Here is a 243,793-nt window from a genome sequence, read left to right on the forward strand (position 1 = left end):
ATTATGCAGCTGACAGTGGACACAAAGCAATTACTTCATGGAATCTGAAAGATGCTCTTCCTGAAGGTATGAGAGACTAATTTATAATTCCAATAATTTCCAAGGGGTGAAGATGCCAGGGGGCAAGGACAGAGTTATTCCAGGGGCTTGATAGAGCCACCTCTGCTCTTTGTGTCCCTCTCCATAGATTACCAAACTCTAAAACTTGTTTCTATTATCTGGCAACTTGTAAGAGGCTTGGGGGGGATTCTTCTGCTGGGCCCTTTGAACATGTATGGCAACATAATTCATTAAAACATGAAATTGCATACAAAATCTTCCTATAGTTTCTTCCTGCTGAACCTCATTTCAAGGAAGTGAGTAGACTCAGCAAAACTGCTTAAGTAGGTGGTACTTAGGATCTGTTGTAAAATCCTCAGCCCACGAAAGTGAAGGGTAGGAAGAAGTGAATTCTAGCTATTTGAAGGGGCAGGCCATGTTTCTGGACTGTGCGCTGGAGAACATGACCACCATGTGCCATTGTAATGACAACACTTAGGGAGGCAGAGACCCTGTCATGGATCTCTGGGCTTTGTCAGGTGCTGTTATATAGAAGCCACAGAGTTGTGTTTCTGGAGACGCCATACAGGCTGGAATAAGAGCTGTACCAAGGATCTTCCCCAGTGCTTTGGTCCTTTATTAGACCTTGTCATCATTGCACAACCCTGTGTGGGATAGATTACAAGAATAATCAAACTTAAATTTTATACTTATTGGAGAAGCAAGGAGATCTGAGATGCAATTGTTTAATATCATATATAAGATATCTTTGCATTCCTGATTTTATGCATAGATTCACATTTGCATATACATATTCACCCAGCCATTCCTTGAGGACAGATTAACTGCATAATAGTCAATATCAGACCATGTTACAGATGCTTTTGATTCAGAAATGACTTAGAGATTTTTCACTGTAGATAAGGAACATGACCAATTAACCAGTATATCTATTATCTGATGGTGGGTAACAAATTACACCAAAATGTAGTGGCCCAAAACATAAACCTTTAATAAGTTTATAACTTCTCAGGTTGACATTTTAGGGTTCTTTAGGCCATGTTCAGCTGACCTAAGCAGGACTGACTCATGTGTCTGCAATCCACTAAGGGTTGACATCTCAAAAAATCATCTGACTACTAAAGCCCCCTCCTGTCTACAAGGTCTGTCACCACTTAGCAAGCTGACTAGGGCTTGTTCCCAAGGGTTCTCAGGGTATGAAGGACATCAGAGGGCTGCTCAGTGTATCAGCCTATCTCAAGTCTCACCCTGCATCAGGTTTGTTACTGTCCCAGGGACCAATCATAAGCTCAGCCAGAACTCGAAGAAGAAAGACTCCCAGTATCAAAAGGAGTGGAAGAATTGTATTAGAAAGGGGCAGATACAGGAAAGAAAGATTATGTGGTCATTTTCATAATCATGAAAAATAAATGCAATCAAATATGTTTCAAGCTATAAAAAAGTATTTCCTGAGGAAAATAGAGCCCATAGAAAGGAGTGGAAAATTCTACTTGGGGCAAGTATGGGGAAGGCTTCAACCTAGAAGTGGTTCTTGAACCAGATTTAAAAATAAAAGTAGGTCATGAGGACTGGGAAATGGCCTGTGTATTCAGGAAACCCCAAGTACTGTTCTGAGAGTGCAAAGTGAGAAGTAGCACGGGGAGGGAAGAGACTGAAGAGACAGAAAGGGACCCTGAGTATTTCCTCTATCTGTAACCAAGCCCAGATCTTCCCTGTTCCATGTGCTTCCAACCACTTGTCCCTGTGTGGCCCTCTCTCTTTCCCATTTTGCTTTGCAGATTCAGTCTCCTCCTCTCCACTTCCCCAATATTATATAACTTCATTGAAAGTTTTGCAATTTGCTGCTTCCTAATCAAAATGACCTCCAGAGTAAAAGCAGAATTCAGCCCAAGCAGAGATTAGCAGCTTTTCCCACATTTCCTCCTAATCTCCCAGACAGATCAGGGCCACAGGGAAATACAGGAGCACTAAGGAACTTTACATCACATTTCCTAAGACTTGGGGATGCGGATGTGCAGGTTGTGGAATGGTGGCTCTGGGTCCACCCTTGAGTAATGGCACCACAACAAACAGAGTCCACCAAAAAGGCTGCACCAAAGCCTGTGAAGGATATGTCTTTTGGAGGAGTTATTATTTATTCATTTATTCAACAGATATATGCTGATTATCTGGTATGTTATACCCTGTTTTATTTTCTGGGACTCCTGACATGAGGTAGACCCCATCTTTGCCCCCAAGTTGTATTCAGTCCTTTGAGATAGAAAGAGGTTTAAAAAGAAGTTTCTTCCATGAGCTGTGAAGACACTGAAACGGGGCTAATTGGGGGTCATGAGCACAGAATAGGGACATCACCTAGTCTGAGTACCCTCATCAGCTATGGCCCACAGCGTTACTTAAGTACTGTTAACAACCAGTACTTACACAGAGTGTGCAGTAGCTCTCACTGTTCTATGTGCTTGTCGTGGATTACCCAGTTTCAAGTCAACCCTATGAGGTGGTGGGGTCCTCTCCATCTTACAGGTAAGGGAGAGAGGTAGGAGAAGCCAAATCCCACAGGTCTCCAAGGCAGGGATGCTATTGCTACATTGACTGTAGGGGATGATGAGGAAAGGCCACCACAGTTACATCATCATCTGAGATTCTGGGCATGACTCTTCCTGTGAGATCAGAACCAAAGTTTCAGGCAGAAGTCCTCCAGGGTTGAAGGAGAAATGAGGGTGAACTAAGGAGCTTGTATGTTCAATCACATGCTGCCATCTTTCTATGTATCTGGAAAAGAGGAGTAGGAAAGAGGTTTCCAACTTAGAGATGCTTGGGGCAATGAGTCCAGGCTGATCTGCGTTGCAGAGAGAGGGCTTTGTATGTCTGGGGGTGGGCAGAACCTATGCTTTGGAACTGTACTTGTGTGAATGATGTATCACAGGTAGACAGCTTCTGCTCCAAAAAACAGTATCAATCAAGATAGTGCCCACGGAGCACTCTCTTGAAAGTAAGTCTTGGACATAGTAGGCATGTTTTTTGTGTGCATTTTCACTTTAGTTCTAAGGCTTGAAGCCAGAGCTTCATATACTTTACCACTGAGCTACATCCTCATCGTGAAGTGAGTTTTCTGAAAGAGGACATTCTGAAGCCAGGAAGTAGTAGCATGTCTATTACAGATACTGTTTCAGTAATACATTCACAAAGTACTATTTCACAGACTCTCTGACTCACTTAAGTGCACATCAAATACACTTGATAAATATGTGAACTATACTTATAGTAAACATTAGAAAAGTAATTTTGTCATTCTAGGTCTGGAAACTAGAAAGGCATGTTAGATCTATAGAGAAAAAAATAAACTTGCCTTACACAGAGAATATAGGTTGTGCAGATGTCCATCTGAACACATTTATTGGTCATGTTTTACTTCTCTACTTCTATTGTAAATTTTGTCTACTGGTTATGTCTGATGCTGAAATATTTATATTAAAAATGCCCAAATGACAGTCTTGTCATTCTCCATAGATTTGTCTATATTGGGTATTAAACCATCTATGCATTTCTTTGTATTTAAATTATATGCATATATGTATGTATATACATAAATAACATTATTTTGGATGCTTTAAACTTTATGTAAGTAGTATAATTCTTTGTTATTCTGCAATTTACTCTAAACAAGAAAGCATCCTACCACAGTCCATATTTAATAACATTAACAGAAAATAAGAATATTTTCAGTAAGATTTTAAGTAAGCAAAAGAGGATCTGATATGCTTTGAAAGAATGAACATTTTTAAAATACAAATAATTTTATCAAGCAGAAATGATGTCTTATTGAAGGAAAATGGACAGAAATATTAAAATGCTAAACTGGTATGGTTCCTAAAATAATTCAATAAAACTAAAATCCCCATACAGAACATTATTTGAAAACTCCATAGCAAAAAATCATGAGAATTATAAATTTATCTTTTTCTAGTTTTCTTTTCTAACTGTTCTTTGAATAGCTGTTGTACACATATAATAGAACTGCAAACTCATCAGTAATTAGTTTCCATTTTTAAGTATATATTACAATTATCAGAAACAATTGCTAGAGGAAATCTGAGGCCACAATATTAATAGCAAATGAGAAACATTGTAGAGTTTTGACCATATTAATGACATGGAGAAGAAACTGGGCTGTGTCTTTGTCCAATAGAAAAATTACTTGATGCTGAACAATTATACTGGAAATTTTTAGTTTGGAGCCTAATTTCAATCAGTGTGCTAGACTCCAAAATCTTCTTCTTACTTACATGCAGAAGTTAAAATTGATCTTATAGAAGTTCTAGCACATGGGAAGGGTTGGGGAGTGAGAAAAGGGATGGAGAAAGAATGGGTAACAGGTATAGCAGTATAGTGGGATAGAAGGAAGAACTTCTAATGTCCTATAGGACAGTAGGATAGTTATGATTTATAATTAATTGCATATTTCGAAATAGAAAGTTGAGAGGATTTTGAATATTCTCAACACAAAGAAATGATAAATGTTTGAAGTGATGGATGTGCCATACCCTGATCTGATCATTACACACATTATACATGTTTTGAAATGTCATCTGGTACCCAACAAATACGTACAGTTACTGTGTCAATGAGATATGGGCTCATATATATATGGGCTGGGGATATAGCTCAGTTGGTAGAGTGCTTGCCTCACATGCACAAGGCCCTGGGTTCAATTTTTAAGAATGAGAAAGAACACACAAAGAGAAAAAACAATTTTATCCCTTTAAGGCTAGTGTGTATAATGTTTAGTTAATTATATTGCTATCCTCATCATGCCCCTAAAAGTTATCCAATAAAAAAATTTCCTTATTGTGATAACTGAGATGTGTACATTAGGAGAACAAGCCGTGAGGGGAAAAGTTACTTATTTGAGGTGGGAAAAATCAGAGAACGTAAGTTTCTTTGAAATAAAAAAAATTAGACCACAAATTTGGGAAAGATATAAAAGCAACCCACAATTCATTTTTTGTAAACATGGAAGTCAACAACTTGATTGCACCTTTCAAACATAAATTTGTTCCTGCTTGTACAGTTGCACGAGTGGTAGGTCAGAGGAAGATAATTTTGTTAAATGTCCTGAAGCTTAGGAAAACCTTTCACAAGTGACATGTTCACTTATTTGCTGTTTAATCACAAGTTCACGTCATGTAATGAAGGTCCTTGGATACCTCTTTCCAAAAGACAGCCTACTGGACCCCTCTGCTTTGCCTTCCCCAGCTGGACTCACTATCTACAGCATCACTTGCTCATCAAATGGTGATCAAAGCTGTGACACTGAAGGAACCCAAACTCCCAGTAAGTCTTCATTAATTGGCCTTTAGTACAGTGTGACCTTTTTTTGAATTGGACTACTAGTTAATCCTGCCCAATAAATGTTACATTGATGAGATAATTATCTGTGTGTATCCCTCTTTCGAGGACTTCAAAACACCTCAAGGAAGGTTTTCATTCCCTCTGCTATTAAGAAAATCATTTTCCAAATTATTGATTGAGTTTTTTATTTGTTTGTTTTGCTGTTGTTTGAATTCTTCATAGATTCTGAATATTAATCTCCTGTCAGAAGAGTAGCCTGCAAAGATTTTCTCCTATCTTTTAGGATCTCTTTTTATGCTCTTAATTGTTTCCTTTGCTGTTCAGGAGGTTCTTAATTCTAAGCCATCCCATTTAAAGACAAAATAAAAATAGCTAACAAATATACAAAAAAAGTTCAACATCCTTAGCAATCAGGAAAATACAAATCAAAACAATAATTAGATTTCATCTCATTCTGGTTAGAATGGCAATCATCAAGAATACAAAGAATGAAAAATGGTGGCAAGGATGTTGGGGGAAAGGTACACTCATACATTGTTAGTGGTACTGCAAATTAGTTCAACCACTTTGGAAAGCAGCATAGAGATTCCTCAAAAGGCTAGGAATAGAATCACCATATGACCCAGCCATTCAACTTCTCAGTATTTATCCAGAAGAACTAAAACCAGCATACTGTACTCAAACATGCATATGAATGTTTATGGCAACATAATTCACAATAGCTGAGTCATAGACCCAGCCCAGGTGCCCATCAACAAACAAATGGATAAAGAAAAAGTGAAATATATACACAGTGGAGTTCTACTTAATCATAAAGATGAATGAAATTACTTCATATGCAGGTAAATGGATGGAACTGGAGAACATCATGCTAAGTGAAATAAGCTGGATTCAGAAAGTCAAGAATTGTATGTTTTCTCTCTCATAAGTGAAAGCTAGAGAAAAATAAGGAATTTTTTAAATGGGGGGGAGTTCCTTAAAAATAGAAGGGTGAACAGTGAAGTGGCACTAAAACCAATATTTTTAAAAATCCATTTTTCTTAACAGTTCCCAAGGCTCACTTTGTTCCAAGTCCTATAATAAAGTTCCTCCTTTGTCCCACAGCTAATACCCAGTCTAGGTCTCATCTGCCAAGGACTTCTCAGCAGACCAGTGACCAAGGAGTTAGAGTCAGGGAGGGAAAGTCAGTTCAAACTTTTTATTCATCATTACATTTGTGAGTTGCATCTATACATATGATTAATTCATTTTCACTGATGAATATTCATTTTTTATTTGTTCTTTTTAGATATACATGAAAGTAGAGTGTATTTTGACATATTACACATACTTGGAGTATAACTTACTCTAGTGAGATACCATACTTGTGGTTCTACATGATGTGGAGTTACACTGGTCATGTGTTCATATATGAGCATAAGAAAGTTATGTCTAATTCATTCTACTGTCTATTCTATTCCCAAACAGTCTCTTTTCCTTCATTCCCCTTTGTTTTATCCAATGAACTTCTATTCTTACACTTTCCACCCTCCCTTTTTGTGGGTTAATATCCACATGTCAGAGAGAACATTCAGCCTTTGGTTTTCTGAAACTGGCTTATTTCACTTAGCACGATATTCTCCAGTTCCATTCATTCACTAGCAAATGCCATAATTTCATTCTTCTTTATGGCTGAGTAATATTCCATTGTGTATATGTGCCACATTTTCTTTATTTGTTCATCTATTGAGGGCACCTCATTTGATTCCATACCTTGGCTATTGTGAATTGAGTTGCTATATATATTGATGTAATTGTGTCACTGATTTTAAGTTCTTTGGGCATAAACAGAGGAGTGGGATAGCTGGGTCAAATGGTGGTTCCATTCCAAGTTTTCTGAGAAATCACCATACTGCTTTCCAAAGTGGTTGCACCAATCTGTAGTCCCAACAAAAATATATGAGTGTACCTTTTTCCCTACATCCTCACCAACACTTATTGTTGCTTGTATTCTTGATGATTACCTTTCCGACTGGAGTGAGATGAAATCTTAGTTTTGATTTGCATTTCTCTAATTGCTAGAGATGTTGAACATTTTTTCATTGTATTTCTTCTTCTGTGAAGTATCTGTTCAATTCCTTTCCCATTTATTGATTGGGTTTTTTTTTTTTTTTGGTGTTAAATTTTTTTCTTTGTATATCCTGGAGATTAATGCTCTATGAGGTGCAGGTGGCAAAGATTTTCTCCCATTCTTTAGGCTCTCTGTTCATGTTCTTGATTGTGTCCTTTGCTGTGAAGAAGCTTTTTAGTTTGATACCATCGCATTTGTTGATTCTTAATTTTACTTCTTGCACTTTAGGAGTCTTATTGGGGAATTCAGTCCTGAGATGACATGATGGAGAGTTGGGCCTACTTTTTCTTCTAGTAGGGATAGGGCCTATGGTCTAATCCCTAGATCCCTGATCCACTTTGAGTTCAGTTTTGAGCAGGATGAGAGACAAGAGTTTAATTTCATTTTGCTGGGTGAGAGATAGGGGTTTAGTTTCATTATGCTGCATATGGATTTCCAGTTTTCCCAGCACCATTTGTTGAAGAGGCTATCTTTTCTCCATTGCATATTTTTGGCACCTTTGTCTAGTATGAGAAAATTATATTTATTTGGGTTTGTGTCCATGTCCTCTTATTCTGTACCATTGATCTACCTGTCTATTTTGGTACCAATACCATGCCGTTTTTGTTACTATTGCTTTGAAGTATAGTTGAAGATCTGGTTTTGTGTTACCCTCTGCTTCCACTCTTCCTGCTAAGGATTGCTTTAGCTATTCTGGGTTTCTTATTCTTCCAGATGAATTTCATGATTGCTTGCTCTATTTCTGTAAGATACGTCATTGGGATTTTAATTGGAATTGCATTGAATCTGTATAGCACTTTTGGTAGTATGGCCATTTTGACAATATTAATTCTGCCTATCCAAGAACATGGGAGATCTTTCCATCTTCTAAGGTTTTCTTGAATTTCTTTCTTTAGTGTTCTGTAGTTCTCATTGTAGAGGTTTTTCAACTCTTTTGTTAGATTGATTCCCAAGTATTTTTATTTTTTTCGAGGCTATTGTGAATGGGGTAGTTTTCCTAACTTCTCTTTCTGAGGAGGATTCATCACTTATGTATAAAAATGCATTGAATTTATGAGCATTGATCTTATATCCTGCTACTTTACTGAATTCACTTATGAGTTCTAAAAGTTTTCTGGTGGAATTTCCTGGTTCCTCTAAATATATAATCATGTCATCAGCAAATAGGGATAGTTTGACAATCCATATGCAGCAGAATGAAACTAAACCCCTATCTCTCACCCTACACAAAACTCAACTCAAAATGGATCAAGGACCTCAGAATCAGACCAGAGGCCCTTCATCTTATAGAAGAAAAAGTAGGTCAAAATCTTCAACATGTCGGCTCAGGATCAGACTTCCTTAACAGGACTCCCACAGCACAAGAAATAAAAGCAAGAATCAATAACTGGGATAGATTCAAACTAAAAAGCTTTCTCTCAGCAAAGGAAACTATCAGCAATGTGAAGAAAGAGCCTACAGAGTGGGAGAAAATCATTGCCACTCATACTTCAGATAGAGCACTAATCTCCAGAATCTATAAAGAACTCAAAAAACTCTACACCAAGAATACAAATAATCCAATTGACAAATGGGCTAAGGAAATGAACAGATACTTCACAGAAGAAGATCTACAAGCAATCAACAGATATGTGAAAAAATACTCAACATCTGTAGTAATAAGAGAAATGCAAATCAAAACTACCCTAAGATTCCATCTCACCCCAATTAGAATGGCGATTATGAAGAATACAAGCAACAATAGGTGTTGGAGAGGATGTGGGGGAAAAGGTAAACTTATACATTGCTGGTGGGGTTGCAAATTAGTGCAGCCACTCTGGAAAGCAGTGTGGAGATTCCTCAGAAAACTTGGAATGGAACCACCATTTGACCCAGCTATCCCACTCCTTGGCCTATACCCAAAGGACTTAAAATCAGCATACTACAAAGATGCAGCCACATCAATGTTCCTAGCTGCTCAATTCACAATAGCCAGATTGTGGAACAAACCTAAATGCCCTTCAATTGATGAATGGATAAAGGAACTGTGGTATATATATACAATGGAATATTACTCAGCCATAAAGAATAATAAAATTATGGCATTTGCAGACAAATGGATGAAATTGGAGAATATCATGCTAAGTGAAATAAGCCAATCTCAAAAAACCAAAGGATGGATGATCTCGCTGATAAGTGGATGATGACACATAAGGGGGGAGGGGGCAAAAATGGAGGAAGGAGGGACTGTATAGAGGGAAAAGAGGGGTGGGAGGGGTGGGGGGAAGGGAAAAAATAACAATGAATCAAACAACATTACCCTATGTAAATGTATGATTACACAAATGGTATGCCTTTACTCCATGTACAGAGAAACAACATGTATCCCATTTGTTTACAATAAAAATAAAATTTTTTTTATTTTGCTGCATATGGATTTTCAGTTTCCCCAACATCATTTGTTGAAGAGGCTATCTTTTCTCTAACATATGTTTAGGATACCTTTGTCTAGTATGAGATAACTGTATTTATGTGGGTATGTCTCTGATCTCCTATTCTGTTCCATTTGTCTTCATGTCTGTTTTGGTACCAATGCCATGCCATTTTTGTTACTATAGCTCTGTAGTATAATTTAAGGTCTGCTATTGTGATGCCTTCTGCATCACTTTTCTTGCTAAAAATTGTTTTAATGATCCTGGGCCTCTTATTTTTCCAAATGAAATTTCTTGACTATTTTTTTCTATTTCTAGTGAAGAAAATCATTGGAATTTTAATGGGAATTTTAATAGTGCTTTTGGTAGTATGGCCATTTTGACAATATTGATTCTGTCTATCCAAGAACATGGGAGGTCTTTCCACTTCCTAAGGTCTTCTTGAATCTCTTTCGTTTTGTAGTTCTCATTAGAGTGAACTTCCACCTCTCTTATTAGATTGATTCCCAAGTAATTTTTTTGAGGCTATTGTGAATGGGATAGCTTTCCTGATTTCTCTTTCTGCTGGTTCATCATTGGTGTATAGGAATGCAATTGATTTGTGGATGTTAATTTAATATCCTGCTATTTTGCTGAATTCATTTTTGAGTTCTAGAAGCTTTCTGAGGATTTTTTGGGGGGTCTTCTAAATATAGAATAATATCATGGGCAAATAGGGATAGTTTGAGCTCTTCTTTTCCTTGAATATTCATTTTTAAATAGCTTTATGAAGATCCAGTTATCCAGAGTTGGGCACGGTGATGCATACCTGTAATCCCAGCAAATTAGGAGACTGAGATGGGATTCCAAGTTTAAAGTCAGCTTCAGCAATTTAGCAAGGCCCTAAGCAACTTAGCAATGCTCCATCTCAAAACAAAAAATAAAAAGGGCTGGAATGTGTCTCTGTGGTTAAGTGCCCCTGGGTTCAATCCCTGGTATTAAAAAAAATAATGCTCAATGCCTCTTCACAAACATTATATATTTCTGGGTTTTAGGTATTGCCATGTTGCCAGAGGCTCTTGTGTCCTTGTCTCTTTGTGCACTCCTATATCTATGTCTCCAGGATATGTATCTGTGGGTGGAACTGGTGGTTTCCAGTTTTACTGAATATTTCTGGATTGATCTCATAATGGTTGGTTTTGTAGTCACAAAGGACTACAACAGTTCCAGACATCGTATCCACCACTATAACAGCCAAAAGAAGAAATATATTTTCTTCTGGTTCCTCTGAGGAATGAAAGAAACTTTCTCAGATATCTTCTGATTGACTTTGCCTTACATCTGAGACTGGGATCAAGTCACACTCCTATTTCTAAAGCAACCATTGGTAAATGAGACCCAGGGTTTCCCCACCTTGGCCCTCTTGACATTTTGGGCCAGATCATTTTTTGTTGTGAGGAGCTGTCCTGTGTACTGAAGGATGTTTAGTAACATCTCTTAGCTTTTACCCATTTGATGCATTATCACTCCCCAGATGTGACAAATGAAAATGTCATGGGGTGGGGGGGGGGGGGGCACAAAACAACCTCTGCAATCACTGGCTTAGACTAATAATCTGGCCAGGACCAGATGGTAGGAACCAACCAGTATGACCACCACAGACCCTAGCAACTGTCAGTGCAGTATAAAAATGAGCCTTCCAGAATCCTGTTTTAAATCACCTACCTCCCTGCTTCCAGAACTGCTGTTTCTGCTAAAGTTTTCTTCCCAGGAGATATGAGAGCCTTAACTGTTTCTGCTTTTAGCCTGGCTCCTGTAGTGCAGCAGAAGGCACCCCTGAAAATGAAGCAATTTCAATTGTGCAAAGAGGCAAACTATAGAGACAGGGAATCGCTCAAGTCATTACTGTAGAGGGTTTATTTCATTTTCAGGTCCAAATGCAATTGAAAACCAGATTCTAATATTTCTGTAGGTCCTTGACTCTTTTTAGCTCTTTTCTTTCAAGGTTCTTTAGAGATCCTTGAACATATTGCTGAATGTTAAAACAAGATATGCCTGATTTATTTTCCCCCTTCCAGTTTATATGTTGCATGAGTTAATTTTCAGTCTTCTGTTTCAGCTCATCCTAGGAGCTGTCACAGTAGGAAGGTGTATTTTCACCACTGAAGCAGTGCTCTCTGAAGGCTTGTAAACATTGGGAAAGCTGGGCATGGTGGCACATGCCTGTAATCCCATTGACTTGGGAGGCTGAGGCAGGAGGATGACAAGTTCAAAGCCAGATTCAGCAACTTAGTGAGGCCTAAGCAACTTAGTGAGACCCTGTCCCAGAAGAAAAAATAATTAAAAAGGGCCGGGAATGGCTCAGTGGTTAAGTGCCTCTGGATTCAATACCTGGTACCAAAAGAAAAAAAATAAATAAACTGTCATTTGCCCCAGATGACACTGCTTGGGGAACACTCACATAACTCAGTCAAGATCTTTTCTCTGAGTGCCCAGCTTAACCAAGCTGAGGATTCAGAAAACTCATTCAGCAAGAGCTGCTATAGATGCTTTTGTTTCTAAGAGTCAAAGAACTCTCTCTACATGTACGATGCTTCCTCTTCTCCCACTACTTGCACAAACCCAGGTCAATTCAAGCTGTTTCTGAGCCTTGTATTCCCAGTCCTATGCTCCCAGAACAAGATCTGGTCTCTGCTTTCAAGGAACTCATGGGGTTGACAGAGAAAACCTCTAATGGCAGGGAAAGCCAAGAATGCAATAAATATTCCCTTATATATGAAAATCAGGTGCCACAGGCATCTTGAGGAAGGAGAGCTCCATGCCTGGGCTTCTTGGAGCAGAAGAAGTTGGGTGTGATTGAAAGAGCACTAGTCTTGGACCTGAAGGGTTTTGTACCCAGATTTCCCCTACTAGCTTTATGAACATGGGTGCATGAGGGGTGGTCATTTGACATTTTGACTCTACCACTTCTCATCTGCAAAGTGGGAACAGTAAAATGTATTCATAGGGCTGGTGTGATGATGCAATGACATAAAAGATGGGAAAGACCCTAGACAAATAAAGTGATATTCCATTTGAATTACCACATAGGGAGCTCTCTGTTCCTGAGAAAACTCAAAACTAGTCAGAATGTTCATCATGCCCATAATAATAACGAAGACTTATTAAACACTTGACATGTGCCTGGCGCTATTTTTACTGAGTTATTCATGAATTCTACGGGTATTTACTAAGTATCTACTGTGTGTTAGAGATGCTTTTAGTAGTTGAAGACAGAGCAGAGAAGGAGACAATCCAAGTCCCTGTCTCTGGAGACAGTCCAAGACCCTTCCAGTCTGCCAGAAAGACAGTGGACAAACTGCTGTGTCAGGAGTGGTAAGAACTATGAGAAAAAGAAAGTGGTATAACAAGGCAGACAGGAGCTGGTGGTACTATTCTCAGGTAGGGTGTTCAGGGAGGCAAAGATATACAGGAAGTGAGACTGTGGTGTAGGTAGATATTAGGAGAAAGAACATGCAAGTACACTGAGACTGCCAGGTGACCAGTGTGCTAGAGGACCAGTGAGGAGGCCAGCGTGGCTGAGGCAGAGCAAGCAAGAATGAGAGAAGAGGGAAATGAGGCAGCACACACGGTCGGGACAGGATATATATTTCTACCATAAATGTGGTAGAAATCCATTGGAAGGTTGAGAGCAGAAGTGTCCCCCAGCTGCAGTGAAGGGGTGAAGGTAAGGGGAGTGAAAGAAACTATTGTACAGTCCAGGTGATGTGTTGGTGTCACAGCATGGACTAAGGCAGTGATAGAAGTAAGAAGAGAAAACCAGGGTACTAAGGATTGGGTGTGCAGTGTGAGCAAAGAAGTGGCAACAAAGGTTTCAGTCAGAGCAACTGAGTGAATGACAGTGCTGATCACCAATAAGACAACCAGCTGGGGAAAAGCAGGCTGAGAAGTAGAGAATTCAGGGCTTCAATTTAGTTTTGGCTACACAAAGTTTTAAGATCCCCTTAGACAAAATTGAAGATGTTATGTATGCAGCTAGAAACATGAAACAAATTCAGTAAATATGCTTTTCACATATTAACAATCTTCTTAGCAAACTAAGCCACTTGTTCCTATCATACACATTTTGCCGATGAGGAAACAAGCTCAGAGTAGTTAAGTAAATTGGAACTTTGTGGATCGATTGTCTCTCAGGGCAAAATGACATGATTCATAAATGAAGCAGGTGGAAGAAGAAGTTGTCCTCATCACATCATGGGAGACTCTGATTGTACCAGAGCAACGAGTATTTGGGACCTAAACCACAGAGAAATAAGGATATAGATCAGACTTGAATTGAGACTCCCCAACTCAACCTTTTCCATCACTCCCCATTGCTATCTTTCCCACCATTGATCTTCATCAATTTTCCCATACCTTCCCCATCCATGGGTCCTGGACTTGTTTAGCTGGTTGGTGGTCAAGAAGAAAAGTGGAAAGATCTATGGGATGTTCCCTGTGTTATTCAACTTTTGGGTGCCCTGACCAAAATACCTGACAAGAACAGCTTAAAGGAGGAAAATTTTACTTAGGCTCATGGTTTCAGAGATTCAGTCAATGGTGGACTGACTCCATTGCTCTTGGCCCAAATGAGGTAGAACATCATGGCAGAAGGGCATGTGGATGAGCACTGCTCAGTTCATGGTAGTTTTCAGAGGGAGGATGGCAGAAAAGACTGCAGGGAAGATGCACCTTCCAGAAAATACCCCTAAGTGACTCACCTCCAGCCACACCCCAACTACCTGTAGTTTCCACCTAGTCAGTCCATTCAAGTTTGAATGGACTAATGAGGTTACAGCTCTCACAATTCCATCATTTCACCTCCAAATATTCCTGCATTAACATGGGGGCTTTTGAGGGATGCTTCATATCCAATCCATACATTGCCCATGGCCAAGGACCTCTAGAAAGGAAAGCGCTTCCTAAGAGCTAGGAGCATCTTTCCCCACAGTCTTCTTCAAGACACACTGTCTCAGAAGGATCAGTGGTGAGGAATGGGATCTTCCACAAGATCTCCGTCTTCATTCTCTATTTAGGAAGAGGTTGAAACATGATCGGGATTGGATTGGGAAGGAAAACACTCCTCCAGGCACCTTGCAGACTTCAGAGCTGCTCTGTGGTGCTAAAATCACAGGAGCAAATAGTAGAAGGAATACGTCTTCAGTTCTACTGAAGCTCTGAAATGCCTTTTGTGTTTCCTATAAATGTATTCACTCTATTCACTGGATGACCATGGAAACCAGCAGCAAAGGCATTTTTATTAAGTTCTAATTCAAAAAGCTTAATCACATTTTGGCAGCTTTTCTCCATGACATAGAAGCAAAAACCCTGTTCTCTCTTCTCAGGCCCCTTGGGTTTGGGATTTGGCGTGTCTTTGTAGAACATCTCACCAGTTACAAAAGAAGAAATCTGTCAATTTCCTGATGCATGGGTTAGCTTTGCTTCTATTCCATGAGCAAACTCCTCAGCATTTCCTCACAGCCAACTTCCTCCATAGATCAGTATCTCCTTTTGCACCTGGAAATAGTCCAGGAGAAGATCTGTGAAATGTCATTCTGGAATCAAATATGGAAAAGATTCTTCTGATTTCACTCATTTTGTACATTGCCAGATTCTCCCACATGTTGGAGGCTGAACAAGGGGAGGAAAGCTGGGAAGCTATGGGATTATAGAAAGTTCAGAGTAGAGACCTACAGCTTTAATAAGAGACCAGCCCAGACCAGACCAGCACTGAGACCTGAATGAAGGAAAGACACTTGAGGGGAAGCGAGAGCACCTGGAACAATCCCAAAACAATTTCAGTGGTGCAGAAAAAAAATTCATAAGAAGGAACAAGAAATAAAAGGAATAGAGGACTAACTCTGAGAACAGGGTTAGTAGGAAGAATAGAAGAAAGCTAGCGGGCTGGGGAAACAAACCCTAGCATGCTAGTCTACTCAGACTGGCTCATGAGAGCCATTGTGAGATTTTCAGGATTTTTGTGAGCCAGCTGAAATCACCCTGGTCATAGAAAGTTGGTTAAAGTGTACTCTTGCTATAGAAATTGGCAAATCCAGGTGCCTGCCCCCACTTTTCCAAACCCTCAAGGCCAGTTAAAATTTACCAGCACACTACTAACTGCCAAGCTCTGAGACTCCAGTAGCTTGAAATTCCATGATCTGAAAGGTTCAACTGGCAAGATGATTTACTAGCCAAGCCTCTTCTCTCCTTGTGCTCTGATGGGTCTGCTGCCCAAAGTATCATCTGTACCTGTCATCTGCCCCCACCCCACTCCACCCCACCCCACCCCCAGTTCCCAGACAGGGAGTCCATGAAAAAGAGAAGTAAAAATCACAGCCTAGACTATTTGTTCCCAAAGTTCAGTCCCACATCAGCAGCATGGACCACACCTGGGAACTTGTTAGAAATGCAAATTCTCCAGCTCCTCCCCACACTTGCTTAGTTAGGAACTCTGGAAATGAGGCCCAAGATAGCTGTATTTCAACAAGTTCTCCACATGATCCTGCTGCTTGCCTGACTTTGAGAACCACAGAGCTAGGTAGTGGTAATGATAGGAGATAGCAGACATGAGCGGTGGGAACATAAGGTTAAGGGAATAATTCTATAAAATGTGCTTACTAGCCGACCCCCACGCCCCCCCCCAAAAAAAAAACACACATACTTTCACTTTTAAAAAGCAATTTACCTTGAGTCAGGCATGGTGGTACCAGTGCAATTTGGGAGGCTAAGGCAGGAGGATGACAAGTTTGAAACCAGCCTCAGGAACTTAGAGAGAATCTGTCTCAATATAAAAAATAAAAAAGGGTTGGGGATGTAGCTTAGTGGTTAAGAGAACCTGGGTTCAATCCCTAGTACCAAAAAAAAAAAAAAAAAAAAAAAAAAGGAATTTACCTGCAGCCCTGCCTGGCTTAATCAATAGAATATGTTACCTATCTTAGAAAACAGTTATCTGCAGGAGAAATGCAGGCCCTAACTCATGCTGATAAAAGGAACACAAGTTACCCTACAGAGGGGACTTTTGTGACCCTTACACAGATCAGATCCCAGAACTCAGGAAGATAAGGATAATTCCCCCTAATCATAAAATCTGTAAGTTCTAATTAGAACTGATTGGTATGGACCAAGTGTCCTAGTGTTATCATGGTAGTGGGGACTTGAAAGTCTGATGTTATCCTGCTGTCAGTCAAAAGTCAAGAGGTGTACCTGGGAAGGCCTCTCTGGAAACTTCCCTGGGACTCCCAATAACACTAAAGGGTAGGAGAGGTATACCACATATCTCCTGTCTCAGAGGACCCCCTCTCTCCCTTAAAAATGTCCCCTTTTCCCTTTTCCTATCCATTCTAATAAACTCATGCCTATTACTCTGAGTAACATGTCTGCAATCTTTCTGACTTGATCATAAGAATTGGGGCTTGAAGGGGGTCTTCATGCTACCTCAGTTTCCCAGAAATCCCCAGCCCTGTAACATTAATGAGAGTTGGTCCCAATCTATGAACCAAGGCAATAAATTTAAAAACAAGTCACAATGTCAGAGCAAGAATTGGAAAGATGGTGAAGAGTGGAGTACAAGATGGCAAAGCTAATGTTTCAGGGTGAAATCATCATGGATGATGTGAAGAGTTGGAAGGCTTTGCAATCCCAGGCTGGGGAAGGAGCTGATTGACTGCTATACCAGACCTGGGTGATTACTCAACACTATGCCCCAGTGAAGTTTACAGCGTCCATCACCCTCCCCCCATTTCCTGATTGATTTATTCATTGAACAATTATCTTGGAAAGACTACCATTATTTGAGGATTCTGTGCTTTGGGGGAAAAGGAGTGAATAAGTTACACGCTATACTCATAAACAACTTATGTACTGAAGGGAGAAACAGTGGGAAAAATAAAATTACAATGCCTTGGGATGAGAAATGGACATGTGAGTAACAAGTGCCACCTGATGTCAGAGGAGAGCAGACCTCCTGCCTACCTGCCCTAGCTGGGAGGGCTTTCATCCAAAATATAGCATTAACTTCTTACAAATAACCTTACAAATAGCCTGCCAACAACTATGATTCTCTCTGCTACAAAGAGAAGAAAAACAAACCTCAGGGAAGTGAAGTGACTTTTCTAAGGACACACAGCCTTTAAATAACAGAGTCAGACTTGAACCCTGACTTTTCCAAAACTAATTCCAGCTTCCTTTTCTCCATAACTGAGGCCTGAAGGTTAGAACCTTTGCAGCTTCATCTGGTGTTTTTTCTGTGGTTTGTAGCATAAATAGTGATAGATATCAAATATGACCACACTAAGTCTTTCATTTTTATATACACAACTCTTAGAGGAACAGCCTGCCATTTCTCATTAAAACATGAGTCCTCTTGTTGAAAAATGCAAAAAAAAAAAAAATGAGACTTCTTTCATGTGGAATTGTATATTTATGCAGATTTTTGAGAGAATTTTGTTCTATTAAAATTTCTATTGTGAGGTGCCATGGTGGGCACCAAGAGCCAGACTGACCCAGGATGGTCTTATTCAATATCCATTAATATTACTTCTCTGACCTTCAGGAAAAACATTGGGTAGAGTTGGCTGCCCCAGCTCTTTGAAGAGCAGTGCCCTATTTTCGGCTTTATGAGGGCTATTGGGGCAGGAGGTGCTGGACCCCTACTAGCCAGTTTTGGTTAAGAGTTTATGTTCTAATCTATTTATAGTAAGCTCTGAATGGATCAGGACACCCTTTAGAGAAAGCAACACAAAGAGTGTGTGCAAAATAATGCCATTATCTGCTCACTGGCCTAAGATGTGTGAAGGGCAAGATTTTGTAAATGCCTATATATGAATCCCAGCTGGAGCCTTCTGACAGCTGTATGATCTTGAACTTCAGTTGCCCCAAGTGCAAAAGGGCAATAACAAAATCTGCCCCTCTGGGTAGTTGGGATTGTTACCAATATGCACATAAAGTTCCAGGAGCAGCTGTGTACTCAACAAATAGTTACTTTTGTTTTTGAGATTTCCCTTGTCCTGACACCCCATAAGTATTATAATTTCCCCCAGTGAATAACACATGTGTGATGCAGCAATTACAGTGGGTATATGCTGTTCAAAACCAGCTTTTTTGTTTTATAAGCCATCCTATACTGTGCTGGAAAACTTAAATTTTCAGATAATATTGTGCCTGAAAATAATAGAAAGCTTGTATTATGCCCCATGCAAAAAAAAAGTCAACATTTTCTTCTCATTTACCTTGTGATTTCTTATCCTTAATGATATTAAAGATCTTTTTATTATCAATAATTTTTAATTAAATATTGCCTATCTGTTGCTAATGTTTTCTGGTGAACACTAGCAAAATATTTGGCTAAACAACTGTGCTTGAGAATTCTCCAAGTCCAAGAAAACAGAATAATGGGAATCCAGACCCTCCAGCTTCTAGTGCTTTTGGAATTACTCTTCATTCCTTAGCGGGCATATGCCCCTGGAAAATACCAGTTTGGGCAGAATTGATTACTTTCTTGCAAACCGTTGAGTGTGGGGATCTGCTCAGTTGGCATTTACAGGTGGAAAGAAAAATGGTCTCTCCCATGCACTAGGCATTCACTGAGCCATTTAAGTACTTGCCAACCTTGAGGTGAATCAACAGGACTCTTAGCTCCAAGATCTCTTAGGCATGTAAGCAGTCAAATCACATGCCAGTGAGAAAGAACTCCACCACACTTAAAATATGAGTTTGTGCAATACAAAAAATGAGAACAGTACTTTTTATGGTCCAAAGATAGAAAAGATCATGTGGCTTACATAACTTAATAATCAAAGTCACTTCTTTCACAAGGAAAAGTTCAGACTTCTTTTGAGTATATACATCTCAATTCAAATTCATTGATTGTAATAAAGGGGAACAATTCAAATGAATGAAGGTTAGAGTAGGGATGGACTCAGAAATGCTTTATGAAGTTCTGAAGTTTGAATGTCATGGGACCTCTCAAAGGATGGTCCTCATAACCAGAGAACCCTCCTATATGCAAGTAATTCTCTTATTTCCAATTCAGTTTATCTGGGTGTCTGTTTCATTCCTGTGTTTCTACAATCTGTCTTTCTCTGCTTTTCCAGGCACAGCACAGAGAATGACTGCCCCACAGCATCTCAGTGTGTCTTCTCTGAATCCACCCAACTAATAAAGGGAGTTCCTGGGTAAAGTGAGTCCCAGCATGCATAAGACATCCCCCATGGCATAAAGCACTATATTTAGACAGTGAAATGGCAAGATATAATTGGTTCTAAAAGAGAGGTGCAGATTAAGCACTGTGGGAGATCAGAGGAGTTCACAGAGGCAAACAAGTCAGAGGTTGTCCTGAAGTTCTCCTTCATGATGTGCATGAAGAGAACTATGAGACTGCCAGGGTCCTGGATGTGCAGAGTCACTCTGCACATTCCATAGGAACCATTAAATCCTAGCCTCATGATGGCCAACCCATTCTCATTCTGGATAGTTAACGTTTGTTGAGCAGTTTACTATAGAGCAGTGACAGGGACTGCGCAGCCTCTATTGTCTCAACCAACTTCCATAATGGTGCAGTGAGATCAGTGTCATTATTTCTATTTTACATATGAGAAAAGTGAGGCTTAGGCTAAGCAAACTGCTTAGGGTTACAGCAAGTAGCAGATTCAGGTTTGGACACCAACACCTGTATTGGTAATCACTCTAGTATCTGTTCTCCAAATATTCTTTTTGCTTGTTGATTTGGAGATTGTCAAAAAATTAGCATCAGATGCAGCAAATTTTCATTGGTTCTGACCTGCTCACCTCAGTTAATTCCTGGCACTCAATTCTATCTTGTTTTCACCTCACTAAGAAAATGACCTATAAATTGCAGACCACCTAAGTTGGTTCAGTGGAAGGGGCAGAGAATGGTAATATATACGAAGGCCTGGAAATTTTCTGGTATAGGCTGAAATCTTAAAAAAAAAAAAAAAAAAAATCCATTAAGTTTTCTGTCCCCTTTGTGTCTTTTGGGTTCTGATCTCTTAAAATTGGCATGACGCTTGTTTTCACTTTCAAAATTTCTCACAATAGCATTAAAGCTTTGATGAATACTTTTGAAAGCAAAAGAGCATCTACATTTAGCACAGAAGGTTTTCAAAAAGTGCCTCAAAATAGAAAATATGTGTGCTTAAACTTTTGACTCATTTAAATATTAAGATAAATTTAAGCACTCTTTGGTGTCAACATTTCCAACCTTGTAAATTAAAAACAACCATAGTAGATGCATGAACAGCATTGAAGCTATCCTTTTTTTTGGCCTAATTATAAAGCATGGGGCTGAAATCATTTGTGTTGATTTACCCAATTTCCTATTGTCAAGTTCTATGTCTATGCTTGATGTGATTATGTTAATGTGCTAATTAAGTTTGGTGTCCTTCATTGTACATTCAGCTCTCAGCAAAATAAGAAATTGCTATGAGAAGTATGTTTTCCTTGAATGTGCTTTGGAATAAATAGGGCAAATGCCCTGTGAGAGTAGGAAATGTTATCTTTGGGGTTGAGCTGGCTTAGATACAATTTAATTTGAACAATTGAATATATTTATAAGGCCCAAGAAGCAAATTTAAAAAAAGAGTCCTGGCTGTGAAGCGTGACTTGTTTTCACCATTTGAGCTGGAACAACAGTGAATATGCCTCTATGTGGGCCAGAGCACTGGGGGACACTGCAGGGAGCAAAAGCCAAGAATAATCTGCTTATACATTTTACCCAAGCCACCTTTAGCTTGAATTCATATCTTGTTCTATTTTTTCCTGGCTTAATTTATGCCAACATTTTCATTATTCGCACATTGATATTGCTTCTCATTTTCATCTGGAAACTCCAGAAAAAGGCCTGAGGCCCAGGTCTTGTCTGAGATAATGGATATTTCTGAAAAGAGGCAGAAAGAGTCAATTGTTTCAATTTGCAAATTAAACTATAATATGATACTTTGTTAACGCTTAAAATTTTAATTTCATATTATTGAAAGAGCTCTTTTAGATTTATTTAGATGTAGATTTTTATCATCTATCACTCTTAGGCATACATTAGTTACACTTTTCCTAAAACTGGATCGCATTCGTAGTTGTTCTCCTGAATCACTTTCAAATTAGAGTCAGTATCCATGTTTCTTTTTACAGTAGCATCCTCTGGACTATCAGACTGTAGGGGTGGAGGACTGGCGATACAGTTCAGAGGTAGAACATTTGCCTAGCCAGCACCACAAAAAGAAAGGAAGGAATGAAGAAGGAAGGAGAGAAAGAAAGAAAAGAGTGGGTGATGGAGCACTTCTTACAAGAATGTCCCCACTATGGTCTCTAGAACATTCTGCAGGTCTCACTGCTGAACTTTCTTGATCTTACTAGAAAGGGTCATCAAAATATTTTAGTCTAGTTGTGCCTACATAGAGGATAACAATTTCACAATGACTATGAAATACCACTTACTGAAAACTGCCTCCTGATTCCATAGATGTGCATCCTAGAATCCAGGAAATACTGTATTAGCACTTTCTCCCTAACTTGTTGTAAATGTCCTAGAATATTGCCAGGCACTTAGTAAGTATTCAATAAATATGATAGCTATTAATAATAATACTCAAATGTTTTGGGATGGTTTTGTACACGTAAATCACACTTTTTAATAATTAAGATAATATATTATGCCCAGGCTTCAGTTTTAAGGATATTTTAGGTCCATGTCCGTTTGGTCTCAAACAAATGGAAAATTGAGAGCTAAGTTCATAATAAACTATGCAGGAAGTTGAGGTGAACTGATCCCCAATTTGGAAAATAAATGACTCAGTTGATTATGATAGACATGGTTAAGTAAATCGTCTTACCAGCAATGAGTTTGGTGCATGACTCCATTATGGAGAAATCATTATCATAGTCAGTTTGAGCGCAAGTCTAGAGACATGATCCATGGATAAGGATTTTTATGTTGTAAAAAGCAGAAACATCACCACTGCATACCCATTAGAATAGCTAATACCCCAAACACTGACAACTCCAAATGCTGGGAGATAAGAAGCAACAGGGGATCCCATTCAGTGACAGTAGGGGGTCCAGAAAGGTACAACGACTTTGAAAAGACAACTGGGCAGTATTTTACAAAACTAAATGTACCCTTACTATATGACTCAGCAGTTGCACTCCTTGGCATTTGCCCAAATGAGTTGAAAAACTTATGTCCACACTAAAGCCCAGATATGGATGTTTATAGCAGTTTTGTCCATGACTGCCGGAATTTTGTGGCAATTAAGTGGTCTTTCTGGATAAATAAACTGTAATGTATCCAGATAATGGAATATTACTCAGTGTTAAAAAGAAATGAACTATGAAGCCATGAAAAAACAGGGAAGGAAATTAAATGCGTATTACTAAATGAAGGATGTCAATCTGAAAAGTCTGCATATTATATGCTCCAAACTATATGATATTCTGAAAAAAACAAAGGGAGAGAGCAAAAGATTCATGGTTATCAGGGGTTGGCTGGGAAGATGGGATGAATAAATGGAGCACAGAGAACTTTCACAGCTATGAAGGTAGTTTGTATGAAAGGAGAATGGTGGATCCATGTCATGTGTCTGTTTAAACACACACAACGTACAAGAGTGAACCCACAGGGCAGCTATGGACTGGGGGATGATGACCCCAAGTTCATGGCTTGGAACAGAAGCAGTGCTCTGATGCGGGACATTGAGGGTGGGGAGGGTGTGAGCAGAGGGGTTCAGAGGTTATTTGAGAACTCTGTACTTTCCACTCAATTTTGCTGTGAACGTAAAACTACTCTAAAAACAAAGTCTATTTTTTTTTTTAAGTAGAAATATTCCTGGTTGGAAGGAGAAGGAAGAGACATCAAGGGCCATGACAACCAAACACAACATGGGGGCTTGATGAGACCCTGAACCAAGATTCTTTTTTTCTATATATGTCATTTTTGAGGTAACTAGAAACAAATGAGTAAAGTTTTTAGCTTAGATAATTATAGCAATAATAATGTTTTGGTTGGATAATTACAATGTGATTATATAAGAAAAGTCATTGTTCTTAGGAACATACTGCAATGTTCAACAAAAAGGGCTGTAATGTGTCTAGTCTCAAAGTGTTCTGAAAAAATAGTATTGATATATGTTATATATCTGGGAGAAATGATAAAGCAAATATGGTAAAATGTTAATAGTTGGGGGTAAAGGGTTATTATAGTTCTACCTGCTATTTTTTATACTATTGTAAGATTGAAATTATTTCAAATTTTTTTAAAATACCAAAAATTGAGGAAGCAAACCACTCCAAAGGAAATAAAAAGTGCACAGAGAATATTATAATCATTTGGAACTAATGACAACATTCTAAATTCCTTTCCCAACTTGGTGCAGTGGCAAACACCTGTAATTCCAGTCAGGCCCAGTGGTGCACATCTGTAATTCCAGTCACTCTGGCGATGGAGGCAGGTGGACCATAAGATTGAGACCAGCCTAGGCTTGAGTGTATAACTTGACCTATGTGCTAACCAAACTGTGGGTGCCTTCTTATCCTGCTCTTTGTTTGCTTCCTTTATTTACCTTCTCAATCTCATCCCAATTTATATGTCACTAGATTAACAAGGAAAGTTACATTTCAAGTTTTTATGTTAAAATGGAATGATATCTGTCAGTAGGGAGGGCTCTGTTTTGCATAAATCAATACTTTGAGAATGAATGAACAAGACTATTAGAGTCAAATTAACCTGGGTTCACATACTTAGCTATATCATGTATTAACTCTGTGACCTTAAATAAATCACTTAACCTCTCTGAAGATCAGTCAACTGGATCTTTAAAATAGCATTAATAATAACTATATTAGAGAGTTATATCAAAGGGTTAAGGGTTAAGTGAAATATATACAAGATAATTTTGTGATCATTTATTATTGTTATATATGTTATATATGTTGTTATATATTATATATATATAATACTTATATATATATAAGTATTACTTCTACATACGTAAATACATTGTGTGTGTGTGTGTGTGTGTGAATGCAATATAGTTTTTAAATAGATTATATTGAATAAAAGTGGAGGGGTGCCGAGGCTGCTCAGTATCATAGTGGAGTGGTATGGCCACTGTCCTTAGTCTGGAAACTTGTTTTGTTTTTTAATATACCTAAAGCATAACTCATAAGGCCCTGAGGGACAAACTGAGCCTTGAACTGACCAAATGTCAATTTTGGGGGGGTGGTGCTGGGTAGTGAAGCTCTACCAATGAGCTATATCCCCAGTTCTTTCATTTTTATTTTGAAACAGGGTCTCACTAAGTTGCCCAGTTTGGCCTTGAACTTGTGATCCTCCTGCCTCAGCTTCCCCAGCAGTGGGATTACAGGTGTTAAATCACCACACCCAATTCCAATTTTTTTAATGGGGAGCAAAAGTAGTAAGTATACCAAAGTGATTCTGGAGACTGATCACCTCATTACCTCCTCATGGGAGTCTCCTTGGGATACTAATTGTACTCTGAAGGTTGCCAGGGCAGAGAGGGGAGTGTGTAAATGGGGGAGGCTTGTGGGCCAGAAGTTAAATGACTGATTATTAGAAAGGTGCTTTGTCAGCATGGGCAACTTATGGAGACCCTGTTTCAAATCAAAATAAAGCTGGCACAGTGACCCACACCTGTAATTCCAGCTACTTGGGATGCTGAGAGAGTAAGATGCTGTCTCAAAATAAAAAATGAAAAGGGGTGGGGATGTAGCTCAGTGATAGAGTGATTACTTAGGATATGTGGGGCCCCTCGTTTCAATCGTCAGTGTACACATACACACACACATACACACACATACACACACACAGGAAAAACTACCTAACTATCCATTAAATAGGAGTGGATAGATAAATGTGGTGGGTGTATTCATACAATGAAATATTATTCAGCAATAAAAAGAAATGAAGTATTAATACATGTTATGACTTGGACTTTATAAAATAAACATGGTAGATAAAAGAGGCCAATCATAAGAAACTACATATTATGTGACAGTTATATGAAATGTCCAGAATAGGGCACTCTAGAGACAAAGTAAATTATCAGCTGCCTCGGGTTAAGCTGGTTTGAGGCAAGTGAGGGGTGACTGCTCAAGTGTAAGAGGTATCTTTTTGGAATGATGAAAAATTTTAAAGTTGTGATGAATATGAATTGTGTGTGAATATGAATTATATACTTTAAAGGGTGATTTCATGGTTTGCAAATTACATTTGATTTAAAAATACATTTTAAAAAGCTGGGTTTTTTTTTTTTTTTTTTTTGGTATTGCTGGGGATTGAAAGGGAAAAAAGAATGAAAAATGTCATTAATGTCATTGTGTCTTAGCAGCTCCACCTCTAAGGAGAGGAACCAGCCATGTGGTTATGGACCACTTTAGTTTTGACCCATTTTATTCTTCTCATGTTGTGTTTGGTACCAGAGATTGAACAGAGAAGCTCTTAGCCATTAAGCCATGTCCCCAGTCCTTTTATTTTTGTTTTGAAACAGGGCCACACTAACTTGCTGAGTCTGACCTCAAACTTGTGATTCTCCTGCCTCAGTTTCCAGAGTTGCTGGGATTACAAGTGTGCACCACCGCTCCTGGCTCTATTTTGCATATTCCTTCAAAAGATTTTTCATAGACCATCCTTTTCCTTTCTATCAACAAAGGAGTTCTTGAGTATGCCTGTTCTTCTGCTTGCTTTTGGGTTTTTAGTTATTACTTGTAAGAAGTCTTTCTTCTCTGTCTCTCTTTTTCTCCCTCTATGCATATGTATTTATCTTAAGCAGGTCTTGCTTAGATTTTCTAACCCTGTTCTGAGCCAGGAAATATTTTAAGTTAACTTCATGTTGAACAGTATTATTTATCTGTTTTGTGCTGATTTCTGGAATCCTGGCTTTAGTTCTGTCACTATAGTCAGAACTTCAGAAACAGTTCCTGATCCTATTACAACTCAGCAAACAACACCTTCCCTTTTCAGGCAGTTTGAGTAGGGTGACTGGGGACAGGTCTAACTAGAAATGGACCTACACTCAGGAAAGAAAAGAAAATGAGGATTTCAAAGATACCACGTATTAATAGTGCGAGAGACATTTCATAGGCAGCAGGGATGCTTGTGGGCTCTGCATTTGACCAATTCTTCTGACTTTTATAAACAAATTAAGTGCTAGGGACTCTAGGGTGAAAATATAGAATGGTCCTCATAGTGAAGATTGGGACTCCCAGTGACTTTCCCATTCAAAGATATGATGAATATAGTTCTATACAGAAAGTTTGAATTTAAAGTTGAATTAACTCAATTTTAGAAGCTCAAAAGATGAAAAAGAGAGTAGGTGAAGATTTTGTTTTCTCCCAAGCATTTTCTTTCCCTTAGTGATGTGCTATGCTACAGTTTAACAAGCAGGGATGAGGGAATGAGACTGTAGCCCACCTTAGCTATTGTCCCACTTTCTTACAGTGGGAATTCTCTGCAACAAAAATTTTGATTTACAATCTGGTGTGAGATTGAGGAAATCAGACCTAGAGAAATGTACCATTATCAGTTCTCATTACTGTGTTATTGAGGCTCAGGGGTTGCAGAGGACCCCACATTCTGGTAGATCAGGAAGGAATGGGGAAACCTCTAGGAAAGTTGGTCATCTTAAACCAGAAAAGGAGATGGTACGATATTATGATACATATTTTCATTTTCCTTCATGGTGCCTGGCTCCCTCCCCCACAGACAAGTCATAGAAACTCTAATCTTCCTCTGCCTTTCTGGCCATAAAGAAATTCCCTGACTTACCTTGTCTGACAGTAGGTTAAAAGATCCCCATCTCAGAAAGGTCCTGCCCCATACTCTGGAGGAAGGATCGCTGCACACCAAGGCCAAGAGGATGCTGCACAGACAGGCCTTATGGGGTTTCTCCACTCCATCTGTTAGCATTAGATCATGTCCTTTCTGTCCAGACATATTTCTACACTGTTGTCTATGTTTCACTCATGCTTATGCAATGCTTGTGCAACCTAGACAGACTGGGTTTGGAGAGCTTCCTGATGACTGAACACATGGAGGTTCCTGGAGAGTGGCATGCCCACAGAAAGCATGAAAGCTCCTTACCTCTTCCCCACTGCTTATGTCCCATGCATGTCTTCATCTCTATCCTTTGTAGTGTCCTTATAATAAACTGGTAAAAGTAAGTGAGCATTCTCCTGAGATCTGTGAGCTGTTCTAGTAAAAATAAAACCCAAGGTGGGGTCGTGGGTACTCTGATTTATAGCCTGTGGTTCAGAAGCAACCAGTCAGTTGGCATCTGAAATGTGGGACAGTTTTCTGGGACTGAATCCTTAACCTGTGGGATCTGACACATATCTCTCCAGATAGATTGTGTCAGAGTGGAATTCAATTAGGGACACTTAGTTGGTGTTTACTGAAGAACTGGTTGCTCACTTGGTGTGTGGGGGGCAGAGGGATCCCGTATATCTGGTGGCAGAAGCCATCTGCATTGTGAATAGGGTGAGAGAAACTGAGTTTTCCCTTTATATCCCCTCAGGTGGACTATGTATTTACTGTGGCAGGGCCTCCTTATCTTTCTGTGAGCTGGAGGAAATTGGGGCTCCAGAATTGAAAGACTTTAAGACACCTGGGTGCAGAGGGATATGTACAGAGGCAGCGGTAACAACACTCTTCTGTATTCAATGTGGTCTGACTTGACTTGGTTTCCAATTGATTGAAAGCTGGTACGCAGAGGCAAGTAGCCCATGAATTAGCAGTGCTAAGAAGTGCCAGTTCTGGAGCAACCAGCAGGTAGCTGGAGATACTTCTGAATTCTGACACCACACACAGGTGTTAAGAAGAAGCAGGAATGGCCCTTTGTAAGTGAGAACAGTGACTGTCCTAAGCTGATGGGGGTTGGCAACCATGTTATTGGCAGGGTGTATAGGAAAACAGAAATCTAGTAGGGTCTCCAGAAAAGTCCAGGAGAAAAGTCCAGGCTAGATGTGGCAGGGAGGTAGCTGACTGTGGTGGCAAGAGGCAACCAAGATAGATATGTGGAAAACTCAAATTCCTTGAGAATGTCTTGGGATGGGAAACCTTGTGAAACACTGGGGTTCCTCCTGCCAGGGGAAGGAAGGTATGTGTGTTATACTTTGAGACACATCAATGGCATGACCATGATTGCTTCTCTTTCCCTCCATACCACAACTCTCCCACCTCACCCAACATGCTAAAGTGGTACTTTTTGGTCCCATCTCTAACCTTTAATTTCCTAAGATACAAAAAGCAGAAGAATAAAAGAAGTTTCTAAGGTTTACCTCTATGGCTTACCTCTTATGGTTTTTAAATTTCACCTTAAGAATTCTATGACTCTGTGTTTAAAATAGCCAGATTTCAAGGGGCCAAAATCTAACACTTCAATGGTTAGATGGAGCATTCTCAAAACAAATTTTCTTCAACAGAAATGGTGTTTGGTTCCCACTGACATTGTGACCTACAGGAAGGAAGTTGTTGCCACCTGTCCTTTGTTGTAGTAATTTGCATGCTAATGATTTAGCAGTCCCAGACCAGTCGGTTGGATAATGAACTTGGTCTAGTTGTGTTGGATCAGAGTAACCAGTGGGGATGCAGATGGAATGCTAAATATCACATGGAAAGAGAGATTAGCTATTAACCAACTCCATTAGTTCACTTGGCATTTTGAAACAAAAATTACCTCTTTATAAATAACATAAGACAAGATCAAATACACATATTTAGCATTACTTACTAAAAGGAGTGGAGAATTATATTATTCTAAAATAAGTTTTTTCTTGTTTTTGAGGGAGGTTTCCAAATTGGATTAATACAAAAGGAAAGTGATCAACTACTAAAATCTGAATAATTTCATATATGTGACATCTCTTCACTAATAAAATCAAAATCAAATGTGCCTGAGCCAGTGAAACAAAGTTGTTAAAGTGAACTGAAGGTCAGAAGGCACTGCACAGAAGAATTGTTATAATTACTGGTAAATGAGGTAGACATATTTCTCATGGACTGGAGGAAATGAAAACTTACACTGAGGATGGCTATAAGTACTGAGAAGAATATCTTTATTCATACTCATTTCCCTTTTGTTCTCCAGAAGTAATTGATGTAGCTTTTAATATGAATCAGAATGATAGCAGGAAATTAAAAATAAAAACTTAGCCCAGAGGAGTTAAAAGAGAAAGACACACAGGAAATGTGTTAGCTATTGCAGAGGGATACCACACTCAGCTCTGTGCACCTTGTCACGGAAGAGACACTGGGTTACATGATCCTCTATGTCTGGTTAGATACTCAACCACTCACTCTATAAATATTAGCACACTTTATATGAGTCTGGCTATGAGCTGGCTACCCAGAAAAGCAGTCGTTAATAGCTTAATGGAACAAATAACTGTAAAAAGTGGGGCATAGTGGCACATGCCTGTAATCCCAGCTACTTCTGAGGCTGAGGCAAGAGGATCACAAATTCAAGGTCAATCTAGGTAATTTAGCAAAACCTTGTCAAAATAAAATAGAATATGATAAAATAAAAGAAAACAGAAAGGACTAGGGAAGTGCAAAAGCACCCCTGAATTCATACCCCAGTACTGGGGTGGGGGGGGAGAGGAAGGAAAAAAAACAACCCAGTACAGTGAGATATGTGGTAGAATAAGGAGAAAGGAGGGATCTGAAACTCCTTCATGGAGGAGGTCATAGGTGCCCTGCTTGAAAGAGAGGAAGCAATCAACACATGGTTCCTGATGAATGAGAAGGCACTGGGAGAGGGGCATTTTGAGCAAAGGAAGTATGATGGTGTATGTGGGAAATGATGAGTAGCTGATTTTATTGAAGCATATTGGGGGGGTGGGCCCAGAAATTGTCAAGAGATAAAAAATGGACAGGAAGAGAAATTACAGACTCAGAGATTCTTTCCAAGACTCAGTCCTTGGACTTATTTGTAAATGTTTCTTTCCATGCTTGCTGAGGCAGTTCCTCTTTTTATCTTTGCTCATTTCCCTCCTGCTTTAATTTTTTTCTCACTTTGTGCCAGACATCTATGGAGTCTGTGGTTCTCCCAGTCCTCCTGTCCTTTTGCAACGGTATCTGTAATCTTTTGAGCTCTCTGCTTCTTTGTGGCTCCAGTCTTAGAATTTCATCAGGAGATGTGATGCTTCCTTCTCACATGATCCTGTCTCCTCTCCCAAGCTGGGACAACCATGGTCACTTTTCCCCTGGTTGGTCTGGAGGAGGCTTGTGACCCAAACCAGGGTTACCCTAGCCTTTCCAGAGATGCTGTTCCTTCCTTGAAGTGGAAGAAAGGATGGAGCCCTTTTCTGACCGTGGGAGCCAAATGTGGTTTCACATTTACCTGCTAGGATCTCTGTTCTTCACCACATGGAGGAAAGTGGTGTGGAGAAAGAAAGACATGCAAAAGAGAAGGAGACCTGGGCATGGTGGAGCACACAGGAGGCTGAGGCAGAAGGATTACAAGTTGGAGGTTAGTCTCAGCAACTTAGTGAGGCCCTGTCTCAAAATAAACATGAAGAAGGTTGGGAATGTAGGTCAGTGATAAGGCATTACTGGGGTTCAATTTCCACTACCAAAGGAGAGAGAGAGAAAAAAAAGCAAACAAACAAACAAACAAAAAACCTCAGGAGACCTGTTCGGGTTCATTTAAGAGGCCGGGTTCCAGTCTTCCTAAGTCTAATCAGTTCCCTGCTTGTTTGTGTTTTGATTGTTAACCTCTTCTTTTTGGATTACCTGGGCATCCTGAGCATCTGACTAGCAAGATTACTACCTCAAGTTTGGGAGTTTTCACGTACAAAGTAAGAAATTCTTATTAATTTGACCTAAGATTTTTTAGCTAAAAACTAAGTTCATTTATTTTCATTTAGTCCTGTTTGATAAACAAATATTAGCAGCTGCAGATTTTTCTTTGAGTATAGCTTCTGATATAGTCATCATTATACTATTTTCCAAATTGTCAATAACCCCTGCTCCCCACTAATTTGCTCCATCTCATTCTTGGCTATTGAAACTTATTTTGTATCAACATTATACTATTCACATGACAGATAACATTCTAAGTTTTTTCACAAATGCCAGCTCATTTAATTCTCACAAAACCCCTGTGAAGTAAGTACTTTCATAAGTGAAAAAACTGAGGCACAGAGGCTTTGACTCACACAGCGGGTGCATACAGTTGCTGAGATTTGAGCTTGGGACTGTGTTGCCTCCAAGATCATGCTCTGAGAGGCAACCTAGAATCTAAACTGTTCCCCATTGCCAATCTAGAAACTGCTAAAACCTAGAGAGCCAAACAACATGGCAAAAGGGCAAGCATCTGCCACCCCACAGCTAAAGCCCAGGCTAGAGGGTAGCAGGTTTTTCTAGTAAGAGAACAACTCCCAAAGATGACATCTACAGGGAAGGAGATTATGTCTGTAGCATTATGGGCCAATCACTGTCTCCAAACCCACTCAGTCATAGCCATGTCTTCCCGGTGGACCTGGGGTGATTCTGTCCTGCAATTGGAAGAGGAGTTGAGGTTAAAGTGAGAGGAATTGTCTTACAGTCCTACAACATGGCCCCCAGTAAAAAGCATCAGAGGTTATACTTGTCTTTTGTTGTTTATTTTATCTATTGAAGACTAGAAAAACTTGGTAAAAATCCACCACCATTGTGATTTTCACCAGCTCACTAAATACACAAGTATTCTTATTGTTCACATTGTAGCATCATATTACTTGGTTTTGATTCCAAGAGTTCATGGATTTTCATTATAGACATGCTTGTTCTACTTTTACCTTAGTTGTTCTCCTTTAATTCTTGTAGAAACGTCAGAAACTCACCCACATCAACTCAGCTGAACCCCATGTGCCTTGTTCTTGACAGATAATGGTGACTCTTTGGTTTTGACTTTTGGAAAGCTCAGCATTTTTCAGGTGAGTGCACAGTGGTTCTGAGGTCCCCACCGTCCCATTTTCAGCTCCTCTTTAACAAGAAGTCTACGTGATGTGTGGAGGGAGAGGTTGGGGAGTATTGGCATCAGATCTGCCATTTTGCTGCCGCCGGTATTCTGCCCGCCCCCTGCCACCAACACACACACCATTTTACAACCCAGATCGTCAGTCTGCAAACATCCTAACCAGCCATTGGTCCAATTGTTATTAGCCCGCAAAATTCCACTACTAAGAATAGCTCCCCGCCCCCACCATTCTCCCTCTCCCTCTCCCTCTCCCTCTCCCTCTCCCTCTCCCTCTCCCTCTCCCTCTCCCTCTCCCTCTCCCTCTCCCTCTCCCTCTCCCTCTCCCTCTCCCTCTCCCTCTCCCTCTCCCTCTCCCTCTCCCTCTCCCTCTCCCTCTCCCTCTCCCTCTCCCTCTCCCTCTCCCTCTCCCTCTCCCTCTCCCTCTCCCTCTCCCTCTCCCTCTCCCTCTCCCTCTCCCTCTCCCTCTCCCTCTCCCTCTCCCTCTCCCTCTCCCTCTCTCTCTCCCTCTCCCTCTCCCTCTCCCTCTCCCTCTCCCTCTCCCTCTCCCTCTCCCTCTCCCTCTCCCTCTCCCTCTCCCTCTCCCTCTCCCTCTCCCTCTCCCTCTCCCTCTCCCTCTCCCTCTCCCTCTCTCTCTCTCTCTCTCTCTCCTCTCTCTCTCTCTCTCTCCCTCCAGGGCAGACACTGCTCATCTGCCTAATAAAATCTCTTCCATGAGTTCCCACGTTTGGAGTGGTTTCTGGGTGCTTTTCATTGGTGCCGTGACTCAGATGGGCTCTTCTACCGCCACTTAGGCACCCCAGAACCCAAGATGCTGGTCTCACCTTCCATTCTCCTAGATGCTCTCCTCCACATCCAGACACCAGCCTCATTCAGTAAGTGGCTTCTCCCCTGGCTTTTGGTTACCTGGGAAGTGACTGCTGAGCATCTGGCACTCCCTCCACCCCGCGCCAGACTCTCCGCGTATCAGGAGAACCCCCAGCCATGGTTCGGGCAACTACAGCTGAATCCCTATACTGACTGCTGGGGGAGAGCTCTGGGCTGGCTGGGGACTCTTTCCTAAGAGGCGGGAAAGCTCCAGACTGATGGAGGATTCTTTCCTAAGAGGACTGCCTCTCATGAGACCTATTGCAGTCCTGGGTTCTCTCTACGGCATTTTTGTCTCTACTAAAGCCCCGGCGCGGGGCACCCAGGTACCCCTACAGGCTTAGCCTCAACGCTTATCTAGTGGTAGTGATGACTCCCTGGATAACTCACCCTTCACTCAGCGGGGCTGAGGGACGCCTCACCTCTATATTCACCAATTCCTCTCTTGCAATGGGCAGCTCATTCTCACTCCCCACCCATACCCCCCTGGGTTGCCCCTTAACTAATTTAAGAGTTCCTCCACCTCACCTCGGACCTCAAACCAAATGGCACTTTAGATCTCCACATTTTTAGAAATTTTTTTAATTTCTGAGAATGCTCAGAGAAATGGAGATTTCTCTACATTCAGGTTTTCTCTTTCTCACAATCTTTGCTCTTCTCTATTTTCTCTATTTCTCTCTCTCTCTCTCTCTCTCTGTCTTTCTCTCTTTGTTCCTCTCCCTCCTCTCTGCCTTTCTCTTTCTCATACTCTCATGCTATTTTACTCAAAGAACTAATGGCCATTATCATTTTTTCTTCTAGGACTCTTGTTTTTCTTAAATGCTGTATTTTTTGAGCTCACAATTTTGATCCTACATACCTAGATTAAAGGTTTTTTGATCAGTTCTATTTTTATTCAACTCGAGTTATTTTTGAACATCTGTTACATTGCAATGGAGATTCACCTATAAAAGGCTTTGCTTTTGTGTTATGTGTGTATCGTGTTGTCTAAAGCCATGTTGTCCTTGAATGTACATGATAACAAAATTGACATAAATAATGAGTGTTCATAAAATTAAAATTTAAAAAATGGTTCCAGATACCTTTAATTCACGAGATTTAAAACGGTGATATCTTGATTTTTAAATGTGTTTGTTAGAGACATCTGATTAATTTACAAAGTTAAAATGCTCACTGTTAACAAAATATTTCATCTTATTAAAATGGAGTAATTTACCTAAATTTAGAAATTTCATGAGTTGTTTCAGAAAGTGAACAAAAAGGGGTCAACATATAGGAAAGAAAAATAAAAGGTTCTAGGTTCAAAAATAAATTTAGTAGAAGGGAGAAGAAAATGTTTCTGGGTACGAAAGTCTTTCTGTGATGAAACCTGGGATGGGAAGATGCCTGCTGGCTCTTCCCTCAAGAGGATCTGAGTCACCTTGACAGTGTCCCCTCCTCCCTGGCCAATATCCACCATAGGGTGTTTCTGTCTCTTGCTGTTGATGACCTCCTCGCCCACCACAGAATTCGACTCTGGACAACCTTCCCTCTACTGAGGGTGAGTCCTCAGAGCTCTTCTACAGTGACCCTGACCCCCCGCCCCTCTCTCTCTCTGGAAACCCTAGTGCTGGATTTCCATTATAGACATGTTTGTAAATATCCCTGTCACAGGTTTACAAGACCAGAGATTCAACAGGTGCCAGTAAAAATTATTATTTCTTCTTATACTTTGAAACTTTCTGAACTCTGTAGGAATGTAGCTACATCCCTTAATTACTAGGCCAATTAACTGCTGTCTACACTACAATCTCATTGACTTAATTCTTAGAAATCTCTCTTAGGGAGATAAATTCATCATCTTGAGTTACTGCTGACTCTGGTTAAGGCCTCCTCAAGATAGTACTTGCAGGTGTTTTACTGTCTTTTTTTCTACACCTGGGAACTACTTATTGTAAATTGCATGGTCTTTGGTCAAGTAGGCCAAGAATTCAAACCCACTAATGTTGTAATGGTGAAGTGATGCCAAATTTCCTATAAAAGCCCCATGTAACTTAGCTCAGGGGCCCAGAACTTCAGAGCACTGCTCATATGGGTCTACCAGTGTAATAAACCTGAGTTCTCTAACCCTCTGAGTGATGCTTGGTCTCTTGCTGAGTGTGATTTTCCATAATACCCTCGCCTGGAGGACACCTAGTACAGCAGAGGTCATGGGGGAGAGGAGAGCCCCAACTCTGGGACTACACCCCTCAACCCCTGCAGAACTTTATGAGTCTCCTAGTCTCCCAATGGGACAGAGCCCCAAACCCCTCTATATTTGGCTTTGTTGATGTGTCTCTCCTGGGACTTGGGCCCAGAATGCAATGACTCTTTCCTCCCCTCCCTCCCCCCCCTCTCCTTTCTTCTCCCTTTCCAAGAAGGTCAGCATGATCAGCCTCCCCTTCTGACCTCTTTCTTGGACCAGGACCTGTTTCAACTTCTCCTCTTCCCTCTGTGGTGATATGAGAAGAACATTTTAGTCTCTAAAGTGTATCAAGTACATGAATTATCTCATTCAATTTAACCTTAGCTATAACTCAGCATCGTAGGTAACATCATCCCTATTTTACAGATGGGGAAATTGAGACAGGGAGGTTTAACAAAGTTCCAGGGGTAGAGTAAGGCAGCAATAGAGCAAAAATCTGCAGCACACTTTTTGCTTCAAAGGAAAAAAGGCCTATGCCTTTTTCTTTTCCTTCCATATTTTTTTTTTGTTGGTGCATTATAGTTGTAGGTAATGGTGGAATTTTTTGTTACATATTCTTGGGTACCTGCAATACAACAATATATTTTTGCTAATATCATTCCCCAGTATTTTCCCTTTCCCTCATGCTTATGCCTTTTTGTGTAAAACTAAGGTTTCACTCACCTCTGATATTCTGTTAAGTCTGTAATTCTTGGTGTAGAAGAGAGACCTTGATAGAGAAGGTTAAGTGGAGAGGTGGGGCTGCTATCTAGAGAGCTTGCAGGCAGTTGTTGCCTTTGCAGAATTAAAGATGGGTGGAATGTAGCTCACTGGTAGAGCACTTGCCTAGCATGCATGAATTCCTGGGTTCGATTCCCAGGAACTCTCCCCCACTCCAAAAGGAATGAAAGATAAGAAGGTATGAATGGGGATAACAGAGACCTATAAATCTTTCTCTCCAGCAAAAAGAGAATTTAGAAAGAATGGAAGAGTGAGGAAGAGAAACATACAGAGCAGAGAGAAAAGTCTGTGATTATCTGTACAGTAGTCCATTATTTACCCTCCTGCTCCCTCTATTTCCATAGAATTTCATGCTTCATTCAGTCTCCTGCCATTTTCAAGCGAAGTTAAAAAAAGACAAAAACCCCTTGGGCCATTACATTTTATACACAGAAATTCTTTGTCTCTAGTGTTAAAACTCAAAGGGATGTAAAGTAGAATGGGGGTGACTGTTTTCTCCTACCAAGTTTAAAAGTGGGAGGGAGAAAGGCTTAGGGACCTTGGTGCTTATTATTATTATTTTTTGCTGGGGGATTTGAACCCAGGGCCTCAGGCATGCCAGGCAGGCACTTTAACACTGAGCCACATACCCAGTCTCCTTGGTGCTTATTAACAGGTAGCAGTTAACCCTGATCATTTCTGGGAGCCCTGCACCCAGAATTATGTGCTAGGGGCTCAGGGGTTCTGTGTTTTGTTTTGTTTTGTTTTAATGCAAATCTCAGTTTTAAATTCAATAGTCTTCTTTGGAATTTAAAAAAGTTCTAGGTTGTTTAAAGGTTGAGTGGAATTCCTAAGCCTGTTAACTGGTCACAGTCTACTAACTCTCATAATTAGCAGGAGACCACTGTATTGTGTAAACGCCACTCAGTATTCAACAATGCCTAACTACTCCATTTCAGACTGTTTACTTACCAAGGGGCCTTTCATCTACAATCAATGTTTCTGAGCATTTACCCTATTTAATACTGAGAGACAAGAGAGAGAAGGTGAGCCAGGGCCCAAATCATCTATTCCTCTACCCCTTCTCCATTGCTCCCTACCCCACCCCACCCCACCCCACCCCAGCTTCCAAACCCCAGCACTGTGAGTGACTCAGTCCTAAGTCTTATCTGGGGTATGAGCCGCATAACCTTGAGAAAGTCATCTCTGTACCCTGAGCTCATTTCCTCCTCTGCAAACTCTAGGAAAACTGACAAAGTTCCTTTCTGCCTCAGAGGTTCAGTGATGGGGAAAAGATGGAAATGTCTCTTCCTTGTGAAATTCAAACACCTTCATTATTTACCCAAAACTACAACATGCAACAGACTCCACTCCAACTATGGAAAGTATTCCTATTTCAAGGAGTCATCCACCCGCTGTCTTTTATTGCAGTAGACAAATAAAAGGTGGCTTGTGAAAGATTCAGTATCAAAGATATTTATACAGTAGTGTTTAGGAAAATGACCAGAGGCTAAGAGCACAGTAGGAAGTAAAACTTGTCAACAAACATGCATGGCTAGATATATGTGTGTAATAGTCATGCCAACTGCAATTTTATTTTTGAGGGAGAATATTAGAAACATTTGGAAACAAAATGAGCCACATGTAGTGGCTGACATGTTTGCTAAATGGATACATAAATGCCAAGAAGGGGAACTTTCTCAGTTTTTAAGGAAGTATAAAGCTGGAGAAGGGAAAGAGCTTGGTGGGAGTCAGTGGCAGTGATGTTGGTGCTGAGATTGTGGATGGGCTGCCTGGGACAGAATGGCCTGTGAGGCACAAGGCCAAGAAGGGGCTCTGGATGGCAGAAACACCTGAGACAGAGATCAACCCTGTTTGATGAGTGAGCAAAGAGAACTTCCTCCTATACTTACTTACCTTAAGAAACTTTTATTCAAGTATATATTGTATATTAGCTAAGCCCACACAGCTATTAATGTGTTGCCTTTGAAGATATGGACAAGAAAAGCAGTGTTCTCCTTCAGCTTGATACTAAGAGAATCATAGAAGTCTACTTTAATATGGGTGGTGTGGTCCAGCTGATATCCAGGTTGATCTTGCGCTCTCATCTTTTTTTTTTTTTTTTTTTTTTGGCCTGGTGTATCTTGTGGCTGGATGCACAATGCTTTACTTTTCTCTTGAAATGTCTTCTCTTTCTATACCCTATTCATTTTCTTCTATTGCTAGGGCCTCCTCTTTGCCCTAGCTCATTCAGCAGTGATCACCAGCTGGAGATGTGCATCCAGGGACTCTTTCTCAGTCTCCAAGTAGATGCCTTTTGAGTGCAGATGCCTTGTTTCATCTCCTGCGTGCCCAACACCCAGTTCTGAGTCTGGTACACAGCAGAATTCAGCATTTGTCAAATTAATAAACTGTTAGATCCAAAGTGTCAAAGACAATGTTTATTTGGAAATACATTCCAAGCATTCTCTATTCCCTCAAATGCTTCTTTGCAAAGACTTAAGATAGTGTGATATTTTTGTAAACATGTCTATGTTTGGGAGCCATCTTGCCCTTCTGGGCTCTCACCTAAGGCTGTATTCATTCTTCCATCTCATCTTTACAGTGTACCTACTATGGTGGTGTCTTTTCTATAAATATTGATCTCTCAGAGATCCTAGTGGTCAGTAGAAAAACATCCCTTCCAAGTTCTCTGCACTCTAACTTCACCAGTATATGCAGATAACACCATTTAAAAATCTTTTTAAATTCTCCATTTGCAGTGTAAATAAGGCTCTTGCAAGGATCTCAGGCAATAAACAATGACGGTCACCACAGCACGGAGAGCAGAGTTGTGCGCCTTACTCAAGTCAAACCATTCTCAATTTTCTGGGCCCGCTGCCTATGCCTTGGGTGTCTGCTGAGTGCCCTTTACTACTGCGTGCACCGGTGGAAGCATTGGGGGCTTAGGAATTTCAAGGCACCCGACGACTCTGCACTGGGACGGCGTCCTGGCCTTGGGATCCAAGCAGAGCGGCCCTGGCATGCTAAGTGGGCAGCACTGGGGCGCCTTTGTTTCTCGTGGCCGTCTCTAAGGACCGGTTTCCCTCTGAATCTAAATGGATTTTTCCCTCACCCACTCCTCCCGGGCCCCAAGGGAGGGCAGCGCCTCTCAGTGATGCGTCTCAAACACCTGGAGTGTGGGCGTTGGGGCTAACCCTGGCTGAGCCGGTGCGGAAAGAGGTATGCCCGCAAGCCCCAGCATGGGCAGCCCCAGTACTGCGAGGGCCTGAGGGGGCGCCTGGCTGGTCAGCGGCCCCAACCTGGGGGGTCCCGTAGCGGGCAGCCCCAAGTCTCGCGGTGCTACGGCTCGGACCCGGGAGCCGGGCCGGGCGCCCCCCGCCGCGCGACAAAGGCTGAACCGGGAGGAGGAGGCCGCGCCAGGAGGAGGAGCAGATAGAGGCGGGGGCGACGGGCCGCGGCAGCGGGAAGCGCGGGGGAGCGGCGCCCGCCCGCGCCGTCCTTTGTGTGGCCGCGGCGCTGGCCTGCGCTGGTCCCGGCTGCGCGCCCGGCTCCGCGTCGCCCTCCCCGCCCTGCGCCCGGCGCGCGCCGATCCTCCCAGCAAGATGGCAACCCCGGCGGCGGTAAATCCTCCGGGTGAGTAGCGGCCTCGGCCCCCGCCGGCGCAGCCCTCAGGCCCTGCCCGAGCCGGAGCGGGCCGGAGCGCACTGGGCGTCCTGGGAGCGTTGAGCCGGGCGTGCAGCCCAGGTGGGTGGGGGAAAGGCTGTCACTCGGCGCGGCAGCCTCAGCATCAGCACCAGCAGCGGCATCTCCATCCTGCGCTCTGCCCCATCCTAGTCCTCAACTGGCGCCAGCAAGCACCCCGGGATGGCGCGACGCTGGCTCGCTTTCTCAGGAACTGGAAGGGCCGGTCCCGAAGCTCCAACAGTTTCCCAGTCACCTTTACCTTCTCCATCCCACGCGTTTTTTTCTTCCGGTTTTGGCTGCGGGAGCGTAGCGGTGGCAGCGGGTCCCGGCGGGTACGGGGTACCGCGCTGTCTGAGGGAAAAGTTTGGATTCAACAGGGTAGAACTCCGGGAATTCTCCCTTGCCCGCCCCCCAACCCCTAGCGCCAGCCCTTTGCGCCCTTTACAGCTGGCCACTGTGTACTGGAATCATTCATGGACACGAAAATCCCATCTGTAATAATGTAGCGTGGAGCATCCCTGTCCGTGCCCAGGTCATCATTTGCCTTCTAGAGCCCTAACCCTGTAACAAGTGTGTTCCTGCCTGCGAGTTAGAAAAAGAAAATAATCATGATCAAGTGGGAATATTTATCTGCTTCGGAATCATAGCAGGGAAATTGTGTTTTCGTTGAGAAAGTTTCCTATGGTCCAAATACTACTGGCTGCAGGATGTCTGCGAATGGAACACTGAAATTGCAGCAAAGTTTTGGGTGTTCAGTAATAACTGCTGTGGGCCTGGTAGGTCACTTGGTGCCCGCAGGAATAATCATAGAAGTCAGCCTTCGAAAATGTCCCTGTTGAGGGAGTTTATGAGACCACATGGATGAACAAGCATAATGCTTAGCAGAGAGAAGTGTCATCATAAAAGAGTGAGGGATCACTTCCATCTGTGGTGGTCAGGGAAAGTTTTGGGGGATTGGACATTTTAGATGGATCTTGCAAAACTGTGAGTTTTGGATATACAGAGATTGGGACTGAGGGAAATTGTGGTCATGAGTCATGATGGCCTGGTTCTAAGCATGAATGAAGTCAATGAGTAGGTGGTTCACTGGGGATTTAAGGAGAACAGAAAGATTTAATGTTGAGCTGTGTGGATGTGGTAAGCCTAAGAACTATGGACTTACCCCACACTGAGAGAGAGAATTCTTAAGGGTACTGAACAGGGAAGTCTCATGATCCCTGCTTCCCCCGCCCCCCCCCCAAGTTAATTTGTTAGCCATGTCTAGGTAACATAGAAATAAGGTTACCTGACTGGAGGCAGAGAGGCAGGTTGAAGTGAAGCAGGTGCTGGGTAGGTCAGTCTTAGCAGCAGTGACTTGAACAGAGAGGAAGGAAAGCACTATTGAACAGGTAGAGGAGTTCAGATTTGATGTTGGTTATATTGGAATAATGACAGAGGAGGAACCAAGGAGACACCGAGGTTAGAAGCCTGTGTAATTGGAAGGAAGGAGTCCCATTAACAGAAATAGGGAGTCCTAAAAGAACAGACAAGGAGTTCCCTGTTTAGAACACTGAGTGGGAAGATGGCTGGTTTAAAAACCAATGCCAGTTTGTTTGCCATTGAGGCAATTTTAGCCCATTTGGCTACTTAGAAATCAATAGAAAATAAAAATTTAAATGTAATGAAATTAGAACAAGCAAAGAAAGTTAAAAGAAGATATTTTAGCCAAGTATGGGTTTAAATTGGGAAAAGGAATAAAATTTCAGGCGATTCACATAATTCATGTGCCCTAACCTTACCACTGAAAACTGTTTTATCTGTTACAGTATCAGGATTGACATAAAATAGGCAGTTGCCTGTCTTGATGGTGTTGAGCTTGTAGTGCCTGTGCTTCTCTGTCTCTAGGGAACTTGGTGCAGCTGCAGGGACTCATTTGTGTTGTTTTTAATACCTGACCAGCCTCACAGTACTTTCTGGGTCTTTTCTCTGTTGATAGCAGAGATCTTCAGTGTGGGGAAAATTTCTCAGAAGAACATTCCTTGAGGTGGCTACCCTTTATCAGTTCTCTTACTGGTACCCTCCGTAGCATGCAGATCTGTGGGGATGCATTGTTCTTCCCCCATGTGTCTCCAGCTTTTTTGAGGGAAAGGGTTTAATTTAATGGATATGGCCAAAGATTCAAACCAAAGAGAGAGATTTCAGATTCTGTGAACAATTTACAACAAACAGAGGCATGGCCCTTGGGCCCATCCTCAGAGCAAAAGTCACAGGTCATTTCCTTGACTGCCTCCTCTTCCTCCTTCTCCCACCCCCCCAGATGTTGTTACTTTGCACCAGTAATTAGTAAACACAGCTAAATGGGCTGGGAAATACCAGGATTTATTTCTGCTGCCAGTTTGTGTTTAGGGTATAAAGACTGCCTCCCCACACCCACTTACTTGTTCCTTGTTAACCACTGCACACCATTTGCAATGAAACTTATATGATGTAGTGAGGACCCTCTGGCCATGTCAAATGAAATTGGAATCTTCGCCCTCTCTTGTTACTCAGTTGATATGATTCAGGTTCAAACCCTTAATCTGTTTGTTATAGGTCTCCTGTTTGGGACCGGTAAGAATACTCCTAGTGACCGTAGGAGAGGAGAGGTCTCTGAAGAAAGAAGGGCCTGGCTCCCAGGTATTTTCATGGCTCCTGCCACTGAAAGTCCTGGGTGCGTTTCTTGCTTCCTGTGGTTCCAACTTCTTGTCATTTCCAATCTTCACACTGCTTGGTCAATACAATGACTGTTGTATCGGCTGTTTTTTCTCTATTCTGTTCTACTGGGGATGATGTTCTCTGGATTAGAGAATGAAATTGTGGAGTTGGGGGGGTGGGGACATACATGTGCATTACTTGTTTTTCTCTTTTTGGATGATATTTAGGCATATCTGATTTTAACAAAATAGTGAAGGTTTGAATTACTTACCTGCATGAAAGAATATATGCAGTTGACATGGCACAATTAAGTAGGAGACTGTTTTCCCAGTGCTATTGTTCCATCATAATCTTTCATAACTTAAATATGAAGGAATCAGGTACAAATTCAGATCAGTAGTCATTAGGAATTATGCATTATCCAGACAGTCTCTGAAATGAATATTTGCAGAATAGGTTTAGAAGTTCACTTTTTTTCTGGAGTCTATTTTTATATTCCCCCCACACCTTTTAGGCTTCTGGTCTTTGACATTTTAAATTGGAATTGATTATATAGTACAGGAAGATTCTCTGGGCAGAGTACTTTAGATGGAGGGATGTTTGGAACCATTCAACAACACTTTGGATATCTTTGATGTGCCAAGCACTCTGTAGGGTGCAGAGTAATGCAGAGATAAGCAAGAATTTTATTGACCTTGGGGAGTTCTGAGCCTAATAGAGGAGACATAAGTAGATTAACTTTTTAGTTGAAAAAAAAAAAAAGGTAGAATGAAATGAATGTTGACTAGGTGTGGCTTTACTATACCAGAAAGTTGTGATACCAGGTAACTTCCAAAAATAAGCCTTTTGCAGAGATACTTTAACCCTATAGAAATTTTAGGAAGGGTCATTTTGAGCTGGCAGTTAGGACAGGAGGTGGACAGATTTATGAAAGTAGGGGGTACCTTCAAGTGGTTGTCTCCTCAGTGCTCTTGGGGACCCAGCAGGTCACTCAAGAAAGAGAGGTAGATTTAGAGCTTTTGAAAGACCCATGCTGTGCCTGCAAGCTGTCCTGCCTTATGTGGAATTAGAACACCCAAACGAGCTCAATAGAGAATTCAATTTGACTTCTCTACGTATAGTTTTCATTGTATCTACAAGCCCATACATTGCAAAATGCATCATTATTTTGTTTTTTCTAAAAAGAAACTGCTGCCAAGTCAACTCTAACATGTAGTGTTATAAAACACTTTTCAATTTCAGTGACATTAAAAAATGTACATCTTGGAATCAGTAAAGTACTGTGCCTTAAGAAAAAAAGTCAACTTTGCTGACCACCTGCAGCTAAAACACATGGTCTCCTTTTCAGTAAAAACTATAAAGTTTGCCCTTAGGCATGTGTCAGGGAACCCAATGATAGGCTGATGCCCTTTTGGCTTCCATCAAAAGAAAGAAAAAAAAAAATTGAAGGAAGAAAAAGGGAGTATATCCAAAAAAGAGATTTGTTTATTTCTTCTCTGTGTGTGTATGCTTTTTTAAATGACTTTATTTTTTTTACAGTGGTTTTAGGTACATAGCAAAATTAAGAGAAAGATACTAGATTTCCCATATATCCCTGCTTCCACACAAGCCCATCCTTCCTGAACATTAGCTACACCCCCACTCCCATCACCCGGAGGTCCATTTATTAGAGTTAATGAACCTACACTGACTTGTCATAATCACACAAAGTCCATAGTTCACATTAGGGTCACTCTTAGTGTGCTTTCTGTAGGTTTGGACAAACGTATAATGATATGTAGCCACCATTGTACTATCATAGTTTCCCTGCACTGAAAATCCTCTGCTCGTCCCTTTATCCCTACTCTATCCCAGCCCTTGTTTACCACTGATCTTTTTACTATCTTCACAGTTTTGCTTTTTCCAAAAAAATCTGTGTGGTTCGGATATGGTTTGAGTGTGTCCCTCAAAGTTCGTGTGTTGGAAGCTTGGTGCCAGAGTGGTGATGTTGAGAAGTGGTAGAAACTTGAACAGGTGGGGCCTACCTGGTGGGAGCCAATTAGACATTTAAGAAGGATTAATACTTTTTCCCTGGAAGTGTATTCTTCTCGTGGGAAGTTTGTTGGATGTTGTTATGAGAGAGGCTGCACCTCTCCTGAATCTCTCTTGCTTCCTGTCTCACCATGTGACATCTTTCTTCCTCTTTCATATGCATCCCCACCATTGTGATTGTATCCTCCGTGAGGCTCTCATCAGAGCCAGGCAGATGCTGTCACTACACCCTTGAACCTCTAAAGCTTCTTTTCATTATAAAGTACCCAGCCTTGCCAGTTACATGTGACACACTCCTGTAGTCGCAGCTGTTCAGGAGACCTCGAAAGTTTGAGGTCAGCCTGGACAACTTAGACCCTGTCTCAAAATAAAAACTAAAGGGGCTGGGGAGATAGCTCCATCAGTAGAGTGCTTGCCTTGTAAGCACAAGGCCCTGGGTTCGATCCCCAGCACCCAAAAAAAAGAAAAAAGAAAAACTAAAAAGGGCTGGGGAGGTAGCTCAGTGGCAGAGCATTCCTGGGTTCAATCCCCTGTAGTTGGGGGGAAGAAATACCCATTCTCACATATTGTTACAGCAACAGAAAACAGACTAATACAGAACCATACAGTATGTTGCCCTTTCAACTTGACTTCTTTCACTTGGTAATGTTCATTTAGGTTTCCTCCATGTCTTTTAGTGGTTTGATGGTGCATTCTTTTTACTGTGAAATAAGATTCACAGTTTATTCATCCACTTACCTATGAAAGGACATCTTGACTGTTTCTAAGTTTTTGGTCTTTATGAATAAAACTGCTGATGACCAACACTTATGAGCAACTACTACTGTATGCTAGGTACTGATCTAGGTTCTGGGGTTAAAATGATGAGCAAAATAAGTACAACTCTGGCCATCAAATAGTCACATTGTCATAAAGCAGTCACACAAATTTGTTATAAAATGTGTTAATTCTATGAAGAAATGATTCCCTGAGGTAAAATAATTGAGGGGCTTAATTTAGATTGAAGGATTGGCACAGGCCACTTGAAGTCAGTGAAGGCCACTTGAAGTCAGTGAAGCCCTCTTTGAGGAGTGACGTTTAAGTCAAGGTCTGAGGAATGAAAAGAAACTTGAAGAACATTCCAGGCACAGGGAGAGCCCCTGTAGTTGGGAGGAGCTGGGCAGATTTGAACAACCAGAAAAAGGGCAGTATTGAGGGGGAAACGGTGAGCATGGGTAGAAGTGGTGTGAGAGGCTGGAGATGAAGGTAGAGACTCTTTCACACAAGGCTATGGATCTTGGATTAAGGATTCTGATTTGTTTCCAAAGGCAGCAGAAAGCTATTGAAGGGTTTTGAGCAAGGGAGATATGTGATCCAACATGCATTTTTTTTTTTTTTTTTTGTACTGGAGATTGAACCCAGGGGTGCTTTACCACTTATATTCATCCCTTTTAATTTTGCTTTTGAGATGGGCTTGCTAAATTGCTATGGCTGGCCTTGAACTTGTAATCTTCCTGCTTCAACCTCTTCAGCAGCTGGGGTTATAGGCATGTGCCACTGTGACCAGCCCAGTGTGCACTTTCACAGGATCCCTGTGGCTTCTGTGTGCAGAGCAGATTGGAGAGAGTCTCAGAAGCAGCAAGACTCCAATTAGATGGTGCAGACGAATGTCAGTGGAGTTGAAGAGAAGTCGATGGTTTTGAGATGTATATGGGACAGGAATGCCATACTGAACAACTCCTGTTCATCCTTGCCCATCTTTTCAGTTGGGCAGGGCCTGTCCTACTTGGGGTAGAAAATCATCATGACATTATGTGAAGTGTAAGGGGAAGAGGTGAAGAATGAGTCCCAGCTTTCTGGTCCTAACACCTGTGTGGTTGGAGGCTATGGGAACATGGTGAGGTGTGGGGTGGTTGGAGGTGATGGGAAGATGGTGAGGCACAGGCGGCCAGTGGGGTGTGCCCAAGGCTTTAGTATTTGACCCTTGTGTTGGGTGCCCATGAGACATGCAAGTGGAACTGTTAAATAGGCTGTGGGACGCACGGCCCAGAGATCTGGGCTGGAGAAATAAAGCAAGATATTAACATTTTCCCAAGTTCCCTGAGAGTATTCTTCAGGGGTAAATTAGGTCACAGAATGTAGGGCATTTAAGCCAAATACCTTAGTTCCCAAGCAGTGCTTTCATTTACTGCTTTACTATCTGTCTTTCCTGAGATTCACCAAGATACAAGGTCATAGGGAAATTATTTCTACATTTTTTCCAGAACATTAATGCACTCATACACATATACAGACTTGTGCTGGTTTGTAATGTAAGAAAGGAATGTCCTATACTTAGAGTTGCCCAGAATTGGAATGTGCTGCCTGGGAGGCCATGAAGTTTTTCAGTAGAATCTGGTGGGCAGTGTTGTGGAGCAGGTTTGGCTGTTGGACTTGGTTATCACATGGAACTTTTTGTTCCATGAATAAAAGTCATTTCCCATTTCTGTGCTGTGTCCTTGGAATGATTAAATGCTCCCCTGACTTTCCTTCACTACTCCCCCCATCCTCACACCTAACCATTTTCATGTCCAATTCTGTTTTCCCCTCCTGGTCTCAGTGTGAATTCTTACTGCATTAGGGAAACTTGCCCTGGTGTCTTTATTCAGGTAGAGTGTGCCTGGAATTCTTCCTGCCAGGGCCCCATAGGACTGTACTTTGTCTTTGGAGCACTTCCCCTTGCCTGGAACTAATTGGTGGATTGTGCAGTTTGTTTGATGGATGCCTGTGTCCCCTGCCTGATGGAAACTCATAAGGGAAGGGAGGGCACATTGCTGTGGCAGCCCCAGTACCTGCCGTATCACCTTCCCCACGGCAAACCCCAGTAAAGTTTTACTAATGGATGAATGTAGGATTCTAAAGAATTGTCTCATATTTTCAAATGTGACTTTCTCTAACTATCTCCCTTGAAGAAAAGAAGCATACACTCTGTATTCGTGGGTCTCTGTAACAGAATAGGCCAGAGATGTCTGATTTAAATTCTGACTTTAATTTGTGGAAACTGATTTTTGATCTAACAATCTTACCAATATAATCCCTACTTGAGTTTGAACCAGTTCTTTGAGTTTTCTAAGGCAAGGGAGCCTTAGAGGCACATAGACCTTACAAATCTGCCCAGGAGGATGGTAAGTCACATGGGTAAGGGTCCTTGTTAACATCCCACTAAGCAAGGAAGTGGTCCTCCATGGTGGCTGCTTAGTCACCAGCCCCTATAGATGGGGCAGAGTGCATGCTGTCTTTAGATGTAGCCACTGTTCAGAGATGGTGGCCCAGGACTCAGGAGGCAGTAGCAAGGTCAGATGGTACATTCACTGCCATCTGGTTTAACGATGCAAGTCTGGAGTTGGAAACTGAGGCTCTTTGCAGATAAGCAGAGCCTCTGTGGCTGCCAATGCTGGAACAGTTTTTGACCATTTCCAGACAAATCCATAAAAACTTCCAAATGTGTACAAGTAGGTAGTTCTTGCTTTTATGTGCTATATGGAAGCACTGGTCATCCTTTACCAGGGTGGCTGTGTCTTCAAAGCAGGCTTGCAGAGTGGGCTATGCTCACCCTGCTGAGGAGTGACCTTCTCCCTTCAACATTACCACTTTTCCCTGAGTACAGTAAAGATACCGATTGATGTAAAAAATTTGGAAAATATGCAAAAGTGCTAAGATAGTTTCACCACCCTCACATTTTTGCGTATGTCCTTGCAGGTATTTTTCTAAATACTAAGTGTATGTGTGTATACACATATGTATGTATTTCTGAATTGTTTTGAACATATTTTATTACCTTCCTCTCTTCATTAATTCATTAATGAATGGCATATCCTGTCAAGAATACTGACTTGATTGTATTGTTTTATGACTGTGTCATAATTGGTTAACTGTTTTCATGTTTCATATTCAGTGTGCTGCCTCTTAATGCAGGTATCACTAACTCACCCAGAAACCTTTGAGCACTGTTGTTCATGTATCCTCCTTGTATTGAACTACAGATTTCCAGTCAGATCACTTGGCTGACAAGGCCCCAGCACTTGGAGACCCTGGGCTGAGATGATTTTTTGTCCTTCCTGTCATTAGATAGATCATGATAGTTTTTCCTGTTTCCAATGCAGATTCAGGAGATGTGATAACAGATGATGAATGTACTTGTTTGGGGTTAACTGATCCCTGTTTTTCTTCTATGCTTTTAAACAGTAGGGAGTAGCTACAAGTGGACCTGGGCACCTTTCCTTGCAGGCAACAGAAGAAAGACTGGAAAGTAAGACAGCCAGGGAAGAGTCAGGATGTCATGTCCAGGGAGTTGGCCTGAACTGAAACTGAGCTCTTCAAGTAGATTCAGGTCCTTTGGATAGATCTGGGAAGCAGATTGACTAATGCCCTTGCTGGTGGCTGAGCGAAGGAGGTGGGACCAGAGTAGAGGGTGGGTCTTCCTGACACCAGACACTCATGGAACCCTGCAGTGACCCACTTTATCCATCAGAGCCTGTCTATCTGGTGATTGAGGCAATTTCCTACCTCTTTTTGCCTGAACCTTCAAATTGCACTAATAGTAGTTAAGTAAAAAAGCCAATGGAATTGTTAAATGACTGAAGAAGGCCAGGAAAGGTACATGGCTGCCTGGCATAAATAGCAATAGATGATCTTAGGCAATCAACAGGAAACCTAAAGTTAATCCCTGCCCTAGTTTTTAATTCATAGAGTCATAGATATACAGAATGATATTCCCTTTGATATTGAATAGATCACTGGGGCAAATAGTGGGGCTTCTGAGAAAGTTGACTCAGGGCCACACAGGTGTGTCCACATAGTGCTTCTCAGTGGGGGGCATTTTCAATGTCTGGAGACATTAATGGTTGTCAATTCCAAATTGTGTAGATGCTACTGGCACCTGTGAATAGTGGCCAGATTTTCCATAGTGCCATAACAAAGACTTGTCCAATCCACATGTTGCCAGAATTATGTTTGATAAGCTTTGTTTATGGAGACAAAATTTTTCTAAGCCTCCGGACAGTGGCAACTGGAAAAGAAACCCTGGAGTGCCATTCGGATGCTGGCCTGCAAGAAACATGTCAGAGATACATGGCAGCTTTAAAAGCTAGGTGGTGCTTTTGAGATAGTTATAAAATCTGTGATGGAAGTTAATTTAAATGTGAAGTAACAAAACTGCAAGAAGTTTTTCTTCTTATTATTTTTAGAACAGAATTGATGTTTCTATCACATCAGCAGTTTGAAATGAGGCATAGTCTGGAATCATTTGCCATAATTTGATATGCATGATAGATTCCAAGTCCCCCAAAGAATAAAATGAATGAATGTGATCAAGGATCCCAGCTGTGTTCTCCGTGTTTTTGAAAGCGTTTCACACCAGAAAACTTCCAGTTCTGCTCCTCCAATGTCCCTGAACACCACCCCTGCTCCCTACCCAAAGGATGCTGTGCTGGCTGTTAGAGGGATAGAAAGATGGGGATCAAACAGGTTGGCTACAGGTGGTATATGTTCAACTGGTCCCTGAAGCAGGCAGCCCTGGGACAGGTTTATGCAAATTTGTGCAAATGACTGACCCTGTTGGTGTGCATGAGAGAAAGGGACCCTCTCCATTTCTTTTCTGCAGGCAAAGAAAGGAAGCTGAAGGAGTGGTTCAGAAGTATAGCTCTTTGCAGAACTAGAGTGTGTGTGCCTATTCCTAATCAGCATCACAAACAGCAGGTCTTAATTTCCAGCTCCCTGCTGAGTCTGTAGGGTTCTGCAGATTCTGGGAAGCCTGCATCTCCCTGGTTTACTCCTCCCCCCAGGTCCCCTGTGGCAGCGAATGGCACCACTCTCCATTCATTGGCCCAAGCCAGACATTAATTATTTTAATTGCCTATCCACCTAATTAAACAAATATTAATTGAATGCCAACTGTGTGCTCACAGTGGTGTGCAAACCCAGGCGTGGTTTCTGCTTTCACAGAGCTTTACTGTGTGGTTGGAGAGTCAGCCATTTATTAAATAATCACACGCATGAGGATATCATTAAAATAAGTATTATGAGAGAAAGGAGTCTTTGTTTCCTAATGCAACAGGAAACCTCTGAAGTGAGTCTGAGTAGGGGTGTTTTGTGATCAGAGGCGCATTTTGAAGAGATCTTTCTGGTGCCTGAATGAAGGGCATCCTTAGTGGCAGCAAGCAGACTGGGTAAGGGAAATCTCTTGCATGGCCATCTTGATAGTCCAAGGAGGGAATTGCTTGCTCCAGGTTGGCAGACGAGAAGTAGATGGAGCCTTAAGATAGTTAGAAGTAAAGCCAACAGAACCAATAAAACAAGAGATGGAATGTACATAGATGAGGGAGGCAAGGTTCCTGATTTAGTCACTAGCTGCCATTTCCCCTATAAAGAACACTAGATGAAATCTGGAGTGTTTGGGGCTTTTTTCCTGGGGGCTGGGAAGACCATGAGTTCGCTCTAGGACACATTGAGGGAAAGACACTTTCAGTTCAGAGATGGGGACTTGCTGAAAACCTCTGAGTTTTTTCTGCCCCTGGAGTCAGGACTTCCCCTGACTCTCCTGCTTTCTCCTCCTCTGCACCTTGAGCAGGTCTGGCACATATGTGGTGCTTCATAAATATTTGTTGAATGAATGAATGTATTGGTTTTCAAATTCCCTACATCCCAAACCAACAAGAAGAGATGAGTCCACCACAAGGATTTTTGCTTGGGGGAACTTTTCATGCTAAGATAATTTCAGGCCTATGGAAAAGTTGCAGAAATGGTTCACAGAGTGCCTGTGTGCTTGTTACCTAGATTTCCCAGTTGTTATTGCATTGACTGTATCAGTTTCCCTCTTTGTTTCAGTACCATTTGAGAATAAGAGGCAGATATGATGTTCTTGCTAACTCTAAATACTTCAATATGTACTTCCTAAGAATAAGGACTTTCTCCCTTAATTTGTAGCCTGAATTAGGAAGTTGGCATTCATCTAATAGTATTATCTAATCCATAGGCTTTATTCCTTGCTTGCTAATTATTACTCCTAGCAAAAGAAAAGAGTTATTTTCTGGTCTTGGATTTAATCCAGGATTTGAAGACACATAAAGTTGTGATGTCTCCTTAATTTTGAGTAATTACAGTCCTTTTTTTTTTTTTTTTTGGCCTTTTGTAACATTAATGTTTCTGCCAAGTACAATTATTTTGAGGATGTTTCTCTATTTGGTTTTATACGATATTGCCTCACAATTAAAATGAGGTTGTACTTTTTTAAAAAAACAAATTTTAATTTTTTGAAACAAAAATACCACAAACATACTGTTGTATCACAAGTTTACTTTTAACAGTCCTGTGAAAGCAAATGTCTTAGTTGGTGACACCAACAGATGATTAGGACAGGTGATTAATGACATAAAATGCCATTCCCTACATGCCTGGCACACCTCATCTTTGGGTCCTCTATGCCATATTTGGGCATGTCACATGTTCCTGAGGAGTACAGGTCCTGAGGAATATGTTTTTTTAAGATTGCAGGATTAACACTTTGCTAAACTAAATATCAACGTCATTTGACAGATAAAATAATTATGAGCTAACTTTACAAAGATTACCATATCTCTAATAAAGTCAACATGGAGTTGAAGTGTTTAATTACCAACTTTCCTGATATAGAAATTGAAAAGCTTTTCAGGTAAGTTGCTTTTGTGGAATGCCTGAAACACACTGCAATTAACAATCGGATCTTCATTCAAATAGTAATTACTCTGTGATTTGTCCCGTTCTTGGTTTCTGGTGCATTTCCAGGTTTAGATGTGCATTTGCATTTATTTTAGGAAGTTAATTTACTACTTCCCTTAAGTTTCTATTAAAAACAAGTTCACAGTTTACTTTGCTTTGTCAAAAGAGGAACACCATTTTTTGCCTGACCTAAGTGACTTAAAAAACCAAATTTGAGGGGGTATAATTTGTCTACAGAAATTTGCTGAGGGCTGGGGATATAGCTCAGTGGGTAGAGTGCTTGCCTTGCAAGCATAAGGCCCTGGGTTCAATCCCCAGCACCACAAAAGAAAAAAAAAATTTTGCTGAATTTTGCATTCTGAGAATCTGTCTCATCCTTCTGCCTTCTTTATATTTCTCCTCATCTTCCCCCCCCCATCTCTTTCTCCTCCCTCTTCTTTTCTTCCTTCTTCTTCCCCAGCCCCTCTCTTTCATCAAAGACTCAAAGGAATAGGATAGGTGGAAATGTTTGGTCTACCATATAAGGCAGCTCATTATGTGAGAAAGGTTTCTGAACACCTGGGCTTCTCAGTGTCACACCCACAGTACTACTGCAAAAACTAGCTTCTAGGGTGGCAGACAGGCCTGCCAATTTCCCACCTGAGGTGACTCCTGTATTTGTTGCTGGTTGTGTACCAGGGCCTCTTCTCTGTGCTCAGGGTATAGAGGTGCACAAGACACTGTATGGCATGGTGGACCTGCTGACCATTGGCACATGAGCTGGATGGCTCCCCTTTTCTGGCTGCTGTTTCTTTGCATGTAAAATGACAGTGTGTGGCAGTGGGGCAGATCATAGAGTTCACCTTATTTGGTTGTTGCTATCATTTGGATCTGAAATGTCCCTGAAGACTCATGTGTCAAAGGTTTGGTTGCCAACCCATGGCACAGTTGGAGGTGGTGGAAATTTTGGAGGTAGAGCCTAGTGGGAGAAAGGTCATTGGGGCATGCCCTCAGAGGGGACATTTAGGACCCCAGCCCCTTCCTGTTTCTCTCTCTGTTCCATGATTGCCATGAGGTGAGTGGCTGTGCTTCACCACATTCTCCCTGCCATGTTGTACCCAAAACAACTCAAAAACAATAGAGCCAAGTGACCATGACTTGAAACGTCAGAAACTATGAGCCAAAATAAAACCTTTCCTCTTCAAGTTGATTTTTGGAAGTATTTTATTATAGCTATAGAAAGCAAAGTGGCAGTAAGGCTTAAATGTTTTATTCACAGTATTTGGGATGGAACCTGGCACACAGCAGGTGCTCTGAAAGGGCTGCCTGTCTCATTACAGTTGTTCTCTTAGCACCTTCACCCTGGTGTGGAACATGACACTGACTTTGGCATCAAAGAACCAGTTGTATCATTGAAGAGAGGACTCTCTTGTGAAACAGTCCCTGACACACTGGGGCTGTCGACGTTCCTCCTTCCAACCTCATTTCAGGGAGAGACTTGGAGCCCTGCCTCTGCTGTCCCTACTCCATTTCTCCCGACCCTGGAAAGTGTATCAGTGGATTCTGAATAGTCCTCAACCCTGCTGGATCAGCCTGCTCCCTACTCTCAGTTTGTGACATCTTTCTCACTACCCTTCCCATTTGCTGAACTGGTCTTTGGCTCTGGCTTCTTGTAAGTGCAGATCATCAAAACTTCATCACCCACTCCTCTTCTGTCTGCCCTCACTGGCAGAGGAGAAGCATCCCCTAAGCTCTCCCTCCTAGCTCCTCCCTCCTAGGATCCTTTTTGATGGCCCAGGGGCTACTGCACCCTGAGTGAGATGCTGTCCTTGGCCTGCCCACACACCTGGAACTTAACTTCTGTAGCCACTCGGTGCCCTATCTCCTTCCACCTTTCCACCTGGCCCTCCTGCACTCCACCTAGGTCCAAGCCATGCAAGTTTTGTGCAACACTTTGTGGACAGTCTAGAAGTTAGGTCATGTGCCTTTTTTTTTTTTTTTTCAGGTTTATTCATTCACTCTCATTCATAATCCAACAAATATTTATTAACTCTGCCCTTTGTTAATTTTGTTCTTGGTACTGGGAGTAGACTGATTAGGAAGAATGACAGTCTATATGATTTTATGATCTATATTCTCCCACAGGGCAGTTTCTCCCTGTGTGCTCCACACTATATGTACAGTTAGTTGGTAACAAACCTTATTCCAGAATTCAGGGCCTGTGAGAGCTGTCTACCACCAGAGGGTGCCAGACCATCCAAATAGTTGTGTCAGGGATCTCCCACTTGACCATGCACAGAACCACCAGAAGGTCTTGCTAAACACAGAGTTCCTTCGTCAGATTTGCATTTCTAACACTTCTCAAGTGTTGCTGCTGCTGCTGCTGCTTCAGGGACCACAGTTCAGTTCCACAGTGGTCGTGGCAGTGCTAGGCCAGTACTGTGTCTACAACCAGCTAACCTGTTTACTTGTACCAGGGCTTCCATGTTCATGAGCCTGTTATTACAGGGTAAGGGCCTGTCATGGAACCAGGGCAGCTGCCTGGTCCTTAGGTGCCATTTCATATGATTCTGCTGGAAAAAAACTCAAGCAAACCACAGAGTAACAAGCAAATATTTAATAGAGTGAGAAGCAGGGGCCATGTGCTACATAGGAACTGCACGGACCACTCCTAAGAGACATTGGTGTGGTGCTCACAGAGTTGGAGTTTTTAAGGAAATTGCCCCCCCCCACCCCGCTTTGCTTCCATTTTCCTGCCCCATTAACTGGTTTATTACCCTTTGAATTTCCCTCGGCACACTTCCTTTGGGAGGGTCTTGATGCTCTGGTTGCCAGGATGATTGGGTCAGTGTGACATAGTTTCAGTGATAAGGGAGGGTCCTGGTGACCTGGTTACAAGAGATAATGAGGACATGGTCTGGAAACAGTAGTTTCCCCTGAGGGGTTATAATTAACTATGATTGGGGTATGTCTGAACATACCAGACCCCACTTTTCTGATGCTCATCTGCTTCCATTAGGGTTCACCACGATTGTAGGTACTCGTTGCCTGGGGGATTATAATTATCTGCAGCTTGAGAGGGTGAAGCATTCCAGCTCTCATTCCCCAGAACTTGTCTGTTTATATAAAGTTTCCTGATGTTTCAGTTTTATGACTCCTAGATTTTTCTTGATGCATAGATCTAGTGTATGTCCATCACTGTCTCTTTCTCCACCCACCTGTTCATGGCTAACTAACCTACCTAACACCATGATGATCAGACTCAATTGGCCCATTTCACAGATGAAGAAATGGAAGTTTAGATGGTGCAGGAGAGACTTGGAACCCTTCCTTCAACTTTATTCTGGATTTCCCTAAACAGTTTGGAGAGGGAAGGGAAATGGATTAATAAGTGAACTGTACTGAGGAAACATAAACCAAAGGTGTTAGCTAGTCATTCTGCAACATGAAAAGCCGGGAAAGAGCCCATTCTCAGTGGACTAGTTCTGGCTTTGGCTGAAGAGGTGTGGACCTTGGGCATGACCCTGTTCTCTTAGTCACCTTGACCTTTTTTCTTTGGACTTTCATTTTCCCATTTATAACCTGAAGGGTTAGTTGCAAAATACCTCTGATGTGTCTGGATCCTGGAAAGTCTTGGGAGAAAAAGCGGAACAGACAGTTTGGGTTCTCAGTCAATTTGGGGAGTACTTGGGGAGGTAAACATAGATGATCTTCTTGTATAAACAGGACATCCCCAAAGAGCAGGGAGTGCTTTGTTTTGGAATCCAGTATAAACCTTCACCAGAGGGTCTTATGATGAAAGACAGAGTAAGAAGAGCACAGGAGGAGACCACAGTAAGCTCTGTGTGGAGAACCTGGGGTGATGGGAGACTGCAACAGAGAGCCAGGACATCAGACTCCCTCACCCAAACCACTATCCACCTATTTCTCTAGGCCCTTCTCTCCGTTTTGTGTTCTCACATCAGAGCCCATGCTCTGGATATGTCTTTGAACTCTTTCATACCTTCTTGGTTTAAAAGAAATAGACCTTATAAACATATGAATGTATATATATATAGAATATGTAAATATATATTATGAACATATGAGTATTCATTTTAATAAAAATGCCTTACCCTTGCCCTGGGAGTCAGTGAGATGTGATAGTGAGACATGACCATTCCTGGGATGGAATCCCATTTCTGCTACTTATAAAAATGCCTTAACCTTTCTGGCCCCCACTTTCCATGTCTGTATAGTAGAAAAACAAAAACAGTTCTCACAGTCCTCTAAATAATTCACACATTGGTAAATTATTTGGGGAATTAAATAAGATAAACATGTAAGACATGAGTGAGGGCATCAGGTGGCACTTAGTAAGAATCCAGCAATTGCTTATTACATGTCACTAGAGTCTAGACCGGAGTCACTGGGTTGGCTTTCCAGTGGCCTGTCGGGGTCTTAAGCCCCCTTGCTCTTCTCGACCAGCGACAAGGGAAGGGGACACTCCCCAACAAGGTCAGACCAGGATAGGTAAGGCCGACTGACCGCCCGCTCCCAGCCCTCCAGGCGGAGGACAATCAGATGCGTCAGGGAGACCCATCACAGCAGGAACTCGTTCATTGAGGAAGTCACACAGCTTTTATGTAGGGTGGGGGCTAGGCGGGAACCAATCAGCTTAAAGGTCAGCAAGGCAGGGGGTTTCACGCAGGCGAGAGTCCCATTGGACTATATGGCAAGCACGAGCTGACCACGTTCGTGGAACTGTTATTAACCAATCCCTGAGGGTGGTCCGGTTTATCGTCATTAACTATTGAAACCGCCTTTGAGCCTTGATTTTGCTCACTTGACAGGGAGTAAGGAGTCAGCCTGAGTTAGTTAACGTGTCATTAGTCCCAACAGTGGCCAGTGCTTTAGTACCTAATGGGAAGATAAGAAGAAGTGCTTGTTTACTATACCAGTGTTCAAACTCTGGGTAAAGTTTTCTCCTAAACTTTTAAGATTTATAATTAAATGCCCTACCTGTCGCCTAGGGCACAGCTAGACAACTAAGCCTTCCATTCTTCAGGCGGCTGAATTAGTGAAACAAGAGGATTAGAGACCTCATTCAAGAAACTCCTAAAGGAGCTACTTCTGGAAGATCGGAAGTGACTGCCAGTGGAAGTTCTCAGGTGCAGGGAGGAATGGCAAGACAATAAGCAATTAGCACAAGAAGAAATATGAGTATGCTTTGACTATAAATAATAACAGGGTATACTTTATGGGGTGAGCAAAGGGAAAACTGTAGTTCAGAACTACTAAACTTTTGCTAAATATGTATAATGGTTTTAGAATAATAATCAATGCATATAGAATAAGGAGTCTCCAAACTAGTGGAAAAACAAATAATAGAATGAAGCCTTTGTTTTAGTCAGCTTTTTCACTGCTTTGACCAAAAGACCTGACAAGAACAATTAGAGGAGAAAAAGTTTATTTTAGGGCTCATGGTTTCAGAGGTCTCAGTCCACAGTCAGCCAGCTCCATTCCTCAGGGCTTAAAGTGAGGCAGAACATCATGGCGGCAGAGTATGGTGGAGGGAAGGAGCTCACATGATAATTAGGAAGCAGAGAGATACTAAGCTCAGTGCAACAAGCAAATTCCCAAAGATATACCGTAATGACCCATCTCCTCCAACCACACCCTACCTGCCTTTAGTTACCACTCAGTTAATCCCCATCAGGGAATTAATTCACTGATTGTGTTGAGATTCTCATAACCCAATTATTTCACCTCTGAATGTTCTTGCATTGTCTCCCACATGAGCTTTTGGGGGACACCTCAAATCCAAACCATAACAGCCTCTAACCCTGTTACTGTTTAGTAACAAAGCAGGGACAAATAGGCAGCCAAAAAAAAAAAAAAAAAAAAAAAAGTGGTGGAAATAAATCTGTATATCTAAATAGTCCAAATAAATATATAATTATTTCTGGGTTAGGAAACAAAAATTGCTAAAGTAGGGTTTTTTTAAAATAGAACCAGATGTGGTTTATAAGAGATATAATATGAATTCCCTTTATAGCTTTAATTGTGTAGATGTTTTATTTCTTAAGATGGAAATGTGTATAGATTTTCATTCCCATTTTTATGCCTTATAATTTTTCATAGTTTATATTTTAAAAAATCTACTTAAAGTTAAATAACAATGGGGAAATATATTTTTAAGTATGTGATAGTTAATACCAGCTAGGCACAGTGGTGCATGGCTAAAATCCCAGTGACGAGGTGGAGGCAGGAGGATTGCAAGTTAGAGGCCAGCCTCAGTAATTTAGCAAGACCCTGCCCAAAAATAAAAAATAAAAAAGGGCTGGGAGTATAGCTCAGTGATAAAGCACCCCTGGCTTCAAGCACCAGTTTTTTTTTTTTTTTAAGTGTATACCAGATATTTTTATGTATGTATTTTGATTTGTATATGTGACTGAGAGTCTATTTATATAGAATAAAAGGAAAACAAAAATCTCAAGAGGAATGTTTTATAAAGTATAGAGACAGGCGATTCAAAAAGTGTAAAAAAATCACACTAAATCATGTTTAGTTTCATTAATAACTAATGAAATAAAAGTTGAAACAAGCATACTTTGCCCATCAACTTGGCAATAATTAAAAAGCACTCTAATATTTTGTGTCTGTCAAGAAGTTTGTACATTTGGTGAGAATGAAACTTAGTGCATCATTTCTGGTGGTGGTAAATGTTTAAACTCTGGTTCAGTAATTTGAATACACTAATTGATTTTAAGAAAATAATCAGTGAGAAAAAATATCATTAAGAAATTATATTGCGGGGCTGGGGATATAGCTCAGTTGGTAGAGTGCTTGCCTCTCATGCACAAGGCCCTGGGTTCGATCCCCAGCACCCAAAAAAAAAAAAAAAAAAGAAAGAAAGAAATTATATTGCAGTGTTGTTTATAAAGATAGAAATAAAATAAATGTGCTACAAAGATAACTAGTAATGGAATCTAGTTGTCCAACAGTAATATAAACTATTTGTATGTACAGTATTTTCAATGGCCTACCAATTAGATATAACATTGATGATATAGTTCTATTTATTGTATTTATAGGTGTACAGTCTGGAATCATACAGTAAAAAGTTAATCATAATTATTACTTTATGTGTTGTGATATTTTCCAGCTGTTTTAGTCTTGTAATTTATAACAGAATAAAGAGTTTAAAAAAAGATCATGTTCCAAATTTATATGTCATATTTTGTATCGGGTGATTTAAAAGCATTAACTTTTAAATCAAACTTATGTTGATATGTGTACATTTCAGCTCTGTCAGCTGCATAATTCTAGGCTGATAACTTAGCCTCTTTAATTTCCTTGAATCTGCAAAATAGTAAAATAATAATATGTTCTGCATCAAGCAGTTGTGTGTAAATGGATGATTTGTGTAGTACATTTAGTATTAACATCCAACAGTGTCTGTACCTGAGAACATTAGCTGTTACCACACCATCAGGATCACCAGCACCATCCTGAACCTGAGGATGTTTCACAAGGACTTGAGTAAGGTTCTCAAATGATCTAACAGTGGCAGCATTGAGGAGTATATGTGGGAATATTCAAGATTTCCTAAAATTAGGGAAATGTTCCTGACACTGGAATACTCATTGTGTCATTATGAGTCAAACAATCAGTTATGTCAAATGTCTTATATATAAAGACCTTACCTGCCTATAGTTATCCCCCCCGCTTTTTTTTTTTTTTTTTTTTTTTTTTTTTTTTTTGGTACTGGGTATTGATCCAGGGTCACTTTACCCATGAGCTAACATCCCTAGCACTTTTTATTTACATTTTGAAACAGGACCTCACTAAATTGCTGAGGCTGCCTCAAATGTGAGATCTTCCTCCTTCAGCTTCCCAAGTCACTGAGACTACAGGGGTGTGCTACCATGCCTGGTTCCTGTCAGATTATTGATCCATCAAATATATTAATCCACTAATTAGGTTATAACTCTCACAATTTAATCATGAGCTTTTGGGGGGATACCAAATTGTAACAATTACTAAAAGATATACTGAGTGTAGTGAGATTACTCATTTCCATTCATATTGAGACTTCTGCAAATATGATAGAATTTATAGTGCACTGTGTGAAGCATTTGGTAATGTGTGTGTGTGTGTATGAGAGAGAGAGAGAAAGTGTCACAGTATGTTTTGCTAGGATTCTTTCATCTGTAAAAGATAGCCCAATTCATACTAGATTATACAAACTGTAAAGGAATTATAAAGCTAGATATCCAGTTGAGCATTTGGCCAGGTAAAGATACAATAGTGCTAGTGATATACTTGAGACACTGTGTTTCTTCCCTGGGTCCCTTAGTTTGTGTCCTTCTGTGTTGGTCTTTTTCTCAGGCAAGTTATACCCACATGATGGTCCAGTTACCTCTTGGCAGTGGCAAGTCCTGTGGAGGCCCCAGGTGGAATAGCCAACTGACATCTCTGTCACTAGGGTACACCACGTTGTGCTTAGCCAGAGGTAGGCATGTGTCCACCCACAAAGCCCCCAAGGGGGCACATACCCCAGCCACATGGACCTGGAGTGAGAGAGGGGATATGGCTCAAATGAGGCTCTGTGTGGTCATCAGAAGGGAGAAGGGGACAGGATGGGCTGTTCAATAGGTATCTGACCCTGACTGATAAGATATTTTCATGTGTCATGGGTTGTGGTTGCTTCTTAGGTTTGCGCACTACTCCTATGAAGTTTTATTCTGTGACATTTTATTCCCTTTTTTGTTTGTTTTTTAATGGAGGAGATGACCCCAGAAACATCCAGAGACATCCACTTTGTCAGGAGAACACAGTCACCGAGTCAGGTCTGTGTTGAGGTCCCTCTCCCTTAGTGCGCTGCTTCTCCAGTTGGGATGTCCCCCCTCTGAGCACCCTCATAGGCCAGTCAGCCATGGCAGTGGCATTTTCAGTGTCCAGCTTGGTTTTATTTTGATGTCCTTTTGTCTGTAATAATCAGATAAAATTTTACCTGTGGGTGGAAATCAAAGCAATCATATTCTTAGTTTCCTTCTGCCTGGAACATTTCTCTTTCAGTTGTCTGAGTCATAATTTTTCTTTTGCTTTGTTGATGCAACAGTTTTTACTGTTTTCTTCCAAAACAGCCCCCTCCCCCCCTAAAAAACACACACAAATAACAGAGAATGAATTTCTAACCTGTCACAACACCTACTTCCAGAAACCACTGAAACTCAGGGTCTGTGTTTTGAAGGCTATTAAAGTGGAGCTGTCTATATCTGACTGCTCCTAAGGCTCTGATGTGAATTCTGTACAGTACCTTGTGTAAAATCATTCCTGTTTTGTAGCCAAGAGGGTTGAAGTTGAAGGATCAAATAAGACATCCAACAAATGAGTTATTTAAATAAAAATATATCATAAAGATATTTTTGCAGAATAACTTGGGATATTAGGTTGTTGTCAACTACTTGTGCCCAAGGCTTAGCACACAGGTTTGTGTTCTATATATGATTGAAATCTGCTTATGTAGCCTCATTTCTGTTTCAGGGACTCAGATATGCCTTCAGATAGCTACATGGCCATGGAGTTTTTTACTTTTTAAACATGTAACAGACTTACCATTCTGAAAACACAGTTCCCCAAATGGTTATTATTTTATTTGAAAAACTGGGTTTCGTTATCGCTGTCTTCCATAAGGATTGCTATTTCAGTTGAGCAGCGTTGGTACAGGATGACCTCTGAGGGTCAAGTTCCAAAACTTACTCCCAATTTCAAGTTCCTTACTCTATCTACAATGCTGAATTGAAGTAAGCACTTGTCAGAACTGGATTTACAAAAAGAAAAGAAAAGAAGAGAAGAGAAAAGACCATTTATTGGGTGCATGGATAAAAGGAAAAACTGGGAAAGTGATTGGTTGCTTACCTCCTTCAGTAACAGTAGGGAAAGGATTCTTGAGGTCTGTACAACTGCTCCTCCTACATCCCCAGCCTTTTTATATTTTATTTTGAGACAGGGTCTTGTTAAATTGCCTAGGCTTACCTTGAACTTGTGATCCTTCTTCCTCGGCCTTGTGAGTCATTGGGATTATAGGTATGTGACACCATGCCCAGCCTGTGCTTCTTCTTAAGGTTATTGGTGGCTCTTCAACCATACCATGGACATGCCAGTACCCATATTTTCTATTTTGAGCACAGAGAAGTAGAGTTGGGTTTCAGGGTCTTATCTTTTTTTTTTTTTTTTTTTTTTTTTTTTTTTTTTTTTTGCGGTGCTGGGGATCAAACCCAGTGTAAGGCAAGCACCCTACCGACTGAGCTATCTCCCCAGCCCCAGGGTATTGTCTTAATAGGATAAATATAATATCAATTGTAACTGCCTGAGAATTCAGAACAAAACCCATTTCTCAATTTCCCCTTTCTCTGAAGAGAGAGGAGAGAGTTTAGGAAAAGAAGAGTTGGGTTAATTCAAGAGTGTAATCATCTTTCCCATTGGGTGGGTTTTTGTGTTTTGTTTTTGGTACCAGGGATTGAATCCAGGGCCACTTAACAACTGAGCCACATCCTCAGCCATTTTTATTTTTTATGTTGAGACAGGGTCTCACTAAGTTGCTTAGAGCCTTGCTAAGTTGCTGAGACTGGCCTTGAACTTGCAGTCCTCCTGCTGAGATCACAGAATGTACCACCATGCCTGGCTAGTTAGGTTGTGTTTTAACAGGGGTCCATGAACAGGAAAAAAAAATTGTTGTTGTTGACTTGGTTAAATTATTTTGTTTTGAGGAACACATTCTACAAATTAAAAACATCCTTCTGCCTAGGTGCTATGCTGTGTACCAGCTATAATAGTCAACTCAGGCTGCATAACAAAATATGTCAAAAGATGACTGGGTAGCTTAAACTGCAGAAGCACAACATGGTTGGGTGGTTTAAACCACAGAGCTTTTCTCACAGTTTGGAGGCTGGGAATTCCAGGATCAAGATGCCAGCCAATTCAGTTCCTGATGAGAATCCTCTTCTTGGCTTATAGACAGCCATCTTCCTGATGTGTCCTTACATGACAGAGAGAGGGGGGAAGCAAGGTCTCTGGTGTCTCTTCTTAGGACACTAATCCTGTCAAGGGAACCCCACCCTGATGACCTTATCTAAACCTATTTATCTCCAGAGATCCTATTTCCAAATACCATCATATTGAAAGTTACAACTTCAACATAAGCATTTTGGGGAACACAACTCAGGCTGTAGCACCAGCACAGAATTATTTTAGTGAGATGATATTTTAGTGACCCATGTTTGGGGCAATAAGGTCATAGACTGCTGGGTGTGGTGGTGTACACCTGTAATCACAGCCACTTGGGAGGCTGAGGCAGGAGGATCAAGAGTTCAGAGCCAGCTTCATCAAAAGCAAGGTGCTAAGCAACTCAGTGAGACTCTGTCTCTAAATAAAATACAGAATAGGGTTGGGAATGTGACTCAGTGGTTGAGTGACTCTGAGTTCAATCCCCAGTACCCACCGCCCCCCGCCAAAAAATAAAATGAATAAGATGGTAGACTTGGATCAAAAAGGAAATAAGATATCAGTTGTTAGCAAGTGTACTGACCCATGAAACTAGTCCCTGCTGTGAGGCTTGTGTCACTTCTCTGCCTCTGTGAAGACACATTTTAAAGTTATTTCTTCATTCAGAGCTCAAATTAATCCTGTATTAAACTGTCCTACCTAGGTTTTTGGTTTTTGGTTTTAGTAAAACTAAGTAAAACTTATTACTTTTTTAGGAGTCAACATATATAAGTGATAAAGAAATACAAAATATATTTAGAGTTTATGCCCAACTATTCTTCAGATACATTCTCAAGATAACAAGATGTGATGTGCTGCTTAGTTTTGAACATGAATGCCTGGTGTGTTGTCTCTGATATAAGACAGGTGCCCCAAAAACCTTAGAGGAAGGAAAGCAGTGTTGGAAACTCAAGACATAAAGAAGTGAGGATGTGCTAAAGGGTCAAGTAGAAGCCAGATTGCCAAATGGTCTGGGCAGGAAGAAAATTCAGTTCAGTGCTAAAATGTGGGGTTAACTGTGAGACTTCTATGACTACAAGTAGAGTTATTGAAGATGATTCTAAGGAAGATTCAGGTCCTGGAGTCATAGTGGGGACCCTTGGACACACCATTGCCTGGGCCTTTTGGTGTTCTTTAGGAACATATGACTCTTTCATTAACAAAGCAAGTTGTTTTACATTTAGCTCTTATGAAACTCTGCCTCCTTCTGTTCTCACTAGCCCTCACTGTCAAAGTCACCCAACCTCTAGGGCTGGGAGTGTGGTTTGCCTAGCCTGCATGAGGGCCTATACCATCAATCCCCTTCACTGTTCCTTTATCCCTGGTAACACACACACACACACACACACACACACACACACACACACTCCACCCATGCTCAGCAGCTCCTGTGGATGATGCTGAGGGGCAGCAGTCTCTGTTGTCCATTGTGTTTGTCCATGGGCTTAGTACTATGCCTTGTTTACCACGTTTGCACAGTAAGAGCTGTGTTTGAATGACTGAGGGAAAGATTTGGAGTGGGGAAGAGGGTCAACATTTAGGTGCTGTCACCAGTCCTGAAAGAGACAGCACTGTGGAATCTTTCATCCTGGCCACTTCTATACACAGGTTTAAAGGGCTCTAAGGAGGTTGTTGAACAGTATTATCAATACTCATATATGCACTGTCATTTGACCTTACTTTAACAAGATCTTGGACATTATCTCATGAGTACAGGTGATGCATAATTTACAAGTGGAAAGGAATCAGACTGCTGCCTGGTTTCACAGGTGAGCAAGTGAGGAAGATGGATATGGTCCCAGCTCTCCTGGCCTTTGTTCTCCCACCCTTGCCCTGGTACTGGGGATTCAATCCAGGAGTACTCTATGTGGATCATGTTAAACTATACACAGTAACTGCAGGTTTTGGAGATCAGGATCAGGTCTTCATTTCCCCTGGTGTTGAAGATTAAACAACAGAGAAATGCTGAGGCAAGCATAGGAAGCAAGTTTTGCTTAAGAGAGGGACAGAGGTAGCAGACATCTCCAGAGAGAAGGGGACCCCAAGCCCAGTGCCTGTAAGAGTTGATGTGTGCCTTGTTCTTTTATAGACACCAGACCCCACCCCTTTCTTTTTCTTCTACATGTCCATGCCTAAGGGTAGGAAGGAGCAGCCCAGGGGGGAATCTTTAGCAACTCCTTGTGCTGGGAAGTGCAATTCCAGAGGTGGTAATTTTTAGCAACCTGTTGTCTTTTCTTTTATAACCAGCCCTCATTTTTTCAATCCCCATTATTCATTATTAACACTGACCACCAGACCTTCACCACCTGCCTCAGTTTGTTGAAGAATGTAACATTTCCTGTCACCTCAGGCCAGGTGGGGCTGCAGGCAAATTACTTTTTGGCAAGTAAAGCACATGGGAAGTCAGTACAGTGGACTTATTTTATAGAATTATTCTCTTAACCTCATGTTCCCACCATCCTCATCCTTATTTGTCCCCTTTTGATTTATGTGAAATCTGTGTGCACTGAAGTGCCCTCAGCTGATGACTGTGGTTGAAGAAGGGCCGTGGTCACAAGGGAGAACTGGACTTTAAACCTTGTCTTCCAGCCCCCTGAGACATGCTATTTTGGGCAGCAGACTTGTCAATTTTTAATAGGAGTGAACTGGGCTCTCTTCTGTATGAGAGAGGAGGACCTGAAGAAGACAGAACACTATGCCTTTAATATACAATTCCCAACTTTTATTCCCTGACATCTGTCAATATCCACATCTGATCTCTGGATCTAGAAGTATACACAAATAATTTTGTGATGTGCAATGAACCAGAATCCTCAACATTCTTTGACATCTATTTCCTGCTAGGAAGTATATTGAAAAAGATTTGGGATTTATTTGATACAATGTATATCACTAGAAGATTCTTTTTTAATCTTAGAATACCTCTCTGTATTCCTAGATTCATTTTAGAATAGAAGGAAGAAATTAACTTGACAGATGTAGGTACAAAGGAATGGTATAGTCTGATAGGCTTTCTTGAAGTTCCTGTGATAATAAGTATATATTTGACCTGCCTCTGTTTCCTGATATCAGTTCCTAAAACCCTTGGCCCCTCTGGAATGGTAAGAGTATCTTTGTATGTGGATGAGTTGGCTGTGGCTGGGACCCCTAGGGTAGGATGGGGACTGTCACCAGAAAGACCTAGGCAGGACTAGAGGGCTGGAACTTTCAGCCCAGCCCCCTGACCTCTAGAGAAGGCGAGGGGCTGGAGATCCAGTTAATCACTAGTGTCCAATGATTTAATCAGTTTTGCTTACCTAGTGGAACCTAGGCAAAACCCCCTAAATGTTGAGGACCAGGGAGCTCCCTGGTTGGTGAATACATGGAGGTTCTGGGAGAGTGGCATAATCCCAACAAGACTCAGAAGCTCTACACCTACCCCACCCCCCGTGCCTTGCCCTATTCATTTCTTTCACTTGGATGGTCCTCAGTTGCATCCTGTGTGTGTGTGTGTGTGTGTGTGTGTTTATGTGTGCTGGGGATTAAACCCAGGGGCACTTTACTACTGAGCTATATCTACAGCCCTTTTTATTTTTTGAGACAGGGTTTCACAAAGTTGTTTAGGGTCTCACTGAGTTGCTAAGGCTGACTTGAATTTGTGATCCTCCTGTCTCGGTTTCCCAAGCTGCTGGGATTACAGGCATGTGTCACCATGTCCAGCTGAGTTGCATCTTTTATAATTAACTGGTGATAGGAATGAAGTGTTTTCCTGAGTTCTGTGAGCTGTCCTAGCAAATTATTGATCCTGAGAAGGGGAGCTATGGAAACCTAAATTTTTATAGCCTGTTGGTCAGAAGTAGAGGAGGGCCAGACTTATGACTGACTGGCATCAGAAGCAGGATAGTCTTGTGAGACCAAGCCCTTTATTGCGTGCTCCGCATTTACTCAGGGCAGTGGTGTTAGAATTGAGTCAAGTTGTGGGAGACCAGTTAGTGTCTGGAGAGTCAAAGAATTGGTTGCTGTAAGGGAAAAAAAACACTCACATACACAACCTGCCCAACTAGGGCACACCAGGCCTTCTTTTGGGTTGTCAGACATTGTGACTACTCTTCCTACTTTCTCAGCAGAGACCCCATCACTCCCCAGGTATCTCTTCCTTCCCAGTTATTTTCTCCTGTGGCTGTCATGTCCATGGGACATCCCTGTCACCCTGAGCAATACCAACATGCAGCCTGTGGGTGAATATGCCCATTCTCGAGTTCCCTCAGCCATCATCAGGAGCTTTCTTTCCTCTTAGAAGACTTTCCATGCTTTACCAATCTCCTCTGCAGAATGAGAGCCACTCTCCTGGGGTCACCAGGGCTTCCTAGGTCTACTGATTTGATAGAATAGCTGTACATTGTGCTTTCCTAGGACACCCTCTATGCTAGGTACAGCGGGCATAAGTTTGTGTCTTGGAGACCTATGTGGTCTCACCACTTCCTCGGCCCAACCAGTCTCCCACTCACCTGTTCCCCAGGCATGGCTGGCCAGGTTTTTCTTCTAGACTGCAGATTGAATGTAGTCTGATAGGAATTTAACCAGGTGTCATTATATGCTCAAACTAGTCAGATCCCTAACAAAGCTCCTAAGGCAAGGACCTGCCCATCCTGGAAATTCCGTGGACTTGGTCCTTCTTGGGATAGCCCAGGGCCAGAAAGCAGTCCCAACGTGACTACAGATGCTGACTGTCCAACCTCAGTTTGAGATGTAAATAGCCTCAAAACCCTGGATCCTGGTTTCTTTAAACTATCTTTCTGTCTCTCTTTCTCTGTCTCTGAAAGGTTAGGGTCTGCCTGATCCTTCAGGGTTTTTCTCTGTTGGTATCTTTTGCTTTAGTGATGCAGGAAAGTAATTGGAATTGGGAAAATGTAGGAATGAAGAATCACAATCCCTTATTAAGGCCCAGATCAAATGCAGTGAAAGCAACCCGTCTAGACCAGTGTGGGCACTGGTGTATAAATCCAGCACTGATCTCTTCCATAGTGCACTTATCTGTGATCTAAGTCTACATCTCCTCTAAATTGGACCCTGCTTGGGGCAGCACCTATCTTGTAGTGCTGAGTCATAATTCCCCCTCCCCAACTGTGTCCTAGGATTTTCCCACCAGCCATCAGCCTTCCATCCTCATGCACATCCTTACCAGAATTCCCTATCATCATGATCCCTTCATGGAACACTGGGCATCAGTCAGGAATACTTAGTGGAATTTTTCTTAAGAAGGACCAGTCACATGCTGCCACTGACTGTCCCCCAATGTAAAGGCAACAACCAAACCATGACCCCCAAACTCCAAAGCTTCTCTGGGTGGTGGCAGTCTTGGGGCTTGTAAGCAACTTGCTTTCTGTCTGCTTTTATTCTCGCATGTCCTTCCAGAGGTCCCTGCTGGGAACAACAGGACTGGGGCCGTGGCTGTGTGGAATATTAATTAGTTGTTCCTGCTTGTGTCCTGGTTATGGCAGCCTGAGGTCCACTCTCTCCTACTTCCACAGTTTGGGCCTTTCTCAAGGCCCTCTTCCCACTAACTGCTTCCCTCTAAGACCCCCCAATAGCAGTGGGTCCCATCAAGACCCTGGAGATGGTACAGAGGCCAGCCTGGCTCCCTTCCACCTTGTCTTATCTCTGAGGCCAGCTGTCCTGGGCTTCCCCCCAGAACATTCCAGTAACTGTCCGGAGTAGGGAAGTAGGGGACTGGGGGAGGAAATGGAAGCAGTATGTTTAATAGCCCTCACAAACCCATCCAGATCCCTCTTTTTTGTTTGTTCTCCCCATCCCCCTCACTTGAGGGCTTTTGCTTCAGGCCTCATGGGCTAGAGACTTCCTCTTCTTGTTGCAAGGCCCAATCTTTGTATCTATCTGGCTGTTTTTTCAACCTCCTTAACAGATGAGCCACTCATCTAGCTCCTTCTTCTGGTCTCTGTGGGCTTTTATTTGCCTCCACTTCTTTCCACATAATGGTCCTTAGTGGTACTGATCTACCATGTTTCTCCATTTGGGTGCTGAGGTTGGGCTTTGCATCTCTGATACTTCCTCAAAAATCACCATGACTGAACACCTCTCTGACATCTCCTGGTGAGGAACCCCCAGCAGGAGATCCAGCAGTAGAAGCAGCTCTCTGAAGTCACTGGGCACTCTGGGGCTGCTGTCCAGGTCCTTACCTCCTTTGTCTCTGGGACAAGCTTAGGTGTGTCCACCTTTATCCCCTCCTTAAATGGCCCTATGGAACTGACCACAGTTGTAGTAAGGATTTTACTCCACAGAGCTCTCTCTTGAAAACTCAACATCAAAGATTCAGAGTCTTTTCTCAATAGATAAAAATGCAGTGTTTGTGTATTAGGGCTCTCTAGAACCAACAGGGTATGTACTTGTATGATTGTAAAAGGGGATTTATTAGATTGGCTCACATGATCAGAAGCTGGATAGTCCCACAATGGTGACAAGATTGAGAGCCAGAGAAACTAGTAGGTGCTCAGTTCAAGAAGCTGGAGTCTCAGGACAAGAGGGACCATAGATGCAGCCCTGTTCTGAGGCTGAAGGCCTGGAAACTGCCAGATGAATCCACAGTTGAGGAGTGAAAAAGTCTGAAGCCCTGTGGTGGTGGCAGCAGCAATAAACACACCTGCTTAGAATAACTTTCTACCTCTGCCTTTTGTTTCCTCCAGGCTCCCAGCCTATTGGACAGTACCATCCCCATTCAGGGCAGGTCTCCCTACTCAATGCACTGTCCCACAAGCCAATCATCTCTGGAAACACCCTCATAGACACCCATAGATATTCCGTAGCCTGATACTTAGATCACTGATTGGCAAATTATGGCCAGTGGGCTGCATCTGCCCTGCCTCCTGTTTTTATACAGTGCAAGTAGAGAATAATTTTTACATTTTTAAGTGTATATAGAGAAACACTAAAAGAATATTTTATGACAAGTGAAACTTGCATGAAATTCAAATTCCAGTGTTTGTAAATTGGAACACAGCCCCACTCACTCATTTATGTACTGTCTGACTGCTTTTGCAGCATAGCTGCAGTGAAGTAGTTACCACAGGATCTTATGATGCCAGAGAGGGAACTTTTGACCCAGTGACAACAGAAATGAAATGTCACACTATGGCCTGCAGACCTCACAGGAAACATTCTCTGACCTCCAGTCTAGGTAGAGCTCTGGTTCCCTCCCTTCAAGTCTTGGGTCCCATGCAGAAATTGGGCCATGGTACTATAGTACCAGACAGCATAAAAATAATACCTTAACCAGTTTGACAAGAAAAGTGATTTTAATGCCTTGCATGTAAACAGTTTTACTATTTTGCATATTTTATATTTGTAGAGTAATTCACTGTTTAAAATTTAACACAAAATGTTTTTGTTGAATGATGGATGAATATATTCATCAAGGAATATATTCAACAAGGAAACTACTTTCTTTCATAAAACTTCTTAAGGGGAAATTTTACATCTATGGAAGAATATGTGATTTCCTTAATTTGTTTTGTAAACAAGGGAAATGTTCACATTTTTTCTTTTTAGAAAAGGCATTTTATGGAAAGATTTGTTTACTGAGTGATATGCCATTTGTTTTGCAGTGTTCTTTTTCTAGTTATAGGATAACACTAGGTATCCACTTGAGAATAGCCAAATTGCCTTTCCCCATTATACCTTCCTCTGCAGAGTGTACTTTATTGACATTAATCTTCATGTAGAGTCAAATAGTAGCATGGCTACATCTGGAAACTTGAATCCAGAAGCAAAATCCAAAGGGAAAAAAGAGAGAAGAGGGACCTTGGGAAGAAAGTTTATGTGAAGGTGTGTTTGTTTGTATACCTTGCTTTTTATTTGGGGAAAGCCAAGTGTTGGGAGAAATCAGAGATGTCCAGAGGAACAAAGATGGAGAACAGAAAGCAAGGCATGGAAAGGGGGATCAAGAGAAATAAGTGGACAGAGGAAGAAAGAAATGCAGGAGAATTGAAAGGGGGAATTGGGGTGGCATAGAGGAGGAAAGTAGAACAAGAGGAAGAAGAGAGCAGATAATCCAGCTGCAGGATGATGGGATAAACCTAGGGAGCCAGGAGCTTAGATTAAGGTACGTAGAAAGAATGACCTTTGTGAAGATTTCTCATGAATTTTTCTGAAGTCTTGTATAGGGTGTGGGAAGTGGCAGCTGTCCAAGGACACCTCCTTTATATTTTCCAAGTTCTGCTTCTGAGAGGCAGCACCAACCTGGATTCTAAACTCCAGGTGGACCACTGGGATTCTCAGGATCTGCTCACCCACCTCATGCCCATTGGCAGCTGGATAGCTTTCCACCCTCACTGAAGCCCAATTTCCAGGAAATCCCTAATCCCTTGATGTCTACAGACAGCTGACTACCTGCATTGCCATCTGCCACCTGGCCACACATGCCTTCTGCCTCCTTTATCCTTCATTCCCATCAGCTGTCAGTTCAGAACACCCATCACTGCCTGTATAGGTACTAGTCTCCCTGGGGTTCTCTCTCCCCTCTGAGCTATGGAGACTGGCAGTCTAGAACACCATTTGCTTTATTTTTTGGTTATCACTGTTCACTTAGCCAAGAGTCAGGACATAGTAACACTCCCTGAGAAAAGCCATTATCCACTCAGTTCTCACTGTGGCAGCAGCAAGGCCAGTGCTGCTGATCTGAAGCTGCTCGGTCTTTTGAATTGTTTTCCTTGCCTCCTGGAATCCCAGCCCTCTCTTTTCCACCCCTTCCACACTTTATCATCACCACTTCTTTTTGGTCTCAAGAGCAACCACTTCTGTGCACATTTCTGACCACCAAACTGTACCCACATTCCTCTGACTCAGGGCCTGGTTCACCCCCCACCCCATTTATATGGAACAGGCAGTGATAGGAATGGGCTCTCTGAGACCATTACATGGGAGGGGGTTAGGCTCCAGAGACAGCTTTGACAACTGCTGTTTGTCTCTTGGCACTGGTTTTGTACCCAAGGAATGGAGAACCTCATATGTGCTTCTTCGGCCAGCACCTAAACTTCAAGTCAAATTTATCCTTTCATTAGTTCTTGAAAAATCAGTATCTAATGACCAGTATGTCCCACTTACAATGCTATGCTCATGCACAATTGTGAACAAATTATCTTCCATTGCACAGGAAACCTCCACTTACTCCCCAGTCATCCCTGCCCAGATCCATTGCTATAGAGCATTCCCCTTCCCTCTTTGAAGACATGGGGAGAGGGCTTGGATCAGTGCTTCCTCCATCTTGAGCAAGGTAACTGCCATGGGTCCCCAACTTTTTACCACTAGGGTAAAACAATTCTTGCCAAGTTTTAGAGCACTGACAGGTAAAGCATCCTTGCACAGAAAAGCAGATGGGTTCTGGGCATTCACCAAGGCTTTTAGGAAACCCCTTCCATGGAACCCATTTAATTTCAAACATGACAACAAGGAAAACAGCCATTATTTAAGCATGTGGCGATTCCATAAGAAAAATGAATAGACACCACCCCACACCCCCAGGTTGCTTATTTGCATGGGGGAACAGAGATGCACACTCAACAAGTGACAAGTGTTGCTGTCACCATGTCCACCCATGTGTCCCCATCACAGTGTTTGAGTGGAATGCTGGGTGGTTTGGAGAGTCTAAATTAGGCTATGATATTCCCAATTCACCCACATTCCCCAGATTAACCATCTGGTACCTTGACGAGGCTATTTGTTTTTATATGGGTGCTGGTACCCTAAAAGATGGAGGCCACTTTCACTGTGCCTGGACCAAGAATCCATCCGTGTGAAGAGTGGGCATGTGTCCTGGCTTTCCTGGCCATGTGTGCCTGAGCTTTTAATGTTTCTGCATGTTCCCTTGCTTAATATTCATCCCACTCTTTTTCAGAGACCTCCTTTTTTGGATGATAATTAAGAAGGCCACAATAACCATGAGCCCAGAGGGCAGGACTCTGCTTCCACCCACCTTGTGTATTACTTACTAGATAAACAATGTTCACCCACAGCCACCAATTTGTTACCACCTCCTCAGAGCCTTCTGGACCTGCCACTCACTGTCCCTCCTACTTTGTGTTGATGACACCTCGGGTCCCAGAACTCTGGATTTACCAGTGGGTTCACTTTTCACACAGCCACTTATCCTTCTTCCCTGATCTAGTGGGTTTCATCTTTCCTTCCTATGCTGTGGAGGGATGTGAGGTTTCACTCCCCATTGCTCTCTGGTGTGGAGAAGTCATGGGTGGGAAAGAGAGTCACAAGGTTGCTCCCAGGAAGAGGAATTGCAGTCTTTTGGTCACTACTGTCCATTGCCCTAATTTTTAAGCTGATGGTAGCATCTCTTCTGGCTTTTTTTTTTTTTTTTTTCCGGTATGGGAATTGAATCCAGTAGAGCTGTACCACTGAGCTACAGCCCCAACCCATTTTATTTTTTTTATTTTGAAATAAGATCTCTGTAAGTTATCCAGGCCAATCTTGAATTTGTAGTCTTCCTGCCTTAGTCTCCACAGCTGACTTCCCTCACCTTACATAACTAATTTTTCAGTATTTCTTTGCTGGAAACTCACCTTCTCCATCTCTTTAGTCTCATCTCCCATCTCCCCTTTCCACGCACACTTGTGTAACCTCATGCTCCCATTCTTTATGCTTCCTAAACACTTCAGATTGTTTACCATGCACGGTTACTACTGTTCTAATCAGAAAACACTAAATGCAGTCACACTTGGGGAATGGTGATAATGTTACTCCTTCCACAGCCTTGTTGTGAGGGCTCAGTAGCCTGCTCAAGTCTGGCACATCTTTGAAACTCCATAGATACTCCATCTTTGAATCTTTATCCCTCCCCTCCTACCATCCCCTGTGGGGTAAGTTTACCCAGCATAAAGTGGCTGCACAATGTCATACCTGCTGCTTCTGTGACACTCCCCCAGCTCTGTGCCTCAGTTCCAATCAGCCTGCCTTGGGGTCCAACATCCTGAGGTGCTGTTTACTTTCATTTACATCATTTACATTGTTTCCCTATAGAGTATTATATTCTAAGTTTTAAAAACTTAGCAATAAAAGAAAATAAATCATATGATCTTTACATTCAGATACTAGCTTTATTCCCCTTTTTAGTGTATTTACCTCAAGTGTGTAGACACACACACATACATACTCAAACATGCATAGACACACACACAATCTTTCTCTACATGAGCATATATTAGAGGTTCACTGGATTGATTCATTTTGATAATACTGATGACAGAACACCAAAGTCAATGTTTGCCTGTGATTGAGGCAGAAGCTGAATATTACTATCATTTAATGAAAATCTGATTTTAACAAAAATGGGTATTGTTACTATTTGATTATAGTTTCTTACCAGGAGTCACATGGTAGAAATTTGATTTCCAGATCAGAGACAGTTATATCTGGGCACTGTCCCTGCTGAACGCTTTTGTACTCAGTGCACTTCAACTTGTGACACTAACTAGTTGCTCATTTGCAACTGAGTTTGGTGGGAAAGAAGATATGTTGAAAGGTGCTTCATATTTCCCTAACATTTTCTTCTTTTCTTTGTTCTCTTTGTTTTCTTAATTATATCTGGATTAACAATGATTTACAACAGGTATTACAGTGTGATTTTGGAGGGGTTGCCCCTTGTAAATTTTTGAGGTAGCAAACTTCATAAAGTTGGCTATTAATTCATTTTTGTAAAGATAGGAATTGTCCAAATATGACTGTAGTTTGAAAGATGCATGATCTAAATATAAACTAATTTAAAAAATGTTAAATCCTAAATGTTGCTTATTGTTATGAAGGCCAGTATACCAAACAATTCCACAAGGATTTGGGTTATGATACACTCTAATAATTTGTTTTATTCTGCTTTGTAATATTATTTGTGGTTGATAAAGACTATGACATCTTCATAAAGGTAGCAAGCTAATATGTTCTCATATTTCCTTTTACATTTGAATATTTGTTAAAGTTCTTAAAAATTGGTATTGCACATAAAGTTTTGCACATAAAATTGATAGTGTTCACCATATGTCCCTGGAATATTGCATATTCCGCTCTTGGAATGATACTTTTATATTTATAAACTATCTGATTGAGAGTACAGAAACATATCATCCATATAAGGAGATTTTTCATTCCAAGTACATCTAAAATGCATGTTTATATTTGAAAGTGAGTATTCAGACTTGCACAGTAGGTTCAGGTAGCATACCTTGTTTGTAGTGTTGGTATTTAATATAGTATATATAGATGTGATGGTGACCTGCATGTCACATGATCATCACTCGGGTATACAAGTTCAGGGATGCCAGAATGATGTTGAAATAGGCATTTGACTGCCCTTTCAAGGCAAGCATTCATTCAGAATGCGTTAGTCAGCTTTTACTCACTGTGACAAAGTACCTAAGATAAACACACAAAGGAGAAAAGGTTTATTTGGGTTCATGGTTCCATTCCATGGTCACTTGACACTGTTACCTTGAGCCTCTGGTGAGGCAGTATATCATGGTGGGAAGGTGGGACAGAGAAGACTGCTCACCTCATGGCTGCTGGGAAGCAAAGAGAGGGCAAGGGTAGGGTCTAATATCCCCTTCAAGAGCACACCACAACCATCTAACTGCCTCTTAATAAACCTTGCCTCCTAAAGGCTCCACCACCTCCCAATAGTGCCACAGGCTGGTGACTAAACCTTTAACAGATGGGTCTTGGGAGACCTTTCAAATCCAAACCATAACACAGAAGCTAATGCCAAATAGTAGGCTTTAGGCAAATATGGTGTCTGCAACTAAACTTTCATGGATTCCTGACAAATAAGTTTGCATCAGATTTTGTATCCTGCTCTACTGACTTACCCTTAGCATTTTTCTGTAATGCTATTCTTTGAAATTGTGATATTTAATGGCTGAGTGATTTTTATCTGTGTATATATTCCATAATTTATTAACTTTTCCTTTTACATCAGACAGATTCATTCATTTTCTGTTCAACTTTACATTGTATTTGGACAGTCAACATGCATCTGGATTATTCTTTTTTTTCCCCCTTACCTTTCACATACTTAAGCATTGTGAAGAGGCCTCTGCAGTAATCAAAAACTGGCTCTACCTTTTTATACAGGGAGGTCTCTTAGACATTTGAAGATGGTTTCATCTCTCCTTCTCCCTCAAGGGCTCTCATTCAGGCTGGCAATTTTGTCTCATTAGCAGTTTCTCCTCCATACAACATTTGAACCCTTCTCTATCCCATGGGCTGTATCTTTTTGAACCTGGAGCATCTGGACTCTGAACTCCTTGCACACCCTCCCACCAGCAGTCCACCCCTTAATCTTTCTCCCAGGGCCTCTCCTGCTTCACTGGGCCCTGATTCCTTGGGATTAGGCCTTAGTAGGCCATAACTTTTTCAGAGGCAGTCTGTACCCAGACACAAAGCTCAGGTGTTGTGTCCTCTCTTCTGTATGGCTGATGATCCCTGCTTTCCTCTAATGGTCTGTGGTTATTAGGATGTTAACTTTGACTCAAGCTTATGGGTGGGTGTCCCATTGTGGCCTTTGTTTCTTTCAAATCACCGAGTAGACCATGTTGAATGTGGTGTTCCCTTTTATTGCCTTGCTTCAGAATCATAACCTTGACAATGACCTCCCCATTTTACTTCCTGCTGCTGGTACCTCTTGCTGGATGTGTGTTGTTCACCATTCTATAAAGTCCAGCACAGAGATGCTGGGACTTCAACTGGCAGGGTGGCAAAGGAAACTACGCTAGTGGGAATGTGGATGCTGACCATATGGTGGTTCCAAAGGGCACAGTTTAGTGCATGGTGGATCCCAGGGAGCCAGGACTCTGCCTATACATCCGTGTTACCTGAGGTGGGAGGGAGTCTTTCCCAGGATGCCTTGGTACTGGTTCCTATTCCCTGATGCTAAAGGCTGCCTGCTGGGAAGGCTAAGGCCCACAACCAGGACTTAGTGTCCAGTCTGGAGACAGCAGCTGGAGGAGACATGACCTGGCCTTTCCCTTCTCTCCCTGGGTCCAGCAGCCTTTCCTTCACAATTCTGCTACCTACTGCCCTGTTGCAGAGCTGCAGGGCCAGCCTGCCTATGGGATAGGATGTCTCACAGAGCACCACACAACTGGTTAAAACCTAACAAAGACCTGCATGTGGAGTCCCCAGACTCCCAATCTAATGATTTTTCTGTACATTGTATTACCAAAAAATCCAACTCCAAGGAGGACCTTTAGGAACTGCCTGCTCTGCCTTTATCTTGAAGTAGAAGGGACCTTCCTTTGCTAGCACTTCAGGAAAATCCTTTATAGTCTCTCACTGAATCATTTTGATAACAGTCTAGATATTCTAAATGTATATTTGCAACAGCTGCACAAGAAATCCGAGTAACCAGTTTTTCAGAACCTAAGCAGTTAATGCTAGAAATTTTGCTGCAAATAAATTGATCAGTATGCAAGACAGTTGTCACGGCTGAATCATGGTCCACAGTTAAGGTAAACAGAGCTGTGATGACATCTTCTGAGCAGAATACAAATGCAGCTACATTTCCTCCCAGAGGTTTCTGACATTCCTTCTACACGGATAACAGATTCTCCTAAGAAGGTGTTGGTCACAAGGAAGAAAGATCTTTGTTTAATCCCTCTGAAAAGGTAGGGCTGTGGTATTTGATGTGCTTTCTGTGCAGAGAATTGTTCTAAGAGAGCCGAGTATTGAGGAGAGCATTTTTTCCTTGGTTAGCTGTCTCCCCTCACTCCTCTCCCACCCATGGAGGGAGCCTTGTGGTTTCTCATTTATTGGATGATCATTAAAATAGTATATGTGGTTGTATTGTGGAAGTTTGCATGTCATTAATTTTTTTTCAATGTGAAGATCAAGGAATATTTTCCTTATTTGGATTCACATGAAGTAGCGGGCTTAAAACAAAATGTCTTTTTTCATTTCCTCCTCTTTCTTTCATCTTAATGCTCTCAAGTTTCACATTTTTTCCCAGGTTTTTCCTTCCTACGTGGTATTATAGAAATTGCACACAATGTGTCTCCTTTTGAAATGTAGAATGATTTGTAGCTAGATGCTGCATCACAAGCCAGATATGTTTTCTGTGTTATGGTGAAGCTTGTAAAATCCTTAGCTTGTACTGATTTTAGAATGAGCTCAAAACCTCATTGCAACTTTGTCTAAGAGCAGGCAGTCATTTCCCCCTGTGTGTAATGGGGGACACAGCTTCTTGGTGGGATATTTGCATTTGGGGTTGGACTGCTATGGGTACAGATATTTCTATTTGTGCATTTGCCATCGGTGATGATCAGGGACCCTGATCAGAAAGCTTTAGAAGAGGGCTGCATTTGAAGTGGGGGAATAACTAGACCTGTAGGGAGATACAGCTGGGGTAAAAGACCAGGAAGCTCCAGGGGCTGAAGGGAGCAAGAATGCATACCCCTCAATTGGGCTGACTACAAATGCTCAGGAATGCTGGAACAGTCAAAGGAATGCATTTAGGAAAGAACATCTTTTATATCGTGCTTTAATCCTGTAGCACTGAGGCATTTCTGTAGCCTGTTTTCAGGTTAGCACAGGTGTGGCCTCCTCTCTTAAACCTTCTTAAATGTTCCTAGTTATCCCCACAACACAGTACCTCTCTCACAAAAGGCAGTTCTCTGGCCACACGTCTGCCTCACACTGTCTTACATCCGTCTCTTCATCTCTGCCTGTTGCACAGCCCCTGGCTCAAAGCAAGAGCTTTGTAAATACTGCCAATTTGCTTACAGCACCCCAGCAAAAGGAAGGAGCATCTGATTAACTCCATTTCTTAGTTGAAGCATAGGTGGAGAAACTGAGTCAGATAGGGTTGAAGTGGAACTGGAAACAGATTCCTGCTGGCTGTGTGGCCCTGTGAATAAATGACCAAGGAGGGTGTGAATGTGTGCCTCTGCCTCACTCAAAAAATCCCCATGTACAGAGCATGTGTGGCATGGTGGATGTAAATACACAACCAGCCCAACCATATGTTTCTGCCTCCTCTAGAAATTTTTTGCACTGTGCAGTGTATGTAGGAGGATCAGGTGACCAGGGTTTTTTAAAATTTTCCCTTTTGGGACCCTGATGCTGACACACCACGATTTTGAGGCAATGACATCATTGTGTTGCTCTTTGAGCTCCGCCATCCTGGTCCTGTCTTCCACCTGGGCAGCAGTGCCTCCCTTCATTCACAGGAGAAGAACAAGTATAGTGCCAGTGTCACAGGGACCAGCCTCATGATGGGGAGGAGGGGACTGGTGGAAACAGGCCTCCCTGAGAAGGGATTTTTGAGCAGAATGTAAATGACTGAGGAGTGAACAGTGAAGAGATCATTACCGGGTTGCATTTGAAGACAGGGAGTAACTAGATCTATAGGGAGATGCAACTTCCTTGCCAGAGGACATAACATATGCAAAGGTCCTGAGGTGAGAGGGAACATGGTATGCTCAAGAAACTGACTGGGCAGTGGAGCTGGAACTGGAGCTTGTACCGGGTAGAGCTAGGTAGGAGAGACAGACAGCAGACTGGCCATACAGGAACTGGTTGATCATGGCAGGGAACTTTGCATTGTATTAAGAGCAAAGAGAAGCCCTTAGAGAATGGAAGGGCTGGCCTCATCCCATCTGGCTTCTAAGGGGTACTCAATGGGAGGGTCAAGGATAGGTATAAGAAGACCCAGGGGTGTTGTGAGGCAGGCCACAGCAGAACCCAGAAGGTGGAAAGACTAGAGAAGGTGAGAGTGAGACTTGATGACTGGGTTTGGGAGCCAGCAAAGAGACAGCATTGATGGTCTGTGCCTGGGTGGTCACCAGGGGGAGAACATAGAGAAAGGAGACTGTGTATGATACCTTGGCATTTGGAAATGGAGCAGCAACTGGCAAACGAGACCTGGAAGGAGAAATGTGAGTCAGGAGACCAGGAGTGGAGTGCCTGGACAACCAGGAGAGTTGCTCAAAGTGAGGCTGGGAGAGCCACAACCCACAGAGAAGGTGGGACAGAAGAGTGATTATGTGCCTTCTCCAGATGTGATCATGGTGACTGTCTAGTGATGGGGATCTAGTCCAAATGGAGAAAGAGGAGGCCTGAAGGATAGGCAGCTCTTTGGTGGCATTTTGCTCCTCAAGGGAGACAGATTGCTTTGCCACAGTTCCAAACTTGCTTGTACATGGAAAATTTCACATCTGTTTTTAAGGTTGATTTGAATTTGATGCAGGGTGGTGTCGTCATAGGATACATTCAAGTTTCCAGGCAGCACTAGGTGCCCCTCCTTGCTAACTGGCAATACCTCAACTGCATAGGAAAGTCGAGGCAAAGACCCTGATCCTTGCGCTCCTTTCAGTTGCACCCCTTGCCAGACTCTGCTGGGCCTGCCCACAAGGACCTGAAGTCAAGGGGATAGATGACTGATCCAGAACTTCTGGGTTCCCTCGCTGCACTAGCCAAAGCAGCTTCTGAAGGGTGGCAGTGTAGATGCTCTCTTTTCTCCCAGGTGAGTCTGTCAAGGATGAGCTTCCTTGCCAGCGAGAGAAAAGTTCTGACCATGTCAAGTCCAGGGAGGTGTGTTTGTGTGGCATGTGTGTGCATGACATGCATGTGTAGTGTGTGTGCATATTATTGTGTGGTGTGAGTAGTTTGTGTAGGTGATGCCCTGAGAGAAGATGTGTGGGGAAGCTCACAGCTCTCAGCACAGCTCTGCCCATTGCTGGCCACTTCTCTGGGGTGTGAGTGGGCCTGCCTTCTGGCAGAGCCTTAGTAAGGCAGCAAAAGGTGGGCAGGGAAGAGGCTTTCATCTCAGGCTGCCCCTTCTTTCATTCCTTGGGGACAGCATCACTTAGGGGTTACCAAGCAGAAGAGGCCAGGCTCCATGGCTCACCACTCCATAGATAAATATTCAGATTCGAATTGGTCGGAAAATAGGTTTTATTCAAAACCAGCTTTGAGGGAAGATAGAAGAAACTGTTTCAAAATTTCCATTTTGGGAGACTTTGGGGTGAGGAAAAAAAAGAAAGGCAGGAAGTATTCATGTACAGATTGAGTTAGCCTGTGCTAGACAGGCCAGGGCAGGGGTGGCCTCCATTCTTAACTTTCTTGGCATCATCAGGCCAAGGGCAGCCCCTCAGCCTTTACTCTCATCATGAACAAGTTGCTCTCAGTTTCATAAGGGCCCCCCAACTTCATAGGGAGCCCACTTTCTGAGCACTTGAGGGGGGTCCAGGAGGACTAAAGCAGCTGCCTTCCCCACACACAGTGCCCCCACCATTGCATTTCCTGCACTGAACCAGCTAAAACCAGAAAATCAGACTCACAGAAGTGTTTTAATTCCTCATGGTAAGAAAATGTCTAAGTTTTGTTAGTATCTCTCTGTGTGTACCTGTTTGGCGACGGGGTGTGGGTGGGTGGGTGGGTACTGGGAATCTAACCACTGATCTACATCCTAGCCCTTTTTATTTTTTATTTTGTGACAGGATCTCACTAAGTTGCTGAGGGTCTTGCTAAGTGGCTGAGGTTGGCCTCAAACTTGCCATCCTCCTGCCTCAGCCTCCCTGGTAGATCTGGACATTTTTATATATTTTCATTGATATTGTAGAGTTGTCTTCTAGGAGGATCATCCTTATGTACCCAGCTGCGGGATATGATGACAGCCACTTGGTCACCTGTGGGGATCTGAGACATGATTTCCTTGCTACGAAGTATAGTGGTCAGGTTTCCCCGTTTCTTTGTTTCTGAGTGAAATTCAGAGACCCTGGAGCAGGATGACTATTCACCTGAATGGTTCAGCTTCTTTGCTCCATTTGACACCAGGCCCTGGCCTTTGAGATAACCACTTCTGACCTATCCAGGGACCTTCCCAGGAATCCCAGGAGCTTTGCCTGCTTGCACTCGAGTCACAGGAAAAAAAAAAAAAAAAAAAAAAAACTACAGACTTGGGAAACAGGTGGTCACTTTCCTAGGAAAGTCTTGTCCATATCCCACATAGCTGGATGTGGACATAGACAACGATTAGAGAGGTCTCTTTCCTCTGATTTTTGCTTTTGTTTAAATTTATTAAGGGTGGCTCCTAAAAATCAACATTAGAGAAAACATTTAACCTTTAAGGTAAATTTTAACCTTGTGGATTGCATCTTCCATTTGGTTTATTCAGTATCTAGAACTCTATTTTAGTTATCAACATGGCATTTGATGAAATGAGACATCCATTCTGTTAGAAATATTAGGGTGCTGCAAGGATCAAACACGTGCTCAGAAGTAGCTTGGGAAGGCAAACTTTATTTCTGCAGAAGGGTGTGCTACTGAACCTGGCAAGCAAACACATTTGGGCAGCAGTCTACCTAATTTTATCCCGAATCCAGCACTGCCCCTTGCTCTGATAGGAGGAGCTAAGGGTCACAATCTGTGCAACTGGCTAATTTTAAAATTGGGCATGGCGAAGGGAAGGGCTATAGTTAAAATGACTACAATTGGATCTTACATCCCAAATAAGGCTAAATACTATATTCTGAAAATGGACCACCAGACTGTTTTTCACAATTCCTTAAATAAACTCTAAAAAGTAAGCAGAGGAGCAGATTTCCTTGCCATCATGAAGAATGTCTATCTTACGTCAGCATCTCATTTCAATTAAATTCAAGGACCAAGCAAGACCACTTACCATTGTCTTCCCCTCCCAAGGTCACTTACCCCTTGCCATAATTGCAGTTTTAATTATTGTTGCTTGAGTATTTTTTCCCAAATACTTATGCTCTTCACATACTTGATCCTTAATTTTTGAAATGACCTGCAAGATATAGATTATGAACATTACATAGATAACACTTTACCCTAGAATGATCCAGTCACTCAAATAGCTAGTGTTTGAGTTGTGATTTGAAACCAGGCATGCTTGACTGCAAAGTCGCTGGGTGTTTCTCTTATCCCATTGTAATTCATTGTTACTCAGTGTTGTTCTGGCCAACAAAATAAGACATGAAAAAGAAATTGAACTGTCAACTATTAAAAAGGAGAAGATATTAATAAAGTATTAATGTTTGTCATTGATAGGATTTGGAAACAGAAAATTTAGAAGATTTAATGAAAATAAATTATTAGAACAAATAAAGGGATCTGGTGAAATGGCAGAAAGCATGATAATGACCCTAGAAATTGTTTTTATCAGGACTGTAAATTTCAAAAGGATTATAGTGAGAGAGGGGAGGGCAACACCTATATTAGTTGTTAGTCAGATCGTTTAATTCAGTCTTCATAGACTACTAACCAGTTAGATAATAAGCTGGGAAAAAGATTCCATTCACATTAATAGCAGTGATCATAACACACAATGCAACATTGCATCATAATGACACAAAATACCTAGAAACAAACCAAATGGGGAACTCCAGAAACCTATATGATGAAAATAAAAAACTTCACTGAGCTGAAAAGGGAATCTTCAGTTATATATAGGCATATGTCAATTAGTGATTAAAAATTCACGATGTTGTATAAAGGTCAATTTTCCCTCACAATGAATTCACAGCTCAAGGAAAGAGAGTTAATTGCAAGGTTGTTAAATATAATACCTTAATCAAATTAAATCAGAATTTAAATGGAAGAATATATCAAAAACGAGAGCAAAGACTTCTGAGAGTTGAAGTAGTGAAACATCATCCCTAAGTATGTTATGAAGTGCAGTAGAGGAGTAAGTATACATAATGAGGTAATCAAGGAGGAAATAGATATGCTAGAAATAGACACTTTCATGTGTAAATAAAATACAGGATAGAGGGAGCATCAACAAAATTAATGGGGAAAAGGAAGGATTTCTAAATAAATGGGGTTGGGTCAATTGATCTTGTCTTAATTTTACTTTTTAAAGCTTTCTCTAATATTAAAAGGAATCTTTCCAACTAGAAAGACAACAACAGATTGGAAAAAGTATTATAAAATATTTTCAGGAAATAGGGCAAAGTTCTAATTTATTATAAGAAAGAGATTGTAGAAAGATATTCCAAATCTTAGAAAAGGAATGAGCACAAGATATACAAATGCAATTTACAAAAGAAGCAATCAAATTAGAATGAAATGTTACTCCAGAAATGCTTGGTGAGGATATTGGAGATGGTAAGCCACCACTTTCAGATATTGCTTGTTTAGCCTCCTTGGCTGGGGTTAAGCATGAGCCTCTCTTTTTCAAATCATGTCAGTACATTTTTACATTAAGCTCACCTGCTTTCCTTCTCTTATCCCACTGGCCTTATGGCAAATGTGTATCATATGTGAAGACAGTTCTCTCCAAGTATATTATATTCCATGTAAGTGTAAAATTTCTTCATGGTAGAAAGTCCACGTGCACAGTGGCATGGATCAGGGGCTGGATGGCTGGGGAACTGCTTTCAGGAAGCTGGCACTTTGGCTGGGCAGATGAGACTTACCCACACGGAGCAGCCAAAGAGCAGAGTGAGGTCTAATGTACCTGCAAGAAGGACATTTGTGCAAGTCACCTAATCTCTTTTTGCCTGTGTCCTCCTCCATCTGAGAAAGGATTGTATCTTCAGTATTCCCCATCCTTTGCTATTCATGCCAGCATTTTGGGGAATTTTACTTTCAGCAACTTGTATTGTTATAGGGCCAGGACCTTCTGGGAAGCTGAAGCAGCACGAAGGCCCCCCTTCTCCCTGATTCTTGGAGCCAGATCAGAAAGATTTCAGACATGCTGGTCAGGGTAACTGGCATTAGAAGGGATGGGAAAGGGGAAAAGGGGACACTCTCCAGGGAAAGTGAGTCCTCTCAGAGAGGAAATGGATGTGTGCCTCTCCTGCTGTCCAGTTTCTGGGGATCCCAGAGTCCTGCTCAGGTCCTCCTCTTGAATTATGACAGTAGGATGATATCAGACTTTCAAATCCTCACTGCTGTGACAACTCGAGGTCACTTTGGCCCATGCTGACAGTTCTAATTAGAACCTCTTCTTAAAGCTGTTAGAGGGAATTTTCCTTCTCTCTCTGAGTTCTGGGATCTGGTCTGTGTAAGGGTCACAACTGCCCCCAAACCCCACAGGATAACTTGTGTTGTTCTCATCTGCACTTTGGATCTACATTTCTCCTGCAGATAACAGGTCATTTGCTGAGGTATGTAACATATCTTGTAGACTTAAGCCAGGCAGAGTTGCAGGTAAATTGTTTTTTAAAAGTGAAAGTATGTGGGAATCAGCACAGTAGGCCCCATTTATAGAATTATCCCCTTAACCTCATGTTCCCACCACTGATGTCTGTCCGTTCCCTTTTAGTATCACAAAAACAATTGGCATTTTTTGTTTTCCCAAAATAAAAATAAGTGAATGTTATTTTTGCCCAACTATATATTACCTGCCAGCTCTGAGCTGAAGGGCAGTTGGGACAGAGGAGACAATGGCCAAGATCAATTCTAGTCTGAAATTTCCTTAACTCAAAGGCTGGGTAGCTGACTTTAACATACTGAAACTAATGTTGCATGAGACATTAACTTGACAGGTAGTAAATATTTAAAGTTTCCACAATTACAGACATCGTTGATATGCTGGATCAATCGGAGTTACACAATACTTCTTACATAAGACTTCTCAGTCCTATGTAATGGACATTAGTATATCTAGAAAAGGGGTAAATGCACAGCTTTTTACTAGCTCATTGATTTTTTTTTTTCCTGGAGCATCTTAAGTCTGCTGTTCTGTGGAATTTAGGAAGTAATATCTTTCATTTTCACCTGCTTTAGTAGCAATTCTGCCCTTCTGCCTTGGGTCTTGATGGACATTGTATGTTTTAACATTCGTTTCAGAAGAAGAATAATTTTTATCAGAAGCAGGAAAATGGTAATGTTGTTGGGTCATCATTGTCACAAGCTGTTTCACTGTCAAACCCAGTACAGTCATTGCCTAAAGGGGAGAGACTTTTACAAAAAAATTTTTCCTTGAGTCCTTTTCAGTGCATATATTGGTTAAAATCAAAACAAGATTGTAATAGTTCTCAAAGTTTTATGAGCATAACAGAGTGGATGAATTAAGATTTTGTTTATTAGTATTATAAAATTCTTATTTAAGAGTTTTGTTTTGGTTTGGTTTCTGGTACTGGGGATTAATCCCAGGGATGTTTAACTCCTGAGCCACATCCTCAGCCCTTTTTATTTTTTTATTTTGAGACAGGATCTCACTAAGTTGTTTAGGGCCTCGCTAAATTGCTGATGCTGGCTTGGAACTTGTGATCCTTCCCCCTCTGCCTGTCAAGTCGCTGGGATTACAGGTGTGCCCTACTGCACCCCACTGATCTTCAAGAGTTTTGAGTGAAGCACTAGGGGTGCACAGTGGTAAGAACTTGCCTAGCATGTGCAAGGTCCTAGGTCTGATCCCAGGACTGGGAAAATTAAAAAAAAAAAAAAGAAAGAAAGAAAGAAAGAAAAAGGATTTGAGTGTTTGAGTGGAATAGTTCAAGTTGACCTTCAAATGTGTTTATTAAACAAATGTCTTTGGACCTGACTGTGAGGCCACTATCATGTGACTCCATTTCTGCTGGAAGGAAACAGCAGTAACTATGCCAAGTGTCCATTGTCAACATCATTGGACATTCCTTCTTTACTAACAGGGGCCCATTTTCCTGCTGTTATCTTGAACTGTTTTATTGAAATATATTTATATAGATTGTTGCTTCCCTTTTGCCCCCAGTAATAATCGAGCTAAGAAAAGTGAACACTGTGGAAGTCATTCCCAAGAATGATGAACAGAATCAGAGAAGCTGTTTGAAGTGTTTATCTTGTCATGGAATGGTCTGAGAAAAGGGTTGCCTAAGTTTAGGAATACTCCAGAAAGTGGGAAGGAGAATCTTTAAAGTCAGGAAAGCTCACCATGGTTCCAAGGAGTATGCAGAGTATCTGGCTTATGAGAAGTGATGTCTGCTAACCATGATGTGCAGGAGAAGTACCCTTGTCCAGTGTCCATCATTCTTATTCTTTAGTATTTATTCCTGCCAAGTCTTGGCTCAAGAGAGCCAGGATGCATCATCCTGGTGCCATTACTGGCTCATTGTGCAGTGTGACATGATGCTTTTAATGCCCTATGCACAGACTAAGGCTGGGGACCAAACTTTCTGCTTGAGCACAATCTCCAGGGCAAGAGAAGAACAACATCAGCAGTCACTGTGGCAGGATACTGACTCTCAGGGAGTTTGCCCCATCAAGAGCACCAGTCATTGATACCAGCTGCGACCTTCTCCCCTCAGGTTCCATGCTGTCTGGATTCCTAGACAGCTTAGCTCTTATCTCCAGGTGACCAGGAAACTCTTATAAAAGCAGCTAAGCTGCACCAATTCTTTTTTAAAAAATTTTGGGGGGTTCTGGGGATTGAACCAGGGGTACTTTACCATTGAGCTACATCTCCAGCCCTTTTTATTTTTCATTTTGAGACAGGGTCTTGCTAAGTTGCTGAAACTGGCCTTGAACTTACGATCTTCCTATCTCAGCCCCCTGAGTTGCTTGGATTACAGGCTTTATACCAGTTCTTTTTAATGACTGATTCAAGTACTGTTTTGGAGTACAGCCCAGGAGGAAAATGCAGAGCCCAGAGAGGGAGGAAGGACTCACTGAGCCACATAACTTGTGATGGGCAGAGTGACTGCAGCACCTAGATACTGAAGTCTCCTCCCAGGTGGTACTGCTGGGAACTTGTGGAAGCTTTTCTTACTTAATACTGGGTTTTTCTGGCATTGACAAAAACCTTTTGTCTTTGCTGAATTCTAGAAATGGCTTCAGACATACCTGGATCAGTGACATTGCCTGTTGCCCCCATGGCGGCCACTGGACAGGTGAGGATGGCAGGGGCCATGCCTGCCCGTGGAGGAAAGCGGCGTTCCGGGTAAGCAGCCTCAGCATTTCCAGAAATTGGACTTAATAATTATTGAGCAATGGTCTTGAACTGTTAGGAAAGTATTGTTTTTCCCTCTCCTGTAGAATAAAAACTCAGAAGCTTACATCCTGTTTAGATTTTGCAAGATTCCTAAATATGCACATGATTTGCTTCTAAGTGTTTTGGGCCTTGGCACCCAGCTGGGGACTTCTGTTTGCTTGTCCTTGTGTTGGGAATGTGCTTGGTGACCCTGCTGGGCCTTTCTCTGGCCATCTCTCAAAGGAGGCTTGCCCTTCACCCCCCTAAGCTCTTAGGCCAGATTTGGCAGCTGAGTTCCAAGCCCTGTGAGCTGCAAAGGATCACCCTGGAGCCCTCCATGGTTTCCTCTGGCCGCCCATCTTTTGTGGACAATGTGTATAATTTCTTTCAACAAAACTGGCTGTGGGGGTGGGAAGGACAGTGGAATGAGATGGACATTATTACCATGTGTATGATTACACTACCAGTGTGTCTGTGTACCATGTACAGCCAGAGGAATGAAAAGTCATGCTCCATTTGTGTATATTGTGCCAAAATGCATTCTACTATAATGTATAACTAATTAGAACAAATTTAAAAATAAAATAAAATAAAATAAAGAACTGACTAAAGCCTGTGCCTAAAGTCCAGGCAGCTTGAATCACATGCTCTTACTGGCTAATAAAGTTGGTAACAGTAATAGTGCTATTGATTATGCTGGTTCTGATAGAGACAGAAAGACCATCACTTTTGAGCAGATAGAATCAAAACAACATCTCATATGAATTAAAGCAAAACAACCATCCAGAACCCTATACGAAAAAGATTACTGACATTTTCAGACTTAGTTTATCACTTAACCCCGTTCTAACACCAAATCTATTATATTTTCAGTGAAATATTTGACCAACAAAGTTTCTCACAAAGTCAAAGCAACTTACACTTTTAATGCAACTTATGATAATGCCTGGGCTCCCCTGGACAGCAACTGTCCAGTTACAGCAGCCTAAGACCTGTGGAGTGGGCCTATTTTTTAATGGTCTAGCATTTTAAGTTTGAGAGTTTCCTCTAAACCAGTGTGATTCTTAAAAGGGACAGAGACAGGAGATAGATGTGTATTGGTATCTGGGATTGAGTAGGCCTAAGAAGAAAAAACCATTTAGCACTATAATTTCAGAATCTAAAATAGACTGTTATGTGTATGGTACAATCTGAAGACGGGGCCTGAGATTTTCATGATCATTTAGAAAGTTTAAAGGACTGAGAACCGGACAGTGCTTAGGCTAGCTTCACTTTGATTCAACTTACTCATTTTTGGTGCTGATGTAGCCAGTTTTGCATCATCAGTTGCCATCATTTCTGCAGAGGGGCCTGCAGAACTGGGATGAGAAATGTTGGTGCCCCCAGGCAAAACTCCTCAGATCAGCTCTGTAATAAATGATGTGGCTTGACTCTGGGGCTCACTGCAAAGCAGCCTTCCTTTTTTAACCAAGTATTCTTGCTAACAAGGTGCTAAGCTCAGCAGAGTCTGGGTTGCTAAAAGAATGTGTATGTGTGGTACCAGTATATAGATTTTTAACTGATTTTTTTTAAACACAAGGTCTTATAAAAATTATTTTAAATGTTTATGTGCTCTAACTGCATTCTGAGAGACAAAACTTTATCCATCACTCAAGTCCTTTTTCAGAAGAGGCTAACTCAGGACTCTGGTGAAGGAGGTAGGCCGGGTTGGGCCTAAGTCCAAGCAAAGATGCTCAAGTGCAGCCCAGTATTTTCAGGATCAGGAGCCCTTTTTGTGCTTGGGGGTAGGGGGTGTCTTTGAACCTCTGCTAGGACTTTCTGCCAGCCCCTCCAGGGCCTGGGCTAGTGTTAGGGAGTCTAGCATCCATACCCTGATTTCTGGTTGTTCCCTGGACTAATGATTTGACCAGGGACTCAGTCCCATTTTCAAAGAATTCCCCAGAACTGTCCCTTTCCCTACCAGATCTCTCTCCCTCTCTCTCTCCCAACCAAAGGTGGGAGCACCTGCTGACACCTCATCTAGTGGCAAGGAGGAGGCAAGGAGCTGCCTTAAAGGCAGCTTGACCTTCCCTGCCCAACATTGTCCTCATTTTTAGGGTCCTTCCACCTCCCCATCGGACTGAGTGAGCAAACAAAGGTTCCATTTGCTAAACCTCCATGATTTAGTAATTTTTCCTGTGTTTAGTAAAGGAATCTCCATTTTTACAGAGCTGTTTCCATAGTAATTCTTGCATCTGACATTTTTATACATGTTTTGCTGAAATCCTGTGATTGAAGCCACCACAGCTCTGGAAGCTCCTTCAACACAACCCAAACACTTATTAGCTCAACGCAAAGGAGATCCAGACAGAAGCCACATTCATCAAAAAGCAGATGACCCCACAGCAGGGCTGTGCTCCAAGGCCCACATTTGCTGCTACTCTCCCTATTACTGGCTCCTTCTTCTCCCTGAGAGTGTGAAATATACTTGGAGAGATACAGGGAGAAAGAGAAGAAGAAGAGGAAAGGGGAATGGAGGTGATAGGAGATCCTCATGAGATCTCCCACTCTGACCTGATTACTCTGGTTGAAAGAAGTATCCCAAATTTTCAGGGACTTTATGTTTCACAGCCAAGTGTTGGTTTGAGAGTTGTGAACCTTTCTGGCTGCATGACTGGGCCAGACTGTGGATCCTTCCTAGATGAACTTTCTTCTGCTTCCCTGACATCCTTGCACAAGAAGGGTCCTGGCAGGCTGCATGCTGTCCTGGCAGTTGGGACAGAAGGTGAAGGTTCAGAAATTTCAGATTCCTTCCAGTGTGGTTGCACATGAGTGGGAGAGGTGAGCTGAAGCTGGTTATCTGCAGTGAATTTCTGCAGTAACCTCTCTGATCTCAGAAAGGGTGGCCAGAGACAGGGGCTTAAACAGAGCAGAGACAATGTTTTTAACATTAGAGGAAGCAGCCATGATTGGGTAGGGTCTGTGCCTGTGCCCCAGGCTAGACATTGATAGGCATAGACTTTAGAGGTCGAGGGCAGAGATGTATCAGTCCTGTCCCTCTGTGTTGGAGTTCAGTGCTGGATTTCTAAAATATCAACACAACACTGAGGTAAATATATTCATATTGCATCCAACCAGAAGACCAGGGTCTCCTGACATAACCTCATGAGCTATGAGAATGTGATCAAATTAAAGGCATATTTACATAGGCAGTTGTGTCACTTGGTTAGCACTTATGCACCAGCATTACTGTTGTAGAGCATTTTACAGCACCCATCTCTTTCCTTTGTTGGCAGGAGCCTTGGGCTGGCCTAGGATGCTCCTTTGCCACTGTTGTTGGACCACTCCTGTTGACACAACCTTGATCTTTCTCATTAGAGCATTAGTGAATTCTGTTTGATGACTCATATTATTCATATTGGATGATGCATTATTATTACACAGCCCCAGTTAGGGAGATTCACATCACTTCCTCCTATTAGTTATAGCATGTTCAGAAGTGCTAGCCTGGCTTGTTATGGAGATAAAAATTTAGGCTCATTGACAGGGAGGTCAGATGCATTTTCAGCTCACCTTTTGAAGATTCATATCATCCACACATTGTGTTGAATTCACTAAAGTGAATACAATAGGGCTTAAAAGTCATATTTTGATTTCTCTCTTTTATTATCCAGATGCTTCAGTATAATAGAGAGGCATAAAAGACATAAAACAAAGTATGATTTACTTAGGCTTTTTATAGCAGAAGAAATAAGTGTAGCTTATTGTAGTCATATTTAAAGTAAAGAATTGGTGACAGCAGACACCAGCAAGTGTTGCTCTAAGAGACCCTCAGTGTCCTCAGGGTAGTTGCATTTTTTTGTCTGTGTTGCTGATAAGCAGGTAAGACTATTCGGGGGTAGAGTGAATTTTCCTGAGAATTTGAATAACTGTATGGGTCTGCATTTATCTCCTGTGTTGGTCTCCATCTTTATACTATTCCAGATACCTAAATCTGATTGTTGCACACTGTGATTGCTACAAGCACAGGTGGGAGGCACAGTTTTTGGTTCCAGTTTTCATAGGCAAATTCTGATTCCCAAGTTCCTAGTGGACCTCAGAAAGCTCCAGGCTCAGATCAGGGCCATCCCATTTTGTTTTACTTGTTCGTTTTCTTTCTTTCTTTTCTGTGTTTTTGTTTGTGGGTTTTTTTGTTGTTGTTATTTTTGTTTTGTTTTTTGGGTTTTTTTTTTTTTTTTTATTGTTGTTGCTTATTTGGTTCTAGGTTTAAACCCAGGGATTCTTTACCACTGAGCTCCATCCCCAACTCTTTTTGATTTTTATTTTGATATGGTCTCTTTATGTTACCTAGGCTGGTCTCAAACTTTCAATCTTCCTGCCTCAGCCCCCTGCATCACTGGGAGTACAGGTGTTCCCCACTGTACCCAGCTAGGTCTATCTCTTTCTTATATTCTTTGCTTGATTGAGCCCTGGCTGACTTAGCCAATCTAGGACCCTTTGCCACACAGCTCACTTGCCATATCTGCTTCATGGAGGATCAGGTAAAGAATAGAACTGTCTTTGCTAAAAAAGTTGAATAGTCATCTTCATTGTCCCAGAACACTCTCAGTTTTAGCACTGAAATCCTGGATCCCATGAATTCCTGGAAAATCAAGACAATTGATCACCCTAAACCTCCCAAAGATCTGCAGGCTGAGGGAGGACTGCCAAATACATTGCATTATGCAGGAACCTGAAGATCACGTTCATGTCACCTTGAGCCAAAAGGAATTTTAAAGATAACTTGAGGTTTTGTTAAATACTTGCATGAGTTCTTCGGAATTTTGAAAGTGCTGCTTTTCTTTCCCCCTTAATGCTTATGTTTTTGATGTGGTCAGCAAAATTGCTCTTCCCCATTATGAACACTAGGTGGCAGTGTGGCCCTGCAACTCAGCAGAACATCCTGTGGATTTGATTACAGTATTCTTGGCGGTTATCTCCCAGGTTTAATTTTCTGGAAGGTGAGATGATAGCTTACCAATTATGCAGAATATTAATGGCTTTGCTTCATTTAGAAATTCATGCATTCAGGTCCCACTTGTCTACAATCTAGACAACTGCAGAGCTCCTGGCTTCCCAAACTACCCCCCTGTAGGGAGTGTATGTTTGGCCCCCTGGTGGTGTGTACGTGGTCTTTTACCTGTACTGTTTCTTATCACTTTTCTTGCCCACCTTCTCTTTTTACAGTGGTATTTCTGTTTTCACTGTCATCTTTGCAATTATCTAACTCTTTATGTTCTTTTATTCTTAGCAGTTAGGACAGTTCTTGTGTCTGAGAATTAGGGATTCCAAATCGGCAGAGAATCAGATCAGGTGATTCTGAACAAAAGGATGCCCCGATTAGAACTCTGACCGCACAGGGCATTAAAAAAAAAAAAAAAAAAAAAAGACAAACAAAAGATACTATATATTTTTAAAGAAAATATTCCTATTTAATCCCAGTTCCCAGGTCCCCCCCAAGTTATCCCAAAGCACAGAGAGTATGATTTGTCTCATGGTGGGGACCCTCTAGGGTGTGCTTGTGCAAGGATGGCTCTTTCTCTGCATCTTGGCTGTTTCCTGGTGACCTGGCTGTCTTGTGCTATCCCCAGGTCACCCATTAGCCACTATGGGCTCTTAGACCCAGGGAGGTGTGGTCACACTTCCTATGGGGCCAGCAACTCTGTCATCTGTAGCTGTGGTCCTTTAGCTCATCTTACAATGAGCTGCTCAGACAAGGAAATTCTCAGTCCTGCCTGCCAGGCAGAGTGGCCTCCGTCTGCTTGGATTCTAATGGAACAGTGCCCCATCTGGTCTGTCAGGCCCACTAAGAACAAGGAAGGGCACATGGAGACTGGGAGGCATTCTACCCAGGGGACCCACTCACCTGAATGTCCAGAAAGGCCTGGACATCTGTACTGTTTCTCATTTTATTCCCCAAAGAGTCTTGACTTGCTCAATGCCAGTCAAGTCCCCTTTCTGCCTAACATCTCCAGGAGTGATAGCAGTGTCCCTCAGAGAGGTTTGGTTTCTTAAAGGGGCATTTGGGGTGTTAGTCCAGTAAGTATCCATCAAGACTTTGTTTTATGTATGTTGTGAGGCCCAGTACAGAGAGAATCCCAGTAATTATTTGGTGAGTTACAACAAGCAGACAGCCAACTTGAATTAATTTAGGCCCCACATGACTGTTTCCCCCTCAACAGCCATTTGTTAGGCTTTGGACTTAATAGGACAGTGATCTCACTTGAGTTTTTCACCAGGTCTCAAGCAGCACAACTACTGTTTGTCTCCTTTTCCATATAATCCTTTCATCATCCTTAAAACTTGACATTTTCAAAACCCCTTGAGCTTTTTTAGTCTGTTATCCTACCATAAGATAAACAAGTAAAAAAAGGAAGTGACAAGGTGGAATAAAAGATGTGGAGGGGAGCAGGTTTCCTCAAAGATGGTGGGAGACAAGGAATGTCACCCTTTCCAACATGTAGCCCAAGCAACCCATTGGTGGCCTGGGTGGAGTTCCCCAGGGGGCAAGTTGACACTTGAGCACCCAAGACCTTTTATTTTGCTTCTTCCTGTCTTGAGACTGATGACTGTGTAGAGATATTCCTTTTAGCCCTGCCAAAGATTGGGAGCATTAGATAGCAGTCTGAGGGAATAAAGTGCCCCTCATTCCCACAGCTCAGGTTACCAGATATAGTGCTCTGCCTATAACCAGCGTTTATTGTGACCTTGACTTTGCAGAATGGACTTTGATGATGAAGATGGCGAAGGTCCCAGTAAATTTTCAAGGTAAGTTTATTTTACTTTCTTTAAAGAAGCCAATAGACAGCAGTCACCTTCCTGGGCACACAGGAATTTAATGTCTTTTGCCATTGAAAAAGCTGTTGACTGACTTCAGCCTTCTTGCTTGTGCCTCATTCTGTGCTGGGTTTGATCCATTGGTAGCTAGCTATAAGCAGCTTTGCTGTATCCCAGCCTGATGATCAGAAGTTAAGTTAGAAATTCTTGATCCTGTTGGCTTTTTTTTTTTTTAGTGTAACAATGACTAGTAACTTTAATGGGCTCCTTTTTTAAAAGACCTAGAGTTCATTTAGGAAAAAAACTACCATGATGAGTTCCTTTTTTTCTACTACAGAAAATAAGAAGAAACATGAGAAAGGTAGGTGGCCCTGTCCTTAGTGTAAGTAAAAATTGGTTTGGGGTTCCTGAGAACCATCACTCACTGGCCATGTGCTGGGTTCTGTGGGACTGTCCTGAGTGAAGAACACCTGGCAGAAAGGCCCCTGGATCACAGATCCTGGTGGTATTGTAAACATTATGGACACAAAGGATAAGGCAGGCCTGGCCCCATGGCTCCTTGTTTCCCCTTTGGTTTGTTCTGTTTGAGGCATGATAGGAAGTGTGGCAGTGTGGAGAGGAAGGTACCAGGCATTCTGTCATTCTAAGCACAGTCCCATCTTTGCCCAGGTTAATTGTAGAAGGTCCTGTCTTGGCATTTCTCTCTGTCACTTAAGCCTCCAACCTTCCTAACTCTTGGTTGTTGGTGAACTTGAAAACTTGCCACATTTGGTGGTTGCTTTTCTCCTGCTTCTGTGGACCACTGTTTGGTCTGCAGCCTCAGTTGTTCAAAACAGTTTTGAGAAGAATGATGTCTATACTGAGCTCCCCAGCCCACTGAACTACCTGTTTGCTCGTCCCTGTGTTGGTTATTTTTTGGTTATGGTTCCTTTTATCCAGGACCAAGGTGGTCATTGCTGTGAATTTAGCATTTTTCCCACAAGTCCAAGAGGGACCCCTTCCTCATTAGTTTCCAGGGATTACCAGAGTCTTGAAATCTATAGTAAACTTCTCTTTATCCCATAAACTTTCCTCTCCAAGAACATGTCCTTCCATCTCCTGGTTTCTGCTTTGGGTGAAACAATCGAAAAAAGATTGAAAACATTTCGATCACTAGCAACCTTAGAATTTCCAGTTGAAACAAGACATGGGTTTCAACCCCTTAGTGCAGACAGGAGCCCAGCTTGCACTTACCCCCATTTTCTTGGTCATGTTCTAGCAGCAGGGAGTGTTTCCTTTCTGAAAAGGAACTGGCCTTGGGAAATCTCCCTGCTCCAGTTCTCTTTGGCTGTACATATCCTCTCTGTAAAAGGAAACAATGACTTTGATTCCTCTGTGTTAAAATCCCCCTTGTGATGGCATGTTAACCTCAGGAAATGATGATCCTGGGGTCTCAGAACATTAAAAGGAAGGAGATGAGGAGCAACATTTGGCTGATATTGAAGATTAATGTCACTGATGAAATAACAGACCTGGAGACAAAGAGTGCATTGCCTTTGGCCCAGGCACTAAAAAACAGAAGCCATGAACTATGTAACTCTGCAAGCCAGTCAATGAGTCAGAATTTAGTCGGGATTTACACCTAGGCTTCTAGGAACCACATCCTTTCTCCTACATGTTAAAAGTAACACAGGAATCCAGGATGTACTTCCAACATACACTGTTCTTATTGGGCTGAGTTCATAGGACCACAGAGGTCACTTCCTCTACAGAGCAGGGGCACCTGTGGGTACATCTCAACTCAGAGCCGGAGAGATAACTAAGTCTACTCCCTCCCTTTCCACTCTGCCAGTGGCTGCTGTCCCGGGGAAGAGGAGAGCCTGCTTCAGACCACCTCCTGCAGGCCCTGGTCAGGCAGACTCTGGTCAGTCAGGCCCTGGTGAGGCACATCTGGGGCCACTCCTGTTTCCTGCTCCTCTGCTTGCAGTCAGTCAAGAGAAGCCCCTTAGGTGAGGTCTGGAAGAGATGGATGCTGAGATACGAGCCAGTACTTGCTATAATTTGTTGACTCAGAATCCAGGAAGGGTGATGTGACACGATTTTTGTCCCCTGATGTGTGTGTAGTCAGCTTTCCTTGCATTTCTTGAAGGTAGTCCCAAGTTTAAATATTCTGCTTATCATAAGACCTTGTGTCTCGATTTTTTATTTGGGAAATGTGGCCAGTAGTCACTTTTGAGCTAAATCATGGCAAGTTTGGTGTTCCTGTCTTCTTACAGCCAGGCTCATCACAGCAAGCCTCAGGTGGAATAAAGTAGTAGATGTGAAGCTGCCATTGCTGCCTCATCTCCCATGCATGCACATGCACTCACATGCACACACACATACACACACAGTTGTATTCACACACACACTCCAGGATCCCTCCCAGGGCCAGGAATTCTGTCAGCCTGCTTCACCACATCCTGAGGCCTCACCTGTGTTTGTGCTCCTTTGGGGCTGTGACATAGCTCTGTTGGTATTAGATGTTTCCCTTATCCTGGAAGTCACGGGGACAGGTGGGACAGAAGCCAGATTGTAGTGGGCTGAGGACTGATTGTCAGATAAGAAAATGAATGGAGATGACTCTTTGAGTAGTTGGATGTAGGTAAAAAAGGAAGAGGGCATGTGGGGCCCAAGGAGGATGGGAAGCCCATGAACACATCTACATGAGGAGGAGAAAGAGGATAGCCTAGAAGATTCTGCGACAAGACTGAGAAGAGGTGGGTTCAGAGGATCGAGAAAGAGGAAGAAGAGCTCCACGTCCACCAAGAGGATCACTCATTCTCTGAGACAAAGGAAAGAGATGCAGAGATAGCCAAATGTGAAGCTGGTGGATTTCAGAAGGTTACTACTTCTTGGTTGAATAGGAAGTGAGACCATGTGCAGTAAATGGTCAAACATCTAACAGTATGCTGAGAGAAAATTTGGGATGTCCCTAGATTGAACCAAAGGAAGCTAACTAAAGAAAGAGACATAAGAATTTCAAAACCCTGTTGAAATTATGTACCACAGATGTGAGGCGGCACCACTCTGCACCATGGACTGATGCCCTGCAGCACTAGCAGCAGCTGGCTTCACAGTCTCATGGTTGGGTGGGGTGGGTAATAGGGACAGATGCAGGTATGGTGGTTGGAGTGTTGCAGAGAGTGCAACTGAAGACGTCAAGCTATAGATCCAACTGCAGAGGATTCAGGAGAAGCCCAGGAGCCAGGAAGGAATAAGAGCTAATTGTGTGAGAGAAAAAAGGAGGTGGCCAGAAAGTGAAAGTGGCAGTATGGTCAGGGAATAGTTCTAATTTAGTAGGAGTCTGGGAACGCTGGAAAAGAGGAAGTTGTGGTCAAATAGTGGGAAATAGCTGAGGTCTGGTGGAGTAGGGGAAGGAAGGTCCTGGGTGAAGAGGCAGTAAAGGCACAGAAAGGTGGGGCATGTGCTGCCTCACACTGAGGAAGTTGGAGAACTGGGTGTCTCTATGGGTAGTCAGTGATGATAATGATAAAGAGTTTGGAGGGTGGTAGAGACAGACACCATGAACTTCAGAGGAGGATGCTCTTTGCCTAAGAGGCCAAAGGAGTAAAAATACAGAGTTGGCAAGGTCTAGGCCAAAGAAAACAGCCTCCTCACCTACCTCCTGACATTGCATTAGTAAGTCGCTGGTCCTGACAGCAGATGGTGATGAACTCTTCACCTCCTGGAAACTTCTGATCACACACCAGAAAGGGATCCTCCAAAGATGAACCCCCCTGACAGCTGGTAATAATGCCACACCCTCCTTCAGAGAGGTCAGAGCAGCCTCATCCACCAGGAAGGCAGGCACCCAATCCCACCAGCACCACCACAAGCCCATGCTCACAGAGGCTGCAAACCTCCCCATTGCAGTGAGCCTTCAGGGTATCTCCCTATTTTCAAGGTCCACTGGGTTTAACATTTTCTAGGGAGTCCCAGGATTTTGTCCTGAGTCTGTAGCCAGAATCAGTGGCCACCAGTGGGGAATAACTTCTTGAATGTTGTTTCAGAGTGGGCCAGCCAATATCCCAGAGCTGCACCAAGAGTCATTTACACATCATGCTCTTCATGTGACTTACATTTGTAATACTTCATTAAAACAAGAGTAGATGTTTGGTGTAGTAATTGCAGTGACTCAGGAGACTGAGGTGGGAGGATCACAAGTTGGATGCCAGCCTCAGCAAGGCCCTAAGCAACTTAGCGAGACCCTGTCTCAAAATTTATAACAAGTGAAAGTGCTGGGGATGTAACTCAGTGACAATGCACCCCTGGGGTTCAATCCCCAGTACCAAAAATAAAAGACTGGGATATAATGTGGTGGTAATGGAAGCATAAGTAATGCAAATATCTTCTTAATGTTAGATTTATAATTTATGAACAACCAAGAATTCCTTCCCCAAACTTTATTATTGTCACTGAATGGTACCATCCTGATATTTGCTGCATTCAGACTTACTCTGTTGCCTTTCTCAAAAGACCCCAAAGACCTTCAGAGTTATTCTTTATACCCATTACTGCAGATTCAGTTCTAGTGCTCCAGGCAATCTGAAGCCTGCATTGATGACTTCCTGGACTTTCTTTAATCTATCAAGGGCTGACTCCCAAATTACCTCCATCTGACATGCCCTGTTAAGGTTGGAGCACCCAGTTGCACCAGGCCAAAATTACTCCTTTTATTTTGTAGGTTTGACCAGAGATCTCTAAAGTTATTAGCAAGTAAAGATATTCACAATAGGAAAGTTTCCACCAAATGGACCCCCATTTTGGTAGTTACCTTTGGTTTTGGGCCATATTTAAGCTTATGGGGTTTTTTTTTTTTTTTTTTTCCTGGTTTTATAGGTTGTGGTGCTATTTGATTTTTTTAATCTTTCTGTCTGAATTTACCACCCTGTTTTGTTAATAAGCATGATAACCAAAACCCTGTTGATAAGGAAAAATATGCAAGATAGGTGTGTCCTGCAGAGATCTTTCCTGGCAGAAAAGGGAGAGGGTTGTTGATGCTGAAAATTCTTAGTCCATGCATCGTAGCTTAGAGAAATGCTGCTTTCATTTCTAGGTGGGAAATGTTCAGAGTACTTCTGATGGCAGAGGATGACCAAGCAACAGCAAGGATCACCATGTTTTGTTCATTGTTATCAGTCATTATGGGAAGGACACACTGGATGGGCCATAAGTGGTTGCTTTTAAATAGGAAGAGATCAAGTGGAGCCTTTTTGGCTCTAGCAAACACCCAGCATAAGCCCTTCCTAGCTTTCCATGCCTTTTTCCTCCTCTTCCTGAGATGCTGGCTCCTTCCTTCCTTTTTCCCCTCTCTCTTTCTTTCTACTGGGAATTGAACTGGGAGCACTATATCACTGAGCTGCATCCCCAGCCCTTTTTTGAGACAGGATCTCAAAGTTTCTTAGGGTCTTGCTAAGTTGCTGAGGCTATCCTGGAACTAGCAATTCTCCTCTCAGCCACCTGAGAGCTGGGATTACAGGCATGCACCATAGCACCCAGCCCTGCTTGATTTGTATGAGTCAAAAAAGTGTTGCTGGTAAGTGTCACTTGGTACATTGTAGTGCTTGTGCAGTTGAATCACAATGTAGTTCATTAGTGCCTATGTCATGTCAGTAGGTTAGGGGTGATTCAGGTCAGGACACAAAGGCATGGTTTGTGTCTTAGAGGGAAGTAATTCCCTAACATTATGCCAATATGGATCAATTGTTTCTTCACATGAAATGTTTGGCTCTCATGTGATTGATTTGTAATTCAGTGCCCTTCTTACCATGTTTTTAAATACTTTTTCTTTTCTTTTCTCTCTCTCCCTCCCTTCCTCCCTTCCTTTCTTCCTTCCTTCCTTCCTTTCTTTATTTTTTTCTTTCTTTCTTTCCTACAGAGATTAATCTTGATTTGAAATATTAGCCAGATAACACTAGAATTTTTGCACAAAGGGAACGAAATAATTTAAAGAATCGTTAAGTAGTCTTAAACTGTGTCTTTTTGGAAGCTGCTGGCACCTCCCATGAAGCCTTAAATATCTTTGCCTCTTGCTCTCTGCAGACCTTGTAGCTCTGGATCTAGAACCAATTAGTGCTCTGTAGAGGAGAGGGTGAAATCAGGGCAGACCTGGCTCAGTTACTGGTAAGTCAGTGTACCTCTTCAAGCATCAGGTTCCTCTTCCATAAATAGAAGAGGTATTTCCTTACAGGGCAGTTATGAGGATCAAGTGCAGCAATAGCTAGAAAGTGCTTAGTTAGCTGAAAGATGCTGTTGAAACACAAAGGACAAGTGCACCCTTGAGAATGAGGGTTATCAGAGGCTCTGCGCCTCCCTTTTAGAAGATCTGGACTTTCTCAGGCTCCTTTTCCCTATGTTTCGAGTTAACCTTATATTCAGCCTAGACACACAGATACACATGGGTAAAGAGAGACAATGAAAGCACTTAGGTTCAGTGTGTGGCTCTTCTCAGCCAGGCCTGCATGTGAGCTGTTCCTGTCTCAGAGTCCTCAGGGACCTGGATATGTCCTTGGGGCATTAGCTCAAGGGGATCTCCTCATCACACACTCTCACAGTATCCTCTCCTTCAACTTTAGGACTCAAGGGAATGATAGGCAATTATGTCAGCTCCTGTTCAGCATCTTTATTTAGATTTTGTGCAGTTCTCCTTTTTAATTTTAATCAAGATAGGCTTATGCCTCACTGTTCTGATTAAACTTAAGTGAGTACTATGGAACAGAGTTGGAAAAGAAACCCATTAGCCAGTGCTTAGTTGCACCTCTTCTTTGTGAGCCCTTGATTTCCACAGCTGTGTCCTGGAGGCCAAGCTATGGGTCCTCTTGCACCAGCAGAGGAGTCTCTGAAGGTGACAAATTTGCCTGTATTCCTGACTTGCTGCAGAGCCCCAGTCCTCTCCCAGTGTCTTTATTGATGCCACTCAACTCTTTACTAGCTCGTGGGACTCATGCAACTTGCATGAGTTTGCAGCCCCTTCCTGCAGTTATTCTGAGTAGACCCCAAACCTTCCTCTTCCCTTGAGGAGGGGGTAAACTTGATTCCGCAAGCCTGGTGTTGGAGATTTGCCTCTCTGTTTTCATAAGATGCTCTTTTCTATTGTTCTTTACCTCCATGAAGGCTTATAAATGAAACTACACACACATATGTATGCCACTTGTTTATCAAATCTTGTTGCTAGGTAACTGGCAGCTCTTTTTTGACATTCTGCTAGTAACTCAGTCTTATTAAGATATAAAATGGTCAGAGCATTTTCTAGACTAGCCAGTGAATACAGTTTTTAAATAATCAGTTTTTCAATCAGTTGCCCTAATGTTGTCTTCTTCATGCATTTTATCCCTCAAATCAAGTTTATCAAGCACCATGGTAAAGTTGTTCTAGATCTCTCTTTAAGAACCTGACAAAGACACCACCCACCACTGGCAGATGTTTATGGTCCAGGGCAATATGGTAAAGTGCTTTTGGAAAATAATATCAAAAGCAAATACACTTTGATGTGCTTCATTGGAGCAGTTGTGAGGGAAACTAGCTGAGGGGTTTGAACTTAACTCATAAGTTTGGAGGTCATCACTATTTAAGAGAAGGGTCAGATTTGCCACAATGCTAGGAGTGAACTGGAGGGATATGAGACTGGAGAGGAGGGATGAGAGGAGACTTAACCCCAGAGTGACAGCTACAGCAGGCAGGTTGGGGAAGGGAAAAGAGAATCACAAGATTTACGTACAGTTTTGACTTAGACAAAAGCTTGATGCAAAGACACATTTCACCATGGATGAACTGAAGAAAAGCATGTTCCGATAGAGAGGCATTGAGTGCCCAAATGTGTTAGAATAGAGAAGAAGGTAGTATGGGGGGCCTGACTAAGGAACTGCTAAAAGTCAGGCTGAGGAGTTGGCGTGTGGACCTCAGCTGGTGGGAGCAAGTTAGCCTTCCCAAGATACTTCGAGTAGAAGATCTTGGAGGAGAGGAAAGCCCTTCCAGAGAGGACCCGCTCAAGAGAGTGCAGGCAGCTGGAAAGGACATGGGGTCCTGAGTGGAGTCCTGCATGATGAGTGCACTGCCCTGAGCCCTGGAGTTCCTGCCTGACATCCTCCCCACGTGCATTCTCCACATACCATCTTTCCCAGGTCTGCCTGGAGGAAATGTGAGCTGTCAGGGTGGGGAAGAGCTTCTCTGGGAGCTGTCCAGACTTCAGTGAAAAGGCCTGTCTGAGGGTGCAGGACACTCATCTGCTCTGGGATGTGGAGTGAGAGGGAAAGAAAGAGCTCCTGTGTCTTTTCCAGATGATTCCTGCCAGCACTAGAGAGCTCAGGAATCCTCTAGCCAAATTCCCACATTCACCACTTTTCCTCTCTCTGATTGCCCTGCCTGCTACCCTTTCTTCTCTGGTTATCAGTAAATAAACCCTGCTGGTTTCTCCAGAGCCTCTTCTCCAGGAGCAGATAGACCCTTCCTTCCCAGGAGGGTCTTTACTCTGTGAAAAAGAGTAGTCACCTGGGAGGTACTCCTGGAGGTCCTAGCCTAGCTCACCTCAAACCCACCCTCAGGAATTCCTTGCTGGTCTCAGCCTTCATCCCCTCCTTTCAACAAGGCTCACCAGCCCAGGGGCCTCTCCCAGGAATCACCTGCAAGGGCACATAACACATAGCACCAAGGCCCTTATCAGCCTGGCCTCCCTCGCGGCTTGCTCTTGTGGTCTGGCACAGATCCCCAGCTTCTGTTGCTTCTCAACTTCTATTGCTCCTTTGGGCCCCAGGTCAGGACCTGTTTTCTCACAGCCCTCAGTGCTTCCTTCCAGTTCTAGGCCTTTTTTTTTTGATCCTCTTGATCCCCTTTCCAGAGCAGTCCTCCTCTGCCCACTGCCACATGAGGTCTATCCAACCATTTCCCACTGCCCTGCCCACCTCTTCCAACTTCTGATCCCTGGACCACACCTTCCTCAGCTCTCTCCATCTTTTCTGTGGTTTTTACTTTCCCTGTGCCTTTCTGAGCATTTAATCATAGTTTGCCTTTGGTTCCCACCATGCAAAATATATGTTTTACTTTTCTTATTAACCCCACCTTCTGCTTGGGGACCAGGACTGGGCTTTTCTTATTTTCGCTACTGTCTCCTCCCTCTTGGGGCCTTGTCCAGGGCCCTTTGTATGGAAGGTACACACCTGCAGCTCAGGTCAGCTCACTGCAGGGACCTCTCCTACAGTCTCCCTACCCCTGCCTCTGCTCACAGAGGACCTCAGCACGTGTGCCTCGCATGCCATCAGGCTTGACTGGCATGTCTGTCCCCCAGACTGGGAGGATGGGGTGTTAAGCTGTTTAATACATGCAGTGTTTGGAGGCAGCCTTGCCTGAGGTTGTTCCTTTCTTACTGTTAGTGTCACTCATTCTTTGAGCACCAGCAAAATCCTAAATCCTGCAACAGACATGGGGTATATTTTTTGACAGTTCTTTTATCCCAAGTCACAGCTTTGTCTTAGCGTTGTTGAACTGGGTTGGCTGTTACCCTATTCCAAGCCTAAAGTTAATAATCCCCAGATGGAGACAGGCTACCAGCCCTTCTGTTAGCTTTCCATCTTTAATGCATCACAGTGCTTTTTCAAAGAATTGGTTATTTGTTGTTTAATAAGCCAGGGGTGCACCTGTTCCGTTACTATGCTGCAGAAAATGTGTTAGGTAATAACAAATGCTCATTCACAACCTTATACCAAGTAATTCGTGAAAGTTTTGGTCTACTTAGTGACACAAAGAATAGTATGGCTCTGCAGGTGCTCCTTGACTTACCACAGCATCATATCCAGCTAACCCTGTCGTAAGTTGAAAATATTGTTAAGTCCAAAATTCATTTATTTTCACCTCACCTACCAGACATCACTCCTTAGCCTAGCCCACCTCAAATAGTCTCACAATACTTACATTAGACTGCAGTGACTAAAACCATCTGTGCAAACCCATTTTATAATGAGGTATTGAGTGTCTTGTGTAATTTATTGAATACTGTACAAAAATTAAAAAACAGAATGTACCATGAAGGCATGTTAAAGTACAGTTTTTACTAAACTGTATCACTCTCACACCAGCATAAATTTTAAAAATTATGTCAGGGACCTTCATATTGTGCTTCCTACCACAAAGTAAGACCATATATACAAGCAGTCAGTAACTGCATTCATTGTATGTGCATATGCACATCCCTGTGGAGGTTCATGTGTGCCCATGGAAAGCATGTTGGAGACTTTATTCTGCTGGAGTATCATGTCTTAATTTTTTATGCCTAATTAAATCCATAGGCACATGGGAATACTTAAAAAACTTCAATACTGTTTTTTTCTTTTTTGCAGTGCTAGGGATTGAACCCAAGGGTATGCTTTACCTCTGAACTATACCCCCTGGCCCTTTTTACTTTTAAATTTGAGACAGGGTCTGGCTAAGTTGCCCAGGCTGGCCTCGAACTTCCTCGTTATCCTCCTGCCCTCAGGTTCCTGAGGTGCTTGAATTACAGGAGTACACCACCATACCCAGCTTTAATACTTTCTTAGGAGTTGAGGCTGAAGAGGTTCATGCTCCCCATACACAGAGACAGGAACTCTCAGAGAAAGAAGTCAGAGTGCTGCTTTGCCCAGCATGTATCCGAAGCACTCAGTGCTTACAAGTTAGCCTCTTGCTCTTGGTCATTTGATGTGAATAATGTGCCATTTCATCCCTTTAGATAGTAACTTCTCTTTTCGCCCTCTCCTGATCTCCTGCTTTCTGGGAAGAGAGAATCACAGTGAGATTGAACGGCGCAGGCGGAACAAGATGACCCAGTACATCACAGAGCTCTCTGACATGGTCCCTACCTGCAGTGCGCTGGCCCGGAAGCCAGACAAGCTCACCATCCTCCGCATGGCTGTCTCACACATGAAGTCCATGCGGGGCACAGGGAACAAGTCTACTGATGGCGCATACAAACCTTCCTTCCTCACCGAGCAGGTACCCAGCCATTACTCATCTGTGGTCCATTCTCTTTGTCAGCGTCTTTCTAAAAGCTGGGAGAGTCACAGAGTCATCACACTGAAATAAACTGTGTGGGTTTGAGGTTAAAGGAGGGATGAAGCCAAGAAATTTTGCTTCTACTCCTCAGCAAGAAGTTCTCTTCAAGAGCATGAAGTGCTTGCATCTGCTTTTATAGTCCCCATGTACCTTAATGAGGCATCCCTCAAAAAAGATACCATGCATTTGAACAATGACCTATGGTAACATAAGAAGAAGTTAGTTAAAGACATAATCTTGAGTGCTAGAATAGGTGAAGATGATCATCCTCTGAGAACCATGGTAGCAGTGATGATGGCAATGAGGGTCATTGCTACTAGCACAAGCAGGTATTTGCAGGACCTGGTCTGAATCATATCTCTCCATATATTGTTTGATTTACTCCTTATTCCAGTTCAGTGGATAAACCACTATGATTCATCCCTGTTTTATAGATGAAGAAATTAGGCTTAGAAAGAATCAGTAAATTGTCCAAGGTCATTCAGCTGCTAAGTGACAGAGCCAGGAGTTGGTTCAATGGAGACATGTTTCAGTGACCCAAAAGCCATACTTTTTTTTCAGTATTGGGTTTGAACCCAGAGGTACTCTACCACTGAACTACACCTCAGCCCTTCTTATTTTTTACTTCGAGATAGGGTCTCACTAAGTTGCTGAGACTGGCCTAGAACTTGTGATCCTCTTGCCTCAGCCTCCTGAGTCACTGGGATTACAGTTGTGTACCACCATGCCCAACCACCCCAAAACTTATTTTTTAACTCCTATAAAGTCTTTGAATATTTGGGAAGAAGAAACACATGTGACAGTATCTTCTAATGGATTTACATGAGCCAGAAGGCCTGTGTTCAGGGTCCTGGTACTTACATGCTCCTGTCACAGGGCAGATCAGCAAATGCTCTGTGTTTCAGTTTGCTCATCTGTAATAAAGATAAAGCTTTTTGACTTTCTGACTCTAGAAGCTTTTGCAGGATAAATGAGGCAGTGCATTTGAAAGCAATTCGCATATGACAGAAGGGAGAAAAGGCAAAATTATGTAGTTGACAGGGAGTGCAGTTAGGAAGTGCAAAAGTATGTGCAGTGTAGCATCCTAAGTAATGGAATGTTCAACAAGACCAGAGCATGTGAGCAAAAAAGAGGTAGAGCAGATGTGACAGGGTTTCATCAGGACCACTTCTCAGGACAGAGACAGCATTGACAGACTATGAAGGAACCACAGGATGTATATAAGAATAGTAGAGCAGAGGGACTTCATAAAAGGGGACAGTGAGCACAGAACCTCAGAGGGAGGAATGAAGGTGAGTTATTTGTACTTCTAGAGCTGAGAATCTTCATGTTGTAGGAGTAAGGTTAGAAAAAGAACAAGGAAGAAGAACCAACATTTTTTACTGTCTGTTCTGTAACATACATTTTAGCAAGTGCTAAATAATCCCTTTGAAACCTTCCCAAGGTCATGTGATCTGTTGCTTTGGAGGTGTTGGGAAAGTATGCTAGTGGTCACATGAGGACACGGAACATAGTGGTTCAGGACATGGGCTTCAAGCCTTGTTTCCACCTCCATAAAAAAACAAATGCAGTGATTATCCCATCTCCTGCAGATGAGGTCATCAACACAGTGAATGTAGACTGCTTGGAGGATAATAAAGAATGAATGGCAGTTAGGTAACCAGATAAATTTATTAAGCATGCCAACTGCTAGGGTCAGTAGAAAGCTTTTTTCTCTACATTTCTTCATTCCTTACAAAAATCCTGCAGGACCAAGATTTGAAGTAAATCCCTTTATCTCTAAGTACCTAAAGTGAAGAGATGGAGACAGAGGAGAGAGAAGGCAGGCTATACAAGTCACATGGATCCCACCAGTGTTTCTTTCTGGGTTATGTGGAAGATGATGACACATACACTTATGGAGTACCTTCTGTGTGCCAGGCCAGTCCTTCATACACCTCAATTAATCTCTGAAAATCTCATTGAAAACAGAGCTGCGTGAAATACTGGAAGCCAAGGACATTAAGTATCCTGCCCACAGTTGCTCAGCTAAGTGAAAGAGCCATGGAGGACGATCTCCTTTTACTCTAAAATCCCTGCTCTTAACCCCTGTCATCTGTTCAAGTGGAGGAGAGGGACAGGGTCAGTTCTGGGTCCCCAACACAGAACCTTGGTTATGAATAATGAGCTCCCAGGAAATGAACCTTGGGGATGAGGTGATATGAAGAGGGGTCTGTGATGAGAGTGGTGCAAATGGATAAAAACGTGAATACGTAAGCAAAGTCATTTAGGCTCTTCCAGTGGCAGAGTTCTCCACTTCCTCAGACATCCTGCTTCATTATTTTTTCCTGTTGGAAAAATCTTCCCAATACTGAAAATAAAAATGCTTACCCTGTCCTCGGAACTGAGTAAGCATCTGGGAGACCCAGAACCACAGAAGTGCAAAGTATGGGAAATGGGCAAAATAAACTTTTCCTTAAAATACACTGTAGAATCTCCTTCCTCCCTGGGTTCCCAGGCTAAGGACGTTTGAATTTCTCTCCAGGCAAATACTCAGGGACATTCACAAAGCTCCTCAGGTCCTGTTTCCATAGATCAGCATCTTCTAGGTTTTGGGTCCCTGAAACTTCCTTAGGGACTGGGACATAGGATAGGACTACAGCCTTCAGATCAATGAACGGACTGAAGAGCATTTACCTTCACTCAGGGGGCCCTTGCCACATTTTATGGTAATGCTTCCACATATGATTATACTTGAACAAAGGATTCACAGCAAAAGATGCTTGCTAATTGCTAACCCAGAAGGATGCCTTTGTTCTTTGGGGTCTTATCAGTGTGCAAGGTGGTGGGAAGGGAGCTATGGACTCTACTGCATCAGAAGAGTTAAATTTTCAACTGCTGCAGGTATGGAATCTCTTTCATTCACTAGGAAATGGCTCCTTAGCTTGATGTGAAAACAGTGTGGAGAGCTACACTTGAGCTACCTTTAGGTCCTACAAAGAAAAGACATCTCATCTTAGCAAAGTTGATTTTACCCCATCTGTGTCCCTCTGGGGATGATGGCAAAGCTTCCTGCTGCCCGTTCATTGATTCTGAACCACTTTCTTCCTGCCTTCAATGAAAATCATGACTCTGGCTACCTGTGTGATCCCAAAGCTGATCCTTCTAACCTCTTCTCACTGTAAAGTGATATGGATAGTACTGTATGTCCTGCTGCCTCTTGGGCTACTCTGAGAGTCTGTCAAGAGTCCTGCAATGGTTGTCAGCATTCTGAAGCATGACAGACATGCAGAAGTAAGGGGATACTCACTTCCCAGGCCAGCGTTCAGCTCAGAAATGCAGGAAGAGTGTACTATCTGTGTGGCAGGCACTGGCAGGAGATGCAAGCTCTCTTTCCTGTTCTCCTTACCCTCCTGTTTTCCTTTCCTCCCTTTTATCCAGCACCTTTTGTGCCAGGCACTATGTTCTGGGCACTTCTGCTGCAATAACATGATAGTGGTTGCAACATGTGGGTGGAACTGCTCATTCTTCTGGCAACCCAACACCTGGTGATCACTGCCTGCTTTCCCATTCCCCTAACCTGAAAATGTCCTCTCTTTCTAAGAGGATTGGTTAAGACAGGGCTGACAGTATTCAGTGTCTGTGTCTTAGGGACAGTGGGAATTTTGTGCTTTTTCTAATTTATATTCCAGTAAAATTAACACTAACTTCCCAAACAAAAAAATTTGTGCACCAAAATGAGTATCCAAATAAATGAAGTTAAGGGTTGCATTTAATTGGTCTAAATCTGTCAATACATTGTGCTAATCAGTCTTCTTCTTTGCAGGAACTGAAGCATCTCATCTTGGAAGCAGCTGATGGATTTCTGTTTGTAGTGGCAGCTGAAACAGGGCGAGTGATATACGTGTCTGACTCTGTCACCCCTGTTCTCAACCAGCCCCAGTCAGAGTGGTTTGGGAGCACCCTTTATGAACAGGTGCATCCTGACGATGTGGAGAAGCTGAGAGAGCAGCTGTGCACCTCAGAAAATTCCATGACAGGTCAGTAGGCTCCTTCTACAAGGCTCTTTGGTCCTAGAAAAATATTCTTCCAGTAGACATACTAAGAAGTTGGTTGTCACAAAAAGCTTCCTCAAGATGAGAAGATGCACTTTACTTAGTATGTCTTTTACCCTGTAACATTTTAAAAATCCATTTTTAATATATTACTTTCCCTATATTTTACATGTAGTAAGGTCACATTTCCGCTGGAAGTCGTCATTGATACCTTCATTAGACCCACATGCTCTGTAATGAAATTTGTGCAGCAAGTGAGTGATTATTTGTGATCCTGATTCTAGACAATTACTACCCAGATCTTAGTTACCTGAAATATAGTTTCTTATTAAAATATTTGAATACAGTCTGTTCTTATGTAATCTAACATACACAGTCTTTTTAAAAAATCACTGCAGTATTCAGAAGAGTGCAGTAAAAACTTAAGGACTCATGGGAGTAAAGTGGGTTAGGAGTATAACACTCAATAATTTGTCAGTAGCAGATAAAAGCAAAGATAGGAACTTATAAAAAAAATGCTAGCACAGCTTTACATGTGCTAAATGGTTAAGAAATTTATGATGAGTACTAAATAGGGCACTTAACCTTGAAAATAACCCAAAGTTTGCTTGTGGAAGTGGGTCTCAGAAGGTGTTGCCATTTGTGTGTTATCTTGAAATGATGGAAGGACAGGTGTGTGAAACCAGAGGGAGGTTTTTAATATCAAATGAAGACCAGTGTAGCTTATATCAGGTTGAGCATTTTGTGTTGTGTGCATTTTGTGTGGTTTGGTTCAGTTGAGCACAGTCTTTTGTGTTCATCTAGTATCTCTCACAGATAAGCAAACACAAAATTCACATTATGCTCAAATACATTATTCCCTAATATATTAGCCAAATTGAAACAAACTTACATTTTTATAACAAGAGTTATACATGCATTATACTAAGATTTGCATTCTGCTGTATGACAAATCCATTTGTGCTGTGTCATTCTCCCTCATGTATCAAGCTGCTGAAGTTCACTTTTGTGTCTTTCCACAATGCCTAATCAGTGCTTTGCACATAGTAAGAATTTGGCAGATGCTTGATAAGCAACTGAGTCAGTTTTTTGCTCATTGTCATTGACTCAGGCCACCTGACAAATACCACAGATTGTTGACTTGACAGAAATTTATTTCTCACGCTTCTAGAGATTAGGAAGTCCAAGATCAAGCAACTTGTGTCTGGTGAGGAACAACTTTTTGGTTCTTATATGGAACCTTCTAGCTGTGTCCTTTTAAGGTAGATAGGGCAAATTATCTATCTAGCTCCTCTTCTATAAGGGCGCTAATCAAAATCATGAGGGCCCCACCCTCACGACCTAATCACCTTCCAAAAGCCCACCTCCTGATACCATTAACTTGGGGTTAGGATTTTAAAACATGAATTTGGAATCAACCATTCAGCTCATTGTAGCCAAGATCGTGGTGGCACCAGGGTTGATTTCTCCTGAGGCCTCTTTCCTTGGTTTACAAATTGTTGCCTTTTCTTTGAGTCCTCACATGGTCTTTCATCTGTGCATATATTCCCACTGTCCCTCCTTTTTGTAAGTCATATTGAATTAAGGCCTACCCCATGACCTCATTTTGCCTTAATTACTTCTTTAAAGGCCTTATCTTTAATTGTAGCCACATTCTAAGGTTCTTGGGGGTTAGGGCTTCAAAATTGATTTTTTAATGGTGGCAGGGAGGCACAATTCTACTGATAACACATGATAAGCCTGAATCAGATGTTGCCAAAAGTGGCAAGAGTACAGTGTTGCTGGATGATAATAGTGATTTTCTCAATGTTGATGATCACTGCTTTATGTAGGAGGGAGAAGACAGAGTTAGGGTGTGAGAACTGGGTATAGTTTTATCCATCTCTCTGTCTCCTTACATTGTGACACATCGCCTGCAGGAGCTTCATCCACATCCTTGCAAAACAATGATGCTAATGCAGCCTCACAAAGATTTGTTCTGCTTCCCCCATTCCCTTCATTGAATTAGAGAACTCCATATAGAAATCCTAAGAAACACATATAATAAAGTGACATATTTGGGAGGAATATGAAAGGGAAAGCAAATCCACCAGCAAACATTGGTTTGACAGCTGAAATCACCTCCTCTGGAAAGAGCTATCTTTCCAGCTGACCACAGGATGTGGCTTTTTGAAACAGCCCCCAAGACCCTGATGTCATGGGAAGTGGAGGTCAAGGGCAGGAAAGGCTCCAGTGATGGGTATGACTGACTCACCAGGGTTGGGTGGACATTGCTATTTGTGTAAAGTCTTAACACACAAGTGTTAAGTGGCAGTGTGAACCGTATTTGGAGGGGATGCTTGGCAGTGGCCATGACACCTAGGGCTGGTGTAGTGCAAGAAGTCCTCCAAGATGTCAGAGGAATCCCTGTGAATGGTGAATAGCCAGATCTCTGAGCACTTCTGGTCAGGCTCCTCTTGAGAGGAATAGTTTGGGGCTGGAGAAGTGGGTTCTTATGCTCAGGGCAGAGGTGGACAGGGTCTCTCAGAGCTGCAGAGAGTGTATGTGAGTACCAGGACAGAGTCTGAAAACCTGTTGAGAAAGCCTGGAAGAGCTCCTTGTAGCTGGTACATGGCCATGTCTCAGGGTTCACTGGTGTTCAGGACAAGGCAGGAGCTGACCTTTGTACATCACTGACCAATATGTAGGTGTGATACACCTACATATTGTGAGACTGGGTATAGTTTTATCCATCTCTCTGTCTCCTTACATTGTGACGCATCACCTGCAGGAGCTTCATCCACATCCTTGATTCTTGCACTAGGGTTTCTCAAACTCTCCTGTCCCTGAATTTTAGGCCAGAAAGAGGTGACATGGTCTACTTTGGGGGATTCAGGCTGAGAGGGTGTTGGGGCAGGGAGCCAGGCAGGGAATGGGGGTGGCTTAACTTGAGTAACCTGACCCTTTATCCTCTGAGCCTCTTGGCCAATAGGAAGTTCACCTTTCATTTGTTGGATGTGCAGGACCACTTGCACCAAACATGGGGAGCTGTGTGTACACAGTGGGACAGAGACAGGGACAAGATGCTGGCCTACAGTGGGGCCTGCAGCCACCTGCTAGCTCAGGGCCCCAGCATTATGATTCTTGCCCAGAGGTGCTGTATCTGGGTGGGGATGGTGTATTTCTCTGCTGAATTAAGTCTTTCGCCAACTGAGAAATGGTGACAAATGGTGGGTGAGAAGGTATATAAATATATAAAAAGATATGTAGATCTCCTTGGAAGCATCATGGAGCAATATGGACCACTGCGATGATTTGATTCACCTGTGAATAAACACTGGATCCTGTGTTAGGAGAGAGTGGGGGAGTCCTCACCTAACAACAGCAGCATTGCTAGTGAAGAAAGTGCTAGAAAGGAAGTTAGGAGCCACAGTCTTTGTTCAGGTCTTCACCTTATGATCTTGGTAAGTTCCTTTCTTCTCTGACACTTATCTTACTTATCTCTTTCCAGGAAATTCCTAACTAAGGCTCATGCCAACTCTTGCTTAAAGTTCTCAGATAGAATTTAGTTCATGATTAAGAAATGGTGGAAGGTTGTAGAAGAGGGTCTTAAAGCTGGAACAGTACCTAAACAGAAGCAATTGCTGAGGCTTAGGGCCAAGGGCTGACACGTTTCTGGGACACCTCCTTTCAACTGGCAAGTGAAAGGGATCCATCAGGTCAAGTGGAATAATGCCATATGAAACCAGGCAAATCCCTTTATGAACTGCCTGGGAAGGACTGGACTTTCTTTGTGTAGGAGTGGCCCAGGATTCTAGAGGACTCAGAGGGCCAGCTTGTCTTCTTCCAAGAAACTTTCATGGTCATGGAAAAGAATGACTGTATAGCCAGCCTAGGTTCAAGTGACAGAAACTCATCCCTCACCAGCTTGGGTGAAAAATAAATTTGCTGACTCAGGTAACTGAAAAGGGATTCTGGTTTCAGGCATAGAAAGATCCAGGTGATCAAATACCACTAAAAAAAATAGTCACTCATTAGTTCATGTTTGCAAATTTATCTATTAACCAAACTTACTTGCATCCCCAAAATTAATATTCCCAGGGCTTTTGTGGTCATATGTGGAGTGGAAGAAATTTGGGGCAGCCTGATTGCAAATTCCTGGCTGAGGTCAAGCAAGGTCATGTTTACTGCACCTTCTTGTTTTAGCTTTTCTGTTATCAACTGGTGACCTTTTTGTGTTCTATTGGATGCCACTTTTTACTTTGCATGTTTGTGCTTTTCATGGGTGATTTAGTTGTTCAAAATGACCCAAGTATTATGCTGAATACTGTCTAGTATTAGGAAACTGCAGGAAGTCCGTAATGTGCCTTGAGGAGGAAATAGTATATATTAGATAAACTTAATTCAAATGAGTTATAGTCTGTGAACACAATGTTAGGGAATCAACAATATATGTTAAATAAGGTGTCTCTAAACAGAAACATGCAAAAAACAGGTTATGTATTAACTGGTTGACAGGTGTGGTGACAGAGTCTCACAGGAACCAAACTCTGTATTTCTCCTAGGAGCCATGGTTCAGTATTTGCTAATTCATTGTTCATAAGTATTTATAAAATATAGCTACCTTGAATAGTATGAATCGACTATGTGCCTTTTTCTTGATCTCTGACTGCTTTCTTCTGTGTAGGACAGATTGTCAGACAGGCTTTTCTCATATAACAATGTGTGGCTTTGCAGCCCTAGGCTTGTGGTCAGTGGCCATGCAATGCCACAGAGGCACAGTGATTTCCTACAGAGTTTCTGCAAGTATTTCCTAGGGTTGCCTCTCTTGGCTCAGATTGGACCCCCTTCTCTACACTGACTGGTCCCTAGGACTAGGAAAACTTTGAGTCAGGATATGAGGCCTGTTTCCAAGGTATTTTGACCTAGTTGGGGAAGGTGACTCCCCAGAGGAGATGGGGTGCTGTCACCAAGAGGAGAAAGGGATGCTGGGCAGGCAGAACAAAAGGTGCACTGCGACTGGACCTGGAGAGCAAAGCTCAGAGGTGTTACAAGTGAGTCTGATGGAAAGGCGAAGTGTTCTGGAGGACAGTGCACCCAGAATGCCAGGAATATTCATATTACAAGATTCTGAGCAGAAGATGGAGTAGATGTCAAGAGTAGAGAAGGGCAGGGATCAGAAGAAAGTGCTGTGGGTAGAGGAACTGCAAAAATAACAATAGTGGATCTCTGAGAGCCCAGCCCTGTCTCTTGGAAAAGGAAGAAGGAGAGCCAAGGAGAGGTCCAGGGCATTTCAGGTGATAGCAGGGCCTCAGACTGTAACTGGATATGCCTAAGGAGTGGAGTTGAGGTCCAGTAGGAAGCAGGACAGAAAAACCATTTGGCAGGGGCCACCCAAAGGATACAGAGTGAGCAGATTTTTTCAGTTGTCTTCTAGTGACTGGACTCTGAAAAACCTTGATCCTGATGAGCAGAAACAGGAGGTGTCTTGACAGCAAGCCTCAGCCCTGCACTGGGGAGAAAATGCCTAGATTCTAAGGTTATGGTTGTGGAAAAGGATGACTCTCCAAGACAAGGTGCATTCAGCCCATTTGATCTGCATCACACTGCTGTAGTTTGGTTTCTACTGAACTCTCTCTGCATTCAGAGAATTGGGTCAGCATTTTAGTTCAATATAGGGAATAACTTTGAAATAAAACTGTTCAACAGCAGAAGATGCAAGCAAATGCTGAATTTGTTTCTTCTTTTCTTCCTTCCTCCTTTTTTTCTCCCTCTTCCCCTTCCTTTCTTTTCTTTTTCCTCCCTTCCTCCCTCACTCAAGTCTTTCTTCGTTTATACAATGACTTTTTCATGTAACCATTTATTCATATGATTAACAAATACCTGTTTTGCATGGCTGTAGAAAGATCACATGGTATGCATCTCACTGGATCAGCCTCTTCTGCCCATCTCCCATAGGAGCTCCAGCTGTTGTGAATGAATGACTCCATTTCCCAACCATCCCAACCCAGATTCTTTGTGATAATTTGGGGAGTGCCTGAGCCAGGTTGGTCCCCAAGGGCTTCATCTGGAAACCCCCATTCCATGAGTCACACATCCCAATCAGCTGTGATTAAACTTTTCTATCTTCCCAAAAGCTTTGTCAAAGTCCAGAGATACTTTCAGCCTTGGATCACAGGATTTGGCTAGGCTATGGTCTGGGCACAGATAGCAGCTCATGAGAGCAGGTCACCAGGGAGCCATTTTCAGGCAGCTCTGCAGTCCTGCTGGTAGACTGTTATCAGACTGTTTCCATGAGAGTTTAAACATGGTGCATTCACTTAGGAGTCTCCATGCCTGTCTGGGAGAGAAGACATCCCTGGGAAACTGAATACTGGTTACTTTTATTTTCTCATTCAACATTAACAGTGTAATATTAATCCCTACAATTAATTCTACATTCTTATAGCATTTTCTACATTCTACAGTAGATATCAGCCCTGGGTACACAACAGCAACAATTGCTTAGGGTGATTTGACAAATTCTCTTCCAGGATTCAGGGAGGGTACTGGGAACCTATATTTTATCAAAACTTCTGAGTGATTCTCATGCACAGGGCAAGTTGAAAACCCTTGGTCCTCTGGCTTCATGATGGCCTTGTGTGGGGGTTGCCGACCCCATTTCACAGATAAGGACCATAAGACTTTGAGTAACTGAGGGGCTATCAGGGCCATACAGCCGAGGCCAAACAGCTGCTATAAAGCAAAGCTTGTATATAGTCAGTGCAAATGAAGCTCACTGACTTGGGGACATCTAGATATAAGGAAGCCTCAAGGTCTCAGCATAGCATGGTGTCCCTGGAGGCACTAACAGTCAGTCTAGCCATAACAGCTCAGCCTAGGGTTTGGGGGACCCTGGTTCATACAGGGTAAATCAGGGCAACCTTCAGGGGATTCTGAGGCACATGAGTGGTGAATGACATCAAATCTTTGAGACTAAGGTAGACCCTTGGGTTCTCCAGAATCCTGTGTTGGTTCTGATGCCATGATTCTCAGTGTAGTCCTGAAACAACTGTGTTAGTGGACTTGCTAAAAAGGCAGATTCTCAACTCTATCCTGATGAACTGAATCAGAAGCTCTCGGGCCCAGGAATCTGCATTTTTACCCAAACTTGGATACATTATGATGCATGCTAAAGTTTGAGACCCGCTGATTTAGTCAAGTCACCTAGAGTGAACCCACCTTTATGCTTGACCTTGTCAAACTCCTTTCTCCTGGAAGGTTCTTAGAAGTGACAAATTCCAGGCCTAGTCCTAAGCCTACTAACTCAGAGTCTATTCTCCAATAACAGTCCCAAGGGACTTCTTTAATATCCATAAAGTTTGAAGAGAACCAAAGTAAGGAATTCAGCAAGTTGTGCTGGAAGGGGGACCTGCAGCTAGAAGGAGCATCCTTTGGAATCTGGGACTGTCATAAGGTGATGGGATCTGCCTCAGTGACTTCCACTGCCCTGGTGTTCCTGTCCAGCTCTTAGGGGATAGGGCCAGGCCTTTGGAAAGAATAGCTGGAGAAGCATTCTTTAGATGTTTGCTGGCTTCTCCCTCTCCAGGGCACATACTGACCAATTCTCAGTTCCTAGCATCAGACAGGTGTCTTCTCTCCCAGACAGCCAAAGAGAATCCTAAGTGAATGCACTACATTTAAGCTGTCACAGAAACACACTTAGCTGCCTGAAAATGGCCCCCAGGTACATGATAGGGAGGTCATTGCTCTGAAAGTTCACATGTCCCAGCTCTCCACTAGTCAATTCCAAGATTGCAAGGTCAGAGGGTAGAATCTCCATTATGGCCAGGAGAAGAAGAAGGAATGAGGGTGTGCTAACACACACCCCAGGAGAACCCCAGAAAGAGCATACAAAGCCAGTTGTGTAAGATGCAACAAAGGACAGACAGCAGGCAATGCATAGGATGTGTGTGTGGGAAAATAGCTGACAGTTGTCAACTTTCAGTCTCAGCCCACCCACGGCAGCTGGGCCTTCTTCCTAACACTTTGCAAAAGAGGGTAAGGACAAACTGTTAAACTGAGCCATGCAGTTGAGTCCTTCAATGGAGGAATGTAGGCAGATAATTGGCCCCATAGGGGTCCTGTGAGCTGAGCCCTCCACCCTGGTGGTGTCAGTTCTGGGAAGAAACAGTCTGTTTCCAAATGTCACTCATGAAAGTCAGTCCATGAAAACCATGCTTTCTAATACATAGCTTATTTTCTTTGGGATATCAAAACTTAGTCTTTGGACTGATGCCAGAATCTGAAATCCTAAACGTGCTCAGCAGTCCATTACTTGCCATATTAGGTAACATAGAAGGAAAAAAATTCAGATTTTATCTCAAGTCAACTGTTAACACTGTTATTGACTTTCTGTTTTTTTGCAATAGAAATAAAACATTTTAATAGTAAGGAAAGCATATTTATTTGATTTAGACCCATTGGAAATTGCCCAATTGTGTAGTAAACACTTAGGTTACTGGAAAAAGCCCTTAGAGGTAGGTTGCCAGAGCTGCCTCTTAAATTCACGTGAGAGTGAAATCTGAGAACCGCAGGGCTGGTTGTTTTTCATCTTTTCACAGTGACTTTCCCACTAGAAACCACAGCCTCCTTAGATCTGTTATCCCAGATGTTTTTTTGGAGCCAGTTCAGTTCTTTCTCATTGTTAAATATTTATACAACCTGCCTTGTTTTGCTTCACCACTTACATTGCATGCTGATGCTGCTTAAACTGTTTTGTGTTTTTCTCTCATATTTTATGTTGAAAGATATTTCATGAATCTGGACAGATTTCCAGCCTGGGCTGCTGGGTTCATTATCACTGTAGTGTCACAGTTGATAAAGGAGCCAGGGGAGTGTTTTTGCACATGTTGCTGTTTCCAGCTGAAGGGCTTGCTTTCCTGCACACTCTTGTGCTAAGCTCAGAGGCCAAAGGGCAACAGTGAGTAGGTGAGGGGGTAAAGGGGAGACAGCCAGGGCAAGTGGAAGTATTCCTGCGCTTGAAGCCAGGTGGTCCTGGTAACAGTTGCAGTCTACGGCCCTTAACCTTGGCTAATTAGCTCACCTTCCCAGGCCTCAGTTCCTCACCTATACATGCAGACCATTATATATCTAGTCCATGACTGCTTTGAAGCACACCTGACACATGACATTTGGGATAGTAGTAAAGATTTCATTCATTATTTAATATTTGAAAATGGCATTTAACCACTAATATAGATTGGTGGTTTTCCAGACTTTCTGTCTTGCCCTGCTTTATTTATCTTCTTACTCCTCAAATGTGTCTTATGATTTTAGTGCTGTTGACAAGGGATGGTGGGTGGCCCCTTTCAAAGGGCGAGTTTGAGTGCAGGCCATATAGCCCATCTCAAAGGGCGAGTTTGCCCCTTCTACCCTGTGCTGGAGATGATCATTATAGGTTGGGATGGAGGAGAGGGGAGTAAGGCTGTGCTTTCTGTTTTCCTCTCTCTGTCCCGTTCTGTTCTTTCATTCATTCCACCAGCATACATGTATTGAGCAGTGACTAACTTCGTGCAAGATGCTGTGTTAAGTGTTGGGGTATAATGATGAGTACAACTGATGTGGCCTGGCCCTCATGGAGTTTACAGTTTATTGGGGAAGAGAGAAACCAAAGAAATAATCACACCCAATACACACAAACACACTGTGATAGGCATCATGAAGAGAAAGTCCGTGAGGCAACAAGAACCAATGATACAGCATCAGACCTGTCCTGGTAAGTTAGGGAAGGTCCTCCTCAAAGAATGCAGCTTAGAGATTTGGCAAGGAGCTAAAGGCAAACTAGTGAGGGAGTGTAAGGCTGAGTGGGGGGCTGCTTCTTCCCAGAACATTTGTAGGCCACCGAGGGTTTCCAACTAGAAGAGTTCTATGAGGGTAAGATGTGAGAAGCTCTCCCTGGTGACAGAGTGGAGAACATGTTGTGGGAAGACCAAACTGGCTACAGAGGCAGGGTCGAGTTTAGCGGGGGGTATTAGAGTTACCCAGAGAGGGAATGATGCAGGCTTGGGTTGGCTGATTTATGAGCTCCTCTGGCTGCTGTAACAAATTAGCACTTAAAACAAGAGTTGTTCTGTCACGGCTACGTAGGCCAGAAGTCTGAAAGCAGATTGTCAGTGGGGCTAGTTCTTTCTGTAGCCTCTGAGGGAGAATTTGTTCTGGGCCTCTTTCCCAGCCTCTGGTGGCAGCTGACAATCCTTGAGGTTCCTCGTAGTTTCATCCCTTAGTCTCTGTGTCCAAATTTCCCTCTTCTTTTAGATATACTAGTCGTGTTGGATTAGGATCCATCCTAACCCAGGATCACCTTATTTTAACTTGATTATAACTACCAAATAAGGCCACAGTCAGGTTCTGGGTGAACATGAATTGAGGGGAATACTATAAAACCCAGTACAGGTGGTGAGGGTGGAGGTGGAGAGAAGTGGTTATAATCAAGAGATTTTTAGACAGAAAAAACAAAGGGCAGAGGTGATTGATCTACTCACTCTCATTCTTTCTCTACCCAAACAGTATTTAAGAAGCTAATGTCTTCAGGCTTTGGTTGACCTTTGTTGCTGCGGTATGTTCTCACTGACCAAATCTCTTCTACCAATGAGTTTGGTCATGAAGAGAGCAGAAAGCCCTTCCTCAGTGTCCTTGGTTTGTTATGTTGAATCAAGTCACAAACTCATTCCCTCAGTTGATGCATTTGCATTCACTGATGGATCCCTTTGGACCCATAACCTCATTTGCATAGATCACCTTGGTTGCAATGCACAATGTACTCGGTGTGCCCTGCTGGGAAGAAAAATACTCCATGCTGTTAATTTTTTATAACCATTAATCACCAGGCTCTGTGAGTCAACATTGTCACAATCCCAGGAATGGGTTTTGCAGGCCTGTGGGTCATGTGTGATTTTGCTTGCCTCACCATCGTGGCATGGTGCCCATTCAGAGAGGAGCTTCAACACAAGTAGTACCATGCTGTACAATTCCTGTGCTGCTTCTTCTACTTTTCTTCATTTCCTTCCAGTTGGACATGCTGTTAAAACCTGTATGTTTAAGCCTGTATGTTCAGTGAAATAAAAAGTAGCATGTTCCTCTCCACACCTCTCAGATCTGGCAGTATTTAGAATTCAGACACACACCCAGACCCAGGCAGGCAGTTCAGCTCTTTGGGTGCTCCTCATCAGCCCTGAGCCTGGTCTTCTGCCTCTTTTTGCCTGCCTTGTTCTGATAATCAGATGCCTGAGTTCTTCCCACCTCCCCCTACCTTAGGCCAGACCTGCCACTTTGCTCTCTCTGCATAGACAGAAGCAATGCTGGATACAATCCAGAGTCATGGACAGGCCCATTTTCTGCTGAGAGCAGTGGCAGTTTGCTGTGGCCAGGGTTTGTTCAGATGCAGCCTATGGATCCAGGGTGGTGGCTGAAGCAAGAGATGAAGTTGGGAGATGGGCCAGGATGCTGGAGGGGAGTGGAATAAGTAACATATGCTCAAAAGGTAAGGGAAGTTTTCTTCCAGCTTGGGACACACTCTGCTACAATAGGGACCTCAGGCCTGTCTCTGCCAGTCTACAGGGACATAGTTGGGTTTCAGATACAAGACATAGGTGACTGGTGCTCAGCCATCATGCCTATGGTTCCAGAGGCTTCCTTTGTACTTGAACCTTGAAGCAGGTGCAGAGTGCCCCTTCCCTTTGTTGTCTCTTTTCTCTTTGTGTTCTCAGGTCCTACCTGAGTACCTATCATGCTATGTCTAGAGAAATAACCTGTTGGGGAAGGGATCATAACCTTTTGGGGATGGAGCATACCTGGGCTTTGCAAGATTTGGTGAGGAGACTTGCCAATTCATTAATGTCCCCAAATGATTGGATTTTCTATACATAATTGGCCTTCCTCTGCAAGAAAAGTAATTGAAATGCTTGCAACCTCACCAAAGAGGGACATACATGGAATCATGGTGGCAGCCAAGGGTGCAAATGGAACAGCCACTACTGTGAGCTTGTTGCTTATTTTATTTATACACAACCAACTAGATTCTCCCTTTTGGCATTAGAAAACAGACAACTTCCTCTCTAAACAGGGTTCTGCATACGTCAGTCAGCAGAGCCCTCTAGCCTCTCTGAGCTTGACTGTTGTGAATCCTGAAGCCCTGTGTAAGACTGGAGGGAGGAGTGCTCTATAAGGCCAAGTCTTACCCAAGTTCCTAAGAGCAGTGTCTTTGTCCTTAATAAAGTGAAATGAGAAGGTCAAAGACCTCTTAATTGGGTCAGTACATATATTTTCCCACCCCATCAAAAATATATGAGAGTTAGACTTGAGAACCCTAAATCTCACTTTAAATTAATGCTGTTTAACCACATAAAGGAATCATTGGTACATTTCTTTAAAATGCTGAGACTCATCTTCTGAAGATCAGTTCTTTATATTACCGTTTTTGTACCATGACTTTTCCTAAAATAAGGAATATCCAAGTAGTATATGAAAAACATTTATTACAGCTTCACATATAAGTTTTAAAAATCCCCAGCCCTGGGGTGTAGCGCAGTGGTAGAGCACTTGCCTACCATGTGGAAGGTCCTAAGTATGATTCCCTGAGCACCAAATCCACCACCCCAGCAATGGTTCTCAATCTCAATGCACATCAGAATTCCACTGGGTCTTTTAAAGATTCAGATGTCAGGGATCTACCCCATTTTTCTGCACTGTATTAGGAAGCCCAGCTGTCTGTTTAAAAGTAACCCTTATGGTTCCAGTGTGAACCAGGGGTTAAGAAGTACTGCATCTTAATGTGACCCCTGCAAAAAAACAAAGTACAAAGGAAATAAACCACAGATAAGATAAAATACAACCCAATCTGTTCTGTATCTAGGAGAGAAATTTCAGGAAGATGAAGAAAAATTTTTGTTTAATGTACTACACCAACAGAATGTTAAAAATGCAATCAGTGACAGTTGAAAAATGTGCAGTATCAGCATTTTAAACCCTATTTTGCAAGTCCTGATTCCTTAATAAACTATCTTTTATTTTAACTTTGAGAGTCAAGAAGTAAATAATCAAAAGCCATTTTTTTCTCCTTCTATAAAAGGAAACTTTAGCAAAAATAACCTAGAAGTTGTATTGTTTTTAGGCAGATATAATTATTTTTAGTTAATTTGGAACATTTGAAAAGACATTGAATCATTGCTTCCTGCTGGTATGATTTAGATTTCAGTAATAGTCTCACGTGATGGTCATATTTTGTAAAGCTTTGGTTAAAAATAGCTTGATTGCAAAAACCCAAGCATGATCAAGAAAATTAAAATAGTTTCCTCTAGCTTCACCAAAGAAAGACACGTTTCCCTATGAAATGTCGTGACTCATGCCAAATGGTTAAATAAAAATGCATGTATAGCACTGATCTTTCCTGTTTATTGCTTTTTCAGTAGAAGATAATTGAGGAAAACATCTGCATCCAGTTTTCCCTTTTATTTTTGTAGATTCTTTTCTTATACTCCAACGCAAAGCCTTCTCTGCCAGTCATTTACTCGGGCAGTGATCCGACGAATGAATGACTTTCAGTTTTCCTCTTTTGGGTGATGACATAAATTACTCTCCAGTGAGCTATTTACAAGGTCATTCTTTAACCCTGAGTTGAGTGCATACACATTCTGAGGACCTAGAATCACAAGAGCTCTGCATTGTGGGGTCATACAGCTCCCTCCGTGATCACCAGCTTTCAATATCTGCAGTGGCAGAGCTGCCACCTCCACAGAGAGCCCTTTCCACTTTACAACAGTGCACTCGTATTCAGTATGCAGACCCCTCCAGTAGCCTCTGCCACTGTCTTAAGCAGCAAACAATGTAAACTGTGCTGTTTAAGTTTGATGGGACTAGAGGTCTGCAGACCCATGAACACACCACTTGCCAGGTGTCAAGCTGAGAGCAGGGACGTTGGTAGCAGATTCTGCCCTGTGTAGAGTCTTGGTTCCACCCTGGTCAGCTGATGGTCTTGATCAATGAGCAGGTTTCCCTGAGCTCTACTTGCTCATTACAATTGGTGTCAAGACCATATCCGATGAATCTTATGCTTCTGAGGGCTCAGTAAATACTTACTGCCTTCCTTATCCTTACTATAGGTACCTTTGTCTTTGGTGGAATTCCCTTGACACAAAAACTGGACAGGAATTCATGCACACATTTGCATAAGCACCCTCAGGAGAAAGTGGAGAGGGAGAAGATTCATAGGTCAGGATGGGTCAGAGGAGAAGTCAGGCAAAGATGTATTTCAGGAAAGTTCTGATCCATAGGGACAGAGCTCAGGAGTGTACATTGCACACATTGTTAGCCCCACCTGGAGGCAAGAGTAGGCTTTTGTAACCCTGTCCCAGCAGTCATCGTTCATGGACCTTGAGGAGGTGTTTAGCCCACAGGCAACTTTAGGTCAGGCAACTTCTAGGACAGTCCTCTGGAGAAGATGCAGGTGTGAGCTATTAGCAGCATCCAGGAAAGGGATCCACTTGTCAAACTGGTACAAGAGATCCTGAGGGTTTGGGTAGGAGGCCTGTAGCCCTCTAGGTAAGGAAGCTGCAGATGAAGCTGACAATCCTTAGGCTTACCTGCAAGAGCAGCTGAGGTTTGCCCAAGACAGCCTGACAAAGCCAGTCTCTGGAATGTTGGGGCTGGAGATGTGTTGTTGTGGACTCCCTGGTCCCCTCTCCTCAAGGATGCCAACAACTGAGGCCAGACCCTGGGGCTTGGCCTCCATGATGAAAGGGAATCTTCTTTATAAGAGGCAATTATATGTGTTTAATTCCACAAATAGTGTTTCAGTGCCTGTCACTGTACTAGAAATAGAAGATATAGCAGTAGATGACAGATGTGGTCACTGTCGATGACAGAATACTCAGTGTGGCTGGGGAAATGGACAAATGCCACACAGTGAATCTAGAATTAAAAGGTGATGTGTTCTCAGGGAAAAGAGTAGGAGGCTGCAACAGTAACAAGGGACCCTAACACCCACGTTGGAGGAGGTGGAGATGTGAACTGGGGACAGGGACCCTAAAGAAATGACTCCTAGGCTAAGAACTAGAGGATATGAATGGATGAAGAGGCAGTATGTGGGGCCTTGGGGCATTCCTAGCTATGGGAATAGCCCTGAGGCAGGGATGGGATTCATGAGCCTGAGAAGGGGAAGGCTGCCATGGAGCATGAAGGGGGGGAAAGGCCAGCCAGTGACAGCCCCAGAGGGCAATTTTGCATTTAGAATTCATTTGTGGTACAAGAAGCAAGCCCTGAAAGAATGTTACTATCATCTGATTTGTGTGTTTATACATAACTGTTCTGATAACTGGGAAAGGAACGTGTTATTTTGAATCTAAGAAGAGCAAGAACTAATATTTATATTCTATATGAGGTGACTTCACAAATATTTCTCATTTAATCCTCATGGTAGAACTCTTAAAAACATTTTTTTTTTCAGATATGGATATCCTCTGTTCCAGCACCATTATTTAAAAGTCTGTCCTTTCCTGCTGGGTCGCACATGCACATCAATTGTCTGTGTATATGGGTCTGTTTCTGGACTCTGCTCTTTTGTTCATCCTTGATAACAGCGTTTCTGTCTTCTTGAAGTTGGATAGTTAGTCCTTCAACATTGTTCTTTTCCAGTGTCTCAGGGGTCCCTGTCCTTCACTGCCTGACATCCAGTGTTGGAGAGCTGCTGTTTGACAAAGTTGGGTGACTTCAGCAGGGTGGGTGGATCTAGTCTCTGGATGGAGCAGATGCCTATGTGATGTCCCTTGGCATGCCTCTCTTCTACCTCTGCAGTGGCTCAGTTCTGCCATCCCTGGAGTCGTCTCTTAACTCTTCTCCGGTAATCTTAGCCTCCAGTTTATCACACTGACCTCGGTTTTTGTTTTTGTTTTTCTGCTTTTCTGTGATTCCTGGGAGAGTTTCTCAAAGTTTTCTCCTAATTTATTGAGTTTAAAGCAGTATCATTCACTGTTTATTGCCTTCAGTTCTGTAATCATGAAATTCCATCTTTCCTGGTCCCAGGTTTTCTCTTTTATTTATGAAAGTTCTTCTTAAATACCACTGATATTTTGCATTTCAACTCATTGTCTTCCTTCTTTGGATCTGTTTCATGGAGTAGGGTGATACTCCGATTTTTTAGACCACTTCATTTTTTAAAAATATTCCAAATCTTCTCCTGCATTAAGCTCTCCTCCCCTCCTTTTAAGTTTCTAGTATTTAATAAGATTGAAATGATCACATTCGGTGTCTTTCTCTGAAGCTCAGTGTTTTGGGCTCAGGGTACACTGTAGCCAGGGGCAACCAGGTGCTCCGGTCCTGGTCACCTGAAGTTAGCAGGGCAGCCCCCATTCCTCTCACTGGAAGTGCACCTTGGAAGCAGTCACAGCAGCCTTTTCTCCTCTACTTGGTGATTGGCTGCCTTAAGTCAGGGTGATGTGAGGGTCCCTCCCTAGCCTTTTTGTGCCCAGGCTCTAGGCCACTCATCCTTGGCGTTCCTGACTCTATGCTCTTCCTCTTGGAGGCTTCTGTTAGTAACTCTTACACTTCCTTCCCAGTTGGTTCATTACTTTGTACAGTTGCCCCCCAGTACCTGAGGGGCATTGGTTCTAGATCCCCATAGAGATGCTCAATCCCCTTATATAAAATGGTGTAGTGTTTGCATATAACCGATACACATCCTCCCATATACTTTACATCATCTCTAGGTCACTTTTATACCTGATACAATGTAAACACTATGTATTTTAGTTTGGATCTTAGTTTGAACCCTAAAGATTCACGGTACTAACTAGGCTTGGTTGGTACTAACTAGTGCCCCCAGAAGGACACTATCAAGAGGTGGTAGAACCTGTAAGAGCTGGAACCTACTCTGAAATGGTTAGCCCAGATAAATTTTTCTTTAACTTAAAAAAAAAAAAAAATAAATAAGTGGGGTCTAATAGGAGGCCTTTATGTCATCAGGGCCATGCCTTGAAGGGAATTATGGAACCCCAGTCTCCTCTTTTTCTCTTTCGCTTCCCCATCCGTGAAGTAAGTGGGTTTTCTCTACCATGTACTGGCACCATGATGTGTTGCCTTGCCACAGGCCCAAAGCAACAGGGCCAACCATTATGAACTGAACCTGCAAAGCCATGGGTCTAATAAGCTTTTTTCCCTTTTAAGATTAATTATCTCAGGTATTTGTTATTGGGACAGAAAACTAATACACTATGTAAATAGTTTGTTATATCTTATTATTTAGGGACCAGTAACAAGAAATAGTCCATAAAATTCAGTACAGATGCATTTTTTTAGTATTTTTGATCCATGGTTGATTGAATCTGCACATGTAAAATCTACAAATACAGAGACAAGGCCAACTGTATTTGTTAAACCATGGTGCTGCTCATTCTTGGTTCTACCTCATCCCAGGTTCACTGTTTCTGCAGAAATTCCTCAGTGTCTCCCTGATCTAATTAAGACCTCTTGCACTGTTTTTCTGCATGGGTACATATTTTCCTTTATTTTTTTTTTCATTTTTTAATCATTTAATTAGCAAATTACAAAGACATGGCCTGAAGTTGCCTTCTTGAACTCTAAGTCAGCTGGCCTCCCGCCATACATCATGCTGCCTTTCTACAGCCCAGGAGGGATAATCATTTACCATTAAAATTAAAACCCTTGGGCTTGCATTTCTGGCATTTTTGTAGCATGATTCCCCCAACAGGAATGTATTTCTTTAAATCACACTCCAGCATATTCTAAACAGGATGAAGAATTTGTACTTTTGTCTGCAGATTAAATAGCAGAAGAGGTGCTGACTGGGAAAGACTGTGGGGTGATGATTTTATAATGAAGAGCAGAGCAGCCTGCTGCAGCAGGAGGCCCCACTGTGACTCCACATCACATTTGGAATGTGAATGCAGGAGAAAGTTCTGGGCCTTCACTGAGAGCTACATGGAGATAGTAAAGATGGCATGGGCTGTCCCTCGTGTTGGAGCCCCTTGGTAGGGATGCCCCTGGCCCTGCCCATGTTCTCATCTTAGTCTTTCATTGCTCATGAGAGATTATATCTTCTGATGCTCTCCGCAGACTGTGGCTGCCCTTCTTTTGCCATCCTGTTTCCTGTTCCTTGCCTCGTTAGCAGCTCATTAACACCTTCTGCAGATGGTAGGGTGGGGAGAATGAAGGCAATGACATGCAAACCAGACCGCTTGGCAGAAAGGCTCTTTATGCCTGTCTGTGGGATGGGAGCCTTAATAGTTACAGTGCTCAGTCCCTTTGCCAGTCTTATTCAGGTGCCCCAGAGTCATCTTTTGTTATTCCATAGCCCACACCCCAGCACCATTTTCCTGTGTCAAAACAAGAGGGTTCAGGAGGTTGCTTTCTTCCTGGTAGCAGTGCTGCTGGTGGGTTGGCCAGGAGCATGATCTGCTCATTGAACATGACTTTGGTTGCCAACTGCTCCTTCTTCCCAGTATGCTTTTTGTGTAGATTGATACTATCCCTGGATAGCCAGGCTCTCAGTCCCCAATGTAGAGTATTCTCTTTCTCTGCACATTGGCTATAAATGCTTATCTTACAAGTTTTTGTGTTTTAAATGTAACTTCCTGATATTATATTTTAAAATGCAAATCATGTGAATTTCCCCAGGCAGACGTTTTGCTTTTACAATGTGATCTGGCCTTTGCAAAGCACACTCAATATTTATTGTCAACATGAAGGGGCAAATGGGGCCATTGGAAGGAAGCATAGTTCCTAAACATCTGGAGTCTCTGACTTTTCTGCCTGTGTGACAGACAGCAGTTCTTGAAAACTTAACTCCTATTTCCCTTCCTGGAGTTCTGTGTCCTACCCTGGGCCCAGCCCATCTCCAGCCTTTCACCCACTAAGCCCCAGCCCATTAGGACTTTGCCTCATTCTCAGACCTCTCTCCACTCTCCAACATCCACCTTCCCTTGGCTTAGGGCAGCCTTTCCTTCCAGTTCCACCTCTGGAATCCCAGTTCTCCTTTCTACACCTGCTCTTGCAGGAAGCATCCCTTAATACCCCCTTTATTCTCTCGATACTTACCTTCGTTCTTTTCCTGCTTTTGCACTTTGTGCAACCTTCTCCTGGGTCTTCTCCAGATCCTAGGTAAGAGAATCTTATAGTTAGGTGGGGACAATGTCTTGTTTCACCCATGAGCTGCTTTGCATGTTGCTGTAGCTTGTATTTCATGGTTTCTGTTGGATAGATCCTTGCTCCCCACCCAGCCTCTAGATGTTCATGAACTTCTATGTACTCTCTTTTGAAAATATTATTTTGAAGAAAAGAAAATCAATTGCCTGTGGCTTTGGAGACCAAGGAGACTAGGAGGTGGAGGAAGCAGTTTTTTGTAGTCCATTTTTATCTGAACTCACCACACGCCCAACATCCTTTACTCCCCTGTCAGTTCAAGTTGCCAGCATCATGTGTGATGTCAGAGAAACCTGCTCAGCACATGGTCTGGTGGGTAGAGTTTAGCATTGCCCATCTGTCCAGCTGGGTAAGGAGGCTGCACTGGTTGCAGCCGGAAACTCTTCCATGCTCAAGTGTCAATGTCCCCAGTGGGCAAATAGTTTGAACTGGCCAGTGGGACACACATAGCCTGCCATTCATAGGCTCAAGGTGGTATGGAAATGCTTTTAGGGAGAAGCCTGAATTCTAAATCTTCAAAGATCCTTTAGAAAACTGGGAGGAAAGGTACACATGGGACATCTGTAGCAGCATGTAAGGAGTTGTAATTCAGCCACTTTCCAGTTGTGACAGCTTAGCCTTCACAAAAGGTAGTTGTAAATTCATGACAGAACTATTGGAAACCCACTGTGTGAGACTCTGACCTGATGAACATAGAGATGTTCAACCCCTGACCAGAATTTTTACTCTAGGAAGAGAGGCTAGCCATCTGCCTAAGTAACAGGTACTGGTCAGTGCCATAGTGGGCAATATACTAAAAGGCCCTTCCAAGGTTCCCAACCCTGGTTATTCAAACAGATAGTGCTGTGAAGGGATTTGCTGATGTAATTTAAGTCCCAAATCAGGTAGCATAAGAGAAAGCCACAAACATTCAAAGAACATAAAGAATTTGATAAGTCTTGACTGGTTTTGAAGATGGAGGGGACCATGAGCAATAATCTGTAGTGACCTCCTAGAGTGATCCTCATACAACAGCCAGCAAGGATCTGGGCACCTCAGTCTGACAGCTGCAGGGAACTTGATTCTACCAAGAACTTGAATGTGCTTGGAGGTGGATTTTTCTCCAAAAGCTCCAGATAAGAGTATAACTCATCCAATACCTTAATTTTGTTTATATGAGACCTTCAGTGGAGAACCCAGTTAACTGTGTGAGCTAATAAGTGGGTATCATTTTAAACTGCTCAGTTTGTGATCGTTCACTACAACCTGTAGACACTAATATAGATGCCATTCTGTCAAGAGCATTCCCTGGGCCACAAGGGATTTCCAGAGGAATAGGACAGGGTCCCTACTCTGAAAAGATTGCAGCTTGCCATGACCATTAAATAGTTGGATATGGATTTGAAATAATGGAGCAGCGTTATGAGGTAATTATGATTGTTTTTTCACTGAGAACAGTGTGAAGAAGAAAGGCCTTCTTCACAAAGCAGGAATTTAAGAGAGAGGGGGAAGTATTTTCTCATAGATTTCTTGTGATTGATTTCACTTTCATATTAGTCTCCACGTGTTCTTAAGAAGTTGAGCTCTGAATGTGGCTCATGGAATGTTCTTGGTGTAGTGTTAGCCTTGGAGTAGTTCAGATCAGAATAATATAAGATATAGCCAACTGCTCCAACTGGGGCCCTGAGAAGGCATTTCTTTAGAAGAATGGAGCTTTCTCCCCCTGCCCCCTTACTGAACCAAACTCAAAGAAACTTAAACCCTGAATTGCCAGGTCCAGCTGCATCCCTCCTCCTGACTGGGAACTAGATACTGCATTAATAGCATACCATTTTTTTTTCCAGAGGACCTTTTGGAACATTTCCCTCTACTGCTAAAGACAAAACATAGCCCTATTTAGGAGTGACAGACAGGAGGCTTGTTGGCCTGGATCTACCTGAGTTTCTTAACCTTCATGGACTGGCATCCATATCTCACTAGTTCCCCCTTTGCTCTTTGCTGCCACTTTGCAAAGAGTGAAGATATATATGTAATTTTTTGCCCACATCAGCACACCTTGAGAATGAGAAGAAATTCTACTAATACCTATGCTGGGACAATAGGCAAAAGTCAGGACTGCCCTAGGCAAAACCAGAAGGTGTGTTTGCTCTAATCATGCCTGCCCCCAAGAGAAGCTGCTCCTCCTATAACCCCACCCAAATATGGAGGTGAACCCATTCCTGAGTCTCCTAGGAATGGCCGAGACAGTCTAGAATGATCCAAAGTTTTCTACTAAATTGAAAGAAAAAAACTGAAAAGCAATAAACAAATAAACAGGAAGAATTACTAAATAAAACCAAAACCAGATTTTCCAAGTCTAGATCTCTGATCTTGAAAGAGACACATACTGGCCGCAGTCCCCTACAGTTGGCTAACCTCCTGGCCCTCACTGCCTATCTGCTTTTGTTTGGTGGGTGCTGTCTATCTTCAGTGGGGAACAGGCTTCAAGTTTCTGAGAACAGTTGAAGAGATAATATTCACTCTATTATTTAGTGCCTTTAGGTTTATTTCCTCATGGGAAGAATAAAGCCTACATGGGGCTGGCTACCAAGAAGTGGGCATTGCTAGGAATGTCTGTCTAGGGCACAGACAGATAGGACCTGCATTGTCCAGAGACTATTCAAAAACAATAATAGAACCTACTGAAAGGTAACTTGCTTTTTATTACTACTGTGCCCCAGCAATTCTTGGCATACCAATGATACAATATTTTTCATCTCTGTCTGACTGCCCTTCTCCCTGATCCACTTTGGTGCACCACTGTAACCAATTTCCTAAAGTTGTTATATAGATCAAACAAAATAGTACATGTAAATCTTTCACGATACCTGGGCCTTAGTAGAGTGTCAGTAAGGGAGATGTTGATTCCTTTGTCCATCCTTTCTGTCAAAGGCCAGAGAACCTCATATTAGGCTGCTTGATTTCAAGTGACAGTAACTAAAGTTCAGGCATACACAGAAAGGGCAATTTATTGGTACTAATGACTTGAGCAGCAGGAGAGTACTCTTTGTTTTTTGTTTTTACTAGCTTTTTGGAATTAGTTTTATTCTTTCAGACCTAATTTTCCATGTAGCTGATGATGGTCATTGCTGCTGAAAAAGCAAAATAAAAAAAAAAAAGAAAAATGAGGGAGAAGGTAACTAAGGTAACACATATGAAGGACTCTGATTGCATCATGTCTGGTCTTGGGACCCATCACCATGCACAGAGGGTGGGCAGGTTACTATCATCAGCCCAAGTCCTCAACCAATTGCCATGACCAGGGAGGTGGGATCTTATAAAAAAAAATAGCAGCTTCTTTTTTGACTATCAAAATGAAGGAAAATAGCATGGGAGCTTTTTTTCAAAAATCTTTGCAGTGGGGTTGGTAATGGGTAATGGAATAACAAATGTTCCTATATAACTCTATAGCCTACCCAGAGTCCCTTTCAGTTTGGGGAAAAAATGGTTTGGCTACAGCTTTAGAATTGATGTATTTCTACCCTTCGCCATTTCTAAATACCTGCCAGAGATAAAATAAATCTGAGGAAAAGATATCCATCTGCTGTGGTCTGAATGTTGGTGCCCCACCCCAAAATTTCTATACTGAAACCTATCCTCAGTATATTACTAATAGGTGGGGCCTTTAGGAGGTGATTAGGTCACAAGGGCCTAATCGGGATAGGCACCCTTATAGGAAACCTGTTTGCTCTCCTATCTTGTGAGGATGCAGTAAGAAAATGCCATCTATGATGGATGGGCTCTTAATAGACACCAGATCTGCCAGTACCTTGGTCTTGGACTTTAGAGGCTCCAAAAACCATGAGCAATAAATTTTATTGTTTAGAACTTACCCAGTCTTAAGTACTTTATTATAGCACCATCTTTAGCCCATTCTCTCCCAGGTTCATTGGACATAACTCATGGCTCTGGAGTTGGTTCAGGAGCAGTCCTTAGGAACACTACTTGGATTCCTGTGCTACGGTGGGTGTTTTTTGTTTTGTTTTGTTTTGTTTTGTTTTGTTTCCTGTGTGCACAGCTGCTGTGATGGCTGGGGTCAGCCTTTTGAGAATGAGAACACATTGTCACTGGAACAACGAAACATCTTTCAGCCTCTGTGTCCCCATTTCAGGGGACCCCACAGTTTTGGAACCACATCACATATTGTCTATCATTGGGCCGCTGCTTTGTTTTTGTTGCTAAACATTTTTTCTTGCTTTCTTCTTACTATCTTGGTTTTCCTCCTTTTAACCAAGATAAAATGTTTCCAGTTTTCTTAAAGATTCTTTTGATGAAATGATTCTAATTTATATTTGTTTTTCTCTTATAGCCTGGGGAGCATTTTTTACATGCACAAAGTCTTCTTTTGTGATCTTATCCAAGACAAACTTTTGATTTTTCTTTTTTTAAAAGTTAACTGCTAACCAAAATAATACTTTAAAATCAGGTTACTGAAAACAATTATGGAAGGGGCCTCTGCTCACAGAAAAAGATGCTCTGTTTTGGGAATTTTTATGATCATTCTTCTAAAGCAGGAATCAGAAAATGTTTTTTGGTAAAGGACCAGATAGTTAATATTTTAGGCTTTGTGGTCCAAATAAGCTGTCATAATTACTCGGCTTTACCACTACAGTATGGAATTAGCCATGGATAATAAATAAATAGGCATGACTGTTTTCCAATAAAACTTTATTCATAAAAACAAGATTGGGGGCCAGATTTGAACTTCAGGCTATAGTTTGCTGATCCCTGTTCTAAAACATTTTTCTATATTTTAGCTGTCTTGGAAAAATTTTAGTTAAAAACTTTGAGGCGGTATGGGTCATAATTTTTATTCCCATTTTATAGGGTAGTAAAACTGAATATAAGTTTTGACAGTGGGGTTTGCTGAGCGCTTTAAAGGTAGAATAGACTTTTGGCATTGATATCCTTAAAAATACTCGATGCAGTGATTCCATTGTTGGGAACCTACCATAAATGGCGTGTGTGTGTATGTGTGGGTGTGTGTAGATATTTTCACCACAGCATTATTTGCTGTGTGAAAAACATGGAAACAAATTAATTATCCAATAGTAAATTATTCATCAAAATAATAATATAAAGCCCTTAAAATAAGATTTGTGACAAAATCTTTATGAGTTTATTCTAAATGACATGGAATGGATAAATATATCCTTGAGACCTCAGTTAATTAAAATACAGAGCAGATTTACAGAAAGTATACCTAAATGTCAACAGTGGTTTTTCTGTGGAGATTATCTGGGATTTTTACTTCATGAGTATGTTTTGTGGGGTGGGGCAGAGAGATATTTTTCTAAAAGATCACGTTAGTTTTAGAATATAAAGGCATTTTAAGGAGAAAAATGAGTAGATCAGGTTCTTCTACCTTCTGGGCTCAGGCAGTTTGCTACAAGATTCTGAGCTAGCCAGAATGCCCTGTTTCCTAGAGAAACCAGGAGACAGGGACTGGGCCAGGTCAGTGGTGGCCCTTCAGGGATATCTGAATGTAAAATTTGAGGTGGAGCAGTCATTGGTGACCCAAGTTCCCAATCTAATGGTGGGAGCAGGGGCCTGCTGAGAGGAGAGGAGACTCACCAGAACAGAGGAAGGAGGGCAGGTGCTGAGTTAGAGGTGTTAGGTGGATCTCCATGTGGATGCTGAGACCCATGTAGGGCTTGGAGTGAAGAGAAAGACTGGGGATGATGAGCTCCAAGTGAGGGAGAAGTGACCTCGCAGGTGGGCATGGCAGGTGTTGTGAGTGGGGAAGGAGCAGGAGTGAGGCCAAGCAAAGCACAACTGCTTTGGGAGGAGCTGGGGAAGGAGGAAGAGAGCCACCTGGTCTCTGGCCTCATGTCCTTCAGGTGTGGGAGCAGGGACCTTCTCTCTCGATGAGGGACTGCTGCTGGAAAGTAGTGCATCAGTCTGGCTGCTGTGTAGGAGCTGAAGATTTTCCATGAGGAACCAAGGACATAAAAGTTGGTTTCTCTCAGGGTGGGCACTTAGAAGGAACCCTCGAGAGCTTTAGGAGGGAGGTGAGCAGGGAGTTTGAACAGGCATCAGTACCCAAAGTAGAGATGTCCAGGGTGGCTGGTTGTTTTAGGCATCAGACAAGAAGAGCAGGACGGGATGCATGATGGGATCATCTCAGAGACAGGACTGTGGAAGTCCTCCCAAGCCCAAGGATGAGAGTGGGGGTGTAGGAGGGACCCTGAGAGGAGTCGGCATTGACCTGAATTGTTTGTGCCTCTAGATGGATCCACAGGGAACCACCCTGGGAATCCAGACCCATGTTCTAAGCAGGCCCAAGGCTTCTGTGAGTCAGAAAAGATTAGGAGTGGTGTAAATAGAGCCATGTCTCCATGATTGCTTCCCTGTTGGGAGTTCCATTATAAGCCTACCCAATACCCTCTAGCCTGTGGACAGAGACTTATTCACATCCCATTGTGCTGAGATTCAGCCCAGTGTCTGATGGACACTCACCTTCAGAAATCTCTACTCCTTTTAAATTTGTCAGAAGTCCAATTCACACACAAACTTTCAGGAATATACCTACTAGATCAAGTCAGGCATTCTTTCATCCCAGAGGAGCCCAGAAAGGGGGCTCATTGTGCCCACGGAAACTAGAGAAGCATGCAGAGAAATAAACGTTGAAGCAGTTGTCTCTCAGGGTCATGACAGTAGATCATGGAAATGTGTTTTTTCATTTCCTCATGTTCCACCACTCATGTGTTACACAGCTGTGATTTATTTTCAGAACACACTTTGGAATTTGACAGACCCTCATGCTGGCCTGCTTCACAGCTGAAACCATTTGCCATTTGGTAGATGAGAAAGCAAGTGACAATTTACACTAAAAGGGTTGTAAAAAGATACTGTCTGTGAGACAGACAGACAGGTGTCAAAAACCTGGAGCAGCAGAGAGCACAGGACCAGCAAAGCTCAGTCTCCTCCATAAAGCAGTGCTAGGACCCTCCCAGGCTGAGCTCCTGGCCTCTGAATGGAGGTGAATTCTAGTGTGCGCACCTGGCTTATTGGTGGCCACATCAACAGTATAAGCATGATGGTGATTGCTGTTTGTGGGTTTGGTGCTGTGCATCCTACAATCCCTGGGAACACATGAAGAAAATGACTCTCTTAGTGTTGTGTAGTGCTGAGGAGAACAGGCTGATAAGACACAGTCCAAGAACATAAGGGCCCAACAATTTTAGGACAGAACTGTAAAGCACAGCATGCTACAGGATGTGGACTAGGGGGGTGGCTGTCCCGTGTAGCACACTTTTATTTCTCTACCTCCTCCATTTAGAACAGTGGGACCCAGGCATAAGGCCCATTTGATTTCACTGACAGGAACTCATTTGACTCTCAGGGGCTGGTCTCCAGTCACGTTCTCACACTTACTCTATCATAGCACTTACCTCCATTCGAAAATCTATTCTATCTATTTTATTTTATTCCATTCTACTCTTTATTTTTGTTATTTCTCTCACCCATTAGAATGTAATGGACCTAGGGCTAGGGAGGAGTTCAATTGGGAAAGCACTTGCCTAGCATGCATGAGGCCCTGGGTTCAGTCCATAGCACACACACAAAAAAGAATGCAATTGCCTTTGCCTATTTCTTTATGCATACATCATTACCCAGCAGGTTGCAGTTGTTGAGTAAATATTTACAATGACTGAGGAGAAATAATGATTGGATAAAGGGACTGTGCTGCTCAGGGCAGAGGGAACTTCCAGAAGGCCCAGAGATGTAAAAGGAAGGAGTGCCTGGGGAGCAGTGGGTTGACATGAATAGCCAGGGCCTGAGTGGAGCAGTGAAGAAGCATTTGGTGAGAGGGAGGTGTGAAAGTGAGCAGAGGCCAGCTTTCAGAGTTTTATATCAGGCTGCAGGATGCAGATTTCACTGGAACTCAACAGTGAAGAACATGAGAGGTTTTCAGGAAAGGGTGACATGACCATTTGTTTTAAGTCTGCTATGTGGATGGATATTTGTCTCCCATGTACAAACCACTTTCATGTACACTAATATTTTACAGAAGAAAACCTCAAAGACCAGTGAGGCTGAGTGCCTCGGGTCTCAAAAATGATAGAGCCATGATAGTAGGAAAGCTATCAGATTGAAGGGTGCAAGACCTTGGGAAGGGACACCCACCTTGTTGCAGCCATTCTTCCAAATAATCAGTGAGTAGTACAGAGCTGAGGCATGATACAGAGAAAGCAAGTGCATGGGCTGAAGGTGTATGGGAGGTCAATTGACAGAATGTTGGTGACAGATCAGATGTTGGAATGAATTTTTCATATTCTTTCTATAACAAACATTCGTAGAGCATTTTATCTGAGCCATGTACAGTAGTTACATTGTAATATTAATTCATTTAATGCTCACAAGAACCATCTGAGGAAAGTACTGTTGTTTATTTCATGCTACAGATGAAGAAGCTGTATCACACAGATGTTAGGTAACTTGCCAGAAATCATGCAGTAAGTGAGGAAGACTGGATATAAAGATAGGTAGTTGAGCACTAGAGTACATGCTCTTAACTGATCATTTTAAGCTTAAACAACTGAGTAGTAATGGTGCCAGTGACTAAGATAGAAATTGTGATGAAAGACAAGTTCCAGTTTTGGAGCTATGAATTTTAAGTGTCTGTGAGATGCCCAAGAGATACTTGGACACAGAAACTTCCAAGAGAGATCTGTTTAAAAAAATAATAATAATTCATGATGCTTGTTTAAAATGATAAGAAAGCTGGAAATGGTGACACACATCTGTAATCAGTAGCATGGGACTCTGAGGCAGGAGGATTGCAAGTTCAAAGCCAGTCTCAGCAACTTAGCAAGGCCCTAAGCAATTCAGTGAGACTCTGTCTCAAATAAAAAAAGGGTTGGGGATGCGGCTTAGTGGTTAAGTGCCCCTGGATTCAATCACTAGTATTAAAAAAGAAAAAAAAAAACGTAGGAACAACTGTGTTCAAGGAGGTCAGGGTGATAGGTACAGGAACTGCTGCAAAAGGGTCTTTGCCACTGAGTAAAGAGGTCAGAATCTACTGTGACTCCAACAAAGACAAGTGGGGATTCAGGAGCAGTGTGGGTCACTGTGGTCAGTAACAAGGGTGAGGGATTTTTGCCAAATGCTATTAGACAACCTCCTGTCATCACAAACAAGATACCTGAAATAATTAATCTGTAAAGAAAAAGGTTTATTTTGGCTCATGGATTTGGAAGTTCTAGTCTAAGAATGAATCAACCCATATTTTGAGGCTCTGGTGGGGGTGCTGGATGACCATGCTGGGCAGCACCAGCTCCCCTCATTCTTGAGCCAGGAAGTAAAAGGAAGAGGAAGAGATTGGGCTCCCACAGTCCCTGTTATGGGCACATCCCTAGTAACCCAAGGACCTCATACTAGGTCCCATCTCATAAAGGCTCTATTGCCTCACAGTAACGCCACCATGGGACACATGGACCTTTGGGGAATATTCATTCAAACCACTGCCCTGACTTAGCAGGGCTCTTTCTCAAACCAGCTTCTATAAGGGAAGAAAAGAGGGAAGCCTAAGTTTGAGCCTTGTCAGACGGGTTCCAAGGAGCCTGACTGCAGTTTGAGTCAAAGGAGAGAAGCCTTTGTCTGCTGGAGATGCTCATCTCCCTGTCATCAACATGTAGAGGTAGGGTAGTCAAGGATCACCACGGGTCCCTGGGAAATGGTGGAAAAGTAAAGGGCCAAGACCCCAGGAATGCCAATACCAGGGCCAGTAAGGGCTGGGTTGAAGAAGAGAAGCCAACAGTAACAAAGGTATTCCAAGGAGGAACAGGTCAAGGAGAGAGACAAGATGGAGAGGAGCTTAAAGGTGTTTGTTAAATTTGGCAACAGAGAGACCTATGGCCTGGGCTAGACAGTATCCATAGAGTGTATACAGTGAGGCAGATCGCAGTGAACTGAGCCTTTGAGAGGAGTGGAGGTGCCAGCAGTGATGTGGATGGAACATCCTAACTGCAGATGGAGAGGGAGGGCAGGAACTTCAGGGTCAAGATACATTTTTGTTTGCTTTTCTCCCTAAAATGAAAGAGATATGATGATGTTTAGATACTAGAGGAACTAGTAGGGAATGAAGAAGTTAGAAATAACTAAGTGGAAAGATGTTGGGAATGGAACAAAACCCTACTGGGGTGTGAAGAATACCCTGAGATTCAGCACTTTCTCCTCTGAGAGGGGAGCAGGTGGGTGATGGAGGGAGGGGAGGTAGAGGGGGGATTGTATGCAGCAGTAAGAGGTAGTAGGACTCAGCAAAGGCAACTAGATTTTTGACTCAAATTTCCATGTTGATGGCAATGCTCTTGCTGATGTGTAGGGTGTATTTTAGAGGTGAAACTGTCTTTGAAGTATACAGTCAGATTTCCAGTGGTGTAAGTCTAACCAACAAAGAAGATGGAGGCTTGTTGTTAGAGGTGTAGACATAGGGTGTCCAGGAGTGACCACCAAAACCTCAGAGTGGATAAAATTGTACAGGAGACTGATGTATGAGAAGAAAAGGTGAGAAGAGTGGAGGAGCAGACAGGGAAAGAACTGTACAGAAAGCCAAGGGATGGGAAGATTATTGAAAAAGGTTTAGCATATAGTTGTGTAGAGCTCAACAAAGCAGTTGGAAAAGCATATATTACATTTAGCAATGAGGAAGTCATTGGTGACCTTGGCAAATGTGTTTTTAGGGAGCAATGGAGGAGACAGCCAAACTGGAGTGACTTGAGGCAATGGAATTCGACAGCCGAAATGGTGAAGTGTAGATTGTTCTGAAGAAAACAAGGCATTTTAAATTATGTAGATTTCATCGCTCTGTGAGTTTTCTGCCAAAGAATGTTGGGAATTCCAAGAAACAAACAATTTGTGCGGCCCCGCTTGTCCTCATTGGCAGAGCTTTGGAGAACACTCTTCCCCACCTCTCCTCCTTCATCTCCCAATCTAAGGCTGAGGCTGACCCCAATGTCCTTTTTCTCTTAGGCCGAATCCTGGATCTGAAGACGGGGACAGTCAAGAAGGAAGGGCAGCAGTCATCCATGAGGATGTGCATGGGCTCACGGCGCTCCTTCATATGCAGAATGAGGTTCGTTTGGGGCAACAGAGGGCCATCGCTGTGGTGAGATTGCTCCCTTCTGATCTGCCATTGAGACCCTTGACTGATCACCAGGAGCAGTGGTGCATGCCTATAATCCCAGCAGCTTGGGAGGCTAAGGCAGGAGGATCATGATTTCAAAGCCAGCCTGAGCAACTCAGCAAGGCCCTAAGCACCTTAGTGAAATAAAATATAAGAAGAGCTGGGGATGTGGCACAGTAGTAAGTACCCCTAGGTTCAATCCCCAGTATAAATTAATTAATTAATCAATTAATTAATTAATTTAGAAAACACCCTTGACTATTGCTTCAAAGGTCATACATGCTGGTTTGGTTTCCCTCTGAAGACTTCATCTTCTTCTCCTCAGCCCATGAATATACAGACTCCCTGATTTGTCCTGTTTCCCTACATCCTTCTTTGTCTGGTTTTCCACTCTCTTCTGCCTTGTCCTAGATTCATATCCCCTTCTTCTTCACTGTATCTTTTGACTTTCTACCCATTCTTCAAGACCCTTCTCAAAGCAACCTCTCCAAGTTACCATTCCATTTGTCAACATGTCTTGTATTAAAACCATCGATTCCTCACTTATTCGTATATCTCCTGTGACAACTCATAAATTTTTTTATTGATCTCTATTGTATCTGTCAAATTGTTAATTGATATTCTAAATGTAAATACCTTGGCATCATGAATCAGTTATAATGCCTTGAAGATAAAAGCTTTGATTTAAACCTCTTTGAGCCTCCCTGACATCTTGCAGAGTGTTCTGTACATGCAGTTATCCCTCATGTTTGGTTCCAGGACCCCTTACCAATACCATAATCCACAGATGCTAAAGTCCCATATTTAAAATGCCATACATAGCATTTGCATGTAACCTATATGTATCCTCCCATGCATAAATCATCTCTAGATTACTTATAATTAATGCAGTGTAATGCTGATGCTACTCATTCATCATTCATTCATTCATTCAACCAGTTTATATAGAGGGATCACTTATGCTGGGATTCCTTATGGTGTGGGAAGCTAGTGTTAAATAAAGCATTATGGGCCTGCATACTACTTATTTCATGGGAGTGATACGCAATAGACAAAAAAACCAAGTTAGTATATACAGAATGTCAGATAGTGGAGGAAAACAAGGCAAATTTGAGGAGTAGAAATAGTAGGCCTTGCTAGTCTACCTGTTGTGTGGGGTGAGTAGGGACAGCCCTCACTGATCAGATAACATTTGAGTAGGGACCCAAAGAAAGTAAATGAACAGGACATGGAATCTGGGAAAAGAGGACTCCTGATAGAGGGCTGAGCCCATATTAAACATGCTGGGGCAAGAATATTCTTACACGTTCAAGGAACACTAAAGAGATTACTGTGTCAGAAGTAGGTGCTAGGCGAGAGCAATGGTGGGAGATAAAGTCAAGAGATGGTAGATGTCGAGTCATGTTGACCTCAGAAGATTTTAGCTTTGACACTGCATGAGATGGGAAGTCATCAGAGTTTGAGTATAAGAGTCACATGTTCTGAATGACATTTTAAAATTGCTCTGACTTTGTGTGGAGAATAAGCCTACAGGGGACAAGGCTAGAAGCAAGGAGACTACTATAATAATTCAGGTGAGAATAATGATTGTAAGCATTGCTCAACTTTTGAACATATTTTGAGATGAAGCCAGACTGCAGGTAAAGTATAAGAATATGAAAGAAGTTATGATAAGTCTGAAATGTTTACCCCTCCAAGTTGAAAGATGGAACTGCCATTTACTAGGATGGGAAGATAGTAGAGGACAAATGTCAGCCCTTGTAAGATCAAGATGCACAACAGACAGCTAAATGGAGATGACTAGGCAGTTGAACATGTAATTCTGGAAAACAAGGGAGGAGCTGAAGATACGGGCTTGGGGATTTGGGGAACAAAATTTGAAGCCACAAGAATGAGATGGCATGAGGTCACCTGGAAAGTGAGTGTTGACAGGAGATCAGAGGACTGTTCCTATGCACTCCTACACCAGGGAGGTAAAGAAGAGCCCACAAAGGAGACTGGCGGCATCTAGGCAGGCTGGGGACAAGACAGGGCCAAGAAAGTTTCTAGGAGGAAGACTGCCAAATTCTGCTGATGAATCCTGAATATTAGAAGGAGGAACAGCAGGAGCTAGAGCTGCAGGCAGGTAAGTGAGGCTGATCTTGGCTGCCTCCTCCAGAGCAGACATCTGCCCTGTCATCCCTGGTACATGATCTCTTGAGCAGGCTCTCCCTCAGCACCTCTCCTAATAAGACTGCCTGATTCTATACCCATCCTGGGTTAGCCATCTATCTGAGCACCCATCCTCCCCACCAAGCTGCCTGACCCTGGGGATATTCTAGTTCTCAGGCCTGGCACCATGGAACCCTCACTAATGTCATTCTTACCCAATTCTTTGCTGCTGGAATTTGTGACTTGCCACTTGTACATTTGATGGGTACTGTGAAGTTCCACACAATAGATACTCTAAAATAATTAAATAGTTTCCCTTTTTATACTGGGGATTGAACCCAGGGGCACTTTACCACTGAGCTACATCCCTAACCCTTTTTATTTTTTATTTTGAGATAGGATCTTGCTAAGTTGCTGAGGGTTTCACCAAGTTGCTGAGGCTGGCCTCAAACTTGTGATCCATCTTCCTCAGCCTCTTAGTGGCTGAGATTTCAGTCCTATGCTACCACACACAGGTAGAGTATGGTATGCCATTTCTCTTAGTAGCCTGTAATGCGATTATCACTACCCTACCAACCAGATTCATGCAGTCACCTGCCTGCCCTGGCATGCCTTTGGGCTGCTTTTTGAAGTGCCAGGCCCACACTGCTTGGATGGACCTGAGAGGTCAGTCACACTGCTGTTTCTGAAAGCATAACTTCCTTCCCCAAATAAAACAACTTAATTTCAGCAAGACACGGGCAAAGTCTACCAGTAAAGGGCAGAGGGCTATGCCGGCATCCCTGGGTAGTAGTGTCACGGATTGATCCTGCTCTGAAGGCCACATTAGTGCTGGCAGCTGTCCAAGGCCTCAGAGTATAATTGGACTCTCATCTTTGCTATGTTGAAAATTAAGACATCAGGATGTTACTTGTCATGTAGTTGGGAAGTGGAAGTGCATGTAGCAAGTAAGAATGCCAAGCAGTGGTCAGAGCCTGGCCAGAGTCCAGGCCTTGGATGTTTAGTGCCCAGATATTGAGAGGATCATGGAGAACGGAGGCAGGAAAGGGCCTATCAGAGTAGGCAATGTGATGCCTCACATCTTCTGACTCCCAGGCAGAGACCCACAGAAAGACCTGATTCTATACCTGTTGGCCTCTTGCTTTCACTCACCCCTGCCTCAGGAGACTTCAAGCTGTGTATTAGAGCCAGAACATTGCAGGAGAGGAGGGAGAGTTTCTACAGCTGTGATACTAAAGCCTGAGAAGATGCTACTGTTCATCAACTGGCAACATCTGTTTCCAGTTGCTGTGTCTGCTCAGGGCTAAAGAGACAATGCTACTGTCATCACCCACTTCTCTCATTTCCTGGAAGCCACCGAAGTGATCTTGTGGAACTTAGCATGGCCAGGGTTCTCCTAGTTTTTCTACACCTCTCCAGCTCTGGACTGGGCCCTGAAACTCTTTCCATGTATATTGCAAAGTGAGCCACACTCTCCTTCCTCTGATGGCAATCAAAAATTCAAAGGCATGGTAGCCTGCTTCTCCACTTTGGAAGGAAATTGGTCACAGGTCTCATCTGAGTAAATGTGTAAGCATCACTTGAGAACCACATACTCGACACCAGCACTATATGTTTTAAAAATGTATGTGGATCTTTACTTATTCTAACACATTTATCAAATCTTAGGTGTGGAAATGCTCCTTTGGACCACCTTCCTCTTAACAGAATAACCACCATGAGGAAAAGGTTCAGGTCAGTATCCCTTTCTGATATATATTTTGAGGTTGTGCTGGCAGATAGTTTCAATACCCTAAGCTGAGGAGTAGCGCAGCTTGAAGAGAGACCTGAGTACAGAAAGGACCAAGAGACCCATACATCAGATGCAGTGGCTGACATGAGAAGTGGGAATTGGTAGAATTTATTTGGAACTGGTCATACCATATAGAAGGAGGGAAAAGAGAATGGTGGGAAGTTGAGATTCAATGTCATAAAGACAGACAAGGGAACCCAGTAGCTTAGATGTCAAAGTGGTTATTGACATCTTGCCTCACTCACATGTAATAAAAATAATTTCACAAGTGTTCTTTCTTTAGGAATGGTCTTGGCCCTGTAAAAGAAGGAGAAGCCCAGTATGCAGTGGTCCACTGCACAGGATACATCAAAGCTTGGCCACCAGCAGGTGAGCTCAGCTGCAAATGCAATCCAGGTCTTTCTGTGGGTCTCTGGTATCCTATGAGGAATATATTCTTAGAGGAAGAGAAGAACAATCGTATTCTTCTTTGTAGTTAGAACTTAATGATATTTATCATTGGAAAAAGCCCTGTACCTGAAACAGAGGTTTCCAAAAAGAGCTCATTCTATAGAAGTCATCAGAGCCTTAGCAATTCATTTCTAGGTGCTGTTCCCACAGCCTTCTGTAAAGTCAGAGTGACAATTTGAAATCCAAGTCATCAGAAAAGTGCAAATCAAAACCCAATGATTACCTCTTGTACTCATTTGGATGATTAAAGTAAAACATAATAACAAGTATTGGTGAGGATGTGGAGCAACTGGAACCCTCTTACATTGCTGATGGGAATGTAAAATAGTACAACCACTTGGAAAAAGAGTCTGGCAGTTCCTCAAAATGGTAAACAGCAGTCTCACTCCTAGATATCAGTTTAAAAGAAATGAAGACCTTATGTCTTCAAAGAAATGTATACATGAGTGTTCATAGCAGCATCATTCATGATGGTAAAAAAATGAAAGAATTTGAATGTGTGCCAACAGATAAGTGGATAAATAAAATGTGATCCGTCTCTACAATGGAATACCAAACAGTTATGGAAAGCAGTGAAGTACTGATAAATTGTCTATTAAGGAACTTTTGAAAATATCATGCTAAGTGAAAGTATCCAGACACAAAAGGTCACATGTTATATGATCTCATTTATATAAAAATGTCCAGAACAGCCAAATCAGTCAAGCTAGAAAGTAGTTTGGTTTCCAGGTGCAGCAGGGAGAAAAGACAGGAAATGACTGTGAAAGGGTACAGTAGTTTTTTGAGGAGTTACAGAAGTGTTCTAAAATTAGATAGTAGAGGGTTGCATAACTCTGTAAATATACTAAAAACTACTGAATTGTACACTTTAAGATGGTAAATTTTATGGTATATGAATTGTATCTTGATAAACTGTATATGGTGGTGGGATGCTGGGATCAAACCAAGACTCTTATGCTTGCAAAACAAACACTCTACTACTGAACAATATACCCAGCCCAATAATTGTTCTTAAACAAGAGTGTATACAATGTCAAGCCATTTATAATGTATATTACAGTATACATTATATTTCAGTGAATGTTTCATGTTAGCTTGAGACCAATGTGTATTCTGCAATTGTTGGATGGATTATTTTCTAAATGTCAATTGCATCAAGTTGATTAATAGTGCTGTTATGGGCCACTATATTCATATTGATTTTTTTGCCTGCTTGATTCTTCAATTACTGAAAGAGTGTTGAAGTCTCCAATTATGATAGTGTATTTACTTATTTCTCCTTGTAGTTCTACTTTGCTTCACATATTTTGATGTTCTGTGTTTTGGTGCACATATACTAAGGGTTGTTATGTCTTCTTGGAGAATTTTCCCTTTTTATTCCCTTCTACATCACTGTACTTTTCCTCATTCTCAATTCTACTTTGCCTGAAATCAACTTAGTTTCTCCAGCTTTCTTTTGATTAGTGTTAACCTGAGTATGTCTTTATATTTGAAGTGGGTTTCTTATAAACAGCATCTAGTTTGATCTAACTTTTTTATACACTCTGACAATCTGCCTTTTGATTAGTGTATTTAGACCATCACATTCAACATGATTATTTATATAGTTTTATTAATAGTCGCCATGTTTCCTATTCATTACAATTGCTCTTTGGTTTTTTTCCCTCTCTTTTCCTGCCTTTTCTTAGAGCATTTTGTATTTGATTTTCTTTCCTCTTAGCATGTTATATTAGCTTTCAAAATGTTTTCATTATTTGTCCCAACTTTGAAATATACACTTATAATTAATATAAATCCATATTTGAATAATATATGATTCATGGTAGCCCAGACACCTACTAACAGAGCATCCCCCCTTCCCATCCCCTTCACTTCTCTTTATCATCTCACAAGACATTGTTACTATTATTCCTTTGAACAGAGATCTGTTAACTCAGTTAAGAATAATAAAAATGAAAGATTTTATTTTACTTTCATTTATTCCTCATCAGTGCCCTTCTTCCCTTCTTTATGTAGACCTGAATCTCTGACCTACGTAATTTCCTTCTTCCTGAAGTATTGATTGATCGATTGATTGGTACTGGAGATTTTTAAATTTTATTTGTTCTTTTTTTATGCATGACAGTAGAATATATTTTGACATATTATGCATATATGGGATACAACTTTCCATTCTTCTGGTTTTACATGATGTGCAATTACATTGGTCAGGTATTCATATATGAACATGGGAAAGTAATCTCCGATTCATTCCACTAACTTTCCTATTCCCATTCCCCCTTCCTTCCCTTCATTCCCCTTTGTCTAATCCAATGTATTTTTATTCTTCCTCACTTCCTGCTTATTGTGAATTAGCATCCACATATCAGAGAGAGTATTTGGCCTTTGGTTTTTTTTGGGATTGGTTTATTTCACTCAGCATGATAGTCTCCAGTTCCATCCATTTACTGGCAAATGCCATAATTTCATTTCTCTTTATGACAGAGTAATATTTCTTTGTGTATATATACCACATTTTCTTTATCCATTCATCTGTTGAAGGGTACCTAGTTTGGTTCCAGAGTTGACCTATGTGAATTGAGCTGCTATAAACATTTTGTGGCAATGTCTTTATATTATGCTGATTTTAAGTTCTTTGAGTGCATACCAAAGAGTGGGATAACTGGGCCAAATTGTGTCCAAGTTTTCTGAGGAATCTCCATGCTGCTTTCCATAGTGGTTGCACCAGTTTTCAGTCCCACCAGCAATATATAAGTGTACCTTTTTCACTACATCCTTGACAACATTTATTGTTACTTATATTCTTGATAATTATCATTCTGACTGGATGAGATGAAATCTCAGTGAAGTTTTAATTTGTATTTCTCTAATTACTAGAGATGTTGAACATTTTTTCACATAGTTGTTGACTGATTGTATTTCCTCTTCTGTGAAGTGCCTGTTTACTTCCTTTGCCCATTTATTGATTGAGTTATTTGTTTTTTGGCATTAATTTTTTTTTTTTTTAGTTATTTATATACCCTGGAGATTAATGCTCTATCTGAAGTGCAGGTGGCAAAGATTTCCTCTCTTTCTGTAGTCTCTCTCTTCACATTCTTGATTATTGCCTCTGCTGTGAAGAAGCTATTTAGTTTAACCCAGGGACATTTGACCACTGAGCCACATCCCTAGCCCTTTTTATTTTTTTTTTATTTTGAGACAGAGTCCTCCCAAGTTGCTGAAGGCCTCACTAAGTTTCTGAGACTGGCTTCGAAATTGCAGTCTTCTTGCCTCAGCTTCTCAAGTCACTGGAATTACAAACATGGACCACAATGCCTAGCTGAACAATTTATTTTAATATTTCTTGAAGGGCAGGTCTACTGTTAAAAAACAATCTCTGTTTTTGTTCTTCGTAGAAAGTCTTTATTTCTTCTTAGCATTTGATGGGTAATTTTACTGGATACATAAAATTCTATGTTGGCAATGACTTTCAACATTTTAAATATTTCACTCTACTTCTGTTTGCAAGTTTCTTATGAGAAGTAAACATAATTTTTATCCTTGTTCTCCTATTAGTAGCGTGAGGTTTTTTTTTTTTTTTTTTTTTTCTGGTTGTTTCAAGATTTTCTCCTTATGTTTGGTTTTCTGCAGTTGACTATGATATACCTGAGTGTAGAATTCTTTTTATGCTTCTTGGTGTTCCCTCAGCTTCCTGGTTCTGTGCTTTGGTGTCTGTCATTAATTTGGGGAAATTTGTGGACATTATTTCTTCAAATATTTATTCTGCCTTTTCTCTTTCTTCTCCTTTGAATTTTCAAATTGCACATATGTTATACCTTTTGTAATTGTACCACAGGTTTCAGATATTCCTTCATTCCTTCCTTCCTTCATTCCTTTTTTTTTTTTTTTTTCTTTTCCTATTGGTATTTTAGTTTGGATAATCTCAAAATGATATATTTTCAAGTTCAATGATGTTTTCCGCCCTTGGCCACATTTGGGCTACTGATGGATCTATCAAAGTTGTTCTACATTCCCATTGTAGTGTTTTTAATTTCCAGTATTTTCTCTTCATTCCTTCTTAGAATCTCCATCTCTCTGCTTACATTATCCATTTGTTCTTGCATATTGTCTACTTTCCCCATTAGAGTTCTTAATTTACTAATCATGGTTATTTTAAATTTCCCAGCTGGTTATTTCAAAATCTGTGTCACATCCAAGTCTAGTTCTGTGCTTCCTTCATCCCTTCAGACTGATCTTCCCTACCTTTTAATGTGACTTCTGATTCTTTGTTTCAAACCAGACATAATATATCAGGTAATAAGAACTAAGGTAAATGGGCCTTTCGTGTAAGGTCTTACATTAATCCTGCTAACAGTTGGACTGTTTTTAATGTTTGTTATAGCTGTTGATGCTAGAAGCTGTAAATTTCTCTCACATTTTTTTTTCTCCCCTACTCCCTTTGGGTTTCCTGAAGAGCTTCTTCTTAAATAGAGTCTATGCCTCTCAGCTTCTCATCTATAAACCACGGTTTTAGAAGAGCTCTGTTGGTGTGTTCTAATTGTTCTGTAAACTAATGATTAAACCTCCCTCTTTTAGTGGACTTCTGTCCTAGGGCCAGGACATTCACAAGTGTGTCCTTCTCATCCCTCCCCTTAGGTCAGGTAGGAAGGAGAGGTGGCAGAAATTGGGTGGGTCCCTACCCCTACCCCTACCCCTGCCACATGAATCATTGTTTTAGTCTGTTTTATGTTGCTATAATAAATACCACAAACTAGATAATTTATAAAGAAATGAAATTTATTTCTCACAGTTCCAGAGACTAGAAAGTTCAAGTTCAAGGGGTCACATCTGGTGAGGGCATTCTTACTGCATCATAACCTGGAAGACAACATCACATGGTGAGAGTATGTGCGCTTGAGTTTCTCTTGTTATGAAGCCACTGCTCCCATCATGGGGGCACTCTTATGACCTCATCCAATTCTAATTATGTTCCAATGGCCCCACCTCCAGCTATAGGAAACATAATATAGGAATCTGGGGACTTGTGTTTCCAACACATGAACTTTTCAAAGACATATTTAGATCATAGCAACTGTAAGACACAAGATTATTAGGCTGTTGTTTGCCAAAATCCTCAGCTAGACTCAAGAACAGGAAACTCACAAGAGCCTGGACCTCAGCTTTATAGATCCAGTCATGGTCTGGAAGCTGCTGTAGAACTGATCAGACCCAGGGAGTTTGAAATAATTCTCAGAAGCTGAGCTATTAACCAGCTACAATCCAATAATGGCATGGGGGTCTCTGTGTAAGTGATATGGATGCTCCTGTGCAATATCCAGGGGATCTGTCAGGTTTTGAAGTACTAAAGACACCAGATTTGTATTAGGAAGTTGTTTGGTGAGAGGAAAATAGGAGCAAATGGATGTGGGTCTTGAAGGGAGATTCCCAGCAGTTCAGTTCTCCAAGTACATGTGATGGACCCATGAATGACAGTTGTTGAACAAGGCTCTATGGGCTACAGGGCACAGTGCTCCAGGGAGCATTCAGGCAGGCATGGAGGCCCATGTGTGACCACAGGAGACTCCAGGAGAGTGTGGCTAGAGTCTGTGGTCAGAAGAAGCCACCTGGAGGAAGCTCATAATAGTGCTGGTCAGTTCTGCCAAATTCTGCTTCTTGGGACCCATACCAAGGTGACCATCTCATTCTTAATGAAGATTTCTTCATTTGAATTAGTTCATTATTCTCATTATACCAAGCAAAGTCCTCTTCCTGCTTCTGACCTCCAAGTGCTCTCTTTCTTAACTGCTTTATTTGAGCTTCACTCTTGTTACCTCACATGAGAAATGCCCTGATCATGGTAAATTCACTCTCAGTGTCCTTGTGGATAAGGGGGAGAAAGGAGACTGAGGCCAGGAGCGCAGACAGATGGCTGCGTCCAAAGTATACAAAGCTGGCTCAGGACAAGCTCCCCAGGAGTGGCACATGGCCATGACTGCTAGTGATGGCAGTCACAGGGCAGGAGGGCTTACTATGCCTTAAATCTTCCACAGTTGCCCTTGAAACCTGCCACATGAGAAATGGTTGATGGAGCCAGCCAGGGTGGGTGTTTAGGTTGGAGAAAGTGAGACATGATTTCTGTCTTTAAATATTTGAGGGGGTGTCATATGAAGGAGGAGTTGATCTCTCTTAGAATAGTTCCAGAAGGCACAATTTGGACCAAAAGGGGAAAGTAATTGGAAGGCAGATTATAACTCAATAGGGACAAATGAGTAAAGGGTACAAACAGGATGTTCATAATGTATATACAGACACACTAAGCATGTGAGAAGATATTCAATCTTACTGTTAATAAGAACTGCAATTTAAAACAATTTGATGCTGTCCCCTTTCCCATCAAATGACAAAAATTATAAAAGATAAAATGTTGGTAAGATTCAGGAAAATGGGTACTTTTATGTACCCCTAGTTGGACTATTAATTAGTACAAATCTTCAGTAGACTAATTTGGCAGCAGTAATTAAATGCCTTAAAATATACATTCCTTAAGATGCAAGGAGTACACTGCTAGGAACATATTCTAAGTCATTAATCAGATCTGTGTATGTATTATGTCTAAGCATCATCTGTGAAAACCTCCAATTCCAAAGAGAGAGAGTTAGTCAAAAATTATATGGAACATCTATATGATAGAATACTGGGCAACTATTAGCAGGCGTGCCTCCAGAGGATATTTAAAAGCAAAGCAAAGTATTAAAAAGTAGTTTTTAACACCCCAGTTTTATTTTTAGATTATAGGTGAGTAAATCTATGCATTAAAAACAGTATATTAATCGCTGTTGCTTCTGTAGATTGTTAGATTTTTTTCTTGCTTTTCCATTCATTTCTGCTTTTTCAAAATGTTTACATAACTTTAAAAATCAAGTAAAGTCATATTTTTAAGAAATCAATCTAAATTTTCTAAAGGGACAATCCGGACAATTGGACTGAGTGGTTTACACTGAATTTAGAAGTTGTGCCTTTTTTGTTTGTTTTGTATTTAACTTTGTTTTTACTTTTATTTGGTCACATTTCTCTGAAGAGATTTCTGTGAAGATAGAAAATAAGACTATCTCCATGCACAGTGACTATGGCATGCCTACAGGATACTTAGTAGGCACTGTCTTTTTCTGTGACCATTAATATCCTGCTTCTTGATTGAAAACTACCTTCTTAAATCATGTAACACAATTCCATGCTTATTGTTGAGATCCCTCAAGACCCAGGAACATGCTGTGTTCATCTTCTCACCCCAGTACATAGTTCAGAACTGACACACAGTTCATATTCATGAAGACTGGATGGATGGATAAACAGATGGACAGAAGGAACAAAAGTATTGAAGGAGAGAGGAATGCCTGCCTAGACAAAAGAAATAGTCAACATAGAAGGATGTTTTATAGAATCCAGAGTTTATAGAATGCACTTTCCCAGAAATCTTTTAGGATGAGTAGAGACAGTCATCTGACTTAGATGAGGGGGTTGAAATGAAGTCATAGCATTCTCACCCTACTCTAAGGTCATGGAATTGGAGCATTGGAGCAGCATGCAACTCACTTTACGACTGAATGATGCCTTGTAAATTTACAAGGCTGCCACATCTTGCTCATAAGCTCGGGCTCCTTAATTATAAACAATGACTTGATTGGGAAGTTCAAGAGTCCTAGTAAGGAAGTATGAAGATTTATGGCAGCCAATCAGAGTCACTGTAAATATCTAAATCTGACCTTGAAAAATCTATAAAGGTAAGCATCAGAGGTAAATTTTATGTTGCTAACAGGGGCTAAAGGACAGGTCCTTTGACAGCCCACAGGAACACATTTGCTTAGGTCTGTACAGGTTATCTGTGCATTTGTGGTTCTTCTTCCTCCCTGCTGACTCCATGTCAAAGATAAATGTCACAGTGAATTCTGATATGTTCCAAAGCCTTTTCTGCTACACAGTATCCTCTCAGCTTCACATCAGTTTATACTGTATAGTTTTCATTTTAAATATTTGGGTGCAATTAAAGGAAAAGGAGTGTATCAGAGACAGTAGTTCCCTTGTCCAGTTCTTCAGTTGTTGAATTTGTCAGAAATCACTACATACATATCACAATGAATCCCATTTTTATGTAAAACTATCATGCACCAATTTTTTTTTTTAAATCACCCATAACAGGTTGCAGTTTACATTTTAGGGGATGTGTCAGAATCCAAAGGACAATGCAAGTCTGAAGATGTAACTCACCTCCACCCCATTGTCCCACCTAGCACCTTGCAGTTTTGCAGACATTCAGCTTTGGCCTAGAGTCATCTGTAAAACAGAAGCATCCTTCTCCAGTCACCATCACTGGTCTGCTTGGTCCTTCATATAAACAATTATGAAGAATGTCCAATTAACTGGGGTGTGTCTGCACAGGAGAGCCAAAGTCTGCCCACAGGAAAGAGCCTAACCCTGAGCTGATGACCTCCCTGGGATCCTCCAGGTCTGGAAGGATTTTGTTATTGGCGCCTAGTGTGCTTTCTCACTGGTGAAACTTTGCTTTTCTTCCCTTTGCTGCTAGACTTTCAGTAAGCCTTGGCCACAGCATGCCAGAGGCCTGAGGTCATGTTGGTGCTTGGCTAGAATCTGTTGTGGTAAGGCCAGTGCTGTCACCATGCCCAGTAATTCAACCCTGCCACGAACTCATCCATAACAGACTTGCACTCCTTACAGCTTGGTCATTGAATACTGTGTTGTTTTTCCACCACTTGAAAATCTCTAAAAGCTTCTTGTCTGTATTGAGGCCACCAAGTCACAGGGTGATACCTAGAACCCAGCTCTTTCCAGCCCTGAGCCCTCCTGTGGTATAAACACCAGGTCTTCTGCTCAGGACCTCTCCAGACATCAAAGCCATGACCTTGGCCTGAGATGGTGAAAGAAAGATGGCATAGCCTTGGCTTTCTCATTCTTAGGCTGGCAAAGTTACTCTTCCTTCTCTTTCTGTAAATGTTCTTTGAGCTCCTGCCACAGAGAAGGTACTTGCAAGTCCTGGGATCTTGAGGTGAGGCTGATGTGGTTTTTGCCCTTGTGGAACTCACAGTGCAATGGAAGAGACAGACTGGCTTTCAGGTCAGTGCAAGGCCACAGGTCAGTGGTCATAACAGGCAGGAGGTCATCTCCTGGAGAGTGTCAAGGCAAGCTTCTCCATATTGCACACTGCAGCCAAGCCTTACTGAAAACCTGGCAGGCAATGTTGACTTAAGGAATCAGAGTTCTATTGAGCCAAAACATAAACACAAAGGAAAAGTTAGGAATTTTTGCTAGTTGACACACATTGCAGGCATGGGAAATAATAGGGGTCAGGACAAGGGAGACATCATAATGATCAGTTTTCATTAGAAAGTGCCCACTATGTGCCAGGCTCAGTGAAAACTCATCATGGACTATGCTATTTAATTTTCACAACAACCCTGATCAGGTGCAGCCACTGTTATTATTATCTCCTTTCCACAGGGTAGATGCATCTAGCACACAAATCTAGCAAGTAATAGGGCTGTGTTGTCAGGCCAGACCTCCTTCACGCCCTAACTATCATACTGTGCTTCCTCTAGGTGAGAGAGAGATGTTATGCTCAGAGCTACTTACAATTCCCTGTAGCTGGCAGGGGATCGGATCAGATCCTGGGGCTGAGGCCTTGTGCACTAAGCCTGGGAGTTTGGATCCTTCAGTACATTCTGTGGAGAGTCACAGAAAGTCACTGAAGTTTTTTAAAGATTATTCTGCCAGTTGGATTGAAGAAGGGGGCTCAACGGCACAGGGGACAGTGAGGACCAGTGTTTCTGTCATTACCTCAGAGGTACTATGAGATGGCAGGGGCATGTGAGATGACGGGGATAAGGGCCACAGACAAGGACCACAGCTGGTGGGTGGGGAAGCTGGGGTTCAAACCCAGGAAATCTGACTCCAGAGTCAGGGTGCTTAAGCATTATACTTGATCACCTCCTCTTTAGTGTGAAATCATCTGGGACTTTAAATTCAGAATTTAGATTTTAGGTATTTGGTCATTGTTGCCTTTTTCATCTGTCTTCTGATGTCTATTTTCTGTGTTTTGGGAAACAGATTTGCCACTCTGCAGTAAATTCCATAACTCTGTTACCTATGATCAGTCAGATACCACTCAGCTTCTTGGTCCACCCGTTATATCTGTTCTATGCTACCTCCATTATTTTAGTCCATTTTCAGTGGCAGGATGACTCAATAATTTTCTTCAAGAACAGTGAGCAGGTGCCACACGCATGACTCCTTAGAGGTATGGGATGTCTTCCCGTTGCCCTCACACAGGGGTGTGGAGAACTCTTGAGTCACAGTTTCTCCCTCTGAGCTCTAGAGATACTGCCCTGTCATCTTCAACTGACAGCATTTTAAAGACATCTGAGATGCGCTTCTGTTGTTCTTCTCTAGTTTTTCTTTTTTCCACCATAACACTTATAGATTGTTTTCTTTTGTTGTTGTTGTTCATATCCTTGGAATTCGAGATTTTTCTCTCAGGTACATCTCATACAGGTCATTTTTTTTCATTTTACTGCAGCAGGCCACTTTGGTTTACATACTCTGGTGTCTCCCTGTGGGGAAAACTGTCTCCAGTTTTCAGAGGTACTGCTGCTTCTTGGCCACTCTCTTCATGCCAAGAAGTTCCACACCCATTTCCTGAATCTGCTCTTGCTGCCACTTGTATTTTTGTTCCTCATGTTAATTTCCTTTTCCTTTTATTCCAAAATGTTGGGGAATTTCTCAGTCCAAGTCTTCTATTCATGGTTACTGTTTAATTTTTCTAAGAATGTGGCCATTGTGCTCTTCATCTGAACTCAGTCCTTGCTGAACTCAGTCCTTGCCTTCATTAAACACCATGTCCTCTTGAGTCACATTGAGCAATTGAATTTAGACATTTTTCCTCCCTTCTTTTTATAAAGAGTATCTTCTTTTCTAGGGGGAGCATTTTCTCTGATTCCTTAACTCAGTCTCCTCTTTTTCACATGCTCCCTATTTTTTCTAAGTGGCTCATCTTAGAGATGTCCATATGTGGTTATCCTCTGTTTAGAGTCAAGAATGGTTCCATCATTGATCCTTTGAGTTTGAGAAAGGTCTCTGGGCCCTGCAAGGGCAAGAAGATAAATGCTTGACTTTGGTGCAGTTTTACTATCTCTTGAGCAAAGACTCATTTATCTGTACAAGAAGGTGGGATGGGGTGATGTGGGAAGGTGGCTACAGTCACAAGCAGCCCCATAGGAAGCATGGACCTCTGCCACCATGCTGCTTCTTTGGGAGGTGAGAAATCCAAGTTTGCACTTGCCTGTGACTTCACAGGAACAGTAGTTACAAAACACCAGTTGTACTTCAAAGCTTTGCTTTGCAAAATGGGGATCCATTTTGTAGGGTCACCAGTCAGGATCCCTGATATACAAAATACCTGCAGATCAGCATTTTTCAAAATACCTTACAAGATCAAAAGGATTCCATGGCTAATACAGTTGGAAACTTTGCCCTCTGTTCCCCTGCTAGCAAATTGTACTCCAAAGTTTCTTGTTATATTCTCTGAGAACCTACAGTGATGAAACCTTTTATCTTTGTTTAAACTATGTTTCCCAAATGTGTTTTGCCAAAGTAACTTTTTTTTTTTTTTTCCCCTGAAACTTACTAATGTTCCTCAGGGAACCCTTTGGAAGTGTGCTGTGAACAAGTGCCCTGAATTGCTTGCAGCCAGGAAATGGTTGCTTTCTTCCCCCTGTGTTTTGTGAAATGCAAAAATGACTTAATTCACATGTGAAGGTGAAAGTCCCAGGACAGCCTCGGCCTAGTGTTACTGACAAACAGTCCAACTTTTCAAATGTTTGCACAGGGTTAATGCAATCCCTGGTAAGAAATGAAGAAGCATTTCTGGCCAGGGCTGTGTTTCATTCCAAACAGCAGTTTCCAGTTACATTTCATTTGTGGTGTTTATATTAGTCAGGATTTATTTTGACCTGACATGAAGGAAGAGTCTATCCAAGAAGAAGATAATTTAATGTAGCAAAATGAGCTTGTGCAGCCGATCAGGAATCATCAAAAACCTGCTAAGATAACTGGAATTATCCTGTTCATATTAAAAACCAATTTGATAAGTGTTGCAGCTCCTGGCAGGAAGCACTCCCTCCTGACACTCTTCCTTGACCCTGGCTTCCAGCCTTGGCTGTGAGCCCCTCCTGGAAGTGGTGTTCTTTTCTCTGTTATACTACTAATCATGTGGCATCATAATACTCTGGGTCTCCGTTTCCCCCACCAGCTGGTGAACTCCTTGAGAGTAGGTAGCAACTCTTATTCACTTCTTAATCCCTGGTCTATAGCAGAATATCAGATACATACCTGGTGTCTGAACCCACAGAATGTCAGAGCCAAGGAGAACCTTGGTATTATCTCAGTCCCTCCAGTCTTACAGACCTAAACCTAAAGCCCCAAAGGTTCTGATTCTCAGCTGCACAATACTCCCTGCCCTTGACCATGGACCACACCAGGCTGTGCTGAGCCACACAGGGAGCTAGCTCGGCCACTCCATGATTCCTGTCCAGTGCCAAATACAACATGGTCACATCACTGTGCTAACAAGACTGGGATGTATTGGGCCTCAGGGGCCAGGCACTGTGCTAAACACTTCTTACATGTTTCCTCATAGAATGCCCACAGCAGCACTATAGAATGGGGACTGCAGTTATACCCATTTCACAGATAATAACTGCTACCATTATCATTTCCTGAAACTTTAAGGGACTGGAGGCTTTTGCCATTGGTATCTGGTAGAATCAGGACTTCTGAGTCAGAACAACTCTAGTCACCCCAGAGTTGGAGCACTTAATAATCACTAAGCCATACTGTCCCCATAGATTTGTCTTGTGTTAAAGTTGGTGCCAGGCAGTGACCATTTCCCTTTAAAGAATTTTTTTCTGGAGCCAGTCTTGCCACTGAGTATGTTCATTGTGAGTCCTCTGTAGTGACAGCCTAGGCCTCTGACATCTAGAGAGAATCTTGTCACCATCATTTCTAACATAAAGATTCGTGCCTTTTTGTATAGAGAAGCAACCCCAGAGCTATAGTGCAGAGCTCTGGACAAGTCTCTCCAATAGATGCAAACACCTGTTTTGTTTCAAGTGCTTAGGCTGCAGGTCACTTTCCACATGGACCTCACGGGTAGTCAGTATGCTGGGGAGACAGGAAGATGCTTTTAGCCAACCTGTAGAAGAAAGTCATTTTGTTCTTCTAGCAAAAATATTTGCCTTCCTGTCATATATCCCCTCCTCACCATCAAGCTTCTTAGTGGATAAGCTGATCACCAAAACAGATCCTGAGATGTGCTTGTAGGGAAGTAGTCACTGGAATCTTTTTCACAAATGGAATGAATAGTGGTGAAATTACCAACCAATGGGAAGCCTTTCAAATTTTACAAAACAAGTTCAAATATCATCAAGGCTGTGCTTTGGCAAAATGAAAGTGGCCATAGGATGGGCAAACAACACTGAGTTATTTGTAATGAGAAAAGACTGTTCAAGGCAGTTAAGTCAGGGAAAGATGAGAGGGTGCTTGCTCTTTTGCGTCTCTTAGGAAATGGCCCACTGTTGTTCCCAATGAAATCTCCTGACTCCTGTTCATGAAGATAACCAGACTCAGAGTCGTGAGCAGGGGCCAAGGAGGCCTCAGGTCCCACTTCTCTCTTTACCAATGGGAAGACAGGCTTAAAGCACTGTGCCCTCATTCCGTCCCTTTGATACCCCCGCTACACCTCAGTGTGTCTGTTGTTACAGCCCTGTAGCCAATGCTGTGTTTACAGTTTTCTATTTATTGGAAATAGTGCTGTACCTTCCAAGTCCAAGTTTAGACAGAATGCTCATTTGCAACCTCCCTTCTAGGCCTAAGAAGATGCCAGTTGATTTCATGACTTGGTGGCAGTGTGTTTGGAAAAGGAACTCTGCATCTCTGGCAGATGTTTGGGTGAACCCTCCACCATCTTCAGGCATATTACCCCTCTACCTGCTAATCAGGTGCAGGGTTCTAAAGTCCAAATTTCAGCATACCATGCTTGTGTTTCTGATGTTGAAGAATGAGTGGTAAGGTAGGAAAATTTTCCAAGTATGCAAAAATCTGCCTTTTGGGGCACCAAAGTATTACATACAGACCTTCTTTTATTTTCTATCTTTTTTTTTTTTTTTAACTATTAGAAGAACATCCCCTGCTCATTAATGAAATCTGGAAACTATAGAAAACCTTGCGAAATAAAAATTAACCTGTTGACCCACTTTAAAAGTTTTTTGAAGGTTATAAAACCAAAAAGCAATAGCTTTGCTTCCAACCCTGGTCCTGCCCTCAAGAACCAGTTGACAGCCCCCCGGTGCTTTTCATCATAGAGCCTTTTCTATTATTTTTTAAAATGGAGCTCATGTAGGCTGTTACTACACAGTCGAGTTTCTTTTTAGTTTATCATGGATATCATAATTTCCAAACCAGTATGTATAGTTCTACTTCATTCTTTTAGACAGCTGCATATTATTCCACCAATTCATTCATTCTCCAGCTGAGAAACATGAAAGCTGTCTTTAGTTTGAACTCTTACCAAAAATATTGCAGCTGATATAGTCACCACGCGAGTGTTCACAAATGTTGGTATTTATGAAAGATAATCTCAAAAGTGGTATAAGGATGCTAAATTTAAGTTGTAGTAGCTACCATCAAATTATTCCTCAAAGCAAGACAAGAATGTCCTAATTTTCCACCCTTCTACCACTCTAGATGTTTTCCTCATTTTGTAAATTGTATCAGTCTGATATGTGGAGTGAAAGTAGGGGAGAAGTTGACATATTTAAATTAGATTTTCTTTACTGGTGAAATCGAGCACCCCTCCTGGGCACATTCATTGTATTTCCTGTGAATTTCCTGTGCTTATTTTCTTACTTGTGATTTCTGCCTTCTTATTTCCTTCTAGAAGATCTTCATAACATTATGAATATTAGCCTTTCGATCACTGTGTTACAAATATTTTCTTCCAAACTGACATTTATCTTTTATTTGTGCTGTTTTGCATCACAGAGAATGTTTTGTCTGCTTAAATAAAAGACTCAGTACGCGCTTTTCTCATTACAAACTCAAAGAGCTCTTAATTCAAAGATGACCTCAAGGCTTCTCTGAGTATATAGAGCTTTGATGGGACTGTTTGTTGTTTCTTTTTCAGCTTCTTTTTATACTTTGGAAGAATTCTCTGCTCTACCCCCTGCTGGTGGCTGACACTTCTTATTTCTTTGCATTTGCTATTTCTCATCCTTCACAGCTTAGACAGCCAGGCAGCCAGCAAGGAGCAGAACAGACTGAGTTGTATCGGGATGAGCAACCTCTTCTGAGAGAGCAGTGCCCAGGCTTTAGGGAGAGGCCTGTGGGGCATCTATTGGGGCTCCAGCAAGTATATACTCTGCTCAGCTGAGATTGATAAACAGTGATTGACAAATGCATGTGGTGCTTTTGCAGTCTTGTATCTTTCAGGAGAGGTGGTTAATGTGGAGCCTCTGCCCTGACTACAGGGGTGCTCAGAGCCTTCAGCTGGAGACATCAGGATGGTACCATGTGCACAGTACTCTCCTTCTTCAGACCTGTCAGTGCACAGTACTCTCCTTCTTTCTCCTAAATGCCATCCACAGCCATGGAAGCTTTTCCCTGTCTCTGCTGATCTCACCAAATATACAAGGCCTGATTCTGATAAATCCTACTCCATACTTTGACCAGTATCCTATCAAAGACTTCCCAAACAATTGGTTTATGTGGACTTTGTCATTTTATACTTTAGTTTGGGGATTTTTTTGGCTCTTGTTTGCTTTTGGTTTTGTTTATTTTGTTTTGCAGTACACCTGAACCACATTCCCAGTACTTTTTATTTTGAGACAGGGTCTCCCTAAGTTTCCAGGCTGGCCTCAAATTTGTGGCATCCTTCCTCAGCCTCCCTAGTAGTTGGAATTACAGGCATGTGCCACCTCACCCAGCCTGTTAGTTTGCATTTGTTTGTCTCCCCTGCTTACTGGTTCTCCAAGAGAGTAGGACCATATTATTTAAACTCCTGAGCACAGAGCTTAGAACATAGCAGAACCTAGGGATGTTTGGTGTTAAAATTCCTCTTCACATCTCCCAGCTCCAGACCCTGAAATGCCTCCCTGGAAAGTTCCCAGATTTACCAATGTCATTATTTAAAATTGTTATCTAATCACTAGTATTGAAAGAATTCATATAACTTTACATTAAAACACTAAGTTTTTTTTTTTTTTTTTAGTGTGGTTTAGTTTTTTTTTTTAATTAATTTTTATTGTAAACAAATGGGATACATGTTGTTTCTGTTTATACATGGAGTAACAGCATACCATTTGCATAATCATACATTTACATAGGGTAATGATGTTTGATTCATTCTGTTATTTTTTCCTTCCCCCCACCCCTCTTTTCCCTCTATACAGTCCCTCCTTCCTCCATTCTTGCCCCCCTCCCACCCCCCATTATGTGTCATCATCCACTTATCAGTGAGATCATTCGTCTTTTGGGTTTTTGAGATTGGCTTATCTCACTTAGCATGATATTCTCCAATTTCATCCATTTGCCTGCAAATGCCATAATTTTATCGTTCTTTATGGCTGAGTGATATTCCATTGTATATATATGTATACCACAGTTTCTTTATCCATTCATCAATTGAAGGACATTTAGGTTGGTTCCACAGTCTGACTATTGTGAATTAAGCAGCTATGTACATTGATGTGGCTGTATCTCTGTAGTATGCTGATTTTAAGTCCTTTGGGTATAGGCCAAGGAGTGGGATAGCTGGGTCAAATGGTGGGTCCATTCCAAGTTTTCTAAGGAATCTCCACACTGCTTTCCAGAGTGGCTGCACTAATTTGCAGCCCCACCAGCAATGTATGAGTGTACCTTTTTCCCCACATCCTCTCCAACACCTGTTGTTGCTTGTATTCTTGATAATCGCCATTCTAATTGGGGTGAGATGGAATCTTAGTGTAGTTTTGATTTGCATTTCTCTTATTACTAAAGATGGTGAACATTTTTTCATATGTTTGTTGATTGCTTGTAGATCTTCTTCTGTGAAGTATCTGTTCATATCCTTAGCCCGTTTGTTTATTGGGTTATTTGTATTCTTGGTGTAGGGTTTTTTGAGTTCTTTATATATTCTGGAAATTAGTGCTCTATCTGAAGTATGAGTGGCAAAGATTTTCTCCCACTCTGTAGGCTCTTTCTTCGCATTGCTGATAGTTTCCTTTGCTGAGAGAAAGCTTTTTAGTTTGAATCTATCCCAGTTATTGATTCTTGCTTTTATTTCTTGTGCTATGGGTGTCCTGTTAAGGAAGTCTGATCCTAAGCCAACAAGTTGAAGATTTGGACCTACTTTCTCTTCTATAAGATGCAGAGTCTCTGGTCTTATTTCAAGGTCCTTGATCCATTGTGAGTTGATTTTTGTGCGTGGTGAGAGATAGGGGTTTAGTTTCATTCTGTTGCATATGGATTTCCAGAAAAACACTAAGTTTTTAAAATGGCAAATAGGTTTTAGTTCATGATTCATTTTGATGATCTGATTGGGATTTGCTTCTATAACTATTTGGAAAATATCCACAATTATGGCATTGTCTGTCATGGGTCCCAGAAGGATGCTCTCAGTTCATGTACTTGTTTGTGTCACTCCTGACCTGGTGGAGAAAAAGGCACTAAACAAAGTATTCACTCTTAGGAATTGAATTGTGTCCCTCCAAATATTCACGGTTGAACATTCCAACCTCCCGGACTTCAAAGTGTGACCTTATTTGGAAATAGGATATTTGCATCTATAATTGGTCATATTGGAAAATATTCATATGACCAATGTTTTTTGAAAGAGGAAATTTGAACACAGTCATACACTGGGAGAACACCATTTGAAGGTGAAGGCAGAGACAGCGAGATGCACTGACAAGCCAAAGACACCACAGATTACCAGGAAACCACCAGTCTGGGCCAGAGGCATGGAGCAGATGCTCCCTCAGCACCCACAGAAGGAACCAACCCTGCCGACACCTTAATCTCAGACTTCTGGCATACAGAACTGTGAGACAATACATTTCTGTTGTTTAAGCCAACTATCTGTGGTACTTTGTTACAACTAGCAGACCAACAGAGAAGGAAGGAGAGAAAAAAAAAAATGGGGGGAAAGGAAGAAAAAAAAAGAAGAAAGTAATCAAATGTGGAAAATAGAGATTACGTGAACAATGAGAACTAGTTTTACCTAAGAATGTCCTTGATGGAAATTATATTGTAAATTATATTAAATTCTGAAATGGAAAGTATTCATAAAGCAACTTCTTCTGCATACCAAATCATGATCATGGTGTGAAGGAGAAGCACATATGCAGTTGTTTGGCTGTGAACTGAGCCGACTGCTTTTTCCATGAAACAACAATTTTTCTTTGAGACAATGACAAAATATAGCTAATCAAGCTTGTATACTTGGCATTTATCTTCCCCAAAAATAAATAAATAAAATGAGCCTGTCAGTTCAGGGGGAACAATTGACAGTATGGTAGAACGCAAGTTTTCTAATGAAAATTTGAATTTTAAAAACGTGTCTACCAGTATTATCTTGTCCAACATCTACAGATATTTCTGATGAGATTCATGATGATATGAATAAGTAAGATTTTTTTATGTTGTATAATGTAGTATGTCAACATTTAGATTATCTATATAATATATAATTTATATAATATATAATATTTTCTAAATGACCAATAGAAGACCCACACTAAGGGTTAAGCCAAATCTATTTCATAAAACCATATGATAAATTAATTGATACAGTTTTTGAACTTTATGTTGCTCTACCCCCTTTTGCAATTAAGATTTGTCAAGATTTGGGAAAATGTCAAAGAATATTCCACGATATTCTGAAAAACTGTCTCCCTTTTCTAACTACTGATCTGCGAGGCTGTATTTTCTTCATATACCTCAAATACAGCAGCATGTTCTAACACATTGAAGGCAGATTTTAAAATCCTGCTGTCCACTGTTAAGTGAGGCATTAAAAAGATTTGTAAAAATGTGAACCAATAAGTGAGAGATAATTTCTTAACTAACTGTGTAAGAGTTATCTAAGTCTATAGACAGTATTTATTTAATGGAGAACCACTGAAGCCATTTCTGCTAAGACCAGAAGCAAGGCAGGAAGGCCTGCTACCTCTACAGCTGCACTACACTGTAACAGCAATGTTAGCCACACAATTAAATAAGGAAATCTGGAGGTAAACAAATGTGTAAAAAAGAGGGAAACTGTCTTTCTTTTTAAATTATCAGAGAGTGTAGCTGCAAAAGCCCAGTGAATCAATGATAAAGCTAACAGAAGCAATAAAATAATTCAGTGATATGGCATAATGTGTTAATATATAGAAGTCAATAATCTGCATATATGTGAATAACATGATATATGGTGGAGAAAACCCCATTTACAATAGCAACAATGAAGATCAATACTTATGAAGAAGTTTAATAAATGTAGAAGTATAAGTGTATATGAGAAAAAAATTTAATTGCTCCTAAAAGACACAAAAGTAGAATTTAACGAAAGAGAAAACATCCTCTGTAACCTGGGTAAGTCAACATTATAAAGATATCAATTCTCCTGAAGTTAATTTACAAATTTAATGCAAACCTAATAAAAATACTGTTTTGTGGCGTTAGATAAGTTGATACTAAAGTTCATGGGGAAAAAATACACCTTCAAGAATGGCCAAGAAAACACTCAAAAAGAAAAACTACAAGGGAAATGCCATCAGACATTAGAACATAAAGGAAAGCCTCTCGTTAACATGGCATGGCCCTGGGCTGGAGGAGCTGACTGGCCGCCAGAAGAGAAGGTCCAAAATGAGCAGACACGTGGGAATTTATCATGTGGTAAAGGTGGCACCTGAGTTCACTGCATTTTAAACAAATGTCAGCAGATCAACCGAAGAACCAGTTAGAAAGAGATAAAGTGAGATATGTATCTCACACCCTACACAAGAATAACTCCAAGTAGATCTAAGTGTAAAATAAGAAACCATAAAAGTGTCAAGGGAAAACAAGGATGAGTTTCTCTGTAATCTCTGGGTGGAAAATGACTTTCTAACTGACTCAGACTCCAGACATAATTAAAAAAAAAGGGGGGTTGGTAAATCTTGACTACATAAAAGTGTTAAAATGCTTAGCTCATCATAAAAGTCAAAAGACAGAGAAACACCTATTTGAACATATTCACAATGCATATCAAAAAGGCCTGATACCCCTAATATGGACGAAATCTCAAAAATTGATAGACCAAATTATGCTATGTACATGTATGAATATACCAGTGAATTCCACCTTTATATATACCTGTAAAGCACCAATGTAAATAAATAAATAGAAGGCCAGTAGGGTAGAGAAAGGGGATCAGTGGGAGGAAGGAGGGGAGAAAAAGAAGCAGCCCTGGAGATTGAAATGGAGAAAATTATATCCCAAGTATGGTTATGTCAAAATGAGTCCCACTATTATGTATAACTGAAATGTACTGATGAAAACATTTTTTAAGAAATTGATAAATGACCAAAATCCCAAAAGAAAAATGGGAAACACAGATAGTTCAATATAAAGCAAGATTTAAAAGTGGTCCTCAAACAAGAAATAATGTTCAAATGCACCTATAATTAGAGAAATGCAAGTCAACACTAAGGTATCACTATTTCTCACCTGTCAGACAGACAATTATAATGTGACAGCTTATTCTGTTGGCCAGAATTACAGCCCTGTCATGCCTTGCTAGTGGGAATGCAAATTGGTGCAACCCTTCTGGAGGGAAATTTGGCAAGACAAAACTACATCTGTGATCACTTTTGACCCAGTGATCCCACTTCTAGGGATCCACCCTGAAGATACAACTTCAGTGATAGGAAAAACATATGAACAAGGTTATATCCATTGTGGCATTGTTTGTAATTACAAAATATTGGGAACACCTAATGTTCATACGTAGGAAAATGTGGTTGAATAAACATGGCATATCAACATAATCCAGCACTATGCAGTTCTGAAAAAGAACTGAGGAAGAGCCAGCTCTATGAACAAGTGTGGAGGAATTTCAGAACATACCATTAAAAGCAAAATAATCATCAAAGCCCAAAAGAATATGTATTGTACACTCCTCTTTATAAAAGAAATAAGATATGAGAAAGTAGGCATCAATGTGCTCATTTTTGAAAAAAAAAAAACAAAAACAAAAACTACAACAGGAATAAACCAGAAACTAAAGAGATCAGTTACCTGTACTGAGGGATGGAAAGAAGAGGAGAGTGTGCAGTGGGAGTGATGTATCTCTGACTCTCAGGACCACGGTGATATTTAACACGCCCTTCAAAGTCTGCGTGGTGAACTGCCTCTGTACTTGTGTGAAAATCACCGTGAGCCTCAGGTGTGATCTAGTGTGGAAATATTTAATGCTAAGTGTTAGACAATATAAAAGGACATTTTCTACTTTACACCACTTGCCCAGGAGGTATGAAAACAGAATACTTGTTTCCAGTAATTCTAATCAGCTGCAGGTGTTCATGAACCTTGTACTGCAAGGGGCCTCGAAGACCAGACCCTTCCTGGACCAAACAGAGGATCCTTTTCTGACCAGTGAATAATGAGGATGGTTTGAACCAGCTCCTTCATCACAGGGGCACTGATTTTCTGTGCTTAATCAGCATAAACATCACCAATTTCTCTTCCTAGACCTTAGAAAGCCCTAATTTCCCTTTACAAGGGAAACACTGGCTCTCTTCTTTTGCCTGAGAAGTTAGGAACTTCACCTTCAGTAGTTTTTATTTGTTTTTGTTTTTTCTTTTGCCTCTGATCATCTTTGATTTTTTGTCAACAGAGAAGTGAAATATTTACATGACCTGGAAGACCCATTTAAGCATCTTACTGAAATTTCCTAAGTAAATGTTTTGGCCAAATTGCGCAAATATATTTAGATGAACAATCTGCATTTCATCTTCTTTAATATCCTCTGTATCATCCACAGATGGAGATGATAATGTACCATGAAATTATCAAAAGATATCCAGCAGAGAGATGAGCAGGAAATAAGCAAGGGACTGTTGAGTTCATTAGCTAGCTTCCCAATCCTGAGCAGCCAGCAGCAGATCTGTACTTTTGATTGCATAAGTGAAATCCCCCTTTTCTGATCTCCTGGGGCATGTTGAGGATACCAGCATTTCTCATTTCAGGAATGACAATACCTGAAGAAGATGCTGATGTGGGACAAGGCAGTAAATACTGCCTTGTGGCAATTGGGAGACTCCAGGTAAGAAAATACTTCAAGCTGTTTTCATCTCAAAGGAGAGCTTAGTGCAAAGAACAAGAGACTGAACTTGAATGCCTATTCTCTTCTGTATCCTGTATTTGTTGACTTTTGTGTCTCACTCTGGGACAAGAACAAGTCCAAATCTGGGGGAAGAGAAAGGAACTGTGAACTGTAAACAGCAGAGGTCTTGGGGTCTAAATCTGCCTTCAGCACATCCCTGATTAACCACATTCAGTTTTTTTTTCCAGAGCCAAAGCAGTAAAGTTTAGACTCTTCATTCCAACCTCATCTCCTCCCTTCATCCTGCCTCACCACCCAAATAGCACCACCCAAATAGCACCATTCCCTTCTCTGTGAACCCACCATGTGATTCCCCACCTCTGTGGGTGTTCACACCTGTTTCTTCTGCCTGGTATTTCCCTGTTCCCCTTTTTATCCTTTCAAAAATCCCTTTCTTCCTGGGTACTTCCTGTCTATTTATCCTCCAAGACCCAACTACAATGACTTTCCATCACCAGAGTCAAAATTAATCATTCCCTCCTCCCTGTCTCCTAGTACTGGGTTCCTATCTCAGCCATTATCCCTTCACTGTCCCTTGTGCTATCATTGGCTGAGTGCAGGATGGCTCTGTTAGCCAAGTGTGATCATTAGCTGAGCATGAGATCGTCCCCTACAAGATCCTCAGGAGCAGGGAATGCCTTTTTGTCTTGTGAGAGTCAGTGTGCTCAATGTCTGACACACAGTCATTATTCAATCAACTGAGTTGTTCATCTCCTTGCGATAATCAGGGTCTACCCATCCTAATGAGAGATACGTGATAGACACAGGCAGACTAAACCTTCATGTCCCTGGTTTCCCAGGCCTGACTATTTTCAGACAAATGAATAAGCAGTTTCATTCACGTGAGACAGACCCTGGGTATTTCTTGTTGATGGGTACAGAAAGAGTATTAGGGCAAATTGAGTCCACAAACATACACTTTCCAAATATTTAACTGGTTACTTAGGCTCACTTGCCATTTTCAGTAAAGGGAAAATAGCAGAAGGAAGGTGTGTTAACATTTAGCAACAGCTTTGTGCCAAGGCTTAAGCTGCAGTGTCTCAACGTATGAGGTTATGGGTTTCATTATTCCCATTGGCTAATCAGGAAAACTTAAGCTCAGTAATGTAAAGAAAGAGGCCTGTTGTTACAGGTTAGTTAAAGGCATGACTGGGCTTCTCTGAGCACTTTACACTCATTGCACCAGTCACATGGAAGAATGTGTGATGTTAGATCCACATGGATTATTCCCATTCTCTGTCTCCATCTTCATCAGTAGCACCTAAGTTGTGGACTTTCCCATTGCAGGTGACCAGCTCTCCTGTCTGCATGGATATGAATGGGATGTCAGTGCCCACAGAGTTCTTATCTCGTCATAACTCTGATGGAATCATCACATTTGTGGATCCAAGATGCATCAGTGTGATTGGCTACCAACCCCAGGTTAGTAAATAGTTTTGAGCTCATGGCAATTAGCTAGAGATTTAACTTCCCTTAAAACATATTTGTCCCATTTGTTTGAGATACAGCATAATGACTTTGCAGAGAAACACCAATAAAGGTCCAGGTGTCTTGCCCAGATTAGGTAATATCCTTCCAAATAAGAAAATTCAGTGTAGCACTAGGAGTGTGCTCAGCAGTAGAGTACCTGCTTAGCATGTACAAGGCCCTGAATTTAGTCCCCAATACCACAAAAAAAAGGTTCATTGTAAACTTAACCTGGCATTCTTTTCCCTAACTATTCAGATTTTGATTCTCCAGCTGGTTTTTCACAAACTAGAGTTAAGATAAATTAATCTTAATTTTATAAAATTTATTAGCATGAAAGGGTCTCACAAAGATGCCCACGTAATTTTTTAATTTTTCGTAATCCCTCATGGAAGCCTTTTTTACATAGACCACACTTTCAGGTCTTTGTTCCAGATGCTTTGTGCACCAGTGGCAGCTGGGTGCAGTGGCACACACCTGTAATGCCAACAATTTTGGGATGCTAAGGCAAGAAGATCGAAAGTTCAAGACCAGCCTCAGCAACTTAGTGGAACCCTGAACAACTTAATGAGATCCTGTCTCAAAATAATAAAAAGGGCTGGGGATGTCGCTCAGTGGTTAGGCTCCACAGAGTTCAATCCCCAGTGCCAAAAAAAAAATCAGTGGCATGAGCAACACAAGGCAGGAGTGGTCGTCCCAGGTTAAGACCAGAGAGATAAAACAGCTGCATACAGTGTGAGAGCCTGAACTGTGTCCTGGGCCTGAAGACATCTAGCTAGAAGAGATACATGGAAGACAATGTAACTGTGAACACATACAGAATATTAGGTGATCTTATTGAACAATTATTTGTTTTAAGTTAATAGTGGGGTGCGTTGTGGTTTTGTAAGAGGATGTCATTTTTATGATAAATGCTAAAAATACTTTGGGGAGATTTGTCATGATTTCTATAACTTTCCATCAAGTGGTTCAGCAAGAAATTGTTAGCTACTTATATATGTACATATATGCATGTGTACATATACACATATGAAAAAAAAGAAAATGCAAGAGTGGCAAGATATTGACAATTCTCAAATCTGTGTAAAAGATATACAAGTGTTTATTGTACTATCCTTTCAACTTCTCTGTAGATTTTAATTTCTTTCAAACTAAAAAAATATATTAAGAAACAAAAGAAGGGGTCTGTGAGGTGGGGGAGGTGGGGAGGCGGACGCCGCGGTTTACTCCGGCCTGCAGCCGCGGAAACCCGGGCTCGGAGACCCTGCTGCCAGCCTCCCGCTGTCTGTGAACAGAGGACCGTCCTCTTACTCTCGGTTCCCGCGCCAGTTCCGAATCCTGACGGGGCGGGGGCCAGCGGCCCCTCCCCTGTTCTCCAAGGACCGAAGATGAGCTTCCTCTTCAGTAGCCGCTCTTCTAAAACATTCAAGCCAAAGAAGAATATCCCTGAAGGTTCTCACCAATATGAACTCTTAAAACATGCAGAAGCAACTCTAGGAAGTGGGAATCTGAGACAGGCTGTTATGTTGCCAGAGGGAGAAGACCTCAATGAATGGATTGCAGTTAATACTGTGGATTTCTTCAATCAGATTAACATGTTATATGGAACTATTACAGAATTCTGCACGGAAGCAAGCTGTCCAGTCATGTCAGCAGGTCCCAGATATGAATATCATTGGGCAGATGGTACTAATATTAAAAAGCCAATCAAATGTTCTGCACCAAAATACATTGACTATTTGATGACTTGGGTTCAGGATCAGCTTGATGATGAAACTCTTTTTCCTTCTAAGATCGGTGTCCCATTTCCCAAAAACTTTATGTCTGTGGCAAAGACCATCTTAAAGCGTCTGTTCAGGGTTTATGCCCATATTTATCATCAGCACTTTGATTCTGTGATGCAGCTGCAAGAGGAGGCCCACCTCAACACCTCCTTTAAGCACTTTATTTTCTTTGTTCAGGAGTTTAATCTGATTGATAGGCGGGAGTTGGCACCTCTTCAGGAATTAATTGAGAAGCTTGGCTCGAAAGACAGATAAATGTTTCTTCAAAACAAAGTTACTCTTGCTTCATCTACTGCTAGAGCTATTTCATTGTTACCTGTTATAGACTAGTGATACAGACTTTAAGAAAACAAGATAAAAAGATACCTATTTTTTGTGTCTACAAATAAAATTGTCCCAAAGGTAGGTGGGCCTGATAGTTTCAGAGTGAGATCTTAAGAAGGGAGGAATTATCCTAAAGGAACTGTCAAATAAAGGAGGAACCAAGATGTGTCAAAAATTTTAAATATGAACCAAATGACTGGGAATACAAATCATATCTCAATAATAACCCTGAATGTTAATGGCCTGAATTCATCAATCAAAAGACATAGACTGGCAGATTGGATTAAAAAGAAAGATCCAACAATATGTTGCCTGCAAGAGACTCACCTCATAGAAAGAGATACCCATAGACTAAAGGTGAAAGGATGGGGAAAAACATACCATGCACATGGGCTCAGCAAAAAAGCTGGAGTATCCATCCTCATTTCAGATAAAGTGGACTTCAAGCCAATGTTAGTTAGAAGGGATAAAGAAGGACATTTCATACTGCTTAAGGGAACCATAAATCAGCAAGATATAACAATCATAAACATCTATGCCCCAAACAGTGGCTCATCCATATATGTTAAACAAATCCTTCTCAATTTTAGAAACCAAATAGACCATAACACAATAATACTAGGTGATTTTAACACGCCTCTTTCACCACTGGACAGATCTTCCAAACAAAAATTGAACAAAGAAACCATAGATCTCAATAACACAATCAATAATTTAGACTTAACAGACATTTATAGAATATACCATCCAACCAAGAGCGAATACACTTTCTTCTCAGCAGCACATGGATCCTTCTCTAAAATAGACCATATATTATGCCACAAAGCCAATGTCAGCAAATACAAGAAGATAGAGACACTACCTTGTATTCTATCAGATCATAATGGATTGAAGTTACAAATTAATGAAAGAGTAAAAAACAGAAACTACTCCAACACCTGGAGATTAAACAATATGCTACTATATGATGAATGGATAACAGAAGATATTAGGAAGGAAATTAAAAAATTCTTAGAGGTAAACGAGAACAAAGAAACAACATATCAAAATCTCTGGGACACTATGAAAGCGGTACTTAGAGGAAGATTTATTTCATGGAGCGCATTTAATAAAAGAAGTAAAACTCAAAAAATAAATGACCTAACACTACAGCTCAAAGCCCTAGAAAAAGAAGAACAGACCAACACCAAAAGTAGTAGAAGACAGGAAATAGTTAAACTGAGAGCTGAAATCAACGAAATTGAAACGAAAGAAACAATACAAAAAATTGACAAAATAAATAGTTGGTTCTTCGAAAAAATAAACAAAATTGATAAACCTTTAGCCACACTAACAAAGAGAAGACGAGAGAAAACCCAAATCACTAAAATTCGGAATGAACAAGGAAATATCACAACAGACACGACCGAAATACAAAACATAATTAGAAGCTATTTTGAAAATCTATACTCCAACAAAATAGAAAATTTCGAAGACATCAACAGGTTTCTAGAGACATATGAATTGCCTAAACTGAACGAGGAGGACATACACAATTTAAATAGACCAATTTCAAGTAATGAAATAGAAGAAGTCATCAAAAGCCTTCCAACAAAGAAAAGTCCAGGACCAGATGGGTTCTCAGCCGAGTTCTACAAAACTTTTAAAGAAGAACTCATTCCAATACTTCTCAAAGTATTCCAGAAAATAGAAGAGGAGGGAACTCTCCCAAACTCATTCTATGAAGCCAATATTACCCTGATTCCTAAACCAGACAGAGACACATCGAGGAAAGAAAATTTCAGACCAATATCCTTAATGAACATCGACGCAAAAATTCTCAACAAAATTTTAGCAAATCGCATACAAAAACATATTAAAAAGATAGTGCACCATGATCAAGTGGGTTTCATCCCAGGGATGCAAGGTTGGTTCAACATCAGGAAATCAATAAATGTCATTCACCATATCAATAGACTTAAAGTCAAGAATCACATGATTATTTCGATAGATGCAGAAAAAGCATTTGATAAAATACAGCACCCCTTCATGCTCAAAACACTAGAAAAAATAGGGATAGTGGGAACATTCCTTAACATTGTAAAGGCCATCTATGCTAAACCCATGGCTAATATCATTCTTAATGGTGAAAAACTGAAAGCATTCCCTCTAAAAACTGGAACAAGGCAGGGATGCCCTCTTTCACCACTTCTATTCAATATCGTCCTTGAAACTCTAGCCAGAGCAATTAGACAGACCAAAGAAATTAAAGGGATACGAATAGGAAAAGAAGAACTCAAACTATCCCTATTTGCTGATGATATGATTGTATACTTAGAGGAACCAGGAAATTCCACCAGAAAACTTTTAGATCTCATAAGTGAATTCAGTAAAGTAGCGGGATATAAGATCAATGCACATAAATCGAAGGCATTTTTATATATAAGCGATGAATCTTCAGAAAGAGAAATTAGGAAAACTACCCCATTCACAATAGCTTCGAAAAAAATAAAGTATTTGGGAATCAATCTCACAAAAGAGGTGAAAGACCTCTACAATGAGAACTACAGAACACTAAAGAAAGAAATTCAAGAAAACCTTAGAAGATGGAAAGATCTCCCATGTTCTTGGATAGGAAGAATTAATATTGTCAAAATGGCCATACTACCAAAAGTGCTATACAGATTCAATGCAATTCCAATTAAAATCCCAATGATGTACCTTACAGAAATAGAGCAAGCAATTATGAAATTCATCTGGAAGAATAAAAAACCCAGAATAGCTAAAGCAATCCTTGGCAGAAAGAGTGAAGCAGGGGGTATCGCAATACCAGACCTTCAACTCTACTACAAAGCAATAGTAACAAAACGGCATGGTATTGGTACCAAAATAGAAAGGTGGATCAATGGTACAGAATAGAGGACACGGACACAAACCCAAATAAATACAATTTTCTCATACTAGACAAAGGGGCCAAAAATATGCAATGGAGAAAAGATAGCCTCTTCAACAAATGGTGCTGGGAGAATTGGAAATCCATATGCAACAGAATGAAACTAAACCCATATCTCTCACCATGCACAAAACTAAACTCAAAATGGATTAAGGATCTCGGAATCAGACCAGAGACCTTGCATCTTATAGAAGAAAAAGTAGGTCCAGAGCTTCAACATGTCGGCTTAGGACCAGACTTCCTCAACAGGACTCCCATAGCACAAGAAATAAAAGCAAGAATTAATAACTGGGATAGATTCAAACTAAAAAGCTTTCTCTCAGCAAAGGAAACTATCAGCAATGCGAAGAAAGAGCCTACAGAGTGGGAGAAAATCTTTGCCAATCATACTTCAGATAGAGCGCTAATCTCCAGAATCTATAAAGAACTCAAAAACTCTACACCAAGAATGTAAACAATCCAATTGACAAATGGGCTAAGGAAATGAATAGACACTTCACAGAAGAAGATGTACAAGCAATCAACAAACATATGGAAAAATGTTCAACATCTCTAGTAATAAGAGAAATGCAAATCAAAACCACCCTAAGATTCCATCTCACCCCAATTAGAATGGCAATTATCAAGAATACAACCAACAACAGGTGTTGGCGAGGATGTGGGGAGAAAGGTACACTCTTACATTGCTGGTGGGGCTGCAAATTAGTGCAGCCACTCTGGAAAGCAGTGTGGAGATTCCTTAGAAAACTTGGAATGGAAACACCATTTGACCCAGCTATCCCACTCCTTGGCCTATACCCAAAGGACTTAAAATCAGCATATTACAGAGATACAGCCACATCAATGTTCATAGCTGCTCAGTTCACAATAGCCAGATTGTGGAACCAACCTAGATGTCCTTCAATTGATGAATGGATAAAGAAAATGTGGTATATATATACAATGGAATATTACTCAGCCATAAAGAATGATAAAATTATGGCATTTGCAGGCAAATGGATGAAACTGGAGAATATCATGCTAAGTGAGATAAGCCAATCTCAAAAAACCAAAGGAAGAATGATATCGCTAATAAGTGGATGATGACACATAATGGGGGTGGGAAGGGTTAGTGTTGGGGTTGGAGTTGGGTTTAGGGAGGGGGGCAGGAATGGAGGAAGGAAGGACTGTATAGATGGAGGGGAAGGGTGGGAGGGGAGGGGGGGAAGGGAAAAAATGGCAGAATGAATCAAACAACATTACCCTATGTAAATTTATGATTACACAAATGGTATGCCTTTACGCCATGTACAAATAGAAAAACAACATGTATCCCATTTGTTTACAATAAAAAGAAAAAAAAAAAAAAAAAAAAAAAAAAAAAAAAAAAGAAACAAAAGAAAAAGAGCTTGTTTTGAGAAAAAAAACTTTGGAATATATTGGTAGAATATTAATGACATGGATATTTTATTGATCATCTGGAGGTGCTGTGAATTAACCCAGAACCTCTCACATGCTAGGCAAGTGCTGTACTACTAAGCTACCTAGTATCTTAGAACTAGAAGCAGTTCCCATCAGAAATATTAGAACCCTTTGCCTAATTCTACATGTCTACATTTATACAAACCTGGTGACTCTTGGATGGAATAAAAAGGAAAACTGATTTGTTTGCAAATGCACTGATGGCAGCATATTTCCAGCCAGATCCATTTATCCTCCAGCACCTCCCGTGAGCATCTGTTTGTTCCTGGGCACACAGATAAGACTTGCTTCCTTGTTGGTGTCAACTCATTCTTGTCAGTGTGTGCCCATGTGGGTTCCAATCAATGAGTTAGTTTACATCCTTTGCTGTTTAAGATGCTTCCAACTGGACCACTTTCCTAGAACACATTTGAAGTTGGCCTTTGATGGTTTATCTTATTTTGCTGTTTTATTATGAAACGTACTTTTGTTCTGGGTCAAAGCTGGGTCTTTGAGCAAACCATAGACTAGAGAAGGTGGATAGTAAACAGACTTTTAACAACCACAGTTATTTTATGATAACCTTATTTCTTCAGCCACAAGGCAACTACAGTTTCCACATTTAAACAATTTTAGTTTTCTTAGGCAACACATCTGTCTGCTAGCCTTTGCTTTCTTTCAATGTTTATTAAAATATGTTGATTATAGCTTGCATCTCCAAGACAAACAAAAATAAAATTGCATTCTGAAGCTGCTGATCTAGTGCCTTAGCAAAATTAGAAATTGGTATGGAGTGTGCCAAAGGAATTTAGAATGGATACAAGGAAGCCAGACCCACTATGGCTGCCAGGAAAAATTGGCATCTGCTTTTCTTTTTTTCAGTCTGTGGTGGAGCAGACTGAAGAGATGAGTTAAAGAAGACATAAATGAACACTCTTGTCTAAAAGTTATAAATAATTAAAAATGGAATTTGGGGATATTAAAGCTTTTCTCTTTCATTTAGGATCTTCTGGGAAAGGATATTTTGGAGTTCTGCCATCCTGAGGATCAGAGCCATCTGCGTGAGAGCTTCCAGCAGGTGCTGCCTATGCTCGTTCCCAGCTGCTCCTGGGTAGCCTGGGTGCATGTGGGTATAACTGGTGGGATACTAGTCCTGCTATGTGCTTGGCAGGCTGCAAGTTCCCATCTAAAGCATCAGTCAGGGGCCTGGTGGGAAGGAGCTCACTGTCCAGCAGGAAAGACAGACACATCAGGAGGTTATTACTGGATGATGGGAGAAGAGCTCTAAAGGGTCGTGGAGAAAATACCGTACAGTACAGGATGCAAAGGCCAGCTAGGGCAAGAGGCAGGAAGAGTCTCCCAAAGAAGGGGACAGTTGGAATGGGTCTTCAAGTGTGAGCATGGGAGAAATGAGAGAACTCTCTGGACCCAGGGAGAGCAATGCCAGAGAGGCAGAAGAAGGTGACCTAGCAGGAGGTTCTTCAGCAGTTCTGTGACTGGATGACACTGGATGACTAGGAGTGATGGCATGGTGGGAAATGATCATGAAGGAGACTAACGTAGCCAGAATTTTAGGGCCTTTCATGCATGCCATGCTGAGGCATTTAGATTCTCTCCCTTTGAGAATTTTAAGCAGAGCAATGTTTTGAAAACACTTTGGTGATCCAGGTATGCTGATGTGGAAAATGACAAAACAAAGATAACTCAGGAGCTTTTTAAATTGCTCTGGTAATAATGAATTCTGTTTATATATATATATTTTTTTAATATGTATATATATAAAATTATAGCACACTAACAAAAAAATAATAATGATAGAGCAAACAGATCAGGGAGAAGGAGGGGAGAGAAAGGGAAGGTAATGGGGAGTGAGATTAATCAAATTATGTTATGTCATGTACGATATGGCATAATGAATTCTACCACTATATATATTTATAATGCACCAGTAAAATAGAAAAATAAATTACCTGGACAAAAAGTGATGAGGCCAGCAGTTGGGCAGGAACCATGGGAAACAAACTTAAGGAGACAGTTTTGTTGGTGGTGATACTTCAGCTGGAGATGGTGAGGAAGAGGGAGGGATTTAGGATGACTTGGGAGCCTAACAGGGCAGCCACCCTAATGTGCATCACTACTATCGGCTGTTGTTTCCTAATACCTAACCATGCACTGGGCACATACACTACCTTATGGAATCTTCATAGAGTTGTAGGAGGTAGGTGCTGACATCTTGCTGTTCCAGGTGAATTGAGAAAAGCCCAGGGCTGAAAAATGCCGAGTGCCACATAGTCAGTGAATGAGAAAACCAACTCAAAGTGAGGACCTGTCACCTGCTGAGCTGGCTCAGCCTTGGTGACAGAGAATAAACCCCCTCTCTCCACTGAGCTCTGAGGTCCCCCTCTAGACCTAGGAAAGAAGAGAGCAGACATCATTACAAGAAAAGAGGCCTTTGAGTTTCTTTTCAAAAGGGAATAATAATAGCCTGTCATTCATCTGAGAGAACACACACTTGACATTCTGCTTTGCAAGGGTTTTAGACAGAGCCTCTCTGGCAGCCAAGCCTGTTGAAATCTTTGCCATGTCTGCCCAAAGACTAAGGACTCCAACTTTATGCCCCATGTATAGGCAAAGCTTTTAACCCTCTTTCCTACATGCATGCTCTGCTCATTCCCTCTGGAACATCCCCCACTCCTGGTTCTCTTTCCACTTCTCAGCTTGCCTTTGTGGGCTCCTCCTCCAATACCTTCTTCTCCAAACCATGATGGTGAGGGCCCTGTCCTTGCTGCCTTCCTTTCTTTTCATTCTATGCTATCTCCCTAGGTGCAGTGATGCATGCCTGTAACCCCAGCAAGTCAGAAGGCTGAGGTGGGAGGATAACTGAGGCCAGCCTCAGCAACTTAGAGGGACTCCACCTCAAAATAAAAAATTAAAAGGGCTGGGGATATAGTTCAGTGGTCAAGTGCCCCCTGGGCCCAGATTCCTAGTACCAAAAAAAAAAAAAAACAAAAACAAAGAAAGAAAAGAAAACTCCAGCCCAGCCTGTCCTTCTGGCTCCACATCTGCTTCTATCCAGGTAGCTGCTCCATGTCTCCACCTGAACGTCCAATAACCTTCAGACACAGAACTCTTCTCTCAACCTGCATCCTCTCTCACAGCACTGCTCACCAGGCTGCTCAAGCCAGATACCAAGCCCTTCAGTCTTTCCTTGATCTCTCTGCAAACCCAGGCCCTCGGCAGGTTCCCCTGGGATTCCTCCAAAAGTCACCTACAGTCCTTGTCTCCTTTCCTTCCATTCCCCTCAACCAGGCCACCCCCATCTCCCATTTTGACTGTTAACAGTAATTTCCTCAACAGTTTTTCTGCCTTTACTCTTCTTTCACTCCAAGACATTACGAAAACATAGGCTAGGTTTGACCACATTTTACTTAAAACCTGCCAACAGTTTTTCAGGTTATCTAGAATCAAATCCAAGTTTCTTGCCACAATTTCACAAGTCTCTGCATGAACATCAACCTATCTCATCTTTCTTTAGACAGTGATCTTCAGCCACACTGGCCGCCTTCTGGTTCCTTGAACGTGTTTCTTTCCCCCAATCACAGGGCCTTTGCACATGTCCTTACCCTGATTGGAAAGCTTTTCTCTCACTTTTTTACATGACTGACATTTTATCTTTTAGATTTCAGTTTATCTCAGAGATATCATGAGTGAACTACTGTAGCTAAGAAAGAGGTCCTAACCAGCTCAGCCCCTTGTCTCTCCTTCACAACTGGTTCAGTTTTATTTGTCCACTGGCTTGTTGGGGGTTGGTTGGTTGTTGGTTGGTTGTTGTTGGAAATTGAACTCAGGGGTACTTTACCACTGAGCTGCATCCCCAGTCATTTTATCCTATTTTGGTTTTTTTTATTTTATTTTAGTACTTAAGATTGAAACTACAGGCACTTTATTAGTGAGCTACATCTCCAACCTTTTATTTTTTACTTTGAGATAGGGTCTCATTAAGTTGCTGAGGCTGGCCTCCAACTTGAGATCCTCCTGCCTCAGCCTCCCATGTCACTAGAGTTATAGGTGTGCAACACCACACCTGATCTTTTTCCTCTATTCTTTACTAAAACATAACCTCCCTGTGGACAGGCTCCACATCTATGCTTTTCATCATCATCTCCTTCACTGAATATAGAGTTCAGTAGGTTCAGTAGGTTTTAATAAAACAGCCTAAGTGGATCAGAAGCAGAGCAGGTAGCTTTCATTTTGGAAAAATGTGAAATTAGAATGATTAAATATTGGGAGGGGATGTCTTTTTATACCTTTTTTTTCTTTTTTTTTTTTTATAATTGTAAACAAATGGGATACATGTTGTTTCTCTGTACATGGACTAAAGGCATACCATTTGTGTAATCATAAATTTACATAGGGTAATGTTGTTTGATTCATTCTGTTATTTTTTCCCTCCCCCCCACCCCTCCCACCCCTCTTTTCCCTCTATACAGTCCTTCCTTCCTCCATTCTTGCCCCCCTCTCTAACCCTAACCCTAACACTAACACTAAACCCTCCCACCCCCCATCATGTGTCATCATCCGCTTATCAGAGAGATCATTTGACCTTTGTTTTTTTGAGATTGGCTTATCTCACTTAGCATGTTATTCTCCAATTGCATCCATTTGCCTATAAATGCCATAATTTTTTCATTCTTTATGGCTAAGTAATATTCCATTGTATATATATACCACAGTTTCTTTATCCATTCATCAATTGAAGGGCATCTAGGTTGGTTCCACAGTCTGGCTATTGTGAATTGAGCAGCTATGAACGTTGATGTGGCTGTATCTCTGTAGTATGCTGATTTTAAGTCCTTTGGGTATAGGCCAAGGAGTGGGATAGCTGGGTCAAATGGTGGGTCCATTCCAGGTTTTCTAAGGAATCTCCACACTGCTTTCCAGAGTGGCTGCACTAATTTGCAGCCCCACCCGCAATGTATGAGTGTACCTTTCTCCCCACATCCTCTCCAACACCTGTTGTTGCTTGTATTCTTCATAATCGCCATTCTAATTGGGGTGAGATGGAATCTTAGTGTAGTTTTGATTTACATTTCTCTTATTACTAGAGATGTGAAACATTTTCTCATATGTTTGTTGATTGCTTGTAGATCTTCTTCTGTGAAGTGTCTGTTCATTTCCTTAGCCCATTTGTCAATTGGGTTATTTGTATTCTTGGTGTAGAGTTTTTTGAGTTCTTTATATATTCTGGAGATTAGTGCTCTATCTGAAGTATGAGCGGCAAAGATTTTCTCCCACTCTGTAGGCTCTTCCTTCGCATTGCTGATAGTTTCCTTTGCTGAGAGAAAGCTTTTTAGTTTGAATCTATCCCAGTTATTGATTCTTGCTTTTATTTCTTGTGCTATGGGAGTCCTGTTGAGGAAGTCTGGTCCTAAGCCAACATGTTGAAGATCTGGACCTACTTTTTCTTCTATAATCTGCAGGGTCTCTGGTCTGATTCTGAGGTCCTTAATCCATTTTGAGTTGAGTTTCGTGCATGGTGAGAGATATGGGTTTAGTTTCATTCTGTTGCATATGTATTTCCAATTTTCCAAGCACCATTTGTTGAAGAGGCTATCTTTTCTCCATTGCATATTTTTGACACCTTTGTCTAGTATGAGAAAATTGTATTTATTTGGGTTTGTGTCTGTGTCCTCTATTCTGTACCATTGATCTACCTGTCTGTTTTGGTACCAATACCATGCCATTTTTGTTACTATTGCTTTGTAGTATAGTTGAAGTTCTGGTATTGCGATACCCCCAGCTTCATTTTTCCTGCGAAGGATTGCTTTAGCTATTCTGGGTTTCTTATTCTTCCAGATGAATTTCATGATTGCTTGCTCTATTTCTGTAAGGTACATCATTGGGATTTTAATTGGAATTTTTATGCCATGTTTTTTTAATGCTCAGTATGTGTGGTGATGATAAGCTGCATCACCTAGCATTGTCAAGCTTGGGTTGGGTTGGGTTGGCTTCATTCTCCTTGGTATATGTAAATGGATCCATCATTAATAGTAATGGGGCCTCTGTTCTGTGCCCAGGAACTAGCCAGACCCTTCTTCATATGTTGTCATATGTAATTGCTATCCTTACATAGTCCGTATTGTCATTCCTTCTTTTTCCCGGTGGACACCAGGACTCAAAAGAGGTTTGGTTGCTTTCTCTGGTCACGCGGTAAACCAGTAACAGATCCAAGGCTAGAGGTCAGGTCCACCTCCCTCCAGATCATCCACTGACAGCACTGCACCCCACACATGGGCCTCTCCATCAAGCTGCACAACTGAGACTTTAAACTGCTGATACTGTCAGAACCTGATTGAGTTTGAAAAGAAAAAGAAGGAACTTAATATCCAATCCCAACCTGGTAACTGGTCTAAGTAACTCTTGCCTCGTGAGCAGCTTCTCATTCCTCAGATGGGAGGGGAGGCCAGGACCATACCACCCAGGCACTGGCAGCCCCAACCCGGTTCCAAGGCTCAGTGGGCAGCAGTTGAGTGACCTCAGGGACATCCTGGAGCATGCCCCACCTTGGCCCTGAGCTGTGTTCTTTGGGCTGTAGCCACTGGCAGCCAAGGCGAGGGACAAATGTTGATACAGGGAAGTGGTTTATTCTTGCAAGAGCAGAGGGGGCTGTCAGCTGAGACTCAACCTTACATTCTGGATTTAAACAAAAGCATTTAGTCACCCAAACAGGAGTCCTTAAGAACATGATCAAGTTTGTAAGGGATTTGAATTTGGTGTAGGAACAGTGTGTCAGTCTAGGGGCAAGGAAAGTTGTGTCTACTCTTAGATTCCTTCTCTGGGTAGTTTACTGAGGAGTCAGCTGTAGGAGCTAAGCCCAGTGAAATTTAAGGCAGTCGCTCCCATCCCCTCCTTCTCCTTTCTGCTGAGACATCTTCCATCATGATAGTGATAATGATGATGATGGCAGAGCTGTGTTCAAGAAGACCCATGCTAGGCTGGATTTTATGCTTGGTCTTTGCAGTCACCTGTATTATTATCATCATACCTGAATTAAGCACAGTTGGATGTGTCTCTGGTTATAAGGCCTGCACCATATCACCTGAACTGCTTCATTGACATAATCCAGCTCATGCCATACTTCCTGCCAGAAGAGCCCCTTCCGAGCATCTTCACTTGCCAGTACTCTATCTACATTCCAAGCCCTATCTACCTACATTCCAAACCCCAGGAGCCTCTACCTACATTCCAAACCCCAGGAGTCTCTACCTACATTCCAAACCCCAGGAGCCCCTTCTGGATCGCAGGAACAATCCATCTCTCCTTGCCCGCCTGGTAACCCCATGACACTTGATCTTAAGTTTGTGTAGTTGTTATTTACTGGGTGATGGATATCTGCCATCTTGCCTGCTGTTTGGGGTCAGAGATTCTACCTTGGCAGTAGGGATCCCTGGAAAGAGGATTGAGGTCAGTAGATCCAGGACTGAGCCCTTTCTCAGCTACTTCCTCATCTTGAGCCTCAGGCTGGGTGTCTTTCTACTTCAAGGTTCACTTTCCAGGTACTCAAAACAATTGTAAGGACTACGTGACAGAGCACACATAAGGTCCTAGGTGACTTGGCCTGGTGGCTTCCTTCTTCCTCCTCTCTCCTCAGCTCTGGGGCCTGGCTTATTGCACAGACGTGACTTCTGCATGCTTGAAATGCAGCTTAAGTATTTTGCATCTCCTCAGGCATTCTAGCTGGAAGAAACACAAAAGGAATGCACCCTCCACACATAGCCACAGAGTACAGAGGGTGTGGGTCTCAACTCATGGAAAAGGCTGCCAGTTTCCCCTGTTTCCACTGCAGGCACAGAGGAGTACCCTGAGGGAGTCCCTAAGTCTGATGACCTGAAGGACATGTGGCCTTGACCGCTGGCCCCTATGACAGAAGAGCCAAGTTTTTGCTAGGGCCACAGACTTGCTACCCAGTAGCCTCCTCTGAGTAGGCTAGCCTCACCCCATGCTTAGCTCTGCCTCCTCTCCTACTATAGCAAGAAAGGCTTTCCACTCTCCTCATGCTTTCTGTTCAGTTTATTTATCACTTGAGATTTCCTACCAGGGAGCCTCGTCTGACACCCTGAGTCTTCATCTTTTTCCCCCCAAGGCCTGTTGAGCCATAGAGCAGTTCAGGAAGTGACCTTGAGTGCCTTTTCTGTGCCAGGCATCAGGCCGGGGTTAGGGAGGCTCAGGTAACCAAGGTACCTCTGACCCATGCTACTTACAGTCTGGTAGAGATGGCAGGCACCCAAGAGGAACAGAGTACAAATAAAGTATATGTTAGGAAAGCGGGGGAGATCAGTCCTTCCCTGGCCCCTGGGACCACGTCACCATTCTTATCATTGATCATTCTGTGATCTTTCAGGCAGGAAGCCTGGAGATTTACCAGCCCGGCCAGTCACAGGATCTGGGGGCTGCACTTGCCTAGAGTGAACTCCTGCTTGTCTTATCTTGTCCTGGAGGTTTAAGTACACCCAGGCCTCTACTACTAGTCATTTGTCATTTCTCTTTCTTCTGTTGATACTTTAGTTGGTGTGAGAGCTGTGCCTGCAGGCTTCCTTCTTCATGCACACACGCATGTGTCCCTGCATGTCTTTGTGTGGTTGTGTGTTTCTAAACAGAGCAAAAGAACAAGATGTGTGACTAAAAAGAAGCTTGTGATTTGGAAATAAGATCTTGGTTCCTGTCCCAGCTTTTCCACGAAAAGTTGTCAGATCTTGGGCAACCTATTTAATTTCTCTGGGTCTCAGTATTGTTAACTGAAAATAGTAAAGCCCTCCCCATTAAACTCTTGTGAGGATATACCTGAAGTAATACATTTGAAAGTCTGTTGGAAACCATACTGCAACTTGAAAGTAGTGATAGATACATGCAAATAAAGAATGCATACTAGACTTGGAATGTGACTCAGTGGTAGTATGCTTGCCAGCTAGCATCTGCAAGACCCTAGGTTTTATCCCCAACATTGCCAAAAAAAAAAAAAAAAAGAAGAAGAATGCATACAAATTTATCATTTTTTAAATATCTCCTATAAGAGTACTCTCTGGAATTCATTTTTCAATGTTAAACAAAGGTTAGGAATTTTTTACATGAGGTATGAAGAAATAAGTCCATGAACAGCAAGGGATACTAGTACGAAACCCAGAGTAACCAGGCAGCCAAGACAAGAAGAAAAGCTCAAGTGTTACAGAGATTTCATGATCCGATTTGTAAAAGCTAAATTAAAAATCCTGATATAGCCAGGCACAGTAGCTTATGCCTACAATCCCAACTAGTTGGAAGGCTGAGGAAGGAGGATCACAAGTTCAAGTCTCACTCCACAACTTAGCAAGATCTTGTCTAAAAAATAAAAATAAAAAAGGACTAGGGATATAGCTCCATGGTAGAGCACCCCTGGGTTTAATCCCCAGCACCAGGGGGGAAAAAAAAGTCCTGATATAAAGCAGGAATTGACCCAGTTGTTTTCTTACACAGTGGTAACAGCATGACCCAAGTGCAATAGCCTATTTCAGAGGGGAAGTGGACAGAATGTTCCCATAGCTAACTTTCCCCCTCACTCCTCTCCCTCTCCTGCTGTCTTTTGGCTACAGTGCCCTGTTCTGAGGTCCCGCTGACCTTCCCGGTGACCACTGCCTGGTTCCTCTCCCTCCTCCCGCTGACTTCCGTCTCCAAATGTTTTCTCAGGTGGTTAAGCTGAAAGGCCAAGTACTGTCGGTCATGTATCGATTCCGCACGAAGAACCGCGAGTGGATGCTGATCCGCACCAGCAGCTTCACATTCCAGAACCCTTATTCTGATGAGATCGAGTACATCATCTGTACCAACACCAACGTCAAGTATGTGCTCAGCCTCCCCCTCTGCTGGCCTCACTTGGGTCCAGAGCTAGAAGTTTTACTTGGGATCTTTTCTCCCTCCAGTCTCTACCTACAGCTAGAAATTCCCTTAGGGATAAAGAGCAAGAATGGGGAGATCTGGGCGAGGTGGCGCAAGCCTATAATCTCAGCTACTCCAGAGGCTGAGGCAGGAGGATCACAAGTTCAAGGCCAACCTGGGCAACTTAGACCCTGTCTCAAAATAAAAAGAGCTGGGATGTAGTTCAGTAGTACTGAACCCCAGGGGTCAATTTCCAGTAGTGCAGAAGAAGAAAAAAGGAATCAAGAGTATAGATCCCTGTCACTTGGGGAATATCCCTCTTGTGTTCCTCCTTCAATTATAAGAGCCCAAAAGACTGAGCGATGGCTCCATGTCAGTCCCTTTCCTTCAGGCCAAGGTGCTCTGCTCTCCATTCCTCATTCTCTTGCCTCTGAATACAGAGCCCAGCAGAATGGAGGTATGCTGGGTGCTCCCCCTCTGCTCCTTGCTGTGGCAGATGTGTGTACCTGGTTTCTTTGTCCTGCTGAAGCTGGGGTGGAGGAAGTGAGGCTAAGCCTCTTGGCATCTCTAGAACATGGGGCAGGTGGCCTAGGGTGGGCACTACTGCCCATTCGCCAAAGCATTCCTCCCTGCTCCTTCTCAGAGTCTGGGACCCTATTGTGTCTGCTGGTGGATTCTGGGATTCTCCAGTATCCTGTGTAAGCTGGCAGACAGACCTGGGCTCTGGTCTTGGTTCTGCTGCATCCTGGCTGTGTGATCTTGAGCAAGTCAGTTCATCTCTTTACTTTCACTTCCTCACCTGTGAAGTGTGACCAGTCCTCCTTCATGCAGTTACTGTGAGGACTAAATGACATGGATCTTAAGAGCTGTGGACCAGACACTGTGTTCAGCACCCAGCACAGTGAGCATGACTGTGGACAGGTCATATCTTCTCTCTGGTTTTAGTCTTGAAGAAATACAAACAGTTCCTGACTCACGATGGTTCAGCTTTGTGATACACTAAATGTGTATCACTTTCAACTTTGAAGCTGGGTCTTTTCCCCAGCTGGCCATTTGCAGTATGAACTTCTCAAGATGTTGAACAGCAGCAACGACAGCTCCCAGCCAGTTACACAATCACAAAAGGGAACAACCATCACTCTACTGTGCGTGGGGTTAATCTAAAGTGATAGGTAGGTTGGAGCTATTAAATGCAGTTTTGACTTATGATATTTTCAACATATGGGTTTATCAGGACGTGACATCACAGTGTGTGCAGGAGCATCTGTACAAGGCCAAGGAACCAACAGCAGTAACAACATTTATGCAAAGGCTGTCTCAGCTGATACATTGGAAGTGTGGAAGCCTTGCCCAGGTGACGGGGAGGGCTACAGCTAACTGGGTGGTTGATGAGGCTGGCATCCTGAGAATGTCCTCATATCTCCCTGTTGTCAGTTATTGGTATCACCATCCTTCATTTTCCTAGGTTCAAAACATGTCTGTTTTCTAGTCCCACCTCCTCTTGGAACCCACCTGGTGATGCCTCTTCTCAGCCTCCTTTGGTCACTCTCACTTCCTGGCACCGTGAGTGTTGCCTTATCCTGTCTCCTGCTGCAGTCCCCAAATCCTTTGAATGTAGACACTCCCATATGGGCACCACAAAGCAGCCTCCCATTCAGTCAACAGCATGCTGTGGGCCCTTAGCCTTGGCCCTGCTCCTGGGCATAAGGCACAAAGCAGGATAAACAAGTTCATGCAAGATCCCTCAGAGAGCAGATGGCCTGGGTTTCAATGTCAGCTCCCAACTGGACGAGTCACTTCCCTTTCTGAACCTCAGTTGCCTCATCTACACAGCGGGGGAAAAGTGCAGAAGTGACTCCCCTAGCATCATGGAGTTTTGTGCAAGTTCTGTAAGATACCCTGCATGTAAGGTGCTCCAACAGGCTGCCACACGGAGCCAGCACAGACCAGTGTCTGCAGCTGCTTTACTGATGCTATCGGCAGTGACGGTGTGGACCCTGCCAGCTCTGGCAGCAGATTGGCAATTTCTTGGGCAGCGACAAGAAATTGGAGCTCAGCTCCTCTTTGTCTCCTAGTACCCTGCCTGTGTTCTAACTTGCCTTCCATAAGGAAAACTAGGGCCCTTCTCATGCCTCTTCATACTCATAAGAGGGTCCATCTCAGGCCCCTTTGCTCCTCTTCACCTGTCTCCTCCTTCCAGGACTGAAACCTTCATTTTCTTTATCTCCTGGCATATTTTCTGTTTTCCTGGCCCACATGTCTTATCCATCTCACCTGAGGGATCCTTCCCAAGGCTTTCAAACAGGCATTCAACTTTCTAATCTTGGAGGATCCCTGTCCTGCCAGCCCACCAAAGCACTCTCTTGCCTGCCCTTGCTATATGTGCCCAGCAGAGTTTCCTCCTGACCATTCATCTCTTTTTAACCTCTTGCAGCCTGGTTTTTGCCCCAGCACTCCTAAGGTTGCCAGCAGCCTCTAGTGACCCACATAGATAACTCGTTATCATGGTTCTTCTCCTAAGGGGGTCTGTTTGACCAGCCCTTCTTTCTTAACATCTTCTCCCCTAGATTACTTGATTAAAGTTCTCTGATTCTTCTACCTCCATGTTGTAGTCAAGACTTTCTTGATTATAAGTTTTGCAGGAACAAATAATAAGATGTCATAGATGCAGGTATGCAAAAAAAAAAAAAAAGATAATGGTATCTGAGTTTATCTAGTTAAACTTGGAGAACTCAATCAAATTGAGGACGTTTTATTGCCCTCCTTCCTCCAACATGGAAAGAGGGTTTCTTCACTCAGAGAGCATAAAAGTACCCTCTAGTGCCATGCCTGTGTTTGGCCCTAGCCTTGATGAAAACAGGGAAGGTTGAGAAGCAGGAGTAAAATTTGGACAGACTAGGCTCAGGGTTCTATGACTTTTTCTTTGTTCAACAGATAGATAGGGTATGGAGGGTTGCAAGCTGGGCTTCTCTTTCAGGAGCTGCTAAGCCTGAGGAAATAGCTGTAACTGTTGACTGGATCAACTCAGATATGGGGCAGTGGGATCCCAAGTTCATATCTTCTGTTGTGGCCTTCCTCCAGCCACTTCAGACTGAGGCTGCCTGTGTCAGAAACCATGAACAAGGACAAGCACATCTCCCATTCACAGTCAGCAAATTGACTGGTTCTTGGTTAGAGCTGCCTCCTCTCATGTTCCTGCCCACCTTCTCTTCTATCATCACTCTTTTTCTCCCTTTCTGTACCCATGTCCTTTTCCCCAGTTATCCCCACAGTCATACACATGGTGCCTGTGCACACCAGGGCTTGAGGCTTTTTGTTACCTGGGTTTTTAGGATATCATCTGAATAGCCTGTGCCTTGCTGCCAAACTCAAGTCCTACCTGTCTCTGAAGCCACTTACTTCTACAGCAAGTCCAGGCTTCCCTGTTGGGTCCCTGACTGGACACCCAACAGAGTCTTCTACTTTTGGGTCAGAAGAACAGACTAAAGCTCCCCTTTTTTGAGTTTTTGATACTTTAAAATTTTTCATCATTCTTCATTCATTTCCAGCGTTTATACAAGATTCAGTTGCCAAAGTCACATGGTTTTGTTGCCACAGATGTAGCAGATATTCCCTGAAGGGACACAATCTGTACCCAGCCAAGGTCGAGGTGCTGCCATTGTGGTTCCTGCCTTCAGGGAGGAGCTCTGCACTGGAAGGCTAGGGCTTGGTTTTCAATAACATGGAGAACATGAGAAGGGACAGACAACAGGACAGGTAAAGTATAGTGGGGACACAGTCAGTAAGGACAAACCCTTCTGCAAGGCTGGAAGGCATCCCCAAGAGTCTGCCCTGTAGTGGGGCCTGGAATTGAAGGAACTACCCCCATCTAAAATTAGTTCCAGCTGGGGTTTGGCTTTCTTTTTCTGAAAACCAAGCAATATGGACAAAACAGAAACCATTTTGTGCAGGAGTGTGCCTATATATTTTCTCGGGAGAGTTGCCTGGCAGCTTGTTGAGGTTATATGGATCAGGATGCTCCAGCATCCAGGTCTTCAGGACAACGTTGGTTAGAAAGCTCATTGTGGACAGTAGAGGGCAGTGATAACCACAGCAGTGAACAGGCTATCCCCTATTTTAGATTTGTGAGGCTCAACTTTGCCAGCAGTAGGCAGGCTTGCAGTGGAAAAATCCTCTAATGTGCTTAGTGGGAATATTTGCATGCTCAGTTGCATTCATTTGATAGCATCCAAAAGAAACTTGCTGGGAGCATTTATGTGAAACTGCAGAAAAGAAAACCTGTTTATCATCTCTGATGCTATCCTGTTATGTCTGTGCAGAATAAAGTCCAGGAAAACAAACCAGTCTAACATGTAGATTGCACATCTTGAAACTGTGACCGAGTCTTAATGTCTAGGGGTCAGTACTCTTTCAGAGACCAGCTGCAGGCTGGGTCTGAGTGTGGGTCTTTGGTTTTACATTTCCACACATAGTTGCTATGCTTGCTTTCTTTCCCTCCTCTCTTCAGAGGAGTAACCCAAGGTCTTCTGTTTGCATCTGCTTGAGTCAAGTCCTCTTTCCTGCCATGACATCATTTCATCCAAGTTGTTACAGGTTTTCATAAACACATCTGTGTGTGTGTGTGTGTGTGTGTGTGTGTGTGTGTGTGTGCGCGCACGCCTATGAGAGAGTGTGTGTGTGTTTCCTAAAGCCCCACCATGCCTGGACTAACACTCAGAACCTATCAGCTATCACACGTATTTAGTGATATTTGGTACTAAGCAGAAGGCGGAGAGTAAGGGTAGGTGCAAAAAAAGGAAAGAAAAATAGCGTTCTTGGTCTCTAAACTAAGCCTAGAGCCAGTTGGGCTGATATACCTAGCCACCAAGCCCAAAACCTGGGAGTTGTCCTGGGTTCCTGACTTCCTGCAAAAGATAACCTGACATAGAAGCAGAGCTCCATGACTCCAGCAGTACTCTCTAGGACATCTCATTCTATGCCTCTCCTGCCAGTGGAGGCCTTTGTCACTTTGCAGGTGACTATCAGTCCTGCTAACCAGCTCCCCTGCCTGCCCTCAGGCCCCTGTTGAATTGACTACAAGGCTCAGAGAGCAATTGCTGCTCCCTGCCCCTGATCAAATCAGTTCCAAACCTCTTAACAGGCATTCAAGTTTTTCATAATAGGTATACAGACAACTCAGGGTGGGTATTAATAGCCTCTTTCTGGTCAGCTGAGCTCTCCAAGTCCCAGATGCCCCAGCCAGATTCCAGCTACTCCCAGGGGCACAATCACTTTGCCTTTCAGTGCCCCCCTAATGGCTTTATACTCACTTATGCAGGCTGAATTTAAAAAAAAAAAAAAAAAAAAAAAAACCTGTCCAGGGAACATCAAAGATAATTGACAGCATCTGCCCAACTTCCTGCACCTGGCTGGCAGGAAGCCAGGGAGTTTCTAGTCATCATCCATTGGCCCCCAGCTAATGGAGGGCAGCACTCTGCTGCAGTGGGAGCCTGCCTCCCTCACATGTGCTGTTGGTCAGCTTTCTTTCAGACAGACGTGCTTTCTCCCTCTCTGGAATGTGCCAGTACACCGAGGTTTATTTTTATACCAGTACTGTGAAATATCTGAGAACCCTCCTTGGGCCCCTTCGCAGAATGGGGGTCAGCACTTCTTCCATATGCACTCAACTGTGGAAGCGGAAACCCAAAGCCTGTGGGAAGGAGATGCTGATGTCTGGACCACAGAGCCAGTGAGGTTAGAACACTAGGGATTTGCCAACCTTGACTGAGCCCTTACTTCTACTTCCCAGTGAAAGGAGCCTTCCCTGCTCTAGGAGTCCAAAGAGGAATAGGACTGAGAGCTAACTTCTAGCCTCATGCCAAGTCCCTTTTCACTCCTTCAGGCAAATGAGGAGCATGTGCCTTTCATCCATAAGACACACCTGCACCGGGGTGCACAATGAGCACTGGAAGAAAACTGGGTCTGTGGCCACACAACTCTTGGCAGGATAATTATAACAGTGGGCCTTGTCCACTCCCTAAGCCTCTGGGCTTGGGCTGAACATGGGGTAGGGATGGTTATTCTTTAAAGAAATGCTTGTGGATTGAAAGTTGGGCTCTGGGAAAGGCGTAGAAATCAGAAATGCAGATTTCTGCCATAGAGTGAGAAGGTTCACTGCTCCAATCCCACGAAAATCCCATGGGACAGGCTATTTTATCCCCACTTTGTGGTTCAATGTGTTGTTTTGCTGTTCCCAAGGTTTTGGAATGGGAGGTGTGAAATAATAGCTCTTATTTCAACCATGGGTATTTATCCTGGGCTGGGGCAGCAACCAAGACAGAGGGAAGAGTTCAAAGTCTATAGCCATACAGATTGAATTTGAATCCTATGGGTGGTCATATCATAACTGTGTCATGCTGGATACATCATTTAAATTCTCTGGGCCTCTGTTTCTTTATCTGTTAGGTGTGAATATACAGAAATGTGAAGATGTTGGCAAAGTACTGGCAGTACATCTTACTTTCAGGTTTTAGAAGCCCTACAAATGAAAACACAATGGTACCCTCAAGAAGTAAACTAAAAATTTTAAAACGTGAAACTATAAAGTAAGAATAAGTACAGAAAGTGATGATTTTTTTGATTGATTCTTTAAACTTTTTTGAAATATCAGCTTGTCTAGAAAATTACTTCAAGTGTTCCTACTTTCCCATGTAACAAGCATGGGCTTAGGCTGCCTGATGGAAAATCACATGCTTCTGGTTTTAACTTTATCCTTTTTCTGTACTCTCACCCCAAGGTTAGGAGGCAGATCACATGCTCAGATAGAACCTTCTGTCTGAAGGAAGGTTCTCACATGCACATGCTCTGTGGTCTTAACCCAGCACTCTCCAATCATGTGCCTACTCATCTGTCTCCCCATGGAGACAGCATGAGGACAGAGATCTCGTGGATTCCAGGTCTTTGTTCTGTTTATTCCTGGTGCCCAGCGTGGAACTTGGCGTGGATCTTTCACTTGACTCAGTGATTAATCAAGCTTAATCCTAAACAGACTATTCACCAGGTCCTCTAGCTGGAGTTCTTTCCAATGGCCCATGTGTGAGCTCTGAGTTGTAGAGTTTACTGTCCCTTGAAAGCAACCTTGCTTCATATTTTAAAACATAAAGCATCCATTTATTCTTATCAGTTTTTTCCCTTGCCCAAGTGGAGCAGCCTGGCACTGTAGGAAGAGCAAAGCAACTTAGAGCCAGAAGTGTGGGCTCAGACCCTTGCTCTGCTTTATTAGAACCACTTCTAGTCTGTCATCTGAGCCTCACAACCACCTAACCTCTTCCAACTTCAGTTTCTTAATTTTTATATGTAGGTAAAGTACACTAAGAAAATTTAGTATGAGGATCAAATGAGATGATGTAAACTCCTTCTAGTTTGTAAGTGAGCATTATCTAAAGCCAGTTTTTTCATTCAACTTTAAACCCAACTGCATTTTTCATTATAACCTTTAGAAAAAAAAAAAAAACTTTTTATTGTGTTATCTTTTCACCGTGCACAAAATGAAGTCATACATCAAAACTTATTTCTTAAATAGTTCAATGTGCCAGTCTAAACTTGAAATATGTGGCTCAAAGTCTTGATTTGGGACATTAAAAATAAACTAGCCAGTCATGGTAGGGCATTCCCCTAAACCCCAGTGACTTGGGAGGCTGAGGTAGGAGGATCACAAGTTTGGGGCCAGCCTGAGCAACTTAGGGAGACCCTGTCTCAAGATTTTTAAAAAAGGGCTGAAGAGGTAGGTCAGTGGTAAAGCACTCCTGGGTTCAATCCCCAGTACCAATAATAATAATAATAATAATAATAATAATGAATTTTAAATAATTTTAAAAGGAAGACATTTAAAGATCCATTGGTGTCACCCTCTGCGATTTTGGGGAATGGGAAAGTTCTGTTGTAAGCTTGTTGCCACCTCTTATGTTCTTCAGAGTACTCTCTGACTTTTTGTTTCACAGGCAACTTCAGCAACAGCAGGCAGAATTGGAAGTGCATCAGAGAGATGGGTTGTCATCATATGACTTATCTCAGGTGAGTTTCTGGGAAATTCTTTCCCATTTACAAGTGTCTCCAACCCAATGAAGTGGGAACTAAACTCAGCCTTTAGCTTGAGCCCCTTAGCCCAAAAAGTCTGTTGTCCCATCCACCCTCTACAGTGCAAAGAGCATCTTGGTCCCCTGGGAATCTGTTGTGACTTTCCTGTGCAGAAGTGAGCCATGAAGAACATAAAACTTGTGAAGACCAGGGGAAGAACTAACAGCCATGGTCAACCAGCATTGAGAATTTCACAGGGCTGATGGACATTTCAAAAGGCCATATAGAAACTCTAGTACTCACATACCCAGAAGCTACCAGAAGCAGGTTCTGAACTCCTTTGGCCCTCTGGCTTCCTAGCCATCTCTCCTGCTTTGGTCCTATGTCCCTTTCTCCTCATCCCTTGTCCTGTCACCCTTTGTTTACCAACATACTAAACAATCTCTCTCCTTTTTTTCTCCCATCTCTTCAGTGTCCCCTTCTTTCTTTTTCTGCTCCCTTTTTCTGATAGCTAAGTATACATAGAAACTGGCCTGTGTCAGTATTTGACCTTTCCCCTAAGTTACTTTATGTTCCTTTTTCCTGATATTTGGAGTAAATTGATTCTTTTCCATTTATCTCTAAGAAAGTAGTCAGTGTGATTCTGGTGTACTTTCTGTGACCCCTAGTTCACAATACCACCCCCAGCCCCATTGTCCCGGGCCTTTCCCCACCCTGTGAAAATGTCAAACCTGAAATGCCACCGATTTCAGGGGGAGGCAGGGCTCTGCTGGAGGAGAGCTGGTGACTACTGGAACTTTTATTCTGTGCCTCACACATGGGTTGCCATTGTGCTTTAATGTGCCAGCAGGTCCCTGTACCCAACCTACCTGCTGGTGTTCACGAGACTGGGAAGACTGTAGAAAAGGCAGATGCAATCTTCTCCCAAGAAAGAGACCCCCGGTTTGCTGAAATGTTTGCAGGAATCAGTGCATGTAAGTTTCCAAATGGCATTAGGTTGTGAGGAGGTAGGGTTTACAGCCCCTATGGAGACAGCTGCCCCGAGAGAGAAGAGGTCAGGGATGGTGAGTTTTGAGTGACTGCTGCAGAGTACCAAAAGAACTCAACATATGGGAGTTGGAATGGATTCTCCATATTCCTGACCTTGCTTTTTACTTACTAATTACCTGGGGCCACCAGCCTGGGGTACTAACATCTCATCTTTAAAACTTAAAGGGTTAGCTGGGTATGGTGGTACGCACCTGTAATCCCAGAGACTCAGAAGGCTGAGGCTTGAGGATCACAAGTTCAAGACCAGCCTCAGCAACTTAGCAAGACCCTGTCTCAAAATAAAATGTAGAACAAGGTCTGGGGGTGTAGCTCAGTGGTAGAGTGCCCCTGGGTTTAATCCCCAGTACAAAAAAAAAGAAAGAAAGAAAGAAAGAAAAATAAATACAATTGAAGGGGTTGGGATAAATGAACTCTATTAATTCATTGTGCAGTTTAGTTTTATTATCAAGTGAGAGACATGCCCCCATTAAAAATTACAACTTAATTCATAACATATGATGGCCTACATTTTAAAATAAAAATATACAATAACTAAGAAAAATAAAAGTGATCCACTCTCCTACCATGTGAATATGACCATTTTAACTTTGTAAACTAAAGTAAGTCCTCTGTCTTTTCCTACATGTGTATATTCTTTACATGAACAACACTGGACTTGCCCTGTTGAACAGCTTACTTTTTCTCACATGACAATTTATTATGAACATATTTCCAGATCATTAAACAAACTAAAATGCTTTTATCATCAGCATGAATTTCCATTACATGGATGGCCATAATTCATTTGGTGGATCTTCTCTGGCTGTCATGAAGTTGTGTCAGTGTTGCTGCTAGAACGATGAATTTCTGGTGGAAGGTGTCATATAGAGCCCTCATGTCTAGTGCCTTGCTCTTCCACTCAGGTCCCCACTGAGACTGGCAAAATATAAAATTTGAAAAGGTCTTGATGTTTCCAAATTCCAGAAAAGAAGAGGTATCATTCTCATATGGTCAAGGAATTTCTACAAGATACAGTGTAGTCAGGATCAGTCAAAGGGAGAAAGCAGTTTGACTCCTGAAAAGGAAGTGTGGGAGACACTGGAAGGGAGGGAATCCCAGTATGGTCCTACTAGGACTAATGAGCTGAAGACAGGTGAACCAAGAACAGGAGATACTGGCATTTGGGAGCTGGAAGGAAGTGCACCTCGGTCCTCCTGATGTAATATGTACTGGAAGAACAAAGCATTCATTCCCACATGGCTGAGTACCAAAGTTTCAGGAACCAAAGACAGTTTCAGGAAGGAAAGACACTTGGAAAATAGTAGGTGCCAGTTTAACACAAGGTCCAGTTGCCAAAGCACAACTGAAAACAGACCCTTAGGAACCAGGGAAGCTGGTTTCCCCAGCCACCCAAATGTGCCCACAGATCATTTCATCCAGCAAAAGGAGATAGCACCTAGTAGGTCTTTCCTCCTCTAATAAGCCTGAAATATCTGATCAGAGGCCCACAGCATCTCTGAGAAATCCATTTGGATTTTTAATCTTAGGCAGACATAGATGTCTTCCCATAACAATGACAAAACAGAAAGGGGATGGGGTGGAGAAGGAGATAGACAAGAAAAAAGCGTTCAATGCAGAAATTAGAGCAGATGTTCTCCTTTGGCAATGAGTTTTTATTATAGAGTAGAAAGTTCAGAAAATCTCTGGTTTCTGTTTTCTGGGGAACTAGAGAGAACATTTTTGCCTTAGAGTACGTGTCATCTGAGGTGGAGAGAAGACATTTAACAAAGTGGAGTCAGGACAAAGCAGACAGCCAAGTCAGGGTCTTAGAAATAACAAATGTCCCCAAATGCAACACTTGTGTCTTCCAACTACAGGTGCTCCACAAATACCATACTAAAATGTTAAAGAATCTCAGACCTAGACATTGTCTTTTGTATTGTTTCTAAGCTTGAAGAATAAAGAAGAATTCCTGCAGACATTCAGAGAAAGAGAAAAAACTTAAAAGGGAAATCTTCAATTAGATTTCTCCAAGATACTAAATGTCGGTACTCTGGGTTTAGGGAATATCCAGAGAATTCAGAAGGAAAATATGAAACGCCAATTTTTTTTTTCCACCAGCCAAACTGCTTTCATGTGTAGAATGATGTCTTCAAGCATTCACTGTCTACTTGCACTTTCTGAAAAAGTTGCTTGCAAAGAATATGGTTTGTTTCTGAAATGGATCAAAATATAAAACACAGGAATGGAAGTAATATGTTGGAAAAGCAATGGTGAAATAGAAATAGAATTGCTAATGCCTAGAATCAACATACAAATTGTTAGAAGCTACAAAAGATGAACAATAAAAACCAGAATCTCAAATCAGTTCAGCAAAGATCCAAACATCTTTTGAACTGTAGGTTGTAAAAGACAAAAAAAAAAAAAAAAAAAGTTAGCATATACTATTTTATTGGTAATATTTATGGAGAAAGAACTTCAAGTATATTTAAACATTACTGATGGACATTTTAAAAAAGGAAGAAGGCAAGCAGGAAAGGAAGAAGGAAAGGTTTTATTTCTAAGGAAATTTTTAGCAAATCAGGAATTTCTCAGAAGAAAAATAAAATGAGATAAGCAAGAAAGTTTATCAGTAGTAAGGATTATAGGAATGAACAGTGAAATAAATCAGTGTTCCCAGAACTCCTGATTGGTTACTTCTTTTTTAAAAAATATTTTTTGTTGTTGATGAACCTTTATTTATTTTATTTATATATGATGCTAAGAATCGAACCCAGTGCCTCATACATGCTAGGCAAGCACTCTACCACTGAGCCACAACCCCAGTCCCTGATTGGTTACTTCTAATATGCTGTCAAAATACAACATAATCAAAAAAGAATGAAATGAACTTATGGGCCTGAAAGGATGGGTGGTAGAGATGCTGTGAAACCCAAGAAGGTAGTAGAATGGTCACTGTCACCAGAGGAAGAAGACCTCAGAGCATGCCCAGGGGCAAAGAGACTTATTCTGTGTAAATAGAAGATGTGACCTGAAATGAAAGATATAAATATCATGAACTTTGAGAGGAAAGCCATATCCTAACCTAAGTCTGAGTGTTTACAGCCCTATGAGGAGCGTGGTAACTCAAGAGAGCCTGGTGGAAGGCCAGGGAACACAGGTCCAGGCTGCCCCTGGAGAATCAGTCTGAAGTGTACTGCATCACTTGCATGGGGGGTTCTGGGGCAATTGAGGGAGCACTGGGCTGGAATTCAAGCCCTAGGTCCTTCCTTATTTTCTCATGACAGCAGCACCTCAGTTTTCTCATCTGTAACAAATGATAGCAAACAGTTAGATGCTACCAAGTGGTGTTCTGAGTACTTTTCTTACATTAACCCATGATTTCCTACACAGCCCTATGAGGAAGACTTCAATTATCACCTTCTTTTGGGTGGGGAAACTGAGGCAGGAGGTTAAAAATGTCCAGGTGGCACCTCAGATACATAAGAGAGCTGGGATCCAAGGCCAGGGACTGAGTGTCAGAATGGACCCACTTCTCTGTTACTCCATGCTTCCTCACCCATTAGATGAAGACTTTTGGTACCACCCTCAGGGCTGGAAGGATTGGATAAAATGTCTGAAGAAGCACTTTCATTCATTCTTTTAATCTTCCCCACTCTCAAATAGGACCTTGCCTTCAAGTGGCTTATAACTACCCTGAGTCAGGGAACAACATCCAGATGCTCCCTCATGCCAGGGAGTCCCTAGGAGAGGTGAGATGTGGAGGTAAAGGCAGAGGAGTCTGCCCTGGTGTGTGCCTCCTACTCTTCCATGCCCACCCCTGCACCTGTTCTGAGGAAGCCTCCCCGGTGGTCTGCAGAGCAGGGGACCCTCACATGTGACTCTTGTTCTGGTTTTCCCAGCGGAGAAGAAGATGATGAATTCAGCCTCTGCAGCAGGAACCCAGCAGATCTACTCTCAAGGAAGCCCGTTCCCTCCCGGTCACTCGGGGAAAGCCTTCAGGTAGTGGGGGTAGTGGGGAGGGATGGGAGGAGTCCGCCCCTCAGGAAAGCCCTGGATCTTAGAGCTCAGCTTCATGTGCTGTAAACATTGAGTTAAACTCCTGATCCGCAGCTCTGAGCCAGGCTGAGGATTATGGTATCACTGGCTCAGCTCTACGAGCCTTCCATTAATTGTCCTAGATGCTTGGTGTCAGCTTATCATTCTCAGATGAGAAAGACACCAACTACTGTCATCAGTGCCTGCTGGGGATATGAGAATGAGTTGGTCCCAGCCAAGACTCAGGTGGGGTAGAGCAGGGTCTAGATAGCTGACAAGGTAGTAGGGTACTGCCTACACCCTGGTTCCCAGAGGCCATAACCAAGTCCAAGGACAAAAGGACACAACCCATCAAGTCTGGACCTCAGCCTACAGGAACACAAGGGTACAGCAGGGTGCCTGACCTCCCAAGCCTTGGTCCTTTGTATCCAGACATCTTGTAGATCATTGAGGTAACTCCAACATCATTACTGGAGGCAATACCTGACTCTGATTTCTGCTGAGGAAACAGGAGCATAAACTGGGGAGAATAGGTTAGATGAGAAACTGGTGGCTCTCGGAGACAGGGTCACTCACATGTGAATACCAGACATCCCCAACTTCAAAGAAGTGTCCCAGACCACATACCCAGCAAGTAGAGCTCCTCAGATAGCACAGCCTCTGGTGAATTTGGACAGAGCCTCAGCAGAGCTTCAAGGTGCAGGCAGGGATCTGGATTAGGCAGGTGGACCTGATGCCCAGGAGAAAGGCCCTGCCAAGGGACTGCCCTGACCACAAGATGTAAGAACCTCACATCCTTGCTGGTCTAAGGACAGACCTCCCAGAGAGGAATGGGTAACTCTGCAGCTGTGCCCTGGATTAGAAGAGGTTGTAATAGTTCTGACCAGTCCTCCTGCTGGACTTTACTCAGTAGCAGCTGCCCTGAGGAACCCTGCTCTCTGGGGAACCCTGGCAGCTACCCTCTGGTCTGGGTACAGCAAAACAAGAGAGTTCTATTGAGCAGTGGTCAGAGCTTCCAGACATCTCTCATTACTCAGCCTGTCCACACACATGGACATCAGGCATCCTATACCAGCCCTGCCAGGCCCTCACATTCATTTGCTGCTTGTCCCCCAAGCCGGACAAAGGGGAGCAGTGAGGGAACAGCAGCAGGAGTCAAAGAGAAGACAAGGGACCAACCCGAGTTGATGTGATTGGAGGCCTGGCCAGCTCCTCAGCTCAGCCTGAAACAAAAGTGAAGTTCTGCCTCCTTTTGTGGGATGGTGCACAGGCAGGAAGAATAGGCTCCACGAAGCCTGGGAGGCAGGAATAACTGGAGGAGGCTTCACATGCAGGAGAAGCCAATGTGAGACTGCAGGGTCCCAGAGTCCCATGCTAGGGAATTGGGACTTGATTGTTGATAGATTTTTAGAAGAGTGACAATGTAATGCAGCTTTGGAGGCAGTTCCAGGTGGCAGTGTGGTCAGAGTGGAGGAGTGAAGCTACAGAGTGGTGCTCAGGACAAACAGTTTAGCTCATCATTATTCAGTTGTCATAAAATAAAAGCATGGATGCACTGGAGGGGAGTGACAGAGAGGGAGAGGCAGGCTTATAGTTGGCTGTGTGGGGAGAGGTCCAGGGAGCACCCCAGCACCTCGGCAGAACCCAGCATGGGAAGGGGTTGCTCAGTACCAATCTGCAGGATGTATCTGTGAGGGCTAATGCCTGCAGAAATGGTAGAATTTCCTGTCAATATAAAAAACCTAAGCTGGTTTAGGATGGGAAAGGGTGTGGGATAAAGGATTCTAATGCCTGCCACAGTCATGGGCAGCCTTGAACCCCTAGCACAGAGCCATTTCTGGCATCCCTAAGTATGTCTTCACCCAGAGTCCTTCTGCTGTGCTCCCAGGAGCCTTGAGCTGTCTGTGCCCCGGTGGGCAGCCCAGAGGCTCTGGGAAGGCTGGACAGCACTTTTCCCCAAGAAGCTCGTCTCTTCCAGCCAGGGCATCTTTCCCAGGGCACTGAGGGCTGAGCAGGTACCAGAGAGACTTCTGTAAAGAACAGTGTTCGGAAAATAGTCTGTGAAGTCCTACATTCATCAGGAAGGAGAACGGGCAGGGAGCCCTTATTTGAAATTAAGGCTTTATTGTAGGAGGCTGGAAATGGCATCTCCTTTCATATTAGTAACTGAACTTGGTTTGTGATTTTTAAGAGGGACCAGCTAGCATATAAAGAAACTGTTAGAATACACTTAGTAAAATGATACCCAATCTTATCCATGATCTATAACCTACCTTTCTTTTAAGACTTAGCTGAAAACCTACTTCCACCAAGAGTCTTCTGGGATTGGGCTCAGCCACCCTACTCAGTTTATTCTTGGGCACCCAAGCACCCTACTGTACGCTGAGCTCATCCCAAGAACGCAGGATGAAGGGCCTGAAACAAAAGGCTTCTCCCAGCTTTTCCATCTTTAATGAACTTATCATATATTTGGCATAGCTGGGGAAATCTCCTAGAAGAAGTGCCTAGCGGTACAGACGGTGCATGCCCAGGAGTGGTGACAGTGTCTGGGACTGCACTTGCAAAAGACATGCAAAGAGCACTGAGCACTGTGATGCACACAGCAGGTGCCTAATAAAGACCTACCAAGTTAAATTAAACTGAAGGCAGAAGAGGTAAACAAATAGCCTGGCACTTGCAGTAGCAGAACTGAGTCCCATCCAGCAGCTTTACATTGACAGGCTTGTCTTTCTGCTTGAAACTAAGTGACAGCCTGCAGCCTATTTCCTGAGCCTTCCAGGCACCCCAAAGGGATAAATTAACCAAAGCACAAAGAGCATGTTAGCACTGAGACTGATTTGTATTCTGAGACACTTTCTCTTCTTGGGAATCACATCATCTGTTGAAAGCAATGAATGCATGGAAGGGATGGAGCTGAGCAGAGAAGAGAAATGCAGGACACTGGCCGAGGGGGAGAAGGCTAAGAATACAAGACTGGACATAGCAGGTCTGCTTGGGAGTGCCAGAAGAAGCTATTCCCAGTGTCACTGGAGGGTGAGCACAGGAAGAAGGGCCAAGCATGGCAGGCTGGGTACATGGGCTCATGCAAAACGGGGCAGTCTCTCAGGGTAAACACATTCTCTTCTTTTCTAGCTCCTCAGTGGTTCATGTGCCTGGAGTGAATGATATTCAGTCCTCCTCCTCAACAGGCCAGAACATGTCCCAGATCTCCCGGCAACTAAACCAGAGTCAGGTGGCATGGACAGGGAGTCGTCCACCCTTTCCAGGACAGGTATGCATATCTGTGAAGGCATTGTCCTAGGTGCCCATAGTGGCAGACCACCCACCATGTGCTTCCTGTGAATCCCATTTCTGAGGATGGGTTGGTGCTCCCAGATGGAGCCAAACACCCTGCAGTAGTTAGCTACTCAGGAGCACTCACCCTCTTAAAGGTACTTTGAAAGCTAGGTCCCCAACTACTGCACCATGTCTGATCCAGCAGCCTTTCTCCTTGCAGCCTTGACCAGGGGGAATCAGGCAGGAACAGGTCAGGCACTCAGAGCCCCTCCATTAAGAATGAGCCTCTTGGGCTGGGGAGATAGCTCAGTTGTTAGTGTGCTTGCCTTGCAAACACAAGGCCCTGGGTTCGATCCCCAGTACAAAAAAAAAAAAAAAAAAAAAAGGAATGAGCCTCTTGCTGGGTAAGGTGGTGCATGCCTGTAATCCCAGTGGCTAAGACAGAAGGATCGCAAGTTCAAAGCCAGCCTCAGCAAAAGCAAGGTGCTAAGCAACTCAGTGAGAATCTCTAAATAAAATACAAAATAGGGCTGGGGATGTGGTTCAGTGGTTGAGTGCCCCTGAGTTCAATCCCCACTACCAAAAAAAGAAAAAGAATGAGCCTCTCAAAAAAAAAAAAAAAAAAGAATGAGCTTCTCATCACTCTGGATCTCTGGTGGGTCCTACACCAGGAGGGCCTGTAAACACACAACAATGTGCTATGCCTGGCTCCCTAGCAATCGCTGCAAGGACAGATGTTTATTGGGCACGCAAGTTCTTCATATCCACAATGCTAAGGCCCCCACAAGCAGAAACCAGAGGACCCAGATCATTGTAGCCTTGGGGACTGACATCAACCAGACTGTCCTCAAAGATCCCACACAGTGGGCTGATCCCAAACACTTGCCCAGCCAGCCTGCAGAGCCAGGGTTGTTTCTGTCCCCAAGAGCAGATTGCCAGTGGTAATGACAGCCTGGGCAATGGGTGGGCAACGGGTGGAGGTCCTGGGGTGATGCTGCCATCTCTTTGCTTTGTCCTGACTGTAGCAAATCCCATCTCAGTCCAGCAAGACCCAGTCATCTCCCTTCGGGATTGGAACCAGCCACACCTACCCGGCAGACCCCTCTTCCTACAGTCCTCTCTCCAGTCCAGCTACCTCCTCGCCCAGCGGGAATGCCTACTCCAGTCTTGCCAACAGGACTCCAGGGTTCGGTAGGTGGGGATGAGGGAAAGAATTCCTAGCAGAGCCAGCAGAAATGTTTTCTGAACATACCAAACTTGAGTGGCTGAGCCCCAAGCTCCCAGAATACTGGGACAAGGTCCAGAGGTCTCCAAGTGCCTTTCTTCTCTCTGACTGTGAAGAGGAGGCCCAGTGTGCTCCTAAGACACCAGATGCTTAGACCGTGAGTGTGAGACTTGACTTTTATCATTTTTAAGGCACTAGAACTATGTCCCCATGCACTCATGTGATCTAATACTATTTTGATCCTTTATGGCCCTCGGCAAGGACTTTCAGTTCCCCCAAGTCTTATTTCGAAAAACTAGAGAATATAGGGATCATCAATTGTGTCAGTAACACTTATTTTCTCTTTTTTTAATATCACAGAGGAATCCTGACTCATATAAGCCCATCTTTCTCAGCTTTGTTAACAAAAGGTTCAGGGACCTAATGTCTCAGGAGCCCTGCCTGTTGTTCACTTTTTGTGTATTGAAAAAGCTCCTCAGGGCCTTTCCATTTCACAAGAGGGTCCTGGTAAGAAGCCCAAGATGCTATTACCTCATCACAGTGTTGTCACTAAGTAACATGAAGAATGAGGTATACAAGGCTTTTCTCTGCAAGCACATCATCCTTGGGTGAGCATGAAGCTGAGCCTAAACATTCAAATTTCCATTTGTCATATCACAAGCTTCCCTTTAAGCAACTTGTCTGACAACCTTAGGAAAAATGCTTTGCAGGGCCCCTGGTCATAATGTAGAGTTACCACCTACCCCGCATTCCCTTTACCTCCTGCCCCACTCAGCCCAGGGTCCTAGAACTGTGTCTCTTTACCCCTGCCTGTTGTCCCCCTCATATCAACTGTCCCTCCAACATCAGTCCCGTTTACTTGTGTCATGTTCACATGATCAACCCTTATGTGTTGTTGAATGGCATTAGGTTTAAAAGCACAGTGTCTCTTCAGGAAGGAGCAGCCTCTGCCAGGTGCTCTCAGGTTAGCAACCCTCAACTCATTACGTATCCTGAGGTCGAGGTCTCTGATAGCTAGCAGAGTACCCACCTCCCCTACTGTAACATGTGAAAACATCCTGTACATCTGAGTCTGGAGAGATCCTTTTGCCTCCCTCCTGAAAGTGGGCCTTTGCAGACTCAAAGCACCATAGATATCTAGACCTTCCTAGAGGCAAAAGGGACCTTCTGCTCTGACTTTACACCTCTGTGAGCACCAGGTCCTGTATGTCCTTCATGAGGGCCCTGGCAGCTACAAAATAGGGTTGACCAGTGTGTCTCATAATGTCAGTAGAGGCTCCAGAGGAAAGTGAGCATCCATCCCTGGGAAGGCCTTGGAGCACCTCATTGTGACCATAACAAGATAGGTGGAAAGGTCACTTCCCTGCCAAGCAATTACCACCAAGCAATTACCAGGCCTGGAAGTGTAAATGGAGATGGAACACAGGAAAGACAAATCCCTGGGTGGACATCACTGCCCAATTCTGATGCTAAGAACAGGGTCACACAGATGATGCTTCAGACCCAGCGGCCATTTCTACAGCAGCCTCAGTGCTGTCTCACTCTCAAATGGTGATGATTATGACAGCAGCTAATTGTTATTAGATGGTTACTGTATGCCAGACAGTAAAGGCTATATTAGACATTTTATATATTTAAATTCTTTTACTGCTCACAGTAGCCCTAAGAGAAAAATACCTTCATTATTCCCATTTCATAGATATTTACACTGAGGTACAAGACTGATATAGCTCAAGGCTGTACCAAGCTGCATAGCTGATAAGTGGTAAAGTCATGCTGGGGAGCCAGGATCAAAGACTATGCTCCTTCTCAGTGCTTGGTGTGTCCATCCCCTTCTCATCCATCCTTCAGAGGATTCAGAACTAAGCAGGATCTAGGTGCCCAAGGATATATCCCTTGATCTGTATTCATGAGAAAGGATCTGGAACCCTTTCAGTGAGGATGTGAGAGAGACTCTAAAACAGATATGAAAGACTGAGAAGCTTTGCATGGCCTGACCATGAACATTATGTATTAACTTGGACAGAAGCAGAGTATGAGACTCCTGCTGACCATGGGGTCAGCCTCTGCTCCACAGGGCTTCAGGAAGTAGACTGGTAGTGGGGGCAAACTGGTCAAGGTCAGAGGAAAGAGGGTGTATGATTAGGAACAGAGCCTGATGATTGTTTATTCACACCCTCAGAGGTTGTTCTGAGGGCAGAGTTGGGGGATATAGGAAGCAGAGCAGATGGAAGGGTAGATAAAGGAGAAACAGAGCAGTTTCCATTAATGGTTAGTTTCATTAGGTATTAAATAAACATAAAACAGCTAAAGCAACAGGAAAGTTTACATCTGCAATGGACACAGTGCCCTAGCCCTGCACACACATGTAACTGAGTACATGTATAAGACAGTCACAGCCTAGGGGCCTATGGTGGGCATCAGTGAGTCCCAAAGCATGGCAGCACCCAGGGGACATGAGCTCAGCTAGTTACCTTCAACTAGATGCCAGAACCCAGAGAGATAGCAGTTGCTCCTGCCCCTCCTTGCCGTGGGCGGGAGCAGACAGGCGTTTGGAATACCTGCTGAGCAGACACACTGAACATCACATAGCCTCAGCTCAGGTGGCTGACATAAAGGGGCAACCACATAACATGTCACTTTTGAACAGTGCTGCAGCAGTGCTGGAATCCCCAGGAGAACTTTACAGATTGACTTAATACATTGAATGGGAAAAGTACCCTGCCTGGGTTTTGCCTTTCTGTGAACCATGTGGATTTTGTTCCAGGAGCTTTCAAGCCTCAATCCAAAGCATTTCCTCCATTTTAGGTCTATTGAGTTATCTGGAGCTCTTCTACTGTCACATTTGTGTTCCCATACTTAGCTTCACTTTCATTTTGGCTTAGGTCACAGCAAAAACCTAGTCATGTAAAACATGGCATCCAGAAGGAAGCCACTCAATCCACTGAAATAAGTGCTGACCAGTCTGATGCAGGGTGTGCAGCAGCTTAGCCCAATCAGGAGACCAGGCCAGTAGTGATTTGAACAAGGAAAGTTTAAAGGTTTTTTTTAAGTTATTAAAAAGTGGTAAAGGAGCCCAAGGAATACAGTAATAGCACAGGTGGGCAGCAGCAGAAAGGGACAAGAGTTGAGAGCCAGGTGCAATGGTGGAGGCCTATAATGCCAGCTGCTGCACAGGCTGAGGCAGGAGGATCACAAATTTAAATCAGGCAACTTAGGGAGACCCTCAGCAATTCAGCAAAACCCTGTCACTAAATTTAAAAAATAAAAAGGGGACTGGGGATATAGCTCAGTTGGTAGAGTGATTGCCTCACAAGCATGAGGCCCTGGGTTCAATCCCCAGTACTGCAAAAAATAAAAATAAATAAATAAAAAGGACTGGAGAAGTAGCTTATTGGTAAAGCACCTCTGGGTTCAATGCTCAATACAAAAAAAATGTATATATACAGTCTTGCTAGGTATGGTGGCACATGCCTATAATCCCAGCAACTTGGGAGGATCACAAGTTCAAGGCCAGCTTGGGCAATTTAGCAAGACCCTGCCTCAAAATAAAATTTTTAAAGACTGGGTATGAAAGAACTCAGAAGAGGAGAACCCACCTCACAAAGTCTGAGGTTTGGCTTGGGAAAGGTATATCTGCCACAGAGAGTCACAGCGGTAAACTTGCCAGAAGCAGCCTGCCCACTGGCTGACAAACTCACTGGAGGGTGCATGTGGACCAGAACTGGTCTGCAGAAATCACCCAAGTGGCCCAAAATTTCACCCCCAGGTGAAAGGAGGTGCAGGCAGATGAACACAGCCCTCAGGCTGGTAAAGCCTGAAGAGTTGGTGCCGCTCAACCTCTGCACTCTGCTTGCTCTTAGACACCTGGGAGAAGGAAGATCCCACCTGAACCCAGAAGAGAAACACTTCTTCTATACTCATGCTTCTCTCCAGTACCCTTGATTGATAAAATCTAATACTGCATCAGTCAGTGCAGGAGAAATGTCCACAGGGCCCAGTTCTGGTTTGACAAAGCAAAGCAAAGGTGAACTTAGAGCTTAGAGCAAGAAATTGGTAACTAGCACATATACACGTGATCTGAATCCCCATATTGGTCAGTTTCTGTCTATCTCAACTACCACAGGCCTCTGCTCACTGATATAATGTTTCTTGGAGAAATGCAGGGAGCCGGCACACAGGTTGCTCAAAAAGAAGTGGCTCAAAGTTGCTGCATTGTGTTCTGAGTGTGGCATACATTTGACCCACATTACATTATTTTCTTAGCAGCATGCTTTCAGGTATAATGGCTTAGTAAGCACAAACATGTCCTTGCCTTTCTGATCAGCATCTGCTTTTCAGTTTAGGTGAGGTTGAGGTAGCTAAAGAAATTCACTCATGCATGATCAACTCAGGTCACAATACATGACACTAACAACCCAAGGATGAGCCTCTTGCAAAGCATAAGAAACACGTTTCTGATGTTACCCTTCCTTAAAAAAGACAAGTCCGTCCAACCCACCTTACTCAGCCCAGATTTACTACAGAGAGGGGAATGGAGTGAATTTTTCATTACAAAAATGTCATTTTTCAAAAAGTGAGAAATAGGATGTATAATTAGAGTGTGGAGCATGGGAGGGTAAACTCATTGAAGGGAGCAGACAGAATTTCAGTGATCTGAAATATTTATAGACACTGTCCCCTCTTATTCCCCAGATCCTAATCCTAGCCCCAAACACAGCACTGTACATTTTTACTAGCAAATTTTGAAGGATTATAGACCTCCCTGTCCCTACTAGTTAGTGTTGAAATGGTGAATTTCTAGTCAGAAAACTCAGGAAGTTTTTGGTCCTTGCTCTGAGATGCCTAGAAGGCATTTTAAGATAAGCTGGCCCTCTAATGATCTTTGTTAACTTTATATAGCAGGATTTCTCAGCCTCCACACTATTGACATTTGGGGCTAGATAATTATTTCTTGGGGAGGCGTGTGTTTATTATAGGATATTTAACAGTGTCCGCAGCCTCTGCATACTATGTTCTTCTGTTTATGATCATAAGAAACATCTCTGAACATCATTAGATGTCCCCTGGGGACATTTCACCCTTGGTGAGAACCATTGAGCTAAATTGAACCAGATAGGACCTCTGAGCAGGATCTCAAATGAGACTTGAATTCCTGCAGAGCAACTTCCAAATCAACTGAATCTCACAGGGAAAAGGAGGTTGTCATGTCTGTTCCTATAACCTAGAAATCCAAAAGTTCCTCAAGATCTAACCTGTGGTCTGCAAGCCCACCTGGCTATCTCAAGGGTAGCAGCAATAATGACCCATCTAGGCACCAGACCTGGCAATGGCCCACATATCCAGCCAGGGCAAAGCAGCCTAGCCTAGCTCACGAAGCCAAAGACCAGAAGAAATAGTATGGCTAGAACCCAGCTTATGGGGGCTTTCAGAACAATAATGTAACACAAGGATGTTGGGAGACAATGGATTTTTGTCTAGAAAAATGCGTGTATATTTTGGGAGCAGGCCATGTGTAGCCCTTGCCGGCCATCTGTCTTCACTGCAGTTGGTCATACTTAGGCTAAAAACCCACAGTGCTATCATCCAGGAGGGTCAATGAAGTTCATGCTCATCATCTAGTCAGAGAGGTCACATATCCAATTTATGGGGGGAAAGCAACCACTTCCAGTAGCGAAACAACTTTTCAATATCCCTTAACTGCCCTGTCCCATGACTGGTGGACTCATCCCTCAAGTCATGTTTTGAGGTCATCTCCTCCAGGAATACTCGAGGCTGAGTGCTTTCCTGCACAACAATGGTGAACCATCCAGCATTTTGTAAGCAGTGGACACTGCTTTGGGACAGCATCGGGAGCTGGGAGCACTAAGTGCAGGCATAACTTCGGAGCACTGTCGTGGCAGTGGGATGGGAAGAAAGAAGGTGGAAGTTGAGAGATGGTTTTTACATAGGTGGGAACTTGACAGACCCTCATGACTGGACATGAAGTATTAAGAGAAAGGAGATGGTGACAGTCCTAGTCTCCTGCTCTGGGGTATGGGAGGAGAAGACATGATCACTTTAAGCAGGAGGAGTTGAAATTGTCTTTGATACTACTCAGTCATATGGCCCAGGCACAGACAGATGAATCCATAAATCAGGAGAGAAGCCAGGATGGCAGTTACCACTAGAAACTTGATTTTGTCATCCCTAGTGCCTCCCATTCTCACCCCTCGGTGCAGCCAGTTCAGTTAGCAATCCATAAGTCTAGGTACCTCCACCATCCTATCTTAAGATCCATTCACTTCTCTCCAGCCTGCTTATGTTCCATGCCTTGAGTGACCATCTCTCTTGCAAGGATTGGTATAGCAACCTCTTCCTCATTGGTCTCCTTCTGTCTCCTCTTGTCTGCTCCTTCCCTTTCTTAACTTGTCTTTTTCCCTGTCATATTGTCCACTCACCCACTGAAGTTACAAATCTATGTGTGCTGCACCCAAGCTTTGAAACTTCCAGTGTTTCTCTGTTACCCTCAAAATCAGTCACACTGGTGGTCACACCTGACCCCTGTCTCACCCTGCAGCCTCATCTCTTATCACCTGCTTGGTTCCACAGTTCTCATCCATCCTGAGCCACCTGTGGAAACCTGGATGATGTCATCCTCTTTTACTCTCAGACCTTTGAACAGACTGATCCTTGTGTCTGGAATTCTTTTCAACACCTCCTTCCAAGCCCTACACCTGGCTAGCTAATAATTTCTGAGATCTCCACAAAGCCTTTCCTCCTTACCATGACTAAGATACCATCTGAGGGTTCTTATCCTTGATAGCGACTCTCTGTAGAACTGCCTGCTCACTCTTCTAGCCATGCTGGAAGCTCCTCAAGATAGAAGCATTCTTGTTCTCTAGTGTGTGCAGTGTCACATGGAGCCTGTGTCCAGGATAGGTGTTCATGAAATATTTGCCACATGATAAGTGAAAGGTCAGTGTGTGGAATAGAAAAGGTTGCTCCAAACTTGCCTGCTGATGGGAGGGAAGGAACCCTATAAGGGGTAGTAGAACTAAAATCAATGGTAGGCTTGGGAAGTCAACAGAATATTACCAAAAAAAGCAGCAGAATGTTGAATATTTGAGAAAGATCAAGAAGAATGAGAACTCTGAATGCCTATTGGATTGATTGTGGCAATGCATAATGGCCAGGGCTGAGGAGAAGGGAAAAGCAAGAAGATGTCATGTGTGTGTGTGTGTGTGTGTGTGTGTGTGTGTGTGTTTAGTCATTGGATGGCAATGGGATAGCAAGGTAGACACACAGCTGTCAGGAAGGGTTGTAGACATTGAATTGTGATGGGCAGTGTTCAGCAGGAGACCCTGCTGAAGTAGCATCCCAGTGCAGACCTGCAGGCAGTTCTCTCCCTCAACACCTGAGGGCATTCCACAGTCTGCCCTGGGCATCCCACACACATCCACCCTCCCACCAAGTAACCGTGGACCAGGTTGTGTCTAGCCTCTGAGGCTCTAGACTGGTGCCTGTCAAGTCAGAACCCTAGCTGCTCATTTAATTTAGCACAGTTGTGAACCATGCCTGTTGTCTACCCATAGCTAATTCTAGACTTTTTTTTTTTTTTAAGTACTGTGGATTGAAACCAGGGATGCTCTACTCCTGCACTACACCCCCAGCCCTGTTTGTTTTATATGTTGAGACAGGGTCTTGCTAAGTTTCCAGGCTGGTCTTAAACTTGCAATTGAACAGCAAATTCTTGACTTTTAGAGTTTCTTCTGGTTCTTGAGTTTAGTCTGGGAGTCTTAGGAAAAGACATTTCAGATTGCCAGATGCCTGTTCTTATAGCACAACCCTCTATGCACAGTAGACTCCATTTCCTCTTATGCTGAAGAAGGGAATGTACCTGCCTGGATTGTATAGAACTCCTTGCCAACCATTCTCATCATGCACAGTTTGAAAACCACCAGTGGCAAGGTGCTACAGGGAACTTACATGTTGTATTAAAGCCCTTTTTTGTGTCAGGCAGTAAGTATAGAAATGTGTGTGAGAGAGGGAGAGAGGTAGTCTTCTCCCTGGATCTCACCTCACATTAGCCAGGCACCCAGGCTGGGGGTGGGTAGGTGAGGTTTGTCTGTAATTTGGGATGGCCACTGGAAAAAGCAAGATGGGGCAAGATAGAACTGGGCTAGTGATGCACACCTATAATCCCAGAGATTTGGGAGTCCGAGGCAAGAGGATTACAAGTTCAAGACCAGCCTCAGCAACTTAGTAAGACCCTGTCTCAAAATAAAAAGGACTGGGGACATAGCTCAGTGGTAAAGTGCCCCTGGGTTCAATCCCCAGTACCCCCCCCCAAAAAAAAAGATGGGCTCAGTCCAGAGCACCTTTTTCTCCACAATGCACAATGTTCCTATATGGTTGACACTGGGTGTGACAAGAGGGGTTCCTAAGGTTTTTGATATACTTTAAAATAACCTTTTTAAAGGGTACTTTTTCAGGCTGGAGATGTAACTCAGTGGTGGAACTCTTGCCTTGCATGTGTGAGACCCTGGATTTAATCCCCAGTACTGCAAAAAAAAAAAAAAAAAAGTAAATGAAAAGTACATTTTTTCTGAAGATTTCTCTTTGGTTGAATCTTTAAAATGTTTTAGAGAAAATTCTGCTTATTTTCTGTTTTCCTGTTGGGTATTTTTAGTAAACTGTAGCAGGAAGCAAAGCAGCTCTCATTTATAAAGTAATTTTGCTGATCCCACAGAGAAGCTTTATCTTCCCATGTGAGAGTACTCAAATTCCTTCCTTCTCAAACAAACTAAGAAATACTAAGATGCTGAGGAACACTTGGCAGAGAGCTACAGGGAATGGGACTGGGTGGCTTTGCCCTGCAGCAGAAGCAGTGGTACAGCTTGGTGACTGTGAAGGCAGCTGTGAGGTGAGCCTCTTCCCTAGTAGGCCAGGTGAGAGAGCAGCCCATGGATAGAGGGGAGTCCAGGAGTCCAGAAATCTGCGTCTGCCTTCACAGGCTAGCGAGAGGGACTCTCGAGCCCACGCTGCCAGTCCCTTGTGTGCCTAGAATCCAGATGAGCACCCTCATGAGCAGCCACAACGGAACAGAGGACTCCAAGACTTGGAGCATCTAGTCACTTGGCAGGTGGTTTTCAGAGAAAACCCCCTCTAGCTAAGCTCCTGCACCATTCTGGAGAGGTCCCAGGCCTTTTATCCATTCATCTTATCTGTCAGTCAGAGGAAGAAAGATAGGAAAGTGAACATGTTCCCAAGAATGTGGGGCCCTTGGACCTGCAGTAGTTCTTAAGTCTCATGAAACCAGTGATGACTTTTAAAGAAGTGTCAGGGATGACTTTTAAAGAAGTGTACATCGGCTCTTTCAGCTGAGAGTGGACAAAGTAGCGGGCAGTTCCAGGGGAGGCCCTCGGAAGTCTGGTCACAGTGGCAGAGCCAGCACCACGGCCAGCAGAGCGGTGAGCAGCACTCCCACCAGCAGCCCGGTCAGACTGAAGTGTTCCAGGTAAATCGAGCGAGCACCGCCTTCTCGTAGGTACCGGCGCCTTCTCTCTGCTTCCTTTCCCCCTCAGTCTCTGCCGCATCACCGCCCACCCGCTAGCCAGCGTGAGTTCTAGCCTGGCCTGGGGTTAGAGGGGGGTCTAGGAGTAGAAGGTCCCATCCTGTCCAACCAGAAACTGCAGTGCACTCAGGGAGGGGAAGGGGCCTGCAGCCTTTGAACTGAGGCACACAAAAGAGGAGGCTACAATTAGAGATTCCTCCCTACCCCTGCTGAGAGCTGCCCAATAGAGGCACATAAGCAGAAGACTGGTCCTGGTGCTGGGTTCATGTCTACCCTGCAGGCTTCCCTTACTTTTGGCTGCCCTGACTGCTCCTCACCAGCCTGTACCCAAGACAGGGAGATATCCCTCTCCAGGGCCTTGCCCTAGTACCAGGCTGGTCCTGGCTCAGCTCCCCTCTTGGTGTAGGCTAAGAGTGCTGCCCACTGGCTAGAAGTACCTGGGATCTTACAGTTCCCTCAACTCTGCTTTCAGCCACAATTGTTTTTATGGGAGGTTCTGAGTGCATTGATTCCTCCTCTACCCACAGTGAGGCCCATCCCACCAGATCCTTGCAAACAGAACCCAGGGACCCCCTGTAGGGCCCCAGAGCCCTGCCCTGCCCTGTCCTGCCTGCAGAATAGGACTGGGGGCAGGAACCACAGCACGGGAGGCTTCTCAAGAGTCAGTGCTCCATTTACCCTCACCCTCATCCCAAGCTTCTTTCCTACCAGGTCAAGCAGCATCCTCACAGACACAGGTCTAGAGCCCAGGTATTGCTCAGGATTCCACAGGGGCAACATATTATTCAGCATGCAGAGGAGTACCTACTCTAGCCCTTCCCTTGTGTCCCCTTACCTACTATGACTGCCCTTCTTCCTCCTGTAAGGCCCCAACCTTTGCCCATCTTATACCTCCTAACAGAAAATGGAATTTCCTAATGGGGGTCTTCAAGGTCACACTGTTAAAAGAATTCTTGGTCAAATAAGTTTATGAAACACTGGTTAAACAAAATTATTCAGTTTCTTTCTTACAGGGCTTATCAGAACCTTTATTATACCAGTGAGGACTGTGGATTTCTAGGAGGTAGGCAAAGTATGCCTTGTTTCCCAAACTTATTTGTCCACAGAATTCTTTTCTCATGCAGTATTACATGAGCTTGGAATTTAATAACACAATGGGACATATACCATAAGGAATTGAGATGTTGCTACTCCTCTATTCTGGGTGGGTAGTGTGAGGTCCAGAAAACTTGAAGGACTTGTTTAAGCTGAAGTCTGCTACACACAGTGAATACAGGCCACAGATCTCTCCACTCACCCTTAGGCTGCATAGCATTTCTGTCACATTACAATCATTTGTACTTTGCTTGGTGCCAGGCTGGGTTGTCTCCACCAGTGGGGCTCATACCCACCCTCTTTCTCTGGCTCCATGTTAGATGTACAAAAGTCGTGTCCTATTGCTGTTTACCTGCTAGCATGGCAGCTCCTTGGGGAGGACAGTTTCCTAGGGTCTCAGGCATTTGAGGATCCCTGCAGAGCATCCCTTGGAAGGTTGGGGAATATTCCTGGGCTATCCATTAGAGAGGTGGCTGTGAGGGTGAGTGTCAGGCTGGGCTCCTGGGACGTACCCAGTCCACGGGCAGAGAACCTGACTGCCCCATGGCTTTCTTCTCTTCTCTCCTGCAGGACATGCTGCCAATGCCAGGAGATCCCACCCAGGGGACTGGCAACTATAATATCGAAGACTTTGCTGACCTGGGCATGTTCCCACCATTTTCTGAGTAACTGCGGGCAGAGCGAGGCTCCCACTGTAGAGTGCTACCCAAGCTGTGACATCATTGCCCATGTGAATGGGACCCCCCTAGCCTGGCTTGCCCTGATGCAGGACCCCCCACCAAAAGCCCCTCACCCCCACATTCCCTAGGCACAGCATCACTCAGCTCTAATCCACAGCCATGGCTTCTCAGCCACTGACCAGGGACCCTGCTATATGTTTGGGAACTGGTTGTATTTATTGTATTTTGTCTGTGTGTGCTTGGGAGGTGAGCCTATTGGGTCCTTAAATTCAGTTGTGAATAGTCTCTTAATAGATAATTTACTCACATAAAAAGTTCAGTCGATGCCTAGAGCTATCAGCACACCATCACACCGGCTGCGGGTGCTGAATCACATTTCTTGCTTTTCACTACTGTGGCTAGGTGGGGCTCAGGGTTTGGAATAAGAGGCCAGAAGGATGCCGAGCCTTTGTTCTGTGCACTGGAGCCAAGTGGCACAAGGACGCAGAGTGGACGCCCTTCAGCTCTGCTAATCTGTCTGTGTGCCTGTTGTGCTGTGGGACATATTTACTTTGTGCAGTGAGACATGAACTTTCTGTCCTAATGAATATGTTGTGCCTCGTGTCCAACGTGTGTGGCCAGAGTGAGTGTATAGAATCCAAAGTCTGTAGTGAGTGTGAGAACTGAAACAAGTGGCCCCCATCCCCAAGCTTAGGAGCACCCTGATAGGAGGATGCTCATCCTCGGGCCTGGAAGCTGGACGAACTGGCAGGACTCAGCAGGCTGGCCCTTCAGCAGTGTCACAAGGAGCCAGTGCTGGAGACCTACTTACTTTAATAGGTCAGTTCTTGGACTACATGCCTGCTGTAGATCCAAGCCCCTCCTTTTAGAGGAACCAACCCTGTCCTTCTCGTGGAACCTCATAGGAGTGCTTGCCCTTACCACTAGGCTTGAACACGTGCTTCCAATTCCATATAGCTGCCTCCAGCCCTGCTCCATTGGGAGAGGGAGCTTTTCCCCATCCAGAACCTACAGGAAGGCACACCTCGAGGTCACAGAGGCATACAGGTGTGGATGGCACATGTAGGATACCCAGCCTCATCAGGTCCCATGCCACATTCTGCTCAGTGACCTGGAGGAAGCTTGGGACCAATGCCTGTGTGGAGAAGTGCACCCTAGACCACTTTCCTCCTGGCCACCTGAGCCTCTGAGCTTCTCTTGGCAGCAGGTACAGCAGTACCTTGGGAGGGACATGATACAGGTCTGTGAGGCAGAAGATTCAGGCTCTGGTTCTGGTTCCAACTCTGATTCTGTCACATGTCCGCCAGGGTCCTGAATTCCTCTGGTGGTCTCAAGACAGGAATGTGATATGTCTTCTAGAAGTTTCTACCTGGGTGACCCCTGAACTCAGACTTGAGGAGATGAGTTTAGGACTCCATCCCCCACTTTTCACGTTCCTGTTTCCTCCCATACACTTTTCATGGGCAAGGACTCTCTTAGCCTTCTGTATTTCCTTCTTTTCCTGTCCATCTTTTCTCATCCCCATCAGTCAACCCACTGATGCCCATGTGAGAGAGAAACCACACAAGTCCACAGGTGCAGGGGCCCACCTTGTGGGAAAACCCTGGCAGGTCCCTCCAGGGTCCCCTTGGGAACCTCTCACAAGCACTGTTTAGTGGTACAATGCTCAGAAACAACTCATTGTCCCTGCCTGTGGATTCTGGCATTGGTTCTAGGCTGCCTGAAAACAGAGTAAATCCAGCATGCAGGAAGGAGCTAGGGGGAGAATTGCTTTGGTACTTTGAAGATCTCGTATTACACTGCAGCCTATCTGGCATCCAGGGAGATCCATGTGCCCTGTGTTTCTGTTGAACTTCACCTGGAAAGCCCAACATCACCCAATAGAAGACCAGTAACCAGCCTCAGTTTTAAGACTGGTGGAGCCCTGACTAGTTTCTGCAGTGGCTCTTAATCCTTATGTAGATGATAGTGACTGGTCCTAAGTGTAGGTGCATGAAGAACTGGCTCCAACCCAGAGGCTTCCCTGCTACCCCTTGTGCCCTAACATCATCAAACTTGCCCTAGCCATGAGCATGATTGTCTCCAAAAAAGACACAAAAATAGCTTTTGGAGCAAAGAAGTGTTTTACAATGAAGTAAAAAATACACTTCATGTGGCCTTTGGCTTGTAACTTCATGAATTTAGGGGTCTTATGTTTGTTTTTGCCTTGTTTTTCAGAGGGAAATCAGGGAATTTTCTCAGGTGCCCACCAGAGGTGAACACCTTGGCCATGACTATTTCTTGGCACTGAGGGGACATTGAAGAAATAAAGGATCCTTCCTCCTGGTGACCTTGCATCTACTTTTCTCCTTTGAACAGGAATTTAGGGGGTAGCCAACAAAGTTTTTATTCCTAGGAGGTGACTGAAACATTATGATTGAATAGAACCAACCTTTCCTTCCCAGCAGACTTGCTGCTAGCCTTTAAGCTCGCTTTCCTTACCTAAGCAAGCAGTAGGTTTTCCAGAGAAAGGGACCATGCAGTGGCTTCCTAAGCTGCTTCAAGGGCACAAATGCAGCCATACTGAGACTCCACCAAGACTGCACGATGACTTGTGGGAGTGGCCAAGAATGGTTCTAGAATATTATGCCTATGTGTCACTCCTTCCTAACTTTGCTTTTAGCGTTGGTTTCAGGGAACAAAAGAGCCATTACAGCCACCTTCTCTACTTGCCAACACATCCTTCTTTTATGTCAGGAATAGTAAGTATTGCAAATAGTAGGGATGGAAGGATTATGAAAGTTAATGGAACTTACACCAGGGAGCTTAACTGTTCTGTGTCAAAGAAGCAACTGTGTGTTCCCCAGATTAGTCAGGCTTACAGATATTGGTGTTTCTAGTCAGTCAATTTAACCAAGAGATGAGGCAGGCCCCAGGAAAATTAGTTGCTCTCTCCCTACCTGTAGTTCTTCAGCCAGCTGATGAGCTCTATGAGAACAGAGATCATTCACCTGCCTGGGCTACCTGCTTCTTAACAGTCATGACCTGTCCCATAAACAAGAACAAGCCAGTTACCCAACAACTCTAGCAGTAACAAGTCAGACTAGAAACGCCCTTAGCATTACCAGAAAGGTGTTTGGTCATTACGTTGCTGTGTCCTATCTTACCAGGGATCCATGCTCCCCTATGGCTAGTGAATCCTGTGCACTGAGGAGCCATAAGCCACCTTTCTGTCCACCCCCTCCTCCTCCACTGCCTGGACCCTGGACAGCTTGAAGAGCCTCACTTGAGGGTGCACACACACATGTAGGTGTGTGCCTGGGTCTTGTGGCCAGAGCTGGTTTTATGGCCAGACAACTAGCCAAAGTCTGTGGGACACTGACAAACAAAATGGGGTTTTCAAGGCTGCACAGGAGTGGGCAGGTTGCTTCTAACAATCTGTTTTCTTAAAAAAGAAAGATTCCACAAGCAGGCTTTAGTGGACATTAAGCACTTAATCATCTGTCCTTTAACCTTTCTTCTTATGGATGTGAACTGTGCTGTGGATAAATCATTTGTATTTCTTGAATGTTCTCTATGACTAACAGTTATTAAGTCGGTTATGTATATGTATAACTAATGTAATTGCCTTTTAAATTTTCATTACAATAAAAATGACTTTGCTCTGAACAACCCATAGTCCAGGACAGCTTTGCATTGAACTTCTCACAGAATCTGCCCCTTGGAGTTTGGGAATATCTTGCAGCACACCTCTTCCTTGGGGCTGTATTGTGTCATGGTCATTCAACTGTGTGCAGTACATATATGTTAAAGAACCATCCTTTGAGGGGTCTAGCTACATAGGATAGAAAGGGAAACTAACAATTCTAGGCTTCTGTACCAGGCTCTCTAGAATCTTCTTTGCAAATGTTCTTTGTTTAATCAGTACAGATTTATGATATGTGGTTACCATTCCTAGTTTGTAGAAAACCAAGACTCAGAGAAGTTAAGTGATCTATCTAAGAACACACAGGAAGGAAATGTTAGAACAAGGATTTGATCTTAACCTGTGTGTGTGTTCCTCTTCAAACACTTACTTTAAGTCTTCAAAAAGTTGTTAGTATTTTAATATACTCAAACCCCTAATAAATACTTAAAATTCTAATTTTATTCTGCTATTTTAACAAAATGGCAAACTAAAATCACTCGAATACTTATCTGTCAAACACCTAGTATTTCTAATTTTTTAACAGCTTTTTTAACCCGGTGGTGACACAGAATAAACTGCACATATTTAAAGTGTGCACAGGAGACAACTTTGTCACCTTGAACTGAATAGATTCTTAGAGGCTACACCAAACAGTTTCCTATGAAGTTAAGCATCCTCTCATTACCTAGCTTTTCTGTAGCTAATTACTAGGAAAATATATTTATAAAATCAGAACAGAGAAAGTTTTTTTTTTTTTTTTTGTACAGGGGATTGAACACCAGAGTGCTTAACCACTGAGCCACATTCCCAGCCCTCTTTTATTTTGAGATGGGAATCTTACTAAGTTATTTATGATCTCACTAAGTTGCTGAGGCTGGCATAGAACTTGTGATCCTCCTACCTCAGCCTCCTGATTTGTTGAGATTACAGGCATGTGCCACCATACCCTGGTAGGGAAGGATTTCTTAAACCAGGCAGAGACAATGAACCATGAAGTAAAATATTGATAAGCTTGAACTCAATTAAAAAAAAAAAAAAAAGGACTGGTGGTGATGGTATACCCCTGTAATCCCAGCTGCTTGAGAGACTGAGGCAGGAAGATCCCAAGTTCAAGGCCAGTCTCATCAAGTTAGCAAGACCATGTCTCAAAATTAAAAAAGGACTAGGACTGTAGCTCAGTAGTAGAGCACCCCTTGGGTCAGTCCCCAGTTCCATCCCTCCCCCCAAAAAATAGGTCTCAAAAAGTGTAAAAGAGAGTCATTTAACTAATAGAAAACTTATAATTTAGAGACCCAACAGTAGTATCCAGCATACATGGATTCCTGAAAATTAATTTAAAAATACAACAAAATGGATACATGATCAAAGTGTTTGAATTGCCAATTCATAGAAACTCGAGAATAGACATTAAATATATTAGAAAAGACTGAATTTCACTGGTAATTAAGGGAAATGCAAAATTAAAACTAGAGAGCTGCCTGTGTCCCTGAGTTTGCACACAGGATGGGCAGGGCTTGGGAAGCAGGTGCTGTCTTGCCCAGCTGGTGAGAAAGACAACTACTCTGCAGTGCATGTGGCAATATCCAGGGATGCCAAAGCCGAACAAACCCTGTGCAGTGATTCCAACTCCAAGTGTCTATTCTAGGAAACTTCCTACATATACACAAGGAGACAGATAAAAGGATAGTCCTTGCTCTGTTGGTAATCGTGAGAAACCCAGAACACTATCTTTACTTTAGTAGAAATGAATTAACTGGGATTTAGTCACCCAAAGGAATCTAGTGGAGCATTTAAATGACCTGTTGCAGCATGCAAAAATTTTTTAAAATACAGCACTGAGTTTAAAATGCCATGCATATTTTTGTAGCCCAAATTACGGAAGTATTTTGTTCTCTAAGTTAATAGATATGTACTAAAAGAAAGGTGAAAAAATCTTAAGTGGATACATGCTACTGGAGAATGGTTATCCTTAGAAGGACGAGATAGAATAGCTTGGGTGACTGAATTCCTTTAAACACATTAAGAAAGGGGTGAAGGGAAGGGGTATTGGTTGAAAATACAGGGAATTCAAGAAGTATCTGAAGTGATTATTTCAAAATGTTAAATAGCTGTTTCAGCTCAGTTATGAGCATATAAGAGCCTGTTATATTTTTCTCAAAGCCATTATTTAATGGAAATATTCAGTAATTAAATATAAATCAGAAAGCTGATACTGAAACTCACAGAGAAGTACAAATTACAGTAACAGTGACATGAAATTTCTCACCCCCAGTGGATTGATAAAAATGAAAATGCATATGAAGGGACTTTTTTGCTTATTTTTTGGTAAAAAATATAAATTTTTACAACTGATTTCAAGAGTAATGTGGCAATATCTACTCAGTTAAATAAAACCTTATCTTTGGGTCAACTATCCCATTTCTAGAGAGCCTCTCAGTGAAATATATGTTAGAAAATGTTTATTGTCAAAGTTTGTAGTGGGGGAAAATTGTAAATTAAACTCCACTGATTTTAAAAAAGGATGAAAAATTGGAGAATACCATTATCATCATGTACTCAATAGAGTAATAAACAAAAGAAATAATCAGAAAAGTATAAATATATTAATCTATTTAAATAAAACATGAAAGCACATTATGTAGGTTCATTTGTGAGTTTGTTGGTTGTGTATGCACATACACATGTACATATAGAAAATGTATAAAATAATCACATTAGGCTTTGTTTAGAGGGGGAAATCTCACAAGCTGAGAGAGTAAGCAAAAATGAAAATAAATATAATAACATTGCACTCACATAAAATTATTTGAGTTCATTTATATGCTTAAAAGATGTATGAAAATATTTCCATGGTAGTCTCCACATCTGAGATGAATTTCCTTCCATCCTCCATCCTTGTAACTTTTAATACAACTTATTTCCAGAAGAATATATATTACCTGTAAAATCATAAAAAGTAATAAAAAGCAAATTGCCTGCCAGAATAAGAGGAAAATAAATAAATGATTATTCACTGTACATTGAAATGCCACAATACGTAGGAATTTAGATGACTAGGGGTACAAAAGAGGAGTGCACCCTTGTGTGATTATGCTGTTCCATAGCTGGACAAACCTGTGACAGATGAAAGATAAGCAACCTACAGAGCAGGAACACAAGGAGAAGTACTTGCCATGACCGGGGCTGATGTTACCTGGGGTCCTCTAATCCTTACAATAAACAACTAGCCAAAGAAATATCTTGTACACAGATAGAACAAAAATAATTATTTTACTGATTTGCCAATAATATAGTCATTATTTTATTTATTTATTTATTTGTTTACTTTGGTACAGGGAATTGAACCCAGGGATGCTTAACCACTGAGCCACATCTCCAGCCCTTTTTATATTCTTATTTTGAGACAAGAGCTCACCAAGTTGCCGAGGACCTCACTAAGTTGCTGAGGTTGACTTTGAACTTTCGACCCTCCTGCCTCAGCCTCCTGAACCTCTGAGATTACAGGCATTCACCACCATGCCAAGCTCAGTCATTATTTTTAAAGTGGAGAGTATAGAATAACACAAAGAATAAAAATACTATATCCCAATTTATTCTCATGAGGGAGGTGAGGAATCAAATAGTGGGGTGAGGGAAATGCTTTCCTTGCTCAGAATTCAGAGGGGGGATAAAACAAATGGAATACCAGCGTTCACTCTCATGGTGCTAGTTGCACTTCTTCACTCTCTCCCACCCTTCCCTTCTGAAGTGGTGAGAGAGTATCTTCATCCTCCACTGAGAAAAGTAATACCTCCGTGTTACCATGTGGAAGCAGGAGACTGGTGGGATTACTTCTGCACATCTTCTCAAACATGTCTGGTCATTAAGCACTCATATGGTACCTACCACCTTCTGTGCACAGTGCTGAAGTTGAAGTGACATAAGGAGACCCAGACCCCTGGACTATAAGGAGTATCCCACCACTAAAGAGAAACAAGCAAACTGAGTGTGACTTTCTGGCATGTGCTAAGGTTTTAGGTCGGGGGCACCCATCCTGTGCTGACAGGAAGGAGGGAAGAAGGAATCCAGGAAGGGATGAGCAGTTCATGAGGTTGTGATTAGGGACTTAATTAATCACAACCTCATGATGGTCCCAGATGGGGTCCATTACAATGAAATCTACCCACTGGGCTCACAGCTTGTTGCCTCAGCTTTGCAGAAGTCACTTAATAGGTTCCCATCTCTTAAGTTCAAGACCATTATAAATCATGACACCCATACAACCTCTCAGCAGGACACCAGAGTAAAATGCCTGGAACGCAGCCTTCCTCTGGTTCCACAGCCATAGCCTCCCAACCCCTAATTCTTTCCACACACTTAGAGTCAAATACAATGCCAAAAATAAAGGAATGTGGCCTGATGCTGAAAAGGCAGAGAAAACACTCCACCACAGTGATTTATCAGTGTGTGAGCAATCTCTCACTCGCATGTCACTGAAAACTCCATCCTTGTCCCCAATGCCAGTCCAGTAATGACACAGTTTTGTGGAAAAGGAGAAAAGAAGTTTTATTGCTTTGCTAGCAAAGGAGAAATAGGGGACTTCTGTCCCAGAGACTGTGATTCTGCCGATCAGAGGAAGTGGGGTGTGGGGGGTATTTAAAAAGTGATTCGAAGGCTACATTCCATGTATTCTGTCCAGAGTTGTAATTCACTTGTTAATTTGGGAGATAGTCATTGCTTAGATCTTCTGGTGCTATTCCCAAGTCCAAATTACTTTGTTCATGTGGTGGGTGTGTGCTCAAGGACAGATAACTCTGCCCAGGTTGAGGAAGAAAATCCTCTTTCCCTTAGATTAGGAAGGCAAGAGGGAGAGAAGAAAGAAACATGTTCATTTTAAAAATAAGTCAGAGAGGCAGAGCAGCAATGGCTACATTCAAAGCATAAAGTGAACCACTATTACAAACAGGTTCCTTGAGCTGAGAAAACAAAAATGTCTACTCATTTTTCTCATGGACTCTCCACACCCTCAAATGGTGCCATATTCCCATTGTAGCCATGTTTGGGTTTAAGTTGGGTCTTCTGAGAGATGTGGTTTCAGGGCTCCCTGAGGAAGAACTCACAAGGCTACCAACTTGGTGAGGAGCCAGAATCCCAAGTGCTAAGGAGATGCCAGATAGGGTGGAGTTATCCTAGGTTCACTCTCCATAGGCAGAATGAGGTGTCAGTTGGAGACATGGAAGGCTCTCTTCTTACATAAGAGAGGGAGAAAGACTTCTCTCCAGGCATGAGTGCTAACAGGGGGAATCTTCTGGAAATAGGACAGAAGCAGAAGAAAATGATTCAGGTTTTGGTGCTGAGGAAACTTTTAACGAAGACCACCTCAGATTTTCAGTTCATGGATTTACGCGCAGCATATAGCATAGTACATGGCACTAGACTGATGGTCTTTAAATGAAAAGGAATTCATTTCACCCCAGGCCATTGCTCCTCCATTGTCCATGTTTACAGTGAGTTCACAATGAGTGGTGGCAGCTTGAGAGAGGTTTCTGGATAGGTCTCAAACCCTAACTCTGTTCTGGGAATGGGGAAGCAAACCTGTATTTTTATTCCTGTCTGTTTCAAGGAATATGATAAGGAAGCAGACATGGGGGTGGAGACAACTGGAATTTGGTGATGATGAAAACAGGCTGAACTAAAGAGGGCAGGTTAGGGGGTAAAGAGAGAGGACCAGGGTCGGAAAAATGTGACTCGCTGTGACTCAGCTCTAGAGTTCTGGAGCTTTACCCTTGGAGAAACTATCCAGAGAACTATTTTTCCTCTTAAGTTTGAGGTGCAAGGGAGGAAGCAGAGAGGGGTGACCTTCATCTAAACTCAATCCTTAATTCAAAAAGGATTCCTAAAGAGTGACAGGGAAGAACTGAAAAGCAATGGGTAAAGAGACAATTCCTGCCTCCCAAGAAGACAGAAGACAGCAGCAATGAGGCCTGGGGCTATGGACGGAGAGATGGCATGTCCCAGACAGATGGCCTGAAGATAAATAGGAAATGGAAGGGTAGTGGAAGTTCAGGTTGTGTGACTGGGGCCAAGATGGCAATGCTGGCTCTGGGTGTATCTGGGGCCCAAGGATCCTGTAGACAGCACAGATCCAGAACCCAAGGGAGCTTGGCCTTATTGTGATGTTTGACATTGATAACGAGGTCTAGGGGCATAGGGAGGGTTGAGAGAGCACAGTCCTGCTGAGCAAACCACAAAGGTCTCATGCCTCTGGCTCTCCTGTGGGAGGAACATATCAGCCCTTGGGCCACTTTCATACATGCCAGCTCTCTGTTTTGCTTTTGCTCTCAGGCACCAGCATCCAAGTCTCTTCGTCAAAGGACTGTCCTCAGGTTACAGAAACCCACTTTGCCAAAGCACACAGAATCAGGGTGCCTAGAATATTACAACTCACAAGAATAGTTTCTTGCCAATGACTCAAGGGCACAGGGGTCTTAATACCCCCACTTCCTGATGGGGGCATCTATAAGTTGTCACTTTTTCTCCAGAGCCTCCCTGTGGGATTGAGATAGGTTTACTCCCTGTGGAAATGTTACTTGTTTGATACTGTTGATAATGCATGACAAAGTCATGCTTAGTCCTCTTACTAATCAGACCCACTTCCTGGGGTGGGGTGTCCCTGGAGCCCTCCTCAGGATTGTAGCCAGCTGTCCTGAGCTTCCTGTGAGTTTTGCACCTTCTGCAGAATTGTGGGATAGATATGGTGACAACAGAAGTGCCATTTCAACTTTTCCTGGAAACTTTCTCACTAAATCACTTTCACATACACGTTTTTTCTTATATAATACTTCTGAAGAACCCAACCTCAGACAATACTTTTGAAACAAACACAAAGATTTCTATGTAATTCACTCTATGAAGGAGGAGGATAAGGGGAATTTTTTTTAAAGAACTATGAATACAAAGAATTTAATATTTACTTTTCAATAAAAATAAGTGAAGATTTTCACAAGTTTTGGTACTGTAGATGTGAGGAAGTCTTTGTTCTTATAGATACCTATTTTCCCCCAAAATTAGGAAGGCAACCTATCCTTGTTTACCTGGGACTTTCCTAGTTTTAACAGTGAAAGTCCCACATTCCAGGAAAGGCCTTCAGTCCCAGGAAAAGTAGGATATTTGGTCATCGTTCTGGGACCCCAACACTTTATTGCCAGAGAAGGCAAAGCCCTGGCAAGGAAGGAGGAAGCTGACAGGATTTTGCAAGACCACAGAGCTGGTGTGAGTTTCAGTGATAACTAAGCCCACATTCTCAGATGAGGAAAAGGGGTCCAGAATTTTAAAAGAATTTCATTTCATTTCCCAGAAGCGTTAGCAAGAGAGGAAAGGTTCACTTTGCAGGAAAGACCAACAAGGCCAAGTACCAGACCCCGAAGATCCCACATAAAGCTGAGGAGTTCTCCACATCAGATTCAACTCCCCAGACACATGGAAAGTGACCCTTCCACCCTGACCCTGCGAAATCTGACCAAGTCAAAGTGCATGTTCTGCCCAAGTCCACACCATAAGTGTGGCATCTGAATGCAAACTCAACTGGAAGAAAATCCTGAGTCCTTGAAGCTGAGCCTTTTGAAGTGAGTGACATGGCTTCTCCCTTGAGGAAAGCCAACACAAGATCCCTCGTGGCCTCACCAGAGCCTCTGAGGAGGAGGGAGTGACCAAGGCCCTGAGCTCATCCCAGTAGAAGAGAAGGGAGAGGCTCCAGTCAGAGATCCTGGAGTGACCACATGACCCTGCGACCATGTCAGAGTAAGCACAGGAAGTTAGTTTCCTCAGTTGGCCTCAATGAATTGCCAAACCTGGTGACTTAAAACAACAGAAATGTACTCACAATACTGGAGACCAGAAGTCTGAAATCAAGGAGTTGGAGTTGGTGGGGTTGGTTCCTTCTGGTGACTCTAAGGGGGAAACTGTCCCATGCCTCTTCCAGTCGCCAGTGACTGCCAGTCATCCTTGGCAACCCTTGGTTTGTAGCTGCCTACCCCCAGCCTCTGTCTGTCTTCACGTATCCTTTTTTTTTTTCTTGTGCCCTTCTTCCCTGCATCTGTATCTTGTCTTTCCCTCTTTTCTCTCAGAATATCAAACATTACATATGGTCCACCCTAAATCTAGGATGATCTCAAGATCCTTGATGACATGTAATTAAGATCCTATTTCTACATAAGGTCACACAGGTGTCAGGGTTTGGGATGTGAACATGTTTAGGGTAAACATGTCCAACCCAGGTGAGCAGAGGGAGGGTTCCAGTTCAGATGCTCTGTTTCAGAAGTATGGAGGCCCAAACGGAATACCCAGAGACCAAGGAACCACGAAAAATGTCCTTGCTGAGAAGCAGAGGCCAAGGAGAGCACACATCCATCTCTGAATGAAGCACTTATATACGTGGGTGAACAGAGGAGCAACAGATGGATAGTACACAAATCAGTAGACCTGGTAGAGATGACAAGCAGCTGATCATATTGATGCCAAAGAGTGAGGAGATTGAGGACACTAATCCAGTAACTGAAACCTCAAAGAACAATAGGAAAGAGGGACAATGGAATACTCTTCAACCATTAAGAGGATGAAATCCTGTCACTTGCAACAGCGTGGATGGAACTGAACGTCATTGCATGAAATGAAATAAACCAGGCACAAAAAGATAAGTATTGCATATCACTCATATGTGGAATCTGAGGAAGATCTTATTACCAATTTCTGACCCAAACTGGGTCCTTTCTCCCTCTTAGAATCACAGAACTAATAAACAAAACCAAGTTCCAGTTCAGCAATGAAAGAGAGAAGGTTTATTCTTCACCAAAAATAGAAGCAGAGAGATGGGGCTCACACAAATCAGTTTCTTGACTTGTTGGGGACAGGGAAGTTATAGAAGTAGGGCAAAGTCATGAGAGGGAGGAATCTAATAAGGGGAAGGACTATCTATTTATGTCTTTTCTGGAATCTGTGGAGATTTTCTGCAAATTTAGGCACCACCTTTTTCTGCTCCTCTGACATTCTTTCCAGGTTTCATCAACTGTGATTGTGCTGAGGCATGTCATTCAGCATGCAGATGGATTATAATGAATTCAGAGGTTGCCTGGCAGTCACTCTGGCAGCCATCTTAGATCAACTGGTTCTGTCCAGCCCATATGAGGAAGGACATCTCCACTATAGGCATCCTGTCCTCACAGATAAGCAAAGTTAGAGCAGGATAGTGATTTGTCTATAGATCACCTAGATAGTACACTATGTAACTATTTCATCTAAGTAGAGAGCAGAACAGTGGTTACCAATGGTTGGAAGGGGAGAGGACAGATCCATTAGTAGGTATAAAGTTAGGAGGAATAAGTTCTGCTACTCTATTGCACAGTAGGGTGATTGTGGTTTATAATATTGTATTGAATATTTCAAAATAGAAGAGATGATTTTGAATGTTCTCACAAAGCAATGATAAATTATGAAGTGATGAATATGCTAAATACCCTAATTTTACGATTTCACAGCATATACATGTACTGAAATATCACACTCTATCCCATGTATATGTACAATTATTATGTGTCAATTAAAAACATCAAAATACAACATAATAAAAATGTTCATAACAGCCAGAAACTTACTTCATGGATTTGTACAGCCCTATCAATAGAATACTACTTACTCAGCAATTGAAAAGAATAAATTATTAATTCACACACAACCTGGAAGAAATTATGTGGAGTGAAAAAAAAAAAGCCTATCTCTTGATTTTGTTAATGTGATGTTCATGGAATTACATAATTATAGAGATGGAGAATGATTAGTGGACCGGGGAGGGAGGGAGGGATAGGCATGGCCATGCAGGGGCTACAGGAGAGAGTTCCATCAGTGATGTTGCAGTTGAATGTTCTTACTGGTGATAGTTCTGCAAGGTTAAACATGGTGAAATTGCATAGAGCTGCTCACATGCACGCACACACATACCTACCCACAAGTGCATTCAGAACTGTGAAATCTGAATAAATTCTAGTGGCTTGTACCACTATTTCTTGGTTTCAATTTTATCCTATCTTGGTGTAAACAGGGAAGTGAGGGAGAGGAGGGAAGGGCACCTAAGACCTCCCAGTACATTTCTTTGAAACTTCTTGTGAATCTATAATTATTTCAAAATAAGTTTTTTTTTTTAAGTTAGGCTTCAGTATACTGATATAAAAGCAGTTTATTTATAAATTACAAAATGTTTTTCCAATTCTCTCTTTCTGCCCTCCATATCCTTTGACCATGATAATGTGAACTCACTCCCAATATTCAAGGGAACCATATTTTTTTTTGGTACCAGAGATTAAATCCAGGGATACTTAACCACTGAGTCACTGCCCCAGCATTTTTTGTATTTTATTTAGATACGGGTTGTCACTGAACTGCTTAGGGCCTCGCTAAGTTGCTGAGCTGGCTTTGAACTTGTGATCCTCCTGCCTCAGTCTACCAAGCTACTTGGATTACAGGCATGTGCCACCACACCCAGCAGGAACCATAATTTCTTAACAGACATATATTATGGAAGTGGTATCAACAATGTCAAGTAACACAGCAACCAAGCAATATTTGACCTGGAAGGTGCTCACTGCCTTTGGAGGGTAAGAGTCTCTGGGGACCTGACAATGACAAATCCAGTCAAGGGATGAGGCAGATGTAGAAGCCAGGTGCCTTTTAGTTGAGGACCAACCCCCTGAAGGAGATTCAGATGAGAGCACACACATCAGGAAATAGCCCTAGATCACAAGGTGAGTCTGGGTTTCAGAAACAATGTACAACAAGGGGAATGAGCAGCAAGCTGACCCAATGGCTACAACAGCTGGGCGGGGTAAAATTCAATCTCCTGAACACCACAGCTTAATCTAGCTGATCGCAGACATGCTTAGAACACTTACACTAGTCTACAGTTAGGTAAAACTATTCAACACAAAGTCTATTTATTTTTTAAACTAAGTCAGATTTTTATTTTTTCCAAAGACCATATAATTTAATAATAAAAAAAAATAAAAATTGAATGAAAGGAAAAGGTGGATATAAAGAGGAACCAGTGGGCAAGAGGCAAAGGCTGCAGGACAGAAGACACTGGGAACTACAGGGGCCCAGGACTCAGGAAACACTGGTTCAGCTCATAGGTGACCCAGTCCTGGCCCTGGCTGTTCCCAAGAGGAGGCTGTGAGTACCCAAGGAAGGTGCTTAGCAGGATAACGGAAAAATCAAAGAGGTTTGGGGTACTTTGTCCCCACCTCTGGCCAACCACCTCCCTCCATAACCTAGTTTTTCCATCTCAGACTTAATGGAAAATAAAAGGGAGGAGAAGGCTAAGCCCAACAAACAGGTTAAGGAGGGTGTATGACAGGGAAAGATGGCCACTGCTCTGTTCAGTATGTGGGGACAGGTGGCAGTCCTACTTCAGCACTGGGCAAATGGTGTGAAAGACCCTTGGTTACAGGGTGGTAGAAATTGTACCTATCCCTGTGTGGCCTTTAACCCTCTGGGATGGAGGAACTGGTACCTGCAGCTCTCCTAAAGTTTTCCTAGCTGAGGAAGCCGACCCTAGTCCCCAGGTCTCTAACAAGTGTGCTTCGACTTCACTTGTGCTCTGACTTGGCTTCTGCTGTGGGTTGGCGTCTCTATGAGCCCTCTCTGGGCCTCGTTCCCAGTTCCTTTCCCTATCCCAATCTCGGTCCCCGTCTTTCTCCCTGTCCTCCCTCTCCTTGTCTCCACGTTTCTCCCTCTCCAGCTGTCGATTCCGTTCCCGCGCAGCTTCCTCCTCCAGCTCCTGCTCTTCTTCCTCTTGTTCCTTTCACCTCTTCTCCAGTTCCTGGTGGATTCAGCCCGCTCTGTCTTCTGAACAATCTGGCCGTCAGTGGGAGCCAACAGATGCGGGGAGCATCTTTTCTTAACGGAAAAGATCTCCCTGCAGCTTGGCAGGTGGCTCCTCCTGGGCTTGTTTTCTTTTCACTCTTCTCTTTAGACTTTGCACGTTCCTGGCGTCGGTTGGGTGGTCGCAGAATGGTGATCGGGAACCCGGACCTTCTCCAACTTTATCCCCATCCCACTTAGGCTCTGATGGAGTTCGCTCTCGACGCACCATTTCGCGTTCCCACTCTGCCCACCACTCCTTCACCGCCGGGTCCTGCTCCTGCTGCCCTGCACGTGGGTGCTGTGGTGGCTGAACTGGGGCCGGGACTGCGGTGCCGAGACCGGGGTACACCCTGTTCCTCAGTCTCAGTTTCAGAGGGAAGGTCCACCAGGAGAACCTGGTAGTAGTCCAGCTTATCGTGCTCAGCATAGTCAGCACAAAGGAATTTGAGACTGGACTGGAACCATTTGACCCCATGCTGTGCAGGTGGCAGGGCTTCCTCTACCATAAAAATTACAGAAAGGTTCACGAATTTGTGTGTCATCCTTTCGCAGGGGGCATGCTAATTTTCTCTGTATGATTCTAATTTTAGTATACATTTTGAGGAAGGAAACACAAAGCCTATTTTATAATAAAGTGCTGAATATCTAGTATCATTTATTGAATACTGCCCTGAAAGTGAACAGAGTGGTTTTTTCAGTCGTTTTTTCAGCTTGCCATTAACGTGTGGTTAATATATAATAGAATATGGTCTCTATGCAACACATGTTGCTTTTGAATCTTTGTCAAGTCAAAAACTTGTATGAAAGCTATGGTAAGTTGAGGACCAATCATACAGTGATAGTTGAATAAATCTATAAGGATCCTTATTCAGAGGTTTACACAAGCAGGACTGAGTCTCAGAGAATGAGTCTGTGGCACTGTACAACTGTCTTAAGAATAAAGGAAGAGACTGTGTGCACTGTCCTTTCTCCACTAGGTCATCATCATTGATCTCAGTGATGTAACATTGGTCCTGTAAGATTTGGAAAAGATCATTCCAGGTTTCTGACTTTTGTTAAGTACTAAGTCACCCAGACCTGTAGGTATATGCATTGATCCCTCCTCCAGGCCTAAGAATTTATTATATAAAAATTAATAGAAAGAGGGCTGTAAAGCACTTGCATAGTGTAGGCGAGGCCCTGGGCTCAATCCCTAGTACCACCAAAATTATTAAAATAAAAATCAGAGTTTCAAGATGGCGGACTAGGGGGCGGCTGCATTTTATGTTGCTCCAGGACTCAGGATTCAAAAGAGGAGATAGTGAGAGACTTGGGACCAACTCAAAGCCGCTGGGTGAGTCTCTCCCATTGGGGAGGCGTCCCGGATGGGGCGGTAGCCCCGGAACGCAGGGAACTTTGTGAAGGAGAGTTGCTCGGGGAGACGCCCCTCCCCCCACAGGAGCGGTAAACACAGACAACTGGGAACATCGTAGAGGAGGCGACTCAGCACAGCGCTTGGACTTGGAGCAACCACTGGGGCTCCAGGCGGCTGCCTGAGGAGGAGCTGCGTGGCGAGCTATTTAGACCCAGAACGACCGCTACTGAACACCAGGGGGGGGTTGCCCGGAGGAAGAGGAGGAGTGCGGCGGGTAGCTTGGTCTAGGAGTGACTGCATCAGAGCCACAGGCGGTTGCCAGAGGAGGAGGCGAGTGGTGAGTTGATTGGACTAAAAGCGACTGCTCCTGAACACCAGTGGCCTGCCTGGAGGAGGAGCATGGTGGGTCATTTGGTCTCGGAGCCACCGCTCCTGAACACCCGGGGGGCTACCCCGAGGAGGAGGAGGAGGAACAGGGCGGGTCAGTTGGACTTGGAGTGACTGCCTAGGGCTACGGGCGGTTGGCGGGAGGAGGAGATGCGAAGTGAGTTGCTTGGACTCCTAGTGACTGGGTCGGAAACCGGGCCGCTGTCCGGAGGAGGAGGTGTGTGCCGGGTCTCTGGGTATCGGAGCTATTGTACGGGGCTCCAGGTGGCGGCTCAGAGGAGGGGCCACATAGCCAGGCGATTAGGTGCAGAGCAGGGTCCCAGGAGTTAGGTGGCTTCTTGCTGGAAGAGCCGCACAGAGACACGCCTAGGGGTGGAGCGAAGTTTCCAGGACTGCGGGCAGATTCTCTGGGAGAGGCAGCCTAAGGAGACTCGCCTGCAAAGGGTGAGGCTCCCAGGCCCAGGAGGTAGGTCCGGGTCCCTGGGAACGTTGCAGAGGAAGACAGCCCAGCCCAGGCGGTAGTTGTAGATTGAGGGGAACCTCTAGGAGAGGAACTGATCAGCAAGACGTCCCCACCGAGTGAGTCTTCCCTGCTGGGTGAGGTTTTCCCACAGGGACGGTAAAACCAGAGAAACAGGCACAAACAGGACTTGCCTCAGCCCGCAGCCTAGTTCCCCGTTGGATGACCATTGGTCAACAAGTGGAGGCACCTCTGCCCACTAGCAGGGAATATACGCCACCTGAGGGTCACCACCCCTAGAGAGGCAGCTTCTTCGTGGAGTTCCGCATTATCAACTTCCTCCAAGACTTCAGGCTACTGAAGGATAAGAGGGGATATACTAGCAATCTTCAGGGACATTATAAGTCGATAGAGGAAATCTGCAATATCTTAATGACCCACTGATTCCTGAACAATATGAGAAAACAAGGGAAGAAAATGCCCCAAACAAATCTAGATGTTACATCAATAAAATCCAACGACAGCATGGCAGAAGAAATGACAGAAAGGGAGTTCAGAATGTACATAATTAAAATGATTAGGGAAGCAAACGATGAGATGAAAGAGCAAATGCAGGCATTGAATGATGAGATGAAAGAGCAAATGCAGGCATTGAATGATGAGATGAAAGAGCAAATGCAGGCATTGAATGATAGCACCAATCGACAGTTAAAAGAGCAAATACAGGAAGCAAAAGATCATTTCAATAAAGAGTTAGAGATATTGAAAAAAAACCAAACAGAAATCCTTGAAATGAAGAAAACAATAAACCAAATTAAGAACTCCATAGAAAGCATAACCAATAGGATAGAACACCTGGAAGACAGAACTTCAGATATTGAAGACAAAATATTTAACCTCGAAAGCAAAGTTGAACAAACAGAGAAGATGGTAAGAAATCATGAACAGAATCTGCAAGAACTATGGGATATCATGAAAAGGCCAAATTTGATAATTATTGGGATTGAGGAAGGCTTAGAGAAACAAACCAAAGGAATGAATAATCTATTCAATGAAATAATATCAGAAAATTTCCCAAATCTGAAGAATGAAATGGAAAATCAAGTCCAAGAGGCTTATAGGACTCCAAATACACAAAATTACAACAGACCCACACCAAGGCACATTATAATGAAAATACCTAACATACAAAATAAAGACAGAATTTTAAAGGCTATGAGAGAAAAGAACCAAATTACATTCAGGGGGAAACCAAAACGGATATCAGCAGATTTTTCAATCCAGACCCTAAAAGCTAGAAGGGCCTGGAACAACATTTTTCAAGCTCTGAAAGAAAATGGATGCCAACAAAGAATCTTATACCCAGCAAAACTTACCTTCAAATTTGACGATGAAATAAAATCATTCCATGATAAACAAAAGCTAAAAGAATTTACAAAAAGAAAGCCAGCATTACAGAACATTCTCAGCAAAATATTTCATGAGGAAGAGATAAAAAACAAAGAAGCATATCAGCAAAGGAGGAATTACCCTAAAGGAACTGTCAAATAAAGGAGGAACCAAGATGTGTCAAAAAAGAAATAAATAAATAAATAAAATTTTAAATATGAACCAAATGACCGGGAATACAAATCATATCTCAATAATAACCCTGAATGTTAATGGCCTGAATTCATCAATCAAAAGACATAGACTGGCAGATTGGATTAAAAAGAAAGATCCAACAATTTGTTGCCTGCAAGAGACTCACCTCATAGAAAGAGATACCCATAGACTAAAGGTGAAAGGATGGGGAAAAACATACCATGCACATGGACTCAGCAAAAAAGCTGGAGTATCCATCCTCATTTCAGATAATGTGGACTTCAAGCCAATGTTAGTCAGAAGAGATAAAGGACATTTCATACTGCTTAAGAGAAGCATAAATCAGCAAGATATAACAATCATAAACATCTATGCCCCAAACAGTGGCTCATCCATGTATGTTAAACAAATCCTTCTCAATTTTAGAAACCAAATAGACCATAACACAATAATACTAGGTGATTTTAACACGCCTCTCTCACCACTGGACAGATCTTCCAAACAAAAATTGAACAAAGAAACCATAGATCTCAATAACACAATCAGTAATTTAGACTTAACAGACATTTATAGAATATACCATCCAACAAAGAGCAAATACACTTTCTTCTCAGCAGCACATAGATCCTTCTCTAAAATAGACCATATATTATGCCACAAAGCTAATGTCAGCAAATACAAGAAGATAGAGACACTACCTTGTATTCTATCAGATCACAATGGATTGAAGTTACAAATTAATGAAAGAGTAAAAAACAGAAACTACTCCAACACCTGGAGATTAAACAATATGCTATTATATGATGAATGGATAACAGAAGATATTAGGAAGGAAATTAAAAAATTCTTAGAGGTAAACGAGAACAAAGAAACATCATATCAAAATCTCTGGAACACTATGAAAGCAGTATTTAGAGGAAGATTTATTTCATGGAGCGCATTTAATAAAAGAAGTAAAACTCAAAAAATAAACGACCTAACACTACAACTCAAAGCCCTAGAAAAAGAAGAACAGACCAACACCAAAAGTAGTAGAAGGCAGGAAATAGTTAAACTCAGAGCTGAAATCAACGAAATTGAAACAAAAGAAACAATACAAAAAATTGACAAAATAAATAGTTGGTTCTTCGAAAAAATAAACAAAATTGATAAACCTTTAGCCACACTAACAAAGAGAAGATGAGAGAAAACCCAAATCACTAAAATTCAGAATGAACAAGGAAATATCACAACAGACATGACTGAAATACAAAACATAATTAGAAGCTATTTTGAAAATCTATACTCCAACAAAATAGAAAATTTCGAAGACATTAACAGGTTTCTAGAGATATATGAATGGCCTAAACTGAACGAGGAGGACATACACAATTTAAATAGACCAATTTCAAGTAATGAAATAGAAGAAGTAATCAATAGCCTACCAACAAAGAAAAGTCCAGGACCAGATGGGTTCTCAGCCGAGTTCTACAAAACCTTTAAAGAAGAGCTCATTCCAATACTTCTCAAAGTATTCCATAAAATAGAAGAGGAGGGAACCCTCCCAAACTCATTCTATGAAGCCAATATCACCCTGATACCTAAACCAGACAGAGACACATTGAGGAAAGAAAATTTCAGACCAATATCCTTAATGAACATCGATGCAAAAATTCTCAACAAAATTTTAGCAAATTGCATATAAAAACATATTAAAAAGATAGTGCACCATGATCAAGTGGGTTTCATCCCAGGGATGCAAGGTTGGTTCAACATCAGGAAATCAATAAATGTAATTCACCATATCAATAGACTTAAAGTCAAGAATCACATGATTATTTTGATAGATGCAGAAAAAACATTTGATAAAATACAGCACCCCTTCATGCTCAAAACATTAGAAAAAATAGGGATAGTGGGAACATTCCTTAACATTGTAAAGGCCATCTATGCTAAGCCCATGGCTAATATCATTCTAAATGGTGAAAAACTGAAAGCATTCCCTCTAAAAACTGGAACAAGGCAGGGATGCCCTCTTTCACCACTTCTATTCAATATCGTCCTTGAAACTCTAGCCAGAGCAATCAGACAAATCAAAGAAATTAAAGGGATACGAATAGGAAAAGAAGAACTCAAACTATCCCTATTTGCTGATGATATGATTGTATACTTAGAGGAACCAGGAAATTCCACCAGAAAACTTTTAGATCTCATAAGTGAATTCAGTAAAGTAGCGGGATATAAGATCAATGCACATAAATTTAAGGCATTTCTATACATAAGCGATGAATCTTCAGAAAGAGAAATCAGGAAAACTACCCCATTCACAATAGCTTCGAAAAAAATAAAATACTTGGGAATCAATCTCACAAAAGAGGTGAAAGACCTCTACAATGAGAACTACAGAACACTAAAGAAAGAAATTAAAGAAAACCTTAGAAGATGGAAAGATCTCCCATGTTCTTGGATAGGAAGAATTAATATTGTCAAAATGGCCATACTACCAAAAGTGCTATACAGATTCAATGCAATTCCAATTAAAATCCCAATGATGTACCTTACAGAAATAGAGCAAGCGATTATGAAATTCATCTGGAAGAATAAAAAACCCAGAATAGCTAAAGCAATCCTTGGCAGAAAGAGTGAAGCAGGGGGTATCGCAATACCAGATCTTCAACTATACTACAAAGCAATAGTAACAAAAACGGCATGGTATTGGTACCAAAATAGAAAGGTGGATCAATGGTACAGAATAGAGGACACGGACACAAACCCAAATAAATACAATTTTCTTATACTAGACAAAGGGGCCAAAAATATGCAATGGAGAAAAGATAGCCTCTTCAACAAATGGTGCTGGGAGAATTGGAAATCCATATGCAACAGAATGAAACTAAACCCATATCTCTCACCATGCACGAAACTAAACTCAAAATGGATTAAGGATCTCGGAATCAGACCAGAGACCATGCATCTTATAGAAGAAAAAGTAGGTCCAGAGCTTCAACATGTCGGCTTAGGACCAGACTTCCTCAACAGGACTCCCATAGCACAAGAAATAAAAGCAAGAATTAATAACTGGGATAGATTCAAACTAAAAAGCTTTCTCTCAGCAAAGGAAACTATCAGCAATGTGAAGAAAGAGCCTACAGAGTGGGAGAAAATCTTTGCCAATCATACTTCAGATAGAGCACTAATCTCCAGAATCTATAAAGAACTCAAAAAACTCTACACCAAGAATGCAAATAATCCAATCAACAAATGGGCTAAGGAAATGAATAGACACTTCACAGAAGAAGATCTACAAGCAATCAACAAACATATGGAAAAATGTTCACCATCTCTAGTAATAAGAGAAATGCAAATCAAAACCACCCTAGATTCCATCTCACCCCAATTAGAATGGCGATTATCAAGAATACAAGCAACAACAGGTGTTGGCGAGGATGTGGGGAGAAAGGTACACTCTTACATTGTTGGTGGGGCTGCAAATTAGTGCAGCCACTCTGGAAAGCAGTGTGGAGACTCCTTAGAAAACTTGGAATGGAACCACCATTTGACCCAGCTATCCCACTCCTTGGCCTATACCCAAAGGACTTAAAATCAGCATATTACAGAGATACAGCCACATCAATGTTCATAGCTGCTCAATTCACAATAGCCAGATTGTGGAACCAACCTAGATGTCCTTCAATTGATGAATGGATAAAGAAACTGTGGTATATATATACAATGGAATATTACTCAGCCATAAAGAATGATAAAATTATGGCATTTGCAGGCAAATGGATGAAACTGGAGAATATCATGCTAAGTGAGATAAGCCAATCTCAAAAAAACCAATGGATGAATGATATCGCTAATAAGTGGATGATGACACATAATGGGGGGTGGGAGGGGTTAGTGTTAGGGTTAGAGTTAGGGTTGGGGGGGGCAAGAATGGAGGAAGGAAGGACTGTATAGAGGGAAAGAGGGGTGGGAGGGGTGGGGGGGAAGGGGAAAAAAATAACAGAATGAATCAAACAACATTACCCTATGTAAATTTATGATTACACAAATGGTATGCCTTTACGCCATGTACAAACAGAGAAACAACATGTATCCCATTTGTTTACAATAATAAAAAATATATATATATAAAAAAAATTAATAACAGAAGGAAAGATGAAACACTCAAAAAATTCCCTATTCAGAATATTTAATATTAAAATATGCATATTATATAACTTTTTTCCTATCTTTTGCTACCCACCCTCTAGTCAGGCAACAGGAATAGCCCCTGTATATCCTACACCAAGGGAGAGTAGAGACTAAAGTAAAGAAGTTGATGGAAATATTAAGTGGATTATAGCCATGTGCTGCATTGTGCTTTTTCAGTCAACAAAGGAATACATGTATAACACTGGTCCATAAGATTGCAGTGTGGCTGAAAAGTTCCTATTGCCTAGTGTTGTCATATTGTCCTAACCTCATGGTACAATACATTCATTCATAGCCATGGTGATGCTGGTGTAAATAAACCCACTGCACTGGCATTTATATAAACATTTGGCACATAAAATCACATACAGTACATGATACCTAATAATGATAATAAAGGTTACTAGTCTATATATTTTCTGTACTATATTTTTTGTCATTATTTTAGAGTGGATGTCTACTTATTTAAGAAGAAGTGTAGTATACAATAGTATGCCCTGTCATGTTGGCAGCAGCCTTCAACATCTCCTGTTTACTTCCTCTCCTGATTGAATCAAAAGACCACACCACTGATCTAGGTTTGTGTAAGTGATCCAACATTGTTCATGCAATGATAAAATCAGCTAATGATGCACTTCCCCAATGGCATCTCTGTCACTAGGTGATGCATAGCAATTTAAAAACAAACAAACAAAAAAGGGCAGATACAGTGATACATTCTTATAATCTCAGCTATTTGGGAGGCTGAGGTACAAGGATCCCAATTCAAGGTCAGCCTCAGCAACTTAGTAAGATTCTGCATCAAAATTATTTTTAAAAGGGCCAGAGATGTAGCTCAATGGTAGAACACTTTGGGGTTCAATCCCCAGTACCAGAGGCAGAGAGAGGGGAAGAAAAATGGAAGGAAAGAAGGAAGGAAGGGAGGGAAAGGAATGGGAAAAAAAAAAAGAAAAAAGGAAATATATTACAAAATCCAGCCAATCTTGAAAGTTTAAAGAATTTTCCTGGCATTCTGAACTCTGAACTTCAAAAATAAAAGGCTAAGCTTGGAGGACTAAGTGGAGTTTTCACTTTCGCTGAAAATGAAGGAGTTCATGGTGACCCAGTGGTGAGTTTCCACCCAGAGGGGTGAAAGTGACTAGCAGACAGGAAGAGATTCAGAACAGACTGGGTGGTGGATGCTAATGGCATCTCATGGAATATTATCCATGCCAAAGTGATAGAGTTCATTTCAAAATATTTTTGGGTGTCCCTAACATTGGGGCTGCACTTCCCTTTCTAAGGCACAGTAAAGTGTCCTTTACTTGACTTGGTGGTAAAACACTGCAACAGATGTTCTCAAAGGCAAGAATACAAACTGAAGGATTGTCTAGTAGTCAGCTCAGTGTGGGGAAGAATACAAGCAACAACCTGATTAAAACATTCCTTTTTTCCTAGAGACACATCCTGGGGTTCACATGTCTCTTCTGAGAAATTCCAGGAACCAAGTGTTCCCTAATTCTCAGTTCACATTTCCCTCTTTCTTGCTGGCAGCTGAGCAATTTAAATTTCCTTTGTTTTACCTCAGTTATTTTTCACACATTTATGCACATGGCTCCATCTTTTTCAGAGAGATCACTTTTCTTTTTTATTGGTTTATTTATTCATTTTTATTGGTGCACAGTAATTACACATAATAGTGGGATTCATTATCATGTGCATACATACACATAATTTGATCCATTTCATTTCCTAGTACCTCTCTTTCCTCTCCCCTCCTCACTGTCCCTAAATCTCTTCCTTTATTCTTTTGGTCTCCCTTTTGTTTTCATGAGATGCCTGTCTTGTTCCTTTTTCTCTCTAGTTTCTGCACAAGAGAGAAAACATTCCACCCTTGATTTTCTGAGTTTGACTTATTTCATTAAGTATGAAGGTCTCCATTTCAATCCATTTATCAGCAAATGCTATCATTTCATTCTTCTTTATGTCTGAGTAAAACTCCATTGTGTATATATCACATTTCCTTCATCCATTCATCTGTTGATGGACACCTAGGCTGGTTCCATAACTTGGCTATTATGAATTGCCCTGCTATAAATGTGGATATGCATGTATTGCTATAGTATGCTGATTTAGTTCTTTTGGATAAATACTAAAAAGTAGGATAGTTGGTCTCCCCCCCGCCCCACTCCCCATGCTGGGCTTTTAATGACTGCCAAACATTCCTTATAGCTAAGTTGCTACTGCTGTTATCACAGCTATACATTCTCTGTGTGCAAGTGTTCTGTGACTGAACCCAACTTAGAACCACAGAGGGTGGAGAACTTTTGCTCTTTCACTCAATTTGTATCATAAAAGTTAGCGTCTTGACTGGGTGTGGTGGTATGCTCTTGTAATTCCAGCGACTCAAGAGGCTGAGGCAGGAGGATCGCAAGTTCCAGGCCAGCCTCAGCAATTTAGTGAGACCCTGTCTCAAAAATAAATAAATAAAATAAAAAAGAATTGGGAAGGTGACTCAGTGGTAGAACACCCCTGAGTTTAATGCTCAGTAACTATCTAAATAAATAAATAAATAAATACTAGTATCTTTTGAGTCAATAGTCAATTCTCCCCAGGTTGCTTCCCATCTTCCCCAAGGGAGTCTAATTTTTCAGGGGACCAAGGGTTTTCTCTTGACAACAGGGTGCTTTTCTAACTTGTGTCATCTTTTGGACTCACCAGCTTGAGAGTGTTTAACTGTGGATATGTGTTTGTATATGTGTGAGCATGTGTATATATGAGAAAATGTGTGAGGATGAGAGTATGTATGAGTGTGTGTGAGAGAGTGTGTGGGTATGTGATAGTGTGTTTTTTGTGTGTGTAAGAGAGAAAGTGTGTGAGAGAACATCCATGTGTGTGTGCACGTGCATGCGTGGTAGGTCGCTCACGTGGCTTCCAGGCTGGCCCCTGTCTTTGAAAGACAGCCCAGCAAGTGAGCTGTACCCTGCTGACCCTTCTCTCTGCTGGGAGGTCAGAGGGGAGCCCTCTCTGTTGTATTCCAAACACTTTGGACTGGCAGCGTGGCCCACTTTTATTAGATACACCACAGGAGGGTCAGCACCTCACTGTGGGCCCTGGATGTGGTCACCTGATCCTCCTTCACATTCCTCACTGGGCCAGTCTTTGAGGTTCTCAGATTGTCTCCAGGGCTCCAGTGGAATATTTTTAGTCATGGTACAGTTTCACCCCAATCTATTCTTCCAACCCCATTCTTCCTCCTCCACATTGTGGTACTTTCCAATCACATCTGACTGCTTATTGCTAGCCATGTTAGTCAACTCAGCTGCTATCACAAAATACATAAAATACCACAGGCTAGGTGGCTTAAACAACAAGTAGTTATTTCCTCACAGTCTGTAGGCTCAAAGTCCAAGATAGGGGTGCCAGCAAAGTTGATTTCTGGTGAGGCCTATCTTCCTGATTTGTGGATGGCCTCTACTGTGTTGTGTCCTCAACATGGCTTTCTTTTGTGCATGGATCTCTGAAGTCTTTTCTATGTAAATATGCCTGTCCTATTGGACCTACCCTTAGACCTCATTTAACTTTCCTTACCTCCCCAACGGCCCTACCTCTAATACAGTCACATGATGGGTTAAACTTCAAATATGAATTTGGGGGGCCAGGTACAGTGATGAATGCCTGCAATACCAGTGACACCGGAGGCTTAGGCAGGAGGATGGCAAGTTCAAGGCCAGCCTCAGCAACTTAATGAGACCCTGTCTAAAAACAAAAAGAAAGAAACAAACAAATATGAACTGGGGGGTACATAATTCGGTCCATAGCCCTCCCTTAACACACTACTTACATGCCTATGCTTGCACCAAGCCTCCATCTGAGTTATCCTCTCCTCTATAATCCTCAATCACTAGCTGCCAAAATCCAGGCTGGTTTTCATGTTCCCTTACCCTCCTGTCCCAGGTGCTGTCTCCATTTGTTTATCTTCCATTGCACTGAGAACCTTTCAGAATATGCATTTCTGTCATGATTACTGGAATTTGTGAATTTAGGTTTGCTCTCTTTCTAGACTGGGAGCTACCAGGAGGAAAAATACATGTTTTACTGCATTTTTTTAAGTATCACAGAACCTGACACTGGTGGCTCAATTAATATATGCTGAATTTTTAAAAGATGGAGCCGTACTAACACCAAGGATATTTATTCAAAGGAATGAAAGTATGATAATTCCATTAGCCATTTTTAAACAAATCTTTCCAAGATACTTTGAGTCAGTGGATCTGTTAGAATGTCTTTGATCCTCATATTAGTTTCCTAATGCCAACTATAACACATTGCCACATAATTGCTTACAACAACACATATTTATTCTCTTACAGTTCTAGAGGCCAGGAATCTAAAACTAGTCTCACTGGACTAAAATCAAGATGGCAGCAAGATGAGTTCCCTGGAAGCTTTGAGGGGGAGAATCTGTTTCTTACCTTTTTCAGCTTTTGCAGGTCTCCTCCATTCCTTGGTTCATGACCACTTCCTCAAATAAATTCAATCTCTGTTTCCATTGTAACCCCTTCTACCACCAAGTCTACTCCTCCTGCCTTCTTCTTAGAAAGACTGTTGCAATTCAACTGGACCCACCCTGATAACCCAAGATAATCTCCTACCTCAAGATCATTAGCTAAATCATATTTGCAAAGTTCCTTTAGCCTTTATGGCAGCATATTCATAGGTTCCAGGGATTAGGATGTGGATATCCTTGGGTACCATTACTCAGTGCCTCATTCTGATGGCAGTGCTGTAGTTATCAAAATCTCAGTTACATTATGGTAGGTTCTTTTCTCAGTTGTTTCTCACAATGAACTGAGCAATAGTGAGTAAATTTCCCAGACTGAGTCAGGAGCTTAAACTTGAGCCTCCAATGTGTTTTCTACTGCACGTTTTTGAACTTCAGTGTTTTCATGTATAAAATGATAATAAAATGCTGCTCTGAAGATTCAGGAAATTGATATCTGTGGGAAATACACCTGAGATTCAGCTTCCTGACATTCACATGCCCCCTTCCTTCCATCAATGCTGGCATTTAAATCACATCCTCTTCTCTTTTACCTACAACATCTACAAGTGCAGAATTTGATCATGATTAAGCAGGCTTCATGGTGGAAGCAATTTCTCCTCCTCTGTCAGACTAAATAAGGATCTCTTGAAATAAAATCAAGTTTGATGGGCAGAGCAATCAAAACATGCCTGATTTTCCTTCAATGTCAAGGTAGATGGGAACATCTAGTACATGTGTATGCACACACACACAAACACACACTCACCTTTACCACCAGCGCCTTTGTGGAGTTAAGCTTCCTGTACAGCTTCCTACTAAGTCAGCAAACAGCGGTGACCTTCAGTGGAGGCAAGATCCCAGGAAAACAAGGGCTGGTCCTTGCTGTACTAGTACCCATCCAGCCTCTTGGCAGCCTTTGGGTCTCATTCTGTCTAGTTTACCCTCCGCACTGTGCCTTACAAACTATGTATTTAAATATGCAAATAAGATTGACCAATATCTTTTAAAACATGGCTCCCCTAGAACAGAGTGTAGGCTCCTTGGATGGTGCTCAAGTCTTTCATTTAAGGCCCCTGCTGTCTCTCCAACTTCGCTCACAACTGCTCCCTTCCTTACCCCTGGAGTCCACTCAGCTATTCCCATTGGCACCACAACCTCTGGCCTCAATATCTTGGAGCATGCAGTAGTTTTGC

At 42.5% G+C, this 243,793-nt stretch overlaps 2 protein-coding genes and 1 non-coding gene across 7 annotated transcripts; 2 read left to right on the forward strand and 1 right to left on the reverse strand.

Moving 5' to 3' along the window:
* The first annotated feature begins 39,847 nt into the window (after window positions 1-39,847).
* On the forward strand, window positions 39,848-218,203 carry Arnt2 (aryl hydrocarbon receptor nuclear translocator 2). 5 transcript variants are annotated; one of them, XR_007107127.1, is made up of 20 exons: window positions 39,996-40,359; window positions 88,591-88,705; window positions 95,474-95,521; window positions 106,297-106,510; window positions 110,376-110,589; window positions 140,767-140,869; window positions 144,740-144,805; window positions 145,147-145,232; window positions 167,609-167,685; window positions 169,033-169,167; window positions 176,696-176,770; window positions 185,413-185,564; window positions 193,581-193,653; window positions 194,507-194,630; window positions 198,588-198,687; window positions 201,856-201,994; window positions 203,025-203,190; window positions 212,587-212,723; window positions 214,446-215,374; window positions 216,773-218,203. XR_007107127.1 is itself a non-coding variant. In XM_047540658.1 (19 exons), exons 2-19 carry the CDS (start codon window positions 88,593-88,595, stop codon window positions 214,542-214,544), a joined length of 2,121 nt encoding a protein of 706 aa, XP_047396614.1. In that variant the 5' UTR covers window positions 39,848-39,945; window positions 88,591-88,592; the 3' UTR covers window positions 214,545-218,203. The 5 variants fall into 5 exon arrangements, 4 of the variants coding, with proteins under 4 accessions (XP_047396614.1, XP_047396612.1, XP_047396611.1 ...); XM_047540658.1 differs by lacking the exon at window positions 39,996-40,359 and adding an exon at window positions 39,848-39,945 and having other exon boundaries at window positions 214,446-218,203; XM_047540656.1 differs by having other exon boundaries at window positions 39,995-40,359; window positions 203,040-203,190; window positions 214,446-218,203.
* Window positions 170,402-171,431, forward strand: LOC124977232 (MOB kinase activator 1A). Its single transcript, XM_047540659.1, has one exon. The coding sequence runs from the start codon at window positions 170,601-170,603 to the stop codon at window positions 171,249-171,251; it is 651 nt and encodes a 216-aa protein (XP_047396615.1). The 5' UTR covers window positions 170,402-170,600; the 3' UTR covers window positions 171,252-171,431.
* A 12,415-nt stretch (window positions 218,204-230,618) lies between the features above and the next one.
* LOC124978359 (U6 spliceosomal RNA) lies at window positions 230,619-230,723 on the reverse strand. Its single transcript, XR_007107394.1, has one exon. It is a non-coding gene; the product is annotated as a U6 spliceosomal RNA (small nuclear RNA).
* Between the last annotated feature and the right edge of the window lie 13,070 nt (window positions 230,724-243,793).

Source organism: Sciurus carolinensis, chromosome 2 (assembly GCF_902686445.1).
Source record: "Sciurus carolinensis chromosome 2, mSciCar1.2, whole genome shotgun sequence".
NCBI lineage: Eukaryota > Metazoa > Chordata > Mammalia > Rodentia > Sciuridae > Sciurus > Sciurus carolinensis.

Excerpts from the sequence above, each read along its gene's own strand:
- Arnt2 (XM_047540655.1), top strand. The coding sequence starts at position 40,329 with ATGGCAACCCCGGCGGCGGTAAATCCTCCGG. Across the intron at positions 144,806-145,146 it reads ACCATGAGGAAAAGGTTCAG|GAATGGTCTTGGCCCTGTAA; the intron begins GTCAGTATCCCT and ends TTCTTTCTTTAG. Across the intron at positions 185,565-193,580 it reads TGTACCAACACCAACGTCAA|GCAACTTCAGCAACAGCAGG; the intron begins GTATGTGCTCAG and ends TTTGTTTCACAG.
- LOC124977232 (XM_047540659.1), top strand. The coding sequence starts at position 170,601 with ATGAGCTTCCTCTTCAGTAGCCGCTCTTCTAAAACATTCAAGCCAAAG.